The 229,694-nt window shown below is 35.0% G+C and overlaps 4 protein-coding genes and 1 non-coding gene across 10 annotated transcripts in view; 2 read left to right on the forward strand and 3 right to left on the reverse strand.

The window, feature by feature from the left end:
- Window positions 1-8,270, reverse strand: part of LOC136031943 (rhodopsin-like) — a 94,074-nt gene extending 85,804 nt beyond the window's left edge. Inside the window, exon 1 of the mRNA XM_065711945.1 lies at window positions 8,189-8,270. Coding sequence (XP_065568017.1) covers window positions 8,189-8,208 — 20 coding nt within the window. The 5' untranslated portion in view covers window positions 8,209-8,270. The remainder of the gene's footprint in view (window positions 1-8,188) is intronic.
- Window positions 8,271-53,978: 45,708 nt separating this feature from the next.
- Window positions 53,979-104,105, forward strand: LOC136031944 (fibroblast growth factor receptor substrate 2-like). 3 transcript variants are annotated; one of them, XM_065711946.1, is made up of 4 exons: window positions 53,979-54,067; window positions 82,870-82,945; window positions 97,911-98,150; window positions 101,187-104,105. In XM_065711946.1, exons 1-4 carry the CDS (start codon window positions 53,994-53,996, stop codon window positions 102,108-102,110), a joined length of 1,314 nt encoding a protein of 437 aa, XP_065568018.1. In that variant the 5' UTR covers window positions 53,979-53,993; the 3' UTR covers window positions 102,111-104,105. The 3 variants fall into 3 exon arrangements, with proteins under 3 accessions (XP_065568018.1, XP_065568019.1, XP_065568020.1); XM_065711947.1 differs by lacking the exon at window positions 53,979-54,067 and adding an exon at window positions 59,870-60,017; XM_065711948.1 differs by lacking the exon at window positions 53,979-54,067 and adding an exon at window positions 69,342-69,402.
- A 5,619-nt stretch (window positions 104,106-109,724) lies between these two features.
- Window positions 109,725-159,740, reverse strand: LOC136031949 (sulfotransferase 1E1-like). 2 transcript variants are annotated; one of them, XM_065711954.1, is made up of 8 exons: window positions 159,650-159,740; window positions 149,062-149,193; window positions 145,955-146,266; window positions 142,757-142,968; window positions 139,318-139,444; window positions 129,182-129,339; window positions 119,893-120,013; window positions 109,725-109,933 (listed from the first exon to the last, which is right to left on the reverse strand). In XM_065711954.1, the coding sequence occupies exons 2-8, from the start codon at window positions 149,150-149,152 to the stop codon at window positions 109,797-109,799; spliced, it is 1,158 nt and encodes a 385-aa protein (XP_065568026.1). In that variant the 5' UTR covers window positions 149,153-149,193; window positions 159,650-159,740; the 3' UTR covers window positions 109,725-109,796. The 2 variants fall into 2 exon arrangements, with proteins under 2 accessions (XP_065568026.1, XP_065568027.1); XM_065711955.1 differs by having other exon boundaries at window positions 149,058-149,193; window positions 159,650-159,667.
- Window positions 117,031-117,104, reverse strand: Trnai-aau (transfer RNA isoleucine (anticodon AAU)). Its single transcript has one exon. It is a non-coding gene; the product is annotated as a tRNA-Ile (tRNA).
- Window positions 159,741-159,744: 4 nt separating the features above from the next.
- On the forward strand, window positions 159,745-228,792 carry LOC136031946 (bifunctional 3'-phosphoadenosine 5'-phosphosulfate synthase-like). 3 transcript variants are annotated; one of them, XM_065711949.1, is made up of 11 exons: window positions 159,745-159,867; window positions 162,774-162,814; window positions 194,145-194,259; window positions 208,824-209,198; window positions 212,316-212,434; window positions 214,036-214,233; window positions 216,852-217,085; window positions 220,678-220,875; window positions 222,892-223,098; window positions 225,575-225,851; window positions 228,480-228,792. In XM_065711949.1, the coding sequence occupies exons 2-11, from the start codon at window positions 162,779-162,781 to the stop codon at window positions 228,569-228,571; spliced, it is 1,851 nt and encodes a 616-aa protein (XP_065568021.1). In that variant the 5' UTR covers window positions 159,745-159,867; window positions 162,774-162,778; the 3' UTR covers window positions 228,572-228,792. The 3 variants fall into 3 exon arrangements, with proteins under 3 accessions (XP_065568021.1, XP_065568022.1, XP_065568023.1); XM_065711950.1 differs by lacking the exon at window positions 159,745-159,867 and adding an exon at window positions 160,756-160,872; XM_065711951.1 differs by lacking the exons at window positions 159,745-159,867; window positions 162,774-162,814 and adding an exon at window positions 180,427-180,573.
- The last annotated feature ends 902 nt before the right edge of the window (window positions 228,793-229,694 follow it).

Genomic DNA, 229,694 nt, shown 5'->3' on the forward strand with positions numbered 1-229,694 from the left:
CTGGCGAGAATAAATCTTCATAAGCTGCCTTAAGCAACCGGTCAGTAGTATGGCCATAGGCACTTCCACTCGCACATCATTAGCAAAAGTATATTAGAATAAAATGTGGGTGAATGACCTACATATTCCTGTCAGAACTTGATTAACATTTATTCGATCCTCCCTGAATAAGAAAAATGACCAGTTATTATAATACTTAATATTCAGGTCATTACAATTATACGAATAAATTTGTTATTTTGGCTTGTATGAAACTTGTCTTGGCACATAATTTGGGAAAGTAATGCGGACGCATTTTTATAATATAAACAAAATAACATTGAATCAAAAAGCGACAAAATCTAATACCCCTTTTTTTTCGTGACATGCACTTGGGTAATGTAAACCAGTGAATTTATGTTCCCCAATGAATCAATCGCTATGGTATTTCTGTAGAAGGAACTTTTGGTCATCCATGTCCCACCTCCATGGGCTCCAAATGCCCTTCCCCCAAGTTTTTGCCCCAGTTTTTTAAAATAAGAAATTTTATGAGCTTAGAATTCTTAATCCCATTTTTTGGGACATCCGAATTTCTTCAATTTTTTTACTTCTTTTCCATGTCTTAAGAAGACATTAAATATACTTATAACAAAAGAAACTAACTAGTGATATTTTCAAATTACGAAATGAAGATGATATAGAAATGTTAGCTGTGATTTTTGATTTTAGGGATATAATTCATTTAGTGACATTTTTTGGGACATAGACATTTCTGCTCTTTTTTACATGTCTTAAAATGACATTACATCTACTTACAACAAAAGAAATTTGCTTGTGATAGTTTCGAAATACCAAATGAAGAAGATATTGGTATGTAACCTCGTGATTTTTCCTATTAGAAAGATAATGTTTATAGTGACTTTTTTCAATTTTTCCACTTTTTTTATCATAATGTTTTCGAATTTCTTGGGACTTAAAAATTATTTCAAGAACCTATATAAAACCCCAAAATGGAATAAGTGCCATCTCAAGAGAAAATACAATGAAGTATTTTATGGAATGGATTGGAAACATTCATTTTTATGTCTTATGATGATATTATACCTGCCGTTATTTCAATAAAATATTTCATTGCAGTACTTTTCTGTGTTTACAAAATTTTATGCAACCACCCTCCGTGGTACTCCACGGCTGGTCATCGAGAGTAGTTGGTTCATTATATGTGTTAAATCAATAATAATTGTGCACTAGAAGGATAGACACTTATATCGTATATTTAAAAAAAAGTAAAGATGAAACATTTTTCTTCTCGACAAAGACAAATATTTGAACTAAAAAACAATTAAAAGTGGGGCCACTAACGGAAATGTATGCAGGCATTGTAATGACAGTGAGAGATTAGATTTCTTAGGAACATCGAAAAAATTCAACATTACTGATGGCGGATATGCGAGAGTAACATTTCCTGATATGATACGACTAAAAGAGAGTGCAAACATAAAACAAATAGATGATAATAAGGACCAACTTCATGTCTATAATTCTGGTAACAAGTTATGCGTTGATAAATACTATCGACATCTTTCTGGTATTAGCGTTCAAATAAAAGCAAATGAAAAAACAAAGCACTACTGCTGCACCAATATCATAAACTTATCATGTCAACATGTCGAAACTGTTACCTTTGTGGAAATAATATGGTAGTAGACAACGAAATTGCAATCAAAATAAAAAGGGCATTGTAAGAATATATATCAAAGGAATATAAAGCTGCATTGATAAAAAAAAATACCTGCAAACATTACTATAATCATAGTATTATCGAGAGTTTACCAAGTAAACTATCGATAATACTAGTACGGTTTGCAAGTGCTTTCATCTAATGCCATTTTATGACACGAAAAAAAATGAAAATAAAAGTTGAAAAAATGTATATGTACCAAAAAAATGGGATTAAGAAATTTCTAAGCTCAAAAAATTTCTTATTTAAAAATGGGGACAAAAAGTTCGGAGAAGGTTATTTGGGGCCCTTGGAGGTGGGACATGGATGACCATAAGTTCCTTCTACAAAAATGCCATAGCAATTAATTCATTGGGGAACATAGGTTCAATGTTTTACACTACCCAAGCACATATCACGAGAAAAAAAGGGGTAGCAGATTTGTCACTTTTTGATTTAATATAATTTGGTTCGTATTATAAAATATGTCCGATTTACTTCTCCCAGGTACGTGTCAAGACCAGTTTCATACAACCCAAAAAAAAATAAAATAACCCAAAATAATAATCGTCATAACCTGAATATTAAGTATTATAAAAACTGGTCATTTTTCTTATTCAGGGAAGGTCGAATAAATGTTAATCATATCGAGACAGGAATATGTAGGTCATTCACTCACATTTAATTCTAATACATTTATGCTAATGATGTACGAGTGGGAGTGCCTATGGCCATGCTACTGACCGGTTGTTTCAGGCAGCTTATAAGGATTTATTCTTGCAGGAGAAAAAAAACATCATGGTCAATAAAAATAAAAGGCATTTCAGACAAAACAGGGTTTTCTTTTGTTTAGAATAAAGTTAGAGGACCAATGGATATAAATGCAAGTTAGGAGAGTGAGATTAAGTAAGTACTACAGAAACAAATGATCCAGGAATGAAGTAAGGAGATAAAAAAACAGAAACGTTAAGGTTTTACAACGATATGAAGGTAGTTTATGGGCAGGAGTTCTACCTTAATCTGAGTTTAACAGCTAGATATTTGACTTTGTAAATACTACTCTGGACTATTTATCTTCCAGTTAGCACAAGATTTATAAGATATTTAAAAGAAAGATGTTCCAGTGAAGAAAGATATACCTACCCGCTTTGCAGAGCTAAATAAGATTATTTGGTGCATTGCTTGAACCAGTTCCAGGGGCTCTCTGCGATGAGGAAAGGGGATTTGGAAAAAGTAAGTTAATACTTCCAGGTGCCTTAAATAATACATTAACTCTGTTTATCTCTAGAATAGGGAGGTATCTATAACTAAAAATTCGTAGTATTAAGTAAAAGTAGTGTTTCATTTAGGTGTTTTTTGTCTTTTTTCTTTCTTTTTATGCTGGCTGATATCAGTTTATCATATTTGTCGTTTTTTTTTCTTTTTTTCTGGTAGGCTATACATTACTGTATTTCCAAGTATTAAGTGTTAGTATTAGGTAAATGGAGTGTTTTATTTCAGTGTTTTATTCTAAAAGATTGAAGATTGAAAGGTGTACGGTGGGAATTAGCCTCTTTTCTCCTTCTCTTTAGAATAAGCCTGACTAATGGTGTTGCGGAGTGATACCACCCTTCTTTTTGCAAGAAAATGTTTCTGACATTTATTTAAAGCTTTGTTTAACTAAACTGATTTGCTGAATTTTTCATAAAATTACATACAGGATTGTGTAAGTGCGCATGAGCTATTGTGAAGGAGAGGTGTTGGGTCATTTCTTAGGTAGGAGAGGTGGTAGATTCTTCAGAGAGTTCATTTTAATGTAAAATTATCTTTAAAAACTTTTAACTAAAATTCATATTTCATCCAAAATTTTAATTACAATCGAAAATTTTAGTTCTTTTAGTTCTTAAGCAGAGAAACTGAAAAATCAAGGTGCTTTCAATCAACTTACAATTGTTGATGTATGCAATTTAACATCTAGAAATGGGGATTTTATCGGGCCGGTACCTCACATTATACTTTGGTTAGACTTTGGCATAATTTGGAAACGATCAGAAATTAAATACAAAAAAAGAATTCATCCTTAACTCGCTCTTTACGCTAAAGTTGGACTTTTTGTCAAAATTCTTTAAGAATAAATGCTGAAACCCAAGGTCTGTTAAATCGAAATAAGAAGCTTTTTAAAGCTCTAAAAACTCTAGCGTAACGAACGAGGAGTTGACGAGGGAGGCGCCCCTTTCATACACGGAATAATTTCTGTTCATTTTAAGGGTTAGTGTTCTCCCTTCGTTTCAGTTGGAAAAAATATGTTTTTTGTTTAATTTATGTAAGTTTGAATGTAGAATCTAATATTTAAGAAAACGACACACCAGTCTGCTTAAATCTCTAATTTCTTGCAAGAATTAAAATAAAATATTAGTACTGTCTATGCAAAGTAAATATTAAATAAATTAAGAAAAAATAATGTCCTGAATGAGGTCAGCTTATTCAGTGTGTTTATTATTTTAACAAGCAATACTTTTCAAACAGTTCGTGGTAACGAACTGTAGGAGCGACCCGGCTCAATAGTAACCGGAACTCTAAAAAATGGAATTTTGATACCAATAGTTACATAAAAAAATTGCATTTTAATGCTGATTTTAAATATATAAGTTTCATCAAGATTAGTCTTACCCATCAAAAGTTACGAGCCTGAGAAAATTTGCCTCATTTTAGTAAATAGGGGGAAACACCCCCTAAAAGTCATACAATCTTAAAAAAAATCACACCATCAGATTCAGCGTATCAGAGAACCTTATTGTAGAAGTTTCAAGCTCCTATCTACAAAAATGTGAAATTTTGCATTTTATGCCAGAAGACAAATCACGGATGCGTCTTAATTTGTTTTTTTCTTTTTTTCCCCAGGGGTGATCATATCGACCCAGTGGTCCTAGAATGTCGCGGGAGGGCTCATTTTAATGAAAATTAAAAGTTCTAGTGCACTTTTTAAGTGACCAAAAAATTGGAGGGCACCTAGGCCCCCTCACACGCTCATTTTTTCCCCAAAGTCACCGGATCGAAATTCTGAGATAGCCATTTCCCCCGCAGTTCCCGTGGGAGGGGCTGCAAGTTGCAAACTTTGACCTGTGTTTACATGTAGTAATGGTTACTGGGAAGTGTACAGACGTTTTCAGGGGGATATTTTTGGTTTGGGCGGGAGACTTGGGGGCGAGGTACGTGGGAGAAACTTCTCACGTGGGAAGAGACTTTCAATGAAGGCGGCGCAGGATTTTTCTAGCATTATTTAAAAAAAAGTAATGAAAAAATAAATATGAAAAGTTTTTTCTACTGAAAGTGAGGAGCAGCATTAAAACTTAAAACGAACAGAAATTATTACGCATATGAGGGGTTTACCTCTTCGTAATACCTCGCTCTTTACGCTTAAGTATTTTTAGTAATTTCAACTATTTATTCTACGGCCTTTGTGATCCAAGGGTCATTCTTAAGGAATTGGGACAAAATTTAAGCTTTAGTGTAAAGAGTGAGGTGTCGACTAAGCATCGGCACTGTTTCTGTTTTTGAGAAAAACAGAAACAGAAAAAAACAGTTAGAAAAAAAACAGAACAGAAACAGAAACAGGTCAAACAAAAACAGGTGACCTGTTTCTGTAATCTGTTCTGTTTTTCGAAAAAACAGAAAACAGCTGTTTAAAAATAAAAAACAGCTGTTTTAACAGCTGTTTTTCCTTACTTCTTCTATTTCTAATAGGAAAGAAAACATCTTCTTGTTAAATCCTTTTAGTCACATACAAAAGATGAGCAACTTCGTGCAATTCAACACACTAGCGTATTTTTAGGGGGGGGGGGGGCGAAATTTGTCATAAAATGTGTCCAATCGGGTGATACCAACGCTATATTCCTTTCAAGCTTAAATGTCATTTATAATTGACAATTTACCCTGGTTGCTCTTAGACCGTTGCTTTAGCGGTAAACCATTGCTCAAAGCATATACCAACACTATATTCACCGCTTAAAGCACGGATGCTTTCAAGCCGAGGCTACTTAGACCGCTGCTTGCTAATATATACCAGACAGACACAGAGTCATCCCATCTAGCTTATGTCCACCGCTTAAGTTAGAGGCTATTTAGACCGTCGCTATAGCGGTAACCCATTGCTCTAAGCAAATACCAACGCTCTATAACGCTCTATGGTTAGACCATTGCTCAAGTGGTAATAACCCTCCGCTACACACATATCAAGGTGCCTAGGTTCACCGCTTAAAGTACGGATGCCTTCAAGCCGTGGCTTGTTGGACCGCTGTTCTAGCGGTAACCCATTGCTCTAAGTAAATACCAACGCTATATTCCTCTTTTATATGGGATTTCATTGAGCCCATGTTTGCCGCTTAAAGCACGAATCCTTAAAGCCGTCAATGGTTAGACCGTTGCTCAAGCGGTAATAGCCATCCGCTACACATATACCAACAGTAGAGACATTGTCATATGGGGTTCCCATCTAGCCCATGTCCACTGTATAGCATTCAAGCTTCTCTCTCTTTCTCTATCTCTCTCTTTCGCTCAGATTTACCCCGGCGTGAATTAGCATGAGAGGTTGACTATAGTTGAGCATTGTGGAGTGACATGCATGAGAGGAAAATTTTCAAGTAGTCAACCCGTAGTCAACCCGCGTGTGTTCCCCAAGGAGAACCTCCAACAGGTTGACTCTATTTCGGCATTGTCAAGGGACATACATGCACGGAGAGGTGTAGCATAAATGGGAGACAGTCACAACGGCAATCAAAGGGTAAAATTAACCTTGACTGGGTTGCCCACTTAATTGGACAATCTGTCTTAGCTTTTTTCTACAATTGGCCATGACTTTGACTTTTCCCACAAGTATTCCCTTTTTGTTTAAATTCAAAAATCAACGGTATCATGGTATCATGCCCGCTAGATATGCGTTTCGGTACGGTAGGTACGGGTAGGTATCATGCGTTTCGGTATCATGCCCGCTAGATAGCGCGGCATTTGAAAAAAAAAAACAGAAAAAAAAACAGAAAACAGATAAAAAAAAAACAGAAACGGAAAAAAACAGATGAAAAAAAAACAGAACAGAAACAGAAACAGGTCAAACAAAAACAGGTAGCCTGTTTCTGTTTTCTGTTCTGTTTTTTGTAAAAACAGAAACAGAAACAGGCAGAAACAGGCAAGAAAAAACAGAAACAGAAACAGAAAACAGAAACAGTGCCGATGCTTAGTGTCGACGAGGGGTAAACACCCCTCCAATACGCAATAAAAACATATGGATATAGAAGTTCGTTACGTAAGTTAATTTGTATGTTACGTATATTTTTCACTAATGAAAACGTTCGTAAAAAATTAAAAGTTCTAGTTGCCTTTTTAAGTAATCAAAAAATTGGAGGACAACTAGGCTTCCTCCCTCGCTCCTTTTCTCTCTAAATCTTCCGATTAAAACTATGAGAAAGCCATTCAGCCAAAAAAAATTAATATGCAAATTTCGTTTTAATTATTTATGTGCGGAGAGCCAAGATCAAACCATGTATTAATTCAAAAACGTCCAGAAATTAAATAAAAAACATTTTTTTTTAAACAAAAGTAGAGAGCGACACTAAAACTTAAAACGAACAGAAATTAGTCCGTATATGAAAGGGGCTTTTCTTCCTAAACGCCCCGCTCTTTACGCTAAAGTATTTTACTGTTTTAAAAAGTAGAGTTAAGAGAAAGAGTCAAACTTTGGCGTAAAGAGCGGGGAGTTTAGGAGGAAAAGCCCCTTTCATATACGGAATAATTTCTGTTCGTTTTAAGTTTTAATGTCGCTTCCTACTTTCATTTAAAAAAACTTGTTTTTTTTTATCTCTAAAGGCTCCTAATGATTTATGCACTTATATTTGGAGTTCTTGCTTTATTGTCTTATGATGTTTAGCTTTAAAGGTCAAAGAACTAATGCTTGAAACAAATCCAATGCTAGGAAAAAAAAATCATCGTAAAAACTCTCGAAAGACTGAAAGTAACCTTAACGGAATTGAAAAAAAAAAGACAAAAAGCAAGCCAATTGATAATCATGTGGATCTGTCTTTTTTTGTAGTCAACTAAATTTTTGACGATTTGCTTAAGCATTTTCTTGCTCCTCTGGAAAACCTAGTTGTTATAAGAAAAATATAATCATAGTCAGAATATATTAGTCACAAATATAACTCTAATCCTTCAAAATTCACTAGGTTAATTAAATTCACAATTTAAGGAGAACAGAATTGAATATTATCAATATGCAGGGCTCGAAAGACGATAAAAGAAAGTCCTAAATGCGATTTAAAAACACCATTAGAAAGTTTTGCTTCAGGTCTTGAATTATAAAAAAAAGCCGAACGAAAGCAAATAATCCTTCTTTAGTAGCTGCCAAGTTCAAGATCCTATATAATACAAAAAAATAAGGTTTTACACCTACTGCTATAATCCAATATTTGTAACTCAACATTATCAGAAAATGGTCAAATATAGGGAGCTGTTGCTTACCTATGTCTCATCCACTCCATCTCTAACTTTGTATCCCTCGGTCTTGGATATAACTAGATGAAATGTGGGTAGAACTTTTCTTTTTGTACTGGAAAGTGCATCCCGACAGGAGTTTGAGGATTTAAAAGCCCCCGCGCAAATTTGGAAACGTGATATTGAGATCCATGCTTACTTGACGAAGAAGCATCATAGAGAGAAATAAACATGGAAATTCCTATGCAATCGTTAACTAAAATACAAAAAAAAATCGCAATCATAATGAAAGCCAAATGCAATGAATTGCTGTCAATTATGATATCGAATGAAAATAAAATGAATATAAAATAGACAACGCATTGTATATTTTATTATTAACTTTTTTTTAGCGGAGGTCTGCATTTCCAGGAAGAAGGACAGATCATCAAAGCAACGAAAAAGACAAATGAATAGACATTATAAGAATAATACAGAAAACCCAGTAAATCTTGAATTCCTTTTTTTTTGTGGTGTGAGAGGGAGAGTACTTTTCATCTTCTTTCTTGAGTTAAACCCAAGTATGAGGCCTGATTTTTTAGCCAATTCGATCTGAGACGCATCTGGTTCAAAACTTTAGTCCAGAGAAATGAGTTATAATCGGAATTAAAGAGGTATTTCCCAGAGTAAATGCATAAGAGCCTCTCTTGTCTTACGATAGTATTTGTAACTTCTGAATGCGTACTCGTAACCGTTTTTTTATTCTTATAGGATCATCTATGACAATAACTTTCCAATAGAATGTCAAAAGAGAGTATTTTTCTCTTGGATTCTATTGTTTTCCATGACGATGTTTCACCCTGAAGAGAATGATAAACTAACTGAATTGGGTACACAAACATGTGCAACCAGGTTGTCAAAAGGACGTAAATTTAATATTTGAGGAATAGCTGAGACGAGACTTTCAGCGAATGATGAGGGAAATGCTAAAATAAACCAAAAACATAATATGGACCCAGATTTCCAAAAGGAGTATATCTGAAACATATCAGAAGGGGCTAATACGTTTCGGAAATAGTGGGATGGATATAAAATTAAGAAAGAAGACACTGCAGGGCATCCACATTGTCAGAAGGGTCTCTCTGCAATATCTTGGAAACAGCAAAGGCTATTAAGTTGAAACTTTCAAGGAAGTTGGAGGGAGATGTAAAACTAAATCCAAAAACACTATTTGGAAGTAAGATCTAAAATGGGTGCATGTCCAATATCTTCAGAACGACTAAGGTTATCGAATTGACACTTTCAGGGAGTATTTAAGGAGATTTTGAACTCCCTAAAATCATAAGACACTATGTACGTCCACTTTTTCATAAATTGGATATCTGTACTATCTTCGAAACGACTACGAATATTATTTGTAAACCTTGGTAAAATGTTGATAGGGATACCGAATTAAGTGAAAAAGCATTATATGAATCTAGGCTGTTAAAATCACCGTTTTACATCACACGTTCACATCAAAGTCACAAACAAAGAATTTGAAAAGGCAGAGATCAAGAGAGCTGAACGATGCCTTTGATATATACTTGTCTTCTAACTCCATTTCCATTTATACAAAACTGTTAAAAAATTCTTGCAGGAGGACTCTCTAGGAATTAGTGTTGCATCACAAGCTTAGGTCAAGAAAGGTCCTAAACCTTGCTTTCAAACTTAACAAAATTTATTCAATAATTATGTTGAATACAATAAGAAGAAAAACTCGGACTACATTATGGACTTAAGCAATTAACCGGATAATCCGGACAAAATAATAAAATATTCATAGTTTTAACCAAGAATAAAACACTGACAATGAACAGACGTTAAAAAAAAAATATTACTGAGTGAGAAGTTGATCAAAGCAAAGAGCCATATTAGAACGTAAGAAAAGCGGAAATAAACTTCTCTGATAAATCAAGCTTGGGAAAAACCAGACATTTTTATCAATAAATATCAAACAGTTCGTGGTAACGAACTGTAATAAGGAGCGACCCTTCTCAATAGTAACCAAAACTCAAAAAATGAAATTTTGATACAATAGTTACATCAAAAGAATCGAATTTTAATGCTGATTTTGAATATATAAGTTTCATCAAGATTAGTCTTACTCATCAAAAGTTAAAAGCCTGAGAAAATGTGCCTCACTTTAGAAAATAGGGGAAAACATCCCTTAAAAGTCATACAATCTTAACGAAAATCACACCATCAGATTCAGCGTATCAGAGAACCTTATTGTAGAAGTTTCAAGCTCCTATCTACCAAAATGTGGAATTTCACATTTTTTGCCAGAAGACAAATCACGGATGCGTGTTTATTTGTTTGTTTGTTTTTTTCCAGGGGTGATCGTATCGACTCAGTGGTCCTAGAATATCGCAAGAGGGCTCATTACAACTGAAATTCAAAGTAATAGTGCCCTTTTTACGTGACCAAAAAATTGAAGGGCACCTATGCCCCCTCCCACGCTCATTTTTTCCCCAAAGTCACCGGATCAAAATTCCGAGATAGCCATTTTATTCGCCATAGTCGAAAAACCCAATAACTATGTCTTTGGGGACGATTTACTCTCCCGTAGTCCTCGTAGGAGGGGCTACAAGTTACAAACTTTGAGCTGTGTTTACATATACTAATGGTTACTGGGAAGTGTATAGACGTTTTCAAGGGGATTTTTTTGGTTTGGGGGGAGAGTTGAGGGGGGGTTTGCGTGGAAGGATCTTTCCATGGATGATTGTCTAGAGTGGGAAGAGACTTTCAATGAAGGGGGTGCAGGATTTTCTATTATTATTTAAAAAAAAAACAATGAAAAAATAAATATGAAAAGTTGTCTCTACTGAAAGTGAGGAGCAGCATGAAAACTTAAAGCAAACAGAAATTATTACGCATATGAGGGGTTTACCTCCTCGTAATACCTCGCTCTTTACGCTAAAGTATTTTTAGTAATTTCAGCTATTTATTCTACGGCCTTTGTGATTCAGGGGTCATTCTTAAGGAATTGGGATAAGGTTTAAGCTTTAGTGTAAAGAGCGAGGTATCGACGAGGGGTGAACCCCCTCATATACGCTATAAAACATATGAATAAAGAAGTTCGTTACGTAAGTTAATTCGTAAGCTACGTATATTTTTTATTAATGAAAACGTTCGTAAAAAACTAAAAGTTCTAGTTGCCTTTTTAAGTAATCAAAAATTGGAGGGCAGCTAGGCCTCCTCCCTCACTTTTTTTTTCTCAAAATCTTCCGATTAAAACTATAAGAAAGCCTTTTAGCCAAAAAAAAAAAATTAATATGCAAATTTGATTTTAATTATTTATGTGCGGAGGGCCAAGATCAAAAACGTTCAAAAATTAAATAAAAAAAAAAAAAATTTAAATTAAACTAAGGAGCGACATTAAAACTTAAAACGAGCAGAAATATATGAAAGGGGCTTTTCCTCCTCAACGCCCCGCTCTATAAATAGATGAATAAGTTCTAAAATGGGTAGGAATTAAAATGAACCGGCAAATATAGCTTAAAACAAAAAGAAATTACTACAACCAAGTTACCTTTAGAAATTACTTATTTGTAGTCTACCAAAATCTTGACACATTCTAAATATTTTTCTTCCATAACTGTGACATTGAACAATCCAAAATTTCTGCTAAATGAAGTTTTGAATTTCGCATTGCTTAGTTTTCCAGGAATTAACATCATTTTACATTACACAATCAGTTACACTTTAAAAAAATGCTGTTACAAAAACCGATAATTTGTAATAAATCAATTTGCTGTAATATGCTTCTGGAAAAATTGGGGATGGAGGGGGATTAGCCCCACTCCAGTTTGAAGTAAATTATGTTCGCTTTAATTTTCAATTGATTGTTTATTTCAATTTCTACTAATTTTATAACTTATTATTCAACCCTTCTACGGTTGAAAGGTTTGACCGTGCTTTTCAACTGCCTTTAATTTCAGCTTTTTTATATTTTCATTATTTTTAAGATTGAACGTCCTCAGATAATGCGCTTCCGTCTTAGGGCACTGACCCTTCAAGGGTTTGAGGTTTTGACAGTATTTTTTTAGATAATGTTCAGATAATAAGGCTCCGTCTAAGGGCGCCAACCTTTCAAGGGTTTGAGGGTTTGACAGTGCCTTTTTCGTATTGTTTATTATTTTTTCGAATTGAACGGGCTTGGATCATGTGGATCCGTTTTAGGGCGCTAACCCTTCTAGTGTTTGAGGGTTTGACAGTGCTTTTTCAACTTTCTTTACTATGTGGTTTTTACTTTTTTTTTGTAGATTGAACGGGTGTGGATTATGTGCCTCCGTCTTAGGAAGAGCCCTTAGAACTTTTCAACTTTCTTTAATTTATGACTTTTCTTACCTTAGCATACTTTATGTTATTATTCAGACCTAACAAGCATAAGAAGAGTCCATCTAAAGTGTGCTGGCCTTTCTCGGCTGTGAGGCCGACCAAACTGTTCAAATTTCTTTAATTCATGCTTCTTTGCTTACATTAGATCATTTATCAGTTTTTTAACATTTTATTTTTCCGTTTGTTAAGGTTTAACTATCTATTTTCTGTAATTTCAAAATTTAACACTTGTTTTTTTTTACGAGTTTTAGTCTTCTTGTTCCTTTATTTTTCAATATTGGTGTTTAAAATTAAGTTTTTTAAAATTACTTTTTTAAATTTCGATTTTGCTATTACATTTTTTTTTCTTTCGAAAATGTTTTACACATTATATCTTGTATATCTTAGTGTATTTTTATTATTTTTTGGATCGAACGGAATATTATACCATCACGTCTTAGACCACTGAACCTTCTAGGGTTTTAGGGTTATCATCCTTTTTTATTTTCTTTTACTGCTCATTAGCCTTGTTTTTACATTTTCGTAGACTCCTTTAACAATCCTAATCTAGTTTTTCAGTTTTAAGTATACTCATACACCAAATCAAATTAGTCAAAAGACTTTATATTAGCATTTTCTAACAACTTTTTTTCTTTTACTGCTGATTAATTTTCTCTTTAACATTTTCATACAGTCCTAAGGTTAGTTTTAAGATTTAAGCATACAGATACACCTAGCCATATTAGTTAAAAGGCTTCACTTTTCTAATTTAAATAGGTTTTTTTTTCTTTTGCTACTCATTAGCCATATTTTGCATTCAATTTGATAACTTTAGTCGCATACTTAACCGTAATACAGTCAAATCTGATAGCCTTAGTCTTTCTCAAGATATTGGAGATGCGTCAAATTGAGATCCTACACCCACATAGTGTTTTTGGATTTAGTTCAATATCTCCCTCCAACTTCCTTGAAAGTTTCAACTTAATAATCTTAGCTGTTTCCAAGATATTGCAGAGAGACCCTTCTTACAATGTGGATGCCCCTTAGTGTCTTTTTCTTAATTTGATATCCATCCCACCATTGCCTAAACGTGTTAACTTAATATTTTTAACCACGTCTAATGTGTAACAAAAATTCCAATCTTTAAAAAAGAAAACCAAAAATTTTAATGTTAGCAGAAATCGTTGCTAGAAATCGGACTTGCTGTTAATTAATTATCTTTGAATAGATTTCAGTATGAAAAGACATTAAATTTTGTAAAGAGCAGAAAATTCGTAATTACAAAAAGATTTGTATCTATTTTAATGAGGGATTACACGAATTCAAAAGCCTTCAAAAGGAAAACCATAAGTTTGAAGCTTAGCTGAAATCGTTGTTAGAAAAATATTGTTACCGGATTTCTTTTCTTTTAAATATATTATATTTTGAATATAATAAATTTTTAAATATATAAATTTTCTTTAAAATATTTTAAATATAATAATATAAAATAAATATAAATATAAGGTTTGAATGCAATAAATTATATCATGTCAGTAGGAAGGCCTAAAAAAGGAAAATTTGCAATTGTTGCAAATGATGATTCTCTTTTTTGACAAGAGATTACAACAATTCAACAACCTTAAAAAAACAAAATTTCAAGCTTAGTACATATCGTTGTTAGAAATCGGACTAGCTTCAATAATCAAATATCTTCGAGTAGACTGTAGTAGGAAAAGACATTAAGTTGCGTAAAGAGCAAAAAACTGGTAGTTAAAAAAATATTTGCATATATTTTAACTAGAGATTACAAGAAATTAAAAACCTTAAAAAGGAAACAGAGACAGAGAGAGAGAACCCTGGAAAATATAAACGAGCAATAATTTTATATTTATTTATGCGTGTCTATGTACTTTTTCTCGAAAACGGCTCCATATTTTTTGGGAAAATAGATCCAATAACTATGCATTTCGGGGTAACATGACCCCACCCCCTCCCATAACCGTTGGAAAAGGGTTGTATGTCATGAAATTTGACCATTGATTGCGTATGCTATTTGTTGAAGGAAAGTTTGAAGACATTTTTCAGGGGGGGGATATTATGCTTGGAATGGGATTTCTTAGGGTGAACATTCCAAGAGAGATTTTACACTAGAAGGATTTGACAGAATTCCTATTCAAAATTCTGTTTATTTGGCTTAGCTTCTCTTTGGCAGCTATTTTGCATATAGAGGTGTCCCGGGGGATTTGTTTAGGGAAATTGCCTGTGGGTTTGGATTTCTCAGGGGAGCATTTCCTTGGAAGGGGAGATTTTCAGAGTGGTTGGAAAAAGATTAAAAAATAAATTGTTTTCAAATGAAAGTATGCCAAGGAGAATTTTTAGACTGAATTATTTGCAAGAAATTTTACGGGGGTGGGAGGATTTCCAGAGAGCATAGGATTATCCGGAGGGAATTCCACTGGGAGGGGTGCAATTTTTTGCGAAAATAGTTGCCTTGGGGTGGTCGCCCTTTGACTTTCTTACCATCCGAGATTACACGCTGATAGATTCGTGAAAAATGGCAGGAAAGGGGAAAAGGAAGGAATGAGCTAAAGGGAGATGACAAATAATGAAAAGAGTCAAAATATTATCTAATAATTAATTGGGGCCAGTGCCTAATACCTGGCACCTGCCAACTTCAACGTGCATATATTTCAAGCTCCATAGAGGTCCAAACAGTAACTCTTTCAGAAGGATCAGAGAAAAAAAAAACTTAATATGTCAAAAAAATGTCAGTAGGGGAAGATATATTTTTAAATCTATGGAAGGGGGTATTGTTATGTTTTAATTTTTCAATGAAAATACCAAAACGGTATTTTTTATTTGAAAATATAAAAAAGGTTTCTTTCAAAATCAATCGGAGAAACAAATATTTTAGGACTGAATACAACCCTCCCTAACCTTCCCCTATTTAGTGATATTGTTCACTCCCTTGAAGTTGAAATCTGAGGGCCAGTCTGTCCCTTAATACTTCTAGACTATCCAACTACCCAAAGGATTTTTTTAACCTGACTACCCAAGACACTCGTGAGATAACGCAGATACACTATTTTTATAACCAAACAACACTTAGTGGCTTTTGATTTACCTTGGTACTGAACCGTAATTGGTTACAAGTGCCTAACCCTGACAAACATATTCCCAGTTGATTTACCTTTGTCCCGCCCCTTGTTCATCGTTCAGCGTAATCTTGACCTCCCATCTTCCCAAACACTCTGAAAGTTTCAACTTGACGGCCTAAGCCACTCCCGAGAAATTGCAGAAAATATTTTTCAAGAACGCAGGCCATATTTACATAGTGTCTTTTGATTTACTCGAGTACATGTGTCACTTAAGAAAGAAAATCTTGAGAAAAAAACGCTTTAAAATCTTGGCCAAACGAATGATCCTTTAGAGTTCCAAGTCGTCTAAACAACCGAGACCGAACATGCCTACCTCTTCTGCCAAAACCAATGTTTGAACAGTAGGTAATATACATTATCTAGAGCCTGCACCACTCAAAATACGGAACTTCCTTTTCAAGTATCTTGAACAAATGACCGTCCTATAATTTCGATTTGATACCAGCAGGGGTTATATGGGTACCTTGGAGCAAGAATAGGTCCTGGAGATTTCCATCCAATCTCTTTCGGCTCTTACAAAGGGCACTAGAGCTTGTAGTTTCAAATCGTGCAATCCCCTTCTTAAGCTTTTATTCCATTTTTTCCATTTTATGATCGGAAAAAGAGAATTACATGGGAGGCACATTACTTTTAACTAAGGCAACGGCAATTATTTGCCTCTGAAAATTTGGTTTTAGACCGTGAAATACTCTATGGCGTGTTTATAGCACTTCTTATTTGTTGAAAAACTTCGTGGTAGTTTTTGAGAAAAAGTGATATTTTCTATCACTTTTCTCCTTATTAAATTTGATACATAATATTAACAGTGCTTGAACTTTAATGAGTAAAGAGGTTATTGAAATTATTCAGTACTTTCAGTACAGTATCTCTTTTAAAGGATCAAATCCCAGAGTTAAAACTTTAGACTGGACATACTTTGATTTTCTTCTGTTTCAACCAATGTAATCAAGAAAGTTTCTTTGTTTGATCACTCACCCTTTTGAATAAAGTTTGATTTATTAGATTGCTTCTGATCAAGCCTCATGTTTGAATTGCCATATGAATTGCTTATACACTTTCTGTGAAAATTGTAGTTAAGGCTCTGTAAATTCTGAACGTCCGAATCTGTAATGTAGCTTGAAAATTCTTCAATTTTAGCTGATCCATATTTTTTTTTTTCTATTACTTTCTCGTTTATGATGCATATTCGATGATATGCTTCGTCTTGTACAGCCAGAAAAGCGTATTTATGAGACTAAAGCCATCTATTGGAGTTCCTTTCCTTCCTGTGTAGAAGTATGAACTTGCATCCCGCTCTGCTGAAGGAGAGTCATTTTTCCATATTTATACCGTAACGAATAAAAAGCAGTTCATTATTGATGTATACATTGAGGAATTGGTACCAATGGGGCTGTAGTTACTCCAAAGGCGAAAAGTATTAAGCAGGGCTTTTGAGAACTATGTCTAGGCTTAGGAATAAATATATTGCGATTCTTTTACCAGAAGCTACCTGTTCGATTAAATATAATTTACAGAGCTCGTTAGGTGTCCAGGAAGTTTGTCACGTAACTACTTTTCCATCGGTTTTTGGGTCTCCGATTATTCGGTTATAGCCAATAGTATCAATAGCAGTGTCACTGTTTTTTACTATCATCAGACTAGGTCTCAATGTTTGTTTCTGTCACCAAAGAAACTGCAATTGTTTTTCCTGTCACCTCAAATGCGTCATTGCTTTTCTTGCAAACCGACGAAGTACCATAAGACATAATACAAGACATAATACATAAGACATATATGCATAAGAAAAATTTGTTACAGGACAGTCCTTAAAAATCCTATTTTCATATTCCAGCTAGAATAGGCTGTGGTAGTAGTGAGGGCTTTTTGGATCCAGCCAGGCCCTATCAACCAGTTCCAGTCGGGCCCTAGAAACCAGCAGGTGTTATTGATAATTTATCTATTAAATGCACGTGGTTGGTATGTAATAGTTAAGGGGGTGTTTTTCTTCGAGATTTTTTTTTTCAAGAGGTTTCCCCCTCAAGGCCTTCTTCGAGACTCTGGGCCAAATCAGTCAAATGGGAGCCTTGTAACCAGTTTTCACCAGGGCCCTAGCAACCAGCTAATATTGTTAATAAATGAATTATTATGTACACCTCGTTGCTATGTAATAGTTAATTAGTTACTTATGCAAAGCCCTAGCAACCAGTACGTATTATTGATTATCGATCTATTGCAAACACGTGGTTGCTATGTAACAGTTTAGGGGGTGTTTTTTCTTCGAGATTCACTTTTTTCAAGATGTTTTCCTTTCAGGGCCTTATTCAAAACGCCGGGTCCAATCTATCTAGCGGGACCCTAGCAACCAGTTCCGACCAGAGCCCTAGCAACCAGCAGATATTTCTAAGAATTGAATTATTAAATACACCTGGTCCCTCTTTAATAAATAATTGTTTACCTATGCAAAGCCCTAGCAACCAGTTCCAATCGCAGCACCTTAGTAACAATAAAGTGTTATCGATTGTTGATATGTTATGTACACCTGGTTACTATGTAATAGCTAATTGTTTACTTATACAGAGCCCTAGCATCCAGTTCCAACCACAGCGCCCTAGCAACCAATAATTGCTATTGATTGTTGATATATTGCATACACGTGGTTGCTATGTTATCGTTAATTGTTTACTTATGCAAAGCCCTAGCATCCAGTTCTATCTGCAGTGCCTTAGCAACCATAAAGAGGCATTGATTATTGATCAATTGACCACCCGTAGTTTCTATGTAGTATTTAGGGGATATTATTATTTTCTTATGCAAAGCCCTAGTAACCAGATCCAGTCAATGTGACTTAGCAACCAGCAAGTGTTGTTGAATATTGTTCTATATTTTTAGTAAAATCCTGAATAGATTTGTATATTTCAATGGATTTTCGATAAAAAAAATACATTTTTGACCACTCATATTGTCATTGTGTTTCCAGCAACAACTCATTTTGACGCAGAGATTTAGATATTTTCATCTTGTTTCAAGCGACAACAAAATTTTAAGGACATATTTTCATGTTTTGCATATTTTCATTGTGCTTCAAGCAATAAGGCATTTTGAAGGACGTTTGCATTGTATTTCAAGCAAGAATCTACTTTTTTCTCAAAGGCATCCATATTTTAAGCAAACACAGCTCATTTTTAAGCATGCATTTGATTATTTTCATCTTGTTTCGAGCAAACCCAGAGTTTGAAACGTTTATTAGCATATTTTCTTCGATTTTCTAACATGAGCACAGTTCATGCCCTGTGGCAATGTGAAGACCTCTTGGCACCCTGTGGCACATTTTATCATTCCTAAGGCATTCCCAGCCACCCATGGTACCCTGTGGCACCCATCATCATAACTTAAGAGTTTTTCAGATGTTTTTATTTGACCAGAGGGATGGTCAATTATTTCTAAAGTACTTTCAGCCATTTTTCTGAAATAAATCATGATTTAAGTCCATTGCTTAATAGTTTTAACAAGACAATCATATTAACCCCTAAGTATTTTCAGATGTTTTTTCATAAAAGGATATCTAGTTCCAGTTACCCTGCTTCTGGCCCCGGTTAAAGCGGTTGCAGTTCCCATTTTGCTGGGTCCGACCCCTGTTCCATTTCTAGTTCTGGTTCCATTCCTGTTTCATCAGTTCCGGTCCTGTCATTTCCGGTTCCAAATCCGCCACTTCTGCCTCCCGATTACACGGTTCCAATTCCACCAATTCCGATAGTTTAATGTAACCTAGTTCAGATGAACAGTGGCTGGTCATCGACACTAGTTGATTAATTGGAGGTTTTTGATCAATATTAATTGTGCATTGCAAGGATAATTACTTAAATCATATTAAAAAAGATGAAGATGAAATATATCAAGAAGGTGTGTATAAATGATAAAGTTTTCTTGACATTGAATAATAAAAAAGAGAAATATTTGAACTATGAAACAAGCAATAGAAATATATCTCAATGAAATGTGTGTGTGCACTGTCATAAAAGTGAGGAGTTAGGTTCCTTTGGAGTACTGAAGGAATTCAAACGTCATAGTGGTGGACATATTAGAGTAACATTTCCTGAGATAATAGTTCTAAAAGGGAATGTAAACAGAAAACAATTAATAGACGTCGAAGGCCAAATTCTTGCTTATGCTGCTGGTAACATGTTATCCGTTGACAGACACTATTGTCATATTTCTGGTATTAATATTCAAAAGAAGACAAGAAGAATACAAGCATACTGCTGCGTCAATACCATAAACCATATCTCGTCGACGTGTTGGAACTGCAATCTATGTAAATATAATGTCTGAATAGACAGTAAAATCACAAGTAACATAAAAATTAGCCTTGGTAGATAATATAATTGAGGAGAATGAAGATGAATTGATGAAAACAAAGCATCAGTAAATGTTACTAGTACCATCGATAGTTTACCAGCAGATTCAGTCAATGAACCTAATAATATCAATGATTAAATTTGTGATGAGTTTATTGCTGAAACCATGTTAGAAGTCGTCTATGACAACGAAATAGAATAAGTGTCATCTCAAGAGAAACCTTGATGAAGTATTTTATGGAATAATTCCCAAACAATCTTATTTTTTGTTATAATGATGATATTCTACATGTCATTATTTCAGTAAATATATTTTATTACATTTCTATGATATGTTACCATTATTTTTAGTGCATGCTAGTAACTCCAACATTTAGAATATTTATTAAAAAGTCGGAGTTGCAAGAACAGGAATTCTAAGAGAGAAAGGTCCTACTAACGGGCTTATAGGGGGTGTAATAGAGTCTGAAGGAGGCTAACAGAGTTCTTACCAAAATCAGAGAGACATTGAAAGATTTTTTTTCAATGGTCAGAGACATGTCAATTAGACTTTTGTTTCAAACATAAAAGATGTGAAAGGGACATTTTTCAATTTAAAGAAAAAAAGCAAAGCAGAATTTTTCACAAAGAGACATACAAAAGACACAGAGACAAACACGAACAGACACAGATCGACAGACAATAGTACACACACAGAGACACATACCTACAGACACACAGACAGCCAGACAAAAAACCTACATACAAACACTTACAGACAAATAGACACATGTGTACAGACAAACACGTACAGACGCAAATTCGCTCAGACATATTGGCAAAAGAGACATACAGACAGACAAAAAGAAAAACGCGAACACACACACAAACACACACATGCAGATAAACAAATAAAAGACACACAGGCGTACATAGAGACTCACAAACACACACATACAGACAGAAAGACAGACAAAAAGACACACAGACGCAGAGACAGACAAGCAAAAATACACACACGAGCGTAAAGACACACAGACAGACAGACAAAAGTAACCCGCACAAATAATAACAAACAGGCTCAAACTGACAGACACACAGACAAACAGACAAAAAAGAAAAATAGACACGCACGTTTAGACTCACAAAAGCACACGTAGAGACACACACACAAATACGTACAGACACGAAGAATGCAGACAGAGAGACAAAAAACACAGACAGAGAAAAAACATACACATACACACACATACCACAAATACACAGACACACACATAGAGACACACGAACAAACAAAAATAAACACATGGACAAACACACATACAGATACACAGACAGAAGAACAAAAAAATATACATGCAAAAACAGACAAAAGACACAAAGACACGCAGACACACAGACCAAAAAAACCAGACAGAGGCAAAAATATACACTGAGATAGACAGACAAAAAAGACACAGACAGACCAAAAGACACGCACGTACAAACCAATGTTCAGACACAGAGAAAGGCATACAAATAACAAGGCACACACGTACACAGCCAAACAGAGAGACAAAATGACACACAGACACACACGTAGAGACGTAAAAACACAGTTGGACGGACGAAAAGACACACAGAGACAGACAAACAAACAGATACACAGACAGAGAGACAAAAAGATACACCGAATGACAGACAAAAGGACACAAACAAGTAGAGACACAAAAATGAAGACGTCCTCACATACGCATATACACGTAGAGACAGACAAAAATAAACACAGAGACATACAGACAAAAACACTCACAGACAAAGAGACACAAAGGAATGCAGTCACAAATATAGACACACGGGCAAACAGACATACGTACAGGCACTCAAGCAGATGCACAAAAAGACATATAAACACACACCCACACACACACCTACACATACACACACACAAACACAAACAGACAAACACACACACACACACACACATACAAACAAACACACACAAATACACGCACACACAAACACACATACACACGCACACACACGTGCGCGCGTAAAGACAGACAGAAATACACACAGACAGACAGACAAAAAGATTCACAGACAAACCCACACAAGGGAACACAGTCACTAAAACAGATAAACAAGCATACAGAAACAAGTCCAGACACACAGACAAACAGACAAAACACACACCCACACATACATGCAAAAACAGAAAATCACGTACAGACATTGTTTCTTGAAATAAGATGGATATAAACAAATACATTATTCAAAATATCAAATATTTTACTGTGTATAGTTTATTTTATTTATATCCAATATACATAATACTTTTTATATCAAAATATCATATATTTTACTTTTTATAAATCGTTTACTTTATTAGATTGCTTTTGATCAAATCTCCTGTTTGAATTATCATATGAATTGATTTTACACTTTGTTTGAAAATTGTATTTAAGGCTCAGAAAATTCTGACCGTCTGAATCTTTAATTTAGCTTGAGAATTCTTCAATTTTAGCTGATCCAAACTTTTTTTCTGTTAGTTTCTCGTTTATGATCCATAAACGATGATAAACTTCCTTTATATACCCTGAAAACATTTTACAGAGAATAAAGCCAGCTATTAGGCTCCGATCCTTCCTGTCTAAATTGTAGAGCTATGAAATTGTATCCCGCACTTCCAAAGGACAGTCATTTTTCCGACGTACTTCATTATTCAGGTGCACATTAAAGACTTGGTACCTATTGGGGTTCCACCCCTGTTTCTTTTCTTTTTCAGATAAATGACCTGTCTTCGTTTCCCTAATTACATTTGCTTAGATTTGTTTTAAAATATAATTTTTAATGATAAGCTAAAGTCCCGTTGCTGCGCTATTAGTTTTGCAATAAGTAAAAGTATGGGTTAAAAATTTATTTTTGTTCGGCTGATTTGGTCCATTGAAAAATAATATTATTCAAAAGAGGCTGGTGATTTGAACTTTAATTTAGTGGACTGGCCAGGCCAAATCTAAGATCCAGCCCTACAAAAAATTCTATGTACAGAAGTGGTGATTTCATTTTAGTCTTCATTGAGATCCGTTTAGGGAGTTCACGTTGAGTCTTTGATGAGAGTCTGTTTTTACAGTTAACACATGTATATTTGGTTTAAGTGAACTTTGGGGAAAATACAAATGAGATCATGTTAGATTATTTTTCCACGAGCCCAGGCATGCTGGAAAAAGAGTTCGCAAGAAATACCGTCACTAGCGTATCGACATGGGGTTCCATTTACCCTCCAAAAATATAGCTAGAAATATTAGGGGTGACCCAGATGGTGGTATTCTTGGCCTAGATTTTTGCCCTTTCATCGTTCGATCATGTTATAATACCCTGAAACAGGGTATACGGTAACAGGGTATTACCATACCCTATATTTACATTACAGTAGTGGCAGCCGTGAAGTTCTCCGTGAAGTGGAGAACTTTAGCCAGTGTTGGTTCCATTGCAATTAGTGGTTACAGCGGCTTAGATTTGATGGCAGCAACTAAAGGAACTATCAGGAATATAGTAGTAAAAGAAATTGCGTTTCCAGAATATATGATTTTATTTAGCCTACAAAGTAGCCTACAGTTATCATATATAAATATTTGCGGGAAAAAGACGGAACGAATTGAAATATAATTAAAGTATGAATGGGCGTTGCCTTGCTAGATTAAAATAAAATTTTACGACTTAATATATGACACATCTACGGGTTGATATAGCCTAGAAGTAATAGGCTATATAAATACAACAAAAATATGAACGGGCATTGTCAAGTTGGAATATAATAAAATTTTACGAATCAATACATCCCACAACTAATTGGCGTGCGAAAATAATCGACTAATATAGACGTAGCCATTTTTCACGTGAGACCGGAAGTTGGACAGCCGAGAAAGGATTTTCTTTGTATTGAAAAAGTATTTTGATGTTAGTTGATTTTTGAAATAATGGCGAATAGACAATAGATTCGCACAAGGTCAGGAAATTAACAAGAATTAATAGATTTAGATATTTATACGAGAAAAGCTACAGTGGTGAGTCAGAAAAAATCGTTTTCAAATTCGCATTTATATGCAACTCGCACTAAAATTATTCTAGCGAAATCACCATAAAGCGAGACATTTCTGACATGTACGAAGGGAGGAATTCAAAGCAAGATAAAAATAGGAAGATCTCCAGAACAAACCATAGAGGGATAAAAGAATATACTGTAAACTCAATGAATTATTTCCAGGTAGGGAAGATCCAGATAAAGAAACATATATGGGAGTACAAAGAACACAATCGAGAAGGAGCAGGCTCGGTTGAGATAAGAGATTGAGGGTAAGCGATAAATTGAATTTGAATGATAAGCACTTTTAAATAACTTTAATACTGTAGCGTAAAGAACGAGAGTCGAGGAAGGGGCAAATCCCATCATATACGAAGTAGTTCCTGTTCGTCTCATGTTTTAGAGTTACTCTTTACTTTTGAGTTGAAAAAACTTGGTGCTTTCATTTAATTATCTGAAAGCTGACTACTCTCAGAGTTTAAAAAAAGGAGGATTTTTGGAATGTTTTCTTTTTTAATTTTAAGGTTGGCTGTAAGGGTCGCAAACTTAATGTTATCAAAGGGAGGAATGGTGTTTCCAACATTTGGAAATAAAAAGTGCATGAATCACCGAGCGAATTTACCACTGATGCTTTAAATGCATCACGGGAAAAACTCTCCTGCTCCGTTGGGACACATTTTTTTTTAATGTTATTATCATGAAACCTTTGTTTCTGATAAACAAAATCCAACTAGGGCTATATAGATTTTCTGCTTTTGAAAATATACACTGGATACAACCTGTGTTAGTGGGGATCGTGATTGAAAATTGTTCAAAATGTTAGTAGACTCAATTATAAAATTATTTTAATATATTTTTCAACGTTTTATTAATTTTAGTAAATATTTCAATATTTTTTGCATCGCAATAAAAACAAAAAAAGCCAAGTTGTGTGCCTTCTTTGCATTGTTGTAAAAAAGCACCATTATGTAAGCGCTCACCTCTTCATATTCCAATAGAAGGACTGACTTCATGAGACCCTTCTTTCTCCTAATGACTTCCATCTGGCTTAGGCCCCAGAATAGAGCAATGACTCTCAATATTTAGTTCCCTTGAAAAATGGAAAAGCTGAAATCTTTTAAATTAAAATTAAAACACCAAAACGATTATACAAAGTACTTAAAACTGCCTGAAATATCTAAAATACACTTTATAAAAAGGACAGTAAATGCCATTATCAGAATCAGAAGTCAAGGCAGCGCCTGTAGTTACAGATTTTCCATAGCTTTTTCCCGTGTTTCTACAGTTGGAATTGATAACCATTTTATTGGGGCAGGAATTTCAAATCTTAGCAAACAGTCTTATTACACTGAAAATAACGTGAAGGGGAGTAGGCCCGAGTATATTTGGATTTTATAAAAATCAAGGCTATAACTCTCATAATCTCGGCCTAGGCTAGGAAAAGCCTATATTTGCAATAAAACCTGGAAAATGGTACTATCTGCTTCAGGTTACAAATCATACTGAAAAAATATAAAGGTAAAAAAGCTTGCTAGCCTGTCCAGGCTAACCAGTTCCGACCCCAGAGTCGTGGTGGTTAGCAGTCCTTCCAAGTGTCCTGATCAAATGGTCATCACAAAATTTCGATTCTATACCCAGAATTCAATCCATGTCCTCTTCCAATGTTTTTCAGTTGGACTGAGCATCCATACTCTTGCGGAAGGGATTTAAAATCTTGGTAACCACTCTCGTTATGCTCAAAATAAAGTCATGGGCAATAGACCTGAGAGTATGTTTAAGTCTTTTTTTTTGTTTTCATTGACTGCTGAAAATGATTTCCGGATAAAATGAGAAGAACTTACTTAGATTTCGATCCTCAACTACCGGTAGTATGAAGGGTATTGCGACCTCCACGTCGCAATACTCCAGTAGTATTGCGACCTCCACGTCGCAAGATCGAGAACTGGAGATCTTTTTAGACGGGTAAGTTAAACCATCGGAAAGAATTAATGTTTGTATAATATTGAAATGTAAGTATGTATAAGGAGATTTGCATTACATAAAAAGATTCTTATTGATACTTTTTATATCCATTTTAAGCAGATTTTAAACTTGTACTGTGTATCTAATCTCTCTCTTCTCTTCTATGAACAAAAAACTGGATAAGTTTTATTGGCAATTTCTTCCCTAGGGAGTCAAAATACAATGAAAATATGTAACCAAGAGAGAGCATTGTTCTTTTGAATCAAAAGAAGGTTCAAATGCTAAACAATGGCACGAGGAAGAAGAAGAGAATCCTCATTATTTGGAGTTCTTCTTCATCGCTTTATAATGCAAAACTCTTCATAAAGCTTTGACTTTAAGGAGCTGCAAAGTTTCAAAGAGGAGACATGTGATTAACTAAAGCACGTTGCTTGGGTGCGTGAATGAAGTGAGATAAACTTGTTTAGGATCAATTTCTAACTTTATGACTGATTCAAGAAATTGAAAAAGTTAGTATACAGGTTTTGGCAAATTCAAATAGATTTCGAAAAGCCAAAGACTGAAACCCTCGTAAAATTGAGCAATTACAGATTGGAGAAGTTCTAGTGCCCTTTTTAACATCCAAAAGTCATCGGAGGGCATCTAGTCCCCCTCCCACGTCCTTTTCCCCCCAAATGCATTCGATCAAAATTTTGAGATACCCTTTTTATTCAAAATAGTCCAAAGGGCAAGCAACTATACCTTTAGGGTCGATAAAACTCTCCACAGCCCCCGGGACAAGGGTTGTAAGTTATGCAAGTTGTCTATTATTAACATATATGGTTTTTATGAAAGGTATGGTCCCATAAACTTTGAAGAAGGCTCATTGGATTGGGACTTGAAAGCTGTAGTTGCCTTTTTAAGAGTCAAAAGTGATTGAAGGGCAGCCAACCTTCCCCCACGCTGTTCCCCCCGAATCCAAAACATCAAAATTTCAAGATAACCATTTTGTTTCAAATAGTCCAAATGTCAAATAACTCTGTTTCTGGGACTGACAACCCCCCCAGCTCCTGGATGAGGGCTGAAAGCTATAAAAATTGTCTATTCTTGATATATAAAGTTTTTACAAAAGGGGTGGTTGTATAAGCTTTTGAGGTGTTCATTTAAATGAAAGCTGAAAGTTATAGTGCCTTTTTAATAGGCAAAATTTACTGGAGGGCAACTAGGCCCCTTCCCCACCCTTTTCACCAAATATATCCAATCAAAATGTTGAGATAGCCCTTTTACTCAAAATAGTCTAAAAGTTTAATAATTATAGCTCAGGGGTAGTAAAAAACCCACAGCCCCAAGGGAAAAGGCTGCTAGTTATACAAGTTGCCCGCTGTTAACATATAAGGTTTTTTATTAAAAAAAAGGGCATGTTTCATCCTGGATCTCCAAAAAAGCTTTGATCATCAAGATGAAACTTGAAACAAATGTTGAGAGGGGTTCCAAAACACAATCAAAACAAACTATGTGGTTGCTGGATGCAAAAAGGGAATATAAGCAATATCTATGGAACAGCTGAGGATATTAGGCTGAATCTTTCAAAGCATGCTGAAGGGGTTTTGAAAAGAGATTGGAAGGAAACCAGCCTCTTCTTGCCTAATAAGTACCCCCTCTCCTCTACAACGATTAAGATTTTGTAAAAGTAAAAAGTTTGCTGCGTCATCTGCGCTTTACTGAAAATAAAATACATTACAAATAATTTTTTTTATGTTTTAAAATTTGATAAATAGCCTAAAAATGGCAATTACAATGAAATAAAATCTTTAACTGATGAGATTTCAGGAATTATCATAATATATTAAAAATCTAGTTTATTTTCATTAATTATTTCCAACGATCTTGAATATAATAGCGATTTTCTATTTATTTGTCGTTAACGTTTTGACAAACAATTTATAATGATCAAGATGTAAGTAGTTTTCAGTAAAACGCCGAGGTTTAGATTTTGAATTTTTTTATAAGGAATGTCCTTTGTTGACTACAAATTCTTAATAAAACGATTCCTTATTGACAGAAATTCCAGAATGACAAGAAAATTTATAACCTTTTGCAAGAAGCTGGAACATCCTCTTAGAAGTAAGAACAGTCTTTACATTGACAATGAGCTCTCTGTCATGTGAGGTCCATGTACTTGCGTGTACCTATTGAGAAATTCACTTTTTGAGGCTTTTGCACTTTGCACCAAAATTTCCTGGAAACTATACGAAATTTTGTGTTTATACAAACAGAAGCAAAAATCTTCAGCTGTAGGACTCTTGAGCGTTCTGAAGTTAAATGTGTAATCTTATTTTGATTTAAAGCCTTTTTAGGGAGTTTCCTCCCTTTATCTAAAATTATCAAAATTTTCTTGTGCTAATAAGCATAACCTAATATGCTAATAGACATAGGGGTACTTGTGTATTATTCAGAACAAACTCAATAAGTGAAGTTAGGTTCTTTCGTGAAACAAACTACGATGCAGGTACATTTTAATTAAACATGTGGGACTTCTTCATTATTCAATTGATTCAATTCAGAATACACTCAAGAATTTTCCTGAGAGAATCCGCTTTCATAGCCACAAAGAAAATTTTTGTCATAGCCACAAAACATATTTTGTTTTATTTCAATAGCTTTATCAAAAGCTTGGGCTATATATTTATAAATTAGGAGGGGTGCATTATATCAAATACTTAACTTAACCTAGCCTAACCACTTCTTTATATAAGATATTTAATTAAAATGTACCTGCATCGTAGTTTGTTTCACGGAAGATCCTAACTTCACTTATTGAATGTGTTCTGATCAAACAGTTCGTGGTAACAAACTGTAGTAAGGAGGGACCCGGCTCAATAGTAAACGAAACTCTAAAAAACGGAATTTTGATGCTAAAAGATACATCAAAAGAATTCGATTTTTCATGTTGATTTTAAATATATAAGTTTCATCAAATTTAGTCTTTGTCATCAAAAGTTGCGAGCCTGAGAAAATTTGCCTTATTTTTGAAAATAGGGGAAAACGCCCCTTAAAAGTCATATAATCTTAACAAAAATCACACCGTCGTATTCAGCGTATCAGAGAACCCTATAGCAAAAATTTCAAGCTTCTATCTACAAAAATGTGGAATTTCATATTTTTTGCCAAAAGACAGACTACGGGTTCGTGTTTATTTGTTTTGTTTTTTTCCCAGGGGTCATCGCATCAACCAAATGGTACTACAATGTCGCAAGAGGGCTCATTATAACGGAATTGAAAAGTTCTAGTGCCCTTTTTAAGTGACCAAAACAATTGGAGGGCACCTAGGCCCCCTCCCACGCTCTTTTGTTTCCCAAAGTCAATGGATCAAAATTTTGAGATATCCATTTTGTTCCACATAGTCGAAAACCATAATAACTATGTCTTTGGGGATGACTTACTCCCCCAGAGTCCCGGGGAGAGGCTGCAAGTTACAAACTTTGACCAGTGTTTACATACAGGAATTGTTATTGGGAAGTGTACAGACGTTTTCAGGGGGATTTTTTGGCTTAGGAGGGGGGTTAAGAGGAGAGGGATATGAGGGAGGATCTTGCCTTGGAGGAATATGTCATGGGGGAAGAGAGATTCAATGAAAAGGGCGCAGGATTTTCTAGCATTACTATAAAAAAACAATGAAAGAATCAACATGAAAAAGGTTTTTCAATTGAAAGTAAGGAGTAGCATTAAAATTTAAAACAAAGAGAGATTATTACGCATATGAGGGGTTCTTCTCCTCCTAAATACCTCGCTCTTTATGCTTAAGTATTTTTGGTAATTTCAACTATTTATTCTACTGCCTTTCTGATTCAGGGATCATTCTTAAAAAATTGGGAAAAAACTTAAGATTTAGTATAAAGAGCTAGGTATTAACGAGGGGACAAACCCCCTCATATACATAATACAAATATAAGAGTATAGAAGTTAGTTACGTAAGTTAATTCTTAAGTTACGTATATTTTTTACTAATAAAAACGTACGTTAAAAATTTAAAGTTCTAGTTGCCTTTTTAAGTAACCGAAAAATTGGAGGGCAACAAGGCCTCCTTCCCCATCCCTTATTTCTCAAAATCGCCTGATCAAAACAAAGAGAAAGCCATTTAGCAAAAAAAAAAATAATATGCAAATTTCATTTTGATAATTTATGTGCGGAGAGCCAAAATCAAATATGCATTAATTCAAAAAAGTTCAGAAATTAAACAAAAAAAGCTAGTTTTTTTAACTGAAAGTAAGGAGCGACATTAAAACTTAAAACGAACAGAAATTACTCTGTGTATGAAAGGGGATGTTCCCTTTTCAACGACCCACTCTTTACGCTAAAGTTTTTTTTACTGTTTAATAAAGTAGAATTGAGAGAAAGAGTCAAACTTTAGCGTAAAGAGCGGGGCGTTGAAAAGGGAACATCCCCTTTCATACACGGAGTAATTTCTGTTCGTTTTAATGTCGCTCCTTACTTTCAGTAAAAAAACTAGCTTTTTTTATTTAATTAATACACAAGTACCGGCATAGCTTTTCATTTTGTATATTCAGAGTAAACCAAAACTCGGGTTGATGTATTTTTTTAAAACTTCGGTTACTATTGGCAAAGGTGAGATGACAGCTTTCCACTTATTGCAGAAATAGTCCGAATTTATCATATTATTTTAATTAATATGCCAAAACTCGGGTTGTTATATTTTTTAAAACTTCGGTTACTATTGGCAAAGGTGAGATGACAGCTTTCCACTTGTTGCAGAAATAGTCCGAATTTATCATAATATGTTAACTAATATGCTTGCGTACATGAAAGGGAGAGATGCAATTGATGTTGAGGAGGAGGACGGGCTTGGGGGTATCCCATAAGATCAAGGTTTCATGTTATTGGTTAAGTTAAACCATATATCACTACCACAAGATGTTTAAACTGTATTGTCGTGGTGGAACGGCAATACAAGTTTTTTTTTCAACTCAAAGCAGGGAAAAACACGAACACTGTAAACGAAAAAAATTATTATGCATACGAGGAGGGCGTTCCCCTCCTCTCCCCTTACTCTTTACCCTAAAGTATTAAAATCCATTAAAAATACTTCTCATTTAAATTTAACAGCCCATGGGTGGGAGCAGTCTTCCTTCAGGAATTGTGACAAAAAATCAAACTGTCCAACAGTTCGTGGTAACGAACTGTTTTGAATTTTTGATATCATTGATATCAAAATTTGGTAACGGCATTTTGATATCACTATATACATTAAAAGAATTAGCTTATTACGTTGATTCCATATAAATAAGAATCATCAAATTTAATGTTACCCATCACAAGTTATGAGCCTGAGAAAATTTGCCTGATTTTTTTTAAATAGAGGGGAACACCCCCTAACATTCAATGCACCTTGATGAAAATAACACCATTAGATTCAGCGTAGCCCTAAATCCTACGATAGAAGTTTCAAGCTCCTACATACAAAAATGTGGAATTTTGCTATTTTTACCAAAAGACAGAACACAGACGTGTGTAATTTGCCGAAGAAAGACATTTTCGACGGGAGGTGGGAGAGGCACTTTCCGGGAGGATTCCGTCATAACCTACAGGGAGGGTACCAACTAATACAGGAAAGACAAAACCTGAGTAAAAATTTGCTTTAAAGACTTCGAAAATGAGGTACGAAAGACACATGCACGTACTTGGGAGAGAAATCTTAAATTTATTTGGATTATCAAATTAGGTTTTTATCATTATTATTGAATGAAAAATATTAAGCTGATAAACAACAACAGAGGTAGGGCAGATTCATGGATGATGAGGCTTGCATTTGGAAACACGGTTTGGATTCCTTAGATCTTTTCTGTAAACATCTAAATAGTTTTGATAAAAACATTAAATTTATAGTAGAGTTTGGGGAAAATGACAAACTACTTTTCATTGATATTTTAGTAATTAAAAGTGATTTCCGCTTACTGTTCTCAATATATAGAAAACCTACGCACAATAATAGATATTTGAATTTTCATTCGTGTCACCCTGATTCAGTAAAACGAGGGATTGTGGTTTCACTGGTGGATAGAACTCTCAGAATTTGTTCCCAGGAATTTCTGGATTTTGAATTATTGTATTTGAATGATATTTTATTTTTTTAATAGCTGCTTAATTAAATTCATTGATAAAATAATAGAAAACAGACGTACAGAACATAATAATAGGGTTTTTGGAGTTTCACAATCTTCAGAATTAACTGTGTCTCAAATTTTCGTTCCTTTGCCTTTTGTACCTGTTTTGAGAGATATATTTAAACGAATTTCACGTAAACATAACATTAATACATATTTCCAATCAGTGAGAACAATAGTTAGTTTGCTTAAATCCAGGAAGGATTTAACCCTGGGAAAATTAGCTAATGGGGGTGTATAAAATTCCTTGTTCTTGTGGGAAGTTCTATGTTGTGAAAACTCACCTCACAGTTTCTTGAAAGATTCATTGAGCATCGCAACTCAATAGAAAAAAACCTCACAATTAAGTAAGCCTCCTGAAACATTTGTTTCGGCTCTAAGTGAAAATGTTTTTTTTTTTCACCCTGAATATTTTGTACAGTTTGATGAGGCCACCGTAATTTCAAATGATAGTGGTTTTTCTCAGTGGGCGAAGGAGGGTATAGAAACTAAACAACATATGCTTGATAATCTTTCAATAAACAGAGACATGGGAAATTTAAAGTTTGACCCAACTTACGATAGCCTTTTGAAAAATGATCCAATAGTCAATAAGGGAATTAAGATTTTGCATAATCACCAGGGGACGACATTACCTACTAGACCAACAAGAATTGCTTTAAGAATTGCTAATAAAAGGATTATTTCACAACAGAATAATTAAGTTTGTTTCAATTTTAAACTTTTTTATTTAGTTGCTTTGGTGTTCTAATCGAGGTAGCTCTAATAGCTTTAGCTCCATACGTGGACCGGTTGCGACAATTTCATTTATTAATATTGGTGGTGATTTATTTGTTTTTAGTTCATTTTAGTTTTTTTATCTTTGTTTCTTTTGTGCTGAGGACGCCTAGCTTACATACAGGCGAATAATCCACCATGTTTTAGCCTTTCATCTTTTCACTCTACTTTCCTTAGTATCTTTTGTTGTCTTTTCATTGAATTTTACCCCTCTTGGTTTTTATTATTATTGACATTCCTCACGAAAGCTTCCAGCGCATGTAAGTGCCTTGTCAGGCATATACATGCTGCATAAGTGTTGAGAATTTAGTAGTAGATGCTATAGAAACAGTACCAGCAACCTAACTCTATCCCAAGAAAAGAAATCTCAAGTGTTCAGCATGAAGACCGAAATGTTTTCGCCTGAACTTTTCTTCAATGTGAACGTTTGAAAATAAATCTTCTATTTGACAAAGTAATTTGAAAATAAAAGACTGTAAAGTTTATCGCTTAGTGTTAACAAGGAAATCAAAGAAATGACTCGTAAATCTTAATTTTATTAATGACCCATTAACAAATAGCCTCCGTTTAATTTAACAAAATGGGGATGTGTGAGAAAATGAATATTCCTAAGAAGTTGGGGGCTATATTTGAATGGCAACCCCATCACTACAAACTTCATTATTTACCAAAGTTTGGGGAACCAAAACCCGATTTTGGAAGGCTCAAAAATTTATCAAAATTTTGGTACTAAATCTAAAACCATTAAATGCAAGGCATCAAATGTCACTTTTTAGTGCAATATACGAGTGTCAAGGCTTAGGCATTACTCATATCCTTTTAAATGGCGAAACTGTAGTAAAAAGGGATACCTGATAAAAACCCTATTAGAAATTCTTGGACAACAAAGTTTTGGTATAAAATTTTCATAAGATAGAAAAAGAAAAGATCCTGGATGAGAAAGATCTCATCAAGTCTTGGAAGTTTCAATTAGCCATAGCTATGACATTGCTGATATGTCTTTTGATAACTTGTATGTTTATATACTTATTGAAATTTTCATCTCATTGCTCTTAACCCTACAAGTAGTTGCAATAGAAGTAGTAGTAGTAGTAAATGTAGCAGTAACAATAGCATTCTACAGTAGTGTGCACCTATTGCATTTTGGTAACATGATCTTCCCCTTTAAGTATTCACTGAACGTTTCAACTTAATACCCAAATCAAATTTTGAGATATGCTATTTTGATAGTGTGCCTGCACACAGCGTCTTTTGATTTACTTCAAATTTCCCCTGAATAATGCAAATGGAGTAATTTAGTAGTAGTAGGGGTGGTAGTTGTAGTAGAATTGATAGCCTGCAAATTTTGCCTTTTTGATCACCTCCCTTATCATTTCCTGAATTTTCCAAATTAATATACTCAGTCATTACTGTGTTGCACCATTTTAACAATCCTTGTGCACATAATGTGTTTCGATTTTTTTTCAAAACTCCACTCAACATTCCCTGAAAGGCTCATCTGAATACCCTTCGTCTTCTTGGAAAGTAAAGATGAAATATGTATATCTTTCTCAATAACCTGACTACGTGTAAACAATGGACGAATTGCCCAACTTACAGCCCTTGTCCTAAGGACTGTGGGGAGGTTGATATCCCCAATACTGAACCTTTCAGCAAAGCTGAAAAAAAATAACTCTCTTAATTTCGATCTGATATGTTTTGAGAGTTATCGTCCCTCTATTCACTTTTGACTATTAATTACGTTTAAAATGTTTTGATTTTTTAACTTTAATAAATAAAAAAAATTCTGTAAGATTTAAGGAATGAATATCAGAACTTGCATACTAAGCTGACAATCCACAACCATTTTTTTTCAGTAAAGTGCAATTTATGTTCTGGTCTTGAGGAGGTGGGTAGATAATGTGGGTCGTCAAAGATATTTTGTGGTAGATATTAATAGAAGATATTAATGAATAAAAGATATTAATGTGGGTAGTCAAAGATCATTTTGGGGAAATACGAGGTTTGAGTGGGTATCCAACCTTCGGTCACTTTCAATCTTACCAATCCAGTGAGCCCCATCCAAAGTTTATACGATCACTCTTTCTACATAAGCCCTATATGCCCCAAGGGCATAGCTTACAGCCCTTTCCCTGGGAGTTCTGGGGGGATTATCATCCTCAAAGATAGAATTTCTAGACCTTTCAATTACGAAGAACAAAATGGCTATCTCGAAATTTTTTTTGGATACGTTTGGGGAAACGGTGGGCCTGGGGGGGAGGTTGATTGCCCTCCAATCAATTTCGACTATTAAAATGGGCACTAATCCTTCCAATTTCCAATCGAACGAGCACTTTTCGAGGTTTCGACGACAAAAAATGGCCATCTCAAAATGTCTATCACTTGCATTTCGAGAAGATACAAGGTATGAGGGGGGTGGTACTTCCGATTACTCTGGATCTTAATAAGGGCACTAGAACTTCCGGCTGTTAATCCAATAAGTCTCCTATGGAGTTTTACGATCACCTTTTCTATATATATACCTTGTATGCCCAAAGGGTATAACTTTGCCCCAAGGGTTGTGGGGAGGGTTGTCATCTTCAAAGAGATAATTTCCGTACGTTTCAATTACGTTGAACAAAATTTTGCTTAGACGTGTTTGGAGAAATGGTGGACGTGGGAGGAGGGATTAGTTACCCTCCGATCGCTTTCGACTATTAAAAAGGCAACTATATCTTTCGATTTCCGATTAAATGAGCTCTTTCCAAAATTTCTACGGCAACAAATGGTTGTCTAAAAATTTCTATCAGATACATTTCGGGGAAATACGAGGCGTGAGGGGTTATCCACCCTCCGATCACTCTGAATCTTAAAAAGGGCACTAAAACTTCTGATTACCAAACCGAAGAGCCCCTTCCGAAGTTTATACGATCACCCTTTCTATATATATACCTTATATCTCCCAGGGCATAACTTACATCCCTCGCCCTGAGGGCCCTGGTATGGTTGTCATCCTCAAAGACATTATTTCTAGATCTTTCATTTACGTTGTACATAATGATTATCTCAAAGTTTTGATAGGATGTATTTGGAAAAATGGTGGGAGTGGGAGGGGTTTGGCTGCTCTCCAATCACTTTCGACTATCAAAAAGGGGAATAATTCTTTGAATTTCCTATCGAATGAACCTTTTTCGAAGTTTCTACGACAAAAATGGTCATCTCAAAGTTTCTATCAGATAAACTTCCAGAACATATGAGGGGTGTAGGGGGAGTTATCTACCCTCCCATCCCTCTGAATCTCAAAAAGGGCGCTAAAACTTCTGATCAGCAAGTCCCCTCCGAAGTTTACACGATCACCCTTTCTCTATAAGCCTTATATGCCCCCAGGGCATAACTTAGAACCCTTCCCCTAAGGGTTGTAGGGTAGGTTGTCATCTTCAAATGCATAATTTTTAAACCTTTCTAAAACGTTGAACGAAATTGTTATCTAAAAATTTTGACTGGATGTGTTTGGGGAAACGGTGGGTGTGGGACGAGTGTTAGTTTTGCCCTCCAATCACTTTGGATTATTAAAAAGAGCACTAGCCCTTTCAATTTCCCATCGAATGAACCCTTTTCGAAGTTTCTACGACAACTCCTTCGATACGAAGTGCCTTGGTCTAAAACAAAAAGAAAAAAATAAATAATACATTGTGCCCACATCGCTCTTTATTTAGGGAGCAATATTACGCAGTCTATGATATCTAAAAATTTTTAAGGTATAGTATCAATGGCTTTCAAAACACACAAAGATACTTCTACTACTAACAACTCACTGCGCTACCAAGTTACTTGAAGTCGACACAGGGACGGTTTATCATGGAAATATTCGAAAATTTTTAAGCTGTAGTGTGAATGGTTTGCAAAAAAAAAAAAAACAACATAAAGTACTACTGCTAGCAATAAATCACTGCATCACCAAGCCACATGAGAAAAGTGTAGTGTAAATGGTTTCCAAAAACATAAAATAGAAATACTACTAACAACACACCGCAGCACTAAGTCACCTGAGACCAACACAGGTACGTTTTATCATGAAAATATATGGAATGGTAAGGTATAGTATGAATAGCTTGTAAAAAAAAAAACGCGAAAATACTACTACTAGTAACAACTCACTGCACCATAAAGTCATTTGAGGTAAACAAATTTACGTTTCATCAATTAAATATCTCAAAATATTTAAGGGGCATGAATGGCTTAAAAAAACACGAAAATGGAAACTACTAATAACAACTCACTGTAGCACCAAGCCACATGAGGTTGACACAGGGACGTTTCTTAAAGAAAATATTTGAAAATATTTAAGGTATAGTATGAATGGTTTAAAAAAAACACAAAAATAGAACTACCAGTTACAACTCACTGCTACATAAAGCCACTTTTGGTCAACACAGCTACGTTTTATGAAGAAAATATATGAAAATTTTGGTAAATGTTTACTTTCGTTCCAAGTGCTCTAAAGTTCGTATTACTGCATATAGCAAGGTTCTGACAATAACATATTGTCTCCTTGTCATTATTAGAGAAGCGCATTCATTTCTGGTTGACCCTCCTCCTTCATGGGGCAAACTAGAAATGCATAAAGTGGGCTTGCTTACAGGTAAAATTACCTATAGAGCGAAGCGTATTAGTCCATGAGCACCACGGGCAGCGGGGCGAAGTCTGTATTCTATATTTATTCAACAAAGAATGATAAAACTAAAAAACACATCAAGCGAGGTCTATTAAATAAATATAGAATACAGACCGTGCCCCGCTGCTTGCTTGGCTCATGGACTCATACACTTTGCTCTACGATAATGTTACCTGTAAGCAAGCCCACTTTACGCATTTTTAATCTCACTGGAGGAGGATTTTAGAAAGCTGAAAAATGGATGCGCTTCTCCAATAATGATGATGAAACAATGTGCGATCATCATAATCTTGCTATTTGCAGTAATACGCACTTTAGAGCACTTGGAACGAAAGTTAACTTTTACCTAAATTTTTAAGGCGTAGTATGAATGGCTTGAAAAAAAATACCACTACTAATAACTCACCGCAGCATCATGCCACCTGAAGCTGACACGGTTGTTTTGTTAAGAAAATATCTAAAAATGTTTAAGGTACGGTATGAATGACTTGCAAAAAAAGTGAAAATACTACTTCTACTAACAACTCACCACAACAAAATCCTGAAACCGATAGAGCTCGGAGCAGAATTGGTGGAATCGGAACTTCGGAATCCAGGGGAGGGGGCAGAAACGGGGGAACTGTAACCAAATTTTGAACTGGGATCGGTAGGACCAGAATTGGAATTGGTGGAGCCGTGGGAATTTTTGATTAAGTCTAAACGGTCAATTTTAGTTAATAACCTTATTTTTGTCGTAAAAAAGGTTGGAAGTGCCTTAGGTGTTATAATGTCCACCATAGGGTGCGATTAGGCATTTATATTGTTCCATGGTGGCCCAAGTTGCCAAAGATTACCAGAAGAAACGCTATTGGGGTATTTTTCATTCAGTTTGAACGATCGATTCTAGTGTAAACATATATTTTTGCATAAAATGCCTGAGAATGCTATAGGCGTTATAATACACGCCAGAGGGTGCCGTGTGCCAGGTATTGAGTGTCACAGGTATGCCACGGGCTAGTCATAGTGTGCTAGGGTGGCGGGATTTGACATGGTGTACCACGAGAGGACGAGTTGAGAAACATAAAACGATGGATTTAAAGCACAATTTTTATCATAAAAAATAATTGAAAATGCCTTAGGAATGATGAAGATGCCAGAAGGTGCCGTGTCCCATTAGTTGGCCAGGATGGCGTGAACTTACATGAGGGGCTTCACGTTGGGGGGGATTGCTAAAAAAGGATCACTAAATTTCGAGCAAAATTTTTTATCAAGAAAATCTCTGAAAATGTCATGGAAATGATAATATGTATCATAGGGATGTCAAGGGCCAGCCATAAATTGCCATGGCGGCGTAAATCGACATGGTGTATCATGAGGGTTGGCTTGAGAAAGCATGAACCGATGGATTTGAAGCATGATTTTTTTTTTAATGAAAATATGTGGGAAAATGTATTAGGAATGATAATGTGGAACACGGGGATTTCATGCACCAGCCACATATTGTCATGGTGTAATGAATATGTATAGTCTTGGCTCAAAGAAACGTGGCATTTTCATTAAAACCTCTCACAAATAACCAAATACAAAAAAGTGTCTCTTCTTTCATCGTTTGCGTGTTTTATTTACTACCGAGAAAACGTATTGTAAAATTGACATTTTTTCTTATTATTACTATTGTAAGTAATGAGGCTTCTGTCGGATAAAACTTAATGATTAAGGGTCATTCAAAATGTGATTTTGACGATACCAAGAGTTAAATTAATAGAGTGTGGCATGCAGGTGCCTTTAATAGAGCAATAGAAATGAGGTATTTTCATTAAAACCTCTCAGAAATATCTCTTAATATGGCTAAACATACCTCTAATAACAACCCTCCCTCCTCCTCCTGGAATTAGTTGCTAGGGTTCCCGTTTTTTCTTAATTCATGCCTTTTTTCTATATCTTATACTCTATAAGCTTTTTCACGTTTTGTTTTTCTATTTGTTTAGTTTTAACTACCTTTTCTGTGATTTCGTGATTTTATAATTTTTTTTTTTATTAAGACTTGTATGTACAATAAAAAGGCTGTGTCTTTTAGATTTCTTGTTTCAGGATGAGCCTTCTATACGTAATCACATGCGCAATGAAATATCTAAATCCAATGATATGTAACATCTTACTGATTCAATGCCTAACTTAACCTGTCTAGGTAAGATGAGAAAATTAATAACATTTTAACAATCAAGTGCACGAGAAATATAACCAATTTCCAGTAATTGATTTTCTTCCCCACATGTCAGTTATTCCAGACATAGGGAACATGCGATCCATAGATTTTTCAAAATATTTTCGGTAGAAACTATTCCCAGAATCATAATATTAGGAAGGCTTTGTTAGTCCTGCTGTATAGCGCACTGGGGAGAAATCTCATTCAATTTCTAAATGGAACAAAAATATTTGGAATATAAAAATTTTTCTGAGAAAGAAAATTCCTTGAAAGAAAATGAAATCTAGAAAAAAAAGCTTTGAAAGAAAAAATGCCTTGAAAGAAAAAAGATATCCTGAAGAAAAAATCTCTTCAAGTACTACGTAACACCCACGTGTGCATCGTCGTTACGTAACACCTTACGTGTGTACCCTCCTCAGTTATAAGCGGGGGTTCTCCATGGGGCAAGAAAAAACAAGTCATGCGAAAACGCTTCAGCCACAGGTAAACATTCCCTATTACGTAAGAACCAAAGAAATCTTGAAGAAAAACATCATGAAGAAAAATGTCTGGAAAAACGCCTTGAATTGTCTTGAAACGTCTTAAAAGAAAAATGTACTAAAAACTCCTTGAAATATCTTGAAACGTCTTGAACATGTCTTGAAGAATATCTTGAAGAAAACACTCCCTGTGATGTAACGTGTACGTTTGTATCTTGATTTTACGGGGCTTCCTGAAGGTTTTTCCTGGTCCTCGCAGGTTTTTAAACATAACAACCCAAGAAATATCGAAGAAAGCACCCTTATTAAGTACCAAGCACCTGCGTCTTGAAGAAAATTATTAACTCCTGTGTCTTGAGGGAGTTGCCGTTAAAGTTCCTTGTGATCTTATACCATTAAGGAAAAACAGAGTAGCTACTTTGGGTCCGTTTAAAACCAATGACCCTTCACTACTATTTTTAACAGTCTAAAAGTAAAGCATTTTTAGATTGTTACTTTAATTTGTTTAATTTTTTCGTTTAATTTGACATGCACAATGAGCTCAGTTGGATGATTGACTGTCGTTTGAATGTCCTAAAAACGTCTTGAAATGTCTTGAAAAGTCTTGAACATCTCTTGAAGAATATCTTGAAGAAAACACTCCCTGTGATGTAACATGTACGTTTGTATCTTGATTTTGCGGGGCTAACTGAAGGTTTTTCCTGATCCTCGCAGGTTTTTAAACATAACAACCGATGAAATATCAAAGAAAGCACTCTTATTATGTACCAAGCACCTGCGTCTTGAAGAAAATTAATAGTTCCTGTGTCTTGAGGGAGTCGCCGTTAAAGTTCTTTGTGATCTTATACCATTAACGAAGAAAAGAGTAGCTACTTTGGGTCCGTTTAAAACTAGTGACCCTTCACTACTATTTTTAACAGTCTAAAAGTAAAGCATTTTTAGATTGTTCCTTTAATTTGTTTATTTTTTTTCGTTTAATTTGACATCACTTCTGCACAATGAGCTCAGTGGGATGATTGACTGTCGTTTGGATATAAAAAGGACATTTTATGGTTATTTTGTTGACTAGTTCGAAGTGAGGCGATCTTTAGTATTAAAACTACAGACTCACTTTACAATTTGTATCACAACATGATATTCTCCGTTTTATAAAGAGATTAAATAAAAAAAACTAATTTTTTTAGCTGAAAGTAAGGAGCGACATTAAAACTTAAAACGAACAGAAATTAATCCGTATATGAAATGGGTTGTCCCCTCCGCAATCCCTCGCTCTTTACGCTAAAGCTTTTAATTGTTTTAAAAAGTAGAATTGTGGCAAAGAGTCAAACTTTAGCGCAAAGAGCGAGGGATTTCGGAGGGGACAACCCATTTCATATACGGAGTAATTTCTGTTCGTTTTAAGTTTTAATGTCGCTCCTTACTTTCAGCTAAAAAAATTAGTTTTTTTTTATTTAATTTCTGAACGTTTTTGAATTGATGCATGTTCGGTTTTGGCTCTCCGCACATAAATTATTAAAATGAAATTTGTATTTTAATTCTTTTTTTGGCTAAATGGCTTTCTCTTAGTTTTGATCAGACGATTTTGAGAAATAAGGGGTGGAGAAGGAGGCCTAGTTGCCCTCCAATTTTTCGGTTACTTAAAAAGGCAACTAGAACTTTTAATTTTTAACGAACGTTTTTATTAGTAAAAAATATACGTAACTTAAGAATTAACTTACGTAACAAACTTTCATAACCTTATATTTTTATTATGTATACGAGGGGGTTTGTACCCTCGTTAATACCTCGCTCTTTACACAAAATCGTAAGTTTTATCACAATTCTTTAAGAATGACCCCTGAATCAGAAAGGCCGTAGAATAAATAGTTGAAATTACTAAAAATACTTTAGCATAAAGAGCAAGGCATTTATCTCCTCCTAAATACCTCGCTCTTTATGCTAAAGTATTTTTAGAACCCCTCATATGCGTAATAATCTCTGTTCGTTTTAAGTTTCAATGCTACTTCTTCCTTTCATTTGAAAAAACGTTTTCATGTTTATTTTTCATTGTTTTCTTATAGTAATGCTAGAGAATCCTGCGCCCTTGTCATTGAATTTTTCTTCCCCCATGACAGATTCCTCCAAGGAAAGATCCTCCAACATAGCCCCCTCTCCTCAGCCCCACCCCCAAACAAAATAAAATCCCCCTGAAAACGTTTGTACACTTCCCAATAACCACTACTATATGTAAACACTGGTCAAAGTTTGTAACTTGCAGCCCCTCCCCCAGGGATTGTGGGGGAGTAAGTCAACCCCAAAGACATAGTTATTATGGTTTTCGACTATGCTGAACAAAATGGCTATCTCAAAATTTGATCCGTTGACTTTGGGAAAAAAATGAGCGTGGGAGGGGGCCTAAATGCCCTCCAATTTTTTTGGTCACTTAAAAAGGGCACTAGAACTTTTCATTTCCGTTAGAATGAGCCCTCTTGCGACATTCTAGGACCACTTGGTCGATACGATGACCCCTGGGAAAAAAAAAAAAAACAAATAAACACGCACCCGTGATTTGTCTTCTGGCAAAAAATACAAAATTCCACATTTTTGTAGATAGGAGCTTGAAACTTCTACAGTAGGGTTCTCTGATACGCTGAATCTGATGATGTCATTTTCGTTAAGATCCTACGACTTTTAGGGGTTGTTTCCCCCTATTTTCCTAAATAAGGCAAGTTTTCTCAGGCTCCTAACTTTTGATGGGTAAGACTAAACTTGATGAAACTTATATATTTAAAATCAGCATTAAAATGCAATTCTTTTGAAGTAGCTGTTGATATCAAAATTCAATTTTTTAGAGTTTTGGTTACTATTGAGCCGGGTCGCTCCTTACTACAGTTCGTTACCACGAACTGTTTGAAATAACCGGATTTCCAGAGATCATCTTACGGTGCATATGTTCTTCATTTCTAGTATTTCTAGGTGAGACCAAGATTGTTACCTGATAAATTAATCTATTATTTTTTACGATGTTTAAGGACTCTAAAATTTTTATTTTTATGACAAAGTTTTTAGGATAATTTTAATTGTATACTTGAAGTTGTTGATATCACGTCTCCTGTAAAAACTATAAAAAAGTGCTATAGATTAGTTTGTTATCGTAAGGCTAGGTACTTACTTTTGACTCCTAAATCAATATTCTTGTTTTTTATGAGTGGCTTTTATGTTTTCAGTAAAGCGCTAGTTTTCTGTAATCCTACAAACATGTGGAGATATCATCAGTTGCTTTATTTGTACTATATTTATTGATATATGTTATTTAGGGCTTTAAGTTTCAACTTCGCTCTTTACTTTCCTCGGAAAACCTACGTTTTTTAAAATTAATCTTTGTTCATTTTTTATTAAAATTTAATTAGAAACAATACTGCGGATCTTTTCTATTCATACGGAATAATTTCTGTTCGTTTTAGTTTTGATGTTGCTCCTTAGTTCAGATCAAAACTCATTTTTTCATATAATTCCTAATCTCATCCAATCTATATGAGATAAAACACCTCAACCCCTATTAAGGAGCTAAACGAAGAAGTCGTACAAGAATTAAAGGAAAAGTAAGTTTAGGGTGGATAAAAAATCAAAACACAGTGTCGTTTCTTTTTGTTCAACAAAAATTAACGAAAAAAAAATCTTTAATTCTTTGTTTAAAAAAATCAAATTGAGTACCATTTAAGAAAATAGTTCCAGGCGAGTAGCTTCGACACAAAAGTTTAACTAAGTGGATAGGTTTGCGTATCGATATGCTGGTGGAAAAATTTGCTAGCTCGACAGAAATGTGCCTTAAGGCTTAGGGAGTTATTTTACCTGTTTCTGAATAGATAAGCCACTCATTACTTAGAACTGAATCAAAATTTCAGAAATAAGCTGAGTTTGTTTTCATTTCCTAAATTTTATGAAGAATTACCTGAATTCTAATACACAACTGTTTTCATTTGCCTTTCTTCCTCTTTGGATGCAAATCTTACTTGTGGAGAGAATATTACGGTGGAATTGTCCAGGGGAATTTTGGCAGGGATTAAACTGTCTAGCAAGATTTTTCCGTGGAAAAATATGTGTAATCTTCACAAAGGTGCTGCAGGGTGACACCTATGCAGGTGCTGGAGTGTAACAGGGTCCCTTCTTGTTTCATAAAAACGTTTCTGCCGTCTATTTTAATCCTTTATTTAACTGAAGTGATTTGTTTCATAATTCAGTGGTGTATTATCAAGGAGGGGTGGTAGATCCTTTTTTAAGGAGGAGGAGGATAAGATCCTACACAAAAAGCTGTATATTGCACCATCAAATAGATAGTATCATCATAAAGGGCCATATGAAACCAAAATTGTAGTTTGGGTGCCATTTCTGGACTAGAAAGGCTGAGAATGATGAAATGGGTGCTGTTATAATCTCAATGGTTCAAAACCCTAATTCTAAAATTCACACTTTCTCCCTATTTCATAATCCCCCCCCCCCCCAGCCCTCTAAATATTAATTAGGCCTTGTCATCATTATGTCTCTTCCAGGCAATGTCGCCCGTGCTTTTTTAGTTTTTCAGGCCACCCCAATCTCCTTTAGCATTTTTTAAGGCTCAGAAAGACAAATCAGACACATTTGAAAAGACTTTTTTTAGGAGGTTTTTTTTGTTGTCCATGAACAAAAAGCTGTTTTTACTCAGCCAACTTCGCCTGAAAAAGCCATAATAAAGACAGGTTTTTATAAATGGCCTACTGACTAGTAGAAACTAAAAGGCTACTGTAACAAAAGAGGTTCCGTGGAAAAATATGGTTAATGGCCACAAGGGTGCTGCAAGATGCAATCTGCCTTCTTATTGCACAAACAATGTTTTTGTTGTTTATTTTAGTGTCTTATTTAACTATAGTGGTTTGCATCATAATGCAGTGGTCTATAGTTAAGGAAGGGCGGTAGATCTTTGTGTACGAAGCGGGTAAGATCCTGAAAAAAAGTTAGAATGTAACCTAAAGATTAAAAAAAATCACAGAAAAATAATGCAAATAGGTTTTCAGTACTATTCTCTATAGGCTATAAATTACAAATAGTTTTATCCTGTCAATTAAATAGTGAAAATAAAAAAAATTCAATAGGTAAGTATAACAATAAGTAACCCTTCTTTTAATAGACAACTTTGAGTGGCTCAAGAACTACATGCCTACACTTCTTCAACCCCTAAGTGGCAAGGGGTTCGGGTCAGGGGCGTAATTTGCTATGGTGCAGAAGGGACAACTGCCATTCCCAGACTTCAGTTTTTCCCCCAGACCCCAGTATACTCCTCCCCTTCCCCCAGCTGAGATTTAGTTTCTCCAAAAATGTTGTCAAAATTAAGATAAGGGTCTCCAAGTTCGACCCCCTCCCCCCAAACACACAGGATCTTGAAAAAACGAGGTCATTTGTTGGACTATGGATTTAGTTATCTACTAAGAAAGTCTTTGCAAATCATGACATGGATGACCTCTATTCGCTTTTGAATCAAAATATTTGAGGAAATTACTATACCCTCCCCTTCCTGGGGTATCCTTCAAAAAATGAGTGCATCACATTAAAAAAAAAAAAAAAAAAAAAAAAAAAAAAAAAAAAAAAAAAAAAAAAAAAAAAAAAAAAAAAAAAACAGTGAAATTATTTTAAAAATAATCATATAAGCGACAAAACCGTGATTGAAAAAGGCGGGAATCGAACGCAAGACACTCTATTTTAAAATCCAACGCTGTGCTTACAGAACCACGCCTATAACAATCTAATTTGGTATGTTGATGTTTGTAGCTTAATTGCGTAGCTTATTAAGAGAGCTTAGACGAGGAGCATACGGAAGGTGTTCTTGAAAACATCCAGTCGATGATTTTGGACCATAGTTATTACAATGACATCGTTTTATACTTCCAAACTTTTCTGCTTAAGAAGTGACAGCAAAAGCGTTGACTTTAGTGCTATATCACACTTACGGATAATAAAATTGATAAAAATCACGTAGATATGATCAGTAGATTTCAACTGAGCCATTAAACATCACTCTAAAAGCTTTTGGTAGCTCACTAGCCCCAGCTTTTCCACTTAAGACATGGCACCAAAAGTGCCGTTTTTAGTGCCATTTGGAAGTTGCTGATGGTGGAATTTATATGAAGTACGTAGACATGAGCAATATATTTTATATTAGCTATTAAAAATATGTCCAAGATGTTCCGGTAGCCTTCTAGCCCTACCCCTTGAGTAATGGCACAAAAGGTGCCCTTATAGTCCTATATGACACTTGCAGAGATTTATAAAAAGCACGTAGATAGAAAAAATAGCTTTGGAATGAGCCATCAAGCATCTCTCTATGATTTTCTGGTAAACCGCTAGCCCTAGAAACAACAGAGAAAAAAAACGGGAGACAGATCAGTGCTAGCTATGCAAAAAAGTGATTTTCCTTGTTGTTCAAGGTAGGAGACTATAATTTCCGTATAATAGATTTTCGACTATGCTGGTTTCAAAGGTATAATTTTCATTTTAATCTGACGCCATTTTCGAGAGGTTTCAGGTTTTTTTGAAATCATCATAAATTTCTTTTCGTAATAAACTTTTACTTTTAATACGGACCTAAATAATAGTTACCATTCCCGAATCAATGTCAGATGGCAATTTTTTCACTAGGTAGTCCTTTTCTAAGCACTTTTTTTTTAGATTTAGGTTACTATGGGCTGTGGTTCGCTCTTTACTAGGTTGTAGCTATTGCTGCAATCATGATAAAGAGTCCAAAGATATATAATAGATTATCGCATATGCAAAAATCTGAATTTTGGTAATAAATGCTTTTTTGGCTGATTTATCAATAAAAAAAGTTTAACTTATTAATTTTTAATCAAACAGATACGAAACGAAAATTCAGGCATATGACATCCCAAAAACGTTGAGATGTCAGTAATATTCCTGCCATTATCTCATTTTTTCTCTATAATTTGTATTTTATGAAATTGTGTCTCACTCCTAAATGCACGCCACCTCCAGGTTAAAATCATGCATAATTGCCTTGAACTGATTCTGGAAATTTTTACTTATAACAAAACAAGTTCAAAGCATGGTAAATATGTATTATAGTCATAAGAGATCAATTCAGTAAAAAATGTACTTGCCATCCTCAAAACTAAATAAATATATCACCCTAACTTCATTGATGAATTGAGGACATGGAGCTTTCTTATTGAAGCTAAAAGTGTCAATAGGGGGGGGGGGGGGAATGAATATCAGCACTAAGTTACCTTAGTACTTGTTTTAACAAAGTTGTTTACAATCGTACTTTAGTTGGCACAGACATCAGCGTTTCATAGTAAATGTATCATTAAAGAATATTACCTCGAGTGTTTCCTCAAAAAATCGTTTCCTAGATAGACCAGTTTATTAATTTCAACTCTTACAGTATCTTTGTGGTTTTAGAGTTTTTTTTTCACAGAATCCCAAAACATTGTCAAATTTTACGTATGTATACAAGAATTTAATTTTGAGTAGCCTTGATGCTCTGGATCATCTGCTAAGCTTTTACTTCATTTTAAAATTTCCAAGTTTTTAAAGAAAAATTTTGTTAAAAGAGCAGCGGTTAGTCATCTTTGCTAAGTGAATGGCACGCAGGTGTGAGAATTTTTTGTCCAAGGGGCACGGATTCAATCTCAGTTGTGACCAGTTTTTTGGTTTGGGACGGGGGTCAATGGCGTGACTCTGCAGACTCAGCCAGAGTTAACCCAGCTCTACTTGGGTACCTGAAGAAATCTGATAAAGGAAAGCAGGATGGGTATGTGAAAGTACAGGACGGTTGGACCCCAGCCCCCCCCCATTGCACTTCTTAGCTGAAGGGCCATGAAACGGAGATCAGCACCTCCGGTCTGGACCTTAAGGGTCTGGTGCCGTCTTACTTACTTCTTTACTTACTAGCGGCTAAAAAGATCTTATCAACCATTTTTCAATCTTTTCTGATGGTTATTTAGTATTTGAACTAATTGGTTTCTGAACAATATAATATTCATTTATCTTTGTCTTTCATTCAGACTATGAATTTTTAATCTTCAGACTTTAATTTTTTTGTATCGAGAAATTTTTCATTCTTTCTTTCAAAATTCACCGTTTTATTAAAAATGTAATCCATTTACAATGTTCTCATATTATTTTAATTATCTGAAGAAAAAAATTATTTGCACCTATAAATCTAGTAAACTAGGTCAGCAATGTCAGCAACAGCTTTCAACTGTTTTCGATCTTTAATTTTCCTTTCATAAAGTTTTCTAATCAATTCATTCCACTGGATCTTGTATCCCTTTCATAAAACTTACCAAGAGACTAAACCATTCAGTTGAATTTGTACTGGTTAATAAGAAGTGCTTTGAATTCTTCTCGAATACCTTTTCAAAGATTTACAAGTTTTCTAAGCGAATGCTTTCACATCATTCAACCTTTCTACGGTCTTAGGCTTGCTATATTTCCAGTCAGCATTAAGATTAGAAGTCTCTGGGTCTGATTAAAAAAAAAATGAAAAAATGTCTCTGGGCCAAAAAAAGAGGGGAAAAGAAGAGCATCTTATAAAATGCAACTTTTCTTAAAATAAGCAATTATTATATATCAGCCTTCTTCAAACAATATAAGTACATGCACATATTAAAAAAAGTCCAGGCCCAGGTTCTCAGAAGTCGTAAAAATCATGAGCAATCAGATTTTTAATATATTAACCGTGAAAATTCATTATGAAGTCGACTATATTTTTGCTGTTTGTATATTCGAGATAAAAATTCGCTCGTGGGATCAAATAACTTTGTAAACTAATATTTCAGTTACCTGATTTTCAAACATTTTAAATTAAATGCTCAACCCCAAAAAGAGTTTTCAGCAATTTGAATAGGGTTGAGCGAACAGCAAACGCATAAGCTATTAAAAAAACCTGTATTTTACCCGGATCTTGTCTATTTGTTCCTTCAGCTGCAAAAAAAAAAAATTCGTTTGAGTCACTACTATCTCCATCAGTCGGTTGTACAAAAGCATATACAACTATGACTGATGCCTTACACTCTTAGTCATAAAATGAGCATCCGAAATTTTATTTTAATACGTTTTCATATTAAGCCAGACTTAACAGCTTTTATATTCATCATGAGCCCTATACCAAGCTTATTCACCCCATTCTTCCTTCCGGAGTAAATAAATCACATATCACCTGATTTCGCCTTTCCTATCCTTAGGATATGAGTTTGCGATCATTCTAACAAGTTCAGTTCAAAACATCTGAATTTGTCAGTGAAAAAAAAAAAATTTTCAAATGCATTTTTTAAATTACCGCACCCCGAATTTCAGTACGATAAAGACTCCAAAAACCATAGTAAGGAAGGTAGATTTGTAGTGGCATCTATAAATTAGAATTATGAAAATTAAGGCAGCACTGGTGTTGATATTTTACGATTCAGTCTTTGTGGGTTGATATATTTGCAAATCGTCATTCTTAATGTAGTTATGATACTTTTTTCTATAAACATTATTTAATGATAACTTATTTATTATAGTTTTGGTTCAAGGAAGAATAATGCTGGTACTCACAATATTTGTGAAGCTTGTTAGATGAACATTCAAAAAGAAACATGAGTACCATAATTATGCAAAGGAAATTAGATACTTTTTGTGGATTTTCTTATTTGGAACTATCCCTTAAAATCGCATTTGCCAGCGAGATAAGGTGGTAGATTGTCCTGTAGGTTCTCGTTGGTGGTGAGTGATGTAATTAAGTTGGCTTAGCTTCCCAGTCTAGCCTCCACTCAGCTTTCTCCCAGTCCCTGTCGACTCTAGCCTTGAAGGAGTGGGGAGTCTCAGCTTGGATGGTAGACTCGGATAGGCTATTCCAGAGGGGGACCACCCGAACGGAAAAGAAGCCACGTCGTTCCCTTCTCCGACATCCAGGCAAGTGAAGCTTCAGACTGTGACCTCTTGAGTTGTTAGCTAGGGAGGGGGTGAAGATCTGGTTCAGGTGACCGGATTTGAAAATTTTGCGTGTCATGATCACATCTCCTCTATATCTTCGATACGTGAGGGTTGGAAGTCTCAGAGACCTCAGGCGATCTTGGTAAGGAGCATTATTTAAGCCACGGACCAGTTTGGTTGCTCTCCTTTGGACACTTTCAAGGGCTCTTGTGTCCATTTTATTTTGGGGAAAGGTCAAAGTCAAGCCAAACTCAAGGTGGGGACGGACAAGGGATTTGTAAAGTTTTGAAACTACAAATGACTTTCTGGTTACAAAAGAGCGCTTAATGAGTCCGAGAGCTCGATTAGCTTTTACAACCAGAGCCTGAGTGTGGTTGTGGAATTTTAAATCCTTGTCCACAATGACGCCTAAGTCTCTCTCCTCGGCAACTGCTTCCAACCGATCACATCCTATATCGTAGGGATGGTGAGGGTTGTTGTGCTCTAAGTGCAGTACCTTGCATTTAGTTGCATTGAATTGTAGGGCCCAAGTTGATGACCAGGAGGATAGCCTGTCGAGGTCCAGCTGAATGCAGACTCTTTCTTCTTCAGTTTCAGCAGGCCCGATGAGCTTACAGTCGTCAGCATATAATGTTAAAAGGTTGCATAGATAGGTTTTACAGTCGTTAATATATATGCTGAACAATGTTGGCCCAAGGGTGGTTCCCTGTGGGACGCCGCTTATGACCGGGGAAGGGGAGGAGAAAACTGGATAGCCATTATCAGTGTAGGTCATGACACGTTGAGATCTTCCTGTTAGGAATGCTCCAATCCAATTAATCACATGATTATGATTGATTAGACATATGTTAGAAAACATAGTTGAGCCGCACATTCTATGATGAAAAGGAAAAATAAAGATACTTCCTTATCAATTTCAAAGTCACATGAGATGTCTTTCTAAAGTTAATTCCTAATAAAGAGAATTATTCTCTGAACAGACATCAGAAAGAGAAAGGGGCTTTTCCTTCTCAACGCCCCGCTCTTTACGCTAAAGTTTTTTACTGTTTTAAAATGTAGAGTTAAGAGAAAGAGTCAAACTTTAGCGTAAAGAGCGGGGCGTTGAGAAGGAAAAGCCCCTTTCATATACGGAGTAATTTCTGTTCGTTTTAAGCTTTAATGTCGCTCCTTAGTTTCATTTAAAAAACTTGTTTTTTTTTTTTATTTAATTTCTGAACGTTTTTGAATCAATGCATGTTTTGATTTTGGCTCTCCGCAGAGGAATAACTAAAACGAAATTTGTATATTTATTTTTTTTTGGCTAAATGGCTTTCTCATAATTTTGATCGAATGATTTTGAGAAAAAAAGAGCGGGGGAGGAAGCCTAGTTACCCTCCGATTTTCGGTTAATTAAAAAGGCAACTAGAACTTTTAATTTTTTACGAATCTTTTTATAAGTAAAAGATATACGTAACTTATAAATTAGCTTACGTAAAGAACTTTTGTATTCTCATGTTTTTATTACATATATGAGGGGGTTTGCCCCCTCGTCAGTACCTCGCTCTTTACACTAAAGCTTAAATTTTGTCCCAATTCATTAAGAATGACCCCTGAATCACAAAAGCCGCAGAATAAATAGTTGAAATTACTAAAAATACTTTAGCGTAAAGAGCGAGGTATTAGGAGGAGGTGAGACCCTCATATTGATAATAATTTCTGTTCGTTTTAAGTTTTAATGCTTCTACTTACTTCCAGCTGAAAAAAAACTTTTTCATATTTATTTTTTCATTGTTTTTTTTAAGTAATGCTAATAAATCCTGCGCTCCCTTCATGGAAATTTTCTTTCCCCATGACAAATTCCTCGATGGAAAGTTCTCCCAGCATATCCCCCTCTTCTCAACCCCTGCATCCAACCAAAAAATCCTCCTGAAAACGCCTGTACACTTCCCAATAACCATTACTATATGTAAGCACTGGTCAAAGTTTTGAACTTGTAACCCCTCCCACGGGGACTGTGGGGGAGTAAGTCGTCCCCAAAGGCATAGTTATAAGGTTTTCGACTACGTTGAATAACATGGCTATCTCAGAATTTTGATCCGTTGAATTTGGGAAAATAGTTAGCGTGGAAGGGGGCCTGGGTGCCCTCCAATTTTTTTGGTCACTTAAAAAGGGCACTAGAACTTTTCATTTCCGTTAGAATGAGCCCTCTCGCAACATTCTAGGACAACTGGGTCGATACGATCACCCCTGGGAAAAAAAACAACAAAAAAACAAACAAACAAATAAGCACGCATCCGTGATCTGCCTTCTGGCAAAAAATATAAAATTCCACATTTTTGTAGATAGGAGCTTGAAACTTCGGCAGTAGGGTTCTCTGATACGCTAAATCTGATGGTGTAATTTTCGTTAAGATTCTATGACTCTTAGGGGGTGTTTCCCCCTATTTTCTAAAATAACGCAAATTTTCTCAGGCTCGTAACTTTTGATGGGTAAGACTAAACTTGATGAATTTTATATATTTAAAATCAGCATTGAAATGCAACTCTTTTGATGTAGTTATTGGTATCAAAATTCCATTTTTTAGAGTTTTGGTTACTATTGAGCCGGGTCGCTCCTTACTACAGTTCGTTACCACGAACTGTTTGATTCCAAATATATAAGATTCATCAAGTTTAGTGTTATCCGTCAAAGCTAAGAGCTTGAGACAAATTGCCTGATTTTATAAAAAGGGAGAAACACCTATTAAAAGTCAAGATTAATGAGAATCACAGCATCAAATTCAACGTATCAGAGAACTCTGCTATAGAGCTTTCAGGCTCCTCTATACAAAAATATGCAATTTTGTATTTTTTTTAGAAGAAAGATCCCGGATGCCTGCTTATTTATTTTTGCCAAGGATGTTTGTATCGAACTACTGCTCTTAGAAGAACGGGAGAGGGTGTATTCGAATGGAAATTAAAAGTTCTAGTTCCCTTTTCAGTCACTAAAAAGACTAGAGGGCAACTAGCCTCCCTCGCCCCTTTTTCCCTAAAGATTTCAGATTAAACTTTTGAGATGGCCATTTTTTTAGCATAGTTAAAAAATCCAAAAACTATGCCTTTAGAGGTAACATGACCCTCCATCGCCCATGGGGAAAGGGCTGTAAGTTATAAAATTTGCTCATTGCTTACGTATAATATTTGTTATTGGGAAGTATACAGACATTTTTCAGGGTGGGGGGGTGAGATTTTTTGCTTAGGGCGAGTTTCCATAGGGAGAATTTTCCGTGGGGAAGAAAATTTCCGGGGGTGAACTTTCCAGGGAAAATTTCTACTGGGGGACATGACAGAATTCCTACATGAAATTCTTTTGTCTTACGTGTCAAACTTTCCCCACCCATGGGAAAAGGGCTGTATGTTATTATATTTGTCCATTCCTTGCGTATAGTATTTCTTATTGGGAAGTGTACAGACATTTTGTTTGGGGGAGAGGAGGATTTTATGCTTGGAGTTGGTTTTCATTGGCAGAATTTGGAGATGGAAATTTCCGTGTGGGTGGACTCCAGCAGAAAATTTATCCTGAGGTATTTGACAAAATTATTATACGATTTTTTTTTGTCTTAATTTCTCTTTGCGAACTTAATTTTGCATGTGGAATTGTTCCAGGGAAATTGCACGGGAAAAATCTCCAGTAGGCTTGGAGCTCTGGGAAAAAATTCACGGAAGGATGAATTTCCAAAGTGATCCAGAAAACGATTAAAGATTAGTCTTTTTGTCAAATCGAAGTGTGCTAAGGATAATTTCAGGCCGAGTCTGCAAGAAGTTTTACGGAGGGGCGAGGACTTTTTAACGAGGATGGAATTTTCCAGAGGGAATTTTAAGAGGGGATTAACTTTAAGCGCGAGGAACTTTTCTCCAAGGAGTTCACGGTGAGGGGAGGGAATATTTCAAGGAGGGTGACTTTTAGAAATTAAATAAAAAAAACAAATTTTTTTCAACCAAAAGTAAGGATCAACATTAAAGCTGAAAAGGAACTGAAATTATTCTGTATCTGTAGGGGTTGCCTTCCTCCTCAATATCTTCTTCTTTATGCTAAATTTTGACTATTTGTCCCATTTTTTATAAGGACGACTCCTGAAACACATTGCCTCACTCTTTGTTTTTCATTGAATCATTTTCTTGAAAATAATTTTGAATTTCAATCCCGTTCATTTTATAATTGACACATTTTTAATACACATTAATTGGTGGAATATGTTTGATGTTTCTACTGAACTTATTTTGCTTACGAGCTAAAATATAGGATTGTAACTTAAACTTTACAATTAAGCTTTGCAATCTACAATTTAAGCTAGAACATGTTCACATGTTTATGACACTTTTTGCAGATGTAGGATGATAAAGTATCATAAATCGTGCTTCTTGGCGATGAATCCTACGCCTAACTAAAAGTAGTCCTAAAATGGGATGAGCTGAGGTTACAATGGAGGATTTAAAGGAAATCCGAACTGGTCGATAAGGAGTAAAACTGAAGGTTTGAACAGTTTGGGATGGAGAAGGAGAATCTGCAACTTTGTTAGTCTCAACCAGTTTGAATTTTAGTGACAATAGAGGAAGTTTTCAAGTATCTTCTTTGGTGTCCAAATTTTCTAGAAATCAATCTACTTTTTATCCCTTCTAATAATAGTTAAATTTGAAGCTTTTGGTGTCAAAGTTTTTGCCACATCTTTGAAGCCTAGGAAACGCTCTCTGTGTAGAGAACCACTTTAAAATAACATTCAAAAGCCCAAATCCAGATTTTTGGTTTTTCTGTTCAACTCTCAATACGTATCTTGTAATACAAGTAATGTCTTGCACCTTTTAAATTATCAAACAGTTCGTGGTAACGAACTGTAGTAAGGAGCGACCCGGCTCAATAGTAACCAAAACTCTAAAAAATGGAATTTTGATACCAATAGCTACATCAAAAGAATCGCATTTTAATGCTGGTTTTAAATATATAAGTTTCATCAAGTTTAGTCTTAACCATCAAAAGTTACGAGCCTGAGAAAATTTGCGTTATTTTAGAAAATAGGGGGAAACACCCCCTAAAAGTCATGGAATCTTAACGAAAACCACACCATCAGATTCAGCGTATCAGAGAACACTACTGTAGAAGTTTCGAGCTCATATCTACAAAAATGTGGAATTTTGCATTTTTTGCCACAAGGCAGATCACGGATGCGTGTTTATTTGTTTTTTTTTTGTTTTTTTTTTTCCCAGGGGTGATCGTATCGACCCAGCTGTCCTAGAGTGTTTCAAGAAGGCTCATTCTAACGGAAATGAAAAGTTCTAGTGCCCTTTTTAAGTGACCAAAAAAATTGGAGGGCACCTAGGCCCCCTCCCACGCTAATTATTTTCCCAAAGTCAACGGATCAAAATTCTGAGATAGCCATTTTATTCATTGTAGTCAAAAAACCTTATAACTATGTCTTTGTGGACGAATTACTCCCCCACAGTCCCCGTGGGAGGGGCAACAAGTTACAAACTTTGACCTGTGCTTACATATAGTAATGGTTATTGGGAAGTATACAGGCGTTTTCAGGAGGATTTTTTTGGTTGAGGGGAGGGGTTGAGAAGAGAGGGATATGCTGGGGGAACTTTCCATCGAGAATTTGTCATGGGAGAAGAAAATTTCCATGAAGGGAGAGCAGGATTTACTAGCATTATTTAAAAAAAAAACAATTAAAAAATAAACGTGAAAAAGATTTTTCAGCTGGAAGTAAGGAACAGCAATAAAACTTAAAACAAACAGAAATTATTACCCATATGAGGGGCTCACCTCCTTCTAATACCTCGCTCTTTACGCTAAAGTATTTTTAGTAATTTCAACTATTTATTCTACGGCTTTTGTGATTCAGGGGTCATTCTTAATGAATTGGGATAAAATTTAAGCTTTAATGTAAAGAGCGAGGTACTGACGATGGGGCGAATCCCCTCATATATGTAATAAAAACATGAGAATACAAAAGTTCTTTACGTAAGCTAATTTATAAGTTACGTAAATCTTTTACCAATAAAAATATTCGTAAAAATTAAAAGTTCTAGTTGCTTTTTTAATTAACCAAAAAATCGGAGGGCAACTAGGATTCGTCCCCCTCTCTTTTTTTCTCAAAATCATTCGATCAAAATTACGAGAAGGCTATTTAGCAAAAAAAAAAATATGCAAATTTCGTTTTGATTATTCCTCTGCGGAGAGCCAAAATCAAAACATGCATTGATTCAAAAACGTTCAGAAATTAAATAAAAAAAAAAAACAATTTTTTTTAACTGGAAGTAAGGAGCGACATTAAAACTTAAAACGCACAGAAATTACTTCGTATATGAAAGAGGCTGCTACCTCATCAACGCCCCGCTCTTTACGCTAAAATTTTTTACTGTTTTAAAAAGAAGAATTGAGAGAAAGAGTCAAACTTTAGCGTAAAGAACGGGGCGTTGATGAGGTAGCAGCCTCTTTCATATACGAAGTAATTTCTGTGCGTTTTAAGTTTTAATGTCGCTCCTTACTTCCAGTTAAAAAAAAAGTTTTTTTTTTATTTAATCTTATCCAAAACGACAGGGTGAATATTAAAAGCTATTTGTTAGTTATTTACTTTATACATTTTGATTTAGGACTGTTGCAGTACAAAATTGGCCTCGGATCCGTAATCAATTCCTCAAAAAAACTTATATAACAGCTTCATATTGGATATAAGACAAGCGAGCATGCGCGAAGAAATTTTTTCGAGGGAAGGGATAGTAAAATAGTCGCAGAGGGGCGAAAACAGAAAAAAATTGAAAACTTCAGCAAGAAGTGTCCGGAAATTCAAGAAAATAGAGGTGTTTTGGGGGCCCGGACTTTGATCCTCTCTGCCCTTTCTCGGTGCGGACGATGCTTCGATGCGGACGAGGAATTGTGAATGTATGTGAAATCTTGGTCTTTATCAACAACATACAAATGGTTATAAAATATTTCACCAATCAGAGAAGAGCGAGCAGATAGGGTAGTTAGGTTACAGTTAAATCTAGCGCTATTTTGGTTTGCAGGGGATGCATAGCAGGTGAATTTATCTCTGGTATCTAAAAGAGTAAGGCTTAACTGACAAAAGCTGCTCTTGTAAGCAAATCCCATCATGTTTTGACACAAACTCATCAAGAACTAACAATATATAATCAGGCGTGCCCCTTGATATTCTAACACAACAAATAAAAGGGGTGTACCAACGCCAAGGACCATTCCCAAGGACCCCAGGGTTCAAAAGCAAACCGACCGCCAGTCTTCACTTTTTTTTATCGCTTAACCCCCAAATGATATGGTTTACTGTGAAGATTAATGAGTGATTGAAGATAATTGATGAAAAAAACCTCTCGTTATCATTCCAATGCACGGAGCTTGTTTTATATTAAATTTTTATTTTTTTTTAAGCAGAAAGATGAAACATTTTTTAGCAGACTTTTAATCACACTTTTGGCAAACCAAAGATTAATGTTTAATTATAATTATATTTATAATATGCTTAATTAATTTTAATTATTGTTTAAAGTAATTATTAATGTTTCAAAGGCACTTATTCAACTGTAACTGAGACCAATTCAAAAGAATTTAGGGGTTTTATAACACTAGCCTGTCTACATTAATGAAGGTAATTCTAGTTAATTGAGGGTAGGAAAAAGAGAACATTATGACAAAGCCTTGCTCCAAATTTCTGAGATCTATGAACGTTTGGCCAAAGCCCCGTTCGCACGTGTGCTTAGCTAAACATCAATTTTTAACCATCATCAATTTGAATCAATCATAGCTGCTTATACAGGAGGAAGTAAATTGGGATTGGTATAAATGATTACACCTTGATATCGATGCCTATCTAAATATGCAAGTAAATTCGATTTTATTGACACAAGTTTATTACCAGCATCAGAAGTTAGTTTTGGCAAAAAATGAATAAGTCAAACTTCTTATCATCTCTTGACAAAATTTCAATGAACATCTTTTTTTTAACTTGGCTCTGACACAACTAAAGTCGGATATGATAGGAAATCTAACGTTAAAGGAGTCATTGATTTTATTTCTCTCTTCAATCAATAGGGTAAAAGCCACTTAGAGTCAGTTGATTTTCGATAGACTCAAAAAAATATCAGTATAAGAAATCATAAAATGTTTATCATAGGAGCTCTCACAGGCGTTGGTCTCATCAGCTTAGTAAGCAGAACACGCCAGCATTTCTTATTAAAAAAAAAACTTGCGATCTTGCACCAAAAGATACCACTGCACTGAAAAATAGCAGGAGTTGAATCGAAAAATTAAAATCGGTGTTGTTTGTAGTTCTCGTGTATCCTGATTTGCTGATACGACCAACGGAAGCACCATCACTGCATAAAGGAAAGTAAACTAAACATGTCTGAGGTGGGCCCAATTGTTTCGCTCCTTCGTTAGAAAAAAAATGTACATTGTCTCCACTTCGATCTTTACTTATGCAGCACTATCGCACTGCCAAAGATACAGATTTTCGTCTGTTCTTGGTTAAAGATAGCAAATTTGAAGGCAATGGGTTTTTGTGGCTTAAGCCTCAATTCAGTTTAACTGAGTTCAACCATATCAATATTAAAAATAATAATGATGAGCTATTACGTCACTTGTTAGAATGAGGTCGTTATCTAGCACAGAGAAAACATTAGACCATTATCAAGCATAGTAAATCACAACTTTTTTTGCGGCACTTCCTTAACTTGGCTGATTTTATATTGCATTGTCCTCAGAGTTTCTCCCCTAAGGGTCAACGCATAAAAGAAAATACTTTTTCGGGGGAGAGGAGGATCTAGTAACAAAAAAAGAATTAGTATCCTGATTTGCTGATACGACCAACGCAAGCACCATCACTGCATAAAGGAAAGTAAACTAAACATGTCTGAGGTGGGCCCAATTGTTTCGAATAATTTGAAAAAAAGTAAGGGGATTAGGGATAAGGAAAGAAGATGGTGATTTCTTAGACGGGATGTTTATTCAAAAGACTTGATGATGTAGCTGAGAAAATCAACTGCTTTCAAAATTTAAACATTTTGAATTTTGCTGGAAATGAATTAATAGACAAAAATGAATTAAAATTGTGACCCATGTTTAAATTCTGTTTAGCAGACGAAGTTTAGTGCTATTGAAATTGCACTAAGAAGTAAGATTTCATAAAACTGATAAAAATGATAAAATACGAATACTTTTTTCAGTGACATATTACCAAGTAAATAAGAATTTATTTATTTATTTATTTTTCTGGCTAAATTCCAAAGGGTGAGAGGAAAAAAACTGCAGAAAATTCAAAACTTTTGGCAAACATTGATAGGGTCAATAATGTCTGAATTTTTTTTTTAATTTCTATTAAATTAAATACAACTATATATCACTTTGTGAAAACAATTCTGAAAGTTATCAAATGTTAGTTTAAAAAAATAATTGTTTACTTCTCTTTTCTACTTTTATTAATGGTTATACATAAATTGTGTAAAGTCAAAAATTTAAGTTTTAAGCAGTTTCATTAGGAGCAAATTGTTTCCTTGGAATATGATTTGAAAAAAAATTGACTCAATAAAAATTCCCCGTCTTTTTCGCAAGTTAAAGGCATTCTTACACAACAAGTGGCATTTTCCATGACAATTTTTTGGCAGCGATGTCATTTCTAATACAAAAAAGTGTCTCTAATATATCAACTCCGGTCTATAGCGCAGTTGCTGCGAAACTCTCCAAGTTGTCGGTTCCAAGCCTCAACATATTATATTTTCTTACAGAGACAGAACTAAGTTCAAACAAGGAATATAATATTGTATTATATAACTTTAGTAGGAGATATGAGGATATTTTTGTTGAAATATGTAAGTCAATATTGCTATATGCATTGGCTAAACTACCTCCAAATTTAGGGCCAATGACTGTGTCAATAATTTTTAGATGTTCAGTGTTCAAGCAGAGCCGTATCTAGGGTTTATGTTGGGAGGGGGGGGGTTGCACAAAAAAACTTTGAAAACACATTAAAAAAAATTTATATGCAATTTGTTACGCTTTTACGAGTCAGGCAAATATTCCGGGGGAGGGGTTCAAACCCCCAGCCCGCCAGAATATGGCCTTCTGTTTCTGTGTCTCAAAGTCATTTAGTTTTCCCACTTTAAAACTGAACACTTCATTCAACACAATCGCTTGGTAGGGAAAAATCCACAGTTTTGGACTAAATAACAGTAACTTTTCATGGGACCCATTTTAAACTAAAATAGCTACGAGGTACGCCCCCAAAGGTAATAGTAAACATCGAGGGGCGCTGACTCCCTGTCACCTGGTGTACATCTCCTAACGCCATGTGCCCGTGCACAGATCCGCCAGGCTTGGCACACTCCCCATAACGCTTTGCAAAATTCTGCCACGTTTGACTCGCGCTAACTTGTGTACATGATTTTTTAGAGAGAGAACCCCTCGTTAAGCATATAGTCTGACTCCCGAGCAGAGAAAGACAATATAAAGGTGTAGTTCCACCCATTAGTAGCATTGCATCATTTATTATACAGCATCACTTGTTTTTAATCCTTATGTCCAGTCATTAAACTTAAAGGACGAAGCCATCAACATTCCAGGTACGATAATTGGCTCATGCTTCAATGAGAATGAAATTAGAACTAAATTATATTAAACTTTGATCTGAGGGTATTGCAAACAGGAGAAGACTCCACAAAATGTATAAGATAGTGTGAGACAAAGCCTTTTAGAATCGGTACTCATAACTTGTATTGTGTAATCAATGATTAAATTTAATATCTGAATTTTTATCACATTTCTTAAGATTAAATTTAGTACTTATGTATTTTAGCGACCATATTCAAGAAGTGAAGTTAGGTTACTCATTATAAAATATATCATTGTGTGATGAAAGTACAATATTTAGTAAAAAAATTATGGAAACTACAACAGAGAATTATGGAAAGCAGGCCGCCCAGAACGCATATAGTTAAAGCCTAACCTAGCCAATTCTGTGTATTAATTGTTTGATTAAAATACACGTGCATAGTAGTTTATCTCATTCGAGCTAAGCTAATTATTTCTGAATGCACACAGAGAAACAGGTTTTACAAAAAATATAGAACAACAATTTTGTCTCTATAATTTTATTCATTATTATTATTTTACTTTCATAAAATATCTTTGGAACCACTATAACCACAAGAAAGCGGGCGGCCCATATTTGCAGAGAAAAAAGAAGATAAAATGTCCATTGCATTGAAATCAAAATAATTTTAGAGTAGATTTTAGGATTTTGGAGGATGCGGTCTCGAGATCCCTTTTGTGAGTCTTTGAATATTGTAGCCGTCCCGGCTTTGAGTTAATTTAGCATATAATATTGACTGAATAATTTTACGGTTACTGAGTCATAACAATCACTAAAACGGCATGAGAGCTAAGATCGTATTAAAGACTAATCGATTTTACTTAATTAAAAACATTACGAATAAAAAAATACATTTGATTTAAAACACAATTAATAAACTTGAAAATTCTCTTACCAAACCAAAATTTTTTTAAAAGCCTTATGAAAAACACCTTTAGATTGATTGGACTAACTGAGACGAAACTTTTAGTGATTGTTGAATAAGGGAATGCTGAACTAAGTCCATAGATTATCTTCGATTTGCACCTTCAATCGTGGTTGTAGCAGCAGCTGCAGCCTAGTAAAGGATGAACCACAGCTCATAGTAACAAACAATTAAAAAATGTGCTGAAAAAGAAAAAAAAACTTGAAAATGAGAAAAGTCGCCACTTCTCACTAAATCAAGAACAGCAAAGGGTCTTAATAGTAAAATGTTATTTTATAACAAATTTAAGGGATTTTGGAAAAATAGCCTGAAACCTCTAAAAATGGCGTCAGATCGAAACAAAAAGTACACCATTAGTATCGTGTCGCCCTAATACAGGAAGATTAAAGTCCTCTAGTTTAAGCAACAAGGAAAATCGCTTTTTTGCATGGGTGATACAGATGTTGACTCATTTTTTCTTGTTTTCTTTCTTCCCCTGCTAGTGGAGCATTGGAGCATCATAGAGAGCTCTTTCAGGGCTCATTTCGAGAAAACTGTTAAATCAACTGTCTTTTATAATTAAAAAAAAAAACAACACAATACTCCAAATACATACTTGTTTGACATAAAACTGAATCTTTGTATACAAGAACGACGTAATAATCATCGCTTACAACCATAAATGACATTAAAGGGTGTCTTGGCAGTGACGGCTATGGGCCTGGGTACGGGGAGCTACCCCTCCCACCACCGCGTTTTTAACATTTGACATTAAATTCCATTTATTTCATATTTTTACCCTCCTATGGCGTACCTTACCCCCCCCCCCCCAATACAGGCTATGAGACCAAAAATCGCTACTGTGTCCTGGTTAACAGCGATGAAAACTTAGTTCGTCCTTTACTAGTTCCTACTAAGAAAAATCTGAAGGTCTTTTCCTGCGTGTAACATTTCGGGGACGACCTACTTTCTGTTCGAACCTAGAGGGTTAGCCGATAAGTAGATACTGAAAGTCACTACTAAGAAAGGAGCAATGTCCAGTTTCCTTAGCAATGAGAGAACTATTAACAGTAGACGGATTAACGAATTGGATGCTAAACGCTAAACACTAGCCATTGTGCTCTATTTTTTGTCTGAAAGACAACAAAAAGTGTTTACATTACACGAAAAGGACTGTGACTCGGATTGGAGTAAAATAACCTGCGGTGCCCCGCAAGTGACGAAACTGGCAGGAATAGCTTTCCTTGCCATCATCAACTACTGGCTAGTAGAACATAACGACACATACAAATTTGTTGATGATTTGTCACTCTTACACGCCTATCTTCTTCATGGCAATGTCCCCACCAAACAATTTTCTGAGATCCCTTTCGATCTACTGATTTCACTGGGTTCCGATATGAAATTGACTATTAACTCTGCTAAGTAAAAAATAATTAGACTGAATCCGCTAAAGAGAGACTTTGCCCCCACCTCCCCCTCTGAAGTTTCTTTCCCTGTTGTGAATGACGTGAAAATACTAGGTGTAATTTTCTCGCATGATTGCACAATTCCTACCCATAGTAATTGTGCTACCCGTAAAGCTAACGCATCTCTGCAAACCCTTTCAAAAATGCGTCGCTTCGGGTGCAACGCCAACAGTCTTCTTCGGGCATACCTGTGCTACGTACGCCCCATATTTGAATATGCCTGTCCCGTCTAGGGCCCGTGAATATTAAGAACCACATATCTAATGCTGGAGCTAGAGTTAGTCCAAAAACGGGCAACCAGTATAATCCTGAGTAATAGAGACACTTCCCACCCTGATGCTCTAGCAACCATTGAACTCCAAAGTTTGGAACTCTGTTTGGGTGACATAATCCCGAGGTTTGGCAAAATGCTGCTGTCTAACCCTGCTCGCCGTGACATTTTACCCCCAAAAGCCCCGGCAGTCAGCCGTAGGAGACAGAAGCTAAAACTTGTGCCTGAGCATGCTCGGACAAACCGCTGCCAGAACTCTTTCGTCCCCTTTCTACGTCATTATATAATAGTGCATAATAATATGTTTTGTATGTCAACGTCAAATTAGCCATTTGAGCTACGATTCCTGTTTTAAATAAACCTTTTTTTTTCTCTCTCTCTAAATTATGAATAATACGGAACTCACTGCTGCATTCACGCCATACTAAAAGGCTTGACCCGCATTCTATAGAGCATTTTTTTTTTCAATTCATGTTTAAGTCAATAGTATACGATATAGGCACAGATGTTCAGGCGATGCTATTTTGTTAAGAATGGATTTTACGGTTATTGCACGCACCGCAATTTAGTAAAGAACTAAGTTGGGCCCATAGTAGCTGAAAATGTAAAATATTTTGAAAACAAATAATAGAAGAAGAATTAAGGAAGAGGCAGCTCCCCCCAATGTATACACAATAATTTCTGTTCGTCTTTAGTTTTAATAGTACTCCTTAAATTCAGCTAAAAAAGAACTTGTTTTTTAAGATTTAATTTCTCACCGTCTCTAAAATCACACCAGGAAAGCCCCCCCCCCCTCGTGCAAAATTTACTCTCGGAAAATTACACTGAAAATTTCTTTCCGTAAGCAATTCAATCCGTGGAAAATCCCCTCCTTCGCAGTAAATCTTCCCTTCCCAAAAAAACTCATATACCTCCCAATAACAGAAACTATATGTAAGCAATGGGAAAACTGCGAAACTTGAAGCCCTTTCCTCAGGATCTATTGGGGCAATGTCATCCCCAAACACATAGTTATTGAATCATTCGACTATACAGAACCTAATGGCAATCTCAAAATTTTTATTGGGTGTCTTTGGGGAAAGAGGGGGGCAGCGCAGGGGCCTAGTTGCCCTCTAGTCATTTACGTCTTTTAAAAAGGCCGTTAGAGTTTATGGTTTCCGCTCCAATGAGCTCCCTCCCAATTTTATATGGCCATGGGTTTGATACCGCTTCGATACCACAGACCACTAAAAAAAAAAAATGCCTCTGTAATCTTCCTTCTTGCCGAAAATACAAAATTCCACGTTGTTGCAAATAGGACCTTGAAGCTTCTTCAACAGGATTCTCTGATATGGTGAAGCTGATAGTTTGATGCGCTTACCGCTATTCGAGAAAAACTCATTTCTTTTGAATAAGTATCAAATTCTAGATCCCCGTGAAGCCGTGGCAGAACAGGAAATTAATACTAAAAAAGGTGCCCCTGAGCACCTTTACGATTTCCTGCCGTTGCACGTCATATATGAGCTATGAATGTATATAGTGAATGTAATCTAATTGATAAATCTTGAAGTATTATTTTTCGTCTTTGTCTTTTTCCTTTCTATTTTTCTTCTTTATACGCCACCATGTTGTCGTTTTGATGGTGGGATAAAATAAACTATCTATATATCTATCTATTCATAAAAATTACTCGTCTTTTTAGGGGTGTTTTCTCCCTTTTTTTCAAAATAAGGCAAATTCTTACAGGCTTGTATCCTTTGAGGGGTGATAAAAGCTTAATGAATTTTATATATTTAGATTCAGCATAAAAAGCAAATTCTTTTAATGCATCTATTGTTATCCAAACTTCGTTTTTTACAGTTTCAGTTACAATTGGGCTGAATCGCTCCTTACTTACAGTTGTAACCCACAAAATGTTTGGCTACTTATAACTCGCTTATGCCTGATAAAATCAATAGACAAACGAAAAGGAAGAATAAAAGCTAAAATGGAATCGAAGTTTGAGTACTGTTCGAAAAGGAATTGTTTAAAGGGAAATTTAAATAAGGTTTTAAATTATATATCCTTAATTTACACTGGTTCCCCAATCTGAGACGCAAAAGCCACAAAGGACGAACCCTAACATATGTTAATTTACACTTTAAGACAATCTATTGCAAAATAAAGGACACATTATGATAAGATATTGTATTAACAGATTGTGACGTCATCTCAGAATATCAGGTCTCCATTTCTAGTTATGACGTCATCTCAGGTCAAAAAGATTAGAGTGTAGAGTCTAATTATGATATCATCTAAGTGACGTCTAATTATGACGTCAGATTTGATATAAAACTGCTTGCCCAAACTGGAACTAAATTAGTGTAAGTTTGGTCACACACCAACATGAGACATATTTTAAAATTTATTGAGGTAGCTTTTCCTACCGTAGTTACTGGTGTAGCATTCTGGTGGGCGAGCAAAAGCTACTGGAAAAAGTCAATAAACAAACCAACAGACTCTGGAGCTAGGCCCTCTTTCTCTAAATATTACACCAGAACTCAAGGTCAAGAGAGACAAACAACTAAGAAAAATTTTTACTCTATCCTGAAGATACCTAGAAACGCGTCTCAGGCAGACATTAAAAAAGCATACCGTCGCTTGGCTTTAAAATGGCATCCTGATAAAAATCTATATAATCAGGAAAAAGCTACAATCTGTTTTCAAGATCTTGCTGAAGCTTATGAAGTTCTTATCAATGTTAACAAGCGGCGAGCGTATGATCAGCATGACAGAGGAGGTCTTCATGCGAGTGCTGGGGCTGGACCTTGTTCTCGGGATCGTCAAGATTCATTTCCAGATCCATTCAGTGATCCCTTTGATAGAAATTCAACAACTTCTGGTATGAGTTCAGTGATCACGGACATGTATACGGCTTTTGTGTATTTTGCAGAGCAAATTTACAGGCGTCAACCAACAAAAACTTGCTGAAAAATCACATGAAAGTTACATAGTTCCAAAATAGCCATGAATCAATTGACCTTTACCAGTCTTTTGGATTGTATTTTATAGATCTTATTTATTATCCGTTGCAAGTCTTTTGGATCGTCTGTTGCAAAGCCTTTGGAATGTTCGTTGCAAGTCGCTTGAATTGTCCTTTGCAAGTCTTTTGGTTTGGATTTGAATTTTCAGAATAAACTGGTACATGTACACATAAGATAAATAAACAGATTTTTCTTACCATTCTCTTAAAGTTCCTTTTAGTTTTCAACAGGTGTCAGGTTTCAGATAGTATGAAAGTAAAGTCGTATTCAGAGGAAGGGTTAGGGGGTTTGAACCCGCCCCACCCCCAGCGAAATGTTTGTACAACTCGTAAAAATGAAATAAAAAGGTATAAAGACATGTTTTTGATGCCTTTTTAAAAGTTTTTGTAACCCCTCCCCCCAAAAAAAATCTTGGATATAGCCCTTTATGAAAACAGGGCTTTTCAGAAGTATGTTAATTTTTTGACTATATGTTAAGCAATTTGTATAGGCTATTGTAAGGTCTTGAATAAAAAGAGTATATTCAAATGTAAATAGAAGGTGGATTATCTACAGGTAAAGTAATTTCACTCAAAATATTTGCAATTAATTACACTGTGGGGCAAGCAATGATTTTCCAGAAAAAAACCTTCATGGGATGGCCAACCAGTTCCTGATAAATTTTGTTTAATATTTAAGAATAAAGTACTTGATCTAGGTGAATAAAGCCTTAGAATTCTAGGAGGTTATATTTGAGCTAATTTCTAAAGAAGAAAAAATACCCTTTTTGGATTTAGGCTAAAAACGGGAGCCTGTGTTTCCCCCCAGGAAATAACCCCCGAGAACAACACCTCCTGTAAACTAACCCCATAGAAAATCCTGCCCTATAGAAAATATCCCCCTCCCTCCAGCGGAAAACACCCCCACGGCTGGTTGGTCTCCAATCACTTTTGGCTTATGAAAAAGAATTTTGGCTTATGAGAAAGAACTGTCAATTTCTGATCGAATGAGCACCCTCCAAAGTTTCTGTGGCCGTTGAGCTAGGCATGAGGATGACAAAATAGTAACCGAATCACAATATTTCGAGTGGGAGTGTATATAGATGAATCCTTAGTAAGAAGAAAAAGTTTACATTATAGTTTATTTGTCGTTCGATTTGGTATTTTTGCATTGTATACTGTTTCTGTTCGTGCTTGTAAATAGTACTGTTGTTTAATTTCCTTGCTCGTTTGTTATTTATTAATATTTTTGTGTGTATATGGTCCATGGGCTATTGAAATAGAATTATCCACCTATCGATCAATTTCACATTTTTTATTTATTTATTTTTGTTTGCCTTCCTCCCCCCCCCATCTCCCGGAAAAAATAACACCCCAAAACAGAAGTCCTCGATACGGCCCTGGGGATCTATATCAATTTCTATCTTCTTCCTCCCCTCGTCTCTTCCTTAGAACTAATTCTGTGTTATCTGAAGGCTCAATGAGAGTTGGGATGTTTTGGTATTAAAATGCGCCTTTTGAGGCATCTCCCTCCCTCCATAACTACAAAACAATCATAGTACCCCATTATAGAGGTACAAAGCACTTATATCAAATGTTTAAAATTGTAAAACAACAGAAAATTAAAACAAGACAGTGGAATTTGCTTGAATCTTAAGAATATTTTGGTCAGTTAGGGAGGGAGGGAGATGCCTCCAAGTGTGTATTCTAATTTCAAAACATCCCAACTCTCATTGAGCCTAAAGATAAATACAGAACTAGCTCTAATAAAGAGACAAGGGGAGAGTGGAGGTAGAAACTGATTTATAATCCCCAAGGGCGCATTCAGGACTTTTCTCTGGAGGGTTATTTATTTCAGGGGGAGGACTTTAGAAAACAGAAAAACAATTGAAATTGATTTAATCCTTCTTGATTTCTGTAAATATTTCTGGTCTATTCTGTTATTATGAAAGTAAAGAGTAACATTAAACCCCAACACGAGCAGAATTTATTCCGTATAGGAGGGGGATGAATTTTCCTCTTCCCCATCTCCACTTTATGGTAGTAGAAACTTCGGATAATTCTCATTCGATTAGAAAATGAGAGTTCTATTCCTTTTTTCATAAGTCAAAAGTGATTGGAAACCAACCAGCCGGAGGGATGGGGGCGTGGTGCATTCCAGGGTTATTTTCCAAAGGAGTATTTTTCGGGGGAGGGGTGTCTGGGGAGGTAAACCTGTAGATCTGCTACAAACAAAGCTAAAGTTCCAGCTCTGTTATTATTTCTTAATCTCTTTTTTTACTGATTTATGATCAGCAGTTTGTTCAGAATGTCAAAAGAAGTCAATTAAAATCGAAAAAAAAACTTTCACAGATAGTCTACACCGTATTTGGCTCAGTAGCCTCTCCCCCTTCTCTCCTAATGAGCTAAATATGACGCTAAACTATCCGCGAAAGTTAAGTTTTTTTTATAATTTATTCTATTTGACATTATGAACCAACTGTTGATGAGAAATCAGCATTAAGAGGAGGGGGGGGGGGGCATTATTTTTCAATAAAAATACAAAAAGGGATAATCTTTTTTTCGAAAATGTCCCCAAAAAAGCCATTTTTGAAAATTTAGTGGAGGGAGAAAATGTCTTCGACAAACTGACAACACTTGTGAATAGCATCTTCTAAGGCAAACTAAACATGTATTGTCAACCACATCATAAGCTTTTGTTATAATTACCGGAAATTTACTAGTCTCAGTATCCACCCAAAAGAAAAACATAAGGCTTCCTCTACCCTGTAATGGGTACTGAGTTTTCAATGGTTCTTAAGTTTAAGGAAGTAGATTTTTCTTCCGGCTAAAGGTGGACAGGGCCGGATACGTTCGAAGTTAATCTGGCTTTCGTCCGCTTAAAGAGACCATCCGTATTTCCTGTGTCAAGGAAAAGTTCTGATTCAGTAATAATGATACTTTCCAAGTGTTTTGACATCTAGGATATTATGGTCTCCAAAGGTTTTTTTTTTTTTCAACTTTCAACATTCATGGTTAAAAATCTTTTTTAATGTGCTATTTTATCAGCTTTTGATATAAAATGGTATAATCTTTCTGCTTATTTCTAGGCAATTCTTTCCTTTAACGTGTTCCTCTTTATTTTCCAAATTGACCCACAAAATCAAGAAAGTAAGAGAAATAGACCCATAGCGTTGCCATGATGTCAATTTGGCAGTGGTTCCAAGTATTTTCGGGGAATCCAAGCAGTACATAATAGAATACACCTTACATAATAGAAGTAATATAATGTACCTATATTGCCCTTTTTTTATTTCCTGGAGATCCGGTAGTAGCGCAAGGAACCTCGTATAGGATCTAGACCTTGACACCACACCGATTTATCGGTGGCGCGTCGCCGATGAAAGTTGCACCGGCGTGGAGAAAAATTTCGGCGGCACGCCGGTGTGCCACTAATAACATCGGGTTGACGGCGTGCTGCTGGTCTGTCTCTATTTAGCCTTTTATTTTTGCAGGAATTTGTTAATTTCGGTTGATTCATCGTTTAAGCTAGGTTAATTACTAGCGTGCTAAGTAACTTTGTAAAAGACTATCGATATTGACTTGTAACCAGAAAATTGGAATAAGAGCTTACAGACAAAGTAGACAATGGTATATTTAAGGGGGGTTAGGGGCCTGGACCACAGAAATTTCAGAAACTTTTCGTAAGGATATCATTTTCAAACTTGCCGCAGTCCTCTTGATTTATTGCGGCATAGTTTGATAGTTTATTTGAAATGGCTCACATCATTAGCCTTTTGCAGATATTTTGCTTTTATACATCTATTTAAATTATTCACTTTAAGATCTATTTTGGACTCTCTGAGATTCATCTGTAATCACCCCATTTGACTCTCAGATTCAGCAAAACCTAGGACCCAGTGTGATATGCGCTAGTCGGTGCTATCGGGCGGGTATATTGTGCCACGCTGGCCTCAATTGCCAGGAGTCATCAGAAAAAACGCTATTGTGGATTTTCATTATGTTTAAACGATTGATTCTAGTGTAAACTGATATTTTTGTAGGAAAATGCCTTGTTTGTTATAACACACGGGTTTCTACTTATTGATCTCTTTATTTCTTAGGATTGGACTTGATTTCTATGGTTTGGTCTGGATTTCTATGCATTGCTTATGATTTCTATGAATTCCTCTGGATTATTATGCATTGGTTACGATTTCTATGGAATTTTTCTGAATTTCCATGGACCAGTCTTGATTTCTACAGTTTTGTCTTGATTTCTGTGGTTTGGTCCTGATTTTTATTTATTGGTCTTAATGGTCATAATTAGGTCATAATAGTTGGTCATAATTTTTATGGGTTGCTCTGGATTTCTACAAATTGACCACTTGATTTCTTCGGTTTGGTCTTGATTTTTAGAGGTTGGCCTTGATTTCTTCAGTTTGATCTTGATTCTTATGAATTTTTCCGGATTTCTAGGGCTTGATCATGATTCGTATGTGACGGTATTGATTTTTTAGATCCTGTCTTTTATTTCTTCGTATTGGTCTTTATTTTTAGAGGTTGACTTTCATTTCTACAGTTTGGTCTTAATTTTTATGACCTCATCTAAATTTCTATGCATTGGTAATTATTTTTAGAGGGGGTGGCTTGCGATAACACGAGTCAATGGATTTAAAGCATATTCCTATTCTGAAAATATCTGAGAATACCCTATGAATGGCACCCTATGAATGTACCAGAGGAATGTCACGGTGCAGCTAATTTTTATAAAATCAGTGGAAATAAGAGGGAGGCTCATTCCAGAAATGTTTTAGATTCTATATCAATTTTTAAATAATACGGAAATATAAAATTAAAGACGAAACATATTGCAATAGTTCAAAAGTTTTGCCATTTGAGAATCACAACAAAGCATTATCTAGGTCACGTTAGAACTTAATACAATGTAACAGGCAGACATGTCTAATAGACCAAACAATGAATAGGATTTTCAGATACTTGCATGCTCTCAAGTGGAAAGGGTTTGAAACATGCGATCCACTTAATCATTCTAGAAAGCGGGCAGGGAATTATCCGTGCGTGGATTAGGTTATCACATAGAAGGTATTCCCTAAGTAAAAAAAAAAACATCAATTGCTCCTTGGTTCAGCTGTGTAGCGCACTGTTCCATTGAGGGGTATCTCTTTTGATTCCTAAAATGGACAAAAATCTTTGGATTATAAAGGCTTCCTTAGGGAAAAACATTGAATAAAATGAAATGCCGAAGTAAAAAAGCCTATAAAAAACCATTAAAGAAAAATGAAATCCTGAAGAAAAAATCTCTTAAAATATTATGTAACATCCCACATGTGCACTGTATTTACACAACACCCCACATGCGTGTCCTCCTTAGTTTCAGGCGGGGTTCCCCACAAGACCTGAAGAAACAAGTCACGTGAGAATGCGTCGTTCCCAATAAATCTACCAAATTCGGCGATATTATTTTGTTCTCAGTCACAAGTGGGGGTTCTCACGTGACAAGTGCCCCCCCCCCCCCCCTGTTGGAATTGACGGCTATGGTCCTCGTAGGAATGCTGCTAGGTTCCCTGTTGGGATTGGATGCTAGGGCCCCCGGGGAATTGCTCGTGAGGGCCCTCGTTGGAAATGGTTGCTAGAGACCCGGTGAAATTGGGTACTAGAGGCCCGAGGGAAGTGATTGCTAGGGCTCCCGTTAGAATTAGATGCAAGGGGCACCAGGTGAATTTTGATTCTAGGCCCCCGTCGACATTTATTGCTAAGGGCCCAAGTTGGAATTGGTTGCTAGGGCCCCAGTGGCATTACTCGCTCAGAGCCCCCCCCCCTGTTGGAATTTGTTGCTAGTACCCTTGTGAAATTATATGCTAAGGCCCCCCGTTGGGATTGGTTGCTATCCCCCTGTCAGAATTGGTTACTAGGGCCCCGGTGGAATTGCTCGCTAAGGGCTCTCCGTTGAAATTGGTTGCTAAGACCCTGTGAAATTAGATGCTAGGGCCCCCCCCGTTGGTCTTGGTTGCAAGGACCCTATTGAAATACCTCGCTAGAACCAACGTTGAAATTGGTTTCTAGGGGCCCCAGTGAAATTGGATCCTAGGGCCCCAATGAAATTGGATCCTAGGGCCCCGTTGGAGTTTATTGCTAGGAGTCGGTGTCTTGAAGGTTTCCTAGTGGTGGCCCCCGAACTCTAAAAAGTCGTAAATAAATCATGATTTGACGGGGCCCAGAAGTTTTTCTTGACCCTCGTAAGTTTTTAAACAATCACAAGAGAAAAAACATTATGATGTAACGCCTACGTTTGCATCTTGACTAGCGGATCCTGAAGATTTTACCTCCTACATCTCTAAATTTTTAAATGACCAAAGAAACTATTGCGTAACGTGTACATTTGCATCTTGACTAGCGGACTCTAACAAGTCCTAGAAATCCTGAAGTAAACAAACCCTATTACATAACAATCAAGGTAAACAAACCCTATTATGTAGCAATCAAAAGTAACCAAACCCCTTTACGTAATAAGCATCTGCATCTCGATAATAACATTCCCCACTACGTAAGAAGCACCTGTGTTTCGAAAAGTTTCAAAAACAGTGGCGGGACCGGGATTCGAAGGTGGTACTGGCCTCTTAAAGTGCCCATGGCTATAATACTAATAATTTCTGTTTATTTTGAGTTTCAACGTTGCTCCTTACTTTCATTAAAAAAAAACTTTATTTCAATTATGCTGAACGAAATGGTTATCTCAAAGTTTTGATCGGATGGCGTTGGAAAAAAGAGGCGTGGGATGGGGGTTAATTGCCCTCTTTTTGGTATTTTCATGTGGTTTGATTTTCATTGCGATTTCCCTTTTTTTGAAAATCAGGCAAATTTCCTTAAGCTCGTAGCTTTTAACGAGTATCACTAAACTTAATTAAACTCATATATCTGGAGTCATCATAACAAGTCAATTTTATTGATGTACCTATTGATATCATAATTCCGTTTTTTAGAGTTTCGGTTATTGTTGAGCCGAGTCGCTCCTTAATTACCGTTCGTTAGCACGAACTGTTTGATGGTGAATGGAATAATCACGAAGCTCCGTGAACAAGTTTAAAGATACCCAAAGTTGACTGTTTGCTGCTTTTTATTCATTTTTTTTTTTAATTTCTAATTGCCGTTTATCCATAACTCCATGAGCACATTCTAATTGTCGCAAATGAAACTGAAGATACAATCACTCTCAATAAATACGAAGTCTTTGAACTTACAGCAAAGTGATGATGAAGCCCTAGTTCCAACCATTTTACGGAAAAATACAGTTACAGAATTTAATTCGGCTATAACATTGTACTGAGTTAAGATGTTGGATGAAGAGAGTTCAATAATTCTATCTCGAAACTGTTTTCTTGATCTATTTTCCTTGGATATCCATCATTTCTTCCGCTTCACAAGAAATATTTCTATGAATATTTAGATTTGCAGGTCCACTCAGCCAAGTCTTCGCTATGGAGTTGTGAGGTGTTTTTTGGTATTCTTAGGGTAGAAAAAAGTCTTACCAGGCGTACTGATACAAACCGGAAACACTTCCACAAAGCTGAGGAAGCTTTACAAGGCTTTTTAAATCTTCAGAAGAAAAGAAATTACGAGTAGGTAAAAGGCTCCAATTAATGCAGAGTAGATGTTAGTCTTGTAAATTGATTTTGGAGTCTGTTGGCTAAGCAGTCTATAAAGCATCAAATGGGAATTAATAGCTGTTTGTTTACGTAAAATTCTGGTAAAAATTAACAGGAATCTTTATCGTGTTATCTTTTGCTAATTGTTAATCATAGTACTATCTAGTCATTGTACCTACAGCTAAAACAACACGTTTGAAAAAACATCTTCACTAAAGGACCACTGATTACGGGTGGGTGGGGTCTGTGAAAAAAAAACAAGTGTAAAAAAAATCAATTAACAAAAATATTCGAAAAGAATGGATATTTTGACGATAAAAGAGTAAGGGAAAGTTTGGTTACAGTCCTCTTTGTGGTTTCCTCATTGGGTTTCTTATGGTTGCCGAGTTTGCGATACCGCGATCTGGTTGTATATTTCTATATATTTCTTTATTGTCAAGAACATTCTGTGTTTTCAAATGCAATTTAGTGTATTTATTTGTCTGTTTTGACAGCAAGGTCTATATTGTATCTACAAAATAGGCTGTCTTGGTCTGAGGGTAGATGCTCCAGCTTATTAGCAAAAGCTTTTAATTTGGCTTTTTTTTCTAGCAAGTATTTTTCTAGTAAGTATTTTTCTTCTATTCATGAATTTGAAAATTTATGCAAGCCTGTATACAACAATTTTTTGATGAGGCCGAAGAAACCACATATCCGTAAAATAAAACAGACAGTGAGAATACAGATAACTTATGTGACGAATTCTCAAGTTTTACATCTTAGAAAGTTCGGTTTTTATGCGAGCCAATATTAATTTTGTGTGAGAGGTCTGCTGGATAGTAAATACTGGCTTTAGGGCATCAAGTTGAATCCACATTGAAGCAGTAGTCTATATACAGGATTTGAGATTAGAAAGTATTATAATGTGGCTGAAAGATGCTGAAGGAACAAAAGATGTATTTATTTGACGAAAAAAACAAAAAAAAAAAAAACAAGCAACGTGACTTAAAGTCGATTGGCTTGAAATAAATTTCTTCTTTTTTGTTTGCTTTGATGGGAGAAGTCAAAAGATTTTTCGCAGGGGAATATGTAAGGGATATTCGAAAGTGTCTTGATCCACTGTTCTTCCTATAATGAAGTAAACAATTGTTAATATCAGACGCGATTTCAAAAGAAATACTGAATTTTATTATTTTTTGAGAGGGGGAGTTTAATGATTTCTGACAAATTTGTTAAGAAAAAAGCCCATTAAAATCGCTAAAATTACTTAAAAACGCAGTTCAGAGTAGCTAATCGGTTATTTTTTCAACAATTACATTATAAAAAATTTTAAGTGGACAATTAGATATATCAAAACACCAGATCTCCTGCAACATTTAAAATGGTTATATTCAACCTAAGACTCTGAGGAGAGGGGCTTCAGGCATACTGAAGTGGTAGTCTAATATCCAGGGTTTTAAAAGTAGCATATAATATAAAAAATACATATTTGGCTGAAAAAAGCTGGGGATATAAAAATGTATTTATTTTTTGAAAAGTAAGTAAGATGGATAATGATCAATTGGTTTTGAAAGTTCAAATTTGTGATCTTTAATCAACTGTGGTGAAGGGAAAAATCAAGGGGGTACATAGGTAATGGATTTCGAGGAATAGTCTGGACCCTCTATTCCATATATGACTAAGTCAAGAATTGTTAATGCCATAAATAAATTAAAAGTAAAAATCGTAAATTTAACTATTTCTTGAGTAAGGGGAGGGCCTACTACATATTGTACAAATCTATCAAGAGGTAAAAAGGAAGAAAAAGTTCTTGAAGTTGCACTAATTACGGTGATAATTCTACATTTATCATACCAAAAATTTAAACTAGACAACTAAATATATCAAACTACCATTTTTGTAATATTTAAATTACATCTATTTAACATACAACCTTTGAGGGGGCTTCATCTCCCTAAAAGTCAATAATTTCATTTCACAAATTAAATTTACTTCCTTTGTTCAATTTTTCCAGAACGTCCATCATTTCTCCTGCGTCACATGGAATATCTATGTGAATATTTAGATTTGCTGCTCTACTCAGTCAAGTCTCTGCCACTGAATTTCATAAGTATTTTTTCAGTCTTCCTAAGGTAGAAAAAAGCCGTGCTGGCGAAACCGGGAACGCAAAACACAGTTGATTTTTTTATAGAACATAGGGGAAGAAATTGCGGTACTTGTGTATTATTCTGAACACACTCCATAAGTGAAATTAGGTTATTTTGTGAAACAAACTACGATACAGGTATATTTTAATTAAATATTTGGTATTTGTTCATTGTTCAATTGATTCAATTCAATTCAGAACACACTCAAGAATTTTGCTGAGAAAATCCAGTTTCATAGCCACCAAGGCAAAACTCATATTTGTTTGCTACGCATAGTGATAGAAGATAGTGTCAGAGCATGGATTTTGAAAGGAAGATTTGGGATTTGCCGTAATAAACGGCATCGAGGTACATCCCGCCATAATTTACAATCATGCTTAGTAGAGTACATGTGGCAGGCGGCAGTAAAAGCAGAAGGAAGAGGCAGAAGGTTGTTTTATTTATTTATTTATTAATACCAAATACGGTAAGCTTTCAAGCTTATCGCAAAAGCTTGAAAGTTTATTTCATTAGCTTTACACAAAAGAACTTAACTTCACTTATTGAGTGTGTTCTGAATAATACACAAGTACCAAAACTGCTACCATAAGCGATTAAGGCGTCTTTTCTATTATTTAGTAAAGTTACATTGTGTGGACTGGGTTTCATAGAATCCCAGTCAGAACCGACTCCAGTCTGGGAGCTGTTATACGAAATTGTCGATGTTCCGATTCTGCTTTTAATTTGATTTTGTAAAAACTACTTCCATAAAGCCTTATAACAACTAAAACAAGCTTCATGACGATTAAAACAAGCCTTATAACGATTAAGAAAAAAAACCTTATAACAATCAAAACAAGATTTAACACGATTAAAACAAACTTTACAAGGATTAAAATAAGCCTTATAACGATAACAAGCCTTATAACAATTCCAAATCTTCAGAAGAAAGGAGTTTACCAGCAGATAAAAGCCCCCCAATACTGCTGAAAATATATTCGTGTTTTGTAAGCCTATTTTGGAGTCTGTTGGTTAGGCAATCCGCAAGATTTTAAATGAGAATACAACAAAAATAATAGCAATCGGTTTTGTTTAAACTTGGTAAAAATTAATATGAATCCTGAATGTTCGTAGGGCATGTCCGTAGGAAAAGACAATGAAAACTCAGACGACTTGTAAGACGCATTTTTATGTTTCATATCTTAAAAAATTTAATTATTTTGGGTTTTTACTGCTTTTTAGAACCTACCCCTGCACTTCTTTCGGTTTATTCCAGTATTTATTTTACATGAGGGCTTTGAATAATAACTGCTAACTTTAGGGAATCAAGTTGCATTTAAAATCAAGCAACATTATATATACAGGATTTTTATTGGTAACAAGTTTTACCTTTTACAGGTAAAAACGCGTCTAATTTTTTTGAAAGAAGTTGGAGGGAAAAAATGTAGTTATTTACCGAAAAAACAAACAAGATCACTAAAAATTTATTTCTTTTGAGAGTGAGAATCTTTTTAGGGGGGGGGGGGATTTTAAAGGAGAAATGAGCAATGGACTTCTAGAAGGACCTCGACCATGGATTCTGCCTACGACGCAGTAAAAAGCGCCAACATCATGTATAAATTAAAACAGGAATGTCAATTATTATTTCTTGAGGTGGAGGGCTTATTAATTTTACAAAAGCTTGTCCAAGAAACCTTTTAAAGTCACAGTCAAACACAGTTTAAAGCAGCATATCGGTGTATTTTTCAACACTTATCTTGCCCAAAAAAAATTCAAAATAGACGAGTAAATTTATTATAATACCAAATTCCCTGTTACAATTAGTGAGTATTTTTATCACAAGACTTCTGGGGGTGGGGCTTCAGCCACTTAGCCCTCACACCCTAGAACCACCTTTCTAGCTCTGTCTCTCTCTCTCTTTCTCTCTCTCTCTCCCTCTCTCTCTTTCCCTCCCTCCCTCTCTCTCTCTCTTTCTCCCTCTCGCTCTCTCTCCCTCTTGTTTTCTTCCATTTTTCATAAAGAAGGATATTTATATGTACGGATACAATACTATCGTCTTTGTAAATTTAGCTCTTTCAGCCACTTTGATACCGCAACAAGAAAGTTATACAAAAATTAAGAGCGAGTGTTGTTTTTAAAACTTGCTGAGGTGAGCTGAAAATTATCAAACATTAGTTAATTTCGACTCTCCCTATTTCAAGATCTTGAACGCGTAAGTTTTTAGTGATATTGTGTATCATTTTGTTAAGCATGTTGTAATTTTGTTTTTTTCTGTACTTTTTCCGTAATAATTTTTCATAGTTTTGCATAATGTTTTTGTCATTTTTTCGTGTACTCTGCTATTATACCATGTTGAAAAAGCATAAAACCTGATGAATACATTATTATAAGTTGTTTTTTAAATGACAAAAGAGCAATGTTAAAGCTTAAAAACAGACACAAATTATCTTATATATCAGAGGGGTTGATCGCCCCTTCATATATAGGACAATTTTCAATATCATATTCAGGGATTTTACAAACATAAAGGAAGTTCTGTCATCCTCAGTTACTGCCACATGTTTAAATGTTGCATAATACTGCATTGAGAATAAGAGACTACTTACATTCTTTACACACTCTAATAGCGTTCATATTTTTTAATATAAGGATGGCTGCTACATCAATAGAACCCCCAGTAAGAGGGTAGAGGTTACCAACTGACAATTGATATTACCCCCAAGTCCAAATGATTGAAAGTACGGAGGTAAAATTCCCCTTCCTCTTTCATGTTAATCTGAAAAACATCTCACTGAAAACGTGGGCCTTAATGTATAATTTCGAGAATTTCAGTACTCCCTTACCCTCCAAACAAGGATCTCCCATAAAAAGGAATGTAGTAATAAAGGTTCGTTTTAAATGGACATCCTGTACTTTTAGGAACAAGTGTGCAATCACGTGGCAGCATGGCCTCCAAAAGTGGAAGGCTAAAAAATTTAGCTCATTTTAAACGGAGTGGCTATTCCAGAGTTTTCCTACATTTGGATAACGCTTTGAGGGTAGAATTATTATTTGGTCTCAAAATTTGTCGCTTAATACAACTTTTCTATTTTTATTTCAAATGTTTCGTTGTAATAAACTACAAGTAAGGAGCAAGGCGTGCTAATAATGACAGGAACCCTAAAAAACAAAGTTTCGATAAATATATATACACTGGTAGAATCGGCTTTTATGGTGATTCCAAATTTACATAACTTATTAAATTTACAATTAACAACCAGGCTATGTGCCTGAAAGAGATTTGTCAAATTTTAAAAACCGAAGAAAACACCCCTACAAGCAGAACGAGAGTGATCAAAATTACACTATAAAATTCAGGATGTCCGCGAACCCTTTTGTAGAGGCTTCAAAGCTCTACCTTCAAAAATACGAAATTCTGTATTTTATGTGAGAAAGACAATAACAGATGCGTATTTATTGTTTTTTTTCTAAGGGTGTTCGTATCGAATCAACGGTCTTAGAATATCGGGAAAGACCGGTCAAAGAGAAGTTGAAAGTGTTAGTATCGTTTTCGTGTACCATTAAATAAAAAAAAAAAAAAACATCTTTTTTTTTCAACTGAATATAAGGAGGAAAGTTAAAACTTAAAATGAACCGAAATTATTCTATTTATAAAAGAGACTGCCCCAGACTGCCCCCTCCTCAATGCCCCGCTCTTTACACTAAAGTTTTTATTATTTTTGAAAAAAAAACTTCTTATTCTCATTAAACGGTCCTTGTGTTTCAGGAGTTGTTCTTAAGGAATTGGAACAAAATGTCAAAATTAAGCATAAAGAGCGGAGCATTGAGGAGAGGGAAGCCCTTTTCATGTATGGAGAAATTTCTGTTCGTTTTAACTTTTAACGTTACTCCTTACTTATAGTTGAAAAAACTTATTTTTTACTTAATTTATCGTTTTTCAATTAATGCCGAGAAATCCACCTCCCTCTTCACAGAAAATTTCCCCTTCCTCCAAAAAATTCCTCGATGGAAACTTCAACCGTCATAAAATCCTCAGCCCCCCCCCCCCCAATGGAAATGACCACCGGACACTTTCATCCTAGCTGAAAATTTTTTCTTAGCATACTTTAATTTAAAAAAAAGAGGTTTTGTCTATAGAGGTCTTGTTTTGTCTATTTCTGATCTTTTTTCAAGTCATATCAGAAAAACCTCGTAAGTGGAAAATTTGTCCCTTAACGTCCCCCCCATGAAAAGTTTTTACCGGGGAAATTTCCCCTCTGAGAATTTCTCCTGGTGATAATTCCCCATAGAAAATTTCCGCCAAGGAATAACTCCTAGCTCCCCTCCCTCCACAGACAAATACCCAAGAGAATTCCAACATCTCTGAAAAATTTCCCCGGACAATTTCCCCAGAAGATCTCCACATATAAAATAAAGTCACCAAAGAGAAAGTAAGATAAATAAAATGAATTTCGTATATTAATTCTAGGAAGTACCCCCTCCAAAATTTCCCATGGAAAGCTTGCCCCCAAAAACTCCCCACCCCAAAAATAAATTCTCCCCGTCTAGAACCACCCCCGCAGAAAACCCCCCTTGAAAAATGTATGTGTACTTCCCAATAACGACTATATGTAAGCAATGGGTGAATTCCATAACTTGCAGTCCTTTCCCCAGGAGCTTTGGGGGATCAAGTCGTCTCCAAAGGCATACTTATTGGATCTCTCAACTATGCTGAACAAAATGGCTATATCAAAATTTTGATCAAACGACTATGCGGAAAAAAGAATGTGGATGGGGGGCTAGTTACCCTCCAATAGTTTAGGTCACCTATCAAGAGCACAAGAATTTTCAATTTCCAGTCAAATGAGCCCTCTTCTGATGTTCTAGGATTATTGGTTCAATATGATCACCCCTGGGAAGACCAAAAAACAAAGCAAAAATACAAATAAAAAATACAAAAATACAAAATTCGGCTTTTTTGCAGCCATGGCTAATTGTAGAAAAAGCCAAGACAAATAGTCCGAGTGAGTGAGACGCAAGTCTGGCATAAGCCCTTTTTAGGATGGTGTGATTTTCAGTAAGATTCCTTGACTTTTAAAGGATGTTAAAAGGATGTTTTTTAAAGGATGCTTGACTTTTAAAGAAGATTTGAAAATCAGAAAAAATTTACCGGGCTCGTAGCTTTTGGAGGGTAACATTAAACTTAATGAGCCTTATATGATAGGAATCAGCAAATAGCCAATTCTTTTAATGTAATGTTTGGTCATCAAAATTCTGTTATTTAAAGTTTCAATGACTTTTGGGCCGAGTCGCTCCTCACTTGTCACGAGTTGCTCAAAGATCCAAAATCCTAGCGAGTAGAAATTTCAAAATAGCTAAACAAATTAAAATTATTAATAAAACTTTGCATGTATTAAGTTTCCCAGTTTCAGAAGCCCCAACGCTGAGCTGTGGCTCATTAAAGATTGACGAAGTCCGTACAAAATAAACAATTAGTATCGACGATTACTTTCAAATGCCAAAATTTTAGTATTTTGCCACATAAAACATCAATTTTAGCCAGCTTAGGGTCAAAATAGCATAGAGCGAAATACCTCACAATTATTGAAAGTATATTCCAATTCTCAGAGTAAGCCAATCCTGGGATACCTCTGATGCTCTCTTTTGACAGCCTTTATCAATTTAATTCAACATACCCATAAACATTTCCTGAAAATTTCTCTTTATTACGCTTAGCCTTAATAGTAGTACTAGTAGAAACAGTAGAATCACTAGTAAGAGTAAGTATATAGTACCTTTTGTTAGTTAAACATCCCCCCCAAGATATACTGAAATTTTTTAACTTAATACTCTTAGCTGCTCCTGAGACACCCGTTTGATAACCTGAATAAACATACTGTGTTTCGATTTAGTTCAACACCTAACTCAACATTCCCTTAAAGTTTTACCATAATACCCTTGGCTTCCCTAGCAGGAGCAGTAGTAAACGTTGTAATAAAACATACACGCAGTCCATGAAAAATAAACCGCTATAATCGATCGTCTATAGATTAAAATAGAAATTATGGGCACAGAATCTCACATAGTTAAACGTCATCCACTAGGGTGATGGCCAATAGATCCTTTTATGGGTAAGGGAGCACATAATGCATCAAAAATGCGTTTTAGGTCCGCATTTTGAACTTCCCATGAAAAATGATTTCAGATCTCCAACCTATGATCTTGCTTAATTAGGAAGACTACACGTATGGATGAATATAGGAAGAAGCGTGAATTATTATCGATGACGATTGTTTTTTCTGGAAAATTGTGCTTTATTTCAAAAAGCAAATCAACTAAAGAAGTGTTTTTCTTGGAGCATTGGTATTCAAAAGCTAGACTTTAATTTTAAAAGTGGGTTATCGGGGATAGTGGCACTCTTTATATTTAGGGTAACCTTGTGTATGATATTAAAACAAATAAATTTAAAAGAAACCAGTTCTTTTTTCAAATCGAAGGAAAGAGTGACATTAAAACCTTATTATGAACAGAAATTATTGGGGTGCTGCCCCCCTCTTTCACTCCAGCTCTTTAAGCTAAGATTTTATTTGCCAACGGAGAGAATGAGAAACTAGAAGTGTAATTGGAACCATATCTACATTTAGAGTAACCAAAAAATGTCCATTTATAACTGCTCAATTTTGAAAACATTTATGTAAAGAATATTGTTTTTTTTGCAGCAAATGTTGCGACATGGGCTGTCTAGCCAGTAAGATGCACACGGACAAAAATGATAGACTGGCCAATATATATGAAGTAAGGTTTTTTTCAATCTTCATAATTTATTTTAGTAAATTTTATTTAGTTTCGAAACTATCCTTAGACTCCAATTTGTTCTTGATCCCATTAATCAAATTGAGTATTACAGTTTAGTTAATTACGATTGGCAGTGAGAGCTAAACAAATTATAGGAGGGATATCTGATAACGGTTGGTACAAAATTGCAAAACCTAAAATAAACACTAGTAGAAAGCGATAGCTGAAAACGAAAATAAAGGTCAAAACAGTCCACCAGCATCAGTAATAGGCAGTGCTTCCACTTTTCGATTTCAATTTTCCCTATTTTCATACTAATTTTCCCTAGAAGTCCTCGTGTTTAGGTCTGATTACTCCCTAGAAAAAAGGGATATTTTGCCCTAGATTTCCACAGAATTTATATGAGATCTTTTAACTTCAGATAATGATAAGTTATAACATCTTTTACACTAACGAGAATACATACAAAAGTTCAAACTGAGATCGTTTTACTTCAGATAATGATAACATCTTTACACTAACGAGAATACATAAAAAAGTTCAAACAAGTGTCATCTCCAGCACTTCATCGTACGTAGGGTTTGCCTTCGTCTTGAAGCCAGCGACAGCTTTCGGTATACTGACAGTTGATGAAGTTTTATTTTCGTTTTTCAACCAGTAATTGACTCGGATCAGTGAGACTAGGGTGACATTTTCGAGACTATTTCTCATGTCTGTTTTGATCAATTTCATGAGGCTGAACAAACGTTCAGCTGGAACGTTGCTAAAAGGTAACGAGAATATCAGCGAAATGCACTTCCGCAGTTCCGGGTACTTGATTTCGCCACTGCGAGTCTTCAGACCAAGTATTTTCTTCCAGTATTGTTCAACTGACAGGTCTTCAACTTGGGCATCTTCCAAATGAAGCTCAGTGACATCAGTCATTGCCTGTGACCTCCATTCTACGTCCGTTTTCTGGAGGGAACACTTTTCTGTTAGAACAGGAAATCTCACAAATAGTGGCCTTAGAGATCTTGGGTTCAAATTTCTTGCATTCCTTGGTTCAACTAAAGCCAAAATGTCATAAATTTCGTCTTCAAACTTGAACCGGTCTTTGATCTGCTTGATCAGGACTATATAGTAGTTTCGACACGACTGGTAAAAGAGATCAATGTTATCACTTGGCTCTTGAGCATCCTCGAGTTCTTGCATTGAATCGGTTGCAGCTATTCCCACATATGTCTGGTTTAAAGGCAGGTACTCACTTGAAAGGTAAGGATCCAGTTCAGTAAACGAACCAACATTGCGAATATAGTCCAATTTCATGAATTTAGACGCAACACAACTCACAAGTTTGCTGACACTAAGCTTCAGGGAGTGAAGAAGTGGGAGTTCGGATTGAAAAACTGTATTGAATTCGTTGGAGAGGCCAAGAGAGTAGTCCATGAATTCAAGGTATGGCTTTGTCAACTTGCTTTGTAATGTCGACAAGATAAGGTCATTTGTTGCAGTTGGGTCTTCAAACGTGGTTTCTACGAAATACTGAATAAGTGCAACCCGTTGCTCAATAAGCCTCTTCACACAGGCCTGAAGGGATAACCAACGGGTCTGTCCCGGAGCAAAAAATTCGGTGTGCTTCGCATCGGAAGAACTCCTGAAATTCGGCGAACTTCTCTCGCCTGGAAGCGCTTCTGGAAAAGTGGGCATAGATATTTCGCGCCAAGTCTTCGAGTATCTTGGGAAGTGACAAGCATGCATATGACGAGCATAAGTGAATAAGATGGCACGAGCATTTCACATTCAAGATGTGTGGCACCATGGCTTTCATAAGGGTTGAAGCAGATCTGTTGGCTCCAAACATGACGTTAGTTGTATCTGCACAAAATCCAACAATATTTTGCCAGGGAATCGAGTTTTCTTCAATGACTTGCTTGATGCGGTTAGTCAGGCCCTCAGCCAATCCATCACTACACTTAACCATATCCAATACTTCGACATGAAGTTTTAGACTTTTCTCGCTAAAAAATACAACCATGATAGCTAGCTGTTTATTAATAGTACGATCAGTGGTTTCGTCAATTATCACAGAGAAAAAAGTGGTTTTGAGCAACTCGACTAACTGGTTCTGTAGCACCAACGAAAAATTCTGTCACAAAATATTTGTAGCTTTCTGTTTACCCAATGTGACCCCTGCCAGGGCCTGGTCTTTGGGAAATAATTTTCTGAGGAAAGGAATCAATCTGTCTGGAAGACGTAATGGCAGATTATGTTCTGCCAAAAATATGCAGATGCGCTGTTCAATTTCTTTGGAATGACTGCCTACAGTCGGAAGTTTTTCAATGCTGCCAGACTTCGTCTCGATTTCACTGCTTGCTTTTATATGCTGCTTGGTCAGGGCATGCTTCGTCAACTCTGATTTCCCACAATACACATACTTGAAACAGAACTTACAGTATGGTACATAAGTCTTTTTCTTTGACTTGTTTGACACTCTTTTCTCTATCCAATTTTTACACATTGGTAACTGAAGCCACTTGTCAACAAACTTTTGCTCGTATGTTTTCTTTTAGGAATTCTGCCCTGAACCCTGCTTTTTTTTTGGAGGAGTCACCTGGAGGTGAACTTCAGGAACATCATCATCTTCGTCATCCAGTCGTCTTTCGGGACTAGATGCAATTTGAAGATTATCTTCCTCTGAGTCAGTACACTGGCTTTCAGACGAACTTTGCATGTCAATGATCTCTAGAAAAAGTGTTTTATTAGTGATCAAAACTAGTCCATTTCTATAATTACTTGTACAAGGGTACACAATAACTAGATCATGCTAAACTATGCTCATGGGCATTAAGGTGCATATCCTCAATTAACTTAAATTACCTCATGTATAATTTAAGTTTGCAGTATGTAGTACGGATGGACCGAAAATTTGCAATGGTTGCATTGCACTAGTTTGCAAAAATCAAAACGAAGTATACCCAGCTTGATAAATGATAATTAATTATTTATTATGTTGTTTGTTGGTTGGTTTAGAAAATGGTTAACCTTTACTACTGCACGCCAGCAAAAACGTAGGTTTTTCCATTAGTGCAGTAGATGTAAATAGTAAAGAGTTAAATTGTCTTTATTAATAAAGTAAGTATCAAAGTAAAGTATCTTCAGATTTGGAACACCACTTTAAATGGAAAAAGAAATTTGTGACCCACTTCTTCACTAGAAGAGCTTTGTTTTGATGTCTTCTAACCTAGGAGGGACCAACCCAAGCAAAAACAACACAAAAGAAGTTTCTCTGTAAACCTAGCTTAACAAAATACTTTAATTTGCTACTTTTACATCGCTGCAGTCCAAGGCAAAACAGTTTTTCCATTAGTGCAGTAGATGTAAATAGTAAAGAGTTAAATTTTCTTTATTAATAAAGTAAGTATCAAAGTAAAGTATCTTCAGATTTGGAGCACCACTTTAAATGGAAAAAGAAATTTGTGACCCACTTCTTCACTAGAAGAGCTTTATTTTGATGTCTTCTAACCTAGGAGGGACCAACCCAAGCAAAAACAACACAAAAGAAGTTTCTCTGTAAACCTAGCTTAACAAAATACTTTAATTTGCTACTTTTACATCGCTGCAGTCCAAGGCAAAACAGTTTTTCCATTAGTGCAGTAGATGTAAATAGTAAAGAGTTAAATTGTCTTTATTAATAAAGTAAGTATCAAAGTAAAGTATCTTCAGATTTGGAACACCACTTTAAATGGAAAAAGAAATTTGTGACCCACTTCTTCACTAGAAGAGCTTTGTTTTGATGTCTTCTAACCTAGGAGGGACCAACCCAAGCAAAAACAACACAAAAGAAGTTTCTCTGTAAACCTAGCTTAACAAAATACTTTAATTTGCTACTTTTACATCGCTGCAGTCCAAGGCAAAACAGTTTTTCCATTAGTGCAGTAGATGTAAATAGTAAAGAGTTAAATTGTCTTTATTAATAAAGTAAGTATCAAAGTAAAGTATCTTCAGATTTGGAACACCACTTTAAATGGAAAAAGAAATTTGTGACCCACTTCTTCACTAGAAGAGCTTTGTTTTGATGTCTTCTAACCGAGGAGGGACCAACCCAAGCAAAAACAACACAAAAGAAGTGACAATGAAAAAAACAACACAAAACAACTTCTCTGCAAAAATGCCGCAGTTTGCACCAACACCAGCATCTGTCCCTAAATTTTGACACAGAAGCCACAGTCTGCGCATGTTGTATAAGGTGACCTTAGGTCAGTGTCTTTCAGGACCGTACTTGGTAGAAATAAGTCTTTCAACTTCCGTAAATGTCTTGTATACTTTCTTCTATGATCAGATTGTAGCTGGAGCCTTGTTTTTTTTTTTTTTAGCTAAGCAATGGAGAGTGCCATTTTGTGTCAGGATGAAACATCAACGCCTGCCAATTATCAAGTCAAAAACTGTTCTTTCATGGTTTAAATCATATTTTCTTACTTCATAATTAAATTTAAGCCCTTCTGACCTGTTTAAAATTGATGTAGTCACAAAATCAATTAAAATATTCATTTTTTAAGTAGCAGAATTGATTTTTCTTTTTTACTCCTAAAGAGGTCAGATGTGCTTTAACTGGACTGTACAATCATAGAAGGGAATGTATAAAACTGAAAGACAATTTTAGAATTGAAAAATTGTAGTTTCTGACCTTTCACCCATCGACCTAAGGTCACCTCCTTGGGCAGTTGGTGCTGCCCAGGCTCCCGGCTAAGGCAGCTGGTGCTTTATTTGGATAGTCCCCTGTGGATTTGCAGATAGATGACCACGGGAAAAAGAGGTCACCAGCAGATTGAAAGAATCCCTAATGCTAAGTGCATAGGTCACATGCTCCTATTCTACAATTGCTGCCTAACCAATACTCTTTATGTTGGGCAGTTTACACCCAATCAAAGGCATTGATTAAAAATAAACTAAATACTAGGCTACCTAAACTAAATTACTAAATACCTAATGAATTAAAATCCAAGGGATTAAAGTCGTCCCTTCCTAATGAATGCCATTCCACGCTTTAGCTTTTTTTTTAAATTTCGCGCTGATCTTTGCAATATAAGCCAGTGTTGCGGCATAAGTATTTTCAAGAAGACTGAGCATAATCTGCAATCTATAAGAATTTGTCAGCCTTTGTTTGAAAAATTCGAATTTTCCTTGAAGATCCCTAAAAACCCTTACTTTACCCCAGATTTCCCTGAATCCCTAGACTCAAAATAAGTGTCCCTAAAAGAAGTGATTTTCCCCTAAAATAGGGTAATCTCCCTTTGAAGTGGAAGCCCTGGTAATAGGGATATAATTGACATTCAGGTTAAATAGTGTAGGAACAAGGATAGACCAGGAAATAGCGCAAGATTTTTTTTGGAGGAGGGACGCAATGAAGAAATAACTCATTTGATAATTTCAGTAACAGGTACCCAGAAATTCACGAAAATTAAGGATTACGTGGGGGAGGGGGGCAGAATCTTCCTCTACGTGCGAACTGGGAGGAGACATCTGGAAAATAGTGTTCAACTCTAGCCAATAAAATATCCATCCTATGGTCTTCTAAAGCGTAGAAAATATTAAAGGGTAAATAAGAGACTAAAAAAACAAAACCTACACAGCTGGAATTTTAGCTTATGTAAATTAGGCATTTATTTAGGGTATTGAAAAATTCGTCAAAACAACATACAACCAACATTTACGTAAAACGACAAATCACGCAATAAAATATGACAATTACGAGAGCCTGAGTGGGATTGCAGTCCCTGCATATATGCCAGAATTCACGCTGATATATTAAACTGCATTCATCTATAGATAGATGAATACTATCATGGAAAAAAAAGATTTGTTTTGAAGTCCTGCAAGATGTATAGAACAATAATAACTGGACTACTTACAAGAACAACTATCCGAGTCCCAGAGATTCAGCTTGAGCTAAAAGTTGCAATGCAGCAAGCAGCACATGACTCATCGAAGGGACCAAGGCGGCATCCTTGCAACAGAGTCCCCACTCAAGAGGGTCGAGGCTGCTTTTTTCTTTCCAGTTTGAATATGAATGTACACTGGTAACAAAAAGTTTGGAGACGCACGTTTGTTCATGTTTGGAGTAATGCACTTTTGAGGCTGTTTTCCCTCACCCATACAGACAGATCCACCAACATTCCCTTTTTAAATGGACTACAGCAATATAATACCGCAAATAAATGAATGGGGCCTCAAACCACTCAGTAATGTCTAGGCAAACAGTTCTTTTTATAGACTATGTGTGTTTTTATGGACTAATGCCCACCCACGCTCCATTTCTGACTCTGAAGCTTGAAGACAATACATATAGATTATTGTTTATTTTAAACTGTTTACGTTACTTATCTTAGACTTGTCGCTTGATAGCATTGTACTTCTGTTGCAGATAAGATGACAAGAGATCAAGTTTTTTTGGAACCTTTATTTTAGTGTATCAAGTTCTCAGCCTTGATTCCCCAAGCATAGAACACTTCAAAAATTCCTATGTTTACTCCTTACTGTTGACATGTCTCGTTTGAAAAATTTCAACTCCAAAATCTAAACTGACTGTATGATTCAAAAAGAATCTAAATATCTTTGGAAGTTGAGCATTCATGTGGTAAAGTGATCAGAAAGGTGATGAACTTGGTTTCAGCTGCTCCAGACGAAGAATTAAAATCCCCGAGGTATTTAAGAGATTTAGCCCTTGTTTTTCTTGTCGTTCGAATGTTCTTGAACTCTGACGAGCCCAAACAGCTCCTTCTAATATTTCACTTCTTTTTTATACCCCTTTACCTTCTTCTTCTTGGATTATTGTGGAAACACTTTCATCACCGGAATCAAATTCAGAACCCTATAGTTAAGTTCAAACTTGGGCTGCTGTTCTTCTTTCCGCATTACTTGCAGTCTTTTGTCTATCTGGATAAGGTTTGGGTATTAGACAAACAGAAACATCTATAAAATTTTTTGCCTTCATTAAGCTCAAATCGATTTGGCTCGATCTAGTTCTGGGTGCAAGCTATATCTCTGTCGTGAACGGGTTTTGTTTCTACTGATTCCTGAAATTAGCTGTAATTCCATCTTCTTATTAGTAAAAAAATCATTATGATAGGCCTTAATGAACGCCAGCGCGACTAGTCTATTAGATAACGAGCAAATAAATAGTTGCAAGATATTTTCAAAGTTTTTTGGTGTCGGAGAGCATTCAATGAAGGATTAAAAAAGATGGGTTGAAGCTTGGTTGAGTGCTGTTTCTTTTCCATTTGTTTTACACCAACATGCTCACATGTTTCAATTAATACACCAACATCAATTGCAATTAATTGGAATATTTTGAGAAAAAAGGAGCGAGGGAGGAGGCCTAGTTGCCCTTCAATTCTTTGATTACTTAAGAAGGCAACTAGAACTTTTAATTTTTTACAAACATTTTCATTGGTAAAAAATATACGTAACTTACGAATTAACTAACGTAACGAACTTCTATATTCGTATGTTTTTATTGCGTATATGAGGGGGTTCAACCCTCGTCGATACCTCACTCTTTACACTAAAGCTTAAATTTTGTCCCAATTCCTTAAGAATGACCTCTGAATCACAAAGGCCATAGAATAAATAGTTGAAATTACTAAAAATACTTCAGCGTAAAGAATGAGGTATAACAAGGAAGTAAACCCCTCATATGCATAATAATTTTTGTTCGTTTTAAGTTTTAATGCTGCTCCTTACTTTCAGTTGAAAAAACTTTTCATATTTATTTTTTAATTTTTCATTATTTAAAAAAAAAAACAAACAAAAAAGCAAATAAACACGCATCCGTGATCTGTCTTCTGGCCAAAAATGCGAAATTCCACATTTTTGTAGATAGGAGCTTGAAACTTCGACAATAAGGATTTCTGATATGATGAATCTGATGGTGTGATTTTCGTTAAGAATTTATGACTTTTAGGGGGTGTTTCCCCCTATTTTCTAAAATGAAGAAAATTTTCTCAGGCTCGTAACTTTTGATGGGTAAGACTAAACGTGATGAAACTTATATATTTAAAATCAGCATTAAATTGCGATTCTTTTGATGTAACTATTGGTATCAAAATTCCATTTTTTAGAGTTTCGATTACTATTGAGCCGGGTCGCTCTTTACTGCAGTTCGTTACCATGATTCTTTTTTCTAAGAAAACGAAATTTTCCAAAGGATTCCCCAAATAATTTTCGTCTGAATAAAGCACAAAAAAGACATGAATATTAATGGAGAGTAAAATTTGCAGTTGGTTTATCAAACAGTTCGTGGTAACGAACTGTAGTAAGGAGCGACCGGCTCAATGGTAAACGAAACTCCAAAAAATGGAATTTTGATACTAAGAGATACATTAAAAGAACTGGATTTTTGTGATGATTTTCAATATGTAAGTTTCATCAAATATAGTCTTACCTATCAAAAGTTACGAGCCTGAGAAAATCTGCCTTATTTTGGAAAATAGGGGAAAACACCCCCTAAAAGTCATAGAATCACACTAGTTGGTGTGCTCTTTACGCTAGAGTTTTTTACTGTTTTAAAAAGTAGATTTCAGAAAAAGAGTCGAACTTTAGAGTAAAGAGCGGGGCATTGAGGAGAGAACAGCCCCTTTCATATACGGAGCAATTTCTGTTCGTTTTAAGTTTTAACGTCGCTCCTTACTTCCAGTATAAAAAGGACTTATTTTTTTTATTTAATCGATTCAAGAACGGACGTGAACTCTGCTCGCAATCGTTATACAAATGGAACTATATATATATATATATATATATATATATATATATATATATATATATATATATATATATATATATATATATATATATATATATATATATATATATATATATATATATATATATATATATATATATATATATATATATATATATATATATATACCATATATATATATATATATATATATATATATATATATATATATATATATATATATATATATATATATATATATATACAAATGGAGTTGAAAAAAGAAAGATTCTGATCATTTTTCCTTTTTTAGAAAACGAAATTTTCCAAAGCATTGCTCAAATATTTTTTTCTGAATAATATATATATATTTATATATATATATATATATATATATATATATATATATATATATATATATATATATATATATATATATATATATATATATATATATATATATATATATATATATGTATATATATACAAAATATATAACAAATAGAGTTGAATAAAGAAAGATTCTGATCATTTTTCCTTTTTTAGAAAACGAAATTTTCCAAAGCATTGCTCAAATATTTTTTTCTGAATAAAGCCCAAAAAAGACACAAATATTAATGGATAGCTAAATTTTCTGTTGGTTTATCGATTTATCAACAGACATGAACTCCAAACTTTGAACAAACATGAAAGGACTGAATTTTTAGATTTTCTACAGTAGGTCCACCGACTCAGCATGAAAGGGGGGGAATTTCCCTCTGAACTTAAAATGGAACTAAACAAAGTTACTTTATTGGCATGAAATTTTTCAAATTTTCCTCGAGAAGTTCTTCAGATCAATATGTGTATAACTGTGTTCCGCAGCGCGGTAGCGCCCCAAAAATACTCTTTCCTGTGAGGTTTGTCAATTCCATTTAGTATTTCCATGTCCTTCTTACTTTAAGGTCAATTTTTCCCATTACTTCAGTACAGCGTTACGCCACTAATTTTGAGGATGCTAATGGGCTTATTTGTCTTTAACTAATGCAGAGTAAATGTTGCTTTTCTGCAACTTCTTCTAGACTGGCTTAATAATCCTTGAATGATCGTCGCTTAGAATACAAGTCAGAAGCACCGCTCTAGCGTTGCCTGTAGTAAAGATCCATGCATCTTCGATGAATTATTTCGTTTGTTTCCCAGACTCTCTTCATATAGAAGGATGGTCGTAGAAATTTCCAGAGGGATTAGGATGATTTGAGAATATGACCCCTAAGGTCCCTGAGTCAAGGTTTGTAAGTTAGGCAAGTCGTCCATCGTTTAGATATAGGATTTATTATTGGGAAAAGGCAGTATGTTTGATCCCAGGTCTCCCACAAGGCTAAAGATAGTAAAGTGAGACTTCAGGGAATATTGATGGGGATGTTGAAAGAAATCAAAAGCCAATATTTGCATTCCGGTTATCAAAAAGGTATCTGTAATATCTTAGAAACAACTAAGTGTATTAACTCGAAAGTTTCAAGACTTCTATTACTACTAATGCTACGACTATTTGCGAACGCAACTATTTGCGACTGAGACTACTTGCGACTTCTAGCGAGGGCGACTACTTGAGACTGCGAATACATGTGAATTGTAACTGCAAAGACTCGCGATCATAACTACTTGCGACATCGAACACTTGCGACTGCGACAGTGACTGCAACATCTTGCGACGACCCACTATTTTCAATTGAAACTACGATACTCGTGGCTGGTACTACTTGCAACCACAGTTTCGACTGGTTGCGCCTGTAACCGCAACTGCTTGCGTCTGAAACTGCTTACGACTGCTACTACGACTAATTGCTGTTGCAATTAATACTGCTTGCGACTGTCACTACTTACGACTGCGACTACTTGAGACTGTAACTACTCACGACTGTGACTAGTTGTGACCTTGGCAGCGACATCTTGACACTGCAACTACGACCGCCTGCGGCTGCAGCTACTTGCGATTACAACTACTTACAACTGCAACCTTGGCTACTTTTTACAGCGAACGTGACTAATTGCCACTGCGACTACTTCTGTCTGCTTCTGCAACTTCTTGCGTCTGCAACTACTTGTCACTGCGTCCGCGAATAGTTGCATCTGTGATTGCGACTATTCGCGCCTGCAACCACGAATACTTGCGACTGCTAGCAGCTGCAACTGTGAATACTTGCGAAGGCCAATTACGAATGCCAGTGGCTACTTGATCCTGCGACTGTGACTGCAGCTAATTACAACTTTACGACTATTAGTGACTGCAAATACTTTCAATTAAGACCACTTGCAAGTGCGACTACTTATGACTACGTCTGCGACTACTTGCATCTGCGATTGTGACTAGTTGCGACTGTGACTATTTTCGACTGCAAATGCTTGCAGCTACTACTGCTGCTGTTACTCCAATTGCAACTGCGACTGTGACCACTATTACTACCTTTAATACTATTGCTACTACTACTACCACAACTGAACTATATCAAAAGACAGAATGAATAAAATATGAATAAATTTCAAAACATGAATAAATTTCTTTCGCAGCATGGTTGCCGAATTTGAACTTATCACAAATAGCACCAGTACATATATATATATATATATATATATATATATATATATATATATATATATATATATATGGGTGTGGCCAGAAAATTTCACAGAGGACAAGTACCACCAGTATCGTTCTTTTCTTAACGATTTTATTAGGAATATTTCTCATTACCCCGCTTATCTATATGTTTTTAGTGTGTTTTTATTAACCAAAAGGGGAAGGGGAGTGTTGGTTTAGCCCCATGATTTCCTGCCTGCGTGTATGAGATACGTCCCGTTTGTTTGACAAAACATTTGTTTGAAGAGCCAACTTGAAAATCAGGAGAATGGTTTTGACATTTCAGATCCGCCATCTCCAAAGAAATATTTGAAAGGGTGCACTTGAACGTAAAAATCGGGGTATGGAGGAGGCAGTGGTCGTCTGCCTTATATTTAAGAGCTTCTTGGATCAATGAGTTCACAGTAACACACTGGAAGTAAAAAACGAGACTTAACGAGAAACCGAGAGTCTAAAAAGATAGTTTTGATTGAAAAATATGTAACAAAAAAATCTATTACTTACGCTGATTTTATATATGCAAAATTCATTGATATTGAAGTTCTCCGTCAACAGCTGTAAACAAATAATATTTTGCATAGTTTTAGACAAAGACATTAAACTCTTCCAAAAAGGGGCACCATCTAGACGAAAATTATACAATGAAATTCACCATTTGTGATAACCCTAAAGTCATTATCTACAAAGTATGAAATTTCTTATCGTTCAAGAAAAAGATGATAACTCATGCATGTCTGCTTTTTCCCAGGGGTGATTATATCCAGACAATAACCGTATATTATTGAAAGAGCGCTCATTCAAATGGACATTTAAATAAATAATGCCTTTTTAAAATAACAAAAGAAATGACGCAACAGTGAAGTAATATACTTTAGCATTTTGGTACGTGCATGACATTAAGCTACAATTGTGAGAATTATTGAAAGGTTATCTATAAATCCTTCCAGTTTCAGAGACCTTAGTTGCATGCAATAAATCGTTTGCCCTTGAACATAAACAGCGTTTATAACACAAAATCAACCTTCCTTACAGACCGTTTATCCAGGTAAACTAGCAAATACACAGTATTGTATATTTTCAGACAATGCTCTAGGTTGTTGTCCAATGGATTCTCCTATGGGGAATATTATAAGAAGCAAATATACTTAATGAGTTGTTTTTTTTTGAAGCAATCTTCTGCAAAAGTTAAACTTTGGTGTAAAGAGGGACGTTTGAGGTGATGGTAGCCCTCGTCATATTTAGGGTGACCTTGAGTATGGTGTTCAAAACAAATCGAAATTAAAAAGAAAAATTTTATTAAAATAAAAGTTAAGAGCGACGTTACTTATTAAAACGAACAGAAATTATTCCATATGTCAGGTTTTATTCCGCTGCTCCTCCTCATCTCTCCGCTTTAAACTTTACTTTTTGCCCTATTCTTTTAATACTTTTAAATACGTTTTAATACTTTAAAATCGTGCGCCAAAAACAAGGGCATTGGAACCAAATAAATGTATTATACACCGCCTCAAGAATGAAAAAAACTTACTGATTACATTTGATTTAAATATTAAAGTTTCCAGTTCAAAGGCTTTATAGGGCAATTAGAAAGTAAATCAATTGTAATTAGCCATTAACAATGTTTGCTGCACTCACAAATACATTTAGTAAAGCACTATCAAGCTTCAGCGTAAAGAGTGGTGTATTTAGGAGGGGGCAGTCTCCTCATGTACGAAATAATTTCTGTCCATTTTGAATTTTAATGTCGCTCTTTACTTTCATGGTTTTTTGTTTATTCTCCCAAGAAGTTACTTCCCTTCCATATTTTTCATAATTGGAATTCAAGCAAGGACGTGCAATATAATTTTAAGCAAGCAAAACAAAACTAGGAGAGTTATATCAAAAATCATCGTATTAACAGATTTCTATGAGGACATGGATTCGAACCCCCACCCTGCTACATAGATGCCTAGGTTTCATATCCAAAGGTAGTGAATTCTCATTCCATTTTATGTTGGCTACAAGTTTAGAGTCAGTTGGGTAAGAAGAGCTACGTTAGATTTTATCTTAAAAAAGTTCATTTCGGTTGCAAATACAGACGCAGAAATGTTTGAGCGAGACTGCTTTAAAAAAGAAGTTTGATGGGTTACTCTTGAGAACAGGAAAGTGCCGTCACCGCCTTGTGTAGTCGTTACACTACACGTATTCCCAGGAGTCCTACTAAATACTAGATAACTAAGAAAAGTTTGGTTATAACTTAGATATATCCATTTCTAGGCAATTTAGATTGCCTTTGTTAGGATTTTCTTAGGGGTCACCGAGAAGTTCCGGAAGGACTTTCTCTCTAGTCAATTTTGTCTCCCAATATGCTTTTGAGTATCCTGAACTTTAAAAATTGAATGCACAAATTTTCTTTTCAATACTCTTTTAATGAATATAGACATTGATTCCATGTTGAAAAAAAATAATGCGTTCAACATTCTTAAGAAATACTTACAATTAAAGCATTTTTTCAAGGAGGCTTAGACTTGGTTCCCTGGTTAGTTGGATGCATTTCCTGGAATCCAACGATCGATAATTTCTCCAGAGCAAACTTAGCCGACAGTTTCGAGATGGTTTCTTCCAAAGAGGTAGGAAAGAAAGGTTAATCCCACATGAGCTTAAAGTAATAATAAAATGAATGAATGAAAAATGGCCACGTTGTTTTGAATATTTATCAATTCCTATGAGGTACTGTTGTTGGATAAAACTCGATTTATTAATAAACAAAATTGAATTTCATAAATATCTGATGGTGATGCATAATAGTGCCACCACCCCAAGCAAAAAATTGAATTTCCACCTGTGGAAACTTATCCTTTGATCAATATTATATTGAAGAGGCAGCGAGCAAAGTCAAACAGATCTAGAAGAGTTCAAACTTTTAACGCAAGTAGTACTGACAATTTAGCGTGGACAACAGCAGAATTTTTCTTACCCCTCTCCGAAAACACAAAGTTTTCATCGGGAAAGAGGCAGGGGAAAAGGTTGGGAATTTCTCTTTTGTTCAAGAGGTGCTGTATTTTTCCAATATTGTAAAACATTAGATTTATTTTGCACTTGGTCTTCCGATGGGATGAATCTTGCAAAATTTACTTTTCTTATCAATGAAATTTAAATATGGGTATCAATTGCTATTTATAGTATAATTTCAAATCAAGATTTTACATCCTCATGGAAACAGTTGACTGTAGAGAAAGGCGCAAAATATTTCCGCTTTGATATTGTCTTAAAAGTTGAAGAAAGTTGCGGGTGTTGGAACCATTTAAGTTCCTCTTAAGAGTCTGTGTGATTCATACCTCCTGTGAAATAAGGCTTAACATTTTTTTCCTTTGTTTAAACCCTCTGATCCCAAATACATATTTTACTGTATCTTAGCAGTATGAAAGAAAACCTAAAAAGAAAAGTAGCTCTCAGGCGTAACTCGTTTTTCCGTTTCTTCAGTCTCATGCAAAACTTGTATTTAGTATCTTGACGCTCTTTAAGTTACTACCGTCTAATTTGCTGTCCTTTGACGAGGAAAGTCATTAGTGGCAAAGATTACTTCTCTGCAAGTGTATTTTTCTTACTCATTTTATCCAAGCGACGCTTCATTTACTGAATTTTCTTTACAGGTAATGAATGTGGATGACGCAGGACGTCGTCTCTACTCTGGGAAGCTGGAAGTGACAGATAATGAGCTTATACTTTTCCAGAGAAATAAAGGCCCTATTCGGTGGCCTCTAAAATGCCTTCGAAGATACGGTTACGATGCTCAATTATTCAGTTTTGAATCTGGAAGGAGGTGTCCTACTGGACCGGGAATTTATGCCTTTCATTGTGTTAGGGCAGAACATTTATTCTATAATGTTCAGGTAATAGTATATTACATCTAAGCCTGTACACATACATTTTATGGAAAATGACGAATAGCTAAATTTTGATATTAAAAAACATCGAATTCAAATTCAAAATGAAAATCTTTCTAAAGCGACTTTTTGAATTTCATGACCATAGCTTGAAATTCAAATACAGGTCGTGTCTTTGCATCAAGAGAAAATTTGGGTCACTTATGATGTTAAAGATTTGTTCAACTTTGCACAACAGCATAACACTTATCATAATATTTTTACGCTATAGCCCCGGGGTTTTCAAACTACGATACAAATACAACTGGTGGTACAATACAATATTTATAGTGGCGCAATTCTAAAAAAAAGAAAAAAAAAGATAAACGAATGTTCAATATGAATAAAAACTAAGCCTTTGATTGATTTCGAATGGTGACATGCTATTACGATAGTATGTAAATTTTTGGTTTCAATTTACACAGTAGAAAATTTTATAAGTTTGATAACCCCTGCGCTCAAGGATTATACAGAATGTAAGAATTTAAAGCGCAGCAATCTATTCAAATAGATTCTCAAATAACAGACCTATTTTTTGTCATCTGCCTTACATAAGACCCCACGTTGCTGATAATGGAGTTTTTCAAACTCAAGCTTTGGTTATCCAACGTGAATGAAAACACCCAAAGTTAGCTTTAATTTCGCAATCGCTTTCGAAAGATATTAGGTTTTCAATCAATAGGAGAGGACAGCTTAAATAATTCCTTAGAACGCAAGCCTTTCCATTTACAATTAAATCTAAATAAAAATACTGAAAAAGCGTAGGCCACTTTTTTAGTAAGAAAGACAATGGATTTTTCTTTCAATCGAAAAATTTTAACGCAGTATCTTACTCGGTTTTCAACATTTTTAATTCCGTTTAATTGAGAGCAGAGAGGCAACGACTTTAGTGATAATCGATTTAAGTTTTTCTTCTCAAGCCTGAGCATAATGGAATCTCAGGAACAGGAAAATCACCAAAAACTGGCAGAGTTTATAAATATCTTGGTTATTGAAATGTTTCCTTTAACTGTAAAAATAACGAATTTGATATAAAAAAAAATAAATGAATAAAGGATTAAAATAAAGCTCCGTTTAAATCAGAAATTTAGCCAGCTTAATTTTTTTTCTCAAAAAATTTTCCACTAGCCTCTGTATATAATTAAAACTTGCTGAATTCTAAATTGATATTTTTTCCTACTCAGAAGGTCTAAGTCAATTCAAAGAGTCTTTTGTTTAATGAGTTAATTCTTAGAGAAACATAGAACAGAGGTACTCAAGATTTTTCCCTATTGTTTCCCAATGAAACTGACAGGAAATGAAACTTAGTATTTGTTTTCCCTTCTCCTAAGAACTCTTCAATATAATATCATGAAATTATCGTACTTGGTGGTTTACTTAACGTAGCATTAGAAAGCCAGAGGCATTAAAAGTTGGCTCCAGGGAATACAACTTTTTCTAAATGAATGGTTTTAGTACCACCATAATTATCCTATAATTTGGATAAAAACTTAGTAGGAAGCATCTTCTAATAGATAACTCAACTGATATGATTAATAATATTGTTGATTTGCATTATATCGGATATAACATTTACGTGTTATATCTGATATACATATACATGCGTTTTTATAAAAGTTTAAGTCGCCTCTTTCACTGGTGCTCAATTGATTCTTACACTAGCCTTACTATTGCCGATAATACTACTCAACAATAACACTCGTATGCACAATTTTTTTGCCCACCAAAGTTTCTTAGCCCTTTCAATGGGTCTCTGCATGGTGAATTCGAAGACGCAAGTATGATTTTTCAATCCTCAGAGATTTGTGCATATAAGTTTGTTTTTTCGTAAACTTGGACGTTTCTGGTTTTTCTAAAAATAAATTTAACTGCTTAGTTGAGTGTTCGAGTGCAGTCGTAAGCAAAATTCTAAAATATAATCAGGTTCTTGTAATATCGGAAGTTTTTTTGTTCAGGTTTTTGTGAATCCGATCAAACCAACTTAAATAATCAGCTACGAAGGTTCTATTAACACCAGGCGTTTTAAATTTTGAGAAAAACAAGTGTATGCTTATTCAGTATCGCTTTCACTGCGGATAATAGTAAAACTAAAAAAAAGCAAGAAAGCTCAAATCTGATTGCTTAAGGTTTAATTTTTACAGCACCCTTAGTCATTAGGCAAGGATTCTTTTGGGGAGGTTTTATAGTTGAATTTTCGGTATTTCTGAGAAAAAAAAACTAAAAAAAATGATTATGTAAAAACACGTGATAGGGAAATGTGATTACCCTCTTGAATCCAGCACATGAAACTGTTATGGAAAATGTTCGAAGCTACTTAAAGCACCAAATCCCACAAGTGATTAGAACAGAAAAATAGCTCTAACTAGCAGTTACGATAAAAACTATGGTTCTTCAAAAATTCTTATTGCGCTTTCAGTGTTTGATGCATTTATGTAAGGTTCGGGTTTTGGACAAAAAAAAAAAAATAATAAAAGAAAGTTTTTTTCCTCATTGGAATACAACAGTCAGCATGTTGACGCCAAGTTGAAAACTAACTTATTTTACGAAAAATCTAATGACTAGCATCTATTTCTTGTTTATTCTAGTGCTCTAGTAGATACCCTGTGATACTGCAGGCGTTGGAAGTTACTTCAACATACCAACTCAAAGACTACTGAGTACTAATTGAAGTTAAAAAATGATGGAAAATGAAATTGACATAAAATTCTAAAAATATTAGAAAACACATGTATACAAAGACTTCCGATTATTATAAGCGATAAACATCTTTCTGCTTTTTTCCATTAAGAATGAGGGTTGTTTGCACTGAATGTCAATAAAGCATCTCACTGCATTTATGAATTCAGTATAAAAAGCTACATAGGGGAACCTACCTAAAAGAAAAATCCAGTTTTTGAATAATCATATTATTATCCACAATAAAAAAGAAACTGAAAGATTCAGCACCAAAACTTAGGCAATGGAACAATTCTGAATGTATTTCCAATTTATATTTTATTTTAGGCAAAAATAGCAGCCAGAAATGAGAGAAACGATGAAAACCGTCCGCTTTCGATGTCTTGGCATCCTCCAGTGACAAATCGGAACTCTTTGCAGGCAGTACGTGCCAGTTCAACTCGGAGCAGCATTTCAAGCATTCCCGGAATTAGACCACAGATGACTTCAAGTAGGACACTAGATCTCACACCCTCAATAGCCTTAGCCTCTTACGAGGACGAAGTATCTGAAAATCCCTATTTAGAACCAATCAGAGTATCAAGCCAAGCCTCAACAAGACCTCAAAGCCAAGCTTCACTAGACAGAGAGAGTTTAAGAATTACATCTAGCCCCGACCTACAAGAGCGTACGAATTTATATGTAAATACACCCGTAAGCGAGAAAACTTCCCCCAAATGGAATAAAATGCCAGTTGTCCCGGAGCATTACATTGGTTTAGACGATAAAGAAAATAATGATAAACACTGTTATATTAACGTTAGCCCAATAAAACAGAAGGATATGAACCCAGTGATAATGTCTCCGGAAGAAAGTCATCTTTATATAAATGTTATTCCGGATCAAACATTAAAATCACCAACAAGTGACTACCTCTCAAGTGGAAGTGAGCTAACTTTGAGACCGGAAATTACTCCTGTTAACTACGTACTTTTAGACCTTGATCGAGGCTCAGATTCAACTAATTCCCAAAACCAGCCTTTGTCACCCCAAGGCTCAGAAAGTTCTTACTATCCGGAGTCTCCAACCAAGAAAACACCTGAGGGAAACGTTCCTCAATCAGGCTATGCCACGATCGACTTTGATAAGACAGCAGCTTTATCCAAATCAATAAGCGAGAATAGCGAGAAAGACGCAGAGGGACTAAGACGAACAAGGCATAGTATTGTGAATAGAACATTTCTAAGAAATAATTCTTCAATGAGTGATTAATCGTGACATGGTGTATAAGAAAAGAAAAGAAAAGTAAGTAGCAATTTCATCACAAGTTCCCGTAAAAGAAGAAAACGATATAACTAAACTAAAGCTTTTACTTAAAATTTGTAAAAAATCCTCTTTAGGTATGGATAGCCATTAAACCAAATAATTGAAAGAAAAAAAATTGAAAATAGGGCTTCTTTTAAAAAATGAAAATATATTTATTTTCAGATTTTATGTCCTATAATAGGTCCAAACGAAAAAAAAAAAAATACTTAAGGGTGCCGAACTTACCAAATTTTGACAAACCATGACGAAATTAGCAAATTGCGTATATATTTTCAGCTAAGTGAAGTAAAATTCTGCGTGAAGTGTCGTTTAAGGGGGCTTTCTTAAAGTCACATAATAGCGGCTTAAAATGCATAAGAACGTATCTATAAAGGGAAAATTGGTAAGTAATCATATCCTCATTTCGAATCAAATACTAAAAAAGTAGTTGACATTTAGCAAAAACGAAGAGTAAAAGGAATAATGGCAAAAATTGTTTAAAAACAAAGCTTAACGCCGAAAAGTTTAATTATTCAGGTATACTACATTTTCTTTTGCAAAAGGCTGACAAATTGCTAATTCTTTTTATTTTTTTTTTTATAAGGGGTTCAAAAAAAAAAATAATACACAGAAAAAATGGCAGCCTTGCTTATTTTAGGAACTTATGCAGATTCAAAGGCGATTACCATTCTTAATGTACTGAATGTAGCTCAAGTCTTACATAGTTGACCTATAAAGACTTCCTATTTGGGAAGGGGAACGGTTTTGGATTAAAAGGGCCTAGGAAAAATAACTTGAACGTGTTCAACAATGCAAAATTTAGCAGATCTTTTGTGAGAGTAGGAATTTCAACCAAAGTCTTTTTTTCTGAACTCAGAGTGAAGGATTGAAACATTTCACCATAGATTCATACAACTATATAGATTTATAAAATGTCTACAACACCCTTTAGAAACAGATTTATATCAAAATTCGTTAGAAACACATTCTGCTTTTTAAGCAAGTTACACATTTGAGCTCAAACACGAGATGAGCATAATGTTCGCTGATGTAAGCTGTCAAGTAATATAGAGTGCGTTAAAAATTGGTGCTAGTTGTATTTCTATGTAGTGTGCAATAGTGTAAATAGTCGGCAATGAAGTTTTTTTTTCCACAGAAGTGCTCAACCGATTACAGCTTCAAGCTCAGAGGCAGAAAAATGTCTCACGGTATACTCAAGCGTTAATTAGTCTCTTTTCTTGATATTTTCATTTTTTTTTTTTTTATTTGTAGAGGGCACATATTATTTAAATGATATTTAAATAATAGAATGTATAGAAATATTATAGAACATTAGATCAAAATAATTTTAATGACTCGAAATAGCATGAATTAGAAGTAAACGGCTCAATAAAACAGTTTTGTAGGATTTGAAATTTAATATTCTTAGACACGAAGGCTAGTAAATAAAGTCTTTTTTTCTAAATGTTGGTAATTTCTAAGTGAAAGCGTAGGAATTCCAAGATACAAAGAAGTTAATCTACAGTGTTTTTCATATCACCTTCGCAAATAGTTGGCACTTTAATACTATACAGAACAGACTTTGTGAAAAATTTAATTAAATAAAAAATAACGATAAACAAAATTAAGCAATAGAATTGAAATTAATAAAATAATAGTGCTATTAGAGCTAGTCAACTACCTACTCCTCCCTGCGAATATGCTCTTGGGAGGGACGAATAGAACTATCTTTCCCAGTGAATATTGCTTATGACTCGAAGAAAAAAGGCAAACAGTTAACATCAGTAGGTAATTCTGTGTGTGTGTGTGTTTTTAAGAATAAAATTTCAGTACGAGTGTCTTACTAAAAGCAAAGAACCGTAATAATAGAGATATATTGCTGTATAATATAAAGTGGCTTCTTCTATTTATCTTAATTGTTATACTGTTGAAATAATACAATAAAGTTATCGAAAGCTCAAATCGTGTTCTGTATTTAGCTACTTGTTGTTGAAAAACAGTACAGTGTAAAGAAGAAAAGAAAAAGAAGCCAAAGTCGAAGCTATCTGAAAGCAAAATAGACCAAACTGATGCCAGCAAGGACAATCAATCCCAGTCCCCCAACGGGGCATTTGTCAACGAGTATTATCACTAACTGTACCAGTAGCGACAGCCCTATTTGGGAGATTAGTGCCTCTTTGCCTTCTTGGGACATTTAAGCAAGTATATGTAATCTAGCTCTGGAGGTACACAGCAAAACCCCTTCCACCGTAGTTAACAACATTTTAGGGTTTTCCGATTTCAACCGAGAATTAGGCATCCACGTGTGGTAACCTCGCTATTATGCATGTCATGGCTGAGATTAATTTCAGTAATACACGTTATGGAGGGCTTGAGAGTGTTAACCAACTGAAAGTACTGATCAAACTTTGACCTGAGACATCGTGTATTACAAAGGCCTACCGTAAACAGGTCCGTCTTCCGGATCCAAGGACTAGCATAGAGACTTTTACTATAAGTCTCTCTGCCCCGATGGTTGTTTATTTTTTATTTTGGAAATAGGCAAAAAAAAAAAAACTTTGCAGGCTTGTTAGTCCAGCAAAAGCTATTGGCGGTCCAAGGGTCATTGCATTTCTCGGATAGAGAACAGAGCCAAATCTCCATACGCCCACCCTCAGCAATGGCGGTGGTGCCCCAGCATGGGTTGTACCTATGTTGGGTTTAAGTTTGAACCTATTTATCTTCCTTGAATAAAGATGGATCTTTTTCCATCATTTTATCACAGAATCTTCTATGTTTTGTTGTTACTATTAGTGTGCTTAAAAAAATGCACATTTAGGTCATTTGTAAAAAGATTTATGTCTGTTTGTCTTGAAACAAAGTAAATACTTTGTGTTCTCAGATATAATTTAGTTCTCTTGCGTGCTTTTTCTCAATATAATCTTTAATATATCTCAACAAGAAATTATTTTTGCTAAGGGTACGATAACTGATTGTTTGGTTAATAGCCAAGATGAGCCTTTTTATGGACCGTATGGGTAGCAAAAAACCCGATTGGCCAGTTTTATCACTTCCTTAAACTCACTTTGACCTCACTTACACAATCGTAATAAGAAAGTCATGTGTCCTTCACTTGGCTCTCGCGATTTAGTCATTTTCTTTCAGAAAAACCTTCTGCTTCTAACCTTGTTGTTTCTGGCATTATTTTTAACTTGGAAGAGTTACTGACATCTCACGCCATTTTGGCCTGTATCTCCCAAACTATTTAAGTTAAAAAAAGATGGCATAAAATTCAAACTGATAATCGCATCAAACATAAAGATAACAGACAGTGATATAGATGGATAAATAAATCCTTAAACAGATGGAAGTTAAAATGAATATTCTAATCAAATTTAAAACGCATATAAATTACTAGACACAGGACTTTGGTTACCACCTAAAACCCCTTCACCTCCACATAACCATAACTTTCTAATGTATGTTGCTTCATTTGCGTTTTATTGAAAACTATATTTATTTTGAACAGTATGCTTCAATTTTTCAAAACGTCGCCGAATAAAAAGGACAAAATCACTATAATAATTCAAGTATATGGTACGAAATAATAAGGTAAACTGAATGTTTAATATATAATAATTTTCATTCCCGAATATCTCGGCAATTCAGGATTCAAGATTTTATTTGGTAATATCTAAAAAAAATTCAATTTTATTATTAAAAAATAATTAAAATATTTTTGTTTTTTTAGCAAAGCGCAAACGACGCAATAGACTGAAGGTCTGCGGTTATGGGAGGAGGGGGGACAGTAGCCACAGCCCTGTTTGTAGAAATTTTGTTTGTTTAAATCCTGAATTGTGTTTATATTTTAAATTCTAACCGTTCTACAATTGATTTTTTTATCTATATTAATATTTGTTATAATTATGTTTGATGTAATTATTCATCCTAATTCATGTCCATTATGGGTTTCATTTATTCTTTGATAGTAATTTTTGGTCGTTTTAAGGTTCAATTATCATAGATTATTTATGCTCGTCTTTAGTTTTAATTAAATAAAAAAAACAAGTTTTTTTAACTGAAAGTAAGGAGCGACATTAAAACTTAAAACGAACAGAAATTACCCCGTATATGAAAGGGGCTGCTCCTTCTTCAACGCCTTGCTCTTTGCACTAAGGTTTGACTCTTTCTCTCAACTCTACTTTTTAAAACAGTAAAAACTTTAGCGTAAAGAGCAGGGCGTTGAAGAAGGAGCAGCCCCTTTCATATACGGGGTAATTTCTGTTCGTTTTAAGTTTTAATGTCACTCCTTACTTTCAGTTAAAAAAAACTTGTTTTTTTTTATTTAATTTCTGAACGTTTTTTAGTTAATCCATGTTTTGATTTCGGCTCTCCGCAGATGAATAATTAAAGCGAAATTTGCATATTTATTTATTTGGCTAAATGGCTTTCCCATAGTTTTGATCGAATGATTTTGCGAAAAAAGGAGGGGAAGGAGGCCCAGTTGCTCTCCAATTTTTTGGGTACTTAAAAAGGCAACTAGAACTTTTAGTTTTTACGAACGTTTTCATTAGTAAAAGATATACGTAACTTACGAATTAGCTTACGTAACAAACTTCTATGTTCGTATGTTTTTATTACGTATATGAGAAGGTTCGCCCACTCCTCAATACCTCGTCAATAACTCTTTACATTAAAGCTTAAATTTTGTCCCCTGAATCACAAAGGCCGTAGAATAAATAATTGAAATTACTAAAAATCCTTTAGCGTAAAGAGTGAGGTATTAGGAGGAGGTGAACCCCTTATATGCGTAATATTTTCTGTTCGTTTTAAGTTTTAATGCTACTCCATACTTCCAGTTGAAAAAAAAAACTTTTTCATATTTATTTTCTCATTGTTTTTTTAAATAATGTTAGAAAATGCTGCGCCCCCTTTATGGAAATCTTCTTCCCCCATGACAAATTCTTCCATGGAAAATCTCCCCCACATAGCCCCCTCTTCTCAACCGCCCCCCTCCCAACCAAAAAATCCCCCTGAAAATGTCTCTACATTTCCCAATAACCATTAATATATGCAAACACTGGTCAAAATTTGCAACTTGCAGCCCCTCCCACGGGGAATGTGGGGGAGTAAGTCGACCCCAAAGACTTAGTTATAAGGTTTTTCGACTACGCTGCATAAAATGGCCATCTCAGAATTTTTATCTGACTACTTTGGGGAAAAAATAAGCGTGGGAGGGGGCCTAGGTGCCCTCCAATTTTTTTGGTCACTTAAAAAGGGCACTAGAACTTTTCATTTTTCTTTTTGAATGAGCCCTCTCGCAAAATTCTAGGACCTGTGGGTCGATATGATCACCCCTGGAAAAAAAAACAAATAAACACGCACCCGTGATTTGTCTTCTGGCAAAAAATACAAAATTCCACATTTTTGTAGATAGGATCTTGGAACTTGTACAATAGGGTTCTCTGATACGCTGAATCTGATGGTGTGTTTTTCATTAAGATTCTATGACTTTTAGGGGGTGTTTCACCCTGTTTTCTAGAATAGGGCAGATTTTCTCAGGCTCGTAACTTTTGACGGGTAAGACTAAACTTGATGAAACTTATATATTTAAAATCAGCATTAAAATGCGATTCTTCTGACGTAACTATTGGTATCAAAATACCGTTTTTTAGAGTTTTGGTTACTATTGAGCCGGGTCGCTCCTTACTACAGTTCGTTACCACGAACTGTTTGATAAGGCTCTTTACTTTTCTTTGAAAATCTTCCTTTCCGATTTATTTCTAATTAATTTCTGTTCGTTTTCGATTGCCAAAGTTTTATTATTGGCTAATGTTTTGAGTATTTCTCTAGTTTTTCAGTTTTCAGCTTAAGAATTAAAATATCAGATTTTAATTTAAATTCGTAAGTAGCATAAAGTGATCTGAGTGATGGCTGTGATTGTATTCAGTATAATTGTTGCATAAATTTCGTTCAACTTGAAATCAAGGTTTAGGACAGTTCTGAAATAAGTTTTGGATTCAACAGCAATTTCTAGATAATACAAACGAAAGGAAACTCGTGAGAGAATGTTCAAAACATTACACGTGAATTAAAATGGAATAAGAGAATAAATATATTTTAGAGGCATCACTCAGCTCTTTTTACAGCTCATTTGTGAATTTACCCTAGGCGTTTTCTCGGTGTAGCATGGAAAAATGTCATTCTGACAGCTTGGAAGCACATAATTATTTCGGTTAAATTCAGCATCCCCTTCAACATTCCCTCAAAGTTTCAACTTAATACCCTTAACCGTTCCCAAGTTGTTTTATCTTAGCGAAAGAAGTCGCATTCGAAAGTTGCAGTCACAGACACAAGTAGTCGCAGTAGCTAATAGTCGAAGTCACAGATAGCAAAAGGTATTAAAAGTCACGAATAGTTGCAGCCGCAGTCGCAAGCAGTCATGATCATAAAATCATAGTTGCAGATAGTCGCAGTCACAATTAGTCGTAGCTACAATCACTAATAGTTACAAGTCTTTCGACGATTTTGAACAAAAGGACTAACTCAGAATTGTTATCAGCATTGAGGGGGTGGGGTATCTAGAGAATACAAGGGGGGACTGGTTTGCCATCCGGTTACTTTCCAATATTCAACTGCCCTGAAATTTTCAATTTAGCATTCTCAGCAGTTTCTGAGATATTGCTGATACGTTGTTTTGACAACTAGCAAGCAAATGGCTTTTTTATTATTTTTTTCAAAACCCTTCAACATTTATAGAAAACTTTATCAGACCCCCTAAGACTTTTTGGAGAACAATGATCAAACAAGAACCTTCCCTAATAACCAACAATATATGTAGACAGCGGGCAACTTGCAAAACTTTAGCCCTTGCCCCACGAGCCGAGGGGGATCATATCATCCCTGGAGAACTAATCTAAGTTTTCTAGTGCTCTAACTTTTTTCCGGTACATTTGAAACTAATAAACATTGTATATTTTTGGATTTACTGTTTTAGAAATTTCCAAGTATTGGAATTTCAGTTCCTATTGACATGGACCACTCCTTACTTAGAACTCGTTACCAGGAACACCCAAAATGTTTTATTTAATCTTTAAACCTTCTGTGAATGTTTTTGTTTCAAATGTCATGTAGCACATTATACAAAGAAAAACATAGAACACATTAAAAAAAAGATTATTGGTAAAATAAATTCCACTTCATTCCGTAGGAAGACTTGGATGCTAGTATTACCAATGTATTTTATCTTCACTCTCTTGTTAATGGCAAAGCAATTCAAAACAGCGTACTCCTTGCAAATTAATATTTTTTCGAAGTTTATCTTTGTAACGTTAAATCTCAATGAAAACTACAAATCCAGAAACAGGAACGAGCATGCTATTAAATTCTTCTACACCTTTATTACACAGAATTCATATACCCGTGCTTTTATTGATGTGTCGGGGAAAAGTAACATCCACCATGGTTTAGACCGAATCCTTTCTTTTTTTCCCCGAAATTTCTACCACCAAGACAAATAGGAAAGGATATTTCCAAACACTGCAACCATGTTTTTTTTTGTAAAGTCCCCTCCCCCAATGTAAACATAGCCATGGCATACTGTACAGTTACAATTATTTTATTGCACAAATCATTTTTAAATATATAATCAAAACATAAATCAATCCATAAAAGTTACTTTTTGTGTTTGTCTTCCGTCGTGTCCGCAAAAATGAAGGCCAACTTCGTATTTTCCAAGTTTTGGCTGATCCACGAGTCAAAATCTCGATTTAAATCTTCGCTAAAATAGTTTTGCCAGTCACCAACAGCCCCTATATAACAAGAAGGAATGTTTCAAAAGCTAGCTATAATTTTACTCTGTCTATACTTTTTCTAGATCTTTGCTCTTTTATGGATAAGCATGCACATAAGGTGATAATTTAATAGAGAAGATCAAATCATAGGATATGTCCTAAACAAAAGCTGCACAATGAAAACCATTTCAGTGACTGAAAACATAAGATACGCACCAAATATGTCAACAAGAATAGGACTCAAAAAAAGAAAGAAAGAAGCAGAAAAAAAGAATACACGAGTCCATAGCCTAAGGATTAATATTTAAAACCTGGTTCTACAAAAACATAACTAAAATGAGCAGAAAATGTCTACACTGTTAAAAAAAGAATGACAATCAATTTTCATGGTAAAAATGTTTTAATGTTTTTTTTTAATATTAGGTATATCCAGGTTTGGTGGCTGAACGGCTATAGATAGAGCCAAAAAGCAAGAGTATATCGCCACTTGAATCACCCTTACTCTATGCCTATCTACCTTAGTCCTTCCCTAGAATGGATGATGAACTATCTATCAACAAGAGATATGAATAATTTTTCCACAATTCTGAAAAATTTATGTTAGCTTTGCCTATCATGGAGACTATCTGCCTTGGATTTATCCTAGATGGCCATGGTTCCCAAGCTTTTCAACACCTCCACCAAGTTGATCTAATTCAAAAGCGCTGAGCCAAACCCCGAATAGTAAAAGTGGTAACAAAACCACGACTTGCTTATAGTAAGCACCGCTTAGGACATCAAGGAACGCAGAACACAAATTTCACATATCCAAATTTATCATTTTCACGTTATCCTAACACCTTTTGGCACTGTAATTAAACGGGAAAAATTGGTCTCAGGAATGCAGGAAGTATACCATATGATCCTGCTACTATTGGATCTGGATTAAGCGGAAATTGTCCAGCATGTAAAAAAAAGAGTCAAAATCTGACTTGCAATGAAACTCTATAAAAAGCTAGTTTCTCAACAGGGTTAAAGAATGAGATTTATAGCAAAAATATTCAGATACATAAGTTTGCTTATGCCATATATTCATTTAAGAGGTTGACCAAATGACCTCAAAATCAATACCTTATTAATGCGAAGTGGACAGGCTAAATGAATATACCTAAATTAGGTGTACAATAATTGGTAACTCATTGAAACGGCAACTTGATAAAACTTCTGTGGAACTGCCAAATAAGGACAAGATTTTTGTGGGCATTGTAATGTTTATTCGATCGTTCGTTTGTGAAATAAAAATCAATTCAATGCAAGGTAAACTATTTCTTTTTGGACGTTTTTCGAGTCTTATCAGATTAAAATACTCATAAGTAGCCTAAAAAGAAACCCCACATAAACTTATTTCTTTTGTTACCAGAAAGATAAAAGGGAGTTTCCTCAAATAAACAATGTCTTCTTCGCGTGAACTTCTAAGCACGACTACCAGAGGAAACTGAATAAGTGCTTTAAAACCAAGATGATGCTAGTCATGTTCTCTTCCCATTACCACCCTCCATTCGCTTTGCAATTTCGGATAGTTTTTCAAGGTACGAATGATGGACCTTGCAACTCTCTGAGACTAAGATTTGCATTCTTGACTTGCCAGTTTCGATAGGTTAAAGCCTGAAGATCGGCCTTAATTTATGCCAATTTGAAATCAAGTTATGCAATAGACATGCGTAACGTAACGTTATACAACAAATGGTTTTGCCACGAGACAGGTTTGCTCTGATTCAAAAGTTAGTATTGTTTATTTTGCAAGTTTGCACTACAACAGTAAAAACAGCATCTACTTATGTTTGTACAACAGTAGCTGACGTTAGGGGGTACTAGTAGTATTCTCTGCCAAACTTAATCATCTCATTCCAAATTCTTTCTAGGTAAAAAACTTTGGGTTAGTGTCTGAGGCGGCAGAGTAGGCTAGTCTTTACGTGGCAATACTAGGCCCAGGGTCCGATCACAGCAGCCGCAAAGCCTACGCAATGTCTAATCAAGAACCGTCGTTAATCCATAAGAAGACTTCAAATAAACTTATAAACGGAACCCCCTTTTTTTGCACCTACATCTAATGCCAGCTTATGCTTTACTTATGACAGTTGTCGGAAACCAGCCTAACTTCAAACTGTTTTTGAAACTTTGTCGAAACAAAAAAAAAATGTAATCCTTATTTTTATGTTATTTTTTTTTATGTCCCTAGAAAACTTAGGAAACCCAAAGTTATTTTCTTTATCTGTAAATCCTATGGACACAATTTCTGAAATAATCATTTTTCTGCAAAGCCTTGCGCAGTAGCACAAAGAATATCAAAATTATGTAAACTGTATATAGGCTACTATGATTTTTAATAAACAATTTTTTTTAAATAATTGACTCCAAAATATTCCCTTTTTTAAATTTAGCTATTAGGATTAACAGACTAAACAACAATCTTTTCAGGTTCTGACTTATAAACAAGGACCGAAATTCTTAGTTTAAAAACTCTTTAAGGACATATTGTGTTTTCACTTTCTTTTGAAAACAGAATGGGAAAAATGCTCAATTTAGCTGCACCGTATATTTTCCTATAAATCTAAAACAGATGTTTTTTGTCTTTCGGATAAATATTCCAAGTTACTAGCATTTACGTCTAAAATATTATGCATTAACTTTGACTTCACGGGTATGTGATTTGCTGCTTATAATGCCATCTTCTATTTTTAGAGAGAGACTTAGTATTCAAGCTGGGACGTTGAGCTTATTAATTAGATTATTAGTATCTGTTAAAGTTAACTTGCTCTAATTTTCTGTTTAATGCACTTTTTTTTGAAAAACAATTTTTTTTTTGTATTTTTTGTTCAAAGGGTTTTACTTTATTGTTGAAAAACAAAAGAACTAAAGCAGAGTTTGTCAGTACGGTTTCTGCATGTAAAAGCTGTGCATTTTAACCGATTTTTTTTTTGCCATTTTCAATTGTCTTCGGAGAAATTTAGAGAACACTCGTTATTTTTTAATTTTGTTCCAGGAATGGTCATCTCAGTTCGCTGAAAATGCACTTAACCTCAAGTCTTCTTCTTCCTTTTAAAACATAATGAACGTTCAAGCTTTTTTGAACTTGTTTTCCCGTCATTTCTAGAAGGTTGCGGCAGCAAAAACCAAAGAAATAAATTTCCATTTTAGATGGTGTTTTCAAAAAGAAGACCATAACACTAGAAGCAAAACAAAATATTTCATTGAAAAGTAATACAAAACTGTGAAGTCGTTTCTTTTTCTTCAGAGTAATTTCTTTGCAGAGTTAAATATAAAATTATTTCTAGTATATTTTTTTAAGTTCGAAAAAATTCCTTCATCTTCCATTTCTTCGTTTCACAGCTCGAAATTTAATGTAAATTTCAACTCCCTAAAAAGGAGCGAGGATCCCACACACTAGTGCTTATGTTCACGGAAAAATTTGAACAAGCCACGAAGAAAACAGAAAAATGCTTGTTTCATAAGTAAAAATGGAATATAATTTAGCTATAAAACTAGACAAATTGGCTAGGAGAAAGCTCTGAATTCAAATAAAAAATTCACTGTCAATTTCAAGTAGAAAATTGGAATTCGTGGAAAGGTCTATCATTTATTGTTTCATTCCAGCCGTCGATGTAACATCTGTCAATAGTCTTATTACATCTTCAAAGTCAATAGGGGTTCCCAGCTCGTTGGTTAAAAGTCGACCTTTTCACATTCCAGAATATACTCTTACCAGCTAGGTTTTTGAACCTGCGTTCTTCCGCCCAACATACGATTTATTAACGTGTTTTTAAAGTAGAATGTTAAAAATGTTTTTTTTTTTCAAAATTGTTCAAAGTCTAATCTCATTTGCAATACTGAATGAACTAATCTAATTGAAACTAATAGAGAATAATTGTAAACTAACTTGCAAAACTAAAAGACAAATACTGAACAGAAAGAAAAACGACATAAAATGTTATATATGAAAAACAAACCTCTAAAAAATTTGAATTTTCTTTTTAAGAAAAAACATATGGCCTAGAAGCACAAATATTCTATTTTTAAAAATAGTTTCTTCCTGCTTTTAGGTTTTGTCAAGTCCTCTTTTGGTTTAGCTTAACGCTACACAAAAATGCAACAAATTGTCAGCAATATTCGCTTTTCAATATCCTTAACGGTGTATTTCACTTCGTTTTTATAACAAATTAACCAGAGATAGCTTTAAAAATTTCGCTCAATTCGCAATAATGACAGTAAAGAAATCCTCATTTATATGTCCGACTTAAGGCCAAAATGATCAAATATAATTCTGAGAGCAGTAATGCAAGAGAGGTCAATGTACTTCTACCAGAGAAGCAATCAGATAAATTTATTGAATTTTTAAAAATAGTTATATTAAAAGGCTTTTCACCAACTCTTATTTTAACTAATTTAACTTTATGAGGCCTAAGTTTTAAGTAAGAAGTTTACATGGAAAATCATTGATGTTTTCTATTTTTATGCTTCAGACATCTGTTTCATCATATATATTGTTTTCATCTGCCTCCAATAATAAAGACTGACAATCCTCGCGTGGTTTCACCTTAAATAAGACCTACCTACCTTACTGCTAAACAGTAGTTGGTGACAGACAGAAGAGGTTAAGAGCAGTTGGTGACAGACAGAAGAGGTTAAGGGGGCCAGTGAACCACTTTATGCCTCTAACCAAACAGATTGAAAATCATTCCTACATTTTTATATTATTAATCAATGTTGTTTAGTTTATATTCTAGCTTTAGAAAAGAAATACAAAAATAAATTGTTCATGGGAAAATACAATAATAATCGGTAAAGTGTAAAATAAAAAATGTTTAGTATTAAAGATATAACGTTATCAAGAAGTGTTTGATACCTCGTGTCACTAACCAGATTTTAAATCACATCACACTTAAAATTTCATTTTATGACTGCAGCTAGTAACACACAGTGGTAACAAAACTTTCCATCAGAACCGGAGGATCTAAGATCAGGCTATTTTGTAATAGAGTATGTGCTTTAGTTAAACCTACGTGCAATCTGTGTTTAAACTAAAATAAGGGTTTTATGGCACAGACCAAGACTAATCTATATTTCTATTATGTCACTGATACGTAGGATAAGCATTGCAGTTTTGAATGGATTCCTCTTAAAATGGTTTTGAAAAATCCTCTGCTCATTTAACATAAGCCATACACGGTGATTTGGGTTATGAGCCCCACAAGGACCAAGTATTGTGTTTAGTTACAATAGTATGTAGTGTCAGTTTGATTTCCGTATCTGGAATTTCAGCAAAAATGAAATTATCAATTTCTTCCTTATCTTTTGGTTTATCTTCTTTTCTATGGGTTGTTCACGCTTCTGAAACTCAATATTATAAATTCCGAGAGCCAGTGTACTCGAAATATTTTTTCTATTTGCCATCCATCAATTTCTAAAATTTCATTATAAAAACTCGACCAGTTAAATCTGTCTGTATTCAGGCAATTGACTGCTTTCGAGGTTCTTGATCATTTCTGGCCATTTAGGGTTGTATATCTTCTAAACAAGTAAAGCTTTCTATGATTTCGTACAATCACCAGTGGATCTGGATAGTTTTGTTCCTGGGACTGCATTAAAATGAGGACAGCAATATCACGTTTTTGCCAGGAACGACTCCAGCTTCTAAAGTTTGGTTTTATCAATAATCCATTAAATCAAAGCACAAAGTAAATCTTTTTTTTTGGAAAATTGGTTCTTGGAGGATTGAATTTACCGTACACGGGCTCTAGGGTTTGTAGAGATTGGTCTTCTTATGGTAAATCCTGTGAAAATTTTTATTTAAAGCTGAAGCTTAGGAAGGATAACAACTTTTCGGGTAGTTTTGTGTTGATATACTCCACAATGAGAGATCGGAGGAACCTTCTATGAACAGTTGGATATGAAACTGGAAAATTTGAAAACGAAAAAATATGGATGGATTGATTAAATTTTGGAAATTAGTTTGCGAAGTTACAGTCGAAGTTACAGTTAGTTTGGAAAGTTAGAAACGCAGCTAGAAGCATTAGCAAGAAAGGCTTTAGGCTTAGTAGAAGGGAGAAAGTACTCAAAGTTTCTATTTATGACAGCTAAATTTACAAATCAATATATCAGACACAGGAAAAAGACTTCATGTTTTTCTTAGTTGAAGCATAGTAAAAATCAACCAACTTTTTTGAAGCTATCGCTCTTTACTAGGATTAGTAACGGAAATATAGAAGACAGATTCATTTTATAATTAAAAAAATAATTTTCCAGATTTCCAGGGGTATTTCCAGAATTTCCTTCAATTTTTGAGATGGAGGGATTAAAACCTCCAATTAAAATTTTCAAACTTTGACGGTTCTAATGGCGTACTTTAATTTCCATTTATCTCCGTCTTTGAGAGTTTTTCGGCCCTTATTCGAAGCTTCAGTATTTTTTTGTTCGGTTAATATTTACTTTTAAGTTCAACATGAATAATGTTTACCATTCCTGAATCAGTGTCAAATGTCTATCCTTTTATATTTGAAAATTCACTTAAAACCATGTTTTAAAATTTTTAGTTACTTTGGCTTGTGGTTCGCTCTTTACTAGATTTCAGCTAATGCTGCAATCACGATAGTGTCAAAAAATAGTTAATGAAACATTTCGCCAATCTCTTTTACATGCTTAGCCAGAAGCCTGCATTGAGTAGTGTCTTCAATTGACAGAACATAGACGGTAGTATGTTCCTTGTATCCAGGCAAAAGAGTTAAAACCTGGTCTAGATATTTGCACTATGTTTTTATAGCAACGCTGAGACCATATCTGTATGGGGAAGAAATATACAACTTAACCTGAAATTTAATTTTAGGAATCTGTAAGAGACTAGTTAACTACAATCCAATATGTCATCATCTGTATTCCATCTGAGTCGAGCACTACTCTTGGAACATAACCAAGAATTGGCAGAAATTTGTATTTGAATACGAATTGACATCCCCTAGAAGCATTAGACTGCATTGTCATTAGAATGCTAATATCCTAATGGAAAAAGGAACAATCAGAGTAATGAAAAATTCGTTCACTGGATAATAGGCTGTGTATTTAACCTAAGGAAGATCAAAAAATGGCTCGTGAGGGGATCGAACCCACGACCTTCGCGTTATTAGCACGACGCTCTAACCAACTGAGCTAACAAGCCGTTACACTAAAAATTACGGTTATGAAACATCAAGGCAGAGACAATACTTATTATGAAAAAGGAAATACAAAACCAAATTTGTCAATGGGTCTTACAGCTTATGCGGCTGGTAAATGGTGAATATTTAGTGGTTGAGCGCTTCTAAAGGAAACAATAGGCTAAAACAGATAAATGAAGTGCCATTAGATTCTCTTTTTATGCTATTTCCAAACATTATGGTGACTCTTCTGACAATTCACCGAGAGCTGTTCCTAGGGTTGACGGTATCCGGGGAACAAATCAATTATAGCACCCCCTTCGGGTTCAAATATAAGCAAAAAGTTGAAACAAGGTAAAACATTTGATCAAAGTAGGCAACAGTGGCGCAATTCCGTGAAAACCTTGAGAGAGGAGGGGGATGTCCAAAGTTGGAGCCAATTTTCCCAAATCAAGTTAAAATAACAGTGAAAACTGAAAAAATGAGCCATATAGCTTGAATTATGCAGGCTTATCTTAGTTTTGACAAGATTTTTGAAGAAACTAAATTTCAGCTGGGGGAAAAACTGGGCTCTAGGAGGAGAGGTCTGAGAGGGAGAGTTGCCCCCCATCCCTATAGATAATTACGCCCCTAGTAGGCGAACCCACAGCCGAGGCACCCAGAGCAGATGACCCTTTTGCCCCCATTTTAAACGGCATTGAATACACCCTCCCGCCACCCCAGATATAGTCATAGGAATAGATAAAGGAAAAATAAAAGAAAACATGGCACTGGTATGATATAAAAACTGACATAATATTCTTCATTTAAGTAGAACCTTTTTCTCAGACCGTCAATCCTAATGAAATACGCCAAGAAAAATATAATACTTTAGAAACAAATTTGCGTTATATATTTGCAGATTTGGGGATGGGGGTAAAGTATAGTGGGACTGCATGCCAAATGTGTCAGGTACAATTATTCTGCATATTATGAAGTAAGGATTGTTTTCTTTCACACAGTCCGAATACTTTACCCCCCCCCCCATTTCTGCAAATATATAAACCAAATTATATATTTCCCATCTATTCTGTCACTTCTCTTTTTTTTTTGTCTCAGGCTAAGCTGAAAGAAACTAACGGAAAAAACCGGTTCTACAATGCGTCAACAGATGAACAATTTGAGTGATCGGGACTATATCATACAAGTACCGGAAACACTACATCAATGAAATTCTTCCTTTATAACAAGTGGGTTTCCAGGGGTGAACTTATCAGGCGAAATTATACACAGGGGGAATTTGCCAGAATTCCTATAGAAAATTATTTTTAAATGTCTTGCTTTCCCTTTTGCGTCTCAATTTTAAGTGTGGAATTGTTAAGGATACTTGTCCTGAGTAAATTTTCACCGGGATTGAATTGTCTAGAGGATATTTCCGTGGGAAGGGGATTTCTCCGTGGAGGTGGGCCAGATTTCTTGGCATTATTTAAAAACAATCAGAAATTAAATGAAAAAAAACAGTTTTTTCAACTGAAAGTAAGGAGCAACATTAAGACTTAAACGAACAGAAATTATAACGTGTATGAATGGGATCACCCCCTCCTGAACCCGTCGCTCTTTACACTAAAGTTTGAATTCTGTCCCCAATCCTTATGACTCCTGAAACACAAGGGTCGTTTAATTAGAACAAAATGAAGCTTTCTTAAAAGTACTAAAAACCTTTAGCGTAAAGAGCGAGGTGTTGCGGAGGGGGAAATCCCCTTCATACACGTAATAATTTCTGTTCGTTTTAAGTTTTAATGTTGCTCCTTACTTTCAGTTGAAAAACCTTATTTTTTTTTTTAATTTAATGTCAGAAAAGCGACCATTATATTAGAATTTCGCATTAAATAAGGAATTTAATGGTATTATTTTTGTTTATTTAGCATGTTCCCTTCAGAAGTAGCCAGCCACTATATTTTTACCTGTTAAATTATGAGTTTTTAATTTACTTAGTTAAGCAGAAGATGAACCCGCCACTGTACTGGTAGGTATAGAGCTTCAAAACTAAACTGAGAAGAACCAGAGAAGTTCCAAACCTAACTGAGACGAAAAAAGTCTGATAAAGAACAAACAAAGCTAATAAGCTTTAGCAGATGAGAAGCACTGAGTTATCCTACCACCGTCCGTACAGATCAGCAGAACATTAAAGCCAATAAATTCGAAAATACGACTAGGGAGCAATAGAACATTCTGTAAACGTTGAAATAGCATTTCAGGTTAAAATACTTTCAATTTGTTTTTTTAAATAGTCAGGATTTAACAGCCCATTGGAATGCAACTATTTATCATAATATGATTATAAGGTAAAGGTAAGGAATAAGGCATTGAACTTTACAGTCCGATCCGACGGTGCTGATCTCAGTTTCATGACCCTTCAGCCAGGAAGTGCAGTGGGAGGGGGAGTAACCATTCTGTGCTTTCGATTTATTATCTTCAATTAATTGTTTTAAATAGAATTAGCTTGAGAAGATGTCATTTGCAAGCTGAAGATTTTCAAATAAATCAAAACTGCTGTGTACAAGTGCTTGATTATAGCATTTGAAAAAAGAATAGAAAAGAACCGGATTCCAACGACATCTTGAGGTTGAGTCTGACAACTTTAAATGGCTATCAAGAAAGCAGAAAACACAACACAAATCAAATGGTAATCACTTTATCCGTTTATTGTTTTAAAATTAGCTTTTATGCGTTTTGTTTAGCTTTTATGTTATTCGTTCATTTATCCTTTCTTGTAATGAAGCTTTTATTCAGAACAAAAATAAAACTAAAAAACAACACTATATGGCTTACCTTTTCTAAAGAATTTTCCTTCATTTTTGTTTACAAGACCCAGGTCTTCCCAGTGAGAGTAATTGACGGAGGGATTTATCGCCATATTTTCAAATCTCGTATGCTCAACTATCATGCGTACCTTCAAATGAAAAGCAAGCAAAAACAGAGATTAACAAGAAGATTAAAATTACCGAAAGAAAAGGGAACATACAGAACATTTGTTATATGCAGAACATAGTAGAATGGAACGGCACTCCTCCACCCACAGAAAACAAGAAAACACCAAAGAAAATGAACACAAAGAAGAAAATGAGAAACATTAAAACATAGCCTTTCCTAAGGTTGGTTGGCTGGTGGGGAAAGATTAATTACAGCACCTCCGTCTCGATATATGTCCCGATTCAAATATAGGCTAAAAAAGCCAAATCAAAGTGAAAAGTTAGAACAAATTGGGCAATCCCCCAGTCGCCCTCCAGAGTCTGCGGCTGACCCAGTTGCCCCCCCCCCCTATAGAAACAGCTCAGCGTACAAACCATCAAACCATAAATCTTGGTAAAAAAGAGCTCCTAAGTACTTTTGAAACTTTTGAAACTTTTGAAGAACTATTGTGACCCGAATACTATATCCGAAGTTATTAGTTTAATGGGCGAGGCACAAACAACTCTTAAAAAGATGCGTCTTTCAGTGAAACCAATCTTTGTCATGCCGTTTCTTCTTTCGTGATGTCGATCAAGTGACGTAAAAATCGATAGCTAATTAGTATGAATATTCCAGGCCGGGTCCAGTTACCACTTAGACATAGTTCCTACCAAAATGACTCCTTTCAAACTTAAGATTTAGGATTTGTTTGAAATGTTAAGTTAAGTCAATTTTCAAAACAACGCGAGGAGTAAAATAAAAAAAAATGGCATAAAAAAGATCGGATTTTAGGTCTAGGGAGAGTGAAATGTCACTTTGAAGACAAGACCAAAATGACACTTTTTCAGCCGGCTTCAGGGAATTAATTTTAGTAGAGGAAGGGGATAATCTAAGTGTCAAACCTGGTACAACGGAAATTCTTAACATTGTTAGGGTTAGGTCAAAGCCAGGTTTTCCTACCCCTACGGTTATCATAAGGTGCCAGCAGCTAAGCAATTAGGGTTAAAGGTAGTGTTTTCTTTCAAAGTTTGTTCTAGAACTACTGGTGGCACAAAAAATTTACAAAGTTAAAAGTTGAGCATCATTTTGAAAATTTCAGAGCCCTTAATGTGTCAATAAAGGACAAGGACCAGAGCTGATTTAACTACCTTAAATCTCATAGGCATAAACAACACAATCTCAAAAACATTGTTAAAGACTGACTAAAAATATAACTTTATCCTGTCTAAAAATATCTTTTTCAGTTGTAATTCTATTTTAGAAAATTCTTCTTTTTAGACTATATTTCAGTATGTGACGAGGTCGGAACCTAAAATGTGACGAGGTAAGGAACTGCAAAAGTTGTCCGTCTGTACGCACCATAACTCTCGATGGAAACGAGATATTTTCATGAAACTCGGTTTGGGTATTTTTTGGGTCAAGAGTAAGGTCGAGTTCGTAGATGGATTTTGTAGCCTACATTTAGGTGGGTGAGGGGTTTAAATTAAAGAGGAAACGAAAAATTTTTAAACAGCGGGTGTGATAGTCGTCCGATCCGAATTGAAAATGAGGTATCTAAGACACAAGATCTTTCTATATATTAAGTTTCATTAAGATCCAATCTCCAATTCGTAAGAAAAATATACCTCAATTTTCACGGTTTCCTCCAGCCCCCAAGATGACCAAATAGGGCAAACAACTGTTCTCAAGTCAATTTGTACAAGTACCTGACACACCTGCCAATTTTCATCGTCCTAGTATGTCAAGATGCTCCCAAACTTGCCGAAGCACGAGAAATCTCTCCGACTCCCCAAAGAGAAGTCCTCGGTAGTAGATCGGATCCGTTCCAGTTATGTCAATCACGTATCTAGAACTTGTGCTTATTTTCGAACTCGCCAAAGCACTAAAAATCCCTCTAACTCCCCCAAAGAGATCGGATCCGGCCCAGTTATGTCAATAACGTATTTAGAACCTGTGCTTATTCTTCCCATCAAGTTTCGTCCCGATCTCTCCACTGTAAGAATTTTAAAAATTTACATTTCCCCCTCCATCCCCCAATGTCTCCGGATCCGATTCGAATTTAAAATGGAGAATCTGAGACATGGGATCTTTCTATATATCAAGTTTCATTGATATCCGATCACTCATTTGTAAGACAAATATACCTCAATTTTCACGATTCTCCATCATCCTAGCTTATCTGGAATTGCCCGGACTAGCGAAACTATGACGACGGACGGACAGAAATTACGATCGCTATATGACACTTGGCCGACGGGTAAATGCCATAAAAAGTGATTTACATGCACGAGCTAAACTGGAATATAGTCAATTACCAAATATCATATTAACTGGAATCCATGCCATTACAAACACACAAATAAACTTAAACCTTTTTGTAGAGTGCATAGCATTTAGATGAGTTTGACGGTTCTAGGGGTTTACCCCCATGGAAAATACCCCCATCCCCGAACAGAAAATAGGGTTTTCCAAATTTGATAATTTTACCTGAGCTGTGTATTTTTTTTTTTTTTTAGTTTCATTGAGAAGTGCTATGGAAAGGGAAAAAGAGGAATTTACGCACCACAAGTATCTTAAAAACCTGGAAAAGAAACCCACTGATCCGTTTTTGTTGAAAAGACTTCCAAATGAATTTCTCCAATTTTTGGCTGTAGCTGGCGCCAAATTAAAAATAAAAAAAGAAGAAAAAATTGTCGGCCAAAAATCATTAAAATTAAGCTAAAAACATATGGCACTGAAAAGTTTATGAAGGTTTATATTTTCTTTGAAAGCATAGTTGGCTTTCAGAACCACCACATTCTTATTGTTTAAGTTTTTACGGACGAAACCATTGTCAAATTTTACGAGTTAGTTTTTCTTATCTTCCAAGTGTAAAACTACCACAAATCATCATTGATAAATAAACGAAACCTAAAATGAACAGAAATTTCAATAGATAGCCTATTCAAATTCTAAACGAGCAAACATTAAAAGGAGTAGAGCTGACAAACCCCACGTCTTCTCGACACAAGAACGTAATTTGGACTTTACTAAAAAAAAAAAAAAAAAAAAAAAAAACCGTGGGTATTCAGTTTAAAATACACATTCTGGTATTTGTTACTTAATGTCTTAATACTTCCTATTAAAGCCAAAAACTTTTTGGCTTTAATAAAATTTTCGCTCGTTTTATTTTGTACTCGGTTATTTATTGTAATTTCAGTTTGTTTGGGTTTAATTTACTCATTGATGGTGATATGTGGTAGTTTTAAGCTTGGAAAATTATTTGAATTTTTTTTGGCTCATTTTTGGCTTTTTGGATCTCGTTACTTTTCTTTGACCAACTTATTTTCTGGAAAAAGTATTTCAAATTAATTTCTGTTCGTTTTTTATTGATATATTCTTTTTCATGGAAAAATTTACATCTTTTTGGTTTTCTTCTTAAAGACTCCATCATTTTCTATTTTTCTATATACCTCGCAGGGGGGGGGGGGGTATTTTTCACGGGGGGGATTTCCGGGGGGATAAACGCCGGCCACCAAATTTGACAGGGTAGTAAAGCTACACTCCTATGCATCAACTTTACTGGCTTCCGTACTTTCACAGGCTGATTCTTCAAGAGTTTAATCTTGAGACTAAAAATATTATTTTTAACCGTAGCTAAAAAGGAAGAAAAGTCTTGCCTACCTCCTGCAGCTTCTTTTCAATAAAACGGAAACATCAGATTTCCAAACAACATGTTTACAACGTTACTAGTTAGTACAATTAAATGTTAGACGTAAAACTATTTTATTCATCATTTCCTAGCAGAAAGTTTAGCGAAATTCATAATTTATTATGATGGCAAAATCATATTCAGCGTTGTGTTGCAGCTACAACTCAGTTATCAGAACATCAGTTTATGAATATACAAATGTGGTAATATCTATCTTCTATACATCTAACTGCATTTCAAAAGATTTATTTTTGCTTTAAGTAAACAACTGTTTTAGAATGAAAGCATTACCTTCAATAAATAGGCATAAGTCAGTGGCACCATTTGGGGAGGGCAGGAGGGGGCCATGGCCCACCCCTGATTTCTGGAGGGGCCCAATTTCAACCACGTAATTCTTTGTTTATTTGTCCTTGCTCTACTTTTTTCTCTTACTTTACCGTATTTCCACTGTGAATTATTACTAAATAGCAAATTCAAGATACTCGATGATTATTGCATTTCAAAAAAGTATCCTGTTTTTGCTGTTCTTCCTAATTAATTTATGGTCATCCTTTTATCAGGGGTTTGTAAAGTCCTTTCTGGGCTCGGAGACATTTGATTGTCTCCAGTAATTAATGAATCCCTTCAGTCGGCACATTTATGTGTAGGCCAACATATGAAAAAGAGGGGTATCCAGACCAGGGTGTCATTCCAGTTTTGTATTTAATTTCTCGTTACCCTTCATCAAACAAAGAACCGTGAAACAGTGTTGCGTTGTGTTCAAGTGCAAATCGGATTATCAAACAGTTCGTGGTAACGAACTGTAGTAAGGAGCGACCCGGCTCAATAGTAATCAAAACTCTAAAAAATTGAATTTTGATATCAATAGCTACATCAAAGAATCGTATTTTAATGCTGATTTTAAATACATAAGTTTCACCAAGTTTAGTCTTACCCATCAAAAGTTACGAGCCTGAGAAAATTTGCCTTATTTAGGAAAATAGGGGGAAACACCCCCTAGAAGTCGTAGGATCTTAACGAAAATGACACCATCAGATTCAGCGTATCAGAGAACCCTACTGTAGAAGTTTCAAGCGCCTATCTACAAAAATGTGGAATTTTGTATTTTTTGCCAGAAGACAAATCACGGGTGCGTGTTTATTTGTTTGTTTGTTTTTTTTTTGTTTTTTTTTTTCCCAGGGGTCATCGTATCGACAAAGTGGTCCTAGAATGTCGCAAGAGGGCTCATTCAAACGGAAATGAAAAGTTCTAGTGCATTTTTTAAGTGACCAAAAAAATTGGAGGGCATCTAGGCCCCCTCCCACGCTCATTTTTTCCCAAAGTCAACGGATAAAAATTTTGAGATAGCCATTTTGTTCAGCATAGTCGAAAACCAAAATAACTATGTCTTTGGGGATGACTTACTCCCCCACAATCCCTGGGGGAGGGGCTGCAAGTTACAAACTTTGACCAGTGTTTACATATAGTAATGGTTATTGGGAAGTGTACAGACGTTTTCAGGGGGATTTTATTTTGTTTGGGGGTGGGACTGAGGAGAGGGGGCTATGTTGGAGGATCTTTCCTTGGAGGAATCTGTCATGGGGGAAGAAAAATTCAATGACAAGGGCGCAGGATTCTCTAGCATTACTATAAGAAAACAATGAAAAATAAACATGAAAACGTTTTTTCAAATGAAAGGAAGAAGTAGCATTGAAACTTAAAACGAACAGAGATTATTACGCATATGAGGGGTTCTAAAAATACTTTAGCATAAAGAGCGAGGTATTTAGGAGGAGAAAATACCTTGCTCTTTATGCTAAAGTATTTTTAGTAATTTCAACTATTTATTCTACGGCCTTTCTGATTCAGGGGTCATTCTTAAAGAATTGGGACAAAACTTACGATTTAGTGTAAAGAGCGAGGTATTAACGAGGGTACAAACCCCCTCGTATACATAATAAAAATATAAGGGTATGAAAGTTTGTTACGTAAGTTAATTCTTAAGTTACGTATATTTTTTACTAATAAAAACGTTCGTTAAAAATTAAAAGTTCTAGTTGCCTTTTTAAGTAACCGAAAAATTGGAGGGCAACTAGGCCTCCTTCTCCACCCCTTATTTCTCAAAATCGTCTGATCAAAACTAAGAGAAAGCCATTTAGCCAAAAAAAGAATTAATATACAAATTTCATTTTAATAATTTATGTGCGGAGAGCCAAAACCAAACATGCATTAGTTCAAAAAACGTTCAGAAATTAAATATAAAAAAACTAATTTTTTTAGCTGAAAGTAAGGAGCGACATTAAAACTTAAAACGAACAGAAATTACTCCGCATATGAAATGAGTTGTCCCCTCCGCAATCCCTCGCTCTTTACGCTAAAGTTTGACTCTTTGCCACAATTCTATTTTTTAAAACAATTAAAAGCTTTAGCGTAAAGAGCGAGGGATTGCGGAGGGGACAACTCATTTCATATACGGAGTAATTTCTGTTCGTTTTAAGGTTTAATGTCGCTCCTTACTTTCAGCTAAAAAAATAGTTTTTTTTTTATTTAATTGAAACATGAGTTCATCCGGTGCGAGGAAAATGCGTGATGCTGAGTATTTTTGTGTCCTACACGGCAAGCCTAAAGAGATGGCCATTAATGTCGGAGCTGATCTATCGGAAACAAGTGCTCTCTCTTCAGCCATACCTGCTAAATCAAAATAAGTTCAGAAGATATCTGGAAGATTACTTGACGACAACAATAATTGGAAAGCACAACATTGACTCCAAAAGCACAACAACGGAAGACAAAATGCACAGAGAGCTCTATGAGGTTATGGACAGAGTGTTAAATGAGTCTGAAGAGCGTTTTTCTATCTATATGTATATGTTTTTCTATCGTATATGAAGAGATTTTATGGACTCGGATTTGATTCTTGTGATAGCAACATACTTCAATCAGGCGGGAATCAATACTGTGCAGCTGAAGTGTCAAGCTTTAATAGCTCATGCATTTTTTTTTTTTTTTGCAACTTCCACAGAAACCGGCAAACGCTTTAGATGTCTTCGGAAGCCTTGGAGGATTGAAAAAAGCTTATTCTGAGCTTCTTAAGGTCGTCAGGGTAGTCCTCAAGCTCCCGCTCACAACGTGCTCAAATGAACGTTTTCTCTCTGTGTTGACGTTTGTGAAGGACTAACTCCAGACAACGATGGAAAACGAGCGTCTTTCGAATTTGCAGCTTATATTCTCTGAGAAAGCTGCAGTGAAGGAGCTTGATTTTGAGAGGCTTGTCGACGACTTCTCAAAAATGAAGCAAAGGAAATATCCATTGCTGAAGAAACTGTACGTAAGTTTCTGATTTATACAGTAAATGCCCCTTTTTTGGTACTGTTTTTGGTCCCTAAATAAGCTACAAACACCAAAGGTATTACATTACCTAAAGGCATCTTCAATATTCAAAAAATTTTTAAAGCTGGATGGGGGCGCAGAATCGATGTTTACCCCCCTCCCCCCAAGGTTTTCTGAAATGGCGCCACTGGCATAAGTACAATACATTTGTATACATAGGAGGAAAATACCAAGACAATATAATAGTCTATTCCTTAAATTTTTGCCGCTTGGCCAGTGTTGCCACCCCTAGTTATTTATCACTATTTCTAGTGATTTTTCACATTGCCTAATGAAAAAAACCCATTAAATCAGCACATAAATCAGTAGGCTGTTGAAGAAAATCTTTAAATTAAAGTAGTGATTCTTTTTTCACCGGCTGGCAACCCTGTGCTGGGCTCCACTAGTTGATGAAAAACCTTAATATGTCTGAAGAAAAAACTAAATTTCATTTGAAATTTCCTTGTTGTAGCAAACAGAATAACAAAGCTATTGCGGATATGTAGGAGATACAATTTTTTTTTAAGTTTACGATACTGAAAAATGCTTCGTTGTATGGTTTTAATCACAATATCCGACAAAGCTATGAAATAAAATGACTCTTTCTACATAAAGGTTTTATTTTTCAAAGGAAATGTCGCCTCATATATGCTTAATCATCACAGCGAAGACAAGAGGAGAAAGTAATCTATTACTTTTGCCATTTCGTATTAAAAGCATTAGTTGTCTTTTAGTACGTTCAACCTGAAAAGCGTTATCATATTCGCACCCGTTATCACCTAAAAAGTGGCAACCCCCTATTTGCACTTTCAAGTCGATCAGGAGAGCGAAAAACCTTCAATAACTGAAAATAAGCACAGGATACAAGCTTTTTCCACAACCGATAAAATTTGGCCCATTACTGCAAATCTTGGCCGAACAGATGATTTTTTACCCTTAGTAAATACACATACCAAAGACGAAAAATAAGCATTGATTCAAATTCAAAATACTCCTAAATTGCATAAGCAACATGACCAGATATGCGATACCTGACTATCAAGCTTGATTCCGTCAAAGCAGATTCGCCATAAATCAAATATTTGTCATCAAATAAATCATAGAGCAGTACCAAAAATTTGGCAAAAAACTATACTAACTTTTCATGGACTTCAAGCAAACCTTTGACCTGATCTGGCGAGGTGGTCTCTGGCATACCTTGGCTAACTCAGCTATTCGCTATAATATTATTAACATTATAAGGAATAGGAAAGAATGCGACAAGGCAACAAGCATGGTTCAGACTAGTGAAGGATTTGGTGAAGAATTTTCCATCCCTACAGGAGTCCTCCAAGGATGACTCCTCTCAATCACCAAGTTTTGTCTATTCCGGAATGCTATGCTAACACTTATCCCTAATGATACCTTTTCGACATGCTTGCAAAAAGCAACTAGTTCCTTAGGAATGAAGATACCACGAAAATCCAAAGTAAAGAGAGTAGTTTAGCCCTAAGAGACAGGCCCACTTCACAGCAATATTATTATCCAGGGTGACAGAAATCAAATAAGTCAATCGGTTTGTTTACCTAGAGGGCGGGCTGACTAATACAAAAAACCTCTCAAAAGATATCTAACGGCCACTTGACTCTTGCCTCTGCATTTTTCAAGTATCTACATTCAATTTGTAAAAATAAACAACTACCAATAACTTTGAAGATAAGACATTACCGTACTTTAGTATTTCGGTTGCGACGCTGGCAGTGGAGGCAGGGTGGTCCCCCCTAGTGATTTATCACTATATCTAGTGATTTTTCATATTGCCAAAAGGGAAAAAAACACTAAATCAGCACATAAATCAGGAGATTATCGAAGGAAATCCCTAAATTTACCAAATAATCACAAAATCTAGTGATTCATTTTTAAGTAAATAAGCAAGTAAATAAGGAGTTGGATAAATGGATATCCAACAATAATAAATGGAGGAGTTGGGTGCACCATTTCACACGACTTGAAAAAGTGTATGCTTATAGCTTCTTAGCCCTACTTTCTGAGACTGTCACAGCAAGCGACAACTACAAAATCATATCGGTGAGTGATTTCGATGCTCATCACGCTTTATATTCTCACTATTAGTCATTACTCAATACATACCTCATCATAAGTAAGATCTTTTCCTAGAAAATTTGAGATCTTTTGAACAACTGTCTCAGGATCTTTCTTCATTTCTTCAAAATGAACAACCAGAAGATTAGGATTATCTCTATTGTTCCAGTACTCTAAAACATGAGGGAAATACGGCGTGTAGACAACTGCAAGAGACAGAAAACACATATATAGGGATAAAGGAGTATCCAAAGACATGCAATAATTTTTTTTCCTATTTAGTGAAATTTTTTCAGAATTTTTTCTATTTTGTGTGAAGTAACTGGAACCGTAAGCTATACGATTTTCCATATATTTTTAGATTTGTGTGAAACTAGCATTTTACTAAAAGCACAAAATCGAAGCAGAAAACAGGATTAAGACCGAAAAAGACCTTAAGTAGCCAGCAGAATTTAAAAAATCAAGCAAGCTTAGTTTCCAGTAAAACACTAGTTTTACAGAGTTCTACGAATATACGAAGCGTCGCGATTCAGTTTATTTGAACCAGTTTATCTTGCGTATAAAATGAAGCAACTATTTGTATTCGTTATAATTTTCAACTAGCTTTTTCCTTTCCATCAGGTAAATGAGCCATCTCCCAAGACTACGGCCACTGGTTCGGCATGAACACCCCAAGAAGAAGAAAAAAACTTACACAAACTTAAAAACTGTTACATCCTTTGAATAGCCTGCATTCATATAGCGCGTTTCAATTGGTCATAGTGCACTATCCCCTTCAACTTTCCCCGAAGATTTCACCGTAATACCCTTAGCTTCAGTAGTACTAGTAGTGGTCATCGTAGCAGTAGCTGTAGTCGAAATAGTCGTAGTAGCAGTTGTAGTGGTAGCTCTAGTAGCAGTAGTACTGTTCCTAGCAGTAGTAGTATGCAAATTTGCATTTTGTCTAGTTCAAAATCCTCCTTAACATGCCCTGAGAGTTTTAACATAATACCCTATACCATTCCTTGAATATTGCAGGTGCGCCATTTTTAAAAAACTTGCATTCACAGAGCGTGCTTTGATTTAGTTCCGAATACCCATAAAAATTTTCTGAAATTTTCAACTTGCTACCCTTAGCATTAGTAATAGTAGTCAAAGCAACATTAGCAGTAGCAGCAGTAGTAATAGTTGCAGTATGCACAGAATGCCTTTTAGTTAGTTCAACCTCAATCTCAGCGCGCCCTAAATTTTCAACTTAATATTCTAAGCTGTTTCTGAGAAACTGCTCATACATCCTTTTGGCAACCTGAATGCACACAGTGTGTTTTGACCTAATTCAACATCCCCCTAAATATTACCTGAAAGTTTCACCTTATTGCCTTTAGCCTCAGTAGAAGTAGTAGTCATAACATTCGTAATAGTGGCAATAGTGGTAACATGTATATATAGTGCCTTTTGGTTAGTTCAACATTCCCCTTAATATGCCCTTAAAGCTCCAACTTAATACTCCAAGCTGTTCCTAAAATATTGCTTTTATGCTCTTTTGAAAACCTGCATCCATATAATTTATTTTTATTTAGTTGATTTTGATTTAGTTCAACATCCCCCTAAAAATTCTCTGAAAGCTTCTTCCTCATACCCTTGGCTTCAGTAGTAGCAATAATTGTAGCAGTAGCAGTAATATTAGCAACAGAATGAACAAAAACACCTTTCTTTTCAACATCCCCCTCAACACACGCTGAAAATTTAACTTATTTCCATAAACTGTTCCTGGGCCATTGCTGATAGGTCCTCTTGACAACCAGCATGCTCACAGTGTGTCTGATCTAGTTCAACACTGTCTAAACATTTCTTGAAATTTTCATCTTAATACCCTTAGCTTTGGTAGCAATATTAGTGGTAGAAGTAGTACTAATAGTAGCAGTAGCAGCAATAGCATGCATATATTTTCCTTTTGCTTAGTCCAAAATCCCGTACAAGAAGCCCTGTAAGTTTCAACTCCCTACTCCGAGTTATTCCTAAGATATTGCTGATATGCCTTTTTGACAACATGGCTGCACACAGTGTTATGATTCAGTTCAACTTCCCCATCAATATTCTCCGTTCTACCCTTAGCCTTAGTTGTACCAGTAGCAAAAGTATTAATTGCAGGACTATAACTACTACTAGTAGTAGTATTAACAGCAGTAGCTATACTACTAGTATCATTAGTAGTATGTTGCCTTCTGGTCAATTGAACGTCCCCCTCATCAAGCATTGAAAGCTTTAATTTAATGCTATAAGCCGTTGGTATGATATTCCCGATATGTCCCTTTGATAACCTGTTTGTCCATAGTGTGTTTTAATTTAGATCAACTTCCCCTCAATATTTCCTAAAATTTTCATCTTAACCCTTTGATGCCTGAATTATGAAAAAAGAATGGGAAAAATATTTCGGCCGTTTCCAGGCTTCGTTATGACCTATTCCACGACAGAAATGGCAAGAAAAAAAATGTATTGATAAAGATGATGAAATAAAAAATGGTTCCCACAGGAACCATCCGGCAATCATGGCACAAAAACACTCTGATCGGCTACATAGTGTGGTAAGTCAGAAAACAATTCCTGTTGGGTGTGAAACACAAGGACACTTCACATTTTACGCATTTCACTTTGGAATGAGCTTGTACACATACTCTGCATCTCTGTTTGCTCTCTATCCAAGCCGGGAAGTGCCCCTGTCCATCGAGTCTTGTCGAATCTGTGGGGCGACAAGTATAATTTCTTTTTTTCTGAGAGTTGGTATCTGCGTCACAGAGAGGTCTACCTCTCTTTGGTGTTGCCAAAGATGCACCAGATAGAAGAGCACGTGCCACATCTGTCTTGAACTGTAGCAGGTTCATTGGTTTCTGCTCAGCAGCAAGACACCTGCGGTATAAGAGCCAGCCATTCACAATGGAGAGGTCAAACAAGAAGAAGAAGATCCTCATGTACCATTTGCTCCGTGACTTGAAGTCGATCCTGTAAAGCTCCAGCAACATGTCGGCAAGATCTACACCACCCATAAAGCGGTTGTACTCCTTCACACAATATGATCGCTTGACATCGGCATACTCTTTTCGTTTACCATCCCACCGCCTACACGTATCTTCTGGGTCTAGGGCGGCATAGGTCGAAATCAAGTGGACTGGCTTATTGTCATACCACTTCACCACAATGGCATTCGACTGCGTTTCCACTCGCCAGTCGTAAGAGCCTCTTCCTCGGGCTTTCAATTTGCTGTTGGATTCCAAAGCACAGCCTTTCAACCTGTTTGCCCTCACTGTGGCCAGTGTAAGTATGCCCTGATCACTTAGTGTTTGTGCCAAGTCTAACGAGGAGAACCAATTGTCAAAGAATAGCTTGTAATTTTTGTGCTTGGGTATTCCTCTTGCAAGCCGCAGGACAAAATCAGCTCCAACTCCCAGGTCACTGACATCAACCGACCCCTTACCCGTATACATTTCAAAGTCGTAAACGAAACCAGTCTCCCCAGCCCTTGAGATGAACTTATAACCCCACTTATGCGGTTTCCTTGGGATTGTACTGCTTCAACGAAATCCTCTGTTTTGTCGGCACAATTTGCTCGTCTACTGCCTGGTGTTCTTCTGGGGGTATCTTCATAAAGTTATCTCTGATCATCTCTATCAGAGGACGAACTTTGTGGATCTTGTCGTGCCCAGGGTCTCCTCGTGGTTTCTGGGTAAGATTGTCGTTGAAATGAAGATACTTTTTGATCTGCTCGAATCTGTCACGCGACATGGCATCAGCTATTACAGGGTAGCGCGTTTCGTTTGACCAGTAACTGCGGTATGACGGCATTTTCACTATTCCTGTGAATGCAAGGATCCCTAAGAAGCATTCCACCTCGGCAGATGAAACTCCAAATTCTTTGGCATCTTTTTGAAGAGCGTAAATTTTCGTTTGGTCACGTGTATGGTTGACCACGCCTTGGTCAAAAAACCGCCTGACAAATTCCAGGGGTTTCTTGCCACTCATTTCTTGGTCGACGACAAGATGATCCTTCCATGCAGCATCTGGCTGGACGAAATCCACTTTTCTCCAAGCAAGGTCCCGTCGTTTGCTTGGTTTCGAAGCAGCAGTGCCTGAGCTCGTGGCATTTTGTCTGGCGATCTCGACGTCCTCATGGTCATCCTCACTGTTGTGGTCGTCAGCTTCAATTTGACCGCTTTCTATTTCTTCTTCAATCTCTTCTTCCTGCGGGTTATTATCAGGATCAGGAAGGAGAAAACTAGGATCAGATGGGTCCTCATCTTCATCAGACAGATCTTCGAGGTCGGAGTTGTCTTCCGGGCAAAGAACAAAATTCAGAGCATGTGCTAATGACATGGGGCGTGTTCGAAGTCTTCGCTGGACAGCCGAATACTCATCTTCCACAGTTTTTGATGTACTCGGAGAAGGCTGGTCCATTTCTGCACTGTAAAAAATATATTTTTTAACGTGACGTCGCACGAGGACACATGGGGTTGGGCCGGACACGGCGATTGGGGGTTGGTTCGGACATTTTTTTTTATCTGTCCGAACCAACCCCGTCTCTAAAAGGTTGGTATTTAGGGTAGAAAATACACGGATGAATGCTTGAAAATAAGTATTTCTACTAAGCAAGTACAGCAGTTCGCATTAGGAATATATTTTAGTGGTATACTAAGCGGTCTTTGAGTAAAATCTCAGCTCGTACCAACTCCGGTGAATGGTGTGTCATTTTAAAGCTTTTTTGTCATTTTATATAGCTGAAGTACTGTTTTTTACTTTTTATACTTTTATGCATATTTAAAAAAAAAAGTCGAAATCTAATGGTTTAGCATGGTGTCCGAACCAATACTGGGGCCGTCCGATCCAACCCGGTGGGTAGGGGTTGTTTCGGACATTTCAAAAAAATGAAAAAACATAAAAATCTTTTTTTCCTTTTTGTAGAAAAATCTGAAAAAAATCTCGAAGGTAGTCCTAACGAATACGCATTTTATGGTGAAGTCAGAACTGGAGAAAAGTCAATGGCTTAGAAGATATGCCGTTTCAAAAAATCGCGTCCGGGTCAACCCCGGTCTCCCCTACATTGTTATTGACGACGGCAACTCCACCAGTTCTTGTCTAGATGGCTCTTCCGAGCGATAAAATTCGGAGCTATGCATGCCGGATGGTTCCTTGAAGCCACAGAACATGGTCGAGACATGGTCGAGCTCTCAAAATTTGATTCCAATGGTGTAAAGCAACTGTTTTCATGATATCTAGGCATCTCACACTGTATACGGCTTACCGTCTCATCTGGTCTCGCTACCGCCGGATGGTTCCCAGAGGAACCACGACGTTGGGGGTCGTTTCTATCCTCTGGTTTTCCAGCTATAGGAGTGTATGATAGCTCATCTGAACAAACAAAACGTCCTCTTTCTAAAACTTTTGGAATGAAAACTCTAGCACAATAAACAATAAAGTTATTCACAAAAAAGTATTCTCACCTTTCAGGAAAAACAAGCAAGGCTAGAGGGCACAGGTTCAAACTTCATTACCTCACACAAGGGTGACAGATTACGGACTAAGAAAAATACAAACCTGTCTAGGTAGATCAGATTGAGACAATGGCAAACGGATTGACGTTAATAGGTCAAACGGTCAGGATTAAAATAAATTAAAAAGTTCATGGTTCCTGAGGGAACCTTCAGGCATCAAAGGGTTAATGTTCTTAGCCTTAGTATTAGTAGCAATGGAAGTAGTAGTAGGAGTAGCAGTAACAGCAATAGCAGTAATGGTTATGGTATTAGTAGAAGCATGCACATTTTGTCTCTCAGTCAACTGACCTTCCTATAAAACATTCCCCGAAAGTTTCAACTTAATGCCCTAAGCCATTCCTGAAAACGCCTTTTTGACAACCTGCATTCACGTAGTGTGTTCTGATTTAGTTCAACTTTCCCCTCAATATTCTCTTAAATATTCACCTCCATACCCTTAGCCTTAGTAGTACGTACATATTGCGTTTTGGTCATTTAAATATCCCCCTCATCATACCCTTGAAGTTTCAGCTTCATACGGTAAGCCGTTCTTAAGATATTGCTAATACGCCCTTTAGAAAATCTGTATGTACAGAATAAGTTTTCATTTAGTTCAAATTTCCCCACAAAATTTCCTCAAATTTGTACTTCAATATCCTCAGCCTTAGTAGTAGTAGCTCCAAAAGCAGCAGCAGTAGTAGTGGTAGCAGTAGGAGTAGTAGTAATAGTAGCAGTAGCAGCAGCAGTAGTAGTAGCAGCACATAAATATTGCCTTTTTGGTCAATTTATCCTCCCCCATCATCCCACCTCTTTCCCAATTAAAAATACTATATATAAAAAATGGGGAAACTCGAGAATTTACAGCCCTTGCCATGAAGGCTCTGGTAAGGGGGAAGAGTGGTTGATATCCCTAGAGATATATTCTCTTGACTTTTATGCTATGCTGAACAAAATCGTTATCTCGAAATTCTGATAGGATGTGTTTGGGGTATTAATGGGAGCGGGAGGAAGGATGGTTGTCCTCCAATCACTTTTGATTATTAAAAAAGGCACTAGAACTATCAATTTCCATTGGAATGAGCTCCTCCCGAAGTTTTTACGAAGCGCTGCCTATGATTAGAGAAAATTGTCTGATTTTGACGTTTCTGTTTGAATATACATTTGACGTTGGAATATTGTATGATGTTTGTCAACAAAATGTGAACAACTTTAACCGGGATTAAAGATCCAGTATCGCATTGCATGTAACAGTGCATTGCCATACCAAGCATTGATTGTTTTATTCTACTTTGTTTTTTAATTTGTATTACTGACTGAAAACAAGTTTTTGTTTCTTTCGTAAAATAAAACTATATATATGACATATTTCCTTTCTTTGGTAACAACAACTCATTTAAACATCGATGTGACGCATTGTACTTTTGCGGTGACAAGACCTTTGCAGTATTAAAGACCTAAATACTTAAAGAAACCTTTGCATTTCAAATGGTCCTTTTTCAATTTATCAAAATCAATAGTTCGTAGCAACAAACTGTAACCAAGCACGGATACAAGGGAGTGGCGATGGGGGCGATCCCCCCAACTAATTTTATAAGAATCCTTCCTAAATTATACTATTGAGTACTATATACGAGAAATAAGGCACTGAAATAGCTTAGAGTTGTGATGAAGACACCGGCTTGTCATCTATTATAAGGGTCAAGGTTGTATCTTTCTTTATGCCGAATGACTTTGCATCCTACTGTAAAGAGATTTAAGAATCATGTGTCAACTAATACCAGGTGGGAGTCGGATATTTCGCTCCTCAATTTCTTCTGCCAAGTCTATATCAATAGTTAAGTGAGTATATTTCACATCTCCCTTGGCATGAGAACTGGTTATCCTTATTTTTTCTCACATGTAGAACCCGTTGCGTAAAGCCAACTATCTTTTCAGCTGTACCTCAATGAGGTAAGTCCTCTGAGCAGTAATATTATTTGGAAGATGCATTTCCTGCTGCTAGGGCTAGGAATACTAGCACCATTCATCACCCCCTTTGCCCATTTGTCCCTTTTTTTCTTGACGTCATATTCTGAACTTGATTAAGTTCTCTTCTAGTCTCATATAGAAAAATTTTTGACGAAAAATTAAACTGGCTCAAGAGCTTGGTGTCCACTGCATCAAAATGGACTCTTTATCTTCTGGAAATCTTTTGCCGCGGCTGCTTTTCACCTTGATTGGGATAAGTTTTGCTGCATCAGGGAAGCTTGTCTTCTTCGCCAGCCAACTGTACCTTTGCCAAAAGTGCCGGTAACAACATTAGAAATAATCCCCTCATCCTCAAACATTGTCATTTATACAATGAGTGTGTTCTCAAAAATTGTGTTTTGAGAGAGGATTTTTCTATATTTTTTTGTCCTATTTCAATAGGAGCCTTTCACGTTGGTGTCCAGACGCTTAGATCATCAATTCATCTTATATTGCAAACTTACAACACCATGATGGTATCAAAGAGCAATCGAAAATATTAAAACTTACCAAATACAACAGGCAACAAGTGCGTAACCTTTACTTTAACTAGGGTCACTTCTGATTGGCCAACAGATATCGATGTTTAGTGGCAATCACGTCCTCGACAAAGTTTCCCAATGCCTTGCACAAGTGGCGAAGTGAGCCAATTGATCTCTGTTGGGTTATGTTACGTCGATAGGAAACCCGGCCTTAATTCAATTAATTTAAACAAAATTGCAGAGGGGGGGGGAGGAGGAAATGACTCTTTCCCCTTTTGACACTGCCCCCCCCTCTCAAATTAAGGCTCTGGATCCGTGTTTGACTGTAACTAGGTAGCGATATACCTTAATTGCAACAACAATCTATAAAACGACCATGACTCTTTGCCTAAATACTTAAATAATCACAACTCAAACATAAATTTACACCATAAAACACTACAAAACTTAAGCGTAAAAAGCGGAAAATTCAGGAAAGGGTAGCCACTAAACCATGAAAAGTTTATAATTTGTTTAAAAGTACTTCTTATTCTATACCAAAGACACTTTCGTCTGAGCAGTACTTCTTCAAGAACTGAGACAAAAAGTCAAACCTTGGCGTAAAGAATGAGGAGTAAAAAAAAGAGTAGTTCCCCTCATATATGGAAAAATGTCATTTCGTTTCAAGTTTGAAAATCACCCTTTTTGCAATTTGACCAGAAGATCCAATGTTTCACCCCACCCCCCGTCTCTGTCAAGACAACAATACTTTTTGGCAATCTCCATGAATTCTCCGACTTTTTACTTATATATTGAAAAACACAACAAAAAGTTTTGCTTGGGAAAAAAAGATGGTCTTTGAAGACATGTTATGTTAAGGCAGAAATTTGTCACCGTCATTCAGTTTTCTTTTCTTCAAGTAAAGTATCGATTGATATAGCATCTTCTTTAAGTATCTGATAAAACGGTCTCATGATACAGGTTCCTGCAACATTTCATATATGCCTGGAGATCAATTCGGGTTTTATCTTTGTTTTATTAAAAAAAAAGATGAGATAGGTGTACCTGAAGGATTATAGAGTTATGATATGTCAACCATATTATTTCTTCTATCTTTAAAAACAACATTTTACGCTTATTGTGTTTAATATTTATTTCTTTAAACATCCTAGTTTCTGTATTTAAACATCTCACATACTTAATAGAGTTTAAGTAATTAATGGTAAGCAAAGACGTAAGGTAAAGTAAAGACGAAAAGGTAAGGTAAAGTAAAGGTAAGTAAAGACGCAAGGTAGGTTAAGACGAATTTTGTCACCAGCAACTGAAAAATCTAAATAAAAGAAGCACTAAATAACATCAAAAGAATCAGCCTTTTAACTTGATTTCATATTTTCAAAATTTATTTTCTTTAAGTCACCCTTCAAAAGTTATTAGCATGAGATAATTTTTATGACTTTATTTAGAAAAAGCACCCCTTAAAGGGAACCTGATCTTGATGAAAATCACACCATCAATTCGTCTGAGGACCCTGCAGTGCAGATTTGAAGTTTCTGGCTATAACAACGAAATTCATTGTGATTCTCAAGACATGTGGTCACTGATGAGGGTTCATTTGTTGTCCTATTTTTAGCCAGGGACCATGGTATCAAACCATTAGTCATATAAATAGTTACAAGTGCTAGTAATTAGTTATAAGAAAGAGCTCATTATAGCAAAAATCACACTTTTGAGACCCTTTATACAACAAATGAGATCACATCGCAGCAAAGTACAAATTCTGCCATTTTGTGTCGAAAACATATAGTTTAGCCTTAATAGGGCCAATGAAGATAAACATTTCATTTTTTCTTTTTTTAATAAGTGCACTATTATTTGGGAATTACTATTAGTCTTGGAGTATGATCATGCAAACGTTAAACTAAAAGGTAAAGATTAGAAATTTAAGGAAGTGGCGGGCGTCCCCCCTCCACATTTAGGGCAAACCCAAATATGATATTGAAAACGAAATGAATAAACAAACTCTTCTTTTTTAATTGTACCATTTGATGAAGGAAGAGTAGGATGATTAAGGACATACAAAAAATGACTGTCTACAGACTGCAGTTTCAGTATAAGTCGAGAAATTCGAAAAAAGGAAAAACTACAACTATTCTACAATACGTAAAACTAATTATTTAGCTACACATGACACTGTCAAGTACTGGAAGTGAAATACCTTCATTTTTCATAAAGCTTTTGAGAAAATCTCTAAACTCTCCTTTGTAATTAACAAAGCTTAACAGACGGAAAAAATGGTAGTAAGACACTGCAACATCCTTGGGATTGCGCATAATGTAAATGACCTGCAAAACACTTTTATTTATCAAGGATTCTTAGCATCACTGAAATATTTCCTGGATCTATTGTATCCCAATATATTCAAAGTTCAGCCTTTTGAGTGCTGTTCCCATGTTAAATTCGTTGGATACCACTGAATTGGTGATCTCAGTTTTGACTAATCAATGCACTTTTGACTAAAAAGGGGTAAAAAAATTTTACTTTTTGCTTTCCAACTGACAGAGCCGTGTACAGGGGTTGGACGGGTGTTATGGGGTTTGAACCATCCTCGATATATTTGTCCGACTCGTAAAACATAACAAAATACATATAAACAAATTGTTGATACGGTTTTTTCATAGCATACTCCCCCCCCCCACTGAAAAACCAGGATACGGCATTGAAAACTGAAATCGCTAATTAGCACGCATGGGAACAGGACTGGTGTCTATTTGTTTCAAAAGAAATTTCCTAAAAAGTATCTTGACTGAAGAAGTCAATAGGGTTGTCACTTCATTAGAATCAAATTCGTTATTTTATAAGTAAAATACGATTATTAGAGGAGAAAAGTAGTAGCTTCGAATGAGTTTGACACCTGCTGTACTAAGCGCAACACAAGTATTGAAAACCCCCCTATCTCAAAATATCTTCTAGTATTTTTAATTTGTTAGAAAGTTTGTAACTACCTCAACGCTCGGTAAATTTATGAGCACTTTTTGCGGCTTTTCTTAAAGTAAATACCAGAGCTTCAACGACCAGCTCTTAAAGTTTGGCCCAAGCAAAACAATTGAAAGTTTTCTTTTACCCCCAGCGTATAAATCACTAAGAAGTTGGGACCAAAATCAAAATAAAATTTAATGCTGCAATATAATAGTGCAATATGATATTTGAAATTATTCCTACCTATCAACGCTCTGATATGTCTTTTCAAATGTTTATTTAGCCTAAAAAACATATTTACAAAAAAAATTATTAAAAAATTAAAGAGCGACATTAAAAACCTAAAACGATTACAAATAAATTCATAAAATAGTTCAAACTTAAAATAAAATGAAATTATATATTACGATTAAACAAAAGCTAAATCGAGCGGGAATTCAAACGAATAACGAAGTTAAACTTATGACGAACAGTGACTGTCACAAAAAAGAGCGGGTCTACCACTACCTCCACTATAGTTGTTTTAAAGGCTTTGACTTGACTGGAATTTACATTTAATGCTATTTTTACCCGTTTTTTGCACTGACTAAAGGACTTAGCTTAGTCTTGCACCTAGTCAGCCTCTCACAAGAACCTAACTCCCTTTTCAACAATTCAGGACTTGGCTTGCTTTCGCACCGAGTCAGCGCGCAGTTTAGACTTGGCATAGTTTTGTACAGATCAAGGACTTGGCTCATTTTTCTTTGGCTAAAACATAGAATCTTTCCCTGCTTCATGTTCAAATTAAATAAACAAGTTTTTTTTAGCTGAAAGTGAGGAGTGATATTAAAACTTAAAACGAACAGAAATTGCTCCGTGTATGAAAGGGGCTGTTCCCTCCTCAACGCCCGCTCTTTGCGCTAAAGTGTGACTTTTTCTCTCAAATCTACTTTTTGAAACAGTAAAAAACTTTAGCGTAAAGAGCAAGGCGTTGAGGAGGGAACAGCCCCTTTCACATACGGAGAAATTTCTGTTCTTTTTAGGTTTTAATGTCACTCCTTACTTTCAGTTAAAAAAACTTGTTTTTTTTTTATTTAATTTCTGAACGTTTTTGAATTAATGCGTGCTTTGATTTTGGCTCTCCGCACATGAATACTTAGAATGAAATTTGTATATATATATTTTTTTGCTAAATGGCTTTTTCTTAGTTTTGATCGGACGATTTTGAGAAAAAAGGAGTGGGGAAGGAGGCTTAGTTTCCCTTCAATCTTTTGGTTACTTAAAAAGGCAACTAGAACTTTTAATTTCTTACGAACGTTTATATTAATAAAAAAAACATACGTAACTTCCGAATTAACTGTTGTAACAAACTTCTATATTCGTATATATTTATTTAAGGGGGTTTGCCTCCTCTTTAATACCTTGCTCTTTACATTAAAGCTTAAATTTTGTCGCAATTCTTTAAGAATGACCCCTGAATCACAAAGGCCGTAGTAGAAATAGTTGAAATTACTAAAAATACTTTAGCGTAAAGAGCAGGTATTTAGGAGGAGATGAACCCCTCATATGTGTAATAATTTCCGTTCGTTTTGTTTTAATGCTGTTTCTGACTTTCAGTAAAAAAAAAACTTTTGCATATTTGTCTTTTCATTGTTTTTTGTTTTAAAAAATATTAGAAAATCCTGCGCCCCTTTCATGGAAATTCTTTTATTCCATGGCAAATTCCTCCATGGAAAGGTCCTCCCATGTAACCCACTCCCCTCAACCCCCCTCCCTATCCAAGAAAAAAATCCCCTGAAACGTCTGTACAAATCCCAATAAGCATTAGCCTCCTATATGTAAACACTGGTCAAAGTTTGTAACTTGTAGCCCCTTTCCCGGGGACTGTGAGGGAGTAAGTCGTCCCCAAAGACATGGTTATAAGGTTTTTCGACTATGCTGAACAAAATGGCTATCTCAGAATTTTAACCCGTCGATTTTGGAAAAAAAATGAGCGTGGGAGGGAGTCTATGTGCCCTCCAGTATTTTTGGTCACTTAAAAAGGGCACTAGAACTTCTAATTTCCGTTAGAATGAGCCCTCTCTCAACATTCTAAGACCACTGGGTCGATACAATCACCCCTGGGGAAAAGAAAAAAAAACAACAAACAAATAAACGCGCATCCGTAATCGGTCTTCTGGCAAAAATACGAAACTCCACATTTTTGTAGATAGGAGCTGTACCTATTAGTATCAAAATCCCATTTTATAAGGTTTCGTTTACGATTGAGCCGGATCGCTCCTTACTATAGTTCGTTACCACGAACTGTTTGACAAGATGACACCTGCCTATTTTTTGCTAATAAGTTGGTGATAGAAGGTTTGGAGGGGTGACGGGCCAAATTTGAATCTCCTATGATACAGACTTAAATTCTCTGCATGGTTCACGGTTTTAACAAGTAGCCCCATGTCCCACTTTCTTCTGAAGTCTATGCAGAGCTATTTGCATAATTTGGGACTCTTGGGCTAATGGGGTCACTACTCAATACACCATCAAAACATTATAAAATAATATAGCTGTGACAACCTCTCCTTGGTTTTAACATGGACATATCATCCCATGACTTTACGGCTATATAATCTGATTTTGTGCACTCTTTATTTACATTTAAAAGTAGCAAGAATTATAGCTAATAAAATGTTTTTGGTTGCAAAACTTACCTTCGTCCCTTTCTGAAGTAAATCATCTGGAAGTAAGCTAAGAGGAAGATGCGTTTTGATCATTCTTCCTCCTTGTTGCTTGGCGATACTTTTTAATCCAGGATATGGGTATTCTAGATAAGGAAATCTTGACTCTAAAATTGTAGAAGCTGCCAATTTGAAATCCAAGTGAGTTTGAATAAGAAAAACTATTTCTTCTAGCCATGTTGTTCCTGGAGAGAGGAAAATGGTTCCAGTTCAAACAAAGATCACATATCTACTTTTCTACTAAAGCTACCGTCGGAAGAGGAGAGGGAGCGGAGAGTAGGTTGGGCCCTCAACCAATTTTTGTCCTCCAATCATATAAACATGAAAATCTTCACACAATGTTCGCTCCAAATAGAGCGTACCCCACCACTAATCCTGCGTTTTTTTCGGAGCTGGGTCATTCTACACAAGATGAACCAGGCTATGACACCCGTAAATACGGATTTTGGCGAGACTTGATGGGTTTACTCCTTTCAGGGATACAATCAACTAAACAATTTTTTGTGAACCATTTTTGGTTATGATTTTACAATCATTCAAAAATTCGACGATTTTGATTTATAAACATGGAAATTGTGTCTATCCAGAATATAGCTTACAGTTTCCTTATTTACAGTTTAGTTCTCATGTAAGGTAGGATTATTTTGTAAGGTAGGATTATTTTAAACTACAGTATGAGAAATGAAAAAAGTGAGTCTTTAAATACTTCCAAAGGCTACAACAAATTGAACTCATTTATAAAAGTAAATTTTAAAAAATCCAGTTTTATCCCAAGCGACTTATAGGCTCGAGTAGCTGCACATAAGTATCACTTTGCCACTCCTCCAACCTATCAAAGAACATCATTTGAACTTTATGGAAAATTATACCACACAAATAGATAAACTGAAAGTTTAATTTTCAACACACATTTGCTATATATTTGAAATAATTTTTACAATACAAAATAGAAAACTGCAAAACATTATTTATTATTAATATTTATTCAAAACCTGTTATATAGTAACACTACAAACATAGTAGGAAATGAGAAACAATAGAATAAAAAAAGGAAAAATATAATATCAAATAATTACACACCGCACTAACATTAAGATCAAATAATAACAAAATCATAAATAAATTACATACAAACTTACAACTCTAAACTACACACAACGCATAAGTAACGGGTACTGAGAATGATTAACTGTCTTTGCATTCCGTTTCTTATTTATCGAAGATACAGCTTTCTCAGGATCAGCTACTCTAAACCTCTTGACTACAGGGTTGCCGACTACTGACATAAAAAAAAATGCAAATCAAGGTCAAAAAAGAGTGCAAGTAAAAAAATTTGCATGCGCACAGCTACCGCTGCTTGTGCATCACCTCTAAGGTATAAAAGAGTGCATTTCAAACGAAACGTATGCAAGTTGGTAACCCTGTTGCATGGGTTAATTACACTTCTCACGAAGTTGGCAAGGTAGATAACTTCGAAGACTAGATAACTTTCGAAGTTGGCAACTACTGACGTTCAAAATGAATAAAAACTAACACCCAAAAAAGAGTGAATTTCACTTTTTTGCATCCCCTCTAAGGGAAAAAAGAGAGTATTTCACAAGAAAAGTGCGGAAATTGGTAACCCTGCTTAACCATACTAGAATTTCGTGACCATTAAGGGAATTGAAGCAGGTATTTAGCGAAACTGGAGAAACTTGAACAAATTTTTTCTTTTATTAGACTTGGTAAAAATCTTCCAAAAGGGGCAACATATAGAATGTGGGGAAGGACAAATGAATTACAAGTATTAAAACGAAATTCCGCAGTAACTATGTATGGATTTGCGGTGGCAATTCTACAAGAAATATGGCTAATCAGAAGGTGTCGAATGCAAGAGAGAGATGAACCGTTTGGGAGGCCAAGATAGGTGATAGTTTCAACTGGCTGAGCTATTGAAGGACCAATTTCCTCAAATTTGTATTTCAATATCCTCATCCTTGGCAGCAGTAGCCCCAAGAGCAGCAGCAGCAGTAGTAGTAACAGTAGGAGTAGTATTAATAGTAGCTAGTAAAGACAGTGGGATCAGTGAGTATATTAAAAGTAGAATAGCTAAGGCTCAGGGTGTTTTTTCACAATTAAAAAAAAGTTTGGAAGAATAGAAAAATAAGTCTGCAAACCAAGATTAGAATATTGGAAGCTACAGTGATGACAGTGGTCAAATATGGCTCTGAAGCATGGGCGCTCCGAAAAGCAGATGATAATTTACTAGAAGTTTTCCAGAGAAATTGCCTACGGATGGTTCTGGGTACCCGGCTGACTGACCGTATTTCCAACAGTAGGTTGTACGAAAAATGTGGTTCAATTCCGCTTTCTAGGGCTATAATGAAAGAAAGGCTGACATGGCTAGGCTACGCTCTGCGGATGAAGGATTACAGATTGCCGAAAATTGTCCTTTTTGGCCAACCGTCTGGGGCTGCACGGAAAGCAGGTCGTTTTTGTCTGGGTTGGGAGGACGTCATAAATAAACATTTTAAGGAAATGGGAACTTCCTCGGATGTTCCTGGGAACTTCCATATGGAAATTATTTATACAGGTAGGAAGTAAGGGGAGCATAGGCAGGAGTAGGGCTCATGATGAACAAAGAAGCACTAAAGTCTTGTTTAGGTTAAGAGGGTATTAATTATAAAATCTGCATCTAGAAGAACGAGTCTGTCTTGGAGCTCGAGTTGTCAAAAGAATGATATTAATTTAGAGAATCCTTCATGTCAAATTCTCTATTTTGACAATTTTTTTTACGTCGTATGAACTCTTGACAAATAAAGGTTAGCAATAAAAGGCTAAACAAATAAAGGTTAGCTTGACAAATAAAGGCTACAAGGGTAGAGTTGATCTGTTTAACTGGTTTCTGTTCAAATATCGTCCAGCATTAAGAACAAAGAGAGGGCACCTGTGACTGCACTTATTATGCCATCCGAGGATTCACATTATTTTAGCTTTTCGACCGATTCGATTAAAATACTGTCCTTAAATTTTGTTTTGTTGTCATATAGACTGTGGGGGCACATTGGGCATTTGTCGAAAAGGCTATACCTGGACGTCGATAAAATCTCATTATAAATCATCATTAATAAAATTCAATTTTGAAACTAAAGTGAAGTAGATAGGCCTATACTTGGCTTAAAGATGACTCACCGGACTTGGGGAAGCTGGCTACTACAACATCTTGAGGTCTGAATTCAAAATTTTTCACGTCTCGAATGGTTCCATTCTTTATCATTTCTCCATGAAGAACGTAACCATTATAAAGAAAACGGTCGCCTGCTTTATCACCATAGTTGGGATCATCTGGCAGTCTTTTGCAATTTTCAAGGAGACTCCTTAAGTTTTCTATCTTTTTGTGCTTGACATAAACGGCAATACCCAGTGTCCCACTAAACAAAACTGCAGCAACTAGTCTTTTTACAAGCCTTGTTTTTCGAACAGTGGCATCTCCATTCAAGGAGCCTATAAAACACAAACTATTAATACCATTACCAACTCAGCAGCACTTTTGCATTGGCACAATTCCAATCTTACTACACTTCAAAAATTTACCTAGCAAAAGAACTTGATCGAAACCTCTTCTAATAATGTCGATTTAGAGACCAGTGATTTTAAACGCTTACTGGACTGTTTTGTTCATTTCAAGACTAAAATTTCTAATGATCTGCTTTCTTCCTGCGCGCGTTAGTGCACTTCTATTAAACAGCGAACCGCATCTCGAAGTGAGCCGATTTTAAAAATTGAGCATTGGAGAGAAACATACACTCCGTATGTTCTACTTTTTGCGCTGCACTACAACTTGACGTAAATATACAATTCACATCAAATTGGATTTACACATGAAAAGTACTTTACGTAAAGATGCTTGCCTGACAAATGAAGGGAGGAGAAGTACCAAACAAACACATCAGTACAAAAAAGTAAACAATCAAAATCATGAAATGGCCAGAGCCGAAAATTCAGCCTGTATCTGCTGATATCCTGATGGCTAATATAGAAAAAGACAGCAACTGAGAATTGACCGGAATCATAGAAAAAACGAAGAATAATTAACTCTTCGCCCGCGTTCGGACGAATTATTTTAATTTTGCGATATACAATGACTTCTGACCATTCATTTTGCGAGAATTGGAATGATGACCCTGATACTCAATGGACAAAGTTGTTTTTGTGCTATAGTTTAGTTATTGACTTAATTTCACCAGCCACAAAACACCCAAATTCGAGGCCAAAAGTTAGCCTTGCCTTTAGCTTCATTAAATTAGGATTTAATACTCAAAAAGATCTAATGCAAGAAATTATTTGATTATAATATTGATACAGCCAATTTTCCAATTTAAATTTCACATTGATTCTAACACCAGAATAATACACAAAACAACTGATGTCAGCTTCTTTGGGATAAACCAGAGCGAGTCCAAACAGTTTTCTCGTCGAAATTTGCATGGTAGAACAATTTGCAATCAATTTGTTAGACATACGAAAATCACTTCCCAATTTTTTTCAATATTACCGAGCCGCTTATCTTTCAAAACTTTTATTGAAGTAAGCATTAATATTATCTTTCTTGAATTTTGCTTGATAAAAAGTCAACTTTCAATGGCCGGGTCTCCATTTTTACCAAGCAAATTAAATATTTACATCATGCAACACGATCTGTCTGATGCTTCATCACACAACAGTTTTTGAAGGGTTCCATGTGTTTCTACTAGCTTTTTGTCATACTGGAAGTGAAAATCTATGCCTTGTATTCCGCTATTGGGACTTACGCATAGCCTATAGAAGTAACTTAGCAAAAACAAACTTCCTAACCGCAAAGACAAACTAACGAGGACGTACGGCAGGCTTTCGTAAGGAGAGTTAAAATAATTAGCTGACACTACTGTCACTTCATCAAACTATTTATGATTTTTAATAATAATTAAACAGAAATCCTTGTCAATACTAATCAAAACTTTAAAAAAGCAGAAATTTAAAAACAATGAAAGAAAAATAAATCAAATTTTTATACTGATTCCAAATGTCAAAAAATTCATTATATTTAACGTCACCTATCAAAAGTACTCAATAGTTACCTATCAAAAGCATAAGAAAATGTATATACTTCTGGAAAACAGTGGTATTCCGCCCCCCCCCCCCAAAAAAAAAAAAAACAACTCAATGATAGCACTTTCATAAAAGTTGTACCTTTAAATTCAACATGTCCAAGAACCCTTGAAAGGAAGTTTTAGCCTAAGTATATAAAAAACAAATCGCATTAACGGTTACGAAGAATGGTTGTGGATACATATTTTTTGTTGTTGTTTTTTTACAGCAAGTGAAACCATGTAGATCTTTTGGTCGTGGAATATTCAGAGAGAGCTTCAAGCGTCTTCTTTAAGCAAGAAATGAGAAAGCATCCCAACAAATTGCTGATTTCCACTACTTTGGGCAGAAAACCAACAAGTTTGGCTCAAATAGGGCTGAAATACCATGGAAAAAATATTCTGATATAGTCAATTGGCTAGAAAAGCCAAAAAACTATTCACACAACCATCTAGTTTCAGAACCATGCTCCCATATGGTGCATCCCTTATTACATACACAGTCTGTACAAAAAGAATAACTACCATAGACTATTACTTCAAAGCTTCATTTGAATGAGTTGAACAATAAGAGACCTCATTCATTCAGCCATATTATTCCATAGGTTTGCCCCAAAGTATTAGGGAGAGGTGCATAAACACTTTATTTTGGAGAGAGTGGAGGGCTGAAGCCTCAAAGACATTTCTAGACCTATGTTTGCTAGATGTTTGTGGGAGGTTCTTCAGATTAACAGGGAGAGGAAAAAGTTTACACCCCAAATTCCTTTCATTAGGAGAAATATGTTTGTATTAAGCTTGCAATATAGAATTTGAGGATGCAACAGCTACCCTCTTGTTCTGGAAATGTTCGAAGCACAAAATAAAAGATATAAATTCATATACTTACAAGCACAAAGGTATGGGAGGTGGGCTATATCCTCTAAGAATAAGACTTTTCTTAGAATATCTAGCCCAAGTGCGCACAGAGAATCCGATTCTAAGTGGAGGGTAGGGGCTCAAGGAGAAGACACAAGTTGAAAAAACAGTAGTTATACAGAAAATACAAGACATACAACAAATCATAAAAATTTTATTTAAGGTATCAAGAGCCCTAAAGAAAGTATGTCAGAGATTATGCAGCAACTTCACACAATTTTTCCAGCAGATTCGTAATATAGATATATAATTACCTACCATTGGTGAAAGTCTTGACAGGTATGGCTAACGTATTTTGTACCTTTACCTTTTCAAAAATTTTGAAAAAATATCTTCTGTATATGTTCATATTTATAGCATAACTGGAGTCCTAAAATCAGTCAAAGCCACCTAAAATTGAAAACGAATATGAAAATTTGCATAAAACATAACTATTTTGGGGCAGAAAATTAATTAATTTTTAAACGAAAATACTGGCTGAATCTTTTCTAGTTCTAGTTCAAAAGCTTTTCAGAGGTATATGCATATATTTGACTGTATCAATAAAAGATGAAAATACACGGCGAAAACTTAAACACGACGCTTCCAGACCAACTCCAAGCTTTATTCCTTTTATAGTGTTAGCTGTATTATTCAAATTAATTTTAAAAAAAACTTTCTGAAGAAAAAGCTTTTTAAAGAAAAATAAAGAGCCATATTTAACTTAAGGCCAGCAGAAATAAATCCGTAAAATATTTCAAACTCAAAACAACCAGAAACCGCTAATAAAGAATAAATGAAACCCAAAAACGAACAGAAATAAAATAAACAATCATAACAAACATGTACAATAGGTACTAACACAACTGGATAAATAAATCTTATAACTTAAGTTGAGCAATCAAATGAAACTAAAAGGAACAAAATTCCTACAAACAAGAGTTTGGCAACTGCCCACTTTCCCTAACTGTTAAACTCTAGAGGTTACTTTGTCGTTTGCATTTTATTAAAACTATATGTCTTGAACAATCCTTGGAAAGAATAAATAAAATCAAACTGAATATTTGATATATAATGACATGAATCGCAAAAACCTCAGCAATCCCAAATTTTTTTTTCACAATAATTTTTATTTTCAATACTGTAATTGCAAAAGAAAATATTTGTAATATAATTAGACTTTTCTGTGAGGGGAAGGGGGCAGTTGCCAAACTCTTGTTTGTTGTGGTTTTTGTACAATTTAGGTTTGTTTTGAATATTCAATTTAACTTTACTCTTTTTAAGGTTATATCTTAAAAATTTAATTATATTTGTAACTGTTGTATGTTTGTTTGCAGTAATTATATATTTAATTTCTATTCGTTTTCTTTTCATTTATTCTTTAATAGCAATTTCTGTTCGTTTTGAGTTTGAATTATAAAAAATAATAAGGCCAAAGGTACTAACAGTTTGGTACATAAGTTTTTGAATTATGGCAGTTGTGAAGTTAAGAGGTAAATGACTGAAGTTTATGTATATGATTTTTGATTAAGCCCCTTTGTCACAAATGTGATAAGAGCGAGTGTGGTAATTATAGAGAGATTAGCTTGGTTTCTAAAGGAAGTAAATTACTTATTATGACCAAACTTTTTATACTTAGAAAAGCTGCAGACAAAGTTTTAAGAGAAGAACAGAGTGGTTTTAGGAAAGGGAGTGGACGTGTCAACCAAATTTTCACTCTTAAGATTAATAATTGAGAAGTGGTCAAGTCACCGAATCCTTTAGTCCCCAGTTTTATCGATCATGAACAGGCGTTTGATTCGGCCGATTGAAGAGTTTTATTGAAGGTCCAATCAGAGTATGGGATACAAGATAAATTCAACCCTTTGTGATAAAGGGGTTTGCAGATGATTTGAGTAGCCTAGATATTATCAGCCAAATCAATAAATTTTTCAAGATTATGAGAGTTAAAGGTACAAGAATAGGTTCGAAAATTAATGTCAAGGCAACTGAGTCACTTAGAATAGGAATAAATAAGCGTTAAGAGACAATGGAGGGTGAAAAGAAGATTGATCAAGTGGCTATCTTCACTTTCTGGGTAATATTATTAGTAAAGATGGTGGATGCAGTGAAGATAAAAAGTAGAATAGCCAAGTCCCACGGTGTTTTTTTCCCAGTTGAAAAAGAATTCGAAACAATAGGAAGATAAATATTCAAACCAATATTAGAATATAAAAAGCTACAGTGATTACATTGACCAAGTATGGTTCTGAAACATGGACAGAAGACAGAGGAGGACTTGTTAGATGTTTTCCAGAAGAATTTCCTATGGATAGCTTTGTATACCAGTTTAACTGACCTCATTTCAAAAAACAAACTCAGGATGGGACGCTTTTTGTGGGAATAGGAGGACTGATTACCTAAGGTTGTCCTTTTTCAGTCATCCATCTAGGGCCAAACAAAAGCACATCGTCTCCAAATGGAGTGGAGGGATGGTAGGTAGGGAAGGGTTTGACGGAGATAGAAAACTCTTGGGGAGGGGGAAAGAGGGAAGCTTTGAATAGATTGGGATGGAGGATGAGCGTGGGCAGCTGTGTTGGCCTCGGACAGCTTGGTGCTATAGTGAGTTGTTAGTAGTAGTATAAGCAGTAGTATAGTGTGCTAGCTGTTGGAAGTTTATAATTTGATATGACGAGCCTAGCATAGTTGAAGTTTATAGATGAATATAATACATAGTTTCTATACTTGTTACTAACTGTTAAGAGCATCTTAGAGATCATATCAACTTCAAGTGCTAGTTGTTAATTTCTGTTTGACTACACAACATACAATTTTACGATGCTGTATTGAAAATATGGTGTATGTCAAAATCAATAGCTTTGGTAACTAATTGTTTTCACACTTACTTAAAGTATGTGTATCATGTCAATATTTTCATAATGTATGCATTACTTTTTAGTTATGTACAAAATAAATGACAAAAACAAACAATTACCAAAGGGCTAAGTTACTACTTTCAATTGGTCCTCCAAGTTGGAATGTTTACTTGAGGTTTGGGTATGAAACATGCCTAATTCTCTAAGCAGGTGTGCAAAAAGTTCCAAAGCTGCCGACATTTTAGCAGCACAACTTTTGTTTTGACAGCTTTGCTGTGAGCAAAAAGTATTTTTATGTGTAAAATTTACAGAAAAGTAACAAATGTAACTTAGAATAGCTTGCAGTTAGAAATACTAATAGTTTTCTGAATCACAATTAACAATGTAATCTAATTCGGTGGCAAGCCATATACTAGCCAAAAATATCATAATCCATAATTCTATATGCACCATTTTTTCAAAAGTGCTGTATCATATTTACTATAGTACTGCTAGTTGAGTAGAGTATTCAAAGTCTGAAGCATACTGTATGCAGCTTACTACTGTTACTTTATAGATGGAGTCATACATTCCAATGCTATTGGTATTAAAAAAATAATGCATACCCAACTGCATACTTCATATTCCTCGGTCACTATACTACAACTACAAAAAAGCACCATTTGATTTTCTGGGAGAGCAATATTGATTGGTACACTGGCATTCACATGCATTGTGAAGCTGTGATATTAGTTTTACCCTAACATAATCCCCCAAAATAAGCAGAGAATTGCTGCTACACTGCAGTTGAGCTGTTTTAGGCAACTAATCTTTCAAGTTCCAGCTTTCCCATTACCTACTTTAACTGTATGTACACCTTGATAGCTACCAGTCCTTTTAAGATTCTTTCAATTGACAAATAAACAGTTTTGAGAGAATTTGGCTATTTGTGCAGGATTTGGACAAATATTCATTTTCAGTTTAAGAGAGGTGGAGTAAGTAAAAACTTGTCCACAAGGGACGAAGGATAACAACGACTTAAAAGTAAATTTTCACATAGCAACATTGAAATTCAATGAGCTTTTAGTTTGAACAAGTTTTAGAAAACTGCAGCGTCAGAAGAGATACATCTCTTTTTGAACCAGAGAAGAGATACATACATCTCGTGAGAAGAGATATTTCAGAGGAGATACATTACCTGGTAAAAAAAAAAGAAGAATATCAAAAAAGACAACTGCTCTTTTTTGTTTTGTAGTTGCTCTTTTTTAGAGTTTTGGTTCCTGTTGGGTCGAATTACTTACAGTTCATTACCACAAACTGTTTGATCAATCTTCAAACACAAATGTCAGGTAGCTGAGTAGGAGGTAAAGATCAACTGTTTGTAAAAAAAAATTATTATGAAAATAACATGAAACTTTACAAGAAAACAATCTTGAAATAATAACCGAAATTTCCCTTTCTTCAATGATATACAGTTTTTATGAATCATGTTTTGGAATTGCTTTCATTTTAATCAACTATTCCCTGAATTTAAATATAACTTATAGCTTAATTTTGTCTCATTAAGAGGGGCAGAGGGGAGGGGCTGCCATTTTTACAGCAAGAGGATTATATTTAGGGAAAGTTTTCAATGGCTAATCAAATTCTACTACATTTTTTTTTTAATTATATTGTTTTTATCTCAGAATTAGCCTTCATACAGGGTTAATAATTGTCCAAGTATTAGAAGTTGTGGAGGTAGGCCTAGGTGTTTAAAAAAATCAAATACCCCAATCTGAGCAGAATATCTATTCCATAAAATTTCATTCACTTACTTAACAACTTAACTAGGTATTAAAAAGATCCTAGACTGCAGAAGTACCACTCAATCAAGCATGGACACCTGCCAAAAATATTGCATGGGAGAGGGCACTAGAGTAGCAATGGTGACAGGAGGAGGAGGGGAACACACTTGAAGATAAAAGGCTCTTTGCAAAATGAAATTCTCAAAGAAAAAAAAGTACTTAATTGTTACATGCCAAATTAAGCAAAATTTTACAAATATATAAATGGTGAAGATTCCTGGCAAAAAGATCAATCCTTTAATCTGTACTTATGTATTATTCAACCAACACTCAAGAAGTGAAGTTAGGTTAATCCTAATTAAGAAAAGAGCATTACATGATAAAAATATAATACTTCAGTAAGAAATTTGGGCTATATATTTGCACGTTAGGGGGGGAGGGTTAACCTAAACTAACCTAAACTAACCTAAACCCCCTAATGGGCAAACATATAGCCCAAATTATATAATTCCAATGTATTATGTCACTTGCCACTTTGTTTCCACCGAGTGTAAGCTAATTGTTTCTTAATAAAGACAGATAAAACTGATTGAGTGTTGGCGGTATAATACATAAGTACCCTTTAATGTATCACGCATTCAATTATTATGTAACATACACCCAAAACAAACAGAAATTAAATAAACAATGATAGCAAAAAACATACAGCAGATACTAATGTAAATGAATAAATAAATCTTAAAAACGAGTAAAGCTTCAATTTAATATGCAAATCAAGCTTAAAGCCAACAAAAAGCTTTTGCTAATGAAGTATGAATAAAACTCAAATTAAAAATATATTAGATAAACAATCATAGCAAACAAACACACAGCAGTTACTAATATAAATGACTAAATAAATCTTAAAACGAGTAAAACTTAAATTGAATATACAAATCAAGCTTAAAACAAACAAAAATCACAACAGTCAAGAGCTTGGATACCGCCTCCTTCCTTAACTGTAAATGTCTAAAACCTGCTGCATCATTGATGCTTTAATGAAAACAAATTTTTCTAAAAATATTTCCTTTTGTACTTATTACAACATTAGAACTAACATCAAAATTAGAGCAAAATTAAATTTTGACCTGAAGATCTTTCAGCAATCAATATCATTATACATCAAATATTCAGTGTAATTTTACTATTCTTCTTAAGCGTGTTTAAGACAAATATAGTTTCACTACAAACAGAAGTTTGGATACTACCCCCTTCTCTAACTGTAAAAGCCCAAAGTCTACTATGTCATGGATGCTTCACTGAACACAAATTATATTACAAATGTTTTCTTTTCCAGCTATTAACACACTGAAAATGAAAATAAAAGTAACATGAAAATAAAATCACTAAAAAAGTAATATGAAATAAAATCTTGAACTGACGAGCTTTATTCTTATTTAGCACGTTCAAGACAAATATAGTTTCACTACAAACAAGAGTTTGGATACTGCCCCCTTCTCTAATTGCAAAAGTCTAAAGTTTACTATGCCATGGATGCTTCATTGAACACAAATTACATTACAAATATTTACTTTTCCAGCTATTACAGCACTGAAAATGAAAATTACAGTGAAATAAAATCTTTAACTGATGAGCTTTCAACAATTAATATCACTATATATCAAATATTCGGTTGAATTTTACTAGTTCTCTAAGACTGTTCAAGACACATATAGTTATCCATAAACTGCCAATGATGCAGTAGGTTTTAGATTTTTATGGTTAGGAAAGGAGGCAGTATCCAAACTCTTTTTTGTAGTTATTTCTGTCTGTTTCAAGCTTGATTTGTATATTCAATTGAAGTTTCTCTTGTTGTAAGATTTATTTATTCATTTATATTAGGGTAAAAGCACCAATGATTGGACAGTGCAATTGTAGAACCACAGTCAAAATTTTCTTTTAATACACAAGAACTCTGCTCAGTTGTGACTTGGAACACCATCTCTTGAAGCTGTCATTATAATTTGACAATGTGAAATGGACACTATATCCAATACACCCAGATAAGAAAAAAAAAATACTCAATTCAATCAGTTTCCTATTTTCAACACAAAATGAGCTCCCAACAGTTTTTTAGCTATGTAATGTTCAAACTGTCATTACTTGGTTATGTTTTTGCAACGAAAAAAAAAAGTTGGGATCAGCACCAATACATTAAGATACATCTGATCATCACTAAAATGTGGCCACATTGACTTTTTCTTAATAAAATTCTTGTCTGACGTAGTGGAAAATCAGACTCACTAAAAATGTTCCTTCAACCAAATTCAAATGTAGATATTGGCTTCTATTATGAGATTCATTTCTTTTGAGAATATCTTGTAGTAGCCTTGTCAAAATTTTCAACAGACAGCAACAGGCCTAGTCAAAATATAGGTGACTCTGTCAAAACTTCACTGTACATGTAAAACAGATGAGAAACAATTGGTGTCGAAATTGAAGGATTCCTCTGACAAAAACATAGCTGTCAAATTTATGGGTACTTTCTCAACAATGAGAGATTTTGATGATTATTGGCTGTAATAAAATCTCACATGAAAAAAACATTTAAAAAGTTTTTTTTTCTTAAATTGTAGTTTTACTGATTAATGCCACAAGCTAGATTTGTCCACCATCTGAGGAACTGCTGTTTGACTATGTTCATATTTTTAAGCATTTGACTTGGTTGATCACAAAACCCTTATTCATTTACCACTGAATAAATTTAAAGTAGACCCTCTTTTAGTAAATTTTATATGAGTTTTCTTTTAAATGTTATGAGCACTCTAATATGCAGTATTGATTAATGAAATGTAAAATTCCCTCAAAGGTGTTAATATGTAGATGACCTGCTGATCCTTGCAAGTATGTCATAGAACAATCAAAATTGGCCCCATCAAAATCATACCTATGTTATGGAAAAATCTAAGAATTTACAAATAGAAGCAAATTCTACTCAGTCAAATATAATGACAATAAACTTCTTAAAATTCTCAAAATTTACTTCTGTTTTCTTAGACCCTATCCCACCCAAAATGCTAATGAAACATGTTAAACTCCCTGGTGTCACAAACTTCAAACAATCTTAAGTAGGACATGCATATTTTAAGAATTCTGGACTTTCCAGACAAACAATATTTAAAACTAAAAGTTTTTAAAGTGGATTAAAATTATAGATAAACTTTGAAATGGCCCAATGTTGACATCACTTTCACTGTGAACAACAGGGAAATCTTTGCCAGACCATTAAAGCTGAGAGAATTAAAGCTTATACAGAGACCTATATCACAATACTAAATCACATCATATTGAGATCTAGGTCACACAATTACACTCCATATGATTATCTGATTTTATCCCTATACTTGAGGCAAAAAAGTTGAAGAGAAATAAAAAGATAAACTAAAAAGAATAGGCATGTTGAAAGTGCCAGGATCTGCCCACAAGTGTTCCCTAAGTATTTTGACACATGTTGAATTGGATTCTGACTTATGTTGATAACAGGCAAATTTTTGTTCAGTTGAATCTGTAGGTGAAAATGCTCCAATTTCAGAAAATTGGAGTTTTGCACCCTTTTCTGATAAAACTTCTAATCAAACAGATAGATTTGTAGATGCTTTTCCTACAAACTGAAACCCTTTTCAAACCAAAAGTCTTAAAATTAAGCCTTCCAGAGTAGAAAAAAGGTTCTTTTTTCAAAAAATGATTGAATCATTGGTACCTTTACCTTAGTACAGTTCAGTATAGGACATAAACTTCACCGTTGTCTTTCACTTATATAATAAGCTATGCAAAATGAAGATATGACATTTCATGTAGTTCATTTTTAACCAAAGTCTCTAGAAATTAATTTAACGAACTAACAAAGTTCAAGTTTGCTATGAAAGGCAAAGAAGCTTGCAAAAGCAAGCCTAAATTAAGTTACCCAATTTTTGCCCATTTTTTACCAACTAGTTACCTAATTTTTGCCTTGTTGCAAGGCTACATCAAGGACTGAAGCAAGATTACAAAACCTGCCAATCTTTGATTCAAGCTGATTTCAAGCCAGTAGTCTTAAATTAGGCATACAAAACAAGCCAAATACTTGACTCTATGTTGTTTTCAGCATGCAAATTTGAAAATGTACTTAAAATAAGGTCCCAAAATGACCTAATGATAAGGCAAGTTCTTGGTTCAAGACTGAAACATTGAAAATATACTTGAGATTTGCTTACAAAAAAGCCAATAGTAAGGCAAACCCTGATTTTCCTTGACCATGGCTGGGAGACTGATGTCAAGCCAAATTGTTGATAGGTTGATTCCTTTACAATATTCCCTATCAATTATCTGATAGTTCATGGACACAGATTTTAGTTTAAAAATTTCAGCAATCTCATGAAAACATAATTCTTAGCAACCAATTTTTTTTTGTTTTAGGTTGACAGAAACACTGCTAAAATCAAGGATAAAAAATAGGAATGATATAAAAACTAAATTTCTTTATTATGCAATAATAAAAAGTAAAATGTAGATAAAACACTGAAATATAAAATATACATTGGTGGTCAGACTAATTATTCTATTGTTTATGAACATTTTCACTCACTGGTCACAATAATGAACATATATATAGTACTTCCAATGTCATAAGTCAAACCACACCAATTTAGGTTGGAAGCAAAGAGTTTCAAACCTCTCAAGCTGAAAAAGTTTATATTCTACTTCTGTCAAAGTTCTCTATTTTCCTTGATTTAAGCATTCACATAAAGGGTTGATTTAAAATTGATAATAAGCTAAGTCTTGATTCAAGTGGGGTTAAAATTGTAAAGCTAATTGTATTAGGTATGTATATATGCTGGAAAGTAGAAAACAAAAAGTCATATTGTCTCTAGTAGCAAAAACAATGCTTGTAATGTTAGTTCTGCTAGATTTGCAGTCCTTGTATTTATTTATAAAGCACAACTCTTTTTTTGAACTGTGTTTCTAAAGATAATATTTTTTAAATAAACAATTGTTATTTCAACCATATACCCTTATATAACCTTAAGCAATGCACAAAATTCCATTTTTTTTTTGTACTGATTTCTTGTTAACAGTTGGGTCATACAATTAAATTATGCTAATTTGAAGAAAAAAAATAAGCAAGCTACAGTAGCCTACATAGTCAAGGATTATATCTATCCCTACTAAGACAGGTGGTCTGGAATTTAATGTTATAAGGTTATTCTTTAGTTATTAAAGTGATCAGTTCATTGAAGGGTTTGTAAATATTTTCATTAGCAGAGTATTTATATAGCTAAGGAACAAATTCACCTTTACAATCAGAATTTAATCCTGAATTCAAATGTGACATTCATTTCTAATGCAAACTCAATTTTAAGCCCTTTCAAAAACCTTTAAGATGATATCTTTTTCTCTTATTTTAAATGCAGTTTTACACATGTGTTATCATCAATCTTTTTAAAAGAACTTACCAGTAAATTGAATCAATGGTGACAAAATCAAGAATTAAGATAAGCATGTTAGGTTTCCATAGCTCACATCAAGAAAGTTAGGCTAAAATTCAATTTACTAAAAAAAAAAAAATTATATTAGGATTTAGGATAAATTCTGATCCTAGAGGTAAGTTTGCTACTTATCTAGGCGTACCTGAATAGCCTAGGCTACTCTGTTAATTTAAATATTTTCAGAAGAGTTTGCTGATTTATATTGCTTTTTAATAAGCCTATACTAGGCTAGCTTTACTTAGCATCACAAATCAGCTATTGATGAGAAAAAAGAACAAAAAAATATGTTAGGCCAAAACTACCAAATAAGAATTGGATAGGCTGTAATCTATGCCCATTAGAGAGGACCGGAATCCAATCATAACAAAATTAATAGTTATATTGGGAAGAGAATATTGTGAGATTATGGTAGGCTATATTTTTTACTAATCATACACTATATGATTTCTATTAGGCATAGCCTATAGCCTACTTAAGCTGAATTAGAGTAATATAACTTCCCAAATGAGGTAAATTTCGAAACAAAATATGCAGTCAACTATCAAAACTTCAAACATCAGAATTTATAGGAATCAGCCAGGAGGGTTTTTTTAAATAGCCTATGCTACAAAAGAGTTAACCAGTACGACCCTTTAATAGATTAGGTTAACTAGCATAAGGCCTTAGATTCATATCATTAAAATAATAAGTTGAATAATTATTCACCGTCATGTAACCCTATAAAAAGACAGGTCTAAAGCATTACCAGTTTAACACTGCGAATCGCAAGCACGTTTTGTATTTTTAAATTTAGCGCTATCAAACTCGTACATTTATATAGGTAGCACTACTGTAAATAATACAGCAAAACATTCAAACATAGACCAGTTTACAAGATTGTGTTACTCTTATCTGGCTGTTTTTGTTACCTGCCATTCCATTGTCAGTTTTCTTTTGTTTTGGACTGGCTTGTATTGCCTATAAGTAAGTTTCCTCTCTTAGCTAGGCTCATGCTAAACTATATTGCTCCAACCTGTAACCTAAGATTGACAATCAGTTTTAAACAATAGCTGTTTGGAAGGGTATGTGTTAACAAAACAATCCTTCTGTCATGATAGGAAGTATAACCTAGGCTAATTGCAGTTTACATATTTTGACTTCAGCTACACTTTACTTTAACTCCAATCTGCCCCCCTCCCCTTTAATGTTCAAATATATGGCTAAAAAATATATTTTACCTGTGATTTCTGGTTTCATTGCAGTTGATTTAAGAGTAGCCTACATTGACTGAAACAAGATTGACACAATGCATAAGAAATAGGAAATAGTAATGTCCTATATAATACATCATTAATATAATATATAGTATAGCTAGTAATACACCATTAAATACAGCATTACCAGCAGAAGTAGATATGTAATCACCAAGCTCTACAAAGGACTGGTAAGACCATGTTAGGAGATGGGGACCATCCTGGCCATCCTTTGATTCAGAAAGGACAAGGTAGTGCTTAAGCAAATCCAACAAAGGGCCACTAAGCTGATTGCCAGTACGGAAAACAAGCCCTACAGTGAATGGCTGAGGGAACTCAACCTTTCCTCTTTAGTCTACAGGCAGAAACGTGGGGATACAATCCTGACACACAAACTCCTCTCTACCAATCAAGAAAATGAGCTCCTTGAGATTGACCCCTCCCATGTAACATGAGGACACCCAAAACAAATCCACAAACTTCATGCAAAGACTGGAGCAAGATGCATCTTCTCCTCAAACCAGATTGTAAACCTCTGGAACAACCTCAAGGAGAACACTGTTTCTGCTGAATCAACAGATGTATTCAAATGCTGTCTGGATGCTGAGTGGAGTGACAAACTGTGGAGATTTGACTGGGATGCACCAGAATCTAATCAACCATGTATGCAACTGTCATCAGAAGGGGTGATTCAACAGGATCAAAGTCCTAATTTCACTCCAAGCTGTGATTTAAGGTAATAATAGCCTATAGGTTGTATATTCAACATTGGGGGGGGGATTAAAGTGTGTGTTAAAATACAGTTTTCACCTAATTTAGTTGGAAGCCCTGTGAAAGTTGATACATCACATGCCTTTTTTATACTCTTTCATAGCTCAATAATTTCTTCAGGTGGAAATTACATTTTGAGTCCTTAATAGAGCCCCAAAATTTTATACATTCCTTAGTAATTAAAAGTGTAAAAATATGCTTCTAAAGTAAATATCTAGTAAAAAAATTTCCCATTTGTAGCATATTCAGGAATAGTAGGCCTAATTAGGATATTGTTTTCATTAGTCTTAATAGTAAAATGTTACTTTGAAAACAATTTGGCTGGAATTTTAAGAACAGCCTGAAACCATCTGAAAATAATATTACTGAAAACTAATGTCATTTCTCAGAGGCTTCTGGCTCTTTCAGAAAATTTTTGCAAATTCAGAAAAATGAAAAATATTTACTATTACGATTAATAAAAATAGCCTAATAATTATCATTCCTGAATCAACTACAGTTGACGATTTACAGCCTGGTTATTATGGCCCATTTGAGTCCTTTTGGCCCTTCAAGGGCTCAAAATGTAATTTCTCTTGGGAGCAATTATTGAAGTACAGAAAATGGTATCTTGTTTAAGCCTAAAAAGGCACCAGGTGGGGTATTCACTTTTTTTCTAGCTAAATTATGTTGAAAACTGCATAGCCTATTTTCCAAAGTATAGTGAAGCTGAAGTGAAATGTGTAAGACTTGTATCTTTTCTAAATTCTGATTTATGATTCTTTATAGAACTTAGAAAAAGTAAAGCCTATCAAAAATTAAAAAAAAAAACACAACAGTATGGCTTAAAATCCAACTCTAATCATGAGAATTGTTTTTCCAAGACATAGAGATAGAGAAATGTCTATCAAAATCAATGATATTTTTTTTTTTGAAGTTAAAATGACTTTTCTTCTATACAATCTAAGCTTTAGTAAAAGCAAAGAATTAGACTTAGGTACTTGAAAACATTTTTCTTAGGACATATGCCTACTTGAGGTTCTGAAATTATCCCTGAATATATTCTTTATCTAGCTCAACTACTTTCCAAGATGTCATAAAATGCATAAAATTTATGTATTTATGTAATTTTTTCAGAAAAAAAACGATTTAGATAGGTTAGAAGTTAGAGAAAATTTGCTAAGAGTCTTAATTTTGGTTTTTGCAAATAATGTCATGTAATAAAATTGCAATGATGTCATGACACTTTTTGAAATTATGTGGAAAAATTTAAGGTTTTTATCTATGAAGGAGCTTATGTCAAATTGCTTTAAGAGCAAAAAACTGGTAATCACAAAAATATTTGCATATATTTTGACAAGGGGTTACAGCAATTCAAAAACTTTAAAAAAGAAAACAGAAAGTTTGAAGCTCAGTAGAAATTGGACTTAATGTAATAACCAAAAATCTTTGAATATACTTTAGTATAAAAACAGGTAATTGCAAAAATATTTGTATATATTTTAATAAGGGATTACACCAATTTAAAAACCTCAAAAAATAAAACCAAAAGTTTGAAGCTTAGTAGAAATCATTGTTGGAAGAATATCGTTACCAAATTTGTTTTCTTATAAGTTCAAGCATTTTCTTTTTATGACATTGAAAGAAGATGAAACAAATTTTGAGTTCACAATTGTCATTGAAAAAAATTTTAAGTTCACAATTGTCAACCATGGGTCACAGATGCTGCAACACTCAATAGGGCCTTGGTATACCAGAGGTCTAGTTCATTTCTGTACTCTTCATTTTTCTATGAGAAAAAAGTTTTTTTTTACATTAAAAGTTAATTATAAATAATAAACATAGTCTATTTTGTATTTGGAAAACTATAAGATTAATTAATTACAGGGGTGATGTCTGAGACGAGTCTCTTCAAAAGATCAAGAATCGTGAGTATGATTTAATACAATATATCAAGAATATCCAAATATTGTAGAATGTCCCATAGTATTTATTTTTACTTTTTACTTGTACCAATTCTTTTTTTCGTGTTTTTTTTTTTGGGGGGGGGGGTGAATTATCATAGCCTGGTAAGATAAAGGTTAAAAAAATAATTTATAACTACATAATTAATGGTATCTGAAGAAAGGATGCCTGCACAGAAACAAGGGGCTGGGACTAAGAAGTACGAGTAATTATTTCTGATGTACTTAGTCTGGTACCAACACGAGGCGTCATTAGCAAAAAGTTGTGTTTTGTTTGGGGGGCAGGCTCACTGGACGGGGATTTTACCGACCGACTTTGGGTGATATTGCTAATAAAAATATTTCGTTATATATTTTTTTTCAACTAAGACTGATCTTTTTAATTGATTTTTGTCACATGCTTATATTTGCACATTAATATTAAGCCAGTAATACATTTTTTAGTAGTTTTTTCAGCTTAAAGTAAGGAGCAGCATTAAAACTTAAAACGAACAGAAAATAGTGCGTATATTAAGGGGACTGCCCCTCCTCAACGCATTGCTCGCTACGTGAAAGTATTTTGGTGCGTTCAAAAAGCTCGTTATTCCAATTCAACGGCCCTTTTGTTTCAGTAGTCGTTCTTAAAGAATTGGGCCAAAAGTCAAACCTCATTTACCGAATCGTTTTAAGTTATAATGTTGCTCATTAGGCTACTTTCCGTTGTAACAAAATTGTTTTTCAAGTTTAATTTCGGATTGTTTTTCAAATTATGCCAAGGCCTAACCAAAATACAATGTGGGCTACCGGCCCCATTAACATCCAATTTCTTGCTGTTAAATTGTACATATTAATAACTGTAAATTGATTGGTAACATCTGTATTATTCAGAAGAAGTGGGGGAAGGATTACCCAACAGAACTTTTGTTCAGGCTTTGTCCAAATGAAGGGATGTGGGAGATTAATTCTTATCCCTCTACTTTTTTGCTTTATTTATCTGAAGCCTTAGTCCAAATGATTTAGGCATTGAAATACTCTCTTTTTGGCATATCGCACCCCTGCCTACGCAATGGCCCATCGCCCCTCCTTCTCTATAACATATGCACAATTATCAATCACGAAACAAAGATCGAGTGAATTAACTTAGTTAAAACAGCATTAAGATAGATGTCCGTATCAACCATTTCTCTTGTATGAGAAATGTATGCTGTTATATCTTGTACTCTTGTACTCCATGTATACTCTTGTATTCTGCTTAAATTTTCAGAAACGAATGCTCAACCGTGCGACAGTAAATCCTCCAGAAGTAGGAAGCTCTAATACTTTATATAGTTTCTTGATGCTTATAAATTGGTAGGGTATCTCAGAATTTTGAATCGAAAATAACTTGGTCTTCCATAGGGCAAAATCGTAGTTTGATGCCGTAAAGTGACAGGATCACACCAGATTCCGTGGTACAATCTTTTCGGTTATTTTGAACTGTCGGTAAAGCTTCTAATTTCCATTCGAAAGAGCCATGTCCCAATCTGCTAGGACTACTAATTTGTTGCGATTGGGAAAAGAAAAAAATCACCCATGATCTTTCTATTAAAAAAAGGAAAATTCTTGATTTTCGAAGATAGGAGCTTGAAACCCCCACTGTAGGATCTACTAACATACTTAATCTATTGATGGGATTTTCCGTCAGATCGCTTGCCTGTTTGGAGGTGTTCCCCGTATTTTTGGAAATCAGGCATATTGTCTTAGGCTCGTAGTGTTTATTACGAAAAATTAAGCTTAAGGAAATTTTATATGTTTGGAATCAAACAGTTTGTGGTAATGAATTGTATTAAGGAGCGATCTGGCTCAATAGTAACCAAAACTCTAAAAAACGAAATTTTGATACCAATACATCAAAAAGGATCAGCTTTTAATGTAGATTTTAAATATATAAGTTTCATCAAGTTTAGTGTTACCAATCAAAAGTCACGAGCCTGAGAAAATTTGCCTTATTTTCAAAAAAACACGGATGTGTGTTTATTTTTTCTTTTTTTTTGTTGTTGTTGTTGTTTTGTCTGTCGCGAGAGGTGTATTTAAGTTCTATGTGTAAGTTTTAGTGCCCTTGTAAGTGACCACAAAATTGGAGGGCAACTAGGCTCCCTCCCACGCTAATTGTTTCTCCAAAGTTACTGAATCAAAATTTTTAGATAGCCATTTTGTTCAGCATAGTCGAAATATCTAATAACTATGTCTTTGAGGATGACTTAATCCCCCACAGTTCCCAGGTGAAGGGCTGCAAGTTATGAACTTTGTCCATTGTTTACATATAGTATTATATGTAATACATATAGTACAATAGTACTAAATCCTACAATGGCAGAAGAAACAGCCGAGGAAGCTGCTCAAAGAGTTAATTCAGAGAGACATTTTAGTATAAATCCTACAATAGCAGAAGAAACAGCCGAGGAAGCTGCTCAAAGGGTTAATGTCGAAAGGGTTGTGGCTAATAGAGAAAGTAAGAAAAGAAAGCGTGCCGAGGAATCACAAGAACAACGTGAAAACAGGCTTGCGTCTCAAAGAGAAAATGACGACCGGGACACAGGGAATATAAATGACGACACTCAAAGAAAAATTACAGACCGGGACACAGGGAATATAAATGACGACCGGGACACAGGGACATAACTATAACGGGGACGCCGGGGGGCACAGGGGGGATATATAAATGACGACGGGGACACAGGGAATATTCGATTAGCAATCACCATCAACAAAGCTCAAGGGCAATCATTAGCAAACTGCGGTATAGATCTGAACACGGATTGTTTTTCCCATGGACAATTATATGTTGCATATTCAAGAGTCGGTAAACCTAACAATCTATTTATATGCACAGACAATGGGACAGCGAAGAATGCTGTATATTCGCAAGTTTTACGTAGTTAAAAACATATATATATATATATATATATATATATATATATATATATATATATATATATATATATATATATATATATATATATATATATATATATATGTATATATATATATATATATATATATATATATATATATATATATATATATATATATATATATATATATATATATATATGTGTATATATATATATCTATATATATAAAAATAAGTTGTCTGTCTGTGGATGTGTGGATGGATGTGTCAGGTGACGTCACCTGAAAAAACTGGATCAGGTGACGTCAAAACTGAAAAAACTAAAAAAGGCAAAAACTACAAAAAAAACTAAAAACTAATAAAAAAAATAAAAAAGCTAAAAAACTAAAAAAACTAAAAAAAGGCAAAAACTACAAAAAAAACTAAAAACTAATAAAAAAGCTAAAAAACTAAAAAAACTAAAAAAAGGCAAAAACTACAAAAAAAACTAAAAACTAATAAAAAAAAATAAAAAAGCTAAAAAACTAAAAAAACTAAAAAAACTAAAAAAAAGGTAAAAAACGAAAAAAACTAAAAACTAAAAAAAACTAAAAAAAAGGGAAAAAACTGAAAAATAAGCTAAAATAAAGGTAAAAACCAATAAAAAACTAAAAAAAAAACTGAAAAAACTAAAAAAAGGCAAAAACTACAAAAAAAAACTAAAAACTAATAAAAAAAGTAAAAAAGCTAAAAAACTAAAAAAACTAAAAAAACTAAAAAAAGGTAAAAAACTAAAAAAAATAAAAAATAAAAAAAACTAAAAAAAAGGAAAAAACTGAAAAATAAGCTAAAATAAAGGTAAAAACCAATAAAAAACTAAAAAGAAAAAAAGGAAAAAACTAAAAAAAAATTTCATCTAAAAAACTAAAAAAAACTAAAAAAGGTAAAAACTAAAAGAACTAAAAAAGAAAAAAATAAATGACGAAACTCAAAGAGAAAGCGACCAGGACAAAAGGAATGTTCGATTAGCAATCAACAAAGCACCGGGAAGCACCGGGACACAGGGAGTATGAATGACGACCAGGACATAAGTAAAAAAAAAAATTAACAAAACTAAAAAGAAGTTAAAAACTACAAAAAAACTAAAAAGAAAAAAAAACTAAAAACTAATAAAAAAACTAAAAAATCTAAAAATCTAAATAAGCTAAAAAAGAAAAAAAAAGGAAAAAAATAAAGGAGAAAAACCAACGGGGACACCGGGGGAAACAGGGGGATATAAATGACGACCGGGACAAAAAAACTAAAAAGAAAAAAAAACTAAAAACTAATAAAAAATCTAAAAATCTAAATAAGCTAAAAAAGAAAAAAAAAGGAAAAAAATAAAGGAGAAAAACAAAACTAAAAAACGAATGTATATACAGACCGGGACACCGGGATACAAATGACGACCGGGACACAGGGAATATAAATGACGACCGGGACACAGGGACACAACTACACCGGGGGAAACAGGGGGATGTAAATGACGACCGGGACACCGGGACAGGGAATGGTCGATTAGCAATCACCATCAACAAAGCTCAAGGGCAATCATTAGAATCATGAGGTATAGATCTGAATACAGATTGTTTTCCCATGGACCATTATATGTTGCATGTTCAAGAGTCGGTAAACCTGACAATCTATTTATATGCAAAGACAATGGGACAGCAAAGAATGTTGTATATTCGCAAGTTTTACGTAGTTAAAACCATATATATATATATATATATATATATATATATATATATATATATATATATATATATATATATATATATATATATATATATATATATATATATCTATCTATATTCACAGGTGGGACATAGGGACACAACTACAATGGCGCGTAACTATTATGGCGCGTAACGACTTACGCGCGCGGGGGGGCTTGGGGGGGGCGCGAAGCGCCCCCACCAACTAGGTGTTGGGGTGGCGCGAAGCGCCACCCCAACAGCTAGTATATATATATATATATATATATACACATATGTGTATATGGCACAGGAGGGACCGGAGGGCTTCGGGGGGGGGGGTTGCGAAGCGCCCCCACCAACAGCTAGTACGTAATAAAATATATGAATATAGAAGTTTCTTACGCAAGTTAATTTGTAAGTTACGTATATTTTTTTCTAATAAAAACGGTCGTAAATAAAATTAAAAGTTTTTTAATGGCCTTTTAAGTAACCGAAAAAATTGGAGGACAACTAGAACCCCATTTTTTCTCAAAATCGTCCAATCTAAACTCGGAAAGCCATTTAGCCAGAAAAAAGTAAAATTAATATGCAAGTCTTGTTTTAATTGTTCATGTATGGTGAGCCAAAATCAAAACCTGCATTAATTCAAAAACGTTCAGAAATTAAATAAAAAAATCAACAAGTTTTTCCAACTGAAAGTGAGGAGTAGCATCACAACTTAAAACGAACAGAAAGTATTATGTATATGATGGGGTTCGTCCCCTTCTCAATACCTCACTCTTTACACTAAAGTATTTTAATTAATTTTAAAAGAGGAGCTATTTATTCTAATTTAACGGCCTTTGTGATTCAGGGGCAATTCTTAAAGAATTGGAACAAAATTCGAATTTTTGTGTAAAGAGCAAGGTATTGACGAGGGGGCGAACCCCTCATATACGTAATAAAAATATACGAATATAGAAGTTCGTTACGTAAGTTGATTTGTAAGTTACGTATATTTTTACTAATAGAAACGTTCGGAAATAAAATTAAAGGTTCGAATTTTGTTAACCAAGAAAATTGGAGGAGAACTAGGCCCACTCCTCGCCCCTTTTCCCTCAAAATCGTCCGATCAAAATTTTGAGAAAGCCATTTAGCCAAAAAAAATTAAAATTAATATACAAATTTTGTTTTTAATTATTCATGTACGGTGAGCCAAAATCAAAACCTGCATTAATTCAAAAACATTCAGAAATTAAATAAAAAATACAAGTTTTTCAACTGAAATTAAGGAGCAGCATTAAAACGAACAGAAAGTATTACGTATATGAGGGTGGTCGTGCCCTCCTTTCAAAAGAGCTTTTATTCTAATTAAACGGCCTTTGTGATTCGGGAGTCATTCTGAAAGAATTGGAACAAAATTCATACTTTAGTGTAAAGAGCGAGGTATTGACGAGGGGGCGAACTCCCTCATATACGTAATACAAATATACGAATATAGAAGTTCGTTACGTTAGTTAATTTGTAAGTTATGTATATATATTACTAATAAAAACGTTCGTAAGGAAAAATTAAAAGTTCTAGTGGCTTTTTTAATTAACCTAAAAATTAGGAGGGCACCTAGACCCCCTCTGCTTTTTTTTGTCAAAATCGTCCGACTAAAACTTTGAGAATGCTATTTAGCAAAAAAAAGGAAAATTAATAAGCAAATTTCGTTTTAATTATTCATGTATTGTGAGCCAAGATCAAAATCGCATTAACTCAAAAATGTTCAGAAATTAGATATAAAAAAACAAGTTTTTTTTACTGAAATTAAAGAACGAGATAAAAACTTAAAACGAACAGAAATTATTCCGTATATGAAAGGGGCTGTCCCCTCCTCAACGCCCTGCTCTTTACGCTAAACTTTGTCTCTTTCTCGCAACTCTACTTTTTAAAACAATAAAAGAAAAATTTTAGCGTAAAGAGCAGGGCGTTGAGGAGGAGACAGCGCCTTTCATGTACGGAATAATTTCTGTTCGTTTAATGTTTTAATTTCGCTCCTTACTTTGAGTTGAAAAAATTAACTTGTTTTTTTTTATTTAATCACATTAAAAGGCCAATTATTTTTATGCACTTGTTATCAAAAGTATTATTTTTAGAATTTGTTAGTATTTAATTGGTTTATTGTTCAGTTATTTTTGCAAATGGCTTCAAAAGTTTCGTGTTATGATGCTGTGTACACGTGTACAATCCAGATTGGCTAGTGTATTACTAAGCTGACTCTGACTTGGTTAATTCCATCAAGACAGGTTTCTTTAAAGATAAAATAAGTTTTTTTTCGATGGTAATTTGAAGCAGATAATCTTGTCCTCACCGTTAGATTACTATTATTTTTTTCTCTCTTCACGGATCTAAAAATTAAGAAAGTATAAATCTATTTTTTCGAACAGTTGCTAAATATCAATGCATTGACCTGGCGCTATTTAGATCAAATCTAAGTCGTATCGCATTATCCCCGAACTCTAGAATAACCGTATGCAATCATGTACCAGAAGTATGCAATCAAACAGTTTGTGGTAACGAACTGTAGTAATGAGCGACCCGGCTCAATAGTAACCGAAACTCTAAAAAATGGAATTTGATACCAATAGTTACATCAAAAGAATCGCATTTTAATGTTAATTTTAATTATATAAGTTTCATCAAGATCAGTTATACCCATCAAAAGTTACGAGCCTGAGAAAATTTGCTTCATTTTAGAAAATAGGGGAAACACCCCCTAAAAGTCATACAATCTTAACGAAAATCACACCATCAGATTCAGCATATCAGAGAACCTTATTGTAAAAGTTTCAAGCTCCTATCTACAAAAATGTGGAATTTCGCATTTTTTGCCAGAAGACAGATCACGGATGCGTGTTTATTTGTTTTTTTTGTTTGTTTGTTTTTTTTTCCCCAGGGGTGATCGTATCGACTAAGTGGTCCTAGAATGTTGCGAGAGGGCTCATTTTAACGGAAATTAAAAGTTCTAGTGCCCTTTTTAAGTGACCAAAAAAATTGGAGGGCACCTAGGCCCCCTCCCACGCCCATGTTTTTCCAAAAGTCACCGGATCAAAATTCTGAGATAGCCATTTTATTCACCATAGTCAAAAAACCTAATAACTATGTCTTTGGGACGACTTACTCCCCCGCAGTCCCCGTGGGAGGGGCTGCAAGTTACAAACTATGACCTGTGTTTACATATAGTAACGGTTACTGGGAAGTGTACAGACGTTTTCAGGGGGATTTTTTTGGTTTAGGGGGAGAGATGCGAGGGAGTTACGTGGGAGGATATTTCCATGGAAAAACTTCTCATAGGGGAAGAGAATTTCAATGAAGGGGGCGCAGGATTTTCTAGCATTATTTAAAAAAAAAAACAATGTAAAAATGAATATGAAAAGTTTTTTCTACTGAAAGTAAGGAGCAGCATTAAAACTTAAAACGAACAAAAATTATTACGCATATGAGGGGTTTACCTCCTCGTTATACCTCACTCTTTACGCTAAAGTATTTTTAGTAATTTCAACTATTTATTCTTAGGCCTTTGTGATTCAGAGGTCATTCTTAAGGAATTGGGGCAAAATTTAAGCTTTAATGTAAAGAGCGAGGTATTGACGAGGGTTGAATCCCCTCATAAACGCAATAAAAACATACGAATATAGAAGTTCGTTACATAAGTTAATTCGTAAGCTGCGTATATATTTTACCAATGAAAACGTTTGTAAAAATTTAAAAGTTATAGTTGCTTTTTTAAGTAATCAAAAAATTGGAGGGCAAATAGGCCTCCTCCCTCGCTCCTTTTTTCTCAAAATTTTCCGATTAATTGCAATTAATTAATATGCAAATTTCGTTTTAATTATTTATGTACGGAGAACCAAGATCAAAACATGCATTAATTCAAAAACGTCCAGAAAATTAAATAAAAAAAACAAGTTTTTTTTAAATGAAAGTAAGGAGAAACATTAAAACTTAAAACCAACAGAAATTACTCCGCACATGAAAGGGACTTTTCCTCCTCAACGGTCCGCTCTTTACGCTAAAGTTTCTTACTGTTTCAAAAATAGAGTTAGGAGAAAGAGTTTTTCGGATTGCTAAAAAATTGGTGAAATAATCCGTTCTCATGATGTATGATCATACAAACGTTCGCTCCACTCCTCCCAACAGCCATCCTTCCGCAACTGCACAACAGGGGCTGTTCCCTCCTCAACGCCCTGCTCTTTACGGTAAAGGTTTTTACTGATTTAGAAAGTAGAGTTGAGAGAAAGAGTCAAACTTTAGCGTAAAGAGCGAGGCGTTGATGAGGAAAATTCCCTTCCATATACGAGGTTAATTTCTGTTCGTTTTAAGTTTTAATGTTGCTCCTTACTTCCATTTAAAAAAACTTTTAAAGAATAACTAATTTAGCAGTAGAAATAAGGCATAACAAATTATGCTGGGGCCAAAGGACAAATGCGTTCTCTGAAGTTCAAATACTTTTGGATAGTCACAAATCAATTGGCTGTTTCAAAATATTGGTTCTTTTTCGATCAATACGGTTGTTTTGTCGTATTGTGGCCCACTATACTTTTTGTTTTCTGGAAAGGACACTAGGAATTTAAATATGCGTTGATATTAGCCAGCTTTTGGAATTCTACTACAACCTTTTTGTTTCTTTTTCGAAATAATAAAATATTGAATTAATACATATGCATAACTTCTCAGGAGAAGCCCCAAAGTACGTATTTTCCTGGATAGATGACGGAACCCTCGGTCCCAGGGTTCTGTAAAGTGTTGAATTTCACGATGTTATTTTTATGGCACTTGGTATTAACCAAGTGACATATAGCGATCGCAAATTCTGTCGGTCTGTCTGTCTGTCCCGGTTTTGCTACTTCAGGCACTTCCAGGCAAGCTAGGACAATGAAACTTGGCAGGCATATCAGGGACCGGAACAGATTAAATTAGAAATAGTCGTTTTCCCGATTTGACCATCTGGGGGGGGAGTGGGGGCCGGTTAATTCGGAAAAAATGAAGTATTTTTAACTTACGAATGGGTGATGGGATCTTGATTAAATTTAATTTTTGGAAGGATGTCGTGTCTCAGAGCTCTTTTTTTAAAACCCCGACTAGATCCGGTGACATTGAAGGAGTTGGAGGGGGGAACCTAAAATCTTGGAAAACGATTAGAGTGGAGGGATTGGGATGAAACTAGGTGGGAAAAATAAGCAGAAGTCCTAGATAGTTATTGACATAACCGGAACGGATTTGCTCTGTTTGGGGGAGTTGGGGGGGTTAATTCTGAAAACAATTAGGAAAAATGAGGTATTTTTAACTTACGAAGGAGTGATCGGATCTTAATGAAATTTGAAGTTTAGAATGATATCGTGTCTCAGAGCTCTTATTTTAAATCCCGACTGGATCCGGTGACACTGGGGGGAATTGAGGGGGGTGGGGGTTAATTCTGAAAAAAATAGAAAAAATGAGGTATTTTTAACTTACGAAGGAGTGATCGGATCTTAATGAAATTTGAAGTTTAGAAGGACATTATGTCTCAGAGCTAAATCTTGTTTAATTTGATTTAAACTTGATTTGATTTGATTAATTTAACTTGTTAATTTGAAATCAAATTTCTTAATGAAATTTGATATCTAGAAGGATCTTGTGCCTTAAAACTCTCATTTTAAATACTGACCAGATCCGGTGACATTGAAGGGAGTTGGAGGGGGAAGGCGGAATTTTCGGAAAACGTGAAATCGAGGTATCTTACGAATGGGTGATCGGATCTCAATGAAACTTGATATATTGAAGAATCTTATATCTCAGATGCTCCATTTTCAATTCGTATTGGATCCGGGGACATAGAGGGTTGGAGGGGGGAAACAGAAATCTTGGAAAACGCTTAGAGTGGAGATATCGGGATGAAACTTGATGGGAAGAATAAGCACAAGTTGTAGATACGAGATTGACATAATTGGTACGGATCCGTTCTCTTTAGGGGAGCTGGGGGTTGTTAATTTGGAAAAATTAGAAAAATTGAGGTATTTTTAACTTAAGAACTTGTGACCGGATCTTAATGAAATTTGATATTTAGAAGGAACTCATGTCTCAGAGCTCTTCTTTCAAATCCCGGCCAGATCTGTTGAAATTGGGGGGAGCTGGTGGGGGAAACCAGAAATCATGGAAAATGCTTATAAATGTCGTAGATACGTGACTGATGTAGCCGGACCGGATCTGCTCTCTTTGGGGGAGTTGGGTGGTGGGGTTCAGTGCTTTTGCGAGTTTGGTGCTTCTGGACGTGCTACGACGATGAAAATTGGTAGGCGTGCCAGGAAGCTCTACAAATTGACTTGATAAAGCATTTTCCCCGTTTCGAACATCTGGGGGCTGAAGGAAGAGGAAAAATTTGAAAATTTGAGGTATTTTTAACTTGCGAGTGGGTGATCGGATCTTAATGAATTTTGATATTTAGAAGGACCTCGTGACTCAGAGCTCTTATTTTAAATCCTGACCGACATTAAGCCTCTGATTTTCCTTTTAAAGCAATCTATTCATTCCTAGAATTTTGCTAGAGCTCATACCATATGAGCTCTTGGCTCTTCCGACCTCGTCACAAGTGCCATATGAGCTCTTAGCTCTTGTTATTATTATCATCCTTCTTTTGGAGGTACAATAGTAATTCTTTCTCTGAAACTAGGTACGTTTTGTTTACCGATAACCTTTGATAGGCATTTGCAAACTTCGTAAATCTTGTATGTTCGGATTCATAATAAAAAGCAGATTCTTATTATATATATTGTTTTCGACTTTTGGTCACTATTAAATAAAAAAAACAAGTTTTTTCCCAAGCTGAAAATAAGGAGCAACATCAAAACTCAAACGAGCAGAAATTGCTACGTATTTGATGGGGGCTTCCTCCTCCTTAATACATTGCTCTTAACGCTAAATTTTGTTTTAGAACATTTAAAAAATCTTGTTATTCTAATTAAGCGGCCCTTGTTTTTCTGGAGTCGTTCTTAAAGAATTGGGATAAAAAGTCGAATTTCAGCGTAAAGAGTGAGGTATTGAGGCGTGGGCAGCCCCCCTCATATGCGTAATAATTTCTGTTCGTTGTAAGTTTTGATGCTGCTCCTTACTGCCAGTTGAAAAAAACTTGTTTTTTCTTTGATTTCTGATTGTTTTTAAACAACGCCAAGAAATCTGGCCTTTCTCCATGAGAAGTTATTCCCATTTAAGATCCCCCCCCCGCAAGGTAAATTCCTCTCAGACAATTCCATTCTAGCTAAAAATTCCTCCCGAAAAATTTCTTTCGGACGGTTCCGGGTGAAAAGTATTTCTTAGCGTACTTTCATTTGAAAAGATTGTTTTTAAAATCATGCCGGAAATCCCCCCCTCCGTGGAAAAGATTCCCGCAAATACACCGCCCCCTAGTACATCTCCACATGTAAGATTGAGTCAGCTACGAGAAAGTAAGATAATAAAAAAAATTGTATAGGAATCCTGGAAAATTCCCCCAGTGTAAGATTCCCCCTTGAAAGTTCACCCCGCGGAAAATTACCTCAACATAAAAAATTCTCCCCCTAGAAAATCACCATAGCGGAAAATTCACCCCAACCCCCACCCGAAAGATGTATGGACACTTCCCAATAACAAATACTATACGGAAACAATTGACAAAATGTATAACTTAATTTCCATTCCCCAGGGGCTATGGGGCTCATGTTATGTCCAAAGGTATAGTTGCCTTTCAACTATGCTGAACGAAATGGCTATCTAAAAATTTTAATAGGACGACTTTGAGGGAAAATGGGGGTGGGAGTGGGGCTGGTTAAACTCCAGTTTTTGGTCACTTGAAACTCCTGGAAGAAAATAAAATAAACGCGCATCCGTGATCTTTCTTCTGGCAAGAAAATACATTCCACATTTTTGCAGATGGGAGCTTGAAACTTCTACAATAGGTTCTCGGAAACGCTGAATCTGATGATGTGATTTTTATTATGATCTCTTGACTGGGAGTGTTTCCCTCTTTTTTCGAAAATCAGGCAAATCTTTTCAGGCTCGTAGCTTTTGATGGGTAACAATAAACTTAATGAACCGTATATATTTGGAATCAGCGATTCTTTTGATATATCTATTGACATCAAAATTCGGTGTTTTAGAGTTTTGGTTACTATTAAGCCGCGTCGCTCCTTACTTACTGTTCCTTACCACGAACTGTTTGATTAACTATTGAAAAGTTCTGCTTTTTATCTGTCGTTCATTATTCTGAACAGTTTACTATAGTTACTTCCTTTCAAACTGCAACAGCAATGGGTAACGAGCTTAACCCATGTATCTTCGTACAAAACAATAAAATAAAAACAGATTTTTTTTTCAACTGGAAGTCAAAAGCTACGTTGTTACTTAAAACGGATAGAAATTATTCCGATTGTTAAGGGCCCTGCTCCCTCCCGCCCCTCTTTCGTTGTGCTGAAGATTCTTATTGCTTTAAAAAGCTTCTTTTTTTCAAACGAACAGACAAAATATAGCCTAAAAAGTGAGGGGCTGAGGAGGGAGCAGCCCCCCTAATATACGGAATAATTTCTGTACTTTTTGAGTTTTAATGTTGCTCCTTATTTTTAATTGAAGAAATGTGTTTTTTATCGGTTGCTGGTCGTTTTTCAAGTCATGCTGGGGATCTCCCTCCACCATGAAAAATTTCCCCGAAAGATATCCTCCCCGTGGAAAATCCCCCTCCCCGCAAAATTTTTTCCATATTTCTCAATAATAAATAATATATGTAAACCATGGACAAATTGTATAACAAACCCTTTCTCCCTGGGCTGTGGGTGGGTCATGTCATCCCCAGATACATAGTTATTGTACTTTTCAACTACACCAAACCGTCATGTCCAAATTTTTATCGGATGTCTCTGGGGTAAAAAGGGCACAGGAACTTTTAATTTGCGTTTGAATTAGCCCTTTCCCTATTCCCTAAGGTCATTCGTTTGACACTATCATTCCTGGGAAAAAAATAACAACAAATAAACACGTATCTATGATCTTTTTTTTAGCAAAAAATACAAAATTCCACATTTTTATGTGTAGAAGCCGGAAGCATTTTCTGTAGAGTTATCTGATATATTGAATCTGATGGTGTGATTTTTAATAAGATTGTTTGTTTTTTAGAGTTGTTTCCCCCTTTTTTGAAAATCAGGCAAATTTTCTGGGGTTCTAGCTTCTGAAAGTAAATTCTTTCGATGTTCGAACTGTTATCAGAATCCGCTTGTTTAGAGGTTCGGTTTCTATTAGGCCGAGTCGTTCCTTACATACACTTTGTTACCACGAAATGTTTGATTGGAATGAAAATAAAGCTATTTTTCATTTACGAAAGTTAATCTTTTCCGTTTTAATCTGCACCTATTCATCCCTTTGATTTGAAAAATATCAAAGTGTGTTTAATCTAACTGAACACATTTTAGATCTTTTTTGAAAAAATATGTGCTTTTATTATTTTCATCATTGAAAAGGTGGATTCCCAACAATGCAAGGTTTTAATTGGAAATCCGAGGTCCCCCTTAAAAACCTTTAACTCGCACTAGAAGCGGCTTTTGCATATATGTGACCATTCTGTTATGCCGGAAAAACTAATTATCCGGGTAATCTCCCCAACAATGATCCAAAATATCTCACCCCTCCCCTCCCCACACACACTCACACAGAAAATTAGAGAGTTTTATCTTAAAGTACACATTTCTCTTTGTTTGAAATCATAGGTAGCGCACTAGCGCTGCCTAAGTAAAGAACGGTGTTGGCACAATGTATTGTTTTATTTTTTTGACCAGGGCACTTCTTAAGAAGAAGTTGTCGTAGAAACTTCGGAAAGGGCTCTTTCGATTGGAAATCGAAAGGGCCAGTACCCTTTTTAACAGTCAGAAGTGATAGGAGGGCAACCAACCCACCTTCTACGCCCATCATTTCTCCAAACACATCCAGTCAAAATTTTGTTCAGTGTAGTTGAAATATCTTGAAATTATGTCTTTGAGGACGACCGACCCTCCATAGCCCTCAGGACAAGGGTTGTAAGTTATGCCATGGGGACAAATAAGGTTTTTATGGAAAGAGTGGTTGTATAAGCTTCGGAGGAGGCTCACCGGATTGTTAATCGGAAGTTGTAGGGCCCTTTTCAAGAGTAACAATGATCGAAGGGCAGGTACCCCCTCCCCCACACGTTGTTTTTCCCGAAATCCATCGAATTGAAATTTTAAGATAGCCGTTTTGTTCAAAATTGTCCAAAGATCATATAACAAGGCTTTTAGGGTTGAAACAAACCCCAGAGCCTAGCGGTAAGGGTTGTAAGTTACGCCCCGGGGGCATTTAAGGTTATTATGGAAGAGATGGTTATATAAACTTTAGAGGAGTCTCATTTGAGGGAAAATTGGAAGTTCTAGTTCCCTTTGAAGAGTCAGAAGTGATGGAGGGCAACTAGCCCCCTGACCACCCCTCTTTTTGCCAAGCGCACCTGATTAAAATTGTGGGATATCCGTTTTGTTTAAAATATTCCAAGAATATATAACTGTCTCTAGGATTGGCACAACCTTTCAGAGCCCTTGGGTAAGGGTTGTAAGTTATGTCCTGGGAGCATATAAGATTTTTGTGGAATGGCTGGTCGTATTAACATCAAGTGAGGCTCATTTGATTTAAAATTGGAAGTCATAGTTCCCCATATTAAGAGTCAAAAGTGATCTGAGAGCAAGCAGCCCCCCCCCTCTTCATGCCCACCATTTGCCAAGCACATCCAATCAAAATTTTGAGATAATGATATTGTTCATTGTAGTTGAAGGGCCCGGAAATTATGTCTTTGAGGACGACAACCACCCCATAGCCCCTAGGGCAAAGGTTGTAAGCTATGCCCTAGAGTTATATACGGTTTATATAGAAAGGGTGCTCGTACATACTTCCGAGGGATCTCATGGATTGGTAATATCCTTTTTAAGAGTCAAAGTTATCAGATGGGCAGCTACCCCCCCCACCCACACAAACACATCGTGTTTTCTCGAAATGCATCCAATAGAAATTTTGAGTAGCCATGTTATTCAGAATAGTCCAGAGATCATTTAACGGGGCTTTTGGGGTTGTTACAAACCACCAGAGCATGGGAACAAGTGTTGTAAGTTGTTCCCTGGGGGTATTTAAGGTTATATAGGATGGATAGTGTTATAAACTGTAGAAGAAACTCATTTGGTTGAAAATTGGAAGTTATAGTTCCATTTAAGAGTCGAAAGTGATAGAGATCAGCTAGCTTCCTAACTACCCCTCTTTTCATCAAACGCATATGATCTAAATTGTGAGATGTCCATTTTAAAACAAAACTGTCCAATTAACATATAACAATTTCTCCAGGATTGACACAACTCCCCAGAGTCCTGGGGAAAGGGTTGTAAGTTATGCCCTGGCGGCGTATCAGGTTTTTATGGAATGGTGTGCCGTATAAACTTCAGATATGGCTCATTTGATTTGAGATCTGGAGTTACTGTGTCCCTTTTAAGATTCAAAAAGTGACTTGAGAGCAACCCCCCCCCCCCCCCCAGCGTCCATCATTTCCCAAAAACAAACATTCAAACAAATTTTTTCAGCATTGTTGAAAGGTTCAATAATTATATGTTTGGGGATGTCAACTCTCCTCCCCCGAGGTCTCAGAGCAAGGGCTGGGACTAGTGTCTTGATGAAGGTCCTGAGGTTTTTTTCACCTGGCCCATAGGTTTTTAAACATTTAAGTTTGTATAGGTAAACAATAATATCTCCTAAACTATTGCGTAATAACAACGTGTGTGTAATAGACCAATAATCAATAACACCTGCGTCCTGGGAAAATAATTGAGGGGCTAACAACTTCAGATACACCCTCTCTGGGGTCTTTAAAGTCAGTAATAGCACACTACTCATAACTTACAACTGTTGCCCCCAGGCTCTAGTACGTTTTGTCAACCCCGAAGGCATTGTTATAGGATCTTTGTATTATTTGGACAAAATGGTTATCTCCAAATTTAAATCTGATGCATTTGAGGAAAAGAGGCTGCGCGGGACTAGTTGCCTTGGAGCTTCCGACTTCCCATTGAATGAACTCCCTTCCAATTTTATACAACCATTTCTTCCCTATTAACCTTATATGTTAACAATGGGTAACTAGCATAACTTATAGCCCTTGCCCTGAGGCCTGCTGGGGGATTGACCCCAAAGACATAATTACTGACCTTGCAACTTTGCTGAACAAAATGGCTATTTCACAATTTTGATTTAATGTCTTTGGGGAAAGGATGGACGTTGGGGAGGGGCTGCTTATTTCTAGTCACTTTTGACTCTTAAAAAAAAGCACTAGAACCCTCAGTTTCCAATCGAATGAGCTTCTCTAGAACTTACTACCTCCTTGTATCCGAAGTGTCTTGGTAAAAAAAAGGAAAATATATAATACATTGTGCCCATGCTCTTTACTTGGCAGTGCTATTGCGCTGCCCATAATATGTAAAATGTTGATTGGTATAATTTAAAGAATTAGAAGATCTGAGAGGGGCACGAACCCTCAGCCTCTCCTGTCTGTGCCCAGACCTGACCAACGCTTTGGATCCTTAAGGTTGTTCTGTCCTCCAGTTTTTAGAAAGATGCCATCCTATGAGTTCTGCTGTGGTAATGATCGTAATCAATTGCCCTCGGGGCTTCCTGAATCTTGTATAAAAAGTACCATAATTAGAAGTGTCTTTTGAGTGTTTGCTATATTTAGCGTATGTACTCAGAAGCATGTCTTTCACCAAGAGTTTTAAATAGATGGTTGAATAAATATTTCATAGACTAAACCCTTGCCCCATTCATCCTTGTTGACAGATATGTTTCTTCTGATAAGCGTTGTCATTTTAATGAAAACAAATTCGTACTTTGAATTCCTTGGAAAAGGTCTTTATTTAATTAAAGTTATGATAATTTGTGATATTTCCTGTGATTTTCCTAGAGGGAAACTTGTGTGTTTGATCTGCTTATCACTGTTCAATTTAAGGGTCATTACAACTTGTCTAAACATTAGTCTTTAATATAGTTTAAAGATTTTGGTTACACAAACGGTGTAAACTGTAATTATATACCGCAATATATTGAAGCTTGAGGATATGGTTTTTAATACTTCTATAGTAAGTCATTTTGGGGATGTCTTTATAAATGGCCTCATTTTCTAAAGCGTTGTTATATATTTATAAACCTAGTTACGTGTATTATATTAGGCTAAATGTAATTTGCTCGTGATATTTGGTATGATTTTACAGAAAAAGTAAAACTACTAAAAACACGATCAGATCCCGATAAAAAGATCTTCAGATCCCAATCAGATCCCTAGAATTGTTTTCAGCATATCAGAGTGCCAAAGACTTATGTTTTCATGTATCCCAAATTTATCCAGTTAGTCCTTAGGCCCAATCGGTCTTTTGGGTTTTTATTTTAGCCATTACTGCAGGCGTGTTTGTTTAAAATCTTTTCATTGATGGCAGATAATTGGCGATTGCACTTCCCCAATCTTGAGCAGGGTTGCCAATTGAATCATTTTATGCCAAAAGGACATATTCCCATATATTCGTACACAGGGACATAAAAGGACAAAAAAGTGACTCATTTTAGAAATATATGACCTAAAACGAAACATTTCCCAACTGAATAGATATTTCTGTAAAAAATATCACTTTTGACCAAAGTAGTACTTTTTCTTAGTTCTTTATTTTAACTTTCAGGTTGCCAGAAATGTCATTAGTAAAGAATTGTCTTTAAAGTAAATGGTTTAAATATTTATATGAGTTTCGTGCTTTCACACGAAGTCATATTGCAAGAATGTTTTTTGTAAATTTTTTTGCTTTCATTATATTTGATGTTAACTGTTGAAAGAGGCTTATGAAGCATTTTTTGGTAAATAATAGAACTAGTTAAAAAAAACTTCGTTTTTGATGCTTCAAGACTGGTCCGAAAATTTTGGGTGATGATGGATTTGAAAGAAAATTGCTGTATCTATTGTCTTTTTAAGCAACAAAATATCATAATAAATTCGATTACAATTTTGGACGAATACTGCATCTTTACGTACAAGATAACGTAACCCAGGTATTTTTTGAAAAGTTGCTTCTCTAGGGTATGATGTCATATTTGAGGGACTCTGTTCCCTCATGAACCTGAAATGCCCCTGAAATGTCGTCACATTCCATGAAATGTCGTCACAAACTATTTTTCAGAATATTCCTTGTATAACAAATTACAAAACATAAATGGTTAATTTTAAAATTAATTGACAGGTGCCTAATAATGTGTAATCTTTTAATGATCTTAGTTGGGAGTGATACCTACAATGATTTTAAAGATCAGTTCTCCTTAATTCTTTAAGTTCAAGAAGCAAACATAATGGAAAAGCATTCTCCGATGAGAGTCATTTGCGCTTTACTGAGATTAAATAGACAAAAAAACAAGTTTTTTCTACTGAAAGTAAAGAACATATTAAAGTTAACACGGACAGAAATTGTTCTGTATGTGAGGGCTGCTGTCCCCTCCTTTATGCTCCTCTTCACGCTAAAGTTCTTTAGTACTATTAAAGTGGGTTTTGATTCTAATTAAACGGCCCTTTTGTTTCAGGAATAGTTCTTAAAAAAGACGGACAAAAGGTTGAACCTTAGCGCAAAGAGTGAGATATAGGGGGAGGACAGCCTCCCTCAAAAGCTGAATAATTTCTGTTTGTTTTAAGATTTAATGTTGCTCCTTACTTTTAAAGGAAAAAACTTGTTTTTTGTTTAATTTCTGATCGTTTTTCAAACAATCCTAGGAAATTCATCTTCTCCTCCGTGGAAAAGTCGCCCTTCATGTAACCCTCCCCCACGAAAAATTCCTCTTTAGAAAGTTCTTCCCATGTAAAACCCTTCCCCCTGGGAAATGTCCCCAGGACAATTCCATCATCACTGCCAATTCTCCCTAGAAAATTTCTTGCGGGTGACTCTGCTTTAGAATCTTAGAATCGTGATGAAAAATACTCCTTAGGATACTTTCATTTGAAAAAAGACTTTTTTTGCTTAATTTTGGAAAATTGTTCTCCCGTGGGAATATTTCTCCGCGGAATGGAACATTTTTCCTGGTGATAATTCCATCATGAAAAATTCTCCCATGCAAATCTCCCCTACGTAAAAATCCCTCGGAGAATTCCTACTCTGCTGAAAGTTTCTCCCGGATAACAATATCTCAGAGCATCTCCACATGTAAAATGGAGTTGCCAATTAGAAAGTAAGACAAATAAAACGAATCTTGTACATGAATTCTGGCAAATTCCCCCAATCTAAAATTTTCCCTGAAGAGTTCACCCTCGGAAGTTTCCATCCCAACGAGAAATTCTCCCGTAGAAAATCCATTACCAGAAAACCCTCCCCCTGAAAAATGTCTGTATGCTTTCTGATAACAAATAATATATGAAAACAATGGGCAAATTGCATAACTTATTACCCTTTTTCCTGTGGCTGTGAGTGGTCATGTCATCCCCAAAGACATAATTATTGGGCTTTTCAACTATTTTGAACAAAATGGCTATCTAAAAGTTTTGATTGAACGACCTTGGGGGAAAAAGGGCACTAGAACTTTCATTTTCCGTTCAAATGAACCTTCTCCTAACCTTGTAGGACAATTCTGTTTTATAATTTCGGTCACTATTGGGATGAGTCGCTCCTTATTTAGAGTTCGTTGCAACAAACTGTTTGAAAACAAAACATATGCTTAAATTTCCGAGACTGAAGATCATAATTTAGAAAACAGTCGGGCAATTTTCATTAGTTTTTTTTTCAGTAGTCTTGGTTGTTACAGAGATTTTCTTTCTTTTGTTTGTTGCTTTTGTTGAATGTTTTGGCAAACAAAACCACACACACTGATCGTAATAAAACTTGTTTTCAGTTAAGCCCAAATGATGCTCTGGTCTTTAGAAGGTTTAGGGGGCTAGGAAGGCTTTTGGTAACTTCTGTCGCTTTTAGTTTTGCTTGATTATTCATTTAATCCCTGCCCATTTTGGGTCTAATTTATTCATTGATGGTGATTTCTGTATATTTTAAGTTTGAATGATTGTTTGGCTTGATTTCTGCTCGTCTTTGGTTTAATGTTGCTCTTGACTTTTCTTTGAGAAACATCCTTTTGTAAAAAATTGTTTAGTTCAGTTCATCTAGCAGGTCCAAAGGTCTAGATAGTATTCCTCCCAGATCGATATCACCCTCATTGCCCTAGGGGCAATAGTCCTAAATTATGTAATTTGCTCATTCTTCTCAGATAGGTTTTTGCGGAAATATGGCCATGTTTGATCTTGGTTATCGGATCAGCTTGGAGCCCTTAGGGATTGTTTCCTAGGCCAAGATTTTTAGAGTTTCCAAGAGTAGGATCTATATTCAAGTTATCTGCAATATTTTGGGAATGCATTGTGGGATGTGCATTGTTGAAACGTTTATCGAGCGCTTTGAGCCCCGAGTTTTTGGGCTTTTTTGGTGGGGGGAGTGTGTCCCTAGACAAATTTTTGTACATTATGCTCATTTTGGCCCAAAGATTTAGCTTTTAGTACCAAAATGAGTAACTACCAAAAGCATTTTCTCCGTTGCTGTGTTCCCCCCCCCCAGAACAAAACTGTATCATCTTAAAAAGGACGATCTATGACATTTTGAACCACTGGACAACCGAGATTTAACATAAAATGGCTATCTGAAAATTTTGGTCAGATCTGTTGGTGTGCTGTGTAGGGATCGGGTAGCGAAAAGGACATGGGAGGGGGAATGATTGATCTTTAATCACGTTTGACTGTTAAATACGGTACTCTACCTTTCAACTTCCAACCGAATGAGCCCCTCTTCCAAGTTTCTAGTACCAGTCACTCCTTACTGAGTGGTCAGGGGAAAAAATAGACGAAATAGTCCTGCCTCTGATTAAACCTGTATAATTTGAAGTAGAACCATATAATCGTTAAATATTATAAAGGGATGTGTAGGTTTCACCAAAGGGGACTAATCTGCTGCTTCGACTACACTCTCATTGGACAATTTAGCCACTCAAGGCTTACAAACTGGCGAATACTCCCCCTCTTCCCCACCCTCCTTTAAAGGTTTAAAAAAAAATGCTCTCATAGTTTAATTTTGGCAAGATTTTGTTATCTTGTATTCTTCATTTTTGTTTGTAAATTTTTTTCATATCAAGCGTTTATCAGCGTAATGGTATTGAGCGAAACATACGTCTCGAAACTATGGGGGCTCTGCTGGATCCAGACCGTGAAGTAACAATCACACTGACCCTTGCAATCTTTGTGCATAAATTGTGAAAATGAATCTAAAGCCATTCCTTGATATTATGTATTGTATCGGATTAACGACGCTTCTTGACTACTAAGGTCCCTGCGTCTGCCCTGCAGTGCATTCCTGCAGCATGGTTCGATCTCTGGGTCCCGTATTACCAAGCTAAGGTCAAACCCACTGTGCCACCACAGGACCTTGATATTATGGATATTATGAGATAACTAATTTGAATTTCAGCATTGTTAGTAAGTGTTCCGTAGATTGAGAAAGTGGTTGTGTATCTTCATTAATAATATTAGCACCTAATTTTGAAGGATTTAAACTAGTGTCCTCGCACACAGCACTTTTCTTGTTATGCAAGAACTTTTCATTTATCTTTTTTACACTTTACCCTTTGGAAACTACATTAAATATGTTGCTATGTGATTTCATTAACTGTGATACTATAATTATGATTTGTATAATTGCATGATGACAATAGCTGAACTTATGCTGAAATCTGGAAATTTTGTTTGTCAGATTATTATGATTGTTTGATCTACCTTATCTAAATTTTAGTGGCAGTCTAAACATTTCGTCTAAAAGTTGTTGCCCAAGATAGCAATAATTGCAGTTTTTTTTCAATTTGTTTTGACATTTTTATCGCATGAAAATCTAAATATTTTGTGATCAAAAAGTCAATATTGATTCTTGTTTCTTTCTATTCCAGTTTTCCATGCCCTGAGAAGACCTGTTAAATAAAAAGGCTTCACTTTCCGCTTCAGTGTTGTAGGTTTTATGGTTAAATTTTAACAATCAGAACACTTGGATGACTCATAACCCAATGGACGTTTCTAATTAAAATTTTCGAGCCATAGGACTTGACGACCTAACATTACAGGACACCGAACATCGAACTCTTATTTCTTACACCTTAAAACTTACCCATTATGTATTTAACTACGTCCTTATACGTAAAGGATATTCCTTATTAGGGATAAGAAGATCGTTGAAATCTAGTGAAGAGCAAATCAAATATGACATCATACCCCAGAAAATTAATAAAGATACAATATTTTGTTAACTTCAAAAGGCACAAGAAATAGCAACTGCCTTTCAAATTAGCCCTCTCTGTCTTGTCCCAGTTCCCCGCTAGCGATGAAAAATAAAGTGGAAAAATTCAAATTCACATAAATCAGTTTAAAAAAAAACATTTTTCTACTAAGACTAGTCGAGTTAATAGTTACCATTCCCCGAATCAGCGACAAACTACAGTTCTTTCTCTCTAGTCAGTTGTTTTTAAATGTGTTTTTTTTAGCTCTTGATTACTATGGACCTTCTTTCGTTCTTTACTGGGTTGCACTATGGATTTATGTATATTTGACATACACAAAATTTTTGTGAGAAAGCGTTTTATTGAGACAGAATGAGCTTTCCTCTATGAGGACATTGTCACTGTTTTTGGTCAGCATCGTTTTTCATGAGTTTTGGTAAACATTTTCATTACCCCCATGAATAAGACTTATCCAAAGATACATCCGCCTCACTCCTTGAAAAATATAAAAATGTCGACATGAAACTTCATGTTTGGTATTTTAACCAATTTCCATTCCCTCTTCAGAATTTCTTTCGGTGTGCACCTTTTCAAGAGTGATTAGTATTTTTGACGTGTTGTGATACCAAATTTAACCTGTGTGCTTAATGTGATAGTAAAACCTATAGATACTACTAAAAACCCATCGCCTGACACAACTGCACATGCTTCTACATTCAAGTTATTCAGAGCTTCGCTCTCCACTCTTCCATTATGGTCTTAGTTTATGTGGGGCAGAACCATCTGGAAAATCTGGACCTCTAAAAAAAAGGATTCGTTACTAATTTCAAAAGCAAAATTTTTTCTCCTTTAAAATTACAAACATTTTAAATGCATCCATTGATTTTGATCTGGATGTTATTTAATGTAACCTCAAATCATTTCTCTATCATGAATTAAGAAACTGATAACGTTTCTTCCTAGGATAATTGCTCTTGTCAGAAAGTTGTTTCACATTTGGGAAAATTTGGGATATTAGCCTAATTGTGTAACTGTGTGTTTGACTAGACTGAAAAATTTATTGATACAATAGCTCAATTTTGTTTCCCCAGCGGTAATAGTTTTGCAAATGTTTAGTAAGTCTCAGAGGAATTGTGGTTTAAATTTAACGAAGTTTCCTGGGTTTGATTTTTGCTTAACAAAACAAGAAATCAAATACAAGATTAAAGAGTAACTTACTTAAGATTGTGGAGCACAGTTTATTTCAATGCAATATATATTTTAATTTTTAGTTACAAAATATTCGGTTTAGAGTTACATGTTTTACAACATTTGCTTAAATAAATGAATGTAAGAGCTTACATTGCTTGTAATAAAATCACTGACTGATGCAGAACTTGATTGCGATCATAATATAACCATGATCAAGGCTAAATTCCGTGATCATGGAAATGTGAAAATTTAAATAATAAACAATCAACAAGTATACTGATCTTTATGGCTATATTGCTTTAATACATAATAATTAAATAAATAAAAAAAACAAGTTTTTTTTAACTGAAAGTAAGAAGTTACATTAAAACTTAAAACGAACAGAAATTACTCCGTATATGAAAGGGGCTTTTCCTCCTCAACGTCCCGCTCTTTACGCTAAAGTTTGACTCTTTCTCTTAAGTCTACTTTTAAAAACAGTAAAAAACTTTAGCGTAAAGAGCGGGAGGTTGAGGAGGAAAAGCCCCTTTCATATACGGAGTAATTTCTGTTCACTTTAAGTTTTAATGTCGCTTCTTACTTTCAGTTAAAAAAAAAACTTGTTTTTTTTATTTAGTTTCTGGACGTTTTTGAATTAATGCATGTTTTGATCTTGGCTCTCCGCCAAGATTAAAACGAAATTTTCACCTTTTTTTTGGCTAAATGGCTTTCTCATAGTTTTAATCGGAAGATTTTAAGAAAAAAAAAGGGCGAAGTAGGAGGCCTAGTTACCCTCCAACTTTTTGACTACTTAAAAAGGCAACTATAACTTTAAATTTTTCATTAGTAAAAAAATATACGTAACTTACGCATTAACTTTCGTAACGAACTTCTATATTCGTATGTTTTTATTGATTATATGAGGGGGTTCACCCCACGTCGATACCTCGCTCTTTACATTAAATCTTCAATTTTGTCCCAAGTCCTTAAGAATGACCCCTGAATCACAAAGGCCGTAGGATAAATAATTGAAATTACTAAAAATACTTTAGCGTAAAGAGCGAGGTATTACGAGGAGGTAAACCCCTCATATGCGTAATAATTTTTATTCGTTTTAAGTTTTAATGCTGCTCGTTGCTTTCAGTAGAAAAAAAACTGTTCATGTTTATTTTTTCATTGTTTTTTTAAATAAAGCTAGAAAATCCTGCGCCCTCTTCATTGAAATTCTCTTCCCCCATGACCAATTCCTCCATGGAAAGATCTTCCCACGTAACCCCCCTCAACTCTCCCCCCCCAAACCAAAAAATCTCTATTCCCTGAAAACGTCTATTCACTTCCCAATAACCATTACTATATGCAAACATAGGCCAAAGTTTGTAACTTGCAGCCCCTCCATCGGGGACTGTGGGAGTAAGGCGTACCCAAAGACATAGTTATTAGGTTTTTCAACTATGGTGAATGAAATGGCTATCTCAGAATTTCGTTCTGGTGACTTCGGGGGGAAAATGAGCGTGGGAGGATGCCTAGGTGCCCTCCTATTTTTTTGGTCACTTAAAAAGGGCACTAGAACTTTTGATTTCCGTTAGAATGAGCCCTCTCGCTACATTTTAGGACCACTGAGTTGATACGATTTCCCCTGGGAAAAAACAACATACAAACAAAAAAACAAAAATACAGATAAACAGGCATGCGTGATCTGTCTTCTGGCAAAAAATGCAAAATTCCACATTTTTGTAGATAGGAGCTTGAAACTTCTACATTAAGGTCCTCTGATACGATGAATCTGATGGTGTGATTTTCGCTAAGACTGTATGACTTTTAGGAGGAGTTTCCCCCTATTTTCTAAAATGGGGCAAATTTTCTCAGGCTCTTAACTTTTGATGCGCAAAACTAATCTTGATGAAACTTACATATTTAAAATCAGCATTAAAATACAATTCTTTTTATGTAACTATTGGTATCAAAATTCCATTTTTTAGAGTTTCGGTTATTATCGAGCCGGGTCGCTCCTTACCACGAACTGTTTGATACACTATAAATATAATGAAAGATTTAGACTCCTTTTTAAAGATTAAACCAAAAATTAACTGATGCCACTGAGGGAAAATCAACGCTCATTATATAAAAGAAATCAGAAATACTCAGGCAGTGGTTTTTAGCAGGGTATTTAAAGGCATTTTATAGCTCTCAATAACTTTATCATTTGGAAGTGAATCCCAAATACGAAAGAAAGACGATTAGAAAAAATCGATCGTGCCGACCTCTTATTGTGTCTACTCAATAGAGCTTTGTGATGCGTATGTAGATCTTATACCCAGTCACGTACTAATGTGGCACTCAGGAGCAACACTATGTAGAATATCAAGCATAAAAAGTGTCTAATAAAAAGTAAAAAACTTGAACCACGCAAAAATAGCACACATTATAGAATTGTGGACAATCCCTCGAGCCTTCGAGTGAGAAATAAACGTAGATAACCAAATAAAGTGGGAGGGGAAGCGAAAAATAAATAAGATGGAAAATTTATCGTGGAAAAATTTAAATGTTTCTCAAAATGCCTAGATTCCTAAAGCGGTAAAAAAAATTAATTAATATTTTCGCTGAAGCAAACTTCAATCCAAATTAATAGCCAATTATTTAACTTAATACAATAGAAGGTTAATAGAAGAATTATGATAAATGTTTCAAGCCATGGATATGAAATAAAAAGATTTTGAAAACCAGCCAAGTAGATTTACTCTAATTTAACTTCAGAGTATTGAACCTCATCTACCTATTAAGTGCTAGCGAACTACTTCGAGTTACAAAAAAAAAGTTTGATTTGTCCTCCTTTCTGTGTTTAATCAGTACAAAACACTTACACAACCATGATTCCTCTAAAGACCAATAAGTAGTTTTAAAATATACCTTTTTTAAATAAGATGTAGAGCATTTCCTCATTAGAACATGGTTTTTTATTGTGGTATATTCAGAAGTGGAATCTGTCGAGAGCAGTGTTATACACGTAAGTCCCACATTGGCAACACCGAACTAAATTGGCAGAATGTATTTACAGTGCCATCATAAATTAATAGTTTTTTTGTCAAATTTAGTTCTGGTCATATTTCTGCAAAGATAAAGGACATAGACGGAGGTGGTTTATACCTAAATTGAAGGCACTTGTTGTGAATTTTATTTAGTGATATCAAGCCTTCGATACACTTAAATTTCACCACCCTTTGCTAAACTACTGCTTCTACAACTACTAACAACTCATTACAGTATCAAGCTGCCTGAGGCGAATACAATTACGTACGCTCCTCCTCCATTCGAATCAATTTAAAGCCCCCCTCTTTGACACATTCTCAAGGGGTTTTAATTTTCCTTGAATGTTCCCTTACGAACTCCTCTCATCCCATATGAGGACGGCTTGCTTTTCGTATAGCCCTAAATAGCTGGCCGACAATGACAATCTTGGGTAATATGTCATCCTTCATCCGCAGAACGGATGAATCCGACTCTCTCATTATAGCCCTAGAAAACGGGATTGGACCATATTTTTCGTACACCTTACTGCTTGAAATACGGGTACCCAAAACTGACCGTAGAAAATTTTTCTGGAAAACCTGTAGTAGATCCTCGCGCATTTTTCCGAGCTCCCATGTCTTGGAACCATACTTGACGACTGTCGTCACTGTAGCTTCCAACGCTCTAATATTGGTTGGTGGTTTATTTCCTGCTCCTCCAAACTTTTTAAACTGTGAAAAACTGCTGTTGTACTTTAAATCCTCACAACACCCACTATTTTTAATAATAATGCTTCATAAATAAGTGAAGCTGTCTACTTAATCGATCATCTCGTTACCCAAAACCATCTGTTCACCTTCACTTATTCCCAGTCTTAGTGACTTCGTCTTCTTAACATTAATTTTCATACCTATTCTTTAACACCGAACCCGCAAAACCTCTAAAAATGTGTTCATTTTACTTACACTTTCATCTAGAAAGCTCAAATCAGCAGTATAATCTAAGTGCGATACGTTACCCAACATCATCTGTTCACCTACACTTATTCTAGAGGCCTCTTTCACCATTGCAGATAGAATCTTAATCTTCGATTAGTCTTAGTCTTTAGTCTTAGTCTTCTTAACATTAATTTTCAAACCGATTCTTTAACCTCGAACTCACAAAACCTCTAAAACGTCATTCATTTTGCTAACACTTTCATCTAGAAAGCTCAAATCAGCAGTATAATCTAGGGTGTAGGGGAGTTTTACTTCCCCATTTGATTCCGTGATCTCTCTTAGCCTTTGCTCTGCATCTAAGGACAATGTCTATAAAAATGATCCAAATAAATGGAGATAGAACACAACCCTGGTTAACTCCTGATTCAATACGAAACCAGCTACTAACCTTATTTCTTACATTAACCGCAGCAATGTCATTCCTGAAAATAGAACGAATCACTTTAGTGTATATGACTGGTATACTATACAAGGATTGGACCCTAGCTGAAGCTGTTTTATCAGATGAATCGAAAGCTTGCTCATAATCTACAAAAACTGAGGACTAAAGGGGGCTGAAGCCATTCCTCAATTACTAATCTATAACCTAAGGGAAAAATTTGTATTTACCTATATTCACTGTTTGCTATGCATGAAAACTAAATTTTTGGGTCGGTCATTACAGAGAAAAAAACAACACAGACGGAGAGGACTTGAAATAGCCGCGATATCTGGAATTCCCTTAAACTTAAAAGAAAAATAAAAGCATGATACCACAAAGAAATAGAAGAAGTATTTGTAAAAAAAAAAAAGAAAAAAAAATAAGACTCAAAGGTTCTCCGGCCTTTTAACTGGCTTGAAATTGCGCACAGAAAACCAATCAGATTTCTTTTAAAGGCTAGAGCTTGTCTCTAGAGAAGGAACCCGCTTAGTTGACTCGCTTCAGAAGAAACGTTATTGACTTCCGTAAATGTGAAATAGACCTAAACTTGACAGACAGACTTATTGAGATTAAAGCACCTTTTATACCATATAAATATTGGAAATTTATCTCTTGTTCTCTTTAGTGACTTCTTTTGTGTGTGCAGGAAATGACATATTCAATTTATAAACGTCGTGAAAGACAATGGTTGATATTTCATGTCCTATTAAAAAATGAAAATACGTGCAAACACAATTTAGGCATGAAACCATAGAAAAATTCTGTTAATGGAAATGTTTAGTATTTTTTTTTTCCTTCCTTCACCCAGATAAATTTCAAAAGAATTACCCGTTCCTTTGGAACAATTCTGCAGAAGTCCATAGTGGCAGTTTGGCCTGGGCAGGTGGGAAGCTGCCTCCCCCCCTGTTATTCCAACACCTGACAGTAAAGTTCTTTTATTTTCTATTTTTATATAAAAATATGCTTGACACTCCTAAGGTATACTTTGCCCGTTCCCCTCGAGATTATGAGGCCTACAACCACTATTGGATGCCCAAGTCTTTATAGAACCTGAAGTTTTTGCTGTAGTTTAACGACCTAACGATGCTATAGTTGATAGTTCGTGATCTAAAACGTGTCACACGTGGACCCGACTATAATAAGTTCAGGTTTAGATGCAGAAAAACCAGAATTTGACGTTCACCAGGCGAAGCTTGGGTTTGAACAGTCGTCTTTTTTGCTGCTTCTTATTTAAATATTGTGTTTTATTTCTTTCAAAGGTCATTTACCTCTGTGGTTTGTTTTAAAGCAACAGAACTGGACGATGTGCTAAATTTTGTCGGCTGCTGAAGATTATTGTTTATTTCCTATTCGTGGGAAAAAAAATAGTTTGCCTGATTAAGGCATATGTTCAATGTGAAATGTTCGGTTTTTTCAACAAGCCTAAAGACGATATACTTAATATGATTGGCTTTATTATTTTCAGGTCTATCCATTCACCGAGCCAGAAGGTTTAGGTAACGTAGGAAATAGAATCATATGCAAAAAAAGATCCATACTATTCGACTCCTCTTCAAAGGTCTTTCCAGACTGAATAATCACTGCCGTTGCCATTGCGTCCAAACTCCCTCTAATATGGACAAATAAAAGTTATAGAGTTACAGAGTGTACAAAAATTCGATGAATTTTGTTTGCCAGCCTTAAAAATCAATTATGATATTACTTAGACTGTTTCTTAGTTAATGGTCGAAACTTGCTTTGAAACCGAAGAATTTTCCCATTTTCTTCGGTTTTCCGCGTATTTTCTACAAAAAATACAAAGTAAAATATAAATATAAAAAGGTAGATGAATAAATCTGAATTTAGCTGTCGAATGGTAGCCATACCAATATACCAAGATTTTACTGGCGATAATTTGAGCCAATCAGGTTTTTCATAAAATATGAATTGCACAATACACATAATACAGTCCTTGAATAAGTCTTTGATAGACTATATACATTGTATACAGTCTTTGAATAAGTGGTGCTAATATGTTTTGCGGCGCATTCAAATTCTAATTCATGGAGTTATTGGAAATGTATTGGACTAACCAATATAAAAAGTCTGGGATGACAGAAGAAGATGATTCTCCCCAGTTGCAGTTGGTCCAGAGGTGTGAATTTTCGGGAATGAGTCAAATTACCAACCGCTATTTTGCGATAAAGATATCATAATAAGCCACTCACATGGTGTCAATAAAGTTCTCGAACTTGGTAGTGTAGTTTGTAAAATTTTCCTGCTAACTTTCAGAAAGTAAATTATTGTGTTTGGTCAATAAAGGTTACCAATAATATAAGAGGACTGAGGCTTGATTGGGAAAACCTGGTATTTTGAAGCTGAACTATTCTTTATTTAGCTCGCAGAATACTCACCTGAGTCTATGAAATCATCTGAAGGATATAAAATGTTCCTTTTTCTATGAGTCAGTATAACTAAGTCATTGGAAAATTCAATGGGATATTCAAAAAAAAGTGCCCTGGAAATGTAAATGGCAATCCCTATAATTCGTAATTTAGGGACCACATGAGAAAACTGGTATAGGCCTTCTGATACACGTGGCCTGTTTTGGGGATCTCAACATTCAATTTTACCCCTAGTTAAGTAATATCAACCCATGCATCTAAGCGCAAAGAGGCGTCCGCTATTTAAAGGAGCACTGCTAAGACGCAGCTTCTTGACTTGAAACTCATAAAAATAACTCCACGACTTTTTATTTCCAGCTCCTTAATAAGTTAGTGCCTCTGATGCAGCTTATGCTTATAATCTTTTTTTCTAGTCCCTTCAAAAAGCGACAAATGTTACATATCATAAGCATTTGGTAACAAGAGACACCCGTGGAAAGATCCTTGGAGAAGGTCGTGCTTTTAAAGGATGCACTGTCTGGTTTACAGGTAAAAGTCATTTCTTTTATGCTTAAGGAAGAATTATTCTATCGCTATTTATTTCCGACAAGTATATGCTGGTTTTGCATTAAAATAAACCACGCACAGAAAACTAAACTCTCGAGATACAGGATCTCTAAGTTAAATATATCGAGCCCTTTACTTTCAGTCATATAGTCTATTTCACAAATTATATTCCTTACATCTTAAGAAGAAAGCAATAGCATTAGACGTAAATTAAATATTTCAACGTAACTTAATACAGACTGAAAGAAATGTTTATTTTCAAGATTAATCTCTTCGTAGACATAAAGTTAAATGAAAAAAATTTTGTTTGTAATAGCTTTTCATATGTTACGCATAGAAAATTTAACATTTATTTTGGTCATTCTCTGCATCTTCTTGGGGGCTACTATTCATTTTAATTACAAGCTGGTGTTTATGGAAAGGACTACTTTGCAGCATTAATAGTGACTTAAAAAGAAAGCAATGGCTCGTAAACATTTTACTACTTCTTTCTGGTGATGTCAGGGTTTACATTGATAATCATCTAATATCTGTATGCGTGTACTGGTAAGCGTGTGGCCGAATTTTTCAGTGCTAAGAGTTCACGTTGGAGGAGATAAAAGAAGTGTCTTTACTATAAAATATTCATTTATTCTGTATTATGTATATACATGGTTTGAAAACCAACACAAGAGAAGAATTCACAGAAGTACTGCACGAGAGGAGCTCCTTGTAACACTTCAGAAAATCCTTATATAAAAAAGATTTCCAAGGTTCTTAGAAACACGTTCTATTGTGTTAAAATTTTCCGAGTTCTTCTTTAGTAGTGTAGTTTTTTCAGTTTTAAAGGCAGCCATAGGGGGTGTATAAATGAAGCTACTAGTCCCTCAATACATTATTACGCCAACATGGGAAATAGTATAGCACACCTGTAACGATATAGTGCACCTACGTCATCAGGTTTGTTTGTTAAGTAATAGGGTTTGTTTACTTTTGATTGATATGTAATAGGGAATCTCTTTTTCGAGTCGCAGGTGCATGTTATGTCATATGTTTTATTTACTTTTCATTTTTACGCAATAGGGAATGTTGGAGCCCACTAGTCAAGCGAGGAATCCCCGCTCGTATTTGAGGGGGGCACACACGCGGTTGGTACATATTAAGGGTGCACACGTGGGATGTGACGCAATCTTGCGTGACTTGATAGATTTATTTGGGGTGACGTAATCTTACGTGACTTGGTAGACTTATTGGGTATGATTTAATGGCAGTGCATACGTGGGATGTTACGTTATAACAGCGCACAATTCATTTTTGTTTGTTTGAAACATATGATTGAGGACGTTTAGTTTTGCATTTTTGTGGCTTAGTTTATGTGTGTTAGCATTCTTTGTGTTTCAAAGAATATTTTGCAAGAAGCTCTTAGTTCTACTGTTTCGTGGTTTAGTTTGTCTGTGTTAGCTTTGGTAGTATTTCTGTGCGTGATCTGGAAGTTTTTTCGTTTAAAACATATGACTTACGATGTTTAGTTTTGCTGTTTCGTGGTTTAGCCTGTTTGCTTTAGTGTTGTTAGTGTTTCCAATTATCTTTTGGAAGTTTATCGTTAGAAACGTAAGATTTAGGATGTTTAGTTGTTGTTGTTGTTGTTGTTTGGGGTTTGACGCGTTCGACCAATAGGTCATATGCGTTCGTATCACTCAGTTGTTCTGTGCCTTCTATGATCACTAGCTTGCTTGGGTGTCACTTAGTCATTATTCACTGAGCCAGAACAGTATCGGTTGACTTGCTAATGGAGGGGGGTTATTTGCCCGCAGCAACTGCCTGCGTTGAAAAACGGGAATCAAAATACTGCAACTATGCATTGGCAAACATCAATTAAAATACATGTACAACACAATAATAAAAAGTAATACAAGTTTTACACATTATAACCAATAACAATACAACCAAATGTCGATAAAATATACCTAAAATGATAAATGGGGCAATTCTAAAAATCCTATTGAACAGGTAATAATAATTTAAAAAAAAAAAAAAATTATAGGGAATGAACCAAACCAGTAGTCTTAACAAATCTGCCTAATAGGTTTGTGCTTAGTTTTTTAGCCCAAGGAGGAGACGTGTGATGTCCCAGAACAGAACGCATTGTGAATGCACTAAATGCCTTCTCACAGCAATTTCTTAGTACTTCTCTCTCTTTTTCGTATTTTCTACAGTTAAAGATGATGTGGCGTATATCTTCATACACTCCACAAGTGTCACAGTTGGGGGATGGAGCCATTTTCCACTGGAATAGTGTTGATTTTGTCTTTGCATGGCCACATCTAAGACGAAATAGGCAGGTAGAAAGGATGCGAGAAGTGAGGTACATTTCTTTTGAAGGCTGCTTATAATCATAAAGATCGAGGAGCTGAGTATGAGAAGAATGGAGCCAGGCCTCTTCTTCTTCAAAAATTTTTGAGCTAATTGAAGAAAGAAGTTCAGGACCAGTAATAGGGGTTTGGGTGATCAGGCCTAGTTGGGAGGCTTGTTTTGCAGCCTGATCTGCTAGTTCGTTTCCTGTTATATCACAGTGTGCTGGAACCCATATGAATAGAACAGATATACCCTTTTTTGCAAGTTGAGTAACTAAATTTTCAATCTCAATGGCAACATTTCTTGCTTGGTGTTGCTGGTGTGAGAGGTAATCCAGAGCTGAAAGTGAATCAGAGCAGACAATATACTTCTGGTGTTTGCTCTCTGTTTGGCTTGATATGGCTTGAAGTGAAAACTTAATTGCCATAAGCTCTGCAGAGAAAATTGTCAGGTTAGGGGGTAAACGGTATGAAAGAGACAGGCTCTGGGAGGGTATAACTACTGCACAACTGCATTTTGTTACTGTCTTTGAGCCATCTGTATAAACTGGAATGTATTCCTCATATTCTGCCAGCTTTCCCAGGAATATGATTTTCATCAGTGCTTGGGGGAGGCCCTCCTTTTTTTATGGTGATCTTAGGAGTAATCAATTCCTTAATTCCCTTGGAGGCACTAGACAAATCATCATCCAAATTGACAGTCAGCCTGCCATTCTCTATGAACTCTTCCATGCCCGGAAGGCAAAGGAATCTCTGGAAAGAAGACATCTCTGTTGGTTTAAAGCGGATGTCAGGGTTGTGGCGGCTAATAATTTCTCTGTAGATAATATGGTTCCTGAGTCTTATTTTCTTAGCAAAATATCTTGCAAGGAGGTAATTTCTCCTGGAGTGAAGGGACTGGATCCCTGCTTCACAATACATAGCTACAATAGGAGTAGATTTTAGGCCACCAAGGGCCCTTCTTAAGATTGCATGAAGTGTAGTGTCAATTTTCTTCAGGAGACATTTCTTAGCTGATCCGTATATAAATGATCCATAGTCTATCTTGGATATCACCACTGACTTGACAATAGTTGAGGCAAAGGCTGTGGGGGCACCTCTTCTTCCAAGGCAGAGAGCATTAATGAAATTCTGTCTTTGTTTGAGACTGCCAATCAGCTCATCCAGATGGGGTTTCCATGTCATTTTATGGTCAAATATAACTCCCAGAAAGCGTGCATGTTCTGCAACTACAATCTCTTGTCCATTCAGTTTCACCTGTGGTTTAAAAGCAGCCAGGTTATGCATTTTGTGGAACAACATACTAACTGACTTATGGGTAGAGAAAACCATATTATTACTATTTGCCCAAATTGATAGTGTATCTACCGCTTTTTGGGAGGCTGACTGTAAGCATAAAGGGTCTCTCCCCACAACTGCAACAGCAATATCATCAGCATACAGAAACAGCTCTGCTCCAAGGACATTTTCCAGGCTTATATCATGGCAATACACCGAGAAGAGAAGTGGGCTTAGAACAGATCCTTGAGGGAGTCCAATGTTATAAGCTTTTCTCTTAAACTCTGAGTAGGAGCCACCCAAGGAAGCCTGAACCTCCCTGCCCATCAAGAATTGGTGGATCCAATTTACCAGTAGATTTGGTAAACCCATTACAGATAGCTTTCTAATTAGTTGCCCCACATCAACTCTATCAAATGCTGAATCCATGTCTAGAAATATTACATGGACAGCTTTTCCTTTTTTGAAACTAAGTTTTATTAGATGCTCTAGTCTAACTAGGGCATCTGTGGTGCTTCTTCCAGGTAAAAAGCCAAGCTGTTCAATTTGGATGTGGTCTGATAAAGGGGTTAAAATTCTTTGTTTTATTACCCTCTCAATTAGTTTTGCAACACAAGAAGTGAGAGATATGGGGCGGTAGGAATCAACCAGCTTAGGGTCTTTGCCTGCCTTGAGAAGTGGGATCACTATTGCCTTATTCCATTCAGATGGTATTGCTGACTCTATGACAGATCTGTTGAATAGCTCTGTCAGTAGCTCAACAAATGAATCTGGCAAATTTTTCAGCATCAAATTGTGAATTCCATCAGGGCCAGTTGCACCAGGCTGGAGCTTTGAAATGGTGTCTTTGACTTCCAGGGAGCTAAAAAGGGGAAAAGGGGCATTACTATTTTTGGGACTAGGTTGGTGGGATGTGGACTGTAATGGAGTAACTACATTCAGAAACTTTTCTAAGAAGAGATTAAGTTTACCATTGGTTGAAGATTCTGTGGACCTACCCATCTGTATTTCTGAAGGGATGGGGTTCCTTCTTTTTTTGCCTGAAAAAATCTGGAAGTTTCTCCATAGCTCCTGAACAGGAGTGTTGTGGCTAAATTTGTCTTCAATGAGCCTTCTCCATCCATCTTGTGTCTCAGCTTTCAGTGTCTTTTTGAATTCTGCTGTCTTTTGCTTAAAAACTATTTTATTCTCAATTGAGGGGTATCTAGAGAAATTATTTTTTGCTTTTTTCTTCTCTAGATAGGCTTTCTGGCATTTACTGTTCCATCCTGGAGTAGAATTTTGTCTTTTTGGATGAGGTTGTTTGTAGCCAAATATTCTTTCTGAGGAGGCTATGATAGCTGAAGTAATCTTATTAGACAGTGATTCCACTGACTCATCAATTGTCTTAATTTCCAAAGCCTTTTGGTCTAAGTTGTGTTTCCAAGAGTCCCAGAGTTTTTCTTGGAACATCCACAATTTCACTGGTTGGTACCCTGCCCTTACTGGGTTAATCTCCAGTTTCAATGATATAATCTCATGGTCTGAGTCAAAGTCGCAGGGTTTCTGGATTTCTACACTATTTGCCATATCTGTTGATGTGAAAGTGAGGTCAATGGTTGAGTACTTGCCTGTCTGTGGGTTCAGCCGTGTATTTAGGTCTGTGGGTGTGATAAGGGACAACTTATTTTGGGGTTCCAGGATGTAATTGGTTAAAGAGGTAGCAATTGAATCTTCAGGTGATACACTGTCCCACATTCTGTGGTGTAGGTTAAAGTCCCCACTAATTATTTTTAAAGGGCCACATGCGTTCACAATCAGTTTGAATTGTTTCAGGGAGAACTTATTTGTCTTTGGTGCATAGCAGTTAGCAATACTAATCCACTTATCACTTCCAAGTAGTTTTATGTCAATTATACCAACCTCCATCTCCCCTTGTGGACTGGGGTTATGTTTTTTAAAGGCTAGGTCATTTTTCACAAGGGACAGTAGACCACCACCAGTTTTATGGACTCTGTCACAACGGGCAATATTGTACCCTTTGAAGTCACAGAAAGTATTCTCTGGTTTTAAAAAGGTCTCTTGAAGTAGAAAAACATCAGGGGCATGCCTGACTAAGATGTTTTGGAGTTCTTTTCTTTTGGCATGGTTGAATCCCCGTATATCTAATTGGAACACTGAAAGGGAGTCTAGACATTGGTGTTTGAAAGGACTAACCTGGGTCTCTGTAGCTTATTACTATAACCTTCTGGGCTAGGTATAGTCTCCTTGCCTTTACGTTTTCTTTCAGTTTTTCCTGGGCTGCTGGTTTGTGGAGAGGCATTACTGGTTGTAGGGCTTGATTCCACTCTGTTTATGTTTTCAGCAATGTTGTTCAGGCTGAGGGCAGCATTTTCAAAACCAGCTGGGAGTATCTTTGAGACCAGTTTGCAAAGGGATGTTAATATCTGGGTAAGATCGGAGATCTGTCTTGCCACTCCTTCAAACATGGACATATACTTCTTGTTTAGGTCCTCAACTGGATGGTGATTAGGTGTCAAAGCAGGGAAGGAGTCTTTATGGGCCATAGGGACATATTTTGTCTGTGTTGGAAGTCCCTTCTTCAAGGCCTCAGCAGCAGTCCTCATGGGGACATTATTGGAGTCCACATGGGGACATTATGTTTAGTTGTGTTGTTACGTAGTTTTGTTGTTGTTGTTTTATTGTTGTTTTTGTTGTTGTTGCTAGTGTTTCAATGAGTATTTAGGAAGAAATTGTTTAGTTCTGCTTTTTTGTGGTTTAAGCTTGTCTGTGTTAGCTTTCTTGGTGTTTTCAAGTGTATTTTGGAAGTTTTTCGTTTGAAACGGAAGATATACAATGTTTAGCTATGTTGTTTCGTAGTTTACCATGTCTGCGTTAGCGTTGTTGATGTTTCCAAAGTGTATTTTGGAAGTTTACGTTTGAAACATATTATTTAGCATGCTTACTTATCCTGTTTCGTAGCTTAGCTTGTCTTTATAGCTTGTTGAGAGCGCACAGCGAGGCTTAGCAAGTTAACTCAATGCAACCTAGCTTTAAATTCAGCTGTTCTACCATCTATAACTAAACTCGAAATTATGCCTGCACTTGAGGTAGTGAAAACTTGTTGCCATCTAGACTTTTAAATGTAAAGCTCACTGAAAGTATCAAATTTTCGTTTGGATTTTTTTTTAATTGGCTGCCTCCGTGGTACTCTATGGCTGGTTATCGACACTACCTAGATTATTGTATGCTTTCAATCAGTATTTTCTGTACATTGGCAGGATAAAGGCTTACATCATACATTAGAAAGTGAAGATAAAATGTTCAAAGAAAGTGTGTATACATGATAACGTTAGTAGTGACGACAGTATTGGAAACGTATGCGTGCATTCCCATGACAGAAAGAGATTAAATTTCTTTGGAATATCAAAAAATTCAACATTACTGATGGTGGATGTGCATCCTTTCCAGAGATGATAACACTCAAAGAGAATGCAATTAATAAATAAAATTAATAGTCGATGATGAGGGGCAACTGTTTGCTTATGCTGCTGGTAACACGTTACTCAGTGATAAACCCTGTCGTAAGCTTTCGAGTAGAAGAACTATGCAAAAATAATATGGTAATAGATAGTGAAATCGAAAGCAACATAAAAAGGGCATTGGTCGTTAATATCAATTTGTTAAATGTTATTAATAATGTGTATTATTGTATGTAACATTGTTTCAATAAAAATGTTCCTTTGCATTCTGGTGTTATGATACTGATTTTTAACAGGTCCGTATAAGAATTCGACATGATATGATGGTGATGAGGCTGTAATAGACAATTTGAAATGATGTCTAAGTAAATTTGCCTATGTGTCTGAGTGGCTGTTTGCTTGTCTCTCTGCCTGTGCCTGTGAAAACATGGTTAAGATACATCCGATTTATTAAAATATATTTGATCATTTAAGAAACTTGGGTTTTAGTTTTGAAAAATAAGAACAAACACACACTAAAGATACATCTGATTTATTAAGATCCATCTGATTTATCAAAAAATATATGATCATTTAAGAAAGTCGGGTTTTAGTTTGGACAAATTAGAATTCACAACGTTAAGATACATCTGATATATTATAAATATTTGATCCTTATCCTTTAAGAAACTTGGGTTTTAGTTTTGACAAACAAGAATGCACTCGGTTAAGTTATATCTGGTTTTTTGAAAATATTTGAACATTTAAGAACCTTTTTAGTTTTGACAAATTAGAATACACAACGTTAAGATACATCTGATATATTATAAATATTTGATCCTTGTCCTTTAAGAAACTTGGGTTTTAGTTTTGACAAACAAGAATGCACTCGTTTAAGTTATATCTGGTTTTTTGAAAATATTTGAACATTTAAGAAACTTGATTTTTAGTTTTGACAAATAAAAATACTCAAGGTTAAGAAACTTCTGATTTATAAAAAAAAATGTTTGAGCTTTTAAAAACTTGGCTTTTAGCTTTGGCAAATAATATTACACCCGGTTAAGATACATCTGATTTATTATAAATATTTGATATTTAAGAAACTGAAATCAAGAAAAATCAAGTTTTGGGTTTTAGTTTTGACAAATAAGAACTCACACTGTTAAGATACATGATATTTATAAAAAAAATTGATCGTTTAAGAAACTTTTGTTTTAGTTTCGACAAATGAGAACACACACACGGATAAGATACATCTGATTTATTAAATGTTTTTGATCGTTTAAGAAACTTGGGCTTTAGTTTTGACAAATAAGAATACGCACACGGTTCAGATACATCTCATTTATTAAGAATATTTGATCATTTAAGAACCTTGGGTTTTGGTTTTGACTAATGAGAGTGCAGACAGTTAAGAAAATCTGATTTATTAAAAATATTTGATCATGTAAGAAACTTGGGTTTTAGTTTTGACAAATCAGAATACACACGGATAAGATACATCTCATTTATTAAAAATAATGGTTGTTCGCGAAACTTCGGTTTTAGTTCTGACAAATAAGAATACACATGGCTAAGATACATCTTATTTATAAAAAAATATTTTGTTATTTGAGAAACTTTGGTTTTAGTTTTGACAAATAAGAATACACTCAGTTAAGATACTTATGGTTTAGTAAAATTATTTGATCATTTAAGAAACTTTGATTTTAGCTTTGACAAAACAGAATACACACGGTAATTATGACAAATAAGAATACACACGATTAGAATACATCTCGTTTACTAAAAATAATTGATCGTTTAAGAAACTTGGGCTTTAGTTTTGAGAAATAAGAAACCACGCAATGTTAAGATATTAATTTATTTAAAAATAGTTGATAATTTAAGAAAGTTGGATTTCAGTTTTGACAAATTAGAATACACAAAGTTAAGATACATCTGATTTATTATAAATATTTGATCCTTTAAGAAACTTGGGTTTTAGCTTTGACAAATAAGAATGCACACGGTTAAGTTACATCTATTTTTAAAAATCTTTGAACATTTAGAAACTTGATTTTTAGTTTTGACAAATAAGAAAACTCACGGTTATGAAATGTCTAATTTAAAAAAAATATATTTGATCTTTTAGGAACTTGGCTTTTAATTTTGACAAATAATAATACGCCCAGTTAAGATACATCTGATTTATAAATAACAGTTTTTCATTGAAGTAACTTTGGTTTTAGTTTTGACAAATAAGAACTCACACACGGTTAAGATACATCTGATTTACAAAAGAATATTTGAGTATTTAAGAAAGTTGGGATTTACTTTTGACAAATAAAACCTTAAAATGTTAAGAGACATCTTATTTAAAAAAATTTGATCATTCAAGAAACTTTCGTTTTGATTTTGACATATAAGAACACAAACACGGTTAATACACGTTTGATTTATTAAATATTTTTTATCATTTCAGAAACTTGGGTTCTAGTCTTGACAAATAAGAACACACACACGGTTAAGATACATCTCATTTATTAAGGATATTTGATCATTTAAGAATTTTGGGTTTTAGTTTTGACAAATAAGAATACACACGGTTAAGATACGTCTCATTTATTAAAAACAATTGGTCATTTAAGAAACTTTGGTTTTGGTTCTTACAAATCAGAATACACACGGTTAAGATACATCTGACCTAAAAAAAAAAAATTACGATTTTTAAAAATGGGTTTTATTTTTGACAAATAGGAATACATTCGGTTAAGATACATCTGATTTATTAGAAAATAGTTGACCCTCTAAGAAACTTGGGTTTTAGGTTTGACAAATAGGAATATACCCGGTTAAGATATATCTGATTTAATAAAAATCTTTGATCATTTAAGAAACTTGGGTTTTAATTCTGACAAATAAAAATACTCGAGATTAAGTCTCACCTGATTTATAAAAAAGCATTTTATCATTTAAGAAATTGGGTTATAGTTTTGACAAATAAGAACTCACACTGTTAAGATAGATCTTATTTATGAAAAAATATTTGGTCATTTAAGAAACTTTTGTTTTAGTTTCTACAAATAAGAACACCCAAACGGTTAAGATATATCTGATTTATTAAATAAATTTGATCAGTTAAGAAACTCTTATTTTAGTTTTGATAAATAAAAACACACACACGGTGAAGATACATCTGATTTGTTAAGAATATTTGATCATTTAAGGAACTTTCGATTTAGTTTTGACAAATTAGAAAACACACAATTAAGATACATCTGATTTATTAAGAATATTTGATAACTTGGGTTTTAGTTTTGACAAATAAGAATACACCGAGTTAAGATACATTTGATTTATTAAGAATATTTGATCATTTAAAAAACTTGTTTTTTAGTTTTCAGAAATAAGGACTTACATGGTTAAGATAAATCCTTTTAATTTCAAACCTTTGGGTAGTTAGAAACTTGATTCTCAGTTTTGACAAATAAGGACGCATATGGTGTAGGTACATTTGATTCTTTTAATAATATTTGATAATTATAGAAACTCGAGTTTCAGTCTTAAGAAATATGAACACACACACGTTTAAAATAGATCTTATTTTGTTATTAATATTTGATCATTTAAGAAACTTGTATTTTAGTTTTCAGAAATGAGAACACAAATGGTTAACCTACATCTGATTTTATCAATAATATTTGATGGATTTGAGGTACATAGGGCTTAGTTTTTACTAAAAGGAGCACATACGTTTCGTCGTTTTAATGACTATAGGATTGTGTATGATTATACATATGACTTTATTAATTTTGACTTTATGCATACCCCAATACTAAGCAATACTTTTCAATAGGCTTTATTCCATCATTTACATCATAGGGCTGTCACATCATCGCTTAAAATATATACGACTTTTTTAATTTTGACTTTATGCATACTCCAATACTAACCAAAACTTTTCAGAAAAAATGGAAGTTTTAAAAATTCTGAGTCAAAAAAAAGATATCACTACATACATTATTTTTCTAAATGGAAAAATCACGACTAACATCTTCATTTCATATTTCGAAAATATCACAATTGAATTTTTTGTTTAGGTATATTTTATGTCATTTTAAGACATGAAAAAAAGTTGACAAAATTTCTAAGTCAAGAAAAAGAAAAAATGTGGCTACAATATTATTTTTCTAACAAAAGAAATCATGACTAACATGTCTATATCAACTACAATTAGTATTTTGAAAATATCACGAGTGATTTTTTTTTAATATTTTTATATCATTTTAAGACATCAAAAAAAAGTTGAAAAAGTTCTAAGTAAAAAAAAAAAAGTTAAAAAGTAAAGTAAAAAACAACTAACTTCCAAAAAGGAGGCAATTTTTTTTTTTGGGGGGGGGAGTTTCCCGTGATGTATTCCTAAAAAAATCATTCATATAATTGTCATGACCTGAATATGTAGGTCAAAGTTTTATGGTATAGTAACTGGTTATGCCAATGAATTTACTTCAGTAGTTAGTAAAGGACCGCTACTAACATCTCCACATGCACAATTGAATAGGCAAGGAGAAAGTAGGACAAATAAAAATAATTTTGTGTAGGAATTCTGTCAAATTCTCCCACTTTAAAATTCCCCCCTGGTAAGCTCACCCCTGGAACTTTTCCTTCACATGGAAAATTATTCCTATGGAAATCTAACTCAAGCACATAATCCCCTCCTCTCGAAAAATATCTTTATGGTTCCCAATAACAAATATCGTACGTAAACAATGGGCGAATTTTATAACTTAAAGAACAATCCCCAGGCGCTGGGGGTCATATTATCTCCGATGGCATAGTCATGGGGCTTTTCAACTATACTGAACAAAATGGTTATCTCAAATTTTGGTTTGACAATCTAGAGGAAAATAGGGGGGATGGGGGTTAGTTGCCCAATAATCTTTTTGGTAACTTAAAGAGGCCGCTAGAACTTTTAATTTCGGTGCAAATCCTCTCTCGATTCTCTAGAATCATTTGTTCGATACGATCATTCCTGGGAAAAAGAAATTAAAGAAAAATTAACACGCATCCGTGGTCTTTCTTATGATGAAAAATACAAAATTCCACATTTTTGCAGATAGAAGCTTGAAGTCTCTACAGTAGGGTTCTCTTTTACGTTGAATCTGCTGGTGTGATTTTCATTAATATTCTTTTATTTTAGGGGGGTCTTTCCCCTTTATTGAAAATTGGCAAATTTTCATAGGTTCATAGCCATTGATGGGCAACACTAAACTCATTGAACTTTATATATTTGGAATCTGCATAATAAGCCGACGTCAAAATTCCGATTTTTTGAGTTTCGGCTACTATTGAGCCGTATCGCTGCTTATTTACAGTTACCTTCTACGAATTATTCTATACTGAAATGTTGCTAGGCTTGCTGTCAACTTGGTAGCAAAGGTGGTTGGCGTTTTCTTTTAAGTGATGGACTAGTAGAGCCGCCAAATCTGTACAGTTGCTGACAAGGAAACTTCCGTTTTCACAATAAGAAAGTCGGTATATCTGATGACGAAATACCTTTTAATTCTCTGCAAGATGAACCTATACTTGCTCGTTTTGTGGATAAGATATTCTTCCTTCTTAACCTACGGTTGCATAGAAGGTGTAAAGTAGATCACACCGGCAGAGATCTCTTTTTCGATGGGGAACAAACTTTGGTCGAAGGTCCACAGTGATATCCGTCAAAGACAACATATACGCTTTAAATGCTGCCTCAAGTAGCCACATAGTTGTCATAAATAGCACCATAAGACAGCTCGACAGCTCTAATTACCATGGTAATCTGGACAGCAGCCAAAATCTGTCATTAACGTCATGGCTAGAAGGGTCGGAACTTTGCAGATTTTGTTTGTAAAAAAAATACCCTGTCGAGACTCATCATAACTTCAGACAATAATAGAATATATATTTCCTAATGTGTAACTTTTTCTAATATTTATGTTTCTTAATTTAATTTCACGAAAGAAGACACATTTTTGTGGGCTTCCTAATAGATCAATTTTGGGCTTCCTAATAGAATTTGGCTACGTGAATTTTAGGTTAAAAGGTCTTTCGTGCCTACGCATTCTGTGATTCAGAAGCTAATATAGTTGGTGATAGTTGGTCCTGATAGGCGGTATGTTTGTCCCCTTTGTAAAGATGATGATGAAGACTTGGATCATTTTCTCCGGAAATGCCCGGCTCTTGGATTTACGGGAAATTTATTTGCATGGGGTTAATTTGATGCTTCCGGGTATTCTACAAAATAGTAACCCAACCACAATATTTCGAGTGGGAGTATATATAGATAAATCTTTAATAAGAAGAAAAAGTTTTATATGATTAATTTCTTTTGTAGTTAGATTAGGTACTTTTTGCGTTGAATTCTGTTTTTTGTGCGTGTTCGTACTGTTGTTAATTTCCTTGCTTGTTTGTTATTCATTTATATTTTTGTGTATATGGCCCACGGGTTTTTGAAATACAGTTATCTATCTATCTATCTATAAGGTATAATAATGACCTTCCGCAACACTTATGTAGGAAAGCAAATTTATGTGTTTTTCTGAAAAATTTAGCTTTTATTTTATTTGGGTAAAGGGATAAAACTGATGTTTAAAGCGTTTTTAAAGATCGCTTTCCTTCTCAGCAGGTCCGAATATATAGGGAAAGACCATTATAAAGATACTTCAAAGTCAGAGTGTTTATTTTTCATTTTTGTCCAGAATTTGGGTCTTTCAGTGCCGTTTTGGGACATCTTCTGGCTTAGGATTTTCGCTGACTTTTTGGATTGTTTTTCTTCAATTTTTTTTCTGAACATTTTAGTGTAAATATTATTTGTTTTGAATTTGTTCCGGGTTTGGTCATTTTTTCATGAAGAATGACCATCCTCTTAGTGAGTGGCTAAATTTTACTTTAGCTTGTGCTTGTACATTAGCTTGGTTTAGTGAATGTAAATTGATTTTACAAAACAAACTTGAAACTAAACTAAAAACTCTACTCTTGTTTGCTCGTTTTTTTCGAGGCCGGGGGGGGGGATGTTTGACTGTCTGTGTTTTCAAAGTTTTTTTAATTGGTGACTAAGCTTACTTTAGGGTAAGCGGGTAAATTCAAAAAATACAAAATGAATATATCGAATAATTTGAGCGATGCAAGCACGTTCACAGGTTGTTTGGGTCAAAATTGCATGATTTTTATGATCTCCAGCATTTCTTACTTTATATTCCTTTTTTATTTTTTGAATTTGCCCCTCCCCCCAAGCATTCCTTTACACATGTCTGAATTTGTGGTTACAATTTTGTTATTTGTATATAACTTTATTTTTAATATGTAATTATAACTTTGAGTTCCGGCATCATTCATGCTCAGACCACACTGCACTGTGTGCTGATGCTTGATATTTTATAAAAGAGGTTGATTTTTTTTCCACATATATTTATGTCATCTATTGTTTGATTGTTTGATGAACGTGCATTTTATTTTTATTCTTCCGTTATAGGTCTTTCTGGTGCTGGAAAATCCACCCTGTCATTTGCTTTGGAAGAATATTTGGTGAAAAATGGTATCCCTACTTTCTGTTTGGACGGGGATAACATGCGCCATGGCTTAAACTCTGATCTTGGCTTCACAGAGGAAGATAGGGAGGAAAACATTAGAAGAGTAGCGGAAGTTGGCAAGCTATTTGCGGAATGCGGAGTAGTTACGCTTTGCTCCTTTGTCTCTCCATTTAAAAAGGATCGAGAACGGGCAGCGAAGCTCCACCGAGAGGCAAATTTACCCTTTTTTGAAGTATTTGTTGACACTTCATTGGAAGAATGTGAAAGAAGAGATGTAAAGGGACTTTATAAGAAAGCTAGAGAAGGGATAATCAAAAGTAAGTCTTATTTAAAATGGGGCTGGTTTTCCCTTCGCCAATCAGGTGATACTTGTAGGATTGTCTGCGCTGAACGAATGCCCTGCTCTTTGCCAAGGCTTTTAGCATAAGGATTACTGTTGAAGTTCTAAAGTTTGTTGTAATCAAAATTTATTATTTGTAGCCTAAGTCTCGCCATTCTATCAGTGCAATTATGATCTAAGATGGTACACCTGCATATTAGAGACAAACACAAAAAAGCAATTACTGACTTGGGCAAATTTGCAAATATTTGTAACTTGACGCTAACTAGTAATAGTTATTAATTTGGCACTTCTTAACAGTATCCCAGAGTTTGCGATTAAAATATAGCTATACGTCTTTCGATTTTTTTTTTTAAATTATCTAAGCAAAAAAAATCACTGAAGTAGCATATAAATCACTTGATTATTGAAGAAAATCACTAAATCAACCAACAAGTTCTAATACCGCATTAGCTGAACATGACGTAGCAAAACACTTAGAGCGAGGTCATTCTTGCATCGCTCATAACAATGATAAAAAACGTTACAGCAAAGAAACAGGGTTGCCATCCCTAGTGATTTATCACTATTTCTAGTGATTTTTTGTATATTGTCTAAACAATAAAAAATCACTCAAATCTAGTGATTTTTCCCCTCACAGAGTGGCGACCGTGCAAAGGACACCAGATGTAACTACTTGCTTTTAATCAAGGTACATAATCGCTTCTGGTGATAATTAATTTTAATTGTAGATTTGAAAGAACTATTAGTTTGTCTAAGTAAACCTTTATTAGTAAATTAAATATCAAAAAACCAGTTTCTTGAATTGAAAGTAAGGAGCGACGTTAAAACTTAACACGAACAAAAATTACTCCGTGTAGGAAAGGGGCTGTTCCCTTCTCAACGCTCCGCTCTTTACGCTAAAGTTTGACTTTTTCTCTCAATTCTACTTTATTAAACAGTAAAAAACTTTAGCGTAAAGAGCGGGTGTTTAGAAGTTAAGAGCCCCTTTCCTACACGGAGTAATTTCTTTTCGTTTTAAGTTTTAATGTCGCTCCTTACTTTCAGTAAAAAAAAAATCAGTTTTTTGATTTTTAATTTCTGAACGTTTTTGAATTAATGCATGTTTGATTTTGGCTCTCCGCACATAAATAATTCCAATGAAATTTGCATAACAATTCTTTTTTTTGCTAAAGGGCTTTCTCTTAGTTTTGATCAGACGATTTTGAGAAAAAAGGGTGGGGGAGGAGGCCTAGTTGCCCTCCAATTTTTTGGTTACTTAAAAAGGCAACTAGAACTTTTAATTTTTAACGAACATTTTTATTAGTAAAAACTATACATAACTTAAGAATTGACTTATGTAACGAACTTCTATATTCGTATTCGTTTTAAGTTTGAATGCTGCTACTTACTTTCAGTCGAAAAAACTTTTTCATATTTATTTTTTCATTGTTTTTTTTATAATAATGCTAGGAAATCCTTCGCCCCCCTCATTGAATCTCTATTCTCCCATGACGAATTCCTCCAAGGAAAGATCCTCCCACGTAGCCCCTCACCTCAACTCCCCCAAACCAAAAAATCCCCCTGAAAATGTCTGTTCACTTCCCATTAACCATTACGTGTATGTAAACACTGGTCAAAGCTTGCAACTTGCATCCCCTCCCCTGGGGACTGTGGTGGAGTAAGTCACCCCCAAAGACATAGTTATTATGTTTTTCGACTATGCTGAACAAAATGGCTATCTCAAAATTTTGATCCGTTGACTTTAGGAAAAAAATAGCGTGGGAGGGGGCCTAAGTGCCCTCCAGTTTTCTGGTCACTTAAAAAGGGCACTAGAACTTTTAATATCCTTTAGAATGAGCCCTCTTGCTACATTCTTGGACCACTTGGTCAATACGATGACCCATGGAAAAAAAAAATAAAGACGCACCCGTGGTCAGTCTTCTGGCAAAAAATACGAAGTTCCACATTTTTGTAGATAGAAGCTTGAAACTTCTACAATAGGGCTCTCTGATACGCTGAATGCGATGGCGTGATTTTTGTTAACATTCTATTTTAGGGAGTGTTTCCTCCTATTTTCCAAAATAAGGCAAATTTTTTCAGGCTCGTAACTTTTGATGAGTAAGACAAAATTTGATGAAGCTTATATATTTATAATCAGCACAAAAATCCAATTCTTTTGATGCATTTTTTAGCATAAAAATTCCGTTTTTAGAGTTTCGTTTACTATTGAGCCGGGTCGCTCTTTACTACAGTTCGTTACCACGAACTGTTTGATTAAACTTTAAATTTCTGTGTTATGACAAAAGTAAGCAGATCTGCCTACTAATTAATTAACAGTTATTTAAGATCAGAAGCAACTGTCAGATTTTTAAACTGTTTTGTAATGAATGAGTCCTTAACACCAGCTGTTTACACAAAAATATAACATTTTATCAATTATTTTGAACACTTCAGTATTTACGAACTTTATGTTGTTCAATTTCTTGCCAAAGAGAAGGGGCGGTACTCCGGGGTTTTTCAAATACCCCTCAAATTGTGCTGTTTTCTCATCAAAGATATTCATTGTGGCCGAAAGAAGACGAAAAAGCTCTTTTGAAATGAAATATGAGTAAACACTCAATTTATGGACTGCTTTCTGTTGGTTTTGAGTTTTAGTTTTGCTCCTTACTTTTTTGAAAAACTTGTTTTTTTATTTAACAAAAAATTAAGATGTAGTTATTTAAAATTTTCCTCGTTTTGTGGGATAACGCTGCATTCTCACTCGTTATTGATTTCCATTAAAACAGTGTTAACTTGCATTCTTTAAATAAAATCAGTTGGGATCTGTGTCGAATCTTTCGTATTTTTGTCCGTGAGTTTCCTTTTTATGTTAAGTTGGTTCATTTCAATCCGAAAAGTGATGACTTACTATTTAGCTGAGTGTACATGTATCGATGATGTTATGGCTATGATCAGTGTTAATCTGTTTAAAAAAAGAAAGGTGGTTAAAAAAAGAAAGGTAATTTTAAAATTTATTAAAAATTTTAATAAAATTACCTGTTACACATCCTTTTTCATTTCATCTTTTTTCTCTGTGTTTCCTCATTATTCTTACATTGAATTTATTTTCTAGATTTTACCGGTATTGATCAACCGTATGAAACTCCAGATAATCCTGATATTAGTGTTGAAACTGCGAAAAACAATGTAGAAGTATGTCTTGAACAACTTGTCCACATGCTTGTTGAAAATGTAAGCACTTTTTTCTCTTCCAAATATGGAATTTTTTTCTTTCTTTAGTATGAATAAATTTGTGTTACTCTTTCTATACTCTGGTAAATTAAAATATAGGGTTGGTTTAGCAGTGTCCTTCGCATTGTTTTTTCCATTTTTGTTTCATTTTTGTGTCCATATGAGTGTATGTTTTCATTATTAAGCAGAATTTAGATTGAACAACTCAAGGTTATTTCAAATGTGTTTCCTCTTTTTCTTGCTAAGAGAAGTTCTTTTCTCATTTGTTCGGTTTTATAAAACCATGGCAATGACATTTTATGGTAAAGCACTAGAACATACGTATATACAAAGATGAATCCATCCATGATCCCACCACCAGACCAGTCCCAAGTACTGAAAAGAATTTGTGTTTCAAGTGCTTGTGCTTCAAATGTCTTTCTTTTATCAAGAATTTTTTGTAGTTAACCTTCTTTCTTTTTAATTCTCTTATATAGTTTTAAAAGCATGAATTAGGTACTAGAAATGCAATAATTGCAATAATTATTTTACCACATGAGACAGTTTTACTATATGAGACACATGAAACCCCTTTTAGAGAAGTCAAAAATGGCTCGTATGAAAAAATTCTGCTTAAATTTCTCCTCTCGGTAGTTCGTCGCGTGGCCAAGTTCTGCTTTCCACTTTTCTGATGATAAAACAACAATGTTCTTGGCATCAAGCATGTCTGAGTTGCTTAATTCAAATATATTAAGTATATCTCATAAATTTAACAAGACAATAAAGAAAAGAAGCGACTTGAAATGTGCCTTCAGGATCTTTTGTTTGTTTTTTTCTGTTGGTTATGATAAGCTCTTTGAATAAGTGAAGCTTTTTTTCTGCAAGAAAAAATAGTTTCACACTAAAAGCTTTGCATTTCTGCAATCAAGAAAAAAGATACCGTATTTTGGAGAGACGAATAACATTTTCTCTTTCAAAATTCTCTTGATTAGACGGATGGTTTGGTATGCACCCTGAGACTGATTTTTTACTGAAAAAAAAAGGTAAAGTAAAGCTAGTCCTGGAGACTACAAATATTAAGCTAATTTCGTTTTTTACCGCCATTGAAAATAAAATTCTCTACTATTGGTAGCGTATAATAAACACAGATAGGAGTATATTGAGGAAACTTGAAGAATCTTGAGAACAAAATGGTTTCCTAAATCTGATGTTTGAAAGAAAGTTTTTGAACGCCTTTCAAATCGCTGCAGCCTAGCATGACAGTAATTTCACAATGTTTATTTTTTCCTGAAAGCCTGTTAAGTGTTGCTATAGATGCTTTTCTTTTATATCCAGATCTTTATTACAGTTCGATTGTTAAATTAAAAAAACAATAATTTTCCTTGATTTATTATTCTCGTCCCAGGACCTGAATGTCGATTTATATAATACTCACAACCACATGTATACCCACAGCTTGTTGTAGTAAGCATGTTCAGTATTTGCGAAATAACTTGTAGTTACCCCAAAGACTAGATCAGCTAATATAGAATATTTTATAGTTAGAACTCTAGGCATTGAATTAATTTTTTCTCTCGTGTTGTCGATTGTGGCTGTTTTTGACACCCTTTAAAATTTTATAGGGTATCATACCCCGAGCTCTCCTTGTTGGAGTTCATGAGCTTCTCGTGCCTGCACAACGTGTTGAAGCTGCACGTCATGAAGCAAGTGTTTTGCCTTCTGTCGAAATATCTACTGTAGACTTGCAATGGGTGCAAGTTCTAAGTGAAGGATGGGCTTCACCATTGAAAGGATTTATGCGAGAAAGAGAATATCTTCAGGTAAGTGGCTTATTCATAAGGTATGAATGATTTGATCGAAATTTGTTCGGTGCAGGAAACAGAAAGGAAAGAATTTAATGTTTATTGTCTTCTCTCCTTAAAGTAAAAAACTAATGTGCTGACTTATTTTATCATCTTGCTAAGAAAAGATTCAAACTAGTAAGCCTGCCAGGGACTTCGATAGTTTATAAGCTTCATATACGCTACAATCTATTCGCAGGTTAAACTCTGAATCAACAATTGAATTATTAAATCGAGCTGTGATAGCTTTGAACTTTTCAAATATGAAAGACAACTTGTTTTCTCTCCCACGGAAATAGTTAGATATTAGATACAGCTGGTAAGAAGAATACAATAAGGGAACCAAATAAGGAGGAAATGGATAACAAAGCCAAGGACCAAGGAAATATTGTGTATCCTGTACATTTCCTTTTTTGTCTAACTGCAATTAGACAAGCGAAATTTAACTTCAATGTTTATCTTTGGATGGACCTTACCTCTGAAAATAGTTTTTCCAGTGACTCTACAGGCACATTGGGTATCAGTAACTACTCTCCAATCTTTCCCTATGTTTGTTGCTGTGTAGATATCTTTCCAGTCCGGGATGAGACTTGTACGGAGGGCTCATCTATCGCGTTCTTACGTTCTAGTTAGCGTGTTCTTTAGTCTTCTTCGGTGGCAGATGTATTCTAGTTGTCAGTGGAGAAGTATATTCGGAAGTATATGATCTGGTATGCAGAAGATATGTCTATTGCCATCTTCATTGTCTCACGACAGTGAGTGTCTAGTTGACCTGTGCAAGTGTGAATCTCGTCGTTACTGAAAGGGTATATCCAGCTAATCCTTAGGATCCAGTAAATTCAATTATTCTCAATGGCTGTAAGGTGTTTTTCCTGTTTTGCGGTTACTTTTAGGCGTCAAACTTAGCTCTGGATTAGCATACGTTTTAGCTTCTAAAAGTATACTGTGGGTTTCCAGGTCGGTAAAAGTTTCTGAAACGCTGCGTTGGCTTGTGCTACTTTTATCGCATTTTCAAAGTTGCCACTGGGAACTACTGTATTTCTTGAATATTTGGAGTCAGTCACCTTTTCGATGTCTTTGCCTCCTTGTGGGATTCCTGTGGCTAGACTGCTAATTGGTATACCTTTGGTTATCGGAACGTTGATGGTTAATCTGAAATGTCCAGCTTTATTCGTAAGTTTTCTCTATGAATTTTTGAAGTTCTGTTTGTCAGAATGTACTCAACAATATCAGCAAAGTTGACGCCCCGGAGAAGCTTTCCTGCGACTTGGATTCCATGTCCATTTATATGTGTAAATATACAACCAACAATTTGGACAAAGATAAAAGGTGACGGGACATAGCCTTGCTTGACATAAGTCATTATTTTGAAGTAGAGCGTGTTGCCATTAGAGGTATTAACGTAACATTCTGTCTCTTTGTACATTTGTGTTTGAAATTTAAGTTTAATGTGTGTATCAGTATTGAAATTTATAGTTGACAAGACAGCACATCATTTCATTGTTCAGAAACTTGACAACTTTTAAACAACTTTCAATGCCAGCTTGACCAAAGGCCGTATCGTGCTTTATTTTTGAAAATGTACTAATGCCCTCCTATGACTCTTCTGGTGGTTTATATTCCCTGACTCTGTTTGGTACCTTACATGAGTATTTACTTCATAGGGGGGTAGTAGAGACTAGCGATAATGGAGAAAAAAATTTTTAAGCACCATAGTACAAATATGTAACGATCCGTTTTTGTATAATCAGCTACATGTTGCGATTAATTAACTACCCTTCTGAAAGAAAAGCTAAAACTTTATTTTTGCTTGCTTTAAAATAATGAAATTGTTAGAAAATTCCTTTGTTCTTTGTAATAATATTGTGATTTGTAATAAACAAGTTTTCTAAATTTAGAAGAAGCAAAAATACATAGAAAAATGTATGTCTATAGTTAACTAAGGGAAGACAAGATTTCGTTTCAGAAAAGGGTGTCACTGCCATTTGCACTTGGTCAAACAATTATTAAATTTGAGCAACTGGGACTAGAAAAGAAAGGGCTACATTTTGATGCCAAATGAGAATCGGTTCCTTCAGAGTACTCTTCAGTTAGGTTGTTCAGTTAGGTAATAATAATATTACACAAGTCCCTAAAAATAAAAAAAAATTAATGCACAAAAATAATGAACGAGACCATATTTCTTAATCATCTATGTGGCTTAACGAGAAGAACTGAGCAAAAAGAAGCTCAAAGTACCCTACGTACTATGAAATCATGTTTTGCTCTTAGTCTGTGCATGGATGGAAATTAACTGCAACATTCTTGTTAGGATAAATTTCCAAGCATGGCCTAAAATCAGTCCAGCCTTCACAATCAGTCTAGCTTTGCTGGAGAAAATCCAGGTTATGAGAAGACTTAAGAAAACAGGTTATGATAAAAAAAAAATAAACATTTCTCTCATTAGCACTTGTAGGAAATCCATTAATAAAACAAAGAATCTTTGAAATATTTCTTTGAAATATTTTCAAAAAATCTTTGAAAAGTTCCAGATCTAATGAAGACAGACAGTCAAATCAAATGACTAGATCTAGCCTTTAAGAACTTTGTATTTTCAGATTCAACATTTCAACTGCCTACTTGACGAAGGTAAATCTAGCCTTTCAATACCAATTGTTCTACCAATCACTACAGATGAGAAGGAAAAGTTGAAAGATACTTCTGCTTTCACCTTGAAGTATAATGGATCACCAGTGGCTATTATGAGAATGCCAGAATTCTTTGAACATAGAAAAGAAGAAAGGTGTGCGCGCACATTTGGAACGACGAATCCAGGGCATCCTAGTATTAAGGTTTGCCATATTTGAGATGATTTAAAACTGTAAAGTCTATTGATTTAAAATAGATAGCCAACAGTGTCAGGTTGTGAGAGTACGACAGCCGGTGATCCTCATTTAGCTCTTCCTCTTGTCCATCAATAAAGCAAACATCTCAAAAATAAATAATTATAAGAATACTGAAAACTAAACCACTGTTAATTAAGCGTAATTAATAGTAGTACTTAATCGGTTTTACCAATTTGTGAGACAAATATTTTACAAATTTATTTGGAAATAATGATTTGAATTAATGAAAACGTATTAATGAAAAATTTAATCCCTGTTCATTTTGTGAGGAAGAACCCTGTTTCAGCCATCATTGATTTGATTCTTTACCTGCTTGTATCTTAAACGGCTATTTCCTTAATATATGTTATCTATATAAGATTATAAATCTATGCCTCAGTGGCATCAATTCTGGAAATGTTCGTGGGATGGGTTTTTTTCAAAATTTAAGGGAGGGGGGCATTTTTCTTTGATTATACCTAGAAAGCCAGTTTCAAGTAAAATACCCAAAAAAGTGGTTTTTGAAATCCCTTAGGAGAGTTAAAAAATATTGGGGGGGGGGGGGGTAAATATCCCTCCTTCTTAATTGACGTCGGTGCTATACTTTAAAATAGCTCAATAGTCCAGTTTATTAACGGTGTGGTTCCGTCATCTTCTATGTTGCTAAAAACAGTTTTCAATACCTTGTTTCGGTATTCGGAAACGCCTGATAACCACAGAGCTTTTCCAAAATCGAAAGGGATGAAGGGCTCAACCCTGCTGAAATCTGGGAAATTTAGAAACGATTGCTTACACTTAGGCTATTTAATGGCAAAGAAGACATTTTTATAATACCCATACAAAATGTGTGCATATTGGCTATTGAATAGGTCGAAGATATTGTCTATAGTTGTAATTAAGTCTGAAATCTTGTGCAATCTTATGTTGAGCTTATTAATGAAAATAAACATTGCAAATTGCGCAACTCATAAAATCATTGCCAGTTTCGTAATTTATGAGACAAGTACAAGTTGGTTGGTACCGTTAAAATATGCCTAAAGGGCAGAAGATCTCACAAGATTAAAACTCACTACTGACATAATTTTGCTTTTTCAGCAAATACGAATTTTTCAAGCATAGACAGTTTTGTTTACACATGTTAAGTAAGACGACGTCAAATCAAGAATCTAATCATTTAATACCGAATCAAAGAATAAACACCCAAAGAATATGGGCAACTTATAAGAGTGGAAACTGGTTTTAGTGGCGACAAAAAGTCGTCAATGCCCTCTAGTGTTTGATGTCTCTTGGCATTTTTTTCAGGCATTGTAATTGTTTTTCTGTCAGAAACTGAAATCAGACACTCATTACTTATTCTACAATACACACTAATTATATTAATTTTTCATATTATGACATTGAGAAAAATGTAATGAAACGCCAAACGCTAATTGACGTTAATGTTTTTATTGTCGACACTAGCTTGCATTTGCTCGAAACACATATAGATCTATTTTAAACTTCTGCAAGACAATACACCGTCTAGTACGAATCCGTTTCCATTATTTTATAATAACCGCCTAGGCTACGAAAAATTTGTAGAAAGAAAAAAAAGAAAACAATATATTCTACCCACGTTAGATTACCTCAGATTGAAGTCATCAGCGAGATAAGATAATAGAAAGCTCTGTTTAAATGTGGCTGGTGTTATGGCTTAATTATGTTTGGGTGGCATCTCATTTAATTATTATTATTATTTAAGAATTAACGACGCTTCTTGACTACTAAGGTCCCTGCGTCGGCCCTGCAGTGCATTCCTGCAGCGTGATTCGATCTCTGGGTCCCGTATTACCAAGCTAAGGTCAAATCCACTGCGCCATTACAGGACGGCATCTCATTTAAGCTTCCATTGAGGCTATTTTTTGAATTGCAACGGTTTTAATGTTTCGGTTCACAGCTTTAAAATTATTGGCCAAAGTGACATAGGAGCAGTATCTGTAGAATAATGCACGATGAGCCAACTTGGTATTGGCGGCATTCTTGCTATCAATTGATAGGTGAGATTGTGCTTTATGCATCTATAAAATTACATTTTGAAGTTGGCCCCTTTTTCTTTTCTTTTTTTTTAGTGGGATAAATTGGTTCAAAATGGTTTAGAACAGTTTTTCTGAAGAAAAAAAATATATATCAGCAAGTCTAGATTATTCTTTACGAGAAATTCTAAGCCGTATCATAATTCTGGCTTGGTGAATAATGAGGATAAATATAAGATCCTCCAGAGCCATTGCTGGTGCACGGGGCGTTGAATCGATGTTTCAGTTGCTGGTTCTTTCCGGGTTGCAGCGGTAGCTAGCAATATAGAAAGAAACGATCACGTCCAATGCTAAGAAATGTAATAGCTCCTAAAAATAGAGTCAGATCAAAAAAAGAGGTACACAATTACAATCCCCTTGTCCAAAAACCCTATATTGGAAACTTTCCAGAAATCCTGTATAGGAAACCTACCGTCCCTTGGCTTGAACTAAAGTTTTTACAAAAACAAGTAGCAAGCCTGTCGCTCAACCGGGATCGATCCCTGGGCCCTTTATTTCCAAACAGAGCATCAATCGACTGTGCTGCAACAGAGTTGAATGAATAGATCTAAAATTAATTAATCCGATATCCCTTTGATTTCTAATTGTAAGATGTTATGGAAATAAAGATTTGAAATTTTATTGCAGTTATATCCAGTATAAGCTTGATACGACTTGCTTGATTTCTAAATAATCTTGAATTGTAATGACCTTAGATCGCCCCTTTCCATAGAGTGAATTATTGGTTAAGGTATCATCGCATTTTTAAGTCTTTAATGACCATTTCAAACTGTCGTCTCTCCAGATGTCTTATCTATTTAAAAATATATTATCAAAATGCATCGCTAATGTTCAAGATATATTGGTGTTACAAAAAAAAAATTCAAAATTTTTATTTTTCAACAGTTTTGTTTTATAAAACTTCGGAAATCTGGTCTTTAAATTAAGAATTCTCATGGCACTAAACGATCCCATTATTGGGAGAGGCTTATTTTAATTGACTTTGTAAATATTACTTCTTACTCGCTTTTGACTCAGGATTTTCCTTTGAGATTAATCAGAAACACCTGCTAATTGAACTGATTGAAACCTGGCATTTACTCAAGATTGGAGTTGGCAAAGGATCTGTCTGTATAATCAGAAATTATAATTCTTTCTCTTCAAATTTAATTAAGTTCTGTGGATTTTTTTTTTCATTGGCCACAAATCTGATTCAGCTATGCATTGTAAGCTATGTAATTAAGCTACGTAAGCTATGATATATTTATGATAATCCTTCTCTTTGTTTCGATTTGAACAAGTTAGAACAAAGGAATCTCACGATAAACTGTATTCAAAATTTGCAGTTTTTCACAACTGCTTTGGATATTTTGAGTATTCTTGAAATAGAAATTTACAGTTCGCCTTTCCCGTCTTTAACAATTGACTCTAAATTTCCTTGTTTAAGGATAGGGTTAACATATTGACACAGTTCATAATGTGTGGGTACAAAATTAAATATTTTCTAGATGATCATGGAAAGCGGTGATTGGTTAGTGGGAGGAGACCTCGAAGTGATTGAGCGAATCAGATGGAACGATGGGCTGGACAAATATCGATTAACCCCTAATGAACTCCGGGCCAAATTTGCAGAAATGAAAGCAGATGCCGTCTTTGCATTTCAACTTAGGAATCCAATCCATAATGGTCACGCTCTGTTAATGCAGGTATATAATTAATGCTTTCGTGTTATAATTAATGCTTTATATTAAAGCAACTTGCCAGATCAGCTCATAATTTTGCTAAATAAGTATTGATTAATGTAAATATTGGTGAGCATAGTTGATTTGCTTGTGTAAGAGCATAAATAGAGGATATTGATATTTATTTCCAAAATGCATTGTTTGTAGCTACAATATAAAAGACGTGAAGAAAATGAACTTAACCATTACTTTACATTATAGCTGAAATATTGGATCGAAAACTTTTACTATTAACACTTTTATTATTTACCATTAAACTGATATTTTACTATTAAACTAACTAAAAAAAGAAAAAGTTGAAAAAAAGTTCACAAAAATATTGAATTATGGCTATTAGACTTTTATGCTGCGTTGACAAAACTTTCTCGAACATACAGCTCCAATTAGGGCAAGACAGGTTTAATAACGCTGTTGTCTCTGTTTCTGGCTCTGAAAGAGTCCAAGATGAGCAACTTTTTGGCTTTTGGAAACAGAAAACTTTGGCTCTGAAAGAGCCAAATAACTGTAAGGCTCCTAAAGAGTAGGTCTTAAAGTGGAGAAAGCCAGAGACTAAGCCTGGCTTAGAGTCTTATTCTCGTGGGCTCTAGCCTTTCGTAAGAGAGCTATAGGGATTTGAGCCGGATTCTTACCGTACTTGAATATTTTAATGCTAGGACCTTTTTTCATACTTTCTTTTAGCCCCTACGTAGAGTGGTAGTGAAACCTTCTAAAAACTTTCAGGACCCTAGTTTGGGCTGAAGATCCGCTCGTAAAAGTTTTATTCACTTATCACATCAGTTTCCAAGTTCATAAGAAGTCATTTCTGGGAGGGAAAGGTTCGAAAGAGAAGTTTCAAAATACTTTCTACAAGCTGATTATTTATTTATTTCTTGAAAACCCGTCTGCAAGAACTTGAAAAGGACGGAGCAGAATATAAAAAAAAACAAAGAGAAAAAAAAACAATAGTACTAGGCAAATATCGACAAAATCAATAAAAATCAAATCAGAACAGTAATTATAAATAAATCAGGGACAGAATAAGAATAAAATAAAATCGAAGCTAATCCAAGGACAAAATATAAACAAAATCAAACGAAGCAAAAGTTAATTCACACATACAACATCAACATATTCATACTTAATATAAACATTTTTTTTTCACAGGCCTTTGTATTTTCGGCCATGGATTATTTCAAATTATACCAGCGGGCAATTTGTATTTTAATCGAGATGTAGTGTTGCTTTCACCGTTGGAGATTAAGGACTGTGAATTTATTCCAGAAGTATTGTTTTGATTCTAGGAATGTTTCTCGGCTATATTTCTGCTTTATTTCTATTCTTTTACCAAATTTTTCACTTTAATAACCCTCATAACTTAGTTATCACTTTGGAAGGTTACTTTTTTTTAGTGGCGATCGGTTCGGGCGAGGAATGAAGGTTGAAGGAGGCTACACGTAGATTGGGTTTTATCCTTTTAAGGTTACCTTTAAGGTTAAGTTTACCTTTTTTCTAGTGGCGACGAGTTCGGTTGAGGAATGAAAGTCGAAGGAGGCTACACTTAGATTGGGTTTTATCTTTACTGCTAAGTGTCCATAAATAAGAAAACGCTAAGCAGAAAAAATAAAACATTTCTCAGGACTCGTGAAAGACTGAAGTAGGTTTTTTGAATGGATTTGTAAATTCCGTGCAATAGTCAAAACATTGTTGGAAAAGTTTGTCGTCATAAGACTGCCCCTACTCTTGTTTTTAATGTAATTAATTCTACTGGCTTTGTTTTTTGTTGCTGTTTATTTCTTCTTTGTACTGTGTATATTTTTTTCTAATTAAGAAAAAATTGAAAAACTGTAAAGAAAAAAAACAAAAGTCTTGTAAGAAATAGGTTTGTAAAAAAGACTAATTAGAGAGATAAATACTGTAAGATAAATATGTGATGTAACCCACTTCTGTTGAACTTTGAAGTAACTTTTGACAGAAAATTTGAAGCTTAGTTATTTATTTCAGTTCACACGAGAGACGTTGCTTGAGAGAGGTTTCAAAAATCCTGTACTCCTCCTCCACCCTCTTGGAGGTTGGACTAAAGACGATGATGTTCCTCTGCCAATTAGGATGAATCAACATGCCGCCATTATGGAAGAAAATGTTCTTAACCCAGACAATACTGTTTTAGCAATCTTTCCTTCCCCGATGCTATATGCTGGACCTACTGAGGTATGTTTCATTGTAATTTTTTGCAATGGTCACCAACGGTACCTACGCAGTTGGGATTCAGGAGGGGAGGGAGTAGATTTTGGATGTTACGTAAGACATTCATTGCGTTTTACCAGCTATATTCAATCTTTCAAAGAAGAAGTAGAATAACGTTGATCGGATATAATCGAATAAAACTGTAGTTTTGCCTGAAACGTCTTCTACTTTACTCAAGGTGCATAGAGCATTGCATTGATGCCAAATTTATTGGTGTTACATTGGTTGCCGACTTTTCTTCGCCTTCTTGCTTTTTTCTACAGGAAGGCTTTAAAGGTTAAAACATTTTCCTCCAAAATGAGCTCCAAAGAGCGGTTGTTCTTCAAAAGTAATTCGATTAAGTTTGGATACTTACTTAACTTGTTTGCTCTCCATAAACTTGTTTGCTCTCGTTTTTCATTTATTGGTAGTTGCAATGTTTCTACTTTGCCTATAGTAGTTGAGATTTAGCAAAGACAGTTGAAAATAAGCTGATCTTGAAGTTGTTAGCTATGCCTGTTTAAATCAGAAGGGGTTTTAGGTCATGCTATTTACCGCGTTTTTGTCTAAGCCTTAATTTTTCTTTGATAATAAAGCCAATGTAGGGACTTCCAAATTATACTTTTGACATAATTTATTCTTCTTCTATGATTATTTTCCTAGACAATTTATTTCTAGCCAAATTGTAGCAGAATTTAAAATCGCACCGCAAACACTATTAAACCGGAGTTAACAGTTATTTCTAGTCAATTTATTTCTAGTCAAATTTTAGCAGAACTTAAACTATTAAACCGAAGAACTATTATAGAAAAAACTATTAAACCGGAGTTTAATAGTTATTCTTGGTCAATTTATTTCTAGCCAAATTTTAGTTAATCTTCAAATTGCACCTCGAAAACTATTAAACTGGAGTTTAATAGTTATTCCTAGTCAATTTCTTTCTAGCCTAATATTAGGAGAACTTAAAATCGCACCATAAAAACTATTAAACTGGAGTTTGATAGTTATTCCTAGTCAATTTATTTCTAGAAAAATTTGAGAAGAACTTAATCGCACCTCAAAAACTATTAAACCGGAGTTTAATAGTTATTTCTAGTCAATTTATTTCTAGCCAAATTTTAGTAGATTTTGGCATCGCATCTCAAAAACTATTAAACCGGAGTTTAAAAGTTATTTCTAGTCAGTTTATGTGTAGATAAATTTTAGTAGAACTGAATCGCACCTCAAAAACTATTAAACCGGAGTTTAATAGTTATTTCTAGCAAAATTTTAGTAAAACTTAAACTTGCACCTCGAAAACTATTAAACTGGAGTTTAATAGTTATTCCTAGTCAATTTATTTCTAACCAAATTTAAGCAGAACTTAAAATCGCACATCGAAAACTATTAAACTGGAAGCTATATTAAAAACTATATATAGTAGTTAAATTAAAAACTAATAACTATATATAAGTATAGCATTAAAAACTATAAACCTTAGCTTCTATGCTTATAAAGTCAAATTTTTATAGACTTTATTGCTTGTTTTATATATATTTATGGGGGTCGTATTTTTAAGGCCTTACAGTTCTTTTTTCTCAATTTTATTTTCAACAAAAAGTAAGCTTATGTGAAATTTGTCTAAACCGTAGGACAAAAGAAAGAAGCTTAGAATATTCTAATTTTGCCCTCTACTACTATTTTGTGTTGATGAAAAAGGTGCTTTAAGAATTAAAGAATATGAGTTTCAACAAAAATCATGTAAATTTGGTTATGTCTTTTGCTACAATCGATCAAGTCGGACTAAAGCAATTTGAATTGAAACCGGAGCATGCGCACAATCTATGTAGAAATGGTCTTCACAAAATTTTCTTAGTTTATTTATTTCATCATTTTTTTTTTGCATGCATGTTTTTGGCTACGTAATATTGAAACTCGTTTCTCGTTAATAATGAGCATCCGTATCTATCCTTATGGCCTTATGATAGTTGACAATAGCATGACTGAAAAAAGGGAGGAAGTCCATCTCAAACGCTTTAAATAGGTCATATTTACACAGAGGCAAAAGTAATTATTTCATGTTTTGACCTTCCTCTCAAGGACAAAGCATCAGATTCTACCCCTTCCAAGGCTGGGCCCTATATGTACCTATGATTGTACCCCAAGTCACTAAGTTCGAAGTCCCGAAGAAAGTTCTTTTTCTTAATATTGAAAGTCTTAAGCTCACCCTCCCCTCCCCCCCCCTCCATTAACTGGTTCAAATAAATTAAATTTTTATCAAGTTTTTTTCCATTTGTAGTTTACAAATTTGCATATTTTAAACAATCTTTTACAAATAAACACCGTTTTACTTTTATCAAAATAATATCTTTAGTTATAGGCTTTTAAATTTACTTGAATAGAAAGGTCCTAAGACCTTTCGTGTCTAAGTGCGAAAGATTAAGGTGTTTTTTTATTTGTGTTTTTCTTCTTTTTCTTCAAGGTCCAATGGCATGCCCGTACAAGAATGGCAGCTGGAGCACAATTTTATATTGTCGGTAGAGATCCTGCCGGTGTACCCCATCCTGATTCTACTCTGAAAAGGGATCTGTACGAAGCAACTCATGGAGGAAAAGTCCTATCTATGGCTCCTGGGCTAAAAGGAATGGAAATTATTCCTTTCAAGGTTGCGGCTTATGACAAAAAAACTGGCTCTATGGCGTTCTTTGAGCCTGAGCGAAAAGATGACTTTGAATTTATTTCTGGCACTAGAATGAGAGGTAGCTTTTTTGTTAGCATTATTTTATAATGTTGTAGTTAATAAAGAACCGCTCAATAAATGATGCCGTCTTATAAAATCTAATATCACGGTATTTGGCATCAAAATTCGTCATTCTTTTTATTGTCAAGTGTTTAGGGAGACCTTCATCTTCGTGGTTGCAAATAGCTATAAATCATGATACTACATACATTTCGAATAAATTGAGTTTAATAATAGAAATTTTTAAAGCAATGTTTATTTTGAAGATGAGAAATTACTTCATGAAAACCAAATTTGGTGAATGGGGAGGTGTTGGGAGTCCGTATTCTATGGATATAAAATGTATTATATCTTGCTTAGGCAACAGTTTTCATCAGCCTTACTGATATATGTTGAACGATAGGACAGGGCCGCAACACAGTTTAGCTTCCATGATTGCACTCATAACTGAGAAACTGACATAACTGACAAAGTAGGCCGAGGATATTGTTACAGTTCGTATTTTGCAGGGGAGGGGTTGAACTCTTAAATTAGTTGATTCTCAACGAACGAAATTGTCCAGTAATTAATAGCAATTTAGCAATTTCGGCAGTAAAAATACATTTACTCAGATAACTTGAAGAAGAGGGTGCAAAATTGTACAGCGCTCTACCTACTTCCTTGATTTGAGCTGGAATCACAAGACATTAGGAATAAGACATATGTCTCTAGGGCCACGACACAGTTTGCCTTCTATGATTGCACTCTAAAGAAACATAAAAAATTAATTAAAAGAAAATCACCAAAAAAAAACAAATAAATTAAAATAAACCAAAAAACTGATTTAAAAAAATAAATTAATAAATTAAAGACTATATTCCGTTGTGTATTATTAGCGGTTTGACTTATGTAGTTCAGTCTAAACTATGTTTCATGTGTACTTATGATTTAGTATTTGTAGATTTTGAAATTGTTTTAAATGTAATGACAATGTATTAACGGGTAAAACTTTTAAGCAAGACTTTTAAAGTTGGAAAACAATACTTACGTACTAATAAAGGTCTGAACGTTTCGGCTTCATATTCAAAACCTTTATCAGTGGAAAAAAGAAAAGAAAAAAAAATCTACTGCATACTAGAAAATAACAGAAAAGAACAATGCTATCTAAAAAATAACGAAAGAAACTTCACACAGATGTTGTTTAGCGCAAAGAAAATCTAATTTTTTCTAATTATTAATTTAGGAAATATGGAAATTATCTCTTTACTGCAGTCAAACGGGCTTTTGAGAGCCAATAATAGCTGTTAACGGTTTTTTTTCTTTTGCGTTCTGGAGTAAGATTTACTCGTTACAGCGTTAAAAAAATATATGTCTTGCTTTAGCTGCGATTCCAACTCTTATTCATTTGGCTTTTCCAATCATGTCTTTTATTTCTACCGTTTTTTTCTAGTATCGTATCCTTTTTATGCTGTTTAGAGGGTCATTCGAAAATCGTTTGAAATGTTTTGTTTGGCTGGGGGATGTAAAATAAGACCTGTCTAGAATAAATTGTAAAAATGATGTAATATAATTATACTCTGAATAAAATGTAAATTAAATCCGGAACCTAATTCCTTCGCAAATATCGGTCCGGAATTATTTCTATTCTTTAGACAAAATGCAGAAAATAACTTTGGGTTATAGCTCTCAAAAAAATAAGAAAAAAAAAATCTACTACATATTAGAAAACAACAGAAAAGAACCGCGCTATCTAAAAATAATGAAAGAAGCTTAACACAGATGCTGTTTAGCATAAAGAAACTAATTTGTTTCTAATTATTAATTTAGGAAATATGGAAATTATTTCTTGACTTTAGTCAGACAAAAATAATAGAACCAATAATAGCTCTTAACGGTTTTTTTTTCTTTTGTGTTTTGGAGTAAGATTTAGTCATTACAGTCTTAAAAAAAAAAAACATATTTCCTGCTTTAGCTGCGATTCCAACTCCTATTCATTTGGCTTTTTAAACCATACCTTTTATTTCCATCGTTTTTTTCTAACATCGTATTGCCTTTTTATGCTATTTACAGGTCTATTCGAAAACCGTGTGAAATGTTTTTTTTTTTTGGCAGGAGGATGTAAAATAAGACCTGTCTAGAATAAATTGTAAAAATAATTTAATATAATTATACTCTGAATAAAATCCAAATTAATTGCGGAATCGAAATTTCTTCACAAATATCGATCCGGATCTATTTCTATTCTTCAGAAAAAAATCCACAAAATAACTTTGGGTTATAGCTCTCAAAGTAAACACCTTTGCATGGTCATATAAGCGATGCTAATTTTGTCTTATATTCTGCTATGCTGTGCACTAGCTAATGCTATTTTAAGCGATTTCTTTACATTTTGTCCTTTTGGATTGCGAGCAAAACACAGTTTGTCGTAAATTTAAGCAAAATACAAGGAAAACTATTTGAGCTGAAAAATGGTTCGCCGGGGGACCGCCCTCTAATTCGAATTTTGTGGTTTCTGGTTTCAAGTCTCAGGTTTCTGTGGTTTCTGCACTTGCTGTTAATGGGAAACCTAACATATTTTGGCTTTCTAAAGCAGTTTCATCGATATTTAGAGTCTCAGGTTTTTTGTATCCCTGTCATCATTTCTAATTTCGTTCTCTATATTTTTCAGCCTTGGCCCGCTCTGGACAATTACCCCCTGATGGTTTTATGGCACCGAAAGCGTGGAAAGTACTGTCCGACTATTATCAAAGCTTACAATAAACTTTCAAACAAAACAGCCGCACAACTATTGGCTTTTATGAAATGATACGAAATGGGGGGAGATGGATTTGAGTGCAATTGTTATGTTTGTTTGCGAGTTTTTTATGTCCTGTTTTCTTTTTCTGTTTTTTTTTAGTCTTTTATTCTTGGAAGTTTTTAATGTGTTGGACACATTTTCTGTTTTTTTTATTTGATTAAATGCAAAATGAAATGAAAACTAATTCAGTCTTGATGTACGTTAAAATCTAGTTCAATATTGTATTGTAAGAGAAGATATTTAGGTCGACTTATTACATTAAATGGATATATGATATATATATATATATATATATATATATATATATATATATATATATATATATATATATATATATATATATATATATATATATATATATATATATATATATATATATATATATATATATATATATATATATATATATATATATATATATATATATATATATATATATATATATATATATATATATATATATATATACTCTCTTAGCGAGCAATAACTGTACAAAGTTTTATAATACGCTTGGCTACTTTTTTTCGAAAACTGCTGGATAAATGTCCCTGAAAATTGGCACATTTTACATTTAACATTTTATGGCTTGAAAAACGATCTAGATAGGTCACATTTTTGAGAATATTCGTTTCGTGCTTTAATTTTGGGAAAAATATTTTTCGTGTAAGGTGATCTTATCGTTTTGATATCTGTGACGCCTGCGGAATCATAAAAGATGAAGACTATACTCAAACAGCTAAAGCAAAAGGTGTAGAAAAACGGTATGTGGTAAAACTAAAATGTGGATGAACTAGAATTTGAGGAAAGATATCTATACTGCTAACTAATGTTTCATGATTTCTAGTATTTTAGAAAAATCCCAGTAATCTGCCCTTACGGGGCCCAAAATCGTGTTAAAAGTTTCAAAGGAGCACCAACTTATAAAAATGTACTACGCTCCTGCGTTTCATACAAATTCTTTGTATTTTTGATTCTCAAATATGTTATTTTACAGCTGCTAGTATTCATATTTATGTATATGTATATATATATATATATATATATATATATATATATATATATATATATATATATATATATATATAT

This window comes from Artemia franciscana, chromosome 10 (genome assembly GCF_032884065.1).
Source record: "Artemia franciscana chromosome 10, ASM3288406v1, whole genome shotgun sequence".
In the NCBI taxonomy this organism is placed as follows: domain Eukaryota; kingdom Metazoa; phylum Arthropoda; class Branchiopoda; order Anostraca; family Artemiidae; genus Artemia; species Artemia franciscana.

Bases quoted from the DNA above. Each gene is read 5' to 3' on its own strand.
- LOC136031944 (XM_065711946.1), top strand. From the start codon at position 53,994: ATGGAATTTTCCAGAGGGAATTTTAAGAGGGGATTAACTTTAAGCGCG. The intron at 82,946-97,910 runs GTAAGGTTTTTT...TTTTCTTTACAG, and splicing joins GACTGGCCAATATATATGAA to GTAATGAATGTGGATGACGC. The intron at 98,151-101,186 runs GTAATAGTATAT...ATTTTATTTTAG, and splicing joins ATTTATTCTATAATGTTCAG to GCAAAAATAGCAGCCAGAAA.
- LOC136031949 (XM_065711954.1), bottom strand. From the start codon at position 149,152: ATGAACATATACAGAAGATATTTTTTCAAAATTTTTGAAAAGGTAAAG. The intron at 146,267-149,061 runs GTAGGTAATTAT...TGTGTTTTATAG, and splicing joins TGTCAAGACTTTCACCAATG to GCTCCTTGAATGGAGATGCC. The intron at 120,014-129,181 runs GTATGTATTGAG...TTTCATTTGAAG, and splicing joins AAGATCTTACTTATGATGAG to GTACGCATGATAGTTGAGCA.
- LOC136031946 (XM_065711949.1), top strand. From the start codon at position 162,779: ATGTCTGAGACGAGTCTCTTCAAAAGATCAAGAATC. The intron at 194,260-208,823 runs GTAAAAGTCATT...CTTCCGTTATAG, and splicing joins ATGCACTGTCTGGTTTACAG to GTCTTTCTGGTGCTGGAAAA. The intron at 217,086-220,677 runs GTTTGCCATATT...AATATTTTCTAG, and splicing joins CAGGGCATCCTAGTATTAAG to ATGATCATGGAAAGCGGTGA.